This window comes from Patella vulgata, chromosome 2 (genome assembly GCF_932274485.2).
Source record: "Patella vulgata chromosome 2, xgPatVulg1.2, whole genome shotgun sequence".
Lineage (NCBI taxonomy): Eukaryota > Metazoa > Mollusca > Gastropoda > Patellidae > Patella > Patella vulgata.
This window is the reverse complement of record NC_065880.2, coordinates 60647914-60863091: the sequence shown is the minus strand read 5'-3', so window position 1 is coordinate 60863091 and position 215178 is coordinate 60647914. Positions and strand designations below refer to the sequence as shown.

The 215178-nt window shown below is 36.8% G+C and overlaps 1 protein-coding gene across 3 annotated transcripts; it reads left to right on the top strand.

Moving 5' to 3' along the window:
• Positions 1-536: 536 nt before the first annotated feature.
• Positions 537-184711, top strand: LOC126811195 (importin subunit alpha-1). 3 transcript variants are annotated; one of them, XM_050536758.2, is made up of 12 exons: positions 537-696; positions 11648-11801; positions 53846-53974; positions 72626-72810; positions 89556-89728; positions 103779-103861; positions 112619-112829; positions 130232-130341; positions 133967-134143; positions 160532-160714; positions 162100-162249; positions 183323-184707. In XM_050536758.2, the coding sequence occupies exons 2-12, from the start codon at positions 11742-11744 to the stop codon at positions 183419-183421; spliced, it is 1560 nt and encodes a 519-aa protein (XP_050392715.1). In that variant the 5' UTR covers positions 537-696; positions 11648-11741; the 3' UTR covers positions 183422-184707. The 3 variants fall into 3 exon arrangements, with proteins under 3 accessions (XP_050392715.1, XP_050392716.1, XP_050392717.1); XM_050536759.2 differs by lacking the exon at positions 160532-160714 and having other exon boundaries at positions 183323-184709; XM_050536760.2 differs by lacking the exons at positions 160532-160714; positions 162100-162249 and having other exon boundaries at positions 183323-184711.
• The last annotated feature ends 30467 nt before the right edge of the window (positions 184712-215178 follow it).

Genomic DNA, 215178 nt, shown 5'->3' with positions numbered 1-215178 from the left:
AGTAATTAGCCGGGCCCCTCAATTTCGTCATAATTTAAAAGTTCTGATTAAAAATATTCGCTGGTCACCCATTCCTCTTTTAGATGATAGTAAATTATTTTCAAGTTTTTCAGCATCAAAGAACAAGAACCAAAAGGTTATCCCCATCAAATTTATTACCGTTAAAAACAAAAGTTGTCATTAGTAATAGTGCAAAAAAAATATATTGAGCTATGTATGATGATGGAAATTTGCCAAAGATTAAGAACCAGTTTTGGGTGCAGGTGATCGATGTGATGTGACTCTATGAAGAAATATCTAAAATGTTTCGTTCTACCTCCGGTAAGAGTATCTCGCCATTTAAGTCTCTTTTGGTTTGGAGCCTTGGTCGCTAGCCTAACGACTGAACCAACAAGTTTTGATATTTGTGGACGACTTAACTAGACTTTTCGCGTGGACGGGTTTGCTTGTGGACGAGTTAACTAGCATTCATGGTAATGGCCAATAAAATTATCGTTTAAAGACTTCGACCAATCAAAAAGGGTGTTTCATATTAGTACGGCTGGGGGCCTCTCTACAAAATTTGAACGTGCAACATATCCCTTATTCCATTCATTCGGACACAAACGCACCAGTATGCAAGCCTGAAGGACTACAGTAACACAGTACATTATTATAAGAATTTTTATTCAACCAAATTATATAGTATTAGTATAGGTAAGCTTGTATGATGATGGCAAGATCTAGATGTCTTGCATTGCTCAGTAAATTCTGTTTCTAATTCTTCGATTATGAACAAACTATCTAGATAATCTAGATTATACTCCAGGGTGCCTCGAGGTTTCGTTCACACGTAACCTCTCGCCGTCTCGGTTCTTTAAGCCGTCCTTTCTTAGAGCAGTGAGCCACCAAATTGTTGGCGCATCAAATAGCCACGAGCTGAAAGGCGTCAGTCGATAAATTCTAAATGCATGTCCTACCTTATTGTGTTATCCACCTCTGAGCAACAATAACACTCACTGACAAACAAACGTTGTTCAGTGAAACAGGTTTATCGAATATCACATACACACCAACATTTGGCGCTATTGCACTTTCGTATCTCTACCAGTTCCCGTGGTCGGAGGCACTTGAAATTTTCAGAGGATGTTAAGGGGGGCTAGCAATGACCGCACACCACATTTCAGCCGAATCGATTGCTAACTTTTTATTTTACCGACCTTTTAATTTCTAACGAGAGAGAACTTCATCCGTTTGACGCCATTTGCTTTGTTTACGCTGTGTTTAAAAGTTTATTGTTGATAAGAACTACACAAATACACATATTACATGAAAATTCTATGAGGCCGCCGGTTGCGGTTTTTCTGACTGTAAAAGTAAACACATTAGAGTTAACTCCCTTGATGGGCGCGTTTGATTGGGACGCACATAATTGGTCTACTGCAATTAAACCAGGTACCAATAAAATGTTTGATTTAGAAATAAACCATATTATACAGTCTAATCACTAATTTCCGAAGATTCCACAGACCTTGATTTACGACCTTGACCCCGTAACCATTTTCGAAGGCTATCACCTTAGCTTGAATCATGGACGTTTACCTTGGTCCTGTCGCACATTGCTTGGTCAGACAACGGTCAAACGCAGAGGGGCCCGTGTCCGAAAGGAAGTCAATGGGCGTGGTCAATGTGAAAGGTCGTGGTGACCTTCACTAGTCACTGTTAACCATCTGTGACCTTGACCCTGACCTTGAGTCCAAACCTCCCATCCATCTCGGGCCCTTTGCATTTATGCTTGCCGTGGCCTTATTTCTTACTGTATTATCAAAGTTAATGTTCGAGGTGAAAGCAGAGACGACGTCCTTCAGAAAAGTTCAAAGTCATTTTTGGGACATTTATTATTAACGCAAATACGCAATACTTATATTATTGTATAGCCATACCACCGAATTGTTAGGCTGACCTTAAAAATATCTTTGTTTCGCCTAACGCGACCGACTAACTAAAACCACCCCCGACTTAAATTATTTTATTGCACTTTTCCGCGATCTTTTTATTTTATTTTGTGTGTCAACCTGAAATATATCACGAGAGTTATTTCCCTTTATTATGGCTATGGTTTGATTCATTATTGAAACTGGTTGATCAAGACGAAAGCGTCATAGGTGTCGCTTCTCAACAAAATGGTTGCAGACGAAAGCACGTCCATTCCCACGAAATGATTCTGCCTCTATGTCTGTGGGGCGTCGTTTTAAACATGACGACGATATTTTCAATATCCGTTTTCGAGAAAAATAAAGGCACAACCCGCACGATCGTTAAAAACGTGTTGAGGGAGTTTCAAACGTGAGTTTGTCGCAATTTGTGTGCGAGTCGTGCATCAAGAAAAATCCCGATGCCGATGTCATTGATTTGTTTGCCAATAAAAGACGAATGTTTGCACCCGGAAAATTATCAAGCTGTCAAATTAGCTCTTAAAAAAAAAATCTGAAAAAAACCCGACCTACCGACCCTTCTCCTCGATTGTGGGTCGGGTTTGGTGAAACAAAGATATTTTTAAGGTCAGCCTTAGCGTGCTGTATCATAAAGCCTGTCATTGAGTCAACTGGCGTCGTTTCGATTACACAGTTGTACGTGACAACGCAAAGGCGCTTATATCGATGGGAAGTTTGGAGTCAAGGTCACGGTTGGTTAGCATTGACTAGTGGAGGTCACCATGACCTTTCACATTGACAACGTCCATTGACTTCCTTTATGACACTGGTCCTCTGTGTTTGACCGTTTTCTGACCGAGCAGTGTGCGACAGGGCCAGGGTAAACGTCGATGGTTCAACCCAAGATGATGGGCTTTGAAAATGGTTACGGGTCAAGGTCGTAAGTCAAGGTCAAATGTCCCAAAACTGACATTGAAAGGTTGAGTTCAGTTTTCTGTAACATGACCTTGACCTACGCCTTTGACCCAAATATCTTTTCTGAGGGACGTTGTCTCTGCTTTCACCTCAAGCATTAACTTTGATAATACAGCAAGAAATAGGCCCACGGCAAGCATAAACGCAGAAGGCCCGAGATGGATGGGAAGGTCAAAATCAAGGTCAAGGTCACGGTTGGTTAGCGTTGACTAGTGGAGATCACCACGACCTTTCGCATTGACCGCGCCCATTGACTTCCTTTCGGACATAGGCCCTCTGCGTTTGACCGTTTTCTGACCGAGCAGTATGCGATAGGGTCAGGGTAAACATCGATGGTTCAAGCCAAGATGATGGGCTTTGAAAATGGTTACGGGGTCAAGGTCGTAAGTCAAGGTCAAATGTCCCAAAACTGACTTTGAAAAGTTTGAGTTTAGTTTTCTGTAAGATGACCTTGACCTATGATTTTGACCCATTTAACTTTTCTGAAGGAGGTTGTCTCTGCTTTCACCTCAAGCATTAACTTTGATAATAAAGTAAGAATTATGTTCACAGCAAGCATAAACGCAAAGGGCCCCGAGATGGATGGGAAGTTTGGACTCAAGGTCAAAGTCAAGTTCATGGATGGTTAAAGGTGACTAGTGGAGATCACCATGACCTTTCGCATTGACCGCGCCCATTGACTTCCTTTCGGACTTGGGTCCTCTGCGTTTGACCGTTTTCTGATCGAGCAGTATGCGATAGGGCCAGAGTAAACGTTGATGGTTCAAGCCAAGTTTATGGGCTTTCAAAATGGTTACGGGGTCGAGGTTGTAAGTCAAGGTCAAATGTCCCAAAAATGACTTTCAAAAGTTTGAGTTAAGTTTTCTGTAAGATGACCTTGACCTACGACTTTGACCCAATTATCTTTTCTGAAGGACGTGGTCTCTGCTTACACCTCAAACATTAACTTTGATACAGCATGGCTTGTGATAGAAACACGTGTAGTAAATTATTTGGAATAAGCTGACATTGAATAATCAAACTTATTTTGTATTTAAAAATCCCAAGGTATGATTTCAAATACTGATTTCATAACTAATCTTATGAAGTATTAGGGAAGCTTTTTTAAAAAAAAAATCAACATGATTTCAATTCAATGATTCAACTGGTCTATCTATAATCTAATATCTATAGGGCCTACGTGACGTGTCAGCGTGCAAGATGGAGAAATGAAACATCAAGAATGAATGAATGGAATTTGTACTGACTGCAAATGTTAACTTAAAAGCTGTAATACTAATAATTTAAGAATATATTATCAAGTCTTATTTTGGTGCAACAAATATTTTGATAGAAAATTTTATGGGTTAACCGGTTACGGTTGGGTTTTTAATGACCTGTTAACCGGTTCAAGAATTTTTGAACCGTTACATCCTTACTTTCGATATTCAGGGGCGGATCCAGGGCTCTAGCTGGAGGGGGTTCCCAAAAAATAAGGGCACCCCATTTTCAAATAAGGGCACCCCATTTTCGTCTAATACAGTATCCATGACTGGCGGGCGTCGTAGGCACGCGCTAGCGGGGGGTCTGGGGAAATTTTTTAAAATTTCAGACCATTCTAAGCCACTCTGGTGGGTTTTAGAGGCATAAAACTAGATTTATAATACAGCATTGCAACAACATTCCACATACCATGAGAAAGAAATATTGTAAGTTTAAACAAAATAAATTAATGGAATTTTTCAATTTTTATTTTACTTAAAATGCAAAATACTGAACCATGAATTATTGGACTGAAAACAAAACATTGAGACCTATTATCTGTTTGGCAGGAATATGTCATGGACAGAGGCTAAAAATTTATCAGCAGGTTAACCAAATATTTACAATAGCAAAGTTTTTCAATCCATCTTATGCACTCACATTTTAATACTGAATGGATATAATACTTAAAACCTGAGACAAATCTGTGGAAGACCAGTCTTAACACACAAGCACATAGAGAAGAAGCAGTCACTGTTTTTGATCACTGATCATCAATAATATTCTGCAGTTTCATTCTCCTTGGATTTCTGTTCGCAAAATCTTTAACAACTGCATCGATAGACACTTCTATTGACCTATGAACAGACATCAACGCCAAGCCATTCAAACGATCCTGGGTCATAGTTGTCCGCATGAAGGATTTTAGACGACGCAAGGCAGAAACCGATCTCTCACATTCACAGCTAGTGACAGGAATAGTAGCCATAATTCGCAATGCAGTCGATATGTTTGGAAACATGATGCAGTCCACTTCGGGCAACAGCAATCGAAGACTACCAGGAAGTTTTGATTCAGGTGTTTTATCCCAGTATAATTTCCACAACAGCAATTCTGCATCCAAACCTGAAGGAGCAGGTAAGTCATCTTTGTACTTGTCACAGAACTCTTTGAATTCCAAGGACCAACTTTCTTGAGCACGTACTATAGACGGTAATACACTGAATCCTTTTAAAATGTCCTCCTGGCCATCATAAAATCTGATGTTAAAGTCGTTGATCAAGAAATCTATAAAGGGGATGCTGATGGTTCGTTTATAATACACCTCCACTGTATCTGCAGGGACATTTGATCTTTGTGTTTGTCGGCCACAAGTTCTCGGTTTTGATGGTTCGATGCCTAGACTATTCGCAAGCTTTACTGCTGCTAGATACCATTCTGCATGTTTTTGATCAATACCAGTTCGTAGTTTCTCTAATGCTTCCTTTGTAGTATTGATGATCTTGTAGGCGTTGCTGATATCCTGCTCAACATACTGGAGTTTCAATGTCAAAGGTCTGGTCAACGAGAAGACATTTTTAGCAATTATGTACGAGACCATGAACTCGAATGAAGTTAGAACCTTGTAATGTCCGCCTGCCTTAGTAACAGATTCACTGTTCCAATGGCCACCTTCGTTCAGATGAATCTTCTCCAATGTATGTACCACAGGTAAATACAGCTGGTGCATTGTTTCCATAACATCCAGTCGCTGTACCCAACGCGTTTTGCATACATCCAATAATTTAGTTTTCTTCTGCTGTGGCGTATCTGCAGCTAGTATGACAGATGTCAAGAGTTCTTGTTTTTTGGCAGAGTACGAGAACATCCTACTTAGATCGCCCAAGTTATCCAGCATTATTTTTATCTCTTTCACTGTGCAAGCATTCATCAGACATAAATTTAGACGATGGGACGCGCAGTGGATGTAGATTGACTTTAAATATTTTGCTTTAATGACTGACGATGCCCCTTTATTTTTCCCGGATACATTTCCAGCACCGTCCTAACACTGCCCACGGCAGTTTTCCATTTCAAGACCAAGGTCTGACACTTCCTGCTGTATGTATTCAGCTATTTGGGCACCAGAGACGCCATCTCCACAATGAATAAATTTAAGGAAGTCTTCCTGTATTTCCCCATCTTTATCGACGTACCGGAGTATGAGCGCCATCTGCTCCTTGTTACTGGCATCCTGTGCTTCGTCGGCAAGCACACTGAAGAATTTGTTTGCCTTGATTTCTGATACAATTTTCTGCAATATTTGCTCTCCAATTATTGTTATAAACTCATTCTGCGTTGTTTTCGAACGGTACGTAGCATTTCAATTAGAGGAGGATAAATGTTCAGAAAGGATGTTATCGCCAGCATCACATCTGAAGTTCAGAAGATTCTGAAAAACTCCAGTATTTGTTCCACCATCATAATGTCTAGAGTCGTTTTGATGACCACGCAGTGGTAAATTATTTTGGCCACACAGCAGGACGGTTTTTGAAATAGCTGCCAAAATTTTACGATTTTTTTCAATTCGCTCTTTGTAGGCACTGTTCATTTGCACATCGACCGCAACAAAATTCTCTTCCATAGATTTTAGAAAAGTCTTTTCGGCAACAACTGCATTTCTATGTAATATTGATCTATCATTATGCATCTGCAGTTTTTCACTAGCTTTGTTCCAGTTTTTGCATGGCTCACTGAACAATTGTTTTATCGCCATACCCCCTTTGCCAGCAGCATCATCCTTTTTACCGAAAAGTACACATGAGCGACAGAACGCACCGTCCATTTCTTTTGAATATGCTAACCAACTATATCTATCAAACCAATCTTTACTGAACTTTCTCCATTTGGAATGCATTAATGTTTTTGGATACTCAAATGTCTTTTCAGGTTGCCAAACACTGGTTGCTACGCGATAAAGTTCATAACGTGTTAGCTGGTCTGCTGGACGTTTGCCGTTTTCAATGAAATAGGAGATATCTGCCCGAGCATTCGAATCATTTCTGTCATCTGCAAGATAAAACATTTAAATGTTGTTGAAATTCAACATTGACAAGCAAATCCCGGAATTGGAAGCTGCCAAAACATGTCATCATATAAGGACAGCTGTCACTGTACACAAAGCTCATAAAATGTCTGAAAAATTAAGAAATTTATGTGTCCGGTGGTTTTTTAACCCATCACTGGTAATTTTCTAAAAGTCTATAGCCCCATCTACATGTATGATGCCGTATACAGATTATCGGTTTCTTTTCACCGGGAAAAATGCTGCCAGAGAAGAACGTACAATCAAGAAACTCCATCAACATTCTGTAGTGTGTTAGTTATGTAACATTGGATATATATATATATATATATTGATATAAATATTACCTATAGTGATATCTTGTCTCTCCCAATTCTCTATGACAACATCATCTTGCAGGTCTGTTCAGTTTCTTGAAGCGTTTTCTCCGTGACATCTTTTACGACACATTCCCTTGTAGAAAAATAGAATAAATTTATTTATGTGACATACAATAAGATGTACAATTAAAAATTAATAGACATCAGGTTAATTTGTCACAGACAGAGAGATATGAACAATTAACAACAAGAAATATGGGAATGGCTGGACTGGGCAGTAGATTAAACTTCACTTTCTTATTGGCATCTGTTTCAGAAGGACGTTTCAATATCAATTAATCATGTGCCCTTGAAGGTGACTGACCTATTCTAGACGATTAGTCATATAACACAGAGAATAAAAGTAAATAGCTACCTGGCTTCATTTGGTTCAATCATATAATTATCATTAATATCGGCTTCTGGTTCATCCTCTGGTGACGACAACTGTGAGCTAGAAATCTCAACAACAGGTTCTGTTACTGGTTCAGCAGAAAGAACGGAAGGCCTAAAAATAAAGAGTAATTCTATACACAGGTTTGGCATTTAAAATGTGCCCCTCAAATCGATGGGATCGACATAAAAAGGCCCTCTTTAAATAAATTCGCCATAAAGTGTGCCCTCCAAATCCAAGAGTTTGACGTGAAAATGCCCTTTGAATCCTTTTGACGTAAAAATTGCCCCTGCAATCCATGGTTTTGACGTTAAAATGCCCTCTGTATATCGACTTGGCGTTGAATGTGCCCTCCTCATTCAAGCGTATCACGTTAAAATGCGCTTTTTAATTATTTTGGTACATAAAGTGCCCCTTTTGATATAAAAATGCCCCAGTTTTATATCGATTCGGTATAAAATGTGCCCCTCAGATCCATGATTTTCACGTAACAGTGCCCTATTTTAGGCCTCAATTGCCCCTGCAATCCATGGTTTTGACGTTAAAATGCCCTCTGTATATCGACTTGGCGTTGAATGTGCCCTCCTCATTCAAGGGTATCACATTAAAATGCCCTTTTTAATCATTTAGGTACAAAAAGTGCCCCTTTGATGTAAAGATGCCCCTATTTTATATCGATTCGGCAAAAAATGTGCCCCTTAGACCCATGATTTTCACGTAACAGTGCCCTATTTTAGGCCTTAATGTGCCCTCCAAATCACTAAGCTTGAAGTGTGTAAATGCTCTTTTAATTGTACATTGATGATAGTAAATATCTAGCGACTGCTGCACAGACTACTCTCTTCACCTTAAAAATCAACAAATGCAGTAAAATTTTACACTTACCGAAAGAAACAGCTGATTTTGGCACACTAAGCGGCTGCAGCAATTTTATCTTCCTCCCTTTTCCTCTTGATACGATCGTGTCGCGGCATTTTAGATGCAAATAGGAACAAAAACTACCGAAAAATTTTCATCTTCCCGTCTAGCAAGGGGGTCGCCATATTGTATGACGTTGACGTCTTCATTCACCGCGCGTGTCGCCACTTGCCGGCCCAAATATCTGCGGGTGTATGGAAGTCCGTTCGGGAAAAAAGGGCACCGAAAAATCTCGAGGGGGTTCCGGAAGCGTCAGAACCCCCCCTGGATCCGCCCCTGATATTCGTGCATATCAGACCATAACTTCCCAAATTATGGCCCCTACTTGTACGAAAAATCATGTTTTTAGCTTGTGGACCCTATACATTTCACAATTTTTATCCGATTTAAAAGAAAACGTGTGAATATATCTTGATTCCTTATAATTGCAGATACCCAAACTTAACTTCCTGGATAATGGCCCCTGATTGTACGAAAAATCACATTTTTAGCTTGCATATTCTCTAGAGGTCACAATTTTTTTCCGATTTTAAAAAACGTTATAAAACATCACCATTCCACCATAATTGTGTAGAAGTGTGTAATACGAAGGTTGTGGACCCTCTAGAGGTCATAATTTTTATTCGATTTTGATATATGTACATTTCAGGCCATAACTTTCTGGATTATTGTACAAAAAATCGCGTTTGTTTTTAGCTTGTGCTCTATCCATCTCTTGCAAAATGTGGGCGTATCCTGCCTGGCAGCCGCTGGTTATTTGATCGATAACACATTTAAATACATTATTAGCACACAGGTATTTCATCTTCAAATTTTCCGATATATCGAGATCAATTTTACCGAAATTGTGGCTGATATTAATATTTGAAATCGGTATTGATTGCCAGACATAGTTGTTAATCGTAATCAGATTTTAGTGTGGTGTAAATCTTTTCATTACTGACAAAAGAAAAAAATATGCGACAACCCTTGTTTACTGCTCGGACGACTTGGCTACTGTGGGCGTATGTTTTGTTGTCTGTTGTTTTAATTTCGGACGGCTGCCTACTTCTAAAAAGATGCAATATGTAAGATTTAGATAAAGGAACTGACAAAATGGTGGCATATATCATTTTAAATACTGAACGGAATTGAACTATTTTCGGATAGATATTCTTATTGGAGATTTGTCATTCACAATAATTTTCTGGCGTGGTTTCCCCCTTGTCAGTGATGCAGGACGGAGGGCCTGACAAGGACAGCTGTCTAGTCGTTCGGATGGGCCGAAAAACCGAGGTCCCATGTACATATTGGCGTGCACATAAAAGACCCTTGGCAGTTGGAATTCGATATAAGAGTAGGCCGTAGCGCCGCTGCCCGAGCAAAATTTCCCTCATAGCACACTATATGGCATATGCCCATCTTCATTAGCCCAGTTTAGGAGGTGAACAGTAGGACGTTAAACCCAGGGATCTTAATCGGCTGTTTTTTGTTGGCTTTAGCCGATTGATCTTTAATCTAGCCGATTGGTAAAACAATGAACCGGCCACTAAGATATCACAAATCAATCTACTTTCGGCCGATTTACAAAGAATTAATTATCAGGCCGATTGGTAAAACAATGAACCGGCCACTATCATAAATCAATCTACTTTCGGCCGATTACAAAGAGTTAATTATTACTCGTCGATTAAGAAACCCATCAAAGAGTCAATCATTACAATGAATACCTTCGGCTTATTTCATAAACAAATTAATTGAGGTAATCAATTGAACTTCAAGCATGCACGTCGTCAATGGAAATTCCAAAAGCCGGAGATCCTCCCACGTCCAATATAGGTCAACCAAATTATCGGCAATAAAATACCATATTAATCTGACGATCATACCTACGTAGCAAAGAAAGACGATGGCAGAACAAAGAGTTTAATTCTTAAATCTATAGAAATTATTTCAAACCGGGCGTTAATCCGAAATGCGTGTTTCATAGCAAAAAAAAACATACATTGCCATCGAAAATTATGAATATAAACAATAATTGAACGATTTGACAGAACGGGACATGAAATGACAAAAAAATTATATCGTGATTTTAATTATTGTGGTGAATTTATTTCTTTAATATTCAGTGAAATTGAGGAAGAGATCCTCTCAGACATCCGAACGAGTCCTGCTGCGTATACTGGTAATATAAAAATAAACTAACCTGAATCACGACAATTGGCCATGTGACCTTTCGTACGTACAGCATATTTCCGAGTTCCGACTACACGGAAACTGATTTTTGCTACTTAGTTATTTATATACTTTTTTATTTTTATATATATGAACATGTGCTTACGAATAATATAATTTAAAAAAAACCATTTGTATGTACTTGTAGTTTTTACTAATTTATAACTTCCGTTTAGTTGGATGAAAGCAAAAGTAGGAATATGCAATGCAAGTTGCTGAAATAATGACTATAAATGTCGATATTATAACGATGTATGGATACAAGTATGCAATTATAAAGGTCCTGTTTATTCGGAGTTTCAGCTATTATCCCGAATACGTTATGCATTTAGTGAATTATGCAATTACTGTCGTGAATAGAGTATGAATAAACCAACATGGTTGTTGTTGAAAAGACGACTATCCGTTAGGCCTACCTGTGGCCGGTTCATTTCAAAATGGATTAAGAACCCTGGTTAAACCCCATTTCATTTCTTTCACAATATTAGTTTGCAAGTGCTTCCAATAGCACTAGAATGGAAGCGTGAAGATCTGTACTTCTAATATTTTCTTGTCATTTCTCTTACAGATTTCCGGATTCAAAGCTCACACCTTTTGCATCACTAAAACTGTCCATACTACACAGACCCTACAGAAGAAAACTATAAGCACAGTAAATCAAAATGCCTTCAGAAGAAAGTGTACGCCTGAGAGATTACAAAAACCAGGGAAGGAGTGCGGATGTAAGTCGCAACGATATAAGCATTATGAGTTCAATCGTGATTGTTGATGCGGTGGACAAATTCTCCAACTAAAAAAAATTCTTGACTGTCGTGAGTGCCGTAATACCCCCCCAATATTTATAAGCCCACATGTTCAGGTGGACGTATATTGTCGTCGCCCCTGTCCGTCCGTCCGTCCACAATTTTTTGTGGCCACTCTACAGGTCACAATTCTTATCCGATTTTGACGAAACTTAAAATATAGGTTTATCTCCAAAAGATCTCGGCTGCTTTCGATAATGGCATGTATAGGATCGAAATTTCATGGATTATGGCCCCTGTTTGTACGAAAAATCACCTTTTTTAGCTTGTGGACCCTATAGAGGTCACAATTTTTATACGCCCACATTTTCATGTGGACGTATATTGTCTGCGCCCCTGTCCGTCTGGGCGTCCGTCCGTCCACAATTTGTTTGTGGACACTACAGGTCACAATTCTTATCCGATTTTGACAAAACTTGAAATATAGGTTTATCTCGGCTGCTTTCGATATTGACATATATTGGATCGAAACTTCATGGATTATGGCCCCTGTTTGTAATAAAAATCACGTTTTTAGCTTCTGGAACCTATAGAGGTTACAATTTTTATACGCCCACATTTTCATGTGGACGTATATTGTCGTCGCCCCTGTCCGTCTGTCCACAATTGTTTGTGAACAGTCTACAGGTCACAATTTTTATCCGATTTCAATGAAACTTGAAATATAGGTTTATCACCCTAAAATCTCGGTTCCTTTCGATATTGGCATGTATCGGACTGTAACTTCATGGATTATGGCCCCTGATTGTACGAAAAATCACGTTTTAGCTTGTGAACACTGTAGAGGTCACAATTTTTATCCGATTCGCGCATATCGGAACGTACCTTCCTGAATTATGGCCCCTGATTGTACGGAAAATCGCGTTTTTAGCTTGTGGACCCTATAGAGGTCATAATTTTTATCTGATTTAAAAAACCGTATTATTATATCACTGTTAAACCCTAAGGACGGCTGAGTTCGATTTTCGTGAAAATCAGCCCAAAACTGACAGACAAAATGGCCGCCGTTCCTTCTCAAATAGCGTAAAAATATGGTATATCCGATTTTGTTGAAACTTAAAATGTAAGTTTATAACCCAAAGATCTCGGTTTCTTTCGATATTGGCGCATATCAACCGTAACTTCCTGGATTATGGCCCCTGATTGTACAAAAAAAAGGTCATAATTTTATCTGATTTAAAAAAACGTATTATATCACCGTTACACCCTAGGGGCGGCTGAGTTCGAATTTCGTGAAAATCGGCCCAAAACTGACAAACAAAATTGCCGCCCCTTGTTCTCAAATAGCGTAAAAATATGGTATATCAAGGTTGTGGACCCTATAGACGTCACAATTTTAATCCTATTTTGATGAAACTTGAAATGTAAGTTTATAACCCAAAGATCTCGGTTCCTTTCGATATTCGCGCATATCGGAACGTAACTTCCTGAATTATGGCCCCTGATTGTACGAAAAATATCTTTTTTAGCTTGTGTACCCTATAGAGGTCATAATTTTTATCAGATTTAAAAAAACGTATTATTATATCACCGTTACACCCTAAGGACGACTGAGTTTGAATTTCGTGAAAATCAGCCCAAAACTGACAGTCAAAATGTCCACCCTTCGTTCTCAAATAGCGTAAAAATATGGTTTTTCAAGGTTGTGGACCCTAAAGAGGTCACAATTTTTCATCCGATTTTGTTGAAACTTGAAATGTAAGTTTATAACCCAAAGATCTCGGTTCTTTTCGTAACTTCCTGAATTATGGCCCCTGATTGTATGAAAAATCACTTTCTTTTTAGCTTGTTCTCTATCCATCCATCCTGTCTGGCAGCCGCTTGTTATCCAATTTTGTTGCAACTTGAAATGTAGGTTTATAACCTAAGATCTTGGTTCCTTTCAATATTCAACTTCCTGAATTATGGCCCTTGATTGTAGGAAAAATCACTTTTTTTTTAAGCTTGTTCTCTATCCATCTCTCGAAAATGTGGGCGTATCCTGTCTGGCAGCCGCTGTTTAATATCTGGGTGGGAGTTTTCAATTTCTTTGAGAGACATCAGCCTCACTGTTGGCTTGTTTACTTTCAAATTCGTTGTGAAGCATAGAGACCAGGGCTCACACTGGCTTTCAATTTTTTTCCGCCAAAATGGATGATAATTTTTATATACAAAAATGTTCATATTTTTTTCACGCCAACTGGAATATTTTATCTACCAAAAATGTGTGATAAAAAAGACAACATCTAGACATAAAATGAGACATAAAATCATTAATTGTTGCTTAGAGAATCTTTGCGTTTCAAGTGCAGGGGGGACTGCACTACACATAATTTATACAGAAACAAATACAAGGAGAAGACACCATGCTCAGAAACCACCCAAAAAAAACAATTAAAAAAAAAAGTGAATGGATCCGGAGGCTACCCGTAAGCCTCCACTTTACTGTATAGTCCGGGCCTGTAGTGACACAGACTTCACTCAAATTTGAAAATAATCGGGAATACAGCCCAAAGAAACCATTGTGTAATACCATTATGAGTCGTGATCTGATATATGCTACAAGTAGGTGTCACAGCTCCATTGCCCGCGTTGAAAGAAAGTCATTTTTTCCCGATTTGTCACCCTTTTTCAACTTAACGTCATACGGTGGCTATTTAATATTTTGTAATAATTTTAAAATATTTTGGAAGCCGATATCCTGTTCTTTTGCTTGGTATAATTTTTATATATGTGTTCATTTTATTAATTTCATAAACGTAAGTTGAAAAACGTCAATTTCCCGTGTTTTGACGTTACGCTGAAAATTTGTCACGTTTTGAAATGAGGGTACCCCACTTCAAGTGCTCGGCGGCGGTTCCTATTTTTAATATTTTTTCATTTTAATATCATTAGAAAGGTAATTGAACGATCTTTCGATCGGTCGGGGGTGCTTTGTCGGCATTTCGAAATACCATGCCTTATTTGTAAGTTGAACGCTTCAATTCACGTAATCTTTTTGTGAGGCGATTTGCCAATATAGCACCCCCGACCGATCGAAAGTTCGTTTTATTGTCGTTTCAATGCTATTAAAATCAACAAAATCGGAGCATTTTAAGAACCGCCGCCGAGCATTTGAAAATTGTATACAATGGACAATTTTGTCAAAAATAAATCGCGTAGTTTTGCCTTGTTATGACGTCATTTCTACACGAGAAGAAAAATCCATTCCAAGTTCCTGTGACTCATATTCGCCGTAAATTTAGCTCGAAATGCAACTCGATGTTTATTTATGAAGAAATCGTTATGTGATATGAATAAATGACTTGCCTGAAAATAAATAACAATAGTAATTCCATTTTATTCACGCCTTTCGCAGGGCCGACTGTGTTTACATCACGTGACTCATCTTCGCGCGCTTTTATAACCATGTGACAGGACATAAAAAAATCGAAGGGAAGTTTCATCCCAGCGACCACAGGTCTCTACTTTTAACACCAAACATTTTTCAAGAATTGAAAAATTTCGTAACATTGACGAATGTTTCAATGCACTGAAATCATAAATTCGCTGTTCACTGAATTATTCAAGCCCTATTTTAAACCATTTCTGTGCACACGAATGGAAATGAAACCAGAAAATATCCACACGGGTCTTGGTGCCGACCGCAGCCGCGAGGAAGATAGTATAGTACTACTGATAATTAGTACATCGATTTCTACCCACTTAAAAAGGGAACTTTACCCAAATAAAGTTGGAATAACAAAAGAATTAACGCTAGCTGAAATAGTTTGAAAAATGGCTCAATTTCTGGATTTGTATCGATACAGATACCCAATTTTCCCAAAACGTTTTATTAGATAATTTAGCATTATATAACAGTTGTCATACTAATTATTATAATTTTAATTCTTTGTTTTTTTAAGGAAACTATATTTAACACCTCGAGTATCACATATTATTTGTTGGCCAGTTAAACAAGTTGAAAGAACCGACAAACGTAAGGCCTTTAGGCCTTGATTTGATATTTATTTACAATACATTGATTAAAATATACAAAAAAGGAAGTTGCTCAATAGGCTACATACCGATTTGAAGGAATAATAGAAATATTCAAAAGTGAAGTAAAAACAACAATTCTTTGAGTTAAATTGTAGCTTTTAGGCCTAGGCCTTTATAATATAAACATGACTAGGCCTACCATAGCCTACATTGTATCAGTAACTGAGTAACCTACTTTTACTCTTTAGTCTTTAGAGAATAATTTTTTATTGGTCAATGTTATCTTCTGAGTAGAAAATAATATGTAAAAGCAGAATTCTAACAATAATGTAAGAAACGAATGCTTAGAACAATGATAATGAAACAACAGTTGTCCGTTTTTTAAAATTATGTGGTTGCTATGACAACCATCCAAAATCCTTAATAATTCACTAAAATTATACAATTCTTAATATTTTATATTACATGCCATGGGCTATAAATATATGCTAAAATGCTTTCTGCTACTATACTTAAAATGTGGTGATCAATTGGTTTGTCAGGGTAAACACCATTGAAAATGGAATAACATTGCCTTTTTTGGGGTGTCTGTTTTCGTTTTGATTGCTATAACAACCAAATATTAAGTAATATACAAGAGTAAAGATAAGTAATTTTAAAAATTCACAAACATAAATACATGTAAACAAAATTTCTCTTCAAGATCTTAATTCCTTCATATTTTATTTATAATTATGTCTTAATAATGTCCAAAATAGACAATTAGCTGCTGCAGATTGTTCTTCAAGTTAAAAAGGGAACTCCTTTCCAGCTCTTGGGAGAAGACATATAAATATTCTGATTTTATTTATTTTTTAAAATCTTATCCAATAGCTTCTGTTTTTAAAATAATACAGTTATCAATATTGATGTCGTGATTATTGGAAAATAATGCTTTTCGGAAAAAAAATAAATGTGGCTGCTATGGTAACAGCCAAAACTCCTTCATATTTTTCTCAAACTTATACAATCCATATCATTTGATATTACATGGGTTTCAAATATTTTAAAATGCGTATTTTTAAAAGTGGTGATCACCTTTTGGGTTATGGTAAATAGCGTTGAAAATGGTCAAAAATTGCATTTTTTCCATTTTGGTTGCTATGACAACCAAAATCGATAATATATGGCAGATTGGAAATATGTAATTTTAAAAATTCACAAACTTTTTGACATATTCCCATAATTTCACTTCCCTATCTCCATTCCTTCTTATTTTACTAAGGTCACCAAAACGCCCCAAAAATAGGCAAATGTGTGCCGCGGACAATTGTTCAAAATTGAACACATATCCAGCCCTTGAGAGAAGGCATATAGATATTTTTACTATTTTTTTTTTCTGTTAATCTTACTTAATATACTATTCAAAAAAAGTAGGGGATATTTGATTTTGGGGGCATATTAGTAAAATATGCAAATGACTACGAAAAAAGTCACTATAGAACCTAACAGAAGAAACATTTCCAGTTACATGTGACGCCCAAACGCACCAATAGCTACCGCATGGAATGCAGGTGATGCTTGGGATCATCATGGGGGTCCAACCCAAGATTTGCACGACTCTGACTTTGAATGTTACAGTCATTGTGGCATTGAATTCCAGGGTGGAAACATCAGTTTAATTGTTTTAGTGACCAGAAAACAAATTTTGATATGCGTCGGCTTACCCAAAATGAAAGGTTACGTGCCCTTGGCATGCTACAGATCGGCACAACACAGGCGGTTGTGGCGCGGACGATGAATGTTTCTCAGTCTGTCATAAGCAGGCTATGGTCCAGATACCGTGATACACAATCTGTACAGGACAGACCACGCTCAGGTCGACAACTCAAGCCCAGGATCGATTTATCCGTACCTTGGCCTTGAGAAATCGTGTCATCACAGCAAATCAGATCAGCGCTCGTCTTCAAACAGACACTGGTGTGAGAGTGAGTGGCCAGACGATTCGGAATCGACTGCATAGGGGTCACCTTCGCGCCCGACGTCCTCGCGTGATCCCTTGTTTGAGAGATCATCACATTCAGGCAAGACGTCGTTGGTGTAGGGATCGTCAACACTGGGATAATCGACACTGGAGCAATGTGATGTTTTCAGATGAGTCAAGGTTCACTGTTGATTTTTTGGACAGACGTAGGAGGGTGTGGCGTCGTCGAAACGAGCGCTTCCAAGACGTTAACGTCATCAGACATGATCGATTTGGGGGTGGTTCTGTTATGGTGTGGGGAGGCATCACTGTTGCTGGAAGAACGGCTTTACATGTTGTTGCAGGGCGTGTTACAGGCCAGTACTACCGGGACAACATCTTGGCAGTCCATGTTGTGCCGTTCGCACGACGTCATGGCCGCCGTTTCATCTTCCAGGATGACAACGCAAGATGTCACAGGGCCAGGATCGTTACAGGTTACCTCCAACAACAGAACATCACCACATTACCTTGGCCAGCACTGAGTCCCGACCTCTCCCCCATCGAGCATGTCCGGGACATGCTTGGACAGAGGTTACGTCAACGTCAACAACGTCCTGCCAATGTCCAAGAACTTGCTGCTGCGTTGCAACAGGAATGGGACAATCTGGACCAAAATAACCTTAGACGTCTCATTAGGAGTATGCCACGTCGGATCAATGCTTGTTTGGCAAACAGAGGAGGATTTACCCGTTACTGACTTGGTTGTGATGCTGTGGTAACTTTGCTGTTTGACCCCGGGTATCATTTTACCTTTATAATGGTCAGTCTGTGCCTTACTTAGTCTAACGATCATTTGGAATAAATCGATGAATGTGAACTTCATTTCATTTTGTCATTTGTTTCTTCGTCAGTTTCATTAGGTGACTTTAATAACACTTAAAAATCAAATATCCCCTACTTTTTTTGAATAGTATAGATACTGATTTTAAAATGTATAACAACCAGGTTCAATATTTCAGATATAACATGCACAAGACCATTTTTGATGAAAAAATTGACCAAAATCGCTCTGAGAAAATGGAATTTTTGAGAATGATGAGATCTACATGAAAAGCTAATAAAAACATATGTATAATCATAATCTCAAAATCACCTTTTCCACCTACTACAAGAAATACGAATGTAAGCATATTGTAGTAAAATTCAACTATACAAGTAACCACATCGGTGAAATGTATATAAAAAGTAGTCCAAAACTGAATGCTTTAAATCAATCAAGAAACGTATATCGTTTTAATGCGTCATAATACATTATTATCATATACCGGTGATAGTCAAGATTTACTAAATACTTTTCGCCGAATAACGCAGCGTAAGAATATAGTACCAATCTTTTCCCGCGTTTCTGACCACGTGACTTACCGTTAAGTGCATTGTGGAGTGATTTATGACACTGTGCTTTATTGATTTAGATTAACTGAAGCTGCGAGTAATGAAGTAATGTAAAAAGCTTATCGTATATAATTTAAAGTTTGGATTTGATAACAGCCAATAATTGATGGATTACATCTAAGTTATAGACGAAGATGAAATGATACGTTTAAAAAAACTTTAAGTTGTTCATTGTTTGCATACATTTTGGCCCACGTTATGCATGTATATAGTGCGTTAGAAAAAGAATCCAACCTTAGCTTCTTCGCCAACGGTTAACATACCTTGTATTCAACTGAAATAAATTACTTTTTTTTTCAACATGCTTAAATTGGGATAATATCGGCACTCTGCCGAAACACTGTAATACACCGTGACGTGAAACACCCTATTTTGCAGTGATTTGGCTAGCTGGCGTTGCGCTAGCGATTCTCCAAGATTCCCTCGCGGAACAGGGATTTTTTCCGCCGTGTTCGGCGATTCTAGTCTCAAACTCCAGCTGCGTAGTGTACCTATTGTGTAAATTATCCATTAAATCCTATTTTACTTGTCCAGAGGGTTCAAAAATATTTTTAAATCTAAGTAACATTTGAAAAGCTTTTACGTCAGGCTTTTCAAATCATTTAGTTGAATTTTTGTCCCCCGCCTTTCAAAGAAAGCAGGGGACTATTAAAATGGGTCTGTCTGTGGTGTTTATTAGGTCAATGCCTTGATGGAGTTCGAAGATGAGCATTTTCGGCTTAGGGTAAGCAGAGATAAGCAATTTGATTGGTTGATGCTTTGGGTCACGTTAACTTTAGTTCTAATTAAGTGAGAGAGATGAAACTTGGTGTATAGTTTCATTACATCATTACCTTGACTAAGTTCGATAATGAGCATTTTCTGCTCAGGGTAAGCAGAGCGATAAGCAATTTGATTGGCCGAGACTTTGGAACACAATAACCCTCCTTCTAATTGAGCTAGAATGTTCAAACTTGGTGTAGGTGTTTATTAGGTCAATGCCTTGATGGAGTGTGAAGATAAGCAAAGATAAGCAATTTGATTGGTTGATGCTTTGGGACACAATAACTTTAGTTCCAATTAAGTGAGAGTGATGAAACTTGGTGTATAGTTTCATTACATCAATACCTTGACTAAGTTCGATGATGAGCATTTTCTGCTTAGGGTAAGCAGAGCGATAAGCAATTTGATTGGTTGATGCTTTGGGACACGATAACTTTAGTTCTAATTAAGTGAGAGTGATGAAACTTGGTGTATAGTTTCATTACATCAATACCTTGACTAAGTTCGATGATGAGCATTTTTTGCTCAGGGTAAGCAGAGCGATAAGCAATTTGATTGGCCGAGACTTTGGAACACAATAACCCTCCTTCTAATTGAGCTAGAATGTTCAAACTTGGTGTAGGTGTTTATTAGGTCAATGCCTTGATGGAGTGTGAAGATAAGCATTTTCTGCTTAGGGTAAGCAAAGATAAGCAATTTGATTGGTTGATGCCTTGGGACACGATAACTTTAGTTCCAATTAAGTGAGTGATGAAACTTGGTGTATAGTTTCATTACATCAATACCTTGACTAAGTTCGATGATGAGAATTTTCTGCTTAGGCTAACGAGCAATAAGCATTTTGATTGGTCAAAGTCTTCTTCTAATTGTGGTAGAATGTTTAAACTTGATGTAGATGTTCGTCTTGACTGAGTTCAATGATTAACATATCGATCTAAATCTAAGCAGAGATAAGCAATTTCCTGCTTTGGGACAAGATAACTTTGATTCTATCTGATAGAGAGTGATGAAACTTAGTGTATAGTTGATAATCAATTTGATTGCTTGATACTTTGGAAAAAAATAGATGTGCGATTAATTAATGTGTCATCTGTTTATTTGGGGATTTCGGTGGGGGACATCAGCCTCACTGTTGGCTTGTTCCAATTTTTATACGCCCACATTGAAATGTGGTCGTATATTGTCGTCGCCCCTTTCCGTCCGTCCGGCTAAAGTTAATATCCGATTGACTTTAAATTTATACACAGTGTTTAAGGTCATGAGATGAAGAAGCCTATTGATTTTCAACGATTTCCGATAATTACTGCCAAAGTTATGGCCCTTATCACTTTGAAAAATCTTGTGACGTTCTAGAGGCTCAAGTTATCATCGGATTGACTTCAGATTGATAATTACTTAATGAGTTGTTACTCTTAATCAGATTTGAGTGTATTATAAATGTTTCATTACCAAAAAAAGTAAAAATATGCGACAATTCTTGTTGACTGCCCAGACGATTTATCTGCTGTGGGCGTATGTTTCGTTGCCTGGCAACCTATCTTTTAAATTAGGTGTGTTAAGATGAAATTTATATCATCAATTAATTGGAATATTGTAAAATAGTACAATTTTTGTTGACCAGAATAAAGATTTGGACTTATTATTCAGTTACAAGAGTGGTATTGAGCCTTTAATATAATAGCCCACACAAGAAATGCAAAACAGGTATGCTGAAGAAATCGTACTATGTAAGTGTATTTATAAAGGCATCAAAAATAAGGGAGGTAAATCAGACAGGATTAGTAACTACAGAAAATCTAAAATAAAATTTAAATTGGATCATTATCCAGTATGTAGTCGGTTATATACTTATAAGAATTGTCAAACTTGGTATGTTGAAGAAATGGAAGTTTTGAAATTTCTTTTTAAAGATGGGTTTCCGCATACAAACTGGGTGATTTAATGGTATATATGGACTAAAAACATATTCAAACTAATTTGTCATAATTGCGAAGGAATGTCCTGCTACAAAAATTTGATCCAACCAGGTCATGTTAACATAACGTGACTTACCTCTCTTGGAAGTCAGAGGAGAATTCATTGCATACATAAGATGATGTTGTCTTTAATCGCTTACTATTTATTACAAATATCGAATCCTGATTAAATTCTCGGATTATCCACTACCCGCGTCTTTTTCCGTCATTTTTATCTCAGAAAGTGTTGTAAGTCTAACTCTTCATAAAGTTTATCAACTTGTACATCAAGCGCTCAATGTTCGCGTGTTGATTAGGGGAACCCTTACATTTTTGTCCTGTAAACGCTTCATGAGTTTTTTCTTGGGGGAATCCAGTATTTTTCTAGTAAGATTGGATATCTCTACTTTCCATATATACCAAAATGACCATACTTTTATTGGAAATGACCACCCGATAAATACTTTTCTGGGAACCCATCTTTAAAATGCGTAATTGTGTAGCGCCTTTGGCAGTGCATTTAAAGTAAAGAGATTTTATTCGGGAGAGTAATAGTTCTTTATTGTTACATATTGTCAAAAATCATAATGCCTGTGAATAGAAAACACTATATAGCGTGGTATCTGGTATGTTACTATAGATTGACGGGTATTTTACTACTTCAAAACCAAATTTGTCCGTTTTTTTAGAAAATACAGACATTAAATTTATTGTTAATTATATGCATTTATAGATGCATTTATAGTGCCGGAATTTTCTTTATTTAATATTAGTTCAGGAGAATATATTTTTGAGGTGTGACGATTAGTCAGTTTAGTCGGAGTCTGTTCGGTTTTACCTACAAACCGGTTGAAGTTTCGGGAAATCGATAGTCGTCTAAAAAATACAGCATGATATAAACCAGTCGCCCAAATATTATAGCATGTCTTTTTGATAAAAAAGAGACATGTATTAATGAACGACAATGATGGGGGCAAATAAGCAATAAGCTATATCATTGATAAATGGTCGATAATAATGAGACAGTATATTCCGTATTCGGTCGTAGATATTCACGCGATAAAAAAAAATATATAATTAGCATTCCTAACAATTCCCACGATGTTTGTTTAAATAAAATGTAACGATCATCAGTTACAACTTCGGTATATCGGCCGTGGATTATTGTGAATATTGACCGTAATTTCATTTTATTATAGTTATTTAGTTAAACAGCATGTGTAAAGAGTTGACATATTTACTACCACATGTTTATCGTCAAGTAATAAAATACAACGAAAGAAATGCTTACCGTGTTTGTAAGTAAAAAATAAATCCATATCGTTTCCAATTATTTTTAATTATCTCTGTTGTAACGTTTTTTTTTTTTCAAAAAAAGAATTATCTAGTGGAGAGATTTAAAGTCGTATATCGTAGACCGCATTTACGTTTCTAATACAACTAGACTTATCCCAGACTGAGCTTACTTGGTGTCATACACTTGTAATACACTGTATAGTCATTTGCATGCATGTTGGTTTCACTATAACAGGATTGCCAGCGATAGAACAGATCAAAGGATAAAATTGCACGTAGCCACTATTTCGACACGTGTTATCTTTAGATGTTCAGACTACCTGGCGTCTCAAATAATCCAACGTTAAAGGAAAGCATGCGGTATCCACCTTACAACAGGTTCCATTGATTTACGATTTATTTTATAACTTATCACACTGTTTAGACCCCAATGTGTTACGATTCGCATTTTGGTATTCTAAATGAATTCTTATTCGGATTTCTTATATTTGGAGATGTTTAGTTTCATTTCGTGCACGGAAATTAAATCAACGTTCATTTTTAAAATTAATTATGGTTTCGAAATAATATCAATCTAATTTGTCTTATTTCAAAGGGGCTCCTGCGCAATTTAGTTGATTATTTGGTAATACGTAGAGTCCATGATGTATTTTTGGCGAGTGATTCAGCTGTCAATATGTAATTATAAAACACCTTTTTATAAACAAGATAAATGATGTTAGACATCATAAACTAACAAACAATACGAGTATACTTTATAACAAAACCATCGGTGAACTAATCTAAAATCATAACGGAAATTGACTAACAATACGAATAAACAATACGAATATACAGCGGTGAACTAATCTCGGCCGTGATCGGTAATCAACAAAAATCGACGAGTAAAGCTTATTTATTCCATACATTATGTCCGCCCTATTACCTGCATAATATGTTAATAGTAATATATAAAACGAAATGGAATGGGTTTACATTCATATTATAATTATAGCGTAAGGTAGGCAGGCATATGAATTCTATATGCCGGGGTGGGGGGAATAAACATGCGAACCGTAGGTAATCTAAAAGAGAAAATCGAAGTTTATTTTTATATGTTGTATTTATTACTTTTATTAAAAAGGTTAAACAGGAGATTTGAACAAACTACATAGTACAAACAAAACCAAATTTTTTAATGTACCGGACACATAAAACATAGAACTGTACATGTATCTCGCCATTACAGTTTTAATCTCCGTATATAAAGGCCAGTATATTAGCGTGTATTGTAGACTATGGAAGACTAATATTTTTCAGTTAGTTTTCATTACCAACTAAACCGAATTGGTTCGTTTTTTTAGCCGAAGACTAACCGGTTCAAGTTTTGCTTAGTCGTCACACCCTTAATATATTTCACTTTTATATTTGTTTAAATTTCCGTTATCATTGATAGGTGTTATGTCATCAATGTATCGGAAGGTATAGTTTAGACTTTTAGCTACTTTATAATCTGTTTTTCTTTTATGGTCTTGAAAGTAGAATTCATATTTATATAAATGTGCCTTTGCCATAAATGGGGCGGGGTCAGTTCCCAATGGTTTGCTGTATTATCTGATCCCCAACCTCAAATATGCCATTGTCTATGAGGAAATGTATGATGTTTTGAAATTTTTCTTTATCAAACCTACAGTGTTGGCATTACGACTTTTTATAATCCATTTAGCATCTTCTGCATATATGGCCATCAAGTTTCTGCCTTTCCCGAAAGCTACATTAATTGTGGCGTGTAGCAGTGCCACATAAAATGTGTGGAAACTTGATATCTCCAAAACCGCTAACCGGAAGTGACTGAAATTCAGCCTACTCGGAGATATTTTTAATGTAATTATAATCTGCAAGTTTCATTGAAATCGGTTGGTAATTGCGGTCTGTAGCCGTGCCACATGAAATGTGTGGTAACCTGATATCTCGGAAACTGCTAACCGGAAGTGGTCGAAATTTTGGCTTCTCTGAGATATTATTAATGTTATTATAATCTGAAATTTTCATTGAAATCGGTTGGTAATTGCAGTCTGTAGCCGTGCCACATGAAATGTGTGGTAACCTGATATCTCTGAAACTGCTAACCAGAAGTGGTCGAAATTTTGGCTACTCTGAGATATTATTAATGTTATTATAATCTGAAATTTTCATTAAAATCGGTTTGTAACTGCGGTCTGTAGCCGTGCCACATGAAATGTATGGTAACCTGATATCTCGGAAACTGCTAACCACAAGTGGGCGAGATTTTGGCTACTCTGAGATATTATTAATGTTATCATATTCTGTAAGTTTCATGGATATCGGTTCATAATTGTGGTCTGCAGTCGTGCCACATGAAATGTGTGGTAACCTGATATCTCGGAAACCGCTAACCAGAAATGATCAAAACTTTGCCTTCTCTGGGATATTATTAAATGTAATTATAATCTGCAAGTTTCATCAAAATTGGTTGATAATTGCGGTCTGTAGTCGTGCCACATGGAATTTGTGGTAACCTGTTATCTCGGAAACCGCTAACCGGAAGTGGTCTGAATTATGGCTACTATGAGATATTATTAATGTTATCATATTCTGTAAGTTTCATGGATATCAGTTCGTAATTGTGGTCTGTAGTCGTGCCACATGAAATGTGTGGTAACCTTATATCTCGGAAACCGCTCGCCGGAGATATTACTAATATAATTATAATCTGTAAGTTTCATTGAAATCGGTTGGTAATTGCGGTCTGTGCCGTGCCACATGAAATGTGTGGTAACCTGTTATCTCGGAAACCGCTAACCGGAAGTGGTTTAAATTTTGGCTACTCTGAGATATTATTAATGTGATCTGTAAGTGTCATTGAAATCGGTACAGAGACTCACAAGTGGCAAATAGCCTCCGAATGGTCTTACCACATGTGGCAAATAGCCCCAGTCAGTTATAAATATACAATTTTTTCCTTAATTTTTTTCTCCCTTCTTCCTGCATATTTTGGTTGACTTTTTGGTCTAGAATTGGAGAAAAGGGATCAAATTTGCAATTAGAGCGGAGGGATAGTGGGTTTAAAGTGTCTTTCTGCAGAGCAATCATTGTGTTGGAAGTGAGATTTTCACCCCAGTCAACTTCAAATCCCTGTAGCAAAAAATCTAAACTGTCACTCCCCTACAAAATTATGATGAGGAGATTGCCAAATGTGTTCCCCATTGTGTCTATAAAGATTGGAACCAACGGAATGTTGAGCAAAAAGCTACAGCCTGTGATGTTACAGCCATTTAACATTGAAGTCAATTGGCAAATAATTGCTAGTCTAAGACCATTAAGCCAAACAGAGTTAACTGCCCTTGAGCTTGGTAAACGCTAAGTTCTTCCACTGCAAAGTGTTTCACTACCAAATATAAACCACCACACAAATAATCATGAAGATCGATTCACATCTATGTGGTCCACAGCGACTTTGAAAATTGTATAACCACTCGTTGTTTTCCAAAAAAATGTGGCTTTCGTTATCAAAATTTCATTGTTTTTTTTTCCTTCTTAGAGATGTGCTATTTTGATGTTATATATTGTATTTTATTAAATATATGTAATATTTGGCTGTCAAAGTGTTAATATTTTAGGATATCTGTAATTTATTTGCGTGGCATTATTAATAAAAAAAAAAAATTGCACATTCATCGTGACAGATTTTATATAACCAATCTAAGCACATTCATAGTTTTTCTATACAACCATAAAAAGTATTTCACATTATTCGATGCCGGATTATTTCTTAGATGCTTTTGGACTTCTAAACTTCGGAATATCCTTTCTATTACATTCAACAACCTGCAGCGTATTTTGATAGTTTTTTTATACGCCCACATTGGAAATGTGGTCGTATATTGCCGTCGCCTCCGTACGTCATCCACAATTTCTTGTGAACACTCTACAGACTACATTTATTATCTGATTGTTTTGAAATTGATATATGTTGTTGATATTAGTGAGATGAAGAAGCATTTTGATTTTCAGCGATTTCCGATAATTACTGCCAGAGTTATGGCCCTTGTTTCACTTTGTTGCACCTTGTGAACGCTCTGGGGATCACGGTGGCTTAGTGGGTATGCTGCTGGCTCGCTAGCCTGGAGGTCGGGTGTTCGATCCCTGCATTGGCAGAGAAAGTTCATCCCGATTTTTCGGCGTGGTTCCCCCTTGTCAGGGATGCAGGACGGAGGGCCTGACAAGGACAGCTGTCTGGTCATTCAGATGAGACGAAAAACCGAGGTACCGTGTACACATTGGCGTGCATGTAAAAGATCCCTTGACAGTTGGAATTCGATATAAGAGTAGGCCGTAGTGCCGCTGTCCGGGCAAAATTCCCCCTCATAGCACACTGTATGGCGTATGCCCGTCTTCATTAGCCCAGTTCGGAGCAAAACAGTAGGACGTTAAACCCCATTTCATTTCATTGTGAACGCTCTAATGACAAGAGTTATCAACCGATCTGTATGAAATTTATAGGCATCATTTAAATTAGTAAAACAAAGACGCCTATTGAATTTCAGCAATTTATTACATCTAGAGTTATGGCCCTTGTTTCACTTTGTTAAATCTTGTGAACGCTCTAATGACAACAGTTATCATCCAATCTATTTGAAATTGATATGCATCATTTAGATTAGTGAAACGAAGAAGCCTATTGAATTTCAGAAATTTCCGTTAATTACGCTGTGAGTTAAGGCCCTTGTTTCACTTTGTTATACCTTGTGAATGCTCTAACGACAAAAGTTATTATCCGATCTGTATGAAATTTATATACATCATTTAAATTAGTAAAACGAAGCCTAATGAATTTCAGCAATTTCCGTTTATTACATCTAGAGTTATGGCCCTTGTTTCACTTTGTTGAATCTTTTGAATGCTCTAATAACAACAGTTATCATCCAATCTGTTTGAAATTGATATGCATCGTTTAAATTAGTGAAACGAAGAAGCCTATTGAATTTCAGCAATTTCCGTTAATTACGCCGTGAGTTATGGCCCTTGTTTCACTTTGTTGTACCTTGTGAATACTCTTAACAACAAAAGTTATTATCTGATCTGTATGAAATTTATATGTATCATTTAAATTAGTAAAACGAAGAAGCCTATTGAGTTTCAACAAATTTCTGTTAATTACATCTAGAGTTGTAGCCCTTGTTTCACTTTGTTGAAACTTGTGAACGCTTGAACGACAAAAGTTATCACCAAATCTGTATGAAATTCATATGCATCATTTAAATTAGTGAAATAAAGAAGCCTATTGAATGTCAGCAATTTTCGTCAATTACTTCTAGAGTTATGGCCCTTGTTTTACTTTGTTGAACCTTGTGAACGATCGAACGACAAAAGTTATCATCCGATCTGTATGAAATTTTTATGCATTATTTGAATTAGTAAAACGAAAAAGCCTGTCGAATTTCAACCGATCTGTATGAAATTTTTATGCATTATTTGAATTAGTAAAACGAAAAAGCCTGTCGAATTTCAACAATTTCTGTAGATTACTTCCAGAGTTACGGCCCTTGTTTTAGTTTTTAAAACATTGTGAACCCTCAAAGAAAATTAAAATTTATCTATATGAAATTGTCTATTTAAATTCCCCTAATTACCTACAAAAGAATAACGACTGCTCGGACGATTTAGCTGCTGTGGGCGTATGGTTTGTTGCCTGCCAACCTAGCTTTCATGTTTTGCAGCACCCAAAAATAAAGAACCAAGGACTACACCCCGTTCGGAACCATCATTGACAACATTGATTGAGCGTATTTTTGATTTTGCATCAATATAACTGCCCATTTCAGTCCAGTCATCCAAATCATGTGTTAAGAATGTACTATCAATTTTTAAAATATGAAATATGTACCAGGAATCACCATCCACAAAGGCTGCTAAACTCGAGTCCAGTGTAATGTGCTGGGGAATGATGGTTTACCAAATCCTGTGCCATATCGCATGCAGTGGCAGCGCCAACCGTCGGTGATTGGAGGGGCAAAGTCCAAGGTTAAGGGGGCAAAGGCACGAGCTTCAACTAGGGGTAGGGGGCCTCCCCCAGAAAATTTTGAAAAACAGGTTGCCGGAAATGCATCCTGGCAGTATTTCAGACACTGATCGATGAGGTAATGGGTCAAACGAACGGACTTGCGAATCACGACGAAGCCCACTCACGAGCGTCAAAGTAGGGAGTCCTCCCCCAGAAAATTTTGAAAAATAGACTGCCGGAAATGCTGTCTTACAGTATTCCCAGGCACCGATCGTCGAGATAAATAGATCTGACCAGATACCGTCCGTCACCTGATCACTAGTTTATCCGACTAGAGAACAAAATGTCAAACGAACGGACTTGCGAACCTCATCGAATTCCCCTTGTTAACGCCAAAGTAGTGAGTCCATTTGGGACCTTGCCAAGAAAATTTTGAAAAATAGACTGCCCGAAATGCTGTCTTTCAGTATTCCCAGGCACCGATCGTTGAGATAAATAGATCTGACCAGATACCGCCCGTCGCCTGATCACTAGTTTATCCGACTAGAGAACAGATTGTCTAACGAACGGACTTGCGAACCTCAATGAATTCTCCTTGTGAACGCCAGTGTAGTTAGTCCATTGGGGACCTCGCCAAGAAAATTTTGAAAAATAGACTGTCGGAAATGCTCTACAACATGCAAGTTTATGACTGAGTGGGGATGTGGGATTTATTCACCGTAGAAGGTATTGGTTACCGAAACGTATCACAAGACACAAATACTTTTTATTTTCTAAAATTATGGGGGGGGGGGGCAAACAGAGGGCAGACCAGATTAATGGGGGGGCCCCATGCCCTCCCCTGGCGCTGCCACTGATCGTGTGGTTGGTGCAATGATTTCTCCATCGTCAGGCTTTAAGTTCAGGAGCTTATCGGCGAGTTTCCGTTTCTCCAGTTCAGGGACGATGTCGCTGAATAAAGCCAGTGGTAGTAATTCAGAGGTTATATACCACAAATGTCGATCAAGAGCTTTCTGAGTGCTTGTAGATATTTGTTCATGCACGTTCTGGTAGCGGAGTATATTTTTGTAGGGGCACAAGTCGTTCCATGGGGCATTCACTCCAATCGGACACGTCATCCACCAAGGTCACAAAGTTTGTAAAATCACAAACTTTGGCTATCTGGTGTCTAGTAGTAATAGTTCCTGGAGGCAGTTGATCAATCTGCGTTTGTAGTAAGCATATTTTCAGACAGTAGATTAATTTCGACATCCAGCGAGCCTTGTGCATCGCTCCTGGGCGCCTAAAACCGATCCTATCATTGTCGCCATTCAAGCACAGGAAAGATTTATAAATTCAAGATAATCGTCGCAATGTTTATGCGAGTCTTTTCTCACAAAAGCACATTGTAGAGACTCGTCTTTTAAGTCAGTGATTAGCTGTGCCACATCATCAAAACTGCCCATATCTTTTCCAGCGAGCTGTGTATCTGTGAGTAGAATCATCTCCCAATTTGACTTTAACCGTGTGAATAATGTCACATCAGGAGATTTAGAAACTTCTATTTTTAAATCTGTAAAAATATGGCCAATCATAACTTCACCAATGTGGTGACGACACCCTGACCAGAGTAGAGCATGATTCAATCTCTGTTGAATAGCAATGCATGCTATTACTGCTGGTTGTGTCAAACACCATATTAACAATAGCATTAGCACAGTTCCAGTGTTCTAATAACTCCGCCACTAAGTTGGCAATAATTTCTCCTGACTTTTTGTCGGTTCCCACTTGTATTTTGGTATTCCCAGTAATTTTAGGTTATCCTGGTCACCGATGTAAACTGCTAGTCGCTCCACTCTTTTACTCTCATTATCAAGACACTGCATAATCTTCCCATCCCATTGTAAAGACGCAAATTCAGGCGGTACCCAGGATGATTTGTATCCACTAGCTATTTCATCATTTACTTCATTTCGGGCTTTCTTGGCCATTGAATATGATGTATGCACTTTCGATACATCACCTCCTGCCTCCTCAATGAGGGCAGACGTATATACTGCCTGTTGGGTCAGTGACATCTTCATACGAGTGGCCAAAGCAACCAGTTTTGGCGATTTAAGTATGTTGTGTGGTATGAACGCAGAAGTGCCGCTATGCAATCGACGATGAGCTCTCTTGGATTCTGGTGTTGTTAATGTAGAAAAGCCATTTTCATTAGATGTCATATCCTGAATGTCCGTATCCTCCAAAATGTCAGAAGATACACTTGTATATGTTTTTGCTGTTTCTGCTTGTGATTCTTTCCATCGGCATTCCAGGTCAATTTCTCGTTGCTGTTTACGCCTCATTTTCCCATCTAACACTGTGTCAAATGAACCAAATGTAGCCCGTCTGTCAGTTTTCATAGATACGAGAAATAATACATCTTCGGGATTATTTGGAATTGCTTGAAATTTAGCATTCACTGTTAAAATGTTAACAATCTTTTTGCAAGCATTAACGTCTTGTATCATGGGAATGTTGGCTTTAGAAAAGAAAGGCTTAACTTTCGAAAGAACAATACTTGCTGCCTACATCTTTGTTAGATTAGTTGAGAGTTCATCTTGAATGTGGTACAACAGACATCGAAGTACTTGTCGCTTCGTGGGTAACTTTGTTCCTGTTATATGTGCATCAGCAATTGTAATCCCTGGTCTGAGACCAAATATCTCCGCAGTTTTGTGGGTTTTTGGGGGTGTCATTTCAGAAGACATGGCCACACTTCACTGTGGATGATTAGCACTCAGCAGACAAAATATTGTCTGTATTGTACTCTGCAGGTATATGTACAAGTATACTTTGGCCTTACAGTGCAAGAAACACAGTAAAGAAGTCACTGAATTTTTTAAACATTGTAAAAGAAAGAGTGGCCCACAGACTCAATTATCTCTACTATATAAACTGACCTGTTTTAACAGCATGTTGTCACGCGGATCAAAACTTCGTTTATGAGAAAAGTGCTCTCACGGGCTCGCTCGTGCACTGTAAGCAGCAAACAGCCGCCCAAAATAGACATTCACATGACAATATTCATTCACTTATTTATCAATGAAGCCATGTAAAAAATTATTTACTCGTTGGACTTTTAAAAATAAGTAGTTACGAACTAGATTAAAATTTTGGCTAAAACTCGGCGATTTAATTTCTAAGTTAGTTGATTGTAGCCAATGACGTATATATTGTAACGGTTCAGAGTCAAGTCATGTAGTTTCGTCTTTTTTCTATCTTTTAAATCCACTCTCGTGGCTTATAGTATACCGACACTGCAAGACTGAAAGTTACTTTTATTTAACCGTAAAACTCTGTTGTTAGTGGGCGCTTTAGTTACTTTAGAAGTTACATTGTTGCTAGCTCTAAATACGCAGAAAAAATTTGAGACGGGAAATTAATTGAACGAAATTATTTTCCCTAGTCTCAATTAACCAGACGTGTATGATTAAAATAAAACTACGGTACTGGTCACAAGACTCGGATTCTAATCATTTTAGGGCGGTGTGAATTTGGCCTTCGGTTTTGTGTCAAATTTAATAGGAGGATGTGCCGTTATGGCTATGCCATTCGTGTTTAGTATCTGTTATGTCTAGGCTTCCAGGGGTTTAGTAGACATAAATAAATGAACAACAGGTGACATTTTCAGTGGAGAAACCAAACGTGCCTTTATTAACTGAAGAGTTACAGAGGTGAGATGATACGTCACAATGGTCAATACAACTGGGACGTTTTGCTACATATAGCAATACAATGGAATGTTTCGTAACATAATATATATTGTATCAAATACATTACAGTATCCTTATGCATTTGCCATTTCTAACATGGTGGTTACAAAACGTTTCAGTTATTATAAATCCAGCAACAACTCATTTTTCTAGAACTGAAATATAACCAAAAAGACGCGCATTGACTGTTTCATAATTATTAAAAATATGAAAACGCGACACGATGCGTAAATTGTGCGTCTTACTTTCGAGAACAATAGCTATAAAACAGAAATTTCCAGTTTGATACATAATACAACACAACCAACCATAAGTGGTAATTCAAACACAAAGGATATATTTAAACTTAAATTTCTCTAACATTTCACTAAAAGATCCCTATTGTAGAACTCCCAACTTATTATGTAGTCATTGTCATGCCGGTTGTTTTTAATAACAGAATTTTCCAGTCATATAACAGATCAAAGAATTTTTCGAGACGCATTGTCACGTATCGACTTCTATTTTTGGATTATCTGGCGCCATACATAGCCCAATCATATCAAAAAGCATGCAGTTCCACCTTGAAATGGGTTCAATTGATTTACGGTTTATTCTGTAGGAGTCGCATTTTTTACTTCTAAGTAGATTCTTATACGGAATTCCTGATGCAATGCTAGACATTTGGACCACTGCTGCCGAACCGATTTGAAAATGCTTAAGGCTTTTTTTCTTTGCGCACATCGTGTGCTCCTCTGTTTTTGATGTGTATGATTTTTATAATTGTGATAATTATTTGAAACAAAATAGGATTATCATAAAGGATATTTAACATCTACAATATGAGTACGGTAAGCATTCTCTACATACTGCGTTTGTAAACCACGAAATTCACCCCTTATTAGAAAGTTTTAACTATAGTCTATTGCATGTAAACGTTAAAAAAATCAGCTCAAAATACAGACATCTCTCTCTCTAACTAAGGGCTGCGCACGCATACAAATGTTAAATTCAATCTTTAATTGTACGTACGTAAAAAAACCGAAGAAAGCCGACTGCGGAAATCAAGAATTCGTTTTCCAGAGCAAAATTTGAACCTTTGATGTGACCAAGAAACATAACTCTTTTTAATGAAAATATCTACCGCTGTAACGCTACTTGGGCGATCAACTTTTCTATATAATTAGAAAGTCCCATTCAAATGGCAAAATCACACAAATATCCAACTTGGCAATAGTTTAATTGTTAATGAATGATGATTTTAATGGTAAATCTTATCATATTTGTTAAAATAAGCTCCAAATATAGCACGTTTATTGGATTTTTGTTATTTGCACGAACCACTCTAGTAAAGATTGTAAAAACAGTGAAATACAACCAAAAGTTAAATTGGCATATGTTTGCACAAAAAAGAACTTAAGAAGTGAAACAGTGAAATATTAAATAAAAAAACAGTATTTGTGTGTGTGTGTGAGGGGGGGGGGGAATCTCAAGGAGTGGTAAGATTTATTTCAAAATCGCTGTGGACCACATAAATGTGATCCGATCTTCATTATTTTTTGTGTGGTATTTTATATTCGGTAGTGGAACACTTTGCTCATAGGAAGAAAACAAAAATCAAACATAGCGGCATGGTGAGCTGCGAGCACCCTAGTAAACGCTATCACTAATAGTGATTGATAATACATTTGCTTCATATTTTTCCAAAGTAACCAGTTATTAGGCTTTCAGACTTTCGTCTGAAAGCCTAATGAGATTACTAAAATTATTATTAAGCTTTCATATTTCATATGAAAGCTTATTGTTTTTGCTAAAATTATTATTAAGCTTTCATATTTCATATGAAAGCTTATTGTTTTTGCTAAGATTATTATTAAGCTTTCATATTTCATATGAAAGCTTATTGTTTTTGTTAAAGTTATTATTTTTTTTTTTTGTGTGTTTTGTCCACAAATCGGATTCCTCAGAATCTAATAACCATAGGATCTTTCTAAAACTTTTACCTATCCCTCCCCAAAATGGGTGGTGGCTGTTGATTAAATATATTTTCGAAACGTTTTTCGAATCCGAAATCACCGAATTTTACGAACAAATGCATTTGACCTACATTGCTGTAACTTTGTGACTATTTGACCTATTTTACTAATTTTTTTTTCTTTAAGTACCTTAAAACATTTACTTCAAATTTTGAATTTCGGATTTTCGAATTTCAAAAATTCGTCGCTGTGATTTCGAACCGGAAGTTGAGGCCAACTTTACAACTTCTTTAATAGTTGCGTGATTTTCATGAATTTTAGTATGTAAATAGATCTTACAGACGCGACTTAAAGATGTCATTAGAATTTTTCAAAATTATCTCCCCTTGATGAAATTAAGGATCAAAGTTTTCAAAAAAATCGACGAAATATAGGTCAGAGTGCCTTGAATATTTTTTTCTGTACTAGCTAAGAAAGGACTGATGTGTACACAAAATATGAAGTCTGCCAATTCAACTGGAAGTGCAACCATCTTGAAACGTGAAAAATCCATAAGGTTTTTACAGTATTTTACTTAGACATGGGAGTTACATTTTCTGAATCTTTGAAGGAATGCCTAAAAATCTATTGGATCAGAATTTTGATATTGGTCAACTGATGGTCACCATTTTGAACTGAATATTAGAAAAAGTGAAAAATCGACGATAACGGACATGAAAATGAAAACAATAGGCCGTAGTTTGGAGAATACTTCTCCTATTTCCAAAATGAATACATTTATGGTTAGCCAGGATCAGGGTCGAATTTATGGTGTTTGAAAATGTCACAATTTCGAATTTTGCATCTGACGTTTTTCGTGCCGACAAAGTTGTTTACGAGTGAAAAATCGCATTAACTTCGTGAGTTTTGACCGATTTTAATGATTTTTCTTTTTGATCTTGTTCAGATTCTTTATATGACCCATGACATGTGACAGGAAGTGATTGTGAATATGAAAGCTTTAATATCTGCTTAGCAGTTAAAGTTAGGCTTTCACCGGAAGTAGTTGAGAAAGGTATCCAAACTTTGACAAAATTGTGAAAAATGGGTGCCTGTGCGGAAAATGTGATGTATCAATTGTGTTCTTGTCGATTAGTTAAAGTTTTATATCGTTTAATAGCCAATTGAATTGTCTATTGGATGATACTAAAGCGGCAAGTTTCTATCATAAATTTTAAAAAGTTATGTGACTTTGAAAAGTAACGTTTTTTACGATTTCGATCAATTTTGGACGCATTTTTCTCTGAAAAGCCGCCAACGATTTTTTAAAAACTTTCTCAATCGAGAGACTAATGGGTTGTCTGTTGTATGAAACTACTGTATCATTTTTTGAAATGTCAGGGGTAGCTGAAAAAAGATATCGAAAATCGAAAATGTATTTTTAAGATTTGAAGCATTTTTAGAGGTCTATTTCTCGAAAATCGAAAAATCAACACAATATTTTTTTGGGAACTTCTACAGAGAGGCCTATCGGTAGTGTTATACATAAAAACCATTGTACAACAGTTCCAAATTTCAGGAGTAGGAGAACAAAGGGATCGAAAATTGAACACGCACCTTTCATTGTTAAGCGAAACATAAGGGGGGATACAATCTGTACGTTTTGTCAACGTATAGAGCCTATTCAAGAGTGCTTTTTTTGGAACTAAAATTATTTCAACTAAGAGTGTTTTCTTCTATCCAAAATATGGGTTTAGTGACCCTGTAACAGAAGTAGTTAATTGCTGTGTGTAATAATTAGTCTTTGAATTAATATTGTTGCTTCTTTGTCAAAATTATCTTATAACCGTAATCATTAGTGTTGAAACTACTATTCGGATATCCGTTAACGGATACAAAATAAGGGTTATCCGACTCATTTTACTATCCGTTACAGTCTTCTGACATTCCGTACAGTATGCTCTATATTTGGCCATTTTTACATCTGATTACTTTGAAATTTTCCCCAATGCTATTGATCACGTACGCAGCTTTGAGCATAAATGTTAATATCACACGTATTATTTAGCGATAGTAACTAATAAAAATATTAATGCAGTGCAACGAAAACAGTAGTCTAAATAAAAAAATATTCATTCATTCCTTGCGCTGGTTTACGCTAGATAGAAGCTACTTCATGGGTTTACGGGATACAAGTTAACACTGTGTTTAGACTTCCCGCAATGAAATTTATTCATAACGACCTAGGTCACGTATATTCTCTCTTACTGATTGGTTCAATAGCAGTAGATAATCAGAATGAGGCAAACGACCTTGGCGGAATAAATGTTAGATGTTTTTATTTTTGAGCATAAATGTTAATATCACACGTATTATTTAGCGATAGTAACTAATAAAAATATTAGTGCAGTGCAACGAAAACAGTAGTCTAAATAAAAAAATATTAATTCATTCCTTGCGCTGGTTTACGCTAGATAGAAGCTACTTCTTGGGTTTACGGGATACAAGTTAACACTGTGTTTAGACTTCCCACAATGAAATTTATTCATAACGACCTGTCACATATATTCTCACTTACTGATTGGTTCAATAGCAGTAGATTATCAGAATGAGGCAAATGACCTTGGCAGAATAAATGTTAGATGTTTTTATTTTACTCTTTTCATTCGTGATGATTGAGCAAAAATGATATGTGGGAGGGCCGCGGATTACAGGAGTAGTTATACACAAATTTATCATGGATAGTCTTAATAATTGCGGCTAACGGTAGGCACATTTTTTTCTTCGCGGCTCAATTTGCAAATTGAAAGTAAGATTTCATACTCGGCATACACAGTCACTCATAAACATTAAAATAAGAAATTATGAGTATATGAACTTTTGATGTGTTTTTGTTCAAGAATTTCACGTTTCCGAATTATCCGAATAGTATTCGGATAGCAAACAAAAGTATTAGGATCACAAATCTCGATCCGATTTTCAACACTAGTAATCATCTAGACAGAAATCGCCGGCTCGCGCTGTTTATAAGCAAGTCCAATTTGTTAAATGTTTGCAGTAGTATCGTACAGTAGTATCGAATATTGCACATGTGAACATGGATTCTATCTGTAATTAATATTAAATTTTATATGTTAGTGACGTAAAATCTTTAACGTGCACGAAACCAGAAAATTGGCGATATTTCATTGAATATTCAATCAATTTTTGAACCAGTTACATATTTGAGTAGCTGACATGAACGCGATTCTGAAGTCCCGTGTACACATTGGTGTGACTGTAAAAGATCCCTTGGCAGTTGGAATTGTATATAAGAGTAGGCTAGCGCAGCTGTACGGGCGAAACTTTCCTCATGGTCCATTCCGAGCAGAACAGTTAGACGTTAAACCACATTTCATTTTACTTTGATATTAATATCTATTGCGATTTCAGTTTTTACCATAACTTCGGTGTGACCACGACATTGCTTTTCGTCCATTTTGCGAAACTGTTCTTTTTCCGTTTCGCGTAGATCTTAGAAACTGTAAGAAGCGATAAATCAAAAATCGGAAGTGGTTTTGCCAATTCTTTGCCTATTTTAAAACAGTTCACATTTTTGGAAATCCTGAATCTTTTCCGAGACAATGGCTATCTCACATTTTTAAATTTCGAACATTCATCTATGGCTTTTGTCGTACGAAATTGGAAAATACGTTGTTTGAGACAATTTTTGTAATTTTTCAAAATTTTCAAATTTGACCTACATTTTTGGATACCTGAAGGCAATCCGATTCCAGTAATATAACTTTCATTCAGAGTTATCACCCTTTATTTTTCGAATTTTCTGCCCATTTTGTGAGCCCGAGTTTCGTTTTACGGCTGAATCAACGTTTCTGACACTTCTGGAACATGAAGTTATAGTCCAAAACCAACTGATAAAGCTATTTCAACAAGGATCCTTAAACCGGAAGTGGTCGAAAAAATGTCCGATATTTTGAAGAAAACGCAAAAAATGGGTACTTTTGGGAAAAACATGATTTCTTCACCCGATATCAACGGATTAAAGAAATTAAGGTATCGTTGGGTGGCCCAGGGATTTGAGTGTCATATGATACCCATTTCACACGAATTCTATGAGAGGGCAGCAAAATATGACATGCTGAAAATAAAGTATTTTCTGATATGGAGCGTTTTTGGACGCCTGTATCTCGAAAACTGCTCCAAGGATTTTTCTTAAACGTTCCCTATCGAGAGTCCCTCTGGTAGTCTTGTGCATGAATCCATCCAATAAGACATTGAAATGTCTGGAATAGGTAAATTAACGTACTGAAAATCGGACAAAGTTGAAAAATCATGAAATTTTGGAAAATGCTCTATTACTTTATTATTTAAACAAATTTTTACAAAAAAGTTACACATTCAGATAGCTGACCTAATTACGATTCTAACGATGTATAATACGTATTGAAATATTTAAATTTAATTTTCGATATATTGACATTTTTGCATTTTTGGCACTATTGAACATAGGATTTCTCAGGGTCATTTTATCTGATCAGATAATGTAATATATCATTACATAGCCCTGTGGCTATTTGATAAGCCAATCCGGTTATTAAAACTATCCCGACAATAATCTCCATACCGGAAGTATTCAAAAAATGAAGAAAAAAGGTTAAAAAAAAATAGTGCTCTTTTTACGAAAAACTTGATTTCTCCATCAGATGTTAGCGGACCAAAAGAACTAAAGTATCGCTTGATAGCCCCATTAATGGACTATCATATGACATCTGAATGATACGATTTAGATGGCTAGAAGATAAATTATGGTACGCCGAAAATCTAGTATTTTCCATTTTGGAGCATTTTGAGACGCCATTTTCTCAAAAACGAAAACTACGATTTTTCTTAAACTTTTCTTACTCAAAGTCCTATCGGTGGACTATGCCGTGAGTCAAAAAATAAAAGCATTGAAATAACATAAATGGTTCAAAAAGAACCTCAATCTTGGAAAAAAGTTGAAAAATCCTTAAATTACTGAAAATGCTCTTCTATTTTTCTTTCTTTGGAAGAACAGCTGAATGGATTTTTAGGAAACTTCTTGTACAGAAGGTTAGGTAACCAAACAACTTGTTAAAACTATCCCGACAATGATCCAAAAACCGGAAGTAGTCGAAAAAATATCCGATATTTTGAGAAACAAAACATAAAAAGTAAAAAATTGTTGATCTTCCGAAAAAAGTGATTACTACGTTAGATTTCACCGAATCAAAATAACTAAAGTGTCATTGGATGATCGTATGACATCTAAATGGTAAAAATTCGCTGGTTAGGCAATATATAATGGGATGCTGAAAATCTAATATTTTCATTTTGCGGGGGGGTGGGGGGGCTGTTCAGATGCTTTCATCCCGAAAACTTCTTATTTCCTTTCTTAAACTTCTGTTACTTAAGAGTCCTAACGGTGGCCTAGGGTGTGAATCCGAATTTAAAAGCCACAACATGGCTCGAAATGTTGGCCTGTCTACTTGTCGCCGACAGGCGATTTTTTCGTCTGACAGGTAGCAAATAAAACTACCTGTTGCTTGCGACAGGTGGACTAAATTTTACTTGATGTCCAGTAAATTGACCACAATACTCACGTCCACGTCACGTACATTTAATTATTTGTTTCTAAATGCAAGAATTAAGCACGGAAATACCGCGAAGAGCCGCCATTTGCACGGTTTACATTTCGCTCTGTCGTCGGCTACAGTTACTCACACAGTTTGGAAGTAGACAATTTTATATCAATGAATTTCACACCATCTACGTTTGTTTTCATCTGCTTGACACTAGTTTATAGCATTATGGAGTATTATATCTAAATAAAATAAAACGCAACCCCAAGTCACCTGAAATAATTCTACCGTAACGACACCACAGTAAATATAGTAGTGGTTGGAATGGAAATGCACACAGCTCGTTGCTTGGTGTATTTAATCATTTAAAAAGTTTTAAACAATTTCCATAAATAAAGGATATGAATAATTTATAAGACAATTTGACAAAATCAAAAAATCAGGTTGGAAAAATATTTCATATATAAATATGTGAGAAAGGAATTCCAGGTGGCGTTATCTGTCCTTCGCAAGCGGTAGATGTAAATACGGTGCCATGCACAGGTGTGATTTGATTTTTGATATTCAATTTATTACGGATATTTTAAAATCTGAATTCTACAACTCAACAGTGAAGTATTCGATTTAGTACGGAAGTGTGGTACCATGATACTTTGCGGAATTCACGTGGATACGGATGATAGAATTGTACGAATCTTCGAGTCGCTGAGTCAAAGCAGATTCGCCGACTTTCAAGAACTTTAAAGAACTTTTAGGCAATCCGATGTCGAAGAAATAAAAAGGTTTCATATCATGATATTTATATAGAGCAATGTACGTCAAAGACCTAACCACGTGCGTGCGTACCTACATGTATGGATATGTGTGATGTGATTAGTCTTTGAGTTTCATAATTGAGAGTGACAGGTTATTTACTGAAGCGACAGGTATGAAGAAAAGCTTTTTTTAAACATTTCAAGGCCTGCTCAATATAGTATAAATGGTCCAGAAAGGGCCACAATCTTTGAAAAAAAAGTCGAGAAATAGTTATACAGTAGAAAATCTGTATGAGCAGCCACTCCTATTCAGCGACATCGATAAATTCCTCCCGTAAAAATTGTTATTTCATCTCTTTATTCAACGGCCACTCCTCTAACGCGGCCACCGGTCACTATTTTACTGAAATTCAACAAAACATGCCCATTCAACGGCCATTGTTGAATGATACCATCTTGTCGTTCTTTGTAACAACCACGCTAATCCCGCGAGTAGTAGTTAATTAACTAGACCCCCACTGATCAGGTAAAAAGAAATGTAAAAATAACAATCAACCCGGGGTTATCTGTTAATAAATCTTTTGTTTAATTAAACGGCTAACCTGATCATTGTTTTCACGCGTAACAACACATTATTTGATACCGATTGAATAAAATAAAAGTACCGAGTTTTGTCATGCATCACAATGGTAGACAGTAGTGTTGAAGGTTGGTAGAAAATGACAAGTTTACAGAATTATGTCCGAGATTTGAGTAAAGAATTTTCGTTTGGCGCAAGATTCAGCGACGGTCAAATTTACCGATGTTCGCTTCCAATGCATCCAAGCGTAATATTTAATTTATGTCAGCACAAAAAGCACCAAGATTTTATGAAGAGGCCACTCCCGGTAAGCAGTCAGTTGTGAAAATTCCCTTGGGTGGCTGCTTAATGAAGATCCTACTGTATTTGTAAATTTGCTTCTAATGGTATAAGGGAGGTAACACATTGGCATCAGACTACCAATTATTTGCTAAATATCGTTAAATATCGTCTAATTTTCCTTTCTTTTAAAAACTGTCCAATGGATCTTTCTGAAACTTTTGGTACAGGAAGTTAAGTTCCCATACCACTTGTTAAATCTATTGACAATGATTCGTAAACCGGAAGTACTTGAAAAAATATTTGATATTTAAAAAACAAAAAAAACCCAAAAAACTGTAACAATAGGTGCTCTTGCGAAAATCGTTGTGACCAGATCAAAACATCTAAAGTATTGTTTGGTAGCTCGATGAATGGGCTATTGTATGACACACTTCCTGTCTGATTCCTGAAAGCCGGTTCAGTGCAGGTCTAGTTATTATTATTTATTTATTCCAATTTGATTGTATCTCAGAAACTACTTGTCGGATTGATTCGATGTCTTCGGTTTTACTGGGAAAGTGGGTATGACTTAGAGATTAAAGCTATTTCGAACGTTCTGTGACAATGCGAAATGTCTGAAATCGTCGAAGCTGTAGATTTTTTAAATATTGCCGTAATATTAACAATAATCGTCGGATCTTAACATTGGATACATTTTGACATAGCCAGAGACAAGGCACATAGCTACGGTTCTTTAGATTTTTGATTTTCGACGAATCATCGGAGATATTAGGCGCCAAATTTTGAAAATTTAAATTTTTACAAAAATTTTACCCAGGGTTGAGTCATCTGATTTGACCAAAAACGGCACCATTTTTTGTCACCTCAATTTTCCTTGGCTGCCATTGGCTAATTCAGTTTTTCAGTCCTGGATTATTTATTGCTCTATTTGTATAAAACAAAGTTCATATACTCCATTGTCTCAATTCTCATTAGGGTTTCACACTGCGCAGCTTGTGTGAAACACTATTGTTTTTGTTAAAATTATTCTTATTATTATTAAGCTTTCATATTACATATGAAAGCTTATTGTTTCTGTTAAGATTATTATTGTTATTTTTTTTTTGTGTTTTGTCCACAAATCGGATTTCTCAGAATCTAACCATAGGATCGTTCTGAAACTTTTACCTATCCCCCCCAAAATGGGTGGTGGCTGTTGATTAAATATATTTTCAAAACGTTTTACGAATCCGAAATCACCGAATTTTACGAAGGAATGCATTTGACCTACAATGCTGTAACTTTGTGACTATTTGACGTATTTTACTAATTCTTTTTTCTTTGAGTATCTTGAAACATTTACTTCAAATCTGCAATTTCGGATTTTGGCATTTCGAAAATTCGTCGCTGTCATTTCGAACCGGAAGTTATTAACAATTTGACAACTTCTTTAATAGTTGTGCGATTTTCGTGAAATTTAGAATGATAGTAGATCTTGCCAATGCGACTTCAATGATCTCCTTGGAAATTTTCTAAATTATCTCCCCTTGGTGAAATTAAGGATCAAAGTTTTCAAAAAAATCGTCGAAATATAGGTCAGAATGACCTAAAAAAAAAAAATTCGATACTAGACAAGTAATTACTGATTCGTACACAAAATATGGAGTTTGTCGATCGAACCGGAAGTGCCACCATCTTTAAACGTGAAAAATCAAAAAGGCTTTTTTGCTATTTTACTTACAGACTCGGGCGTCATATTTTCGGAATCTTGGAAGGAATGCCTAAAAATCTATCGGATCAGAATTTTGATTTCGGTCACGTGATGGTCACCATTTTGAATTGAAAATGAAAAATAGAAGCAATTTGAAGGGCCGGGACTTTGGAACACAAGAACTCTCTTTCTAATTAAGCTAGAATGTTCTAACTTGGTGTAGGCGTTCACTAGGTCAATGTCATGATTGAGTTCAAAGATGAGCATTTTTTGCCTAGGGTAAGCAGAGATAAGCAAGCTGATTTGTTGATTCTTTAGGGCACGATGACATTGGTTATAATGAATGGAGGGCGATAAAACTCTTGTCAATCGCGAGGCTAATAGCTGGCCTGTTGTGTGAAATCATTGTATCATTTTTTATTCGAATTTCTCCTTTGATGTTTTCCGTGCCGAAAAGGTTGTTTTCGAGTTCAAGTCGTTTGTTCTTGTCACCTGCCTTTCGTCGTTTTTTTTCCAAGTCAATTTACGGCTTCCATGAGGGGAAAAAAGTGGAATTTCGCTATGACACCGGCACCGATTGTCCGAAAACCATGAAATTTGGACACAATACGCCCATTACCACCCCGGACTCTGTGCCTTACCCCCATTTTGATCCCATTAAAAAAAAAGAGTTTTAGCAAAAAAACGATTTTCGGAATTTAATATTGGTTTTAACCCTGTACCCAGACAAGATATAGATATTATTATAATCCCTATGAAATATTTTAATTATTTACTGCTATAATATGAATTATCACTTATTCCCCGTTAAATAAATATCGGTCACCGGGTGCAGCTGTACAACTTCAAGGACCCTGGCTTCAAGTCAATTTACGGCTTCCATGAGGGGAAAAAAGTGGAATTTCGCCGTGACACCGGCACCGATTGTCCGAAAACCATGAAATTTGGACACAATACGCCCATTACCACCCCGGACTCTGTGCCTTACCCCCATTTTGATCCCATTAAAAAAAAAGAGTTTTAGCAAAAAAACGATTTTCGGAATTTAATATTGGTTTTAACCCTGTACCCAGACAAGATATAGATATTATTATAATCCCTATGAAATATTTTAATTATTTACTGCTATAATATGAATTATCACTTATTCCCCGTTAAATAAATATCGGTCACCGGGTGCAGCTGTACAACTTCAAGGACCCTGGCTTCAAGTCAATTTACGGCTTCCATGAGGGGAAAAAAGTGGAATTTCGCCGTGACACCGGCACCGATTGTCCGAAAACCATGAAATTTGGACACAATACGCCCATTACCACCCCGGACTCTGTGCCTTACTCCCATTTTGATCCGATTAAAAAAAAAAAGTTTTAGCAAAAAAACGATTTTCGGAATTTAATATTGGTTTTAATTAATTTTGAAATTGCAAATGCAAAGAGATTTTATCGCCTCTTCCGTATGTGATAGGTACTGGTACTATACACATTATCCTTAAAAGACAATTTTTTAAAATGACCGTAACGATGTATCGACACTAGAAACCGAAATCGCCTATTTTGACCTTTTTTGACTGCTGAGGCATCAATCCGGTGGTCCAAATCTCTGGAATTTCTAGCGGTTGGCTGCGCCGCGATGATATTTATCACATACTAAATTGAGAAAATCCTCAGATATCAAGAACAATAAAAATTAGATAAAATACGGCAATTTTTTAAGCAAAAAACCTTTGATTGTTGGGGGCGGGTTTTGAATTTATTTTGAACGTTCTCGGAATCCAACACTCTTCTATTTTTAATATGTGATAGCTAGAATCCCAAGGTACATTCTGTGCATATTTGAAGGCAATCGGAGCACAGGAACGTTGCCTGGGCAGAGCAAATCAAAGGCTTCTTCGTCTTATGACCTTAAACACTGCGTATAAATTTAAAGTCAATCGGATATTAACAGCAAAAGGGGGGCGACGACAATATACGACCACATTTCAATGTGGGCCTATAAAAAGTAAATCATTGCCAATAGAAAAGACCCACCTTTCCCCCAACAACAACCATGTAATGCACTAGCTATAATGGGGATTTTTCTGGAACACAGCGAAATGGGTCTTTTAAAATGTTCACAAGTGTATCACAAGGAGGGTTTGCTTCTTCTCTATGGGACACCCGATACCACTTCTCAACGAGGAATTCAGTCACACAGCCAACACCATTTTGTATGTTTGTGTAATCTTTATTCAGTATAAATCAAGTAATACAAATAAAAAAATACTTGGATTGATGAAAACATAATTTTTGAGAGTTATTCATACATGTAGCATAATTGTTCTTATTTAAAAAATGTACACGATTACATGTTTGTCATAAACAACATTAAATAAACAATCATGTTTCTTCACGATAACAGTAACAGTATAACAATTGTATGAAATATATTTTCCTTTATTTTTTTTTATTTTTAGAAAGGCCACTTCCTTGGTTTAAAATATATCATAAATTGTAGTTATCTAACATATACTTCCATGTATGTTTATCTAACAGATTACCACGTCGCCTTATCTAACAGAGAGTAAATGGTATACAATATCAAATTATAATCTACCAGCATTACTTGTTTCAGTAATTTAATCGTGTGTTATTCTTGTATTTAAGTGAGAAGAGTGAATAAACTATCATGGGTTGAAACAAATATATTGGAGTAGAAATAAACATTGTATATTGGTTTGCAAATAAATAATTGGTACAGATAATGCAATGTCATACAACATACTTTTTGGATTCGGTACAAATACAACCTTTTTATCATCAATGAAAATAATGTGATTTCAAAGTAACGATGAATAAAAAAACATTGCTTATATAAAGTACATGTAATTGGGTTCATTTAATTCACTTTGCATCTATAATATACATGTAGTATTAAACAATAAATATATTGATTAATGCCAATTCTATACAAATCTCATAGTTGTATTCATGTTTTCTTTACCATAACAAGAAACAGTACAACAGATTTAGTAACAATATATTCCTTTCTACATCCGTCAGAGTGGTTGATGATTCATAGATTCTAATAACCCCTTTTGAAGTTTATATGAAAGCTTTGATATCTGCTATGCAGATCTAGTTCTTATTATTATTATTTTTTTTTTTCCAATTTGATTGTATCTCGGAAATTACTTGTCGGATTGATTTGATGTCTTAGCAAAAACAAATTAGCAAATTACAATTTTGACAGTTCGGTACCACTTTTTGAAAGCAAATATTACTTTTTTCAAATCTGGTATGTATGAAAGTGTGTGCCCTGTAAAGGCGCAGAAAACATCGGGCTCAGTTTTTTTAATTTCGATTTCGGGTCATTTTGATTTAAAGGTGAAAAAAGGTGAAAAAATGAGCTATTTACAACCCATTCAGGCTTTTCATATTTTAAAATATTTCTTCGCAACTTTCATAAACTTGTAGCATGAATCCATACGAAGAGAATCTATCTCAAAATTTGTTTGTAATATGAGCAGTTGCCGAGAAATGGTCAATTTTGCATGAGTCACTTTTTACGCTATTGTGTCTGTAAAAGAGTCAATTATTATTGGATTTTCATAAAAGTGACACCATTTGATGCGTAATGTCAATTGTGACTAGTTCAACTTAATTTAACATTTTCCATGTCACCGGAAATGACGAAATTTGGGCAAAAACTGTATTTATAGCCTTAGAAACAAATAATTTATTGAAATGAGTCGTATTTGTTTGTTTAAAATTTTGATATTTGATTCTAATCAACTAATAGAATGAACCCATACGATCATATAGATATCACAAAATGGTTTCTAACTTGTTCAGTTGCGGAGAAATAGGCAATTTTCAACAGGTCACTTTTTAAGGTTTGTCCATAAAAGTGTCAATTATTATTCGATTTTCATGAAATTTTCACTATGTGATACCTAATGCCATTTACGATTTCATACAAGTAATTTAAGATTTTCATTATCACCAGAAGTAACGTCATTTTGGCAAAAACTGTATTTTTAGCCTTCAAAACAGATATTTTATTCAAATGAGTTTGAGTTGTTATGTTTTTAAAATTATGATATTTGTTTCCAATCAACAAATAGAATGAACCCATACGATCATACAGATACCAGAAAATGGTTTCTAACTTGTACGGTTGCAGAGAAATAGATGGTGTTCTACAAGTCACTTTTTAAGGTTTTTGGTCTATAAAAGTGGCAATTATAATATTTCTTCGCAACTTTCATAAACTTGTAGCAATAATCCATACGAAGAGAATGTATGTGAAAATTAGTTTGTAATATGAGCAGTTGCCGAGAAATGGGCAATTTTGCATGAGTCACTTTTTACGCTAGTTTGCCTGTAAAAGAGTAAATTATTATTGGATTTTCATAAAAGTGACACCATTTGATACGTAATGTCACTTTTAACTAGGTCAAACTAATTTAACATTTTCAATGTCACCGGAAATTACGTAATTTGGGCAAAAACTGTATTTATAGCCTTCAAAACCAATAATTTAGTAAAATGAGTCGTATTTGTTATTTTTTTTAAATTTTGATATTTGATTCCAATCAACTAATAGAATGAACTCATATGATCATATAGATATCACAAAATGGTTTCTAACTTGTTCTGTTGCGGAGAAATAGACGATTTTCAACAAGTAACTTTTCAAGGTTTTTGGTCCATAAAAGTGTCAATTATTATTCGATTTTCATAATATTTTCAGTGTGTGATACCTAATGCCGTTTACGATTTTATACAAGTAATTAAAAACTTTCATTATTACTGGAAGTAACGTCATTTTGTCAAAAACTGTATTTTTAGCCTTCAAAACAGATCTTTTATTCAAATGAGTCTGATTTGTAATATTTTTAATATTATGATATTTGATTCCAATCAACAAATAGATTGAACCCATATGATCATACAGATACAACAAAATGGTTTCTAACTTGTACGGATGCAGAGAAATAGACGATTTTCTACAAGTCACTTTTCAAGGTTTTTGGTCTATAAAAGTGGCAATTATTATTCGATTTACATAAAATTTTCACCATGTGATGCCTTATTCTATTTCTGATTTCATAAAACTAATTTAACATTTTCATTACCACTGGAAGTAATGTAATTTTGTCAGGACCACTTACATGTAACAAATGTATACAATGAATTGGTATTGCTGGATTTGGTTGATTCTGCGTACATTTTATTTGATGTGTGCAATGCTTATATGGAAACCTGTTTAATGGTTTCATCGTACCGGAAGTGACATATGTTCAAGGGTAACGGGGCACCGGTGAAACCCGTCATTACTGCATAGCAGTTCTAGTTTTCTTTGGTACCGATAGTTACCTTTTGGCACTGGAAGTGACGTATATTTAGCAAAAACTACAATTTTGACAGTTCGGTACCACTTTTTGAAAGCAAATATTGTTTTTTTTATACGCCCACATTTTCATGTGGACGTATATTGTCGCCCCCATCCGTCCACAGACAAAATGGCCGCCCCTCGTTCTCAAATAGCGTAAAAATATGGTATATCAAGGTTGTGGACCCTATAGAGGTCACAATTGTTATCCGATTTTGTTGAAACTTGAAATGTAAGTTTATAACCCAAAGATCTCGGTTCCTTTCGATATTTGGGTATATCGAATTTTAATTTCCTGAATTATGGCCCTTGATTGTAGGAAAAATCCTTTTCGTTTTAGCTTGTTTTCTATCCATCTCTCGAAAATGTGGGCGTATCCTGCCTGGCATTTGCTGGTTAGCTTGTGGATCCCATAGAGGTCATAATTTTTATCCGATTTAAAAAAACGTAATACTATATTACCATTATAAACCGTAAGGACGGCTAAGTTCGAATTTCGTGAAAATCGGCCCAAAGATCTTGGTTCCTTTTGATATTCGCGCATATCGGACCGTAACTTCCTGAATTATGGCCCCTGATTGTACGAAAAATTGCGTTTTTTAGCTTGTGGAACCTATAGAGGTCATAATTTTTATCCGATTTAAAAAAACCCTATTATTATATCACTGTTACACCCTAGGGGCGGCTGAGTTCGAATTTCGTAAAAATCGGCCCAAAAACTGACAAACAAAATTGCCGCCCCTCGTTCTCAAATAGCGTAAAAATATGGTATATCAAGGTTGTGGACCCTATAGAGGTCACAATTTTTATCCGATTTTGTTGAAACTTGAAATGTAAGTTTATAACCCAAAGATCTCGGTTCCTTTCGATATTCGCGCATATCGGACTGTAACTTCCTGAATTATGGCCCCTGATTGTACAAAAAATCGCGTTTTTAGCTTGTGGACCCTATAGAGGTCACAATTTTTATCCGATTTTGTTGAAACTTGAAATGTAAGTTTATAACCCAAAGATCTCGATTCCTTTCGATATTCGCGCATATTGGACCTTAACTTCCTGATTTATGGCCCCTGATTGTACGAAAAATCACGTTTTTAGCTTCTGGACCCTATAGAGGTCATAATTTTTATCCGATTTAAAAAAACGTATTATTGTATCACTGTTACACCATAAGGACGACTGAGTTCGAATTTCGTGAAAATCGGTCCAAAATTGACAGACAAAATGGCCGCCGTTCGTTCTCAAATAGCATAAAAATATGGTATATCAAGGTTGTGGACCCTATAGAGGTCACAATTTTTATCCGATTTTGTTGAAACTTGAAATGTAAGTTTATAACCCAAAGATCTCAGTTCCTTTCGATATTCGCGCATATCGGACCGTAACTTCCTGTATTATGGCCCCTGATTTTACAAAAAATCGCGTTTTTAGCTTGTGGAACCTATAGAGGTCATAATTTTTATCCGATTTAAAAAAAAACTATTATTATATCACTGTTACACCCTAGGGACGGCTGAGTTCGAATTTCGTGAAAATCGGCCCAAAACTGACAAACAAAATTGCCGCCCCTCGTTCTCAAATAGCGTAAAAATATGGTATATCAAGGTTGTGGACCCTATAGAGGTCTCAATTTTTATACGCCCACATTTTCATGTTGACGTGTTATGCCGTCGCCCCTGTCCGTCCGTCCGCACGTCCGTCTGTCCGTCCGTCCGTCCACAATTTGTTTGTGGACACTCTATAGGTCACAATTCTTATCCGATTTTAACGAAACTTGAAATATAGGTGTATCTCCAAAAGATCTTGGCTGCTTTCGATATTGGCATGTATCGAATCGAAACTTCATGGATTATGGCCCCTGTTTGTACGAAAAATCACGTTTTTGGCTTGTGGACCCTATAGAGGTCACAATTTTTATCCGATTTTTTTGAAACTTGAAATGTAAGTTTATAACCCAAAGATCTCGATTCCTTTCGATATTCGCGCATATTGGACCGTAACTTCCTGATTTATGGCCCCTGATTGTACGAAAAATCACGTTTTTAGCTTGTGGACCCTATAGAGGTCATAATTTTTATCCGATTTAAAAAAACGTATTATTGTATCACCGTTACACCATAAGGACGACTGAGTTCGAATTTCGTGAAAATCGGCCCAAAATTGACAGACAAAATGGCCGCCGTTCGTTCTCAAATAGCATAAAAATATGGTATATCAAGGTTGTGTACCCTATAGAGGTCACAATTTTTATCCGATTTTGTTGAAACTTGAAATGTAAGTTTATAACCCAAAGATCTCGGTTCCTTTCGATATTCGCGCATATCGGACCGTAACTTCCTGAATTATGGCCCCTGATTGTACAAAAAATCGCGTTTTTAGCTTGTGGACCCTATAGAGGTCAAAATTTTTATCCGATATAAAAAAACGTATTATTATATCACTGTTACACCATAAGGATGATTGAGTTCGAATTTCGTGAAAATCGGCCCAAAATTGACAGACAAAATGGCCGCCGTTCGTTCTCAGATAGCGTAAAAATATGGTATATCAAGGATGTGGACCCTATAGAGGTCACAATTTTTATCCGATTTTGTTGAAACTTGAAATGTAAGTTGATAACCCAAAGATCTCGGTTCCTTTCGATATTCGCGCATATCGGACAGTAACTTCCTGAATTATGGCCCCCGATTGTACGAAAAATCGCGTTTTTAGCTTGTGGACCCTATAGAGGTCATAATTTTTATCCGATTTAAAAAACCGTATTATATCACTTTTACACCCTAAGGACGTCTGAGTTCGAATTTCGTGAAAATAGACCCAAATCTGACAGACAAAATGGCCGAACTTTGTTCTCAAATAGTGTAAAAATAGGGTATCTCAAGGTTGTGGACCCTATAGAAGTCACAATTTTTATCCGATTTTGTTGAAACTTGAAATGTAAGTTTATAACACAAGATCTCAGTCCCTTTTGATATTCGCGCATATTGAATTGTAATTTCCTGAATTATGGCCCTTGATAGTAGGAAAAATCACTTTCTTGTTAGCTTGTTCTCTATCCATCTGTCGAAAATGTGGGCGTATCCTGTCTGGCAGCTGCTGGTTATCCGATTTTGTTGAAACATGAAATGTAAGTTTATAACCCAAAGATCGTGGTTCCTTTTGATATTCGCGCATATCGGACTGTAACTTCCTGAATTATGGTCTCTGATTGTACGAAAAATCGCGTTTTTAGCTTGTGGATCCTATAGAGGTCATAATTTTTATCCGATTTAAAAAAAACGTACTATTATATCACCGTTACACCCTAGGGACGACTGAGTTCAAATTTCGTGAAAATTGACCAAAAACTGACAGACAAAATGGCTGCCCCTCGTTCTGAAATAGCGTAAAAATATGGTTTACAAGGTCGTGGTTTTTGGTCTATAAATGTGGCAATTATTATTCGATTTACATAAAATTTGCACCATGTGATGCCTTATGCCATTTCTTATTTCATAAAACTAATTGAACATTGTCATTATCACCGGAGGTACTGTACACTTACATGTAAAAAATGTATAAAATGTATGTAAAAGGAATTCATATTGCTGAATTTGGTTGATTCTGCGTCCATTTTATTTGATATGTGCAATGCTTATGTAAAAACCTGTTTAATGGTTTCATTGGTACCGGATGTGACATATGTTCAAGGTTAATGTGGCTCGAGTGAAACCCGTCATTACTGCTTCGCAGTTCTAGTTAAGTTATGTAATTGTACAATTTATAATATAATACCCACACAAGAAATGCAAAACAGGTATGCTGAAGAAATCGTACTCTGTAAGTGTATTTGTAAAGGCATGAAAATAAGGGCGATAATCCAGACAGGATTAGGTTACTACAGAAAATTTAAAATAGTCTTAGGGGGGAGTATTCATTGCATTATTTGATATTAATATTTATTGTCCTCTGCCTTTCGAAGAAAGCAGGGGACTATTAAAATGGGTTAATCCGTCGGTCTGATCGTAACACATTTTGGGTCACAACAACACTCCTTCTAATTGAGCAAGAAAGTTCAAACTTGGTGTAGGTGTTTATTAGGTCAATGCCTTGATGGAATTTAAAGATGAGCATTTTCTGTTTAGGGTAAACAGAGATAAGCAATTTGATTGGTTGATGCTTTTGGACACGATAACTTTAGTTCTAATTAAGTGAGAATGATGAAACTTACATCAATACCTTGACTAAGTTCGATAATAAGCATTTTCTGCTCAGGGCAAACAGAGCGATAAGCAATTTGATTGGTCGAGACTTTGGAAGACAATAACTCACCTTCTAATTGAGGTAGAATGTTCAAACTTGATGCTTAGGGGCATTAGGTGAATGTCTTGACATTTCGAGCTAAGGTGAACTGAGGTAAGCAATTTCATTGGTCGATGCTTTGAGACACGATAACTTTGATTCTATCTGACAGTGATGAAACTAAGTGTATAATTGATAATCAGTTTGATTGATTGATACTTTTGAAAAAAATAAATGTGCTATTAAATGTGTCATCTATTTATTTTGGGATTTCTATGGGGGACATCGGCCTCGCTGTTGGCTTGTTTAATATGCAAACGAAGAAGATATTTCTGGAATTTCGTTTTTCTCTTTTAGGAAATGAGAAGACGTAGAAACCAAACAACAATAGAACTGAGAAAAGCTAGGAAAGATGATCAATTGTTAAAAAGACGGAACTGTGCAATAGATGAAAATGAACCACAAATTCTTCATGAAATTAGCAAAGTAAGCAAAATTGGTGAATATATTTTAAAAAGATTGAAATTTGTCTTTCAAACTATTTCTCGGTGATACTTTAGTACCATCCTCGTTTACCCAGTGTACTCATTCCGTTCTACTCCACTATACCCTTGGTTAATCCATAGGGTTTCCACGATTTCAAATTATCTGCCTGGCCTAGAATGTCGATGTCGAATAACCAGTCTTTTTGACAGCTGCCAATAACGAAAAAATGGCTCCATTCGATTTCTTTGTTTTGTGGGACGAAGATATATTATTTTTCATAAACTACACAAACAGGAGCGGCAAAGATCTACTCATTGCTAATTCATGATATTTTGTCCAATTTTTATACGCCCACATTTTCATGTGGACGTATGTAGTAGTTATTAGCACACTTTCCTCGGCATATCGGTGAATATCAGGACAGTTTTGGTCGAGGGGCCCAGCCGAAGCGCCTCCCGACCAAAACTGTCCTGATATTCACCGATACACCGAGGAAAGGTGCTAATAAGTTACTTACATCACATTTCTATCGAATATTGTAAAGCAAAATGTGAAAAATAGTATTTATTAACGAGTCGTTTGAACCGAAAAGTTGCAAATACTTTCTGCTCTTTCATTATTTATCCCTTTCTGAGCCTCGCGTTACATTTCATGGTAGAATGATTTCGCAGTGGAGAGACGACCTGAGTAGTATTTACACGTGCGTCTTGCTATGATACTCCTGAGCGTAAAACAATCACGTGTTTGTTTAGACCACATCGTCAAAACAACTTGTCTATGGCGTAGAGGACTGCGATATAATTAAATGTAGTGTAAAGGAAATGCGAAACGTGGGTCATTCCTGGTGAAAGTATACATCGGCGGATGGTTCTTCTAGGCGTTTTTTTTTTTCATCCTGCTTATTTTCAATGCCTGTGAAGTGTCCAGCAAGAGAACTGCGCCTTCTATCATCACAATTAATTAAAATAATTATTCAATATTCTAATTTATATATTTTGCATATTAATATTAATCAAACCAAATTATGAAATAGATGCCAATTGATCAGGCATCGATATTTCCGCGAACATGCGCACAGCGTGCGCAGACACATTTGCTTTAAAAAAAACTTTTTTGCAGGCACATTTTTAAAGATATAGCCATGCTGGGCGGCGCCTGCGCCCGGCACTATTTTTTGCCGCCCAGCACAAAGAAAAAATCGAAGAAAGCCGCCCAGTCGTATTTAAACCCCTTCGTCCTTCTCTGTACACAAACTCAGCGCTCGAAATTTACCACCACAATTAAACGGCAAAGCCATGGTAAAAGCCAACGTACGCAAACCATGTCTGTCACGGCATAATTTATTTTTGTGTGCTGTAGTAGACCCTATCATCCCAAATTAGTTTAAAGAAAGATGTATTGGTATTTTGTTTATTTATACTTAGATGTGTAGGCCTAGGTCTATTCATTTTACAATTATTCTACGGTCTTTATATTTGTTTATTTGCCGTAAATAGGTCACCCAGACCAATTTACGGCACTCCAATGTTAAAGGTTTGAATGTCGTAATTGTCCAACACGTGCCTGCAAATTTTCATGATGTTTCTTATTTTATTTCTTGACCCTGGATTTGCTACGGCCCGAGAGTAGAACTAGGAGGACGCTGAGAGTTTTCTCAGTTTCTGCCTAACCTGATTCTCATTCCACCGTAATAATAATAATATTAGTGAGACACGTACAACAACTTTACAAACAAGTCAAATAATACAACGTGTTTTAATCATCAATATCTACCTAATTTTTAATCTCAAAGTAATAAAGTAATATTTGAAAAAAAAAAACCAACAAAACAAATACCGAAAGGTCCTCAACTTATCTATCCAGAGAAACAGAGTGGGGCGGGACAATTTTATGCTCGGTCGGGTGTTGTCAAAAAGTTTTTAGATCCCTGTATCATTGATGAAAATTAAGTGAATTTAGTAAAATTTGAATATATAAATGGAAATTTGATTTGCACTGAACCAAATACAAAAGGCAGCAGATGCTCTGAAAATACACCAAAAAGGGTTTAATTTTCATAAAAGACCACGCCCCCCTCCCAAAATTTTTTGGAATCGCTCTGCTCGCCAAATATATTTTTACACCACTCACCAAATCCTGGCTACATCCCTGTGTTTCAGTATGACCCTGCAGGCACATTTTCAAGTGTGTGCGCAGGCACACTCAACTTTTATAGAGCCCTGCAATTGATATGTATAATTTGATTTTTGTAATATGTTATGTTAATTTAATGTCATTGTATATGTTGTAGCACTATCGTCGCCGCGACATTGTTTTTAAATTTATAGACAAGAAATAGAGAAATAAGATGCCTTTATATTTCATTAATTAATATCTTTGGCAAGTTAGTAATTTCAAACATATTCACATATTTAATGTGCACTAAATCAACTTAGTCTGTAATTGACATATTGTTACATAAAAAGAGTTCTTAAACCAAAACAGGTCTCACAATTTACCACCAGAATTACATGTGAGTGGAATTCTTCTAATTGCATCATTTGACTTAAAGTAACCAATCATATCGTTAATTGCACAGGTTGAGGGCCATGAACAGGCTTCCTGTGCATGATAAACGTGGTTGCTATATAAGATATCTATTTGAACCTTTCAAGACAGGCTTCTATTAGGTTCCAGAGAGCTTACATCTGAGTTCCTAGACAGCTGCGAGGCTGGCTAGGGTAGAGAAATGGTTTTAGCTAGTATTGTTATCTATTATGCTTGTATACCAGTATTCAGCTATATATATATATATATAAAATATGTAGAAGCAAACTGTCGCATTGTTATTCCTGGTAAGACAAACGTCTTAAGAAACTGTAAGAAGTAAATACACAACGTGAAGCAGAAGTAAAGACAGCTAGAGACAAAATCTAGACGATCACAAGACTACAGAAATATGTAGTAAGAAAAGATAAATGGGTCGTACGTAGGATGTGGCGACTGGTTTCTTCGTCCGCTCTCCACATCAGACAAAGGACCTATGGTGTTACAATGTTTTTGAACTGCCATGTACTTCCCCCCATTTTGTTTTGTTACTATGATTTTGACTAGTTGTTTCATGTACATACATGTAGTATAGAGCCATCGTTATCAATTGCAATCTGGGTCGGACTCAACGTCCGCTACTTATTGCTTGATAGGTATCTAAAACGGTGTAAAAGTATCCGTGTATCAGAAATGAACAGTATTCTTTCTGTACACTTCTGATACACGGATACTGTTATGCATGTATTGCAAATAAACAGGACAGTTTTATCAAAGGTTGCCAATGGCAACAAGTAGAAGTGGGATGTAAATTGTTGTCGCCCCTGTCCGTCCGTCCACAATTTGTTTGTGGATTCTCTACAGGTCACAATTCTTGTCCGATTTTGACGAAACTTGAAATAAAGGTTTATCCCCAAAAGATCTCGGCTGCTTTCGATATTGGCATGTATCGGATCGAAACTTCATGGATTATGGCCCCTGTTTGTACGAAAAATCACGTTTTAGCTTGTGGACCCTATACAATAGGTAACAGTTTTTATCCGATTTTGTTGTAACTTGACATGTGAGTTTATAACCCAAAGATCTCAGTTCCTTTCGATATTCGTGCATATCGGACCTTAACTTCCTGAATTATGGCCCCTGATTGTACGAAAAATCGCGTATTTAGCTTGTGGACCCTATAGAAGTCATAATTTTTATCCGATTTAAAAAAACGTTTTAGTATATCACCGTTACACCCTAAGGATGGTTGAGTTCACATTTCATGAAAATCGGCCCAAAACTGACAGACAAAATGGCTGCTGTTCGTTCTCAAATAGCGTAAAAATATGGTATATCAAGGTTGTGGACCCTATAGAGGTCACAATTGTTATCCGATTTTGTTGAAACTTGAAATGTAAGTTTATAATCCAAAGATCTCGGTTCCTTTCGATATTCGTGCATATCGGACCTTAACTTCCTGAATTATGGCTCCTGATTGTACGAAAAATCGCTTTCTTTTTAGCTTGTTCTCTATCCATCTCTCTAAAATGTGGGCGTATCCTGCCTGGCAGCCGCTGGTTTATACTTTCATCTCTTGTATTCTAAATTATGGGGTTTTCATTCGGGACATGATATAGAACAAATACATGTACATTTAAGGTACCTTAGGAAAATATTAGATACAAGAACAACCACAACTTCCCACATGATCTATTATGAACTTGGATGTTTCCCTTTAATCATTAAAAGAAAGTTACGGATATTTAAATACTGGATTAAAATACATTCTTCTACTAATGTCTTACTTAATTCTTGCTACTCTAATATTTTAATAAATAATGACCCGTGGGTCCTGAATGTTAAGAAGGAACTTTTTAAAATTGGCTTAGGAGATTTATGGGGAAAACCTCAACTCATAAACACAAATTGTATCCATACAGTTCCTCCCAAATTTTTTGGACGGTGAAATTTCGCTTGATTCCACGGCGATTTTTCTCTAAGATTTGCTAGGAATTTACCGTGTTTCTCTAGGAATTCGCTGTGTTTCTCTAGGAATTCACCGTGTTTCGATAAGAATACATCGTGTTTTGCCGTGCTTCCCGCAAGGAATTCGCGAGCCTACCTTAAGCTAGGGTCAAACTAATATTGTCTATAATAAATTAAAGGAGTTGTAATATAGTAATGCTCCCGGGAAACGTGTACATGTATAATGTACAGGCAGGTTTGAATAACAAATGAGTAAGGTAATCTTGGGAGGACATTTATCGGCATTCTGTATCGGTTAGGATTTTTTCTCCAACGCACTTTATACATACATAACGCCAGCCAAAATGTATGCAAACTATGAACAACTTACAATTTTTTAAACATATCAATTCATCTTCATTTATAACTTAGATGTAATCCGTCAATTTGGGGCTGCTATCAAATCCAAACTTTAAATTATATACGATGAGCTTTTACACATTACTTCATTACTTGCAGCTTCGGTTAATCTAAATCAATCATCCATACAGCACGTACAGTAAATCACTCCGCGGGTCGGTTAACGGTATGTTACGTGGTCAGAAACGCGCCAAAAGATTGGGACTACATGTATATTCTTACGCTGTTTTACTCGGCGAATAATATCCGCTGTGACAATATACATCTACTTTATGTCACCCAATTCATTTCGGTGGGAGCAGATATTGAATAAAGCCATTTCACACACACATACGTGTACATTACATGCGCCTCATATATTTATACAATATCCACGAGTGTGTTAATTCTCGTCTTCACCCCGTTATAATTTACTTATTTTGAGTACACTTTCTGAATGATTCCATTCTTTTGTACGTCCAACTTGTCGATTTTCTACTGCATATACATGTACCCTGCAGTCCATGCGAAATGATATTTTTTTTACTGGACATTTGGGCAGGTATTATTCCAACTATTGCTGGACCGAATGAGATTTTACTGGTCCAAAAAAGTTCATACCAAAAATATGCATAAAATAAGTAATAATGGCCTAAAACTCGAAAAACAACAAACAGTATTTTCATTCTATTGTTACTTAATATTATCTATGATACACGTAAATCATTATTATTTTCTATCAACAATAGCTTGGACTTATAATTAAATTTTTATCGCGCCAATATTTACAATCGTTTTACTGTTCTATAAATAGACCGCGTAAAGAAAATATAATCCCTTAGATGACAATCGAGTCTACCAGAAGCCAATGTTATTAATACAGTGATCTCTGATCACTCCGGATTGCTGTGACATCCGGTATGATTTTCATGTCCCGATTTATTGCCTTATTACTTCAGCCAAAAAATCGCTGGTAAATCCGAATTCTGTATGTTCTGGATTCCGAAATCAATCAGCCGTCCCGTCACATAATTTCCATTGAATCGACACTGTATAATTCGTACTTCAAACGGTGGTTGTGAAGCATCCAATTATCGGTGAGATTAAAACTCAATGGGTGTGAAGCCAGAAAAGATTAACAAGTAATCACCAATCAATTATCGGTGAGATTAAAACTGTGTTGATTACTTTGATCGGTAAAGCAGTGAACCCGAGTTGTTTTAAGGGAGTGGACAAGATCTACCTGCCAGTCAATTGGTCGGCCAATCGCAAAGCTTGGATGACAGGTGCCGTTTACTTTGATTGGCTTGAAAAACTGGACATAGAACGACAGATTATAAATGACAATTGACTGAAGACGGGGACGATGAAGAAGATACATTAACGACAGACTTGACCTATTCAAAATTCCTACGCATGCTCAACGACATTAAACACTTCGCACAGATTAAGGACGAAAAGATGATCGCAACAATTCATTTGTTAGAAGATGTTGCCCAGGACTCCGCCTTACGATATGCTTCCGGTAATCTTAACTAAGCAAACTACTTTAAACGATTACATGCATTGATATTTATAAATATATTGTACGCATGCATTGATATTACATGTAAACGATTTTATGAATATATTGTACGCATGCATTGTTATTGTTAATTATTTAATATAATAAAATTTTGAAAGTACAGAAAAGTTTATCATTTATAAAGGGAATAGCATTCTGGTGATTCGAAGCTACAATATAAAAATACTTCCGGTTTTCGAAGTTATAGTATTTTCGGTTTTGGAGAAAGCTCGGTATTCCGAAACGCTGTGTGATCCGAATTATTGTAACGATCCCGTACGATGTCGGATGTGACCGAGCCCACTGTATATATAAATATATGTTGACGTCATTTTAATAAATGACATTTTGTTTACATTTAAACAATATTGAAATTAACACAATAAATTAAACGAGAATTCAACAGTCCGTGCACGAAATGCCGTCAGTCAGTGCCAATAAGGCGTTGATTTAATATTTGTAAGTTGAGTGTCCGTTAACCCGTCCACAAGCAAACCCGTCCACGGTTAAGGTAATACCGGTACTTGACTTGTATATTATTTAATTGATTAGAATAGATCACTTTTACTCATTGGTTGTTTATATTGTTTTTATCTACCTAATAATCAACTAGCTTGGCTCGCCATCCCGACTGCGATTAGTTCGAGTTCAAATTCTTTATTCCTTTAAGCCAAAGACTCACCAGGTATAACATATAGTACAAACAAATAAATAAATACAATATGTACAAAAACAATATAGTTCACCGATGTTTTTGTAATAAAGAACAATAGTATTGTTTGTTGATTAGCGTTATGATTTTAGACAAAATGGTAAGTTCACCAATGTTTTTGTAATAAAGTAGACCCGTATTGTTTGTTAATTGACTTTATCCCATGATTTAAAAAATTGGCGATGGTTAATATTGGCTCAAAAATAATTCCTTAAATTGTACCGGAGCCCCTTTTAGATTAATTGAATTCGCATAAAAACAACAAAGAGTGGCTACGTGCGATTTTATTCTTTGATCTTGATACACGGGACATTTCTGTTATTCAAACAAATCTGCACGAGAATGACAACATACAAGTTGACAGTTACCATTGGTTTGGGGTTCATGAAGAATAGGCTCTTCTATCGAGCCTACAGTTATTCTTTTCTAAAATAAAATGAGTGCCTTGGATTTTTGTGTGGATTTGATAGCGGTTATACTTTACTAATATTCTCTGACATCGGAGACTTGTGTCGCGTTCATTTCATTTTTGCGGTAAGTACGAGCTTCTTATGTCTGATTTGAAAGCGCTTTCGACTCCCTTTGCAAGTTCTATTTGTCACTTTTGTGACTTTCGCAGTGTACCCCCTCCCACCCATATTATTTTAATACGTCATAATACATTATTATCATATACCGGTGACAGTCAAGATTTGCTAAATACTTTTCGTCAAGTAACACAGCGTAAGAATATATAGTCCCCATGTCGAACCCAACATCTCATGTTTTCGCGCGTTTCTGACCACGTGACGTACGGTTAACCGCATTGCGGAGTGATTTACATGTATGGCACTGTGATTTATGAATGGTTGATTTAGATTAAATGAAGCTGCGAGTAATGAAGTTATGTGTAAAATCTCATCGAATATAATTTAAAGTTTGGATTTGATAGCAGCCAATAAGATGAAATGATACGTTTAAAAAATTGTAAGTTATTCATTGTTTGTGGCACCACGTTATACATGTACAGTGTGTTAGAAATACGACCGTAGCTGCCTCGCCAAAGGTTAACATATCTTGTATTCAACTTAAATAAATTACATTTTTCGTCAACATGCTTACATCGGGATGATATCGGCACTCAAGCGATTCACCGTGTTTCACTGCGAAACCCCATAATTCACCGCGAAACACCCTATTTCGCCGTGATTTGGCTAGCTGCCGTTTCGCTAGCGATTCTCCAAGATTCCACCGTGAAATAGAGTGTTTTTCCGCGGTGTTCGGCGATTATAGTCCCAAACTCCAGCACTGTAGTGTATCATCAAAGATTATTAGACATATTATTTAGACAGGAGTGCACTGAGAAATTTGAATTATCAATTAAATGTATCATTTATAAACATATAGTGAATACATTTGACTTACAATATTATTTGACTAAACCAATAGACAGAAAATACAGACGTGAAATTACAAGAATCCGTTTGTCCAGTCATAATTTAAATATTGAAAGGTTACGATATAGTACTAAATATATTGAGAGAAGTAAACGATTATGTACATTGTGTAATTTTGAAGACATTGAAGTTGAGTACCATTTTGTTTTAATTTGTCCAATTTATAAAAATTTGAGATAATAATATATAAAAAAGTATTATTATTCGAACCCCAGTGTTTTTAAATTATTTTATCTTTTATGTGCTAAAAATGTATCTGAACTTGTAAACCTTGGTAGATTTTTATATTTTTCTAATAAGATAAGAGATGAAGAGAGTTTTTTTTTAAAACAATATTTTATTCACAGGATACCGAAACAAGCCAAAGGCTTATATAAATCGGCTTCCCAAAAGCAAGATATATAAATGATATAAACATATATTATATAAATATCAATATACATCTATAGGAGTATTAATGTACATGTATAATAAGATTACAGGAAGAATATAATCCAGTTTTAGCTAGCATCAGGACCAAGAAGGGGAGGGTCGATACTCGACTGCTGAGATTAAATTCATTAACCCAAAATCACGAAGAAATTAAACAGAATTAATATACCGTCACTCTACTGTCCATATCATGATTCTTGTTTGTAATACTGTGTTTATATATTAGTATATATGGATATTTATATTGCTTTTTTGTTTTTGTTTTGTAACTGTGACTCAAGGGTAATAAAAATTTGAAACTTGGAACAGTCAGAGGTGAAATGGTTGTGGGATGAACTGACCCGCACCCGGCTGGTAACTACTGGTGGGAATTAATAAAACAACAGCATTCGACCAATCAAATAATTAATGTTAATAAAAAGGGACATTTATGACTCAACTGTACATTCAAAGGCATGATTTTGTATGGCACCCAGACAGGTGAAAATTAATAAAACATTTGTCCAATCGAAGAATTAATCCATACTGTACTTACGAACATGTATATTCAAAAACATGGTTTCATATGGCACCCAGGCACTTGACCACAGGTGTGAATTAATAAAACAATAGCATTTGACTAATCAAATAATTAATCTATGTATTAACGTTCATTTATGACTCCATCCTATATTCCAAATAACAGTCGGCTGACAAAAAGGTGAATAGCTCATAATACCGTGTATACACAGGTCTTTTCTGTAATTAATGTGTATGGGAATATAGATTAAGAGGAGATTAGTGACTAATATGATAATTGTCTGCGATATCACCTCGGTGGGAAGCGGACGTAAAATACAACTAACAACTAAAAAACGACTTTCACAACATAAAAGTTGTTTATTTTGAATACTAAAATAACTCTGGCTTAGTTTGGCTTGAATTTTGATTGAGCGGAAGATTTTTAAAGACACAGATTTTTATTAACAATTTTAACAGTGTGGTATAGGATTTAAATGGTTCATTTACATTATCAATACATACAATTTGCTTTTTGTTATTAAATTATATATAAATTTGTTGATTGTTTTCCAATTTTGATTTCTTTTTGTGCATGCTGCTATTTCTTTATTTATAAAGCAGTGATTGTTTTCCAGTGTTGTGTTTTTAGTATTCTTGCTGTTTTTTGTGATTGATTTTAGTATTTAGTGTACATACATATAATTAAATACATACAATTGGTTTTTGTTATTAGATTATCATAGCTAAATATGTTCTGCTTTATTTATAAACCCTTTTCTTTTTCGGGAATGTTGATTTTGAAGCAGTACCAAAATTTAACACCTGTACCCAATAATCAACTAAATTGCGCAGAAGTCCCCAATCAAGTAATTACGCTGTCTGAAAATGGGCGACAGCTTGTCTATAGAGATTGACAGTGACTTTTTTTGGCGCCAGTCTAATGTACAGTCTCGCAAGATTATCGGACTGCCATTGTAAGCTTGCATTATGACCACATGTACAGATGAAAGACAAGTTAATTCATTTGTGATTTAAAAAAGATACATTACCTGGGACGTGATTTACCGATTTCCAATTGTATAATTACCTGGGACGTGATTTACCGATTTTTTATTTATTTGTCAATATAGGATAATGGATAATATATAATACTACGACCACGGTGATAACATGTCATTTCGGTCCTGCGTCATTTTGGACCCCAAAAAATACGTCCTCGACATTTCGGACTCGGGTAGGTGACGTTTCGGACTCGGGTAGGTGACGTTTCGGACTCGGGTAGGTGACGTTTCGGACTCGGGTAGGTGACGTTTCGGACTCGACGTTTCGGACTCGGGTAGGTGACGTTTCGGACTCGGGTATAGAACATAGAATTAAAGAACACTGACGTCAATTTATTTTATAAACTACATATTTTATCTATTAACATAGCATAAAACGATAACAGCGATTTATAACAACGGACGGGTAGGTGACGTTTCGGACTCGGGTATAGAACATAGAATTAAAGAACACTGACGTCAATTTACTTTATAAACTACATATTTTATCTATTAACATAGCATAAAACGATAACAGCGATTTATAACAACGGACATATTTATTTGGCCTGTCGGGTATTCATTTATTGTATAAAACATACATTTAAATTCATACATTAACATAGCATACAGTGATTTATAACAACGGGCATATTTATTTACTGAAATAATAGCTTCAGTCAGGTATTCATTTATTTTATAAAACAAACATTTATTTTATTTATTTTATTTATTTTATCAGTTTCATGCCTACTCGTACTAATATCTTGGTGGTTATATTCACCCCATAGTTGAAATAGTCGGCCCTCTATAAGAGGGTTCCGCAAATGTTTCTAATTTTAGTATCATTTCCCACAATTCCTCGCGCAAAACCATACTGGTAGGCTGCGTGATAAACAAATACTATCAGTGACGTAATTGAACACTATACGTATATAATAGCACCCACGTTCTTTGCTTGGTCATTCTTCTAGTTTGGGTTGTTTGAAGGAAAGATTTTTTTGTCAGAATTCTGTTTTACAATGATGAAGTATTTTGAAACTTTAGATGCTGTTGCACGAAAAAGATATCAAGAAGATCGAACGAATTGGTAACCAAGATCCGTATTTAATAAGTAAGGAAAAATTCGTCTGCAATCCTAATTTTTTCCCAGAAGTTAAATGATAAATCTCTGGCACTCTGGGTCATCATTGAAGAAGATGGAAAAATTTTGTCTACTTACTGAGATTGTAAAGCAGGTTTATGTGAATCTTGTTCCCATGTGGCGTCGGTATTATTCTATCTTGAAACCAGTGTACGGATAAGAGAAACGGCGACAGTTACTGCAGAGCCGGCACATGGGAACAAGATAGAATAATACCGACGCTTCCAGTTCCAGCTTCTGGAACTGGCGTTAGTTATGAACCGATTCGAAGAATTGATTTTACGTCGGCCAAAACATTGAAGAAAAGAATGTATAAAACAATTGATGAGCAAACATCCCACCCCTTCATCTAAAAAGAAAACAGGCAATATTCAATGCCTTGAGCAGCAAAGCTTGGGATACCTTTTTTAGGGCTTTTGAGGGGGGTTAAACCGGTTTGTTTGTTGGTTAAAGAAGATTTTAACAGCCAGTTTATTCCAGAAACACTTCAGCCAAAATATCCGATGATCCTATCAGATTTGTATAACAGCACACGTAGTTGGCATTGTTTGGGTTGATCGGCTGTAACAATACTCGAGTCAATAGACCGCACGAAAGCCTCCCTTGTTTACATTTACGGCCTACCGCAATGGCAGAACCCTCTATATGCCGTCGTTGTTCGTGCGCACTAGCTTCATAAATACACACCAATCTTCTATAGGGAAGAGGCGTGAAGTAATCCATGTGTCCAATGGAAAACGCATCCATAGAGATTAAATAATCTCGGCTTGGTTTCACTAATCAACAAAAGGAAGGTAGCAGTGTTTTTATTTCTCAATCGTTTCTTAACGACTTTAAGAATCGCCAATCAATTGATCAATTATCGTTACATAATCTAAACTTACTCAGATTAAATACAACAATCGCCAATCAATTAAATAGAGATTTGCCGATCAAGTAATATTGGTTTTACTTCAAGTTCAAGGTCTGTATGGGATAAATAAAACACAACTAACAATGTTTAATGTCTTCAGCCTCACCTAAAACGAAACAAATAAAAGTTCAAGTGTGTAAGGTCTGTATGGGATAAATAAAACACAACTAACAATGTTTAATTTCTATATTATTGTGAATGGTCCGTCTTCAGCCTCATCTAAAACAAAAGAATAAACAGTGCGTAAGGTCTGTATGGGATAAATAAAACACAACTAACAATGTTTAATTTCTTTATTATTGTGAATGGTCTGTCTTCGGTCCCATCTAAAACGAAAGAATAAACAATTATTACAAATACATACATAGAATTTTTCAGCTTTTATTGAGTCTGAAAAGTCGCCATACCGAGTCCGAAAAGTCGCCATACCGAGTCCGAAAAGTCGCCATACCGAGTCCGAAAAGTCGCCATACCGAGTCCGAAAGGTCGCCAAGTAAGTCCGAAAGGTCGTCAAAACGGATCGAAACGACGTTTGTGTTTAGTCCGAACTGACGCGGGACCGAAATGACGTGCTACCACCATGGTTTTTTATATTCCCATTTTTTATTCGTACTTCATATATACTATTCAAAAAAAGTAGGGGATATTTGATTTTGGGGGCATAATACTAAAATATGCAAATGACTACGAAAAAAGTCACTATAGAACCTAACAGAAGAAACATTTCCAGTTACATGTGACGCCCAAACGCACCAATAGCTACCGCATGGAATGCAGGTGATGCTTGGGATCATCATGGGGGTCCAACCCAAGATTTGCACGACTCTGACTTTGAATGTTAGTCATTGTGGCATTGAATTCCAGGGTGGAAACATCAGTTTAATTGCTGGAGCAATGTGATGTTTTCAGATGAGTCAAGGTTCACTGTTGATTTTTTGGACAGACGTAGGAGGGTGTGGCGTCGTCGAAACGAGCGCTTCCAAGACGTTAACGTCATCAGACATGATCGATTTGGGGGTGGTTCTGTTATGGTGTGGGGAGGCATCACTGTTGCTGGAAGAACGGCTTTACATGTTGTTGCAGGGCGTGTTACAGGCCAGTACTACCGGGACAACATCTTGGCAGTCCATGTTGTGCCGTTCGCACGACGTCATGGCCGCCGTTTCATCTTCCAGGATGACAACGCAAGATGTCACAGGGCCAGGATCGTTACAGGTTACCTCCAACAACAGAACATCACCACATTACCTTGGCCAGCACTGAGTCCCGACCTCTCCCCCATCGAGCATGTCTGGGACATGCTTGGACAGAGGTTACGTCAACGTTAACAACGTCCTGCCAATGTCCAAGAACTTGCTGCTGCGTTGCAACAGGAATGGGACAATCTGGACCAAAATGACCTTAGACGTCTCATTAGGAGTATGCCACGTCGGATCAATGCTTATTTGGCAAACAGAGGAGGATTTACCCGTTACTGACTTGGTTGTGATGCTGTGGTAACTTTGCTGTTTGACCCAGGGTATCATTTTACCCTTATAATATTAATGGTCAGTCTGTGCCTTACTTAGTCTAACGATCATTTGGAATAAATCGATGAATGTGAACTTCATTTCATTTTGTCATTTGTTTCTTCGTCAGTTTCATTAGGTGACTTTAATAACACTTAAAAATCAAATATCCCCTACTTTTTTTGAATAGTATATAAACAATCGTAATCAATATGAACCGATCGGATAAACGGCTGACGGGAAATTAAAAGGTTCATCTAATTTTTCAACGCCGTAGATAAATTAATCGTGTGTTGATTTTTCAACGCATCTCAGGAAATTAAACGGCTCGTGTAATAAGTAATGGCCGAATGCATGACCACTCGGACCAAAGACCACTCGGACAAAAGACTACTCGGACCAATTGATAGACCACTCGGACCAATAATAAAGTTTTGTTTTAATTAATTGGGTTTGTTTTAATATGACTACTCGGACCGCTAATCAATTGTTTTAATAAATTGTGTTTGTTTTAATATGACTACTCGGATCGCTGATAAATTGTTGTTTTAATAAATTGTGTTTGTTTTAATAAATTATGTTTGTTTTAATAAATTGTGTTTGTTTTAATAAATTGTGTTTGTTTTAATATGACTACTCGGATCGCTAATAAATTGTTTTAATAAATTGTGTTTGTTTTCATATGACTACTCAGATTGAAATGTGGTCGTATATTGTCGTCGCCCCCTGTGCGTCCAGCATCCACAATTGCTTGTGGACACTCTAGAGGCCAAAGTTAATATCAGATTGACCTTAAATTTATACACATTGTTTAAGGTCTTGAGACAAAGAAGCCTCTTGATTTTCAGCGATTTCCGATAATTACTGCCAGAGTTATAGCCCTTGATCACTTCCAAAAATCTTGTGGAGGCTCTAGAAGCCAAAGTTAATATCCGATTGACCTTAAATTTATACACAGTGTTTAAGGTCTTGAGACAAAGAAGCCTTTTGATTTTCAGCGATTTCCAATAATTACTACCAGAGTAATGGGCCTTGATCACTTTAAAAAATCTTGTAGACGCTCTAGACATTAAAGTTAATATCCGATTGACTTTAAATTTATACATAGTGTTTAAGGTCATGAGACGAAGAAGCCTATTGATTTTCAACGATTTTCGATAATTACTGCTAGAGTTATAGCCCTTGATCACTTCAAAACATCTTGTGGACGCTCTAGAGGCTAAAGTTAATATCCGATTGACTTTAAATTTATACATAGTGTTTAAGGTCATGAGACGAAGAAGCCTATTGATTTTCAACAATTTTCGATAATTACTGCTAGATTTATGGCCCTTGATCACTTCAAAAAATATTGTGGACGCTCTAGAGGTCAAAGTTAATATCTGATTGACTTTGAATTTATACACAGTGTTTAAGGTCATGAGACGAAGAATCCTTTTGATTTTCAACAATTTCCGATAATTACTACCAGAGTTATGGCCCTTGATCACTTCAAAAAATCTTGTGGATGCTCTAGAGGCTAAAGTTAATATCCAATTGACTTTAAATTTATACACAGTGTTTGAGGTTATGAGACGAAGAATCCTATTGATTTTCAGTGATTTCTGATAATTACTGTCAGAGTTATGGCCCTTGATCACTTCAAAAAATCTTGTGGACGCTCTAGAGGCCAAAGTTAATATTCGATTGACTTTAAATTTATACACAGTGTTTAAGGTCATGAGACGATTTTTTAAGTAGATCGAGGCATTTATTATAGATATATAGATGTCTCTCTCGGCTATTATTATAGATATATTTAATTGACACGTATACTATTACTATCTCCTGATAATGTCTACTACATCATTAACACAGTTCATCGCGTGCATTTTGCATACCGATAGTTCATTGGCCAATCACGCTATTTTACTGACATTTCGCCTAATAGTTTGGATGCAGCTATGGCGGGTGTGGCACCAGGCAGGGTAAGCTTACTCTTCCGGACACCTGTTACCACTGTTTGTCATGTATTTTGTACACGAGGAGCAGTCCATTTGCTGATTACACTATTTTGCTTGAATACACTATTTTGCCTATAACGTTTTTTAGGACTTCGAATTCTGTCTTATGGTTTGGATTGTTTGTACTTGGTTTTGTTTTATTTTCAGCGATTTCCAATAATTACTGCCAGAGTTATGTCCCTTGATTTTCAACAATTTCCGCTCTAAAGGCTAAAGTTTAAGATCTTGAGACGAACAAGTATATTTATTTTCAATGAAATTTTATGACTTGAACAAATCCATGATATTAAAAGTTTTGTATACAAAAGGTTAGCATGGGGCAGAACTTTATAAAAACCAAACAAATTCTAATGGTTTTCTGATTATTACTTCATGAGTTGTTGCTCTTAATCAGATTTTTAGTTTATTACAAATTTTTCATTACCGAAAAAAGTAAGAATATGCGACAACTCTTGTTGACTTCTGTGGGAGTATGTTTCGTTGCCTGGCAACCTATCCTTTAGCTTGTGGTCCCTCTTGAGGTCACAATTATTGTCCGATTTAAAAAAAACAAACGTTTGATTATGTCATTGTTACACTGTAAGAAAGGTTGAGTTCGAATTTCATGAAAATCGGACGAAAATTGCCGGACAAAATGGACGCTGTTTGTACGCGAATAGTGTAAAAATATGGTATATCAAGGTTGTGGACCCTGTAGAGGTCACAATTTTTATCAGATTTTGTTGAAACTTGAAGTGTAAGTTTATAACCCAAAGATCTCGGTTGCTTTCGATATTCGCGCATATCGGATGGTAACTTCCTGAATTATGGCCTCTGATTGTACGAAAAATTGTGTTTTAGCTTACTCCCTAAGGATGGTTGAGTTCACATTTCATGAAAATCGGCCCAAAACTGACAGACAAAATGGCCGTCCCTCGTACTCAAATATCGTAAAAATGATATATCAAGGTTGTGGACCCTCTAGAGGTCACAATTTTCTTCTAATTTTGATGAAACTTGAAATGTAACTTTATTACCCAAAGATCTTGGTTCCTTTCCATATTTGTGCATATCGGATCGTTACTTCCTGAATTATGCAGACATGATTTTTTCCCGCTTTAAAGCGGATTTCCGCTATTTGTCCCGTCTGGTTCTGATTTTTGCGGTCTGTTCTGATTTTTGACAACGCTTTTGTTATGATATTGTTCCGTTTTAATTCAAGCACCTTGCTTTAAAAGCGTAATATCATAAAAAAAATCATTAATTTTTTCCTGACAAAGTTCTAACTGGTAACTCCAAAATATCTATCCATAACTTTAAAATCTGCTAACCGGATGTCAGCGATGTAAACATTAACAGTACAGTATCGTAGACTCATGTGAGATTGAACAAGATCGCCTGTCACTGTTTACACGTAACATAGTTTCTCTATCGTAGTATTCTTTGATGATAGGTTATCGTTGTCAGTTCTTTCCCGCTATGGCTAAGGTCGTATGTGTAGATCGAGACGTCGACACCAAACTACATGTATTCCATAAAATGTATGAAAGTGGAAATGGTTGGAACGGAAGGTGGAAGGCGAGCTTGTGAGACGTTCTATTCGTAAAGTCAATGTCCGACGATTCGTTTAGAGTTAGCGCAACACATTCTAGTCTAGAAAATTATACAGGGACAATCAAAAGATCGGATCCGTAGTTCTGTAAATGGAAAATAAATAAATTAAATATAAGTTAAGTCAAAATTTGTAGTAAATTAGTAGACAGATACAATAATTTTAAAATTCATTATCAGAACCCGCCCCCCCCCTTACCTTAAAATCGCCATTGGCCCCCATAACACACTGGCATTGCCCCTGGACAAGCCCCCTTCCGCACCCATTTTTTTTTCAGCTAAACAGCTAAAATCATGTCTGATTATGGCCCCTGATTGTACGAAAAATCACTTTTTGTTTAGCTTGTTCTCTATCCATCTCTTGCAAAATGTGGGCGTATCCTGCCGGGCAGCCACTGGTTAGCTTGTTCTCTATCCATCTCTTGCCACATGTGGGTGTATTCTGCCTGGCAGCCGCTGATTGTTTTTAGCTTGTTCTGTATCCATCTCTTGCAAAATGTGGGATTATCCTGTCTGGCAGCCACTGGTGGTTTTTAGCTTGCTCTCTATCTATCTCTTGCAAAATGTGGGCGTATCCTGCCTGACAGCCGCTGGTTTTAGCATGTTTTCTGTCCTTTTTTTTAATTTGTATAAATATCATGTTTCATTCTTAACTTGTGTTTGTGTGACATCTCTTCTGCCTGACGGGTCTCGCGAGACACACGAACCGGGAGTGAGATTTGGCGGTTGTATAGATGGCAACCAGAAAAAAAGTGTCAGAAATGCGAGTCGTGGTTAATTATCAATTTTAACATCCATCTCTTGCAAAATGTGGGCGTAACTTGCCTCGTAACTGCTTGTTAAATTATTATCCCAGAAATCTTCATTGAATATCGATGCATGTAGTCCTATGCAGCCGACAGTCTGTCTGTTCTGACCATTTCTTATTTCTTGCAGCAAAATGTTACCATGCCATTACCAGATATAATTAGTGCTATACAAGGTTCTGATTTACAACAACAGATGATGGCAACTCAAGCTGTCCGTAAAGTTTTGTCGAAAGAAAGGAACCCACCTATAAATGATATTATCCAAGCTAATCTTGTACCAAGACTAAAGGAATTTTTGTCTCACAGTGATAGGTTTGTTGATAGTTTTCTCCTTTTATTATACATCCACATGTTGATATTTTGTCTGTAAATGATATACATGTTGCAATTATTAACAGATTTGGAACCAAATCGGAATGATCAGCATAGGGTTTTACCTATATGGTCCATGTCCAACCCCCAGGGAATCCCTGGTTGTACATGACGAGGAGTTAGGTCGCCTGTCCAACCTCGTGGGTTTTCTCCTCATCCTCCGGTTTCCTCCCACTACTAAAGACCCCTACGCGCAAGCGATTATTGAAATAAAATTAAAACCATATGTTAGTCCCGAAATGATCTAGTTTGTGTCGAGTTGATATTAACCCTCATTTCTCTCTCTCCAACCCTCAGGGGCAGAGCCACGTCCAATTTTTGTGTGATTAATTCACGATTGGAGACATATGTTTTACTTGGATCCACGTCAATTCGGATTATGGAATTGCACGATCAAAACTTCGAGTCGCAGACTAAAAGCTAATGCGGCGATTCACACGAATTTTTAGTCCGTCCTGCCGATGTCGAAGAAATTAATTACTATATTCATATGCCTATCGATCAAAATAACCAAAACTTTTTAATTGTGTTTGTGTGCATGGATAATGTGTGGAAAATTATAAGTAAAGGGTTAGTTGTTAACGTGAATATTCATGACCTTTGAATATATGAATATTAATGATGTGTTTGTGTGGGTGTGTGCGTTTGTGTGTGTGTGTGTGCAGTCGTTGATCTTGTTGTCATGGTAAAGTGTGCACAAGTATTCTGTACATCGAAGTGAGAAGATGTAATATAATGGAAGTGAGAAGATGTACATGTAATATAATGGAAGTGAGAATAAAATACCATTGAATCAAATATAGTGTGGTCATTTAAAGATACATTATGGGAGATTAGATAAAGAGCTGACAGTTCTCGCTGTAATAGTTAAAAACTAGATAATGTAAAGGTAATTTGTTGAAAATTTCAGTCAAATTGGTCCACTATGAACCGAGATATCAACTTTGTAAATTTCCAACTTGCCTCGTTCATCATTACTAAAGTTAGTACGTCAAAAAGCATAGTCTCGATTATCCAATGTTTTGATTTAATTATCAATGAGCGTTTGCAGCATATAGAATTCTAATCCAGTCGATATCGAAGGCTAGCCTTGACATCGAGAGTTGATTATGCTCTGGATAAGTTAATTAATGTCTAATAATTGTCCCCCGCCTTTCGAAGAAAGCAGGGGACTATTAAAATGGGTTCGTCCGTCTGTCTGTCCGTCTGTCTGTCCGTCACACTTTTTGGGACACAATAACTCTCTTCCTAATTGAGCTAGAATGTTCAAACTTGGTGTATGTGTTTATTAGGTCAATGCCTTGATGGAGTTCGAAGATGAGCATTTTCCGCTTAGGGTAAGCAGAGATAAGCAATTTGATTGGTTGATGCTTTGGGACACGATAACTCTCTTCCTAATTGGGCTAGAATGTTCAAACTTGGTGTATGTGTTGATTAGGTCAATGCCTTGATGGAGTTCGAAGATGAGCATTTTCCGCTTAGGGTAAGCAGAGATAAGCAATTTGATTGGTTGATGCTTTGGGACACGATAATTTTTAATTGAGCTAGAATGTTCAAACTTGGTGTATGTGTTTATTAGGTCAATGCCTTGATGGAGTTCGAAGATGAGCATTTTCCGCTTAGGGTAAGCAGAGATAAGCAATTTGATTGGTTGATACTTTGGGGCACGATAACTCTCTTCCTAATTGAGCTAGAATGTTCAAACTTGGTGTATGTGTTGATTAGGTCAATGCCTTGATGGAGTTCGAAGATGAGCATTTTCCGCTTAGGGTAAGCAGAGATAAGCAATTTGATTGGTTGATGCTTTGGGACACGATAACTTTAGTTCTAATTAAGTGAGATTGATGAAACTTGGTGTATAGTTTCATTACAGTAATACCTTGACTAAGTTTGATAATGAGCATTTTCTGCTCAGGGTAAGCAGAGCGATACACAATTTGATTGGTCGAGACTTTGGAAAACAATAACTCTCCTACTTTGATTGTTAGACTATAAGTAAAGATATACTGTTTGATTGTTCAATACTTTGTAAAAGATAATTTGTGATAAATTTATATGTGTCCTCTAATTATTTTCCTATTTCGGCGGGGGACATCAGCCTCACTGTTGGCTTGTTTAGATAAGATTTCAGGCCTAAAGAAAGACCTGCATAGGCAGATTTACCTCTTGCATAATGCATGTTTAACATTAGTTACCAAAACGACTTTTCAAGGCCTGTCTGATTAAACTCTATATTCATTTATTTCTATTTATGTAAAAAATTTTTTTAAACCATTAAAAAGAAACACACACACACACTTATTGTAGAAAATCATGTGAGAAGCTTGAATCCTCGATGCATCTGCATACATGATCAATCGAACATTTGAATAACTGTTCTAGACTGGATCTAGTTTTTCTTTTTTATACGTTTTTATTTTGAGGTTCAATAATTATTCTCTGTTTTGACATAATCATTGTTTTATTAGCCATGTTCAACCAAGAGGAAATTTCAAAACCATTGCGAATGTTTGCTACATATATGCACCATACAACTATTTTTATACGCCCACATTTTCATCTGGACGTATATTGTCGTCGCCCCTGTCCATTGTCCACAATTGTTTGTGGACACTCTACAGGTCACACTTCTTTTCCGATTTTGACGAAACTTGAAATATAGGTTTATCTCCCAAAGATCTTTGTTGCTTTCGATATTGGCATGTATCGGACCGTAACTTCCTGAATTATGTCCCCCGATTGTACGAAAAATCATGTTTTTAGCTTGTGGACCCTATAGAGGTCATAATTTTTATCCGATTTTAAAAAAACGTTTTAGTATATCAGCGTTAATTCCTAAGGAGGGTTGATTTCGAATTTCCTGAAAATCGGCCTAAAACTGACAGACAAAATGGTATATCAAGGTTGTGGACCCTCTAGAGGTCATGATTTAGATGAAACATGAAATGTAAGTTTTTAACCCAAAGATATCGGTTCCTTTCGATATTCGTGCATATCGGACCACAACTTCCTTAATTATCGCCCTTGATTGTACGAAAAATCACATTTTTTATGCCATTTAAAAAAAACCGTTTGAATGTATCACCATTACACCCTAAGGTAGAGTGGTTCAATGGTCAATTAATTGTCCTTATATAAACATAGTTATCTGCTTTACTGCACCGTCCGTGAGATTTTCTGAAGTGAGCAACATGTTGTCCCGCGCACGTGAATTTGGAGGTCGCGGCAAATATACGTCACAAATAGCATTCCACGTGGTATTATACAAACATGTATTTGTATATAAAGCCAAGTAAAAAAAACTCATTACGCGCTTTGACTTTCGTCTTTATTTAATAGCGAACCACAAAAGAGAACATGGTCCTAATTTTGAATTTGTTGTTAATATAAATATTATCTTTTATGTTGTTTACCCCTCCCCACAATACCAAATGCGAATGCAAATCTCCCTGAATCTCGATCTTTATTTTATTTGTAATACTTATAGAATATCGTCCCCATACTTTGTCCTGCAAATTACAATTTGTTCTTTTTTCATAAAAAACCTCATACAGCACAATATATTTATTAATCTGTGAGACAAAAAATAGTCTTAAATTAATAAATTGATAGAGGTCTTTATCCCTCACTCTCCATATTACATGCCATTATATTTTCCTCGTACTCTATCCGACAATTTAATTTTAATAACAAACATCATACTGCACAATATATTTATCTAGGGGACTAACATTAAAGTGTTACATTATTAGATTTATAGACGTCTCTCTCCCGCTCTCTTTTGCTCCCTCTGTATAACATGCCATTATAAACAGACCCGGTGTCTGTGGGTATACAGAAATGAAAACACTGTTCTTTTTAATACATGTATTAGGCTAATCTTTAAACAATTCATGTCAAACGTCTTTTCATATCCAGCTAAACTTGTATTTTAATTTCCACAGCATTATATAGTTAATATTAAGACATTTGAAGGCGTGGGTATATTGTTAAAACAACTAAGCATTTGCGCATGCACACACGTCAAATTTAATCGTCTCATAGAGTGTATTCCGTAACTTCGCAGCAAGGAAATAAACGATGTTTTCTGACTGCGATAAGGAAATTTCATTTCAGGGACGTTCGCTACTGTTTTACAGCAACGAACTCTTATTCTCACTAAGAGTTATCTGCCTTGATTATGGAAGCTGGGTATATTTTGAAGCATTTATAACATATTTCCAAATGGTTATATCCTCAAAAATTAAATGTGTTCAGACTTCCATTGTTGACGAATGAAGTTTTTATGGTAAGTCTTATCATATAATGTGAAAATAATCCCGAAATAGTGTCTGTTTGTTGTAAAAAAAAAAAAAATTAGCATGAACCACTCTACCTAAGGATGGTTGGGTTTGAATTTCATAAAAATCGGACCAAAACTGACAGACAAAATGGCCGTCCCTGATTTTGATGAAAACTGAAATGTAAATTTCATCTTGGTTCCTTTCGATATTCGCACATTTATTATCAGATTTAAAAAAAAATGTTCAAACATATCGCTGTTGCACCGTAATTTTAGTTGAGTTCGAATTTCATGAAAATCAGACCGAAACTGCCGGACAAAATGTCCGCCCCTCGTACACAATTAGTGTAAACATCTGGTATATCAAAGTTGTGGACCCTCTAGAGGTCACAATTTTGATCTGGTTTTGATGAAAATTGAAATGTATGTTTATAACCTAAAGATCTTGGTTCCTTTCGATATTCGCGCATATCGGATGGTAACTTCCTGAATTATGGCCCCTGTTTGTATGAAAAATCATGTTTTTAGCTTGTTGTTAAGGTCACAATTTTTATCCGATTTAAAAAAAACATGTGAATATATCACCATTACACACTAAGATCTTGGTTTCTTTTGATAATTGCGTATATATATCCGAACGTAACTGCCTGGATTATGGCTCCCATGATGGTTCGAAAAATCGCATTTTTAGCTTGTGGATTCTCTAAGAGGTATTTTTTTTCCAATTTTAAAAACTGTTTAAATATTTCACCATTCCACCATAATGAAGGTTGAATTCGAATTTCGTGAAAATCGAAATGAAACTGCCCGACAAAATGGCCGCTCTTTGTACGCAAATTGTGTAAAAATACGCAATACGAAGGTTGTGGACCCTCTAGAGGTCACAATTTTTATCTGATTCTGACAACTTAAAACATATCTTTATATCCCAAAGATCTCAGTCCCTTTTCATATTTGCGCATTTCAGACCATAACTTTATGGATTATTGCCCCTGATTGTACAAAAAATCCTGTTTGTTTTTAGCTTGTTCTCTATCCATCTCTTGCAAAATGTGGGCGTATCCTGCCTGTCAGCCGCTTGTTATCCGGTTCTGATGAAACTTAAAACATATCTTTATATCCTAAAGATCTCAGGCCATCTCTTGCAAAATGTGGACGTATCCGGCCTGGCAGAAGCTGGTATCATTGCCAATTGGTTAGAGGCGTCTAACTGTGGGGAAAATTGACAGTTAATATTTGCTGACAGCATACATGCACGAATCAAACAATCTTATTTGCACATTGCATAATGGCTGGATCGATAACCTCAACGACCAACATGTATTTCCTTTTTATACGCCCACGTTGAAATGTGGTTGTATATTGTAGTCGCCCCTGTCCGTCCGTCTGTCTGTCCGCGACCACAATTGCTTGTGGGCGCTCTAAAGGTTAAAGTTAATATCCGATTGCCTTTAAATTTATACAGTGTTTAAGGTCATGAGACGAAGAAGCCTATTGATTTTCAGCGATTTCCGATAATTACTGCGAGGGTTATGGCCCTTGATCACTTCAAAAAATCTTGTGGACGCTCTAGAGGCCAAAGTTATTATCCGATTGACATTAAATTTATATACACAGTGTTTAAGGTCATGAGATGAAGAATCCTATTGATTTTCAGAGATTCCTGATAATTACTGTCAGAGTTATGGCCCTTGATCACTTCAAAATATTGACTTTAGATTGATACAGTGTTTAAGGTCCTGTGAAGAACAAGTATATTGATTTCCAATGAATTTTGATATTAAAAGTTTGGTATACTAAACGTAGCATGGGGCAGAACTTTATAAAACCAAACAAATTCTAATGGTTTTCTGATAATTACTTAATGAGTTGGTACTCTTAATCAGATTTTAATGTATTATAAATGTTTTATTACCGAAAAAAGTAAAAATATGCGACAACACTTGTTGACTGCCCGGACGATTTAGCTGCTGTGAGCGTATGTTTCGTTGCCTGGCAACCTATGTTTTGTTAATTTTTAACCTGGAGGTCGGATGTTCAATTGGCCAAGAAAGTTCATCTAGATTTTCCGGCGTGGTTTCCCCTTGTTAGTGATGCAGGACGGAGGGCCTGACAAGGACAGCCGTCTAGTCGCACGGATGGGACGAATAACCGAGGTCCCGTTTACACATTTGTCTTGTCACCACTCGACTACCCGACACCCCCTTTGCCGAAAACCTTGGGGATGCTCAGTAACGTCCTGATTGACAGAACTACAATCGAGTAACACAGAATTCATTCTTGTCACAGTTCTGTCAGTCCCAACAAAGGAGGTGGTGTGAGTAGAATCGTGACATGATTAAACACAACAAGCTGTCATGGTTGGTTGAGATTTTCTGATGCCATCAGCGCATGCGTTGTAGGCTTATATAGCCGAAATTGTCAAATTCAGTTCATTGTCATTATTTTTGGCATCGATGGAATTCAATTATGGAACGACCATGGCAACTTAAACATATTCTTTGTGTGACAGAACTTCCATCACCGCACAAATTTCAAGTGCCAATTAAAAATATAAGCCATCAAATACACAAGATGGACTTTAATGTATGTTATAGTAGGGTAAATAAGTTTCATTATCAACCTTTTTCACAATTTTAACCTCTGTCCCACATGAATCCCCGGTTGTACGTGACAAAGAGCAGGGTTGCCTGTCCAACCTCGTGGGTTTTCTCCGGGTCCTCCGGTTTCCTCCCACTGCTAAAGACCCCTATGCGCAAGCGAATTATTGAAATAAAATTAAACCATATGTTAGTCCCGAAATGACCTAGTTGTGTCGAGTGGACGTTAAACCCCATTTCTCTCTCTTCCTCTGTCCCACATGGCCAAAATTTAAGGAAAAAATGGGTTTTGTACGTTTTCAGTGTGTATTTTTGAGACAGAATATTTAGAAAAGTATATCCCATCGACCCAGAATCTTTGTAAATTGAAAAAAGACAAACTGACATAACATTAATCATGCTAATTTGGGAGATTGTGTATACAATAGTGACTTTGCCAGAGGCTGTGGAAATCCCGAAAATAGAAGTGAATAGTTGATTTGTTCCACATTTTGCCAGCCGGTGGCAAGAACTGTGGAAATCACACATTGCATATAATGCTAAATTCTTAATCTACACCAAAAGATGTTGAAATCGAATTTTGGGAAAATCGAAATGAAGCTGCCAGACAAATGGCCGCTCGTTGTACGTAAACTGTGTAAGTATGTAATATAAAGGTTGTGGACCCTCCAGAGGTCACAATTTTTATCAGATTTTGAATCTTTCATTTCCCCAAGATTTCATCCTTTTCGATATTTGTGCATTTCAGACAACTTTCTGGATTATGGCACCTGATTGTACGAAAAATTACTTTTGTTTTATTATCCATCTCTTGCAACGACTGGGTTTTTTTATACGCCCACATTTTCATGTGGACGTATTATGCCGTCGCCCCTGTCCGTCCGTCCACAATTGATTGTGGACTCTCTACAGGTCACAATTCTTATCCGATTTCGACGAAACTTGAAATATAGGTTTATCCCCAAAAGATCTCGGCTGCTTTCGGATCGAAACTTCATGGGTTATGGCCCCTGTTTGTACGAAAAATCACGTTTTTAGCTTGTGGACCCTATAGAGGTCACAATTTTTATTCAATTTTGTTGAAACTTGAAATGTAAGTTGATAACCCAAAGATCTCAGTTCCTTTCGATATTTGCGCATATCGGACAGTAACTTCCTGAATTATGGCCCCTGATTGTACGAAAAATCACGTTTTTAGCTTGTGGACCCTATAGAAGTCATAATTTTTATCCGATTTAAAAAACCGTTCTATTATATCACCGTTACACCCTAAGGATGACTGAGTTAGAATTTCGTGAAAATCGGCCCAAAATTGACTGACAAAATGGCTGCCGTTCGTTCCCAAATAGCGTAAGAATATGGTATATCAAGGTTGTGGACCCTATAGGGGTCACAATTTTTATCCGATTTTGTTGAAACTTGAAATGTAAGTTTATAACCCAAAGATCTCGGTTCCTTTCGATATTCGTGCATATCGGACCGTAATTTCCTGAATTATGGCCCCTGATGGTACGAAAAATCACGTTTTTAGCTTGTGGACCCTATAGAAGTCATAATTTTTATCTGATTTAAAAAAACGTTCTATTATATCACCGTTACACCCTAAGGAGGACTGAGTTCGAATTTCGTGAAAATCAGCCCAAAATTGACAGACAAAACGGCTGCCATTCGTTCCCAAATAGCGTAAGAATATGGTATATCAAGGTTGTGGACCCTATAGGGGTCACAATTTTTATCCGATTTTGTTGAAACTTGAAATGTAAGTTTATAACCCAAAGATCTCGGTTCCTTTCGATATTCGTGCATATCGGATCGTAACTTCCTGACTTATGACCCCTGATTGTAGGAAAAATCACTTTCTTGTTAGCTTGTTCTCTATCCATCTCTCGAAAATGTGGGCGTATCCTGTCTGGCAGCCGCTGGTTTCTTAGCTTGTTCTCTGTCCATTTCTTGCAAAATGTGGGCATATTTTGCATGGCAACCACTTTTTTTGTTGCTAAGTAACTGTAAACACAAATATTTTTGTCCCCCGCCTTTCAAAGAAAGCAGGGGACTATTAAAATGGGTTCGTCTGTCACACTTTTTGGGACACAATAACTCTCCTTCTAATTGAGCTAGAATGTTCCAACTTGGTGTAGGTGTTTATTAGGTCAATGCCTTGATGGAGTTCGTAGGTGAACATTTTCTGTTCGGGGTAAGCAGAGCGATAAGCAATTTGATTGGCCGAGACTTTGGAATACAATAACTCTACTTTGAATTGAGGTAGAATGTTCAAACTTGGTGTAGGTGTTCATTGGGTGAATGCCTTGATCTAGTTTGATGAACATTGTCTGCTTACGGTAAGCAGAGATAAGCAATTTGATTGGTTGATGTTTTGGGACACGATAACTTTAGTTCTAATAAGGCGAGAGTGATAAAACTTGGTGTATAGTTTTATTACATCAATACCTTGCCTAAGATCTATAATGAGCACTTTCTGATCAGGGTAAGCAGAGCGATAAGCAATTTGATTGGTCGAGACTTTGGAACACAATAACTCTTCTTCAAACTGAGGTAGAATGTTCAAACTTGGTGTAGGCGTTCATTAGGTAAATGCCTTGATCTAGTTTGATGATAAACATTGTCTGCTAACGGTAAGCAGAGATAAGCAATCTGATAAGTTGAAGCTTTGGAGCATGATAACTTTTGTTTTAATTAAGTGAGAGTGATGAAACTCTGAGTATAGATTCATTATATCATTGACTAAGTTCGATGATGAAAATTTTCTGCTTAGGCTACGGAGCGATAAGCAATTTGGTCAAGACTTTGAAATATAACAACTCTGCTTTTAACAACTCTGCTTTTAATTGAGGTAGAATGTTTAAACTTGATGGGGGATTACGTGGCTAAGTGGGTAAGACACTAGCTCGCTAGCCTGGAGGTCGGGTGTACGATCCCTGCATTGGCCTAGAAAATTCATCCAGATTTTCCTGGCGTGGTTCTCCCTTGTCAGTGATGCAGGACGGAGGGGCTGGCAAGGAAAGCTGTCTAGTCGTTCGGATGGGACGAAAAACCGAGGTCCCGTGTACACATTGGCGTGCACGTAAAAGATCCCTTGGCAGTTGGAATTCGATATAAGAGTAGGCCGTAGTGCCGCTGTCCGGGCAAAATTTCCCTCATAGCACACTGTAGTCTGTATGGCGTATGCCCGTCTTCATTAGCCCAGTTTAGGTGCAGAACAGCAGGACGTTAAACCCCATTTCATTTCATTTAAACTTGATGTAGTTGTTCATTTGGTGAATGTCTTGACTGAGTACAATGATTAACATTCCGAGCTGAAGCTAAGCAGAGCTAAGCAATTTCATTGGTTGTTCCTTTAGGCTAAGAATAAGATAACTTTGATTCTGTCTAATAATGAGTGATGAAACTTAGTGTATTGTTGATAATCTGTTTGTTTGATACAAAAAAAATAAATTTGCGATGAATATATGTGTCATCTATTTATTTTGACGAGGGACATTAGCCTCAGTGTTGGCTTGTTATCCCGCGCCGAACGAAGTTAGGGAGGGATATTGAAATGGGGTTCGTCCGTCTGTCCGTCCGTCCATCCGATTTCGTTTTCGGAGCATATCTCGTAAACCGTTCAAGATATCTTTCTGAAACTTTGCACACATATCAACCTATTACAGTAGTTGTGCCCCTTTTGCTATTTAGAAATTTCTGGGATTTATATTTTTTGTGTACAATTTTGTTTCCGGAGCATATCTCATAAATCGTTTTAAATTTCTCAGATTTGATAATTTTATGTGTTTCCATGGAAACACATTCGGCTGTTCAAGATACCTTTAAAATAATTTTACCCATTATTTTATTTTCTGAAATCTAGCCTTCCGTCCTGATTTTGTTTCTGGAGCATATTTTATAATGTGTTCAAGAAATCTTTTTGAAACTTTGTACAAACATTAACCTATTAAAGTATTTTATTTTCTGATGTATAAGTTTATTGTTTAACATACAGCAGCTGATTGAGGTAGGCAAAGGTTGTTGTGCAAACCTTACAGGGAGTAGCGTCCCTGCCTTGTCGAGCTACTGTGATCAGGGTATGAATTTCTGTGAATTGATATTCCATGCGTCGGAATGAGATTTGTCTAAAGCACCAGTTCCCTCCAGTTGCAAAATATCTCTATTTTCTATGTAGTCCATCAAATGGGCAGAAAACCAGACCCAACTTTTCTAGAGTAAAATAAACCGTTCAAGATATCTTTCTGAAACTTTGCACTCACATCAACCTATTACAGTAGTTGTGCCTTTTGCTATTTAGGAATTTCTGGGATTTATATTTTTTGTGTTTCCATGGAAACAAAAATGACTTAGTTTTTGGTGTACAATTTTGTTTCCGGAGCATATCTCATAAACCGTTCAAGATATCTTTCTGAAACTTTGCACACATATCAACCTATTACAGTAGTTGTGCCTTTTGCTATTTAGGAATTTCTAGGATTGATATTTTGTGTGTTTCCATGGAAACAATTTTGACTTGGTTTTTGGTGTACAATTTTGTTTCCTGAGCATCTCTCATAACCGTTCAAGATATCTTTCTGAAACTTTGCACTCACATCAACCTATTACAGTAGTTGTGCCTTTTGCTATTTTTTTAACACAGGTATATGTCTACGATGCAACAGATATTAATAATACATAATCAAATCTACAATGTCGTTTATAATAGCATTGGTTCAACATGGGAGACGACATGTCTACGCATCAAAGAACATTGAAAGAATCGTGCAGTTGGCTATTTTTACATTTGTATTCCTTTCGAGCACGGGAATACCGAGAGTTCAAAGGATGATTTAATAACTTAAGTTCTTTTTAAGCCAATCACATACACATTATTTTGTGTTCTGCCTACACAACTCTTAGCAATGTAATTTTGTGAGGTGATAAACGCAACCGTTGAACGTTATTGAAAATTCATTTGTGATTTTTAAATTTCCTGTGTTGCGATATTCATACACATGGAAATTTCTTTTTTATGGATTCTATTTCGATAAAGGTAAGGTACTCCATAAATAGAGTTGTAACTAAACTGAATCTTAAAGCGTTTTCATATTTAGCAGAATGATGTAACACTGCTAAGTGAGACATGAATTTTGACCGGACATAAATGGCTATGAGTTACGGGTTGCGCGGTACCCATTTCAACACGCAAAACAATAAACTGGCAATGCGTTACCGTTTACGTGGTACTCATTTCAAGACGCAAAACAATAAATTGTCAGAACAAAAGAATATATATAGACATACGGTAAATTTAGCTTATCGCTATATACCCGGATATATTCAAATTGAGGTCCGACTGCGGGATATAATTATAAATGACGACATTGTTTTCTCCTATTTACGACAGATTACGGTCCATATTTATATTTTATTATGCAACTTGACTATAATACACGTACTGTGTCTTATGTTCATCAACAAATACAAAAGACGCATAGAAGAAACGGCCCGTACAACTTCCACATATAAAGACCTGTCCTTATACAAAGTCCTATTTGCGTAAAACACACCGGCGAATGAAAAATCGCACGGTAAAAACAATTTTCCTTCCCAAGTTTCCATTTAACACTCACGCGTCAGATAAAGCCTGTTGGTTCTTGATTATACCCTTTTGGTGCAATTATAACAACTATCGAGAAAACACACCAATTAAACAATACACACCGAGTCATTCGTTTTTAACCCGTCGGTTAATTAACATACTCAGTACAGAAAACGCACCGTACCAGAGTTTTTCACCCCTACTGATAATTAACTCGCCTTTCAGTCCATTTTTCACCCTTGTTAATTAACACACCTTATCTAGAGATTTTAAGCCATAACGAGGAGTTATAATCCGAATTTTATTTTTTTATCGAGATATGTAGGTATTTACCATTTTGCGAGTTTTTAATGCGGCAAACGTACGTTTTAACCTTTACCTATTTCTCAGTGTTATATCATGAAAATAAGCTGAAAATGATCGAAAGTAATCACACTTTCAATAAAAATGTTAACTTAACTAAATTCACCTTTGTTCTTTGGGACCCCAGAGGTCAAAAGGCCACATTTTCCGTTTTAGCTGTAGGAAGATTTAGAGTAATAAATGTTGGCATAAAAAATAAAAACTAAAGCGAAACCTGTTCTAATTAATAATAGGAACATTTAAAATTTATCTTTAGGTGGTCTTAGCACCAAACTTTTACTTTGGAAAGTCGAAAATGATCTTGCATAACAGAACGAAAACGCTTCAGAACCTGTTTCAAAAATACATTAAAACTGTTCAATCAAAATCCCTCTGAATTAGTTTTACAACGAATGCTATACATAATGATACTAGTTGTCTGAAAAAAACAATTGAATAGTTTCATGGCTGGACTCCAGCCTGCAGGCCGTGTCACAAAGCCTGCCAAAATTTTCCCCGCTAACTTTACCAATACGACATATATCCTGTGATGACTGTGAACTACTATGAACAATGTATTCGTCGGTTTTATCTGCGTCCATGTTCCGGCGAAATTCATATAAACGCATAAAAAATTTGCAAACTTTTAATCTCGTAGTCAGATACATGTTTTTCCTTCACAGATTAACGTCGGTTTTCCAAGAATGGGATTCTCGGAAATCCACAATCTGGTTAAAACACAGATCCTATTTCGTTTCGTTTTTATAGTTCAAAATTTCGTTATACTTGTCTTTACTACTTCATGTAGTGTATGCCATCAAAAGTATAAAAAAACGAAACGAAATATAGATCTGTATTTTAATCAGATTGGGAAATCCACGCAGCCTGCAGGCTGGAGTCCAACACTGAAACTATTCAATTGTTTTTCAGATAACTAGTATCAATATGTATAACAATCGTTGTAAAAATAAATCAGATTTCGATTTGACAGTTTTTACGTATTTTTGAAACAGGTTTCAAAGTGTGTTGGTTCTGTTTTGCAAGATTATTTTCGACGTTCCAAACTAAAAGATAAATTTTAAATGTACCTATTATTAATTAGAACAGGTTTCGCTTTAGTTTTTATACGCCCACATGGAAATGTGGTCGTATATTGCCGTCGCCCCCGTCCGTCCGTCCGTCGTCCAGAATTTCTTGTGAACACTCTACAGACTACATTTATCATCGGATTGTTTTGAAATTGATATGTTGTTTGCATTAGTGAGATGAAGAAGCCTATTTAATTTCAATAACTTCCGTTAATTTCATCTTGAGTTATGGCCCTTGTTTCACTTTGTTGCACCTTGTGAACACTCTAACGACAAAAGTTATCAACCGATCTGTATGAAATTTATATGCATCATTTAAATTAGTAAAACAAAGAAGCCTTTTGAATTTCAGCAATTTCCGTTAATTACATCTAGAGTTGTTTCACTTTGTTGAATCTTGTGAACTCTCTAATGACAACAGTTATCATCCGATCTGTTTGAAATTGATATGCATCATTTAAATTAGTGAAATGAAGAAGCCTATTGAATTTCAGCAATTTCCGTTAATTAGGCCGTGAGTTATGGCCCTTGTTTCACTTTGTTGTACCTTGTTTATGCTCTAACGACAAAAGTTATTATCAGATCTATATGAAATTTATATGCATCATTTAGATTAGTAAAACAAAGAAGTTTATTGAATTTCAGAAATTTCCGTTAATTACATCTAGAGTTATGGCCCTTTTAACAGACTGTGGTATAGGATGTAAATGGTTCATTTACATTATCAATACATACAATTTGCTTTTTGTTATTAAATTATATATAAATTTGTTGATTGTTTTCCAATTTTGATTTCTTTTTGTGCATGCTGCTATTTCTTTATTTATAAAGCAGTGATTGTTTTCCAGTGTTGTGTTTTTAGTATTCATACTGTTATTTGTGATTGTTTTTATACGCCCACATGGAAATGTGGTCGTATATTACCGTCGCCCCCGTCTTTCAGTCGTCCACAATTTCTTGTGAACACTCTACAGACTACATTTATCATCTGATTGTCGATAACAATTTATTGTGAAGACTATACAGACTACATTTATCATCTGATTGTTTTGAAATTGATATATGTTGTTTGCATTAGTGAGATGAAGAATCCTATTTAATTTCAATAAGTTCCGTTAATTTCGTCTGGAGTTATGGCCCTTGTTTCACCTTTTGAATGCTCTTAACGACAAAAGTTATCAACTGATCTGTATGAAATTTATATGCATCATTTAAATTAGTAAAACAAAGAAGCCTATTGAATTTCAGCAATTTCCGTTAATTACATCTAGAGTTATGGCCCTTATTTCACTTTGTTGTACCTTGTGAATGCTCTAACGACAAAAGTTATCAACTGATCTGTATGAAATTTATATGCATCATTTAAATTAGTAAAACAAAGAAGCCTATTGAATTTCAGCAATTTCCGTTAATTACATCTAGAGTTATGGCCCTTTTTTCACTTTGTTGTACCTTGTGAATGCTTTAACGACAAAAGTTATTATTCGATCTGTATGAAATTTATAGGTATCGTTTAAATTAGTAAAACGAACAAGCCTATTGAGTTTCAGGAAATTTCCGTTAATTACACCTAGAGTTATGGCCCTTGTTTTACTTTGTTGAACCTTGTGAACGTTCGAACGACAAAAGTTATCATCCGATCTGTATGAAATTGATATGTTTTATTTGAATTAGTAAAACGAAAAAGTCTGTCGAATTTCAACAATTTCTGTAGATTACTTCCAGAGTTACAGCCCTTCTTTTAGTTTTTAGAACCTTGTGAACCCTCAAACGACGAAAATTATAATGTCATCTGTATGAAATTGTTTATTAAATGCCCCCTAATCACCTACAAAAGAACAAATATACGACAACTCTTGTCAACCGCTCGGACGATTTAACTGCTGTGGGCGTATGTTTAGTTGCATGGCAACCTATCTTTAGTATTTAGTGTACATACATATTAATACATACAATTGGTTTTTGTTATTAGATAATCATAGCTAAATATATGTGGATTTTGAATCAGTACCAAAATTTAACACCTGTACCCAATAATCAACTAAATTGCGCAGAAGCCCCCAATCAAGTAATTACGCCGTTTTAAAATGGGCGACAGCTTGTCTATGGAGATTGACAGTGACTTTTTTGGTGCCAGTCTAATGTACAGTCTCGCGAGATTATCGCACTGCTATTGTGAGCTTGACTTATGACCACATGTACATATGGAAGACTAGTTAATTCATTTGTGATTTAAAAAAGATACATTAACTTGGATGTGATTTACCGATTTCCAATTGTATAATTTACCTGGGACGTGATTTACCGATTTTTGATTTATTTGTCAATGGTGGAATACTAAGTTTATAGGATAATGGATAATATATAATACTACGACTAGGGTCATCTGTATGAAATTGTCTATTAAATGTCCCCTAATTACTTACAAAAGAATAAATATACGACAACTCTTGTCGACCGCTTGGACGTATGTGGGCGTATGTTTTGTTGCCTGGCAACCTATCTTTGAAAGTGTGATTACTTTCGATCATTTTCAGCTTCTTTTCATAATACAAGAATGACTGCACATTCACTTTCAGTGCAAATGAACTCATTTGACCTTTGACCCCGAATATCTCAAATGCCCCAACGGCGGACTGATTACCACTCGGCATCATATTCTATGCAAAATTTTACTCTAGAAAAGTTGGGTCTGGTTTTGTGCACATTTGATGGACACCCCCCATGCGCTGAGCCTCCGGTCTAATGGTGATAACTTCTTTATTTGGATTTTTTTTTGTAAATTGCAGACCTGAGTTGCAGTTTGAAGCTGCTTGGGCATTGACTAATATTGCATCGGGAACCTCCGATCAAACAAGATATGTTGTTAATGAGGGAGCGGTTGTAGATTTTATCAAATTATTAGACTCTCCTCATCAAAATGTCTGTGAACAAGCTGTATGGGCTCTAGGAAACATTGCTGGTATGTATTACATTACAATGGTCCACGGAAACGTACAAATTCATGCAGTGTTACTGTTGTCATATATATTCACTAAGCGTTAATTTTATATGCCCACATTTCAGTGATGGCGTATTATTTCGTCACCCTGTCCATCGGTCAGTCTGATGGATTTGAACAGAATCTAAAGTTTTCATACCACCAGTGTTCTTAATTCATTTTGAAACGAACCAGCTAAAACTGTGTCAAGTGAGGTTCCTGTAGGAAATAGTGTAATAAGCTTCCATTCCTTTTAATATAACCAGACATCAACAAATGTAATTCTTGGAATTTTGTTATGGGGAATGTTGTATTCTTATGTATGTGATTACCACAAAAATAACGACAAATGGGTAAACCTTTTGAAAATTTCCATATTAATTCACACTAAATAACTTTTTTTTATACGCCCATATTGAAATGTGGTCGTATATTGTTGTCGCCACTGTCCGGCCGGCCGGCGTCCACAAGCTCTAGAGGCTAAAGTTAATGTCCGATTGACTTTAAATTTATACACAGTGTTTAAGGTCATGAGACGAAGAATCCTATTGATTTTCAACGATTTCTGATAATTACTGCCATAGTTATGGACCTTGATCACTTTGAAAAATCTTGTGGACGCTCTAGAGGCCAAAGTTAATATCTGATTGACTTTAAATTTATACACAGTGTTTAATAAGGGGACCCACTCCTCAAAGTCAAATTCTATATTTATGTCTGGATTTGTGCAAGTTTGTGATATTATTAACCCCTCTGGGTAGTTGATCAGGAATGCAAAAATTTTGTCACCCAATTTTTGCCTGTTGCCATGGTAACAGGCCACGCCCACTTTTTGTGGCACCTTTTTTGTGGAAGCTTTTTCTCAATTGCTTGTGGACGCTCTAGAGGCTAAAATTAATATCCGATTGACTTTAAATTTATACAGTGTTTAAGGTCATGAGACGAAGAAGCCTATTGATTTGTGGACGGCCTAGAGGTCAAAGTTAATATCGAATTTACTTTAAATTTATAATCAGATTTTAGTGTATTATAAATGTTTCATTACCGAAAATAAAAAATATTTGACAACTCTTGTTGACTGCCTGGACGATTTAGCTGCTGTGGGCGTATGTTTCGTTGCCTGGCAACCCATCTTTGTTGTTTTTAGTTGAAATAAGGATATTGCAGATGTAAATGTGAGACATTAAACCTATATTTCATAAAAATAAGGGTGGTAAAATTTTGGCTGCTGTGTCACGTGTGGGTTTGAGTAACGTACTCCAAAAGGTCTGGTGTTGGTGGGGATAGGTCTGACCGTAACTTACTGAATTATGGCCCCTGATTGTACGAAAAATCGCGTTTTTAGCTTGTGGACCCTATAGAAGTCATTTTTATCCGATTTAAAAAAACGTATTATTATATCACCGTTACACCCTAAGGACGACTGAGTTCAAATTTCGTGGAAATCGGCCCAAAACTGACAGACAAAATGGCCGCCCCTCGTTCTCAAATTGCGTAAAAATATGGTATATCAAGGTTGTGGACCCTAAAGAGGTCACATTTTTTATCCAATTTTGTTGAAACTTGAAATGTAAGTTTATAACTCAAAGATCTTGGTTCCTTTCGATATTTGCGCATATCGAATTGTTATTTCCTGAATTATGGCCCTTGATTGTAGGAAAAATCACTTTCGTTTTAGCTTGTTTTCTATCCATCTCTCGAAAATGTGGGCGTATCCAGCCTGGCAGCCGCTGGTTGGTCTATAAAATGGCAATTATTATTCGATTTACATAAAATTTTCACCATGTGATGCCTTATGCCATTTCTGATTTCATAAAACTAATTGAACATTTTCATTATCACCGGAAGTACTGTACACTTACATGTAACAAATGTATACAAGCCAACAGTGAGGCTGATGTCCCCCGCCGAAATCCCAAATAAATAGATGACACATATTAATTAATCGCACATCTATTTTTTTCAAAAGTATCGAGCAATCAAACTGATTATCAACTATACACTAAGTTTCATCACTCTCTATCAGATAGAATCAAAGTTATCTTGTCCCAAAGCATCGACCAAGGAAATTGCTTATCTCTGCTTAGCTTTAGCTCAATATGTTAATCATTGAACTCAGTCAAGACGAACATCTACATCAAGTTTAAACATTCTACCTCAATTAGAAGCAGAGTTGTTATGTTCCAAAGTCTTGACCAATCAAAATGCTTATTGCTCCTTAGCCTAAGCAGACAATTCTCATCATCGAACTTAGTCAAGGTATTGATGTAATGAAACTATACACCAAGTTTCATCACTCTTACTTAATTAGAACTAAAGTTATCTTGTCCCAAAGCATCAACCAATCAAATTGCTTATCTCTACTTACCATAAGCAGAAAATGCTCATCTTTGCACTCTATCAAGGCATTGGCCCAATAAACACCTACACCAAGTTTGAACATTCTAGCTCAATTAGAACGAGAGTTATTGTGTTCCAAAGTCTTGGCCAATCAAATTGCTTATCGCTCTGCTTACCCTGAGCAGAAAATGCTCAATATTGAACTTAGTCAAGGTATCGATGTAATGAAACTATACACCAAGTTTCATCACTCACTAAATTGGAACTAAAGTTATCGTGTCCCAAAGCATCAGCCAATCAAATTGCTTATCTCTACTTACCCTAAGCAGAAAATGCTCATCTCCACACCCCTTTAAGGCATTGACCTAATAAACACCTACACCAAGTTTGAACATTTTAGCTCAATTAGAGGGAGAGTCATTGTGTTCCAAAGTCTCGGCCAATAAAATTGCGTATCGCTCTGCTTACCCTGAGCAGAAAATGCTCATTATCAAACTTAGTCAAGGTATTGATGTAATGAAACTATACACCAAGTTTCATCAATCTCGCTGAATTAGAACTAAAGTTATCGTGTCCCAAAGCATCAACCAATCAAATTGCTTATCTCTGCTTACCCTAAGCGGAAAATGCTCATCTTCGAACTCCATCAAGGCATTGACCTAATCAACACATACACCAAGTTTGAACATTCTAGCTCAATTAGGAAGAGAGTTATCGTGCCCCAAAGTATCAACCAATCAAATTGCTTATCTCTGCTTACCCTAAGCGGAAAATGCTCATCTTCGAACTCCATCAAGGCATTGACCTAATAAACACATACACCAAGTTTGAACATTCTAGCTCAATTAAAAGTTATCGTGTCCCAAAGCATCAACCAATCAAATTGCTTATCTCTGCTTACCCTAAGCGGAAAATGCTCATCTTCGAACTCCATCAAGGCATTGACCTAATCAACACATACACCAAGTTTGAACATTCTAGCCCAATTAGGAAGAGAGTTATCGTGTCCCAAAGCATCAACCAATCAAATTGCTTATCTCTGCTTACCCTTAGCGGAAAATGCTCATCTTCGAACTCCATCAAGGCATTGACCTAATAAACACATACACCAAGTTTGAACATTCTAGCTCAATTAGGAAGAGAGTTATTGTGTCCCAAAAAGTGTGACGGACAGACAGACGGACAGACAGACGGACGGACAGACGGACAGACGGACAGACAGACAGACAGACAGACAGACGGACGAACCCATTTTAATAGTCCCCTGCTTTCTTCGAAAGGCGGGGGACAAAAATGAATTGATATTGCTGGATTTGGTTGATTCGGCGTCCATTTTATTTGATGTGTGCAATGCTTATGTGGAAACCTGTTTAATGGTTTCATTGGTACCGGAAGTCACATATGTTTAGGGTAACGTGGCACCGGTGAAACCTGTCATTACTGCATTGCAGTTCTAGTTCTTATTATTTTTTTTTTCCACTTGAGCATCTCAGAAACTACTTGTCAGATCAATTCGATGTCTTCGGTTTTACTGGGAAAGTGGGTATTTCGAACGTTCTGCGACTATACGAAATGTCCGATACGCCAAAGTTGTCGTTTTTATACGCCCACATTGAAATGTGGTCGTATATTGTCGTCGCCCCCGTCCGTCCGTCCGTCCGGCGTCCACAATTGATTGTGGACGCTCTAGAGGCTAAAGTTAATATCTGATTGACTTTAAATTTATACACAGTGTTTAAGGTCCTGAGACGAAGAATCCTATTGATTTTCAGCGATTTCCGATAATTACTGCCAGAGTTATGGCCCTTGATCACTTCAAAAAATCTTGTGGATGCTCTAAAGGCCAAAGTTAATATCCGATTGACTTTAAATTTATACACAGTGTTTAATGTCATGAGACGAAGAAACATTGATTTTCAACGATTTCCGATAATTACTGCCAGAGTTATGGCCCTTGATCACTTCATAAAATCTTGTGGATGCTCTAGAGGCTAAAGTTAACATCCGATTGACATTAAATTTATGTAAGGCGCTGGCTCGCTAGCCTGGAGGTCTGGTGTTTGATCCAGATTTTCCAGCGTGGTTCCCCCTTGTCAGTGATGCAGGATGCTCTAGAAGCGAAAGTTAATATTCGATTGACCTTAAATTTATACACAGTGTTTAAGGTCATGAGACGAAGAAGCCTATTGATTTTCAGCGATTTCCAATATTTGCTGCCAGAGTTGTGGCCCTTGATCACTTCGAAAAATCTTGTGGACGCTCTAGAGGCCAAAGTTAATATCCGATTGACTTTCAATTTATACACAGTGTTTAAGGTCATGAGCCGAAGAAGCCTATTGATTTTCAGCGATTTCCGATAATTACTGCCAGAGTTATGGTCCTTGATCACTTCAAAAAATCTTGTGGACGCTCTAAAGGCCAAAGTTAATATCCGATTGATTTTAAATTTATACAGTGTTTGAGGTCATGAGACAAAGATTCCTATTGATTTTCAACGATTTCCGATAATTACTGCCAAAGTTATGGCCCTTGGTCACTTTGCAAAATCTTGTGATGCTCTAAAGGCTAAAGTTATAATCCGATTGACTTCAGATTGAAACACAGAGTTTAAGATCTTGAGACGAACAAGTATATAGATTTTCAATTAATTTTTATGACTTAAACAGTTAAATCCATGATATTAAAAGCTTTGCATACAAAACGTTAGCATGGGGCAGAACTTTATAAAAACCAAACAAATTCTAATAGTTTTCTGATAATTACTTCGTGAGTTGTTGCTCTTAATCAGATTTTAGTGTATTATAAATGTTTCACTACCGAAAAAAGTAAAAATATGCGACAACCCTTGTTGACTGCCCGGACGATTTAGTTGCTGTGGGCGTATGTTTCGTTGCCTGGCAATCTATCTTTTGAAATATTGCAGTAATATTAACAGTAATCGTCAGATTTTAACATTGGATACATTTTGACATAGCCTGAGACAGGGCACATAGCTATGGTAGTTTATATTTTTGATTTTCGACGAATCTTCGGAGATATTAGGAGCCAAATTTTGAAAATTTAAATTTTGACAAAATATTTTTTTATTAATGAATAATTTTTTACAGCATTTTACCCAGGGTTAAGGGGTCGTTTGATTTTAGCAAAAATGTGAACAATTTTTGTCTCGATAATTTTTCTTGGCCACTATTCATAAAAGTGACACCATTTCATGTGTAATGTCAATTTTGACTAGTTAAACCAATTTAGCATTTTCAGTGTCACCGGAAATGGTGCCATTTGGGCAAAAAATGTATTTATAGCCTTCAAAACAGATATTTTATTCAAATGAGTCTGATTTGTAATGTTTCTAAAATTATGATATTTGATTCCAATCAACTAATAGAATGAACCCATACGATCATATAGATATCACAAAATGGTTTCTAACTTGTTCAGTTCCGGAGAAATAGGGGATTTTCAGCAGGTCACTTTTCAAGGTTTTTGGTCCATAAAAGTGTCAATGATTTTTCGATTTACATAACACTTTCACTGTGTGATACCTAATGCCATTTACGATTTCATGCAAGTAATTTAGTATTTTCATTATCACCGGAAGTACCGTCACTTTAGCAAAAACTGTATTTTTAGCCTCTAAAAACAACTAATTGTTTGAAGTAAGCGATATTCATTATTGGTTGAAAATTATGATATTTGATTCCTATGGACAAATAGTATCAATCGATATGATCATATTGATATCACAAAATTGTTTCTAACATCTTCCCTTGCCGAAAAATAATCAATATTGTCAGGATCAGTTTTTAAGATTTTTCGTATTTTAATTTCAGTGTATGGGTTCTGGGTTAATTATTTATTGCCTGATTTGTGTAAAAGAAAAGCCCACCTGGTGCAAATTCTTAACTTACTTCTACCTATAAAAGTTTCTGTTGGCACCTGAAGTGACGTAATTTTGCCTAAAACTTCAATTTTGTCATGTCGAAAGATCTTTTAAAAAGTAAATATTAATGTTAACAAATCTAATAGATCAAGATGAATGCTCATACTAAAGACGCAAAATATGTCTTGCTTTTTTTGTTTTGTTGTTGTTTTTTTTTTGCGGGGGGGTGGGGGGGGTGCATTTCAATTTAAAGCTGAAAAAAAAGGTGTAAAAATGAGCTATTTACAATGCATTCAGGCTTTTCATATTTTAGAATATTTGTCAACTTTCACGAACCTGTAGCATTAATCCATACGATGACAATGTATGTCAAAATTAGTTTGTAATATTAGCAGTTGCCGAGAAATAGGCAATTTTGCATGAGTCACTTTTCACGTTATTTTGCCTGTAAAAGAGTTAATTATAATCCGATTTTCTATTTATTTTCACCATATGATGCCTAATGCCATTTTTGGCTGGGCGGATCCAATTTTACATTTTCACTGTCACCGGAAATGGCGTCATATGGGCAAAAACTGTATTTATAGCCTTTAAAACAGATATTTTATTCAAATATCAATTGCAATCAACAAATAGAATGAACCAATACGATCATACAGATACCACAAAATAGTACCTAACTTTTACGGTTGTAGAGAAATAGACGATTTTCTACACGTCACTTTTCAAAGTTTTTGGTCTATAAAAGTGTCAATTATTATTTGATTTTCATAAAATTTTCACCATGTGATGCCTGATGCCATTTATGATTTCATGAAACTAATTTAACATTTTCATTATCACCGGAAGTAATGTCCTTTTGGCAAAAACTGTATTTTTAGCCTTCAAAACAAATATTTTTTGAAGTGAGTTATATTTATTATTCGTTTAACATATTTGATTCCAATGGAGATATAGATTGGATCAATACGATCATATAGATGTCCAAAAATTGCTTCTACCATCTTTCTTTGTCGAGAAATAACCAATTTTGTCAATTATTATTCGATTTTCACCATGTGATGCCTGATGCCATTTATGATTTCATGGAACTAATTTAACATTTTCATTATCACCGGGAGTAATGTCCTTTTGGCAAAAACTGTATGTTTAATTAGACATTTATTAAAATGACAAGACCATAATCAACTCTCGATGCCATCTGATGGGTCTGATTTTACACAAATTTAGACATTTATTAAAATGACAAGACCATAATCAACTCTCGATGCCATCTGATGGGTCCGATTTTACACAAATTTAAATCTGATCTGCTGTTCGACAATGCATGGTAATTAACCGTAAAAAACCTTCAATTTGGATTGTTCGCGTATTTCACCGAACATAATAAACTTGCATTATGCAAGAGCTAAATCTGTCAGTTGCAGGTATTTCATTAGTTATGTTTTATAATCTATTAATTAGACATTTATTAACATGACAAGACCATAATCAACTCTCGATGCCATCTGATGGGTCCGATTTTACACAAATTTAAATCTGATCTGCTGTTCAACAATGCATGGTGATTAACTGTAAAAATGGATAAGCGAGACTTGTCTATTATCGTTGCAACAGTAACAATGATAACTGAGGCTACAGTGTTATTGAAATGAGTTTTTTCTCGGCTCAGAGTTAAGCAACTTTACTGAACTTTTCAGCATATTCTCTTGACATTATCTATTTTTTAACTATTATAGCGAGAAGTGTCAGCTCTTTATCTATTCTTTCACAATGACACTTAATAATTGATTTCAATATACCATAAAACAAATTCAAAATTGGGCATATTACTTTACACTCATATTGATAATATGTGCTTTCCGATCCACTTTAGTCTATTTAAAAGAATAGAGCTAACCACCCTTTAAACAATTCACTCACAGAACTATATCTGGAACTACTCCTTTAAATCGAATAATGTCTAAAAGGAAGTTTAGTCTCCTTCAATTTTTCAATTCTTTGTTGTACTGATAACTTTGCCATTCTTTCAAGTGCATAATTATTGCTGACATCAACATTATTGTCGCCCGCCTTTCGAAGAAAGCAGGGGACTGTTAAAATGGGCCTGTCCATCTGTCTGTTCGTCAAGCCTTTTGGGACACAATAACTCTCCTTCTAATTGAGGTAGAATGTTCAAACTTGGTGTAGGTGTTGATTAGGTGAATGCCTTGATGGAGTTCGAAGATGAGCATTTTATGTTTAGGATCAGCAGAGATAAGCAATTTGATTTGTTGAAATTGGTCAAAATGTGGCCCAAAATATGGCCTTTGTCACCAGACTTAAGCCAAATTTGTTCAACTTTCGTCACTCCTAAGTGATATTTTTGGCTTCCTGACTTGGTTAGCTAGCTTTTTTAGGCTTTGTTTCAGCCATGGACTCAAAATTTTAATTATGGTCACAAATTATTGCTAATTAATTAGCTCTTAGTAGCATTAGTACAGCATTTTATTAAAAGCAGTCATTTTGTGCAGTGAAGCTCATAGAAATGGTGTTAGAAAGAAAAATAATCCGGACAAGACAATTTAATCAAATCCACTCAAACGTCATTATGTGACCCAAGCAATAACGGGAAGTTGATGTAGCATTTACTGTTAATTTTTTAATACGCTGCCTTTAGAGCCTATGCGGAACTTAATGCTTGCACTGAGACTCAGTAAGTCACACTCATTAGGAGTATGCCACGTCGGATCAATGCTTGTTTGGCAAACAGAGGAGGATTTAACCGTTACTGACTTGGTTGTGATGCTGTGGTAACTTTGCTGTTTGACCCCGGGTATCATTTTACCCTTATAATGGTCAGTCTGTGCCTTACTTAGTCTAACGATCATTTGGAATAAATCGATGAATGTGAACTTCATTTCATTTTGTCATTTGTTTCTTCGTCAGTTTCATTAGGTGACTTTAATAACACTTAAAAATCAAATATCCCCTACTTTTTTTGAATAGTATATATAAAACCATTACCATATAATCTTATATCACGACATATGTGTTATTTTCAATAATCAGGATTTTAATTATTTAATTATTAATTAGCTAATTATTCGAAACGAAACCAGACTGATAGTGCACTTGTATCAAAAATAGACTCAGGGGATACTATTCTATTTAAAAACATTACGAACAGTGGAGGTTTCGACATGTGTGTCATTTTAAACGAATGGGATTTTAATTAGTTATTTAATTAATAATTAGCTAATTACTCAAAACCCTCCAGGCTGACAGTGATCCAGTAGTGAAAAATGGATTCAGCGGGTCCGATTCCATATAAAACCGTCGAGAAAAAAACTTATCTCGAAAAATTTGGGTCCCCCTGTTATTTCGTAATCGGCCGCCGGACTGTTCAACTTTTGTTGCTCTTAAGTGATATTTTTGGTTTCCTGACTTGGTTAGCTAACTTTTAGGCTTTGTTTCAGTAGTGGACTCTAAATTTTAATTAGTCACTAATTAGTGACCTTTGACCTTTGTCGCCTCTGAGCCACTCTTAAGCAAGGTTTGTTCAACTTTTGTCGCTGTTAAGTGATATTTTGGGTTTCATGACTTGGTTAGCTAGTTTTTAGGCTTTGTTTCAGTTATGGACTCTAAATTTAAATTACTTTCACTAATTAGTGCTAATTAATTAAGCTCTTAAACATACATTATGCAAGAGCTCAATCTGCCTATTCCAGGTCTTTCTTTAGGCCTGAAATGCTATCTAAATTATTAATTAAACATTAATTAACCTATCCAGGCCATAATCAACTCTAGATGGCAGCGCTAGCCTGCGATCTTTAGTGGATTGTAAGCCGATTTACTGCATAACTTTCCTTCTCGATTAAACGATTAAATGGATAATCGAGACTATGCTGTTTATCGTACTGACTTTAGTAATGATGACCGAGGCTTATGGAAAATTCAGTCGCTTAGTTCTCGGTTCATAGTGGATCAATTTGAATGAAATTTTCACCAAATTGCCTTTACATTATCTAGTTTTAACTATTATAGTGAGAACTGCCAACTCGTTACCGAATCTCCCATAATGGATCTTTAAGTAGCATTAGCACACTATTTTATGCTTTTAAGTCATGCATTCTGTTTCTTAGTGTTAAGAATGAAACGTTTGCAAGAAAATTGTGGATGGATATTGAATTTTAACTCTTAATAAATTTGGCAGGGTTAGGGGGAGCGCTCCCAGGTTTATGTACAGGTTACAAAACTTATGACTAAGGTTGTCACGATTAATGGGTGTAGTCGATTCGATTTCTAGCTCAAACCGATTACCATTTTGAAAAATAGGTAGTCGTTTCATCCAATTTATATTTAAATACAATTACATATTATTATGTTTGATTTTGACCGTCTGCTAAAAGCACTAAAGAATAAATAAAGTACTTTCAACATGTGCGTTTCTATTCTTTCCCTTTATTACATAATAGTAACCTAACAGAACTAACTTACTGCTAAGTACCGTTCATTGTAAAATGTCAACATGTGCAGTCCATAATACTGTTTTGATCATGTGACACACAAAAACATATGACGTCTGTGCACGTTTTAGTGTAAACAGTGACGAAATACTCATATTCCTTATATGGAACATTGTTACAGGTAAGTTTATCCAGCCATATAACTAACTGTGATTTACTGTAGCTTATGTGCACTGGTCAAACACGTCTACGATTATAGTAAAAGTTGAAGTAAAATGGCTTCTAACGATAAAAGGACGAGTACAATATGAAAATATTTCGATCTAAGCGACTGCAAGGCCGTTACAAAACGTTCTTTATGTCAAGCAACCTTAAAATATTATGGGAGCACATCGAACATGAGAAACCATATTAAACATTTACACAAATCAGTAAGTTTGAACGATCAATCGACATCGTCCTTGGCGGGCTCGTCGTCGACGTCTACACAGTCGTGCATTACAAATTTCACAAGACAAAAAATTTTGCCTGTAAAAACAGACATAATAAATAAAAGGTTGGCACTTATGTGTGCTGTGGATTTAAGGCCAGTAAATATTGTCAATGGTGAAGGTTTTAAGAATTTTGTTGCTGCCTTAAACCCGGACTATAAACTACCGTGTCACACCACCATTACCAAACACGTACACTTACTATACGACCAAATAAAGGAAGACGTCAATAAGGAGCTTGATAATCGTTTTATATCACTGACGTCCGATATATGGACAAGCATAGCTAACCATGCTTATATCAGTTTGACCGCACATTATCTTACTGATGACTGGAGTCTTGAAAATAAGTTACTGGCGACGAGACTTATGGCTAATAAACATACAGGAGAAAACATAGCTTCATATTTAACCGATTTGGCCAAGGAGTTTAGTATTAAGGATATAACGGCAGTTGTAACAGATAATGCGGCAAATATGCGTGTGGCTGTACGCCACGTAAATGATCATATGGAAACGAAACCACAGTCGACCACACGGTCTGTTTTGCACACACGCTGCAACTAGCTGTTAACGATGGCCTCAAATTAAAGCCCATTGACAGGGTGCTGGGCGCAGCACGAAAACTCGTAGGCCACTTCAACCATTCCGTGGTTGCGACAGAAACATTATTTAAAGCTCAAGGGTCCGACCCTAAAAAACTTATCCAAGACGTGGCTACCCGTTGGAATTCTTCCTTTTTTATGCTCAAAAGATTACTGGAGCTGCGGGTACCAGTATACACTGTAATATTTGATGAATCCATTACTAAAATTGGCGACAGACAACAACTTGTTATTCGGGACAGCTTCTGGAAAATTATAGAGGAAATCGTCCCGGTTTTACAGCCATTAGCAGACGCTACAGAATTATTAGCTGTAGACAACTCCCCTTCCTCAAGCTGCATTTTTATTTTAGTATCCAATTTAGTCAAACATGATTTAAATCAGTCCGATGAGGATTCTGGTGTGGTCTGCGAGCTGAAGCAAATAATAATCAACGGTTTGGTCAAGCGTCTCCCAATTGAATTAAATGGTTTGCCGAATGACGTCGGTTTAAACTCTCCTTGGATAATCGCAACGGCCCTGGACCCTAAATATAAATCTTTGCGTTTTTTACCCGAGACGAAAAAGTCTGTCTTTGACTATCTTCGGGAATTGTTACACAAACTCCAACAACATAATCCACCTGATCCCGAAACAGAACTTTCGGACCCTGTTATTAAACAAAGCAAAGTGGCAGGGTATATATCTGGGGATTTTGTTGAATCTACTAATTCTGCAGTCGACGAATTGGCACATTTTTGTTCACTGCCTGTCAAAACGTCCGATTCTTTGGGTTGGTGGCGCAGAAACCAAGAGCTTTTACCAAATCTCAGCATTCTGGCTAGGAAGTACCTTGCGATTCCTGCAACATCCGTTCCAAGCGAACGGGTATTTAGTGCTGCCAGTAGAACAGTAACCAAACTTAGAAGTAGACTAGACCCTGAACTTTTAGACGAACTCTTGTTCATCAACAAAAACTATACATATTAATTTTGTCAGCCATTCAACACATATGTTATTTTACTTTAAGAAAATATGAATTTGCGAGTCTAGTAGTATTATACACATTTAAATGAATTAATATCCATTGCGAGTAATTTTTAAAAAAAATTTATGTTTAACAATTAATTAGCTGTTACGTGTATACTTTTACGAAACCTATTAAAGGGTTTAATGCATTTATTTCGTTTTATTAAATTGATTATTCTTCTTATAAATGGAGATTCCCTCTGTGCACAAGACAACGAATAAGCGTGTTTACCAATCTGACATTACTAGTCTGGAGGCTCTTCTATTCGCCCCCCTCCGCAATCGGCATATGTTGCCGCCTTTTAAAATCTGTGACAGACGCACGTGTTTGTTTTTAAATTGTTATTTGTACCGACTTGTGTGACTTCTCTTTTTGTTCTTCATCAATATGATTGCCGATATTATGAACTGATGGGATCAATATGGGAATTGTTGGACTAGTGAATTGTAAATATTGCCGGTGTTGGATTTTCAATTAGCAGATTAAGCAGTAGGGGTAAGTCAGAACTCGGGAATGTCTTAACACAGCTCAACCGCTCAACAACAAAACTAATGACTATCATCCATTTACGCATCATTTATAATTTACTTGCCAACACACACACGCACACATAATCGCAAGAGAAAAACCTTGTAACTCCTTACCGGCAATGACGTAAGCGAATGAAAGAAACATTTATTTTCCATTATTATAGAATTTATACGGCATCCGATTAATCGGCACCGATACGATTTTTGGCTGGCCGATTAACCGATTCAAGAATTTTGTAATCGTGACAACACTACTTAAGACTTGCCTTTCCAAAATGATCTAGGGGTAAAATATGTGTTGTAGACCCCAAAACTTCCTGTATTCGAAGGTACAATAATACTTCCGGTATAATTGAGGCAATTCCGTACGATGTCGGAATTGACAGTCCACTGTAGTGAGCTTTACTGTAAATAAAAAGAATTTTTGCATTCCATTGCCTTATCGATATCCAGTGATTCGTTATATTCCATTCAATAGTTGCCGCCAATTTTCCAAAATTTGTGAACATGATAGAGGTTTTAACAGATTTATTTGGAACAATGAGAGGATGAGCCCTATTTATTTTTCCAGTTCTCCGTCCATCTATTTCAAAATGTGGGCGTATCTTAACAGATTTATTTGGAACAATGAGAGTTGGAGCCCTACTGATTTTCCCAGTTCTCCATCCATCTCTTACAATATGTGGGCGGATAATCATATTGATTGGTTGTTTTTTTGGTTTTTTTCAGGGGATGGACCTGAACTGCGAGATCATGTGACAATGGCTGGTATTGTTGATCCGTTGTTACGATTGGCTAGAATTGATGTTCCAGTATGTTACTTAATCATTTTTTATTACCATTTTTCCTATCTACTAATGTTTGTTTTTTTTAAATGGCATTTATTAATATTTGAAAGGAAAATAAACAGGACATAAATCTCGTGGAATACTTAGTGACGTTTTTTACTTAGTGACGTTTAGACTAGGCAAGTGATGTTTTTTAGAATTTTTATGTGCTCGCACATATTTTTGGCGTATATAGTCGTCGCCTTAATCAGCCCTTTCGTCCGTTGACAATTTTTTTGACAGATCTGTTTCAAATTTGGTGGGATGTCTCTGGGTCATGAAAGGACAAATGGCATGTTTTATTATAAAGTGTACCAGTGGGTATCTAACAAATGTAATGGTTTTATTAGAAAAGAGAAAAAGAGTTTTTAAATATTTTTCTTATCTTCAAAATCAGCATATATTGAACATATAAAATACTTAATACCAGCTTTATTGGTGTATTTTTTTTATTAAAATAAGTTTCAAATATTTTAATGAATTACATCATTTAAGACAGACATTTTTCCCCATCATTTTTTTTATCAAGATTTTAGAATACATTGAAATAACATTTGTTTTAAAATTTTTAATTTATTTTTGTATAATTATAATGGCAAGTGTGTCTTCTTTAAAACAGACTAAAAAATATACTGATGAGAAAAATAAGTTCCGAAATTTGAATTGTTCAAACCCCAGTGAAAATTTGACTAGTCTGTCCATCCACTACATTATTGAGGTGGTCTTACTTTCGTTTTGTAAACTTTGTATTTTTATGACACATGGAAATAAATTTGTCCCTTTGTGGAATGGCTGTTTATGTTTTAGTATATGCCATTTAAAAAAAGCAGGAAAATGGTTTGGAAAATCAAATTTCCATGCTTATATATTGCTAACGTTTCGTCCAATTGATGTCTGTCCAGTTTAATCGAAACGTTAGCATTATTTTAATATTTCTTTTCGGCTTCATATTACGTGATAGAATTTGAATAACCGCTGGAAACGAAGCATGAGTGTAGTCTCGAGCTCCTGTGTATATATTGGAATGCATGTAAAAGATCCCTTGGCAGTTGGAATTCGATATAAGAGTAGGCGATAGTGCCGCTGCCCGGGCAAAATTTCCCTCATAGCACACTGTATGGCATATTCCCGTCTTCATTAGCCCAGCATAGGAGCAGAACAGTAGGAAGTTAAACCCAATTTCATTTCATTTCTAAGTGAGCTAAAATGTTCAAACTTGGTGTAGGTGTTTATTAGGTCAATGCCTTGATGGAGTGTGAAGATGAGCATTTTCTGCCTAGTAGGGTAAGAAGAGATAAGCAATTTGATTGATTGATGCTTTGGGACACGATAACTTTAGTTCTAATTAAGTGAGAGTGATGAAACTTGGTGTATAGTTTCATTACATCAATACCTTGACTAAGTTTGATATTGAGCATTTTCTGCTAAGGGTAAGTAGAGATAGGCAATTTGATTGGTTGATGCTTTGGGACACGATAACTTTAGTTCTAATTAAGTGAGAGTGATGAAACTTGGTGTATAGTTTCATTACATCAATACCTTGACTAAGTTCGATGAGAATTGTCTGCTTAGGCTAAGGAGCAATAAGCATTTTGATTGGTCAAGACTTTGGAACATAACAACTCTGCTTGTAATTGAGATAGAATGTTTAAACTTGATGTAGATGTTCGTCTTGACTGAGTTCAATGATTAACATATCGAGCTAAAGCTAAGCAGAGATAAGCAATTTCCTTGGTCGATGCTTTGGGACAAGATAACTTTGATTCTATCTGATAGAGTGATGAAACTTAGTGTATAGTTGATAATCAGTTTGATTGCTCGATACTTTTGAAAAAAATTAATGTGTCATCTATTTATTTGGGGATTTCAGCGGGGGACATCAGCATCACTGTTGGCTTGTTTAAATTAGTAAAACAAAAAAGCCTGTCAAATTTCAACAATTTCTGTAGATTACTTGGAGAGTTGAGACCCTTGTTTCAGTTTGTAGAACCTTGTGAACCCTCAACCGACAATTTTTAATCTGATCTGTATGGAACTGTCTTGTAAAGGCCCCCAATTACACGGGGAGATGCATAGTGTGTAGAACCGATCTCTGAGTATTGACTAACTGGCTTCTGTGTTAAAATATCCTCCCATCGCGCAGAATGTGTTGATTGGTTACTATTCATGGTAACTCTTGAGAAATAGACGTGTTGTCAGAAGTCGCTTAAACCCGTCTGTACTTGCACCGTACGTCAGTATTCCTATAAATGGTCAGTAATTATCATAAGGTGAGTATTTAAGTTAAAGATACATTATGGGAGATAAGATAAAGAGATGGCAGTTCTCGCTATAATAGTTAAAAACTAGATAGTGTAAAGGTAATTTGCTGGAAATTTGTCAAATTGATCCACTATGAGCAAAGAAAAAAGCGGGTGAAATTTTTGCATAGTCTCGGTCATCATTACTAAAATCATTAATATAAACAGCATAGTCTCTATTATCCACTTTTTCTGATTTAATTATCAATGGCCGTTAGCGGCATATAGGAATCTAATCCAGCCAACATGGAAGGCTGGCCTTGACATCGAGAGTTTATTATGGTCTGGATAAGTTAATAAATGTCTAATTGATAATTTAGATAACATTTCAGGCCTAAAGAAAGACTTGTAATAAGCAGATTTTGCTCTTGCATAATGCATGTTTAATTGGTTAGTATTCCTTACTTGTTTCAGTATGTAAAAATAACGCGAGTAATTAAACAAGTGTGAGTTTATCCGAACATATCACTAGTCAGACGCGTGCGGGAGAAACTTGAAAATGCGTAACTCAATATGAATACGTCACTATTTAGGCTACCGGTTACTATCTGGGTGAAACCGGCAGATATCTTTGACCTGCATCAGTAACTGGAACCGACGTCGGTAAAGCGTGAAATCATTAATTATATAAATTTCTGTTGAGTTTTTCAAATAAGTGAGTATCAGTTAAATTGTGACTTTTCCGTTAAATCGTCACTTCATCCTAAATAAATGATTATTTATTAATATTCTCGAATCGTGGGAACTGTTTTTAATGAATAAAGGATGGAAGTGAACAACAGGATTATTTGTTGGGTATTTCGATTGCCGCCGTAGTGTGAGAAAGACACTGAAGATGGGCTAGACAGATCGATACATAAATACCTTCATAGTTAAAATAGTTATTTGATTTACAAGTTATATTTATTCTTGTTACATGCGGATTGACACATGTTTTGGGGCAGGCAGGATTTTACATACAAGCTGCAATTATTGGTAACTTCAAATTTGCACCATATAACCCGATTCCTGATAAAAAAAAAAAAAAAAAAATACCCCATTCAAACGTCAACCCGACCATTTCATACTCAGCGTCTTATCTTTTTACGAATTGTGTGTGCAGAGCACGTGGTGAGCAATCAACTAAGATAGTTTTGAGAAAAAGCAAGTGAAAGATATAGTTATGTTCTAAAACAAAATCACATAACATCCACGCCATATATCGAATTCCAACTGCCAATTGATCTTTTACGTGTAGCCAATGCAGGAATTGGACACGCGACCTCCTGGTTAGAGAGCCAGCGTTTTTTTTTTTATCTCACCCACTTAGCCACTGTGGCTATCAGGAAAGTCTACAACATACAAGAGCGGGATTTATGTACAAGCCGGCGTCACTAGTGTACGTGTACCTAGAACGGTGATTTATTTTGTGGAAGAGTTGCAAAATTGATTACAGCCGACAGGAAACTAAATTTTTGTAATGTGGATTGGGATGGTAATCTTGTGCTGTGTGATAAATCGTTTAATTATGTAAGAAAAGATGAAATTAAAAAATTATTTTTCCCTTCGGTTTCTATCGCACCTTTCTTGCACACCTGCCAAGATGCTCTCTCTCTCTCTTTTAATTTCGTGAATTGTTTATATTGAATGAATGCTGTTTTCAAAAGGTAATAAAATAGACTCGTTATCCCGTCAGGTAGCATATTCGTGCGTAGAACAATTTTCAGTTCATTTTATGATTTTCTTTTTAATTTCAATCTTTGTAATCTTATATTTAATATTATCCTTTTAAAGTAAATAAAATTAAGTTTCAAATGATTTGTTAACCCGTCAGGTGGTGCATTCGTGCGTAGAACGTTTGGCATTGTGTATTATACCTGATAAATTTTATGATATTTCTATTTTCATCGTTCGAAATATTGTTTAAAAAATGTAGTTATAATGGCTTATTTCTCTAAGGTAAAGATATTCACACAACTCTTCTGTACTTATAATTTCAGCTTACACATGTTTCAATAAAAGTATTGAAAATATATGTACTGTGTTCTTTCTTAGATAGTTGTCATAGCAAATTGAATCCATACAGATATCAAAATATGTGCCAGTCCGCATATAACGGGAATAAATATAAATTGTAAAATAACAATACATATTGCACCGTTTTTCTGGTTGGTTGAGACACTCGTTCAGTTGTCTTTTACACAATACAGCAGTTAACTAGCATCCACTTTTTCCCCTTATTCAAGTATATTAATAAATAATTTATAAATAATAATTCGTGATGTAGTGTCGATTTAATGGAAAAGTCACAGGACAGAGGGCCTGACAAGGACAGCTGTCTAGTCGTACGGATGGGACGAAAAACCGAGGTCCCGTGTACACATTGACGTGCATGTAAAAGATCCCTTGGCAGTTGGAATTCGATATAAGAGTAGGCTGTAGTGCCGCTGCTCGGGCAAAATTTCCCTCATCGTACACTGTATGGCGTATGCCCGTCTTCATTAGCCCAGTTTAGGAGCAGAACAGTAGGACATTAAACCCCATTTCATTTCATCTGTGAAATTTATATGCAATATTTAAATTAAGGAAACGACGAAGCCTGCAGTTATGGCCATTGTTTCACTTTGTGAAAGTTCTAACCTCTAAAGTTATCTGCCGATCTGTATGAAATTTATGACATCAAGGATTATGACTCGTTTCACTTTATTGAACCTTGTGAACGCACTAACGTCGACAGTTATCATCCAATCTTTGTGAAATTTATATGCATTATTTAAATTAGTGAAACCAGGAAGCCTATTGAATTTCAGCAATTTACAATAATTACTAATAGTTATGGCCCTTGTTTCACTGTATGAAATTGTCTTGTAATTGTCCCCAATTACCTACAAAAGGCGGCAACCCTTGTCGACCGCTCAGACGATTTAGCTGCTGTAGTAGTATGTTTCGTTAACTGGCATATCTTTTGCATTCTTGACATATTACAGCCATTTCATATTAACTTCTTTAATTTAAGAAGTACCATATCAATCAAAGCAGGAATGTGGACATATTTTGCAGTGTTAGCAATGCTCTTGTTGAATGTATAAAATGATTTTTAGAGGGGCGGAGCCTAGGTAGCAGTCCTACATTGAGCCAACATTAGCCAAATGTATACAGTTACCTTGGTCCAACGTAACTGTCCACCATTGGCCCAATGTTTTTTTGTCCAACATTGTCCCAATGTTGGCCAAACTTACATTGGGACAACATTGGGCCAACAGTCAATCGTAAAAAAATCAATATTTTGACATGAATTAAAATAATGGTGGATTAGGTTACCCCCTTCTCCTGTCCCTCAGCCTAGCATAAGAGCTGTCTATATGTCTTTTGACCAGAAACGGGACCCCAAGCACTACTCATTTTATTGTTCTTGTTCTTTTGGGTGGGCTTTTTTAAAAAAAAAAAAAAAGGGAAAGTCTCACACTTCAAGGACAATCGATATGAAACTTGGCATGCCTCTTCAACAATTGTGCATTCATACTTCCTACATGTGATTCTCAAAGACAAATTTTGACCCCTTGAAAAACTAGAAAGTCCCAAAAGATCATTAAAATCTGTTTATTGTAAATTTAAACATTATTATGCCTGAAATGTTATCTAAATTATTAGACATTTATTAACATGAAAAGGCCATATTCAACTCTCGATGCCATCTGATGTCTCCGATTTTCAATTGATTTCAATCCGATCTGGCCCCGTTTTCTGCAGGCAGCTATAATTTAGATGTAATAAAAACTATTTAAAATGAATTCTTACTATAAAGATGCACTGTCAGATTTAAATAAAGAGCTGGCTTTTTTTGCTATAATAGTTCCAAAATAGATAATCAAAAAGTTATATATTTAAAAATTCATTCAAATTACTTTATTCTGAACAGTAGGACATTAAACCACATTTATTATCGGAGCAAGGTTACTTGTTAATCAAGAGTCAGCCGGGCCTCACCATTTTTAAATGAACACATTAAATGGCGATTGTATTTAATCCGTTTACATTTGTGCCATCCGATAGTCTAGAGAGTTTATTATAGGCTTGTTGTATAAATAAATTATATAACATTTGAAGCAAAATAAAAACCTGTAAATAGGCAGATTTCGCTCTCGCATCTAGCATCCTAAGGTTATTGTATACGTTTATCATCTTAGGAATTAACGTCACTTTTACATGTACTTCATTTATTCTGGCAAATGATAGCGATTCATGTATCATTTGCCAGTAGTGTCAGTGTTTTTCATAACTGCATAAATGAAGTAAAAGGGAAGTTTATTTCTTTAATTTACATTTAAATGACCTGTTTCAGATTTAAAATCAGTCTAGCCATATAACTTTAGTTTGAAGTGTGAATGATAAGGGGATACAGCGCAGCATTCAACAGCTATCCTGAAAGATTGCAATGCCTAGAAATGTACAATGTTTTTCAGTGCTACAGATATGAAAACTTAGGCTGTCGTTAATTGTTTCTTATGACCCTTCCGAATGTCCGTTTTATCCGTAATAATTACGCACTTCCATAATTATTTGTTCAAATTTAGGGAGGTCACAAATTCGTCCTGTAAAATTTGTAAAACTATATTTGTTTGCCTTCAAATATTAACAATGAATTGACACATTAAATTCGACTATTTATTGATAAACATGACACTAGGTGATGAGTAAAGTCTAGTAGGCTAGAACGTGAAAAAATATATGAAGTCCATATGTGAAACCGGAAGTTAAAAAAGCTGTATCATATCTGTCATTCTGCAGAATTTTCTTTCACCAAAGACGACAAACATACTTCATAAGGCACTTGTCAATTGTAATAAAATTCACGGAAAGATATAAATGTCTATAAATAAGTGCTAAAATATTTTATTTGCGTGACTAGCACTCTGTGACAAACGGTTCCAAAACTGCTGCCATGAGATCATGAGGTAAGCCTACCGACTAATTGACACTACTTCACGGTACTTTATTAACGATGACTCTCTTTCAACACAGTCTCAAAAGGATACAAAGATACTAATAAATGTGAATACTTTGATGAAGATAGACAAAATTATAAAAGTATTTATCACGATGCCATTTGCCGATGGGGTCAAAGTTGAAGACAATTAACATACGGGTTATTGGTACTATCTTCCTTCACAGTAAAAGAAACGAACACGCATGTAATAAATTCTTTCGACTGGCATGTTAAATAATCTAACTAATATGTTGTATTAAAAAATCCAAAGGTATGCTTTTAAATGTTTATGTCGGAACAAATCATCAACCTGATTGGAACAGGTCATTTTGTAACCTTTCAAAGTACGGGAAAGAAATGAAATACCAAGAATGAATGAATTAACGAACAGTTAACTTAGAAGCCCTGTTACATGTATTATGATCAAGTCTTCCGATGCCCTGCTATTTTGCAACATATATTTTAATCTATAAAATTTTTATTAAATGTGAATAAATCGCGAACACCTGTTACGGTTTGGTTTTCAATGACCAAGTAACCGACATTAGTTTATTACTGAAATAGAAACAGCATTAAACTTAAAAATTTAAATTCCATCTCAATAATTAATAATTACCTCCTGTATCATGTATATTTCACAAACACAGGTCATGAGAAACAAACAATTAAGAGTGTATCCGCGAGAAGACCATGCAAAAATCGCAAAAGGTGCTAAGATGGGGGGGTCGGAAGTTTTTGATCAAACTTATGGTATGACACCCCCTAGGTGCAAGAGGTGACATGCTGAAGTGGTTACAGCCTGATGTCGCTCTAAAGGACTGTACTGGAATTATTCATTTTATGGGTAAAATTGCGGTTTTAATATACCATATTTTTGCACTATTATCGTACTCAACCTTTATTATGGTGTCATGGTGATATATTCAAACGATTTTTAAAATCAGATAATAACTGTAACCTTTAGAGGGACCACAAGCTAAAAAAAAAGCGATTTTTCGTACAATCAGGTGCCATAATCCATGGAGTTTCGATCAGATACATGCCAATATCGAAAGCAGCCGAGATCTTTTGGGGATAAACCTATATTCCAAGTTTTGTCGAAATCGGATAAGAATTGTGAATTGTAGAGTCCACAAACAATTACGGACAAACGTCCAGACATATGGACGAACAGGGGTGACGACAATATACATCCACATGAAAATGTGGGATCTGGGCGTATAAAAATATAAATTTGAAATTAAAAACAGAATTAAAAAGTAATAAAATAACATGACCTAGACATTGGTCATAAATATGCGACAACCTTTATTAACTGCTCGGACGATTTAGCTGCTGTGGGCATATGTTTCGTTGCCTTTTACAATTTGGATTAGATTATAGTTATTCTGTATTTTCAGACAGCATATTCACAGAATTTTACAATTTAGATCAGATTAAAATTCTATGCTAAAACTAATTATTTCTTCATTTCAGGCAGCATTTTTACGGAATGTTACATGGACTATTTCTAATTTATGCCGAAACAAAAACCCACCACCAAAATTTGAAGTTGTGAAACAATGTCTGCCTACTTTAGCGCGACTCTTGCACCACAGTGATAAAGAGGTGTTGGCTGACACATGTTGGGCCTTGTCTTATCTTACTGATGGTAGTAATGACAAAATACAGGAAGTTATTGACGCTAGTAAGTATAAGATTGGTCATATTGAATGAAGTGTTTATTATAATCATGTCATGCATATAGAAACCTGAATTTGAATGTTTATGTCCAAGCCTTGAAATAAGCTACCTTTCATTGACTATGACGAGCACAACTTCATCTTGTGTCGGCCATTTTGTCGTGTACAGATTTGTCCTAAATGGCTTAAGTGGTTTGATTTTGATACATGTCCAGTACAAAACCACTGTCGGGTTGTGTACATTTCTAAAATATGTCATTGGATTTAAATAGGGTTTCTCCTTATTCCCCCCAGGTTATGAAAAATCCAATTTGAACTTTATTGTGTTCACAGGCTTTTACGGTAAAAAATTGAACAAAAAAAACTCTGTAAAACGAATTCAAAACTTATGATCCAAAAATTGATATTTGATCAGACCTGTCAACTCTACTGCATTGATGTACCACTCTACTGCGCGGTAATAGATTTCTACCGCATTTTCAAAAAGAGTTTTTTTTAATTTTCTCGTCAAAACTACGGAAATAAGGGACGCAACCCTTTGCGTGTAAACAACATTGATTTATCAACATTGATTTGGGACGCAAAACTATTTTTTTTTTACTCCCTCCTCTCTAATTCCTAATGGAAAAATACTATAAAATCTGATAAGCACACCAATCTGTTTGTGGACACTCTACAGGTCACAATTCTTATCCGATTTTGAGGTCACAATTTTCATCTAATTTTGATGAAACTTTGAAATGCATGTTTATAACCCCAAAATCTTGGTTCCTTTCGATATTTGGACATATCAAATTGTAACTTCCTAAATTATAGCCCTTGATTGTACGAAAAATCACGTTTTTATACGCCCACATTTTCATGTGGACGTAATAGGCTTCGTCGTTTCAAAAATTTAAATAATGCATATAAATTTCAGAAAGATCGGTTGATAACTTTTGGCGGAAATTGCTGAAATTCAATAGGCTTCTTCATTTCATCTCGGGTAAAAGATCACTAGGTTTTCAATAGCTGTGTAAGGTTCACAGCAGCATCTTCAGTACGTTCTCGTACCGCAATAGTTCTTGAGTGGTAGAGAACCATGTGAGCGATCACAAACAGTTAGTCGCCCATGGCTTGAAGATTTGAAGTGTTTCTGAGGAATGTACGTGTTCGCACTTGTAACAAGCATAGGATTAGTGGGTTTGCATGTCCTGTCACCCACTGAGTATCACCTTTTCTCCAAAAGTTTCCTGTGCCAAATGGGTTATTTTGGTCAAAATTATTTTAGGAATTAGACCCGCATATCCCCACCTGTATTTAGGAGCCTATCGTTGTATAAAAACATTTGGAAATTTTCATGGAGAGGCATTGACAATCAGGAAGTTACCATATATTCCATATTGAAATCCCTGAAGGAGAAGAGGACAAAAACAAATATTACAAAACAAAACAGTACTCTAGGGTCCAAAAACTTGAAGGAATGTCAGAGCATTTACACTCGAACATAGGAATCTAAGTAAGTGAGCACTTCTGCTCGAACGTAGGTGAATGTAGGAGGTTGGTACAGTACACTTCAAGCGGAAGTTCTAAATTTCCCCGAGGTCCGACCTGGGCGGAAATGAAAAATCGCAGACGTCAGTCAATCAATCCGCTCTGGCCACGCTCAAAATTCCGCTCTAAAATTCCTCCGCGAATTTAAATAAACCGCCGACCTCCGCGATTATTTTAAACCGCCGCCCACCGCGAAATTTTAAAAAGTCGGACTTTCCACGCATGTACAGTCGGCACATCCATAGCTGGTTTGAAATGGGTTTATTTATCGTGAGATTCAACGGCAGTGATATCGTAGTCGAATATCGGCATGCCAAAAGAAAGATTGTTAATTTAACACGGTTAGACACGCAGATTTTACTGGCTTATATTGAAAGATAACAAAAATCAAACAGGCTTTTAAATAATAAAATTAACAGAATTATGGCTGTACCGTACATTACTTCATCAATATGTTCGACATTTTTAAGACTTGCATCGATCTTCTATTTCAAACTCATTCAAATTACGAAAATTTCAAAGTTTACACACATAGATGCTGGTCTTACCGTTAGCGAAAGTTTTGTCCATCGAAATAGCCATTTCCATTCGGACAAATATGTCACACAATGCATTTTAAATTGATAAATCACACCCGAACAAGTAATATATGCCTTCATCTCCTGTTTTCAACCACACATAGCCAGAAGTCACCGTCAACCTTGCTGAACACATGTATCAGTCGGATAATACCTTGATTTCGGCACCAAAGAGTCTGGGTCAATGCATACTGTCAGTCAAGATTCCTAATTAATTACGTGAATTCACACGTGTCATCAAAAGGAATTGATAATTGACTAAAATAGAAGCCCCTTTAACAACAAATTGTTACCATGTCGTATTCTTGTAAACAATACTTTCTATTAATTTTATTTACGATAAAACTCGGGATTTAAAAATGTGGATATAAAAGATAATTCAATTTTTGAATCTGCACAGACTTAAAGGTTAGCGTATGCGCCGTGTGAAAAGAATACTTAATCATCATATTCGCAGGTGACATATTCTGTTAAAATCATTCGTTGAACCGGTGGTGATATTTTTTTTAATTTGGCACAAAAACCATCCCTTATATCGCACCGTGCCCCTTTAAGTCGGACTTTCCATGCATGTACAGTCAGCACATCCGTACATGTAAATGTTTTAAAATAGCTAGGTTTATTTATAGTGCAATTGCACCGCAGTCATCATATCGTAGTCGAATATCAGCTAATACGGCATGCAAAAAAAGATTGTTAATTTAACACGGTTAGACACGCAGATTTTGCTGTCTTACATTGAAAATATAACAAATATCAGAAATTGGCAGGCTTTTATATAATATAATAAACAGAGTTATGGCTGTACGATTCATTACTTCATCAATATGTTCGACATTTTTAAGACATTCAAAATTTATACACATAGATGTTGGTCTTACCGTGGGCGAAAGGTTTTGTCCATTAAAATATCCATTCCCATTCTGACAAATAAGTTTCACAATGCATTGTAAATCGGTAAATCACACCTGAAGTATTATATCTTCGGATTTAAATCACAAATGAATTAAATGCACACCTCGCCAGAAGTCAACGTCAACCTTGACGCAAACATGTACATAATACCATGATGACCTATTCATTTCGGCACCAAAGAGTCTGAGTCAATGCATACTGTCAATCAAGTTTCCAAATTATGTGAATTCGCACGTGTCATCAAAGGGAATTGATAATTGACTATAATAGAAGCCCCTTTAACAACAAATTGTTACCATGTCGTAGTCTTGTAGACAATACTTTAATTCTGAATTGTCAGTAAGTAATCATTACCCAAAATAGTTGACTTCATTAATAAAGAATAATTACAATTGGGGCGCCAACAAACTGGATTTTCACACTAAATAGGTGCGGTTGTCACGGCTAAATTACTAACAGGCTACGATGAATTAGGGTTAGGTTAGGGTTCCGATATCTTTATTTAGGGTTAGGGTTGGGTTAGGGTTCATTAGTCCACCGATATCTATCATTAGGGTTGAGTTAGGGTTAGGTTTATTGATACCCACATTATAGTATTTCTTATAGCGGCGGACTAGTGAACCCCTGTCGGTGATAATATTTTTAATTTGGCACACAAATCATCCCTTCTAACTAACGCATGCTTTTTTGTGAGGCAATTTCCTTTGTTCTGTTTGATGTTCACTCTTTGATCAGTTACTATTAATCTAAGTTCTGTCCGGACAAGATCCCAGTCATAAGATCTGGTTGTTAGGTGTTTTATTAAAGGTTCTTCGATATGTTCATTGATAATTATTGGAAAGAAACCGAACCGGATTATTATTTAGGATATTTATCGTCAACTGTATAAATACGGTAAGCAGTTTGTGTGTTGCATTTATAAGTTAAAGTATAAAAAGAAATATTTGAAGGGGCTATTTAAGACATGATATTTTTAAGCCTTATACCTGTAACTGAAACGATTTGACGTGTTGATCTGTTTTGCAGTGTGGGGAATGGGGAATCTGTAAAGTCAAATACGAAACTGAAATAAGTAAACAATCTTCCAGCTTCTATCCAATATGACTTTTAATTTTGGGGACATAAAGTACATGTATATATTGGGAGCCGAATCGTCATTTTAATTGAATTACCGTTAAAGGAGAAAATATTCCTTCCTAGCAATTTATGCTAATTCGTTTATTTCTACGAATATCGTTAAATTGTTGTTCATAATTAAAACGGATAATCAATCAGTATATAAAAAAACAGCATATTTTAAAACACCCACGTGCAAATCGCTGCCTTCTATATATGTTTATTGTCGTCCATTTTCAGACATTGTTATCAGAATTCACGAAACATGGTTTCATTGTCTGCTTGTCGGATCAACTAATGACATAGAAAATTGCTATGTGTCTGTGCTTTATGGTGTGATTCACGAATTAAGTACCGATGTAGATGTACATTATAAATGAATAGAACATAACGGACATTTTAGGATATGAATACAATAATACATTGGTACACTTTAGTTAATAATCAAAACGGAATTTGAAAAGAGTATTATGAATATCTATGAATTACCGGTGAACTAAAACGACTAATATACTCGTGATATCGTTCCATTAAATATTTGTTTCTTTCTAATAACGTTGTGGCAATATGGACTAAATTACTCTGACTATTTCAAATCACTATGGACTATAATCCGCCGCGAATTTGATATTTCCACCGACTATAATCCGCCGCGAATTTAATATTTTCGCGGGCGATAATCCACCGCGAATTTTATATTTTCGCGGGCTTTTTTCCGCCCAGACCGTCTCTAATTCCGCGGAGTGTATATGGGTAAAACACCGCGATTTTTGAGCGGAAAAAACGCCCACAAGGACTATTTTCATACTTCCGCCTGAAGTGTACTGTACATGCGGTCAACATTATCCTGGAGTGCCATAAATCTTGTTGTGATCTATGCCATTTTCCCCTTCAGAGATTTCAATACCAGACATCAAATGCCCCTAAATGAACACTTTAAAAGTTTGCCATTCCAGCTCGTACATTTATGCACTTCCCTGCTACTAACTACTGAATATAGATGAGAATAATAGTAGCCTGATCCTGCAAAATTATATACCAGTTAAACCCCTTTGAGGAATACCCTCCACAACCACACCAAGCAATTCTATGCCAGACCTGCAAAGGAGCAGTTACATGCGTTTTAAGATGGTGTAGTTTTAAGCATATGTAAAATGATCACTTCAAGATTACGCACACGATTCATTCATTCCCAAAAACTGTCAGATTTTAAGTCGACTACTAGGCCTGTCATACCTGACCAATGTCAAAAATTTAGAGACACTACATTTCGGGTAGGAGAGTTTTGAAATTAGGATAAAACATTGGTCGACAAGAGTTGTCGCATATTTTTACTTTTTTCAGTAATGAAACATTTATAATGCACTAAAATCTAATACAGAAAACCATTAGAATTTGTTTGGTTTTTATAAAGTTCTGCCCCATGCTAACGTTTTGTATATAAAACTTTTAATACTGTATCATGGATTTAGCTGTTCCAAGTCATAAAAATTCATTGAAAATCAATATACTTGTTTGTCTCAAGATCTTAAACTCTGTGTATCAATCTGAAGTCAATCGGATATTAACTTTGGCCTCTAGAGCGTCCACAAGATTTTTCAAAGTGATCAAGGGCCATAACTTTGGCAGTAATTATCAGAAATCTTTGAAAATCAATAGGATTCTTCGCCTCGTGACCTCAAACACTGTGTATAAATATAAAGTCAATCAGATATTAACTTTAGCCTTTAGAGCATCCACAAGGTTTTTTTGAAGTGATCAAGGGCCATAACTCTGGCAGTAATTATCGAAAATCACTGAAATTGAATAGACTTCGTCTCATGACCTTAAACACTGTGTATAAATTTAAAGTTAATCGGATATTAACTTTAGACTCTAGAGCTTCCACAAGATTTTTCAAAGTGATCAAGGGCCATAACTCTGGCAGTAATTCTCGTAAATTGCTGAAAATCAATAGGATTCTTCGTCTCGTGACCTTAAGCACTGTGTATAAATTTAAAGTCAATTGAATATTTACTTTGACCTCTAGAGCGTCCACAAGATTTTTTGAAGTGATCAAGGGCCATAACTTTGGCAGTAATTATCAGAAATCTTTGAAAATCAATAGGATTCTTCGCCTCGTGACCTCAAACACTGTGTATAAATATAAAGTCAATCAGATATTAACTTTAGCCTTTAGAGCATCCACAAGGTTTTTTTGAAGTGATCAAGGGCCATAACTCTGGCAGTAATTATCGAAAATCACTGAAATTGAATAGACTTCGTCTCATGACCTTAAACACTGTGTATAAATTTAAAGTTAATCGGATATTAACTTTAGACTCTAGAGCGTCCATAAGATTTTTCAAAGAGATCAAGGGCCATAACTCTGGCAGTAATTCTCTTAAATTGCTGAAAATCAATAGGATTCTTCGTCTCGTGACCTTAAGCACTGTGTATAAATTTAAAGTCAATTGGATAGTTACTTTGACCTCTAGAGCGTCCACAAGATTTTTTGAAGTGATCAAGGGCCATAACTCTGGCCACATTTCAATGTGGACGTATAAAAAGGCCATTTTTCGGATAATCAGGAAGTTATGATCTGATATGCGCAAATCTCAAAAGGAACCAAGATCTTTGGGTTATAAACATGCATGTCAAGTTTCATCAAAATCGGTTCAAAATTGTGACCTCTATAGGATCCACAAGCTAAAAACGTGATTTTTCGTACAATTAGGGTCCATAATCTATGAAGTTTCGGTCCGATACATGCCAATATCGAAAGCAACCGAGATCTTTTGGAGATTAACCTTTATTTCAAGTTTCAAAATCGGATAAGAATTCTGACCTGTAGAGTGTCCACAAATAATTGTGGACGGATGTCCAGACGGACAGGGGTTGACGACAATACACGTCCACATGATTATAAAAATGGAGCTATATAAGTTGAAACCTATGACTTTAAAATATGGCATGGTTTTTTTTTTTTTAAAGTGTACCATAGGTTCCCAATCCCATCTGAATTATGAAATTCCCAATTCCTCTTACAAAATCCCTGTCTCAGGGAAGATTGATACATATTCTTCCAAAATATATTTTAAAAAAGATGATTTTTCGTAAAATAATTTTTTTTATTGAACATTATACCTAACATATTGAAATTTTTTGAATCGTATCACTCTAGATGAAATTATATCAAATGCAAACAATGCACATTAAAATTCATATAAATAGCAATCTCTAGGTAGAAAATCGAAATGAAACTGCTCAACAAAATGGTCGCACTTTGTACGCAAATTGTGTAAAAGTATGTTGAAACTTAAAACATATCTTTATATCCCAAAAATCTTGGTCCCTTTTGATATTTGGGCATTTCAGACCATAACTTTCTGGATTATTGCCCCTGATTGTACAAAAAATCCTGTTTGTTTTTAGCTTGTTCTCTATCCATCTCTTTCAAAATGTGGGCGTATCCTGCCTGGCAGCCGCTGGTTATCCGATTAATGAAACTTAGAATGTTTACAGTATATCGCAAAGATCTCGGCTCCTGTCGATATTGGCATGTATCAGATGTGTAAAATGTCTATTATATTAAATGACTGAAACATGACTATTCCAATTGGCAACAATTAATAGTTATCCGAACATCATGTTCCTTGCTCAACAACTGTTGGGCATATTTCAGACTAAAACAGGGTATATGAAAAACAAACAACATATCATAATGAAAGAAACATTAATAATATTAAACAAAATATCATTCTAAAATTGAAAAGAACATTATCATAAAAGGATGTGAACCACAATATCCAACCCCTGGTGGTGTGAGAGGGTAGAGGAGGGCTTGTGGACCCTCTAGCAGTCTTGGTCACCCTGTGCCTCTAGTCTTCAACATACGGAGGCTCTGGATCAATTGTAAAATTTGGCGAAATATACTGGATAATCGACCACATTAAAAAAAACCTGCCTGTTTCGCATGGGCAATGGAACTTCTTAGCTAAAGTCTAGAAAGAGGGTGGTGTGAGAGGGTAGAGGAGGGCTTGTGGACCCTCTAGCAGTCTTGGTCACCCTGTGCCTCTAGTCTTCAACATACGGAGGCTCTGGATCAATTGTAAAATTTGGCGAAATATACTGGATAATCGACCACTTTAAAAAAACCTGCCTGTTTCGCATGGGCAATGGAACTTCTTAGCTAAAGTCTAGAAAGAGTTGCGCCCTTTCCCGAAATAAATCCCACAATTGTGGCATTATTATAAACAAACATAAATCATCACGACGAATTAGATTAATAAAAAAAAACCCATAGATATGGCAATTTTTCTGTAAGGGCGATTCTTACATTTCCCTTATATTTTGTTCATGATAAAGTAAAAGACCAGATAATCTAGCCAATGACCTAGTTATTCTCAAATATTGACAACCCATCCACACTAATATTTGTAGAATATTTGTCGGAATGATAGACTAACCCTCGAGAGGTCAGTTTTTATTTGATTTTGATAAAACTTAAACATGCATTATGCAAGAGCAAAATCTGCTTATTACAAGTCTTTCTTTAGGCCTGAAATGTTATCTAAATTATCAATTAGACATTAATTAACTTATCCAGACCATAATAAACTCTCGATGTCAAGGCTAGCCTTCGATGTTGTCTGGATTAGATTCCTATATGCCACTTAACGGCCATTGATAATTAAATCAAAACAGTGGATAATCGAGACTATGCTGTTTATATTAATGATTTTAGTAATGATGACCGAGACTATGCGAAAATTTCACCAGCTTCGTTCTCGGCTCATAGTGGATCAATTTGACTGAAATTGTCTGCAAATTACCTTTACACTATCTAGTTTTTAACTATTATAGCGAGAACTGCCATCTTTATCTTATCTCCCATAATGTTTCTTTAAAGTACTTATAGCCAGTGGTTACTATATGCACTTTACGGCAAGTTAACATCAATCTAATTAAAATTAAATCAACTATCTTCACTCAAAAGTCGCAAATATAGACCTGCCGTAAAAACGACTTTGCCATTTATCGAAAACACAATCTTAATCCTCTCAAGACACCAGTGACGTCTCAATGACCAAATGCATTTTAGGAATGTTTATTCCTTAAAGGACAATATTGGTGCCAGTCATTATCACATATGTGATAGAGCTGGTTAAACACATTCCAAATATAATTTTAACACAGAGATCATTGCTACGATAGCTGAGTAATACAGGTTTCCTGAATCGGAAGTGACGAACGCCAATGGAAAACACGAGTCCTCTCTCTATACAACTTACTGATGTGATGAGTGATAACAGATACACGGCCGAATTTCTGCTCACTATAATTCAGAGGATATCTGACAATTCAATAAAGTAATTGAATGTCATTAGTATTATAATATTAGTTTGATAATTTATTAAAAACACTTATATGGATATACTACTTCTGAATTTATTAATATGCTACGTTTCGATACACATACAGATATCGTTATCAAGCAAATAATGATATATAACAAAAATGTTGTGCAATAATATATAGTTAACAATTGGAAACCATATAACAGATTAATCATTAATTAAGAATTAATGAGATAAGTAATAATATGGATAAACAATTACAAAAGATTAAGAAGATGAAAGACTGTAATGTATTGATAACAATTAGATAATTGTACAAAATATACTATGAGTGTATGACATGATATGATGTAAGTATTCTGAATTAAAATAAGTTAAGAACTGTTTTTTTTATTACATTTAATAAACATTGAGTGCATGAGGAAATATTTACTTGAAATGGTATTATGAGTTTGATAATTGTACAAAATCTACATGACATAACAAGTTCTTCCCTATCTGGCCAGTGTACAAAAGGTTTCATCCGCACATACATTAGTTCAACCATACTTAAAAATATTCTGGATGTAGTTGCCACAGATATTTTAAAACGGTAGGACAAGTCTTGCATTGATAAATTTAACCTAAGTTTAACCAAAATAAGCAACATTTGTTGAAACTTAGAAAGCAAACTTCTACCAGTGTATACAATACATGGCTCCAGAAACTTGAACAGGGTCATCAGTACAATGTAATTTGGTAAACCTGTGTAATATTTTACTTTCTCGAAGACGTTGGACCTCTGACTCCGTAGCTGTTATAAGGTCCATGTTTAAAGAAGTCTGAGTGGCAACACCAGTCTCACCTTCCATCTTTTCAAGAACAGGGTCATGTTTTTGAAGTTGTTGCAGTGTCAATGCTGCCTTACTATGGTTGATCTTTCCAAATTACGGGAATACCTAGAAGCTGCATCAGTTGGTAGTGGGGACATGAGACGTTTGTCATGACCTAATTTAACAGATGGTATCCAGTCTGGATTTCAAGGAGCAAAATCGCTAACATTTGGGATCCAGAAATTGACACAAGTGGGTCAGAACTCATATAATACTGTAATATGAATGTATATAAACTGATATACATTCAATGGTTTCCGTTTTTACTGTAATAAAATGATCTGAACACACTCGTATATTGACCAGGCTGTCCTGTTTTATGTCAGCTCTGGAGATGTTTGACAGCCATTTATCTCACCGTTGTTTTGACAGTTCCTTAGTTATGTCACCTTGATGTTCAATTACTTTCGGTAGCCAATAAAATGATTTCTGCACAAAAGGAAGGCATTATGGTAATATCACAATTTGTTGTCAATCGATCGGGCCTGTTAACTTCATTCAAGCAAAAATGTCACGGATGTCGTTATGTCTATATTTAGCGCTCTTTTGTTTGTCTACCAATATGGCGGACAGCGTCTCAGTGATGTCAGCGAGAACCCTCTATACTAAACATTAGCATGGGGCATGAACTTTATAAAAACCAAACAAATTCTAATGGTTTTCTGATAATTACATAATGAGTTGTTACTCTTAATCAGATTTTAATGTATTATTAATGTTTCATTACCGAAAAAAGTATATAGCTGCTGCGGGCGTATGTTTCGTTGCCTGGCAACCTATCTTTAAATATTATTGTTCTGTTTTGATAATTCCATATGTAACTTTGGTTTATAATACACATTATATACAGTAGAACTTGTATTAAGCAAGCACCCAAGGGAAATTTAAAAATGCTTGCTTAATGGAGGTGCTCTTTGACTAGAGGTATCCAATATTGCCCCAACCCCTACCACAAAAAATAAAGATGAAGATTGCATATATTTTTTATTGATGTACTTTTTATCTAGTTGTTAATTCAAAGTAGTCGTGTATACATGTTTGTTTAGTAATACTGGATCTCTGGCCCCCCAAAATTTTAAGGCTTTTGCCTGTAGTAAGGGTCCATTTATAGGGGCATTGCGAGCCCTACAATCCTGGAAAATTTTCCAGACCAAATCGTTAATGTCTTCATTACCTGTCGATCTTTTCATGCACTTCTTGTGAGGTGATGAATTATTTTCAAAATCGTCTAAAATTTCTGCCTTTCTTTGCTGTGAATTTGAGTATTTCCCACCCACCTGAACTATTTTAGCGATTACACAACCACTTTTACCGTCATTTGATAACTGTATCACTTTGACACATTCTTCAAGTGTCAAAACTTTTCGAGTGGGTGTAAGAACTTTACGAGGCGTAGTAATATTAGACATATTGATAAACAATGTCTTATCAATTCAGACTTCTTATCAATTCAGACTCTTTCTTATATATCATCATTGGCTTGGATATGAATAGAATATTGATTAATGGTTAAAATTATCAGCTTGGGGTGTGAGTAAACTTGTTAGTGATAGTTAGTTCAACCCAAGCACAGTCTTAAATTCCATCCAATGACTGTTTCTTTTAAAACCCCATGAAATTATTCCACGAACTATCATTATTGGAGCAAAGCTATATGCGTGTAGCAGTGGATGTTTTGGCTAATACCAGATGCTAATTCGATGAAAAATAAAGCACATAATGCATACATTATGATTTAATTAAAACGTTTAATTATGAACACATATAAACATCAATGTGACAATTAGAGCTGCAACGATTCAGTTCGGTGCACCGATAACCGACACTAGCCGTCTCGGTTCGATCCACGATCTACAATGTTCAAACTTGGTGTAGGTGTTTATTAGGTCAATGTCTTGATGGAGTTCGAAGATGAGCATTTTCGGCTTAGGGTAAGCAGAGATAAGCGATTTGATTGGTTGATGCTTTGGGACACGATAACTTTAGTTCTAATAAAGTGAGTGATGAAACTTGGTGTATAGTTTTATTACATCAATACCTTGACTAAGTTCGATAATGAGCATTTTCTGCTCAGTGTAAGCAGAGCCATAAGCAATTTGATTGGTCGAGACCTTGGAACACAATAACTCTCCTTCTACTTGACCTAGAATCTTCAAACTTGGTGTAGGGGTTTATAAGGTCAATGCCTTGATGGAGTTCGAAGATAAGCATTTTCTGCTTAGGGTAAGCAGAGATAAGCAATTTGATTGGTTGATGCTTTTGGAAGGATAACTTTAGTTCTAATTAAGTGAGAGTGATGAAACTTGGTGTATAGTTTCATTACATCAATACCTTGACTAAGTTTGGTAATGTCAATAATGAGCATTTTCTGCTCAGGGTAAGCAGAGCGATAAGCAATTTGATTGGTCAAGACTTTGGAACAAAATAACTCTTATTCTAATTGAGCTAGAATGTTCACACTTGGTATAAGTGTCTATTAGATGAATGCCTTGATGGAGTTCGAAGATGAGAATTTTCGGACACAATAACTTTAGTTCTAATTAAGTGAGGGTGAGGACACTTGGTGTATAGCTTTATTACATCAATACATTGACTGGATTATGAATATTTTCTGCTGAGGGTAAGCAGAGCGATAAACAATTTGATTGGTCGAGACTTTGGAACACAATAACTCTCCTAATTGAGGTAGAATGGTTAAACTTGGTGTAGGCGTTCATTAGGTGAATGCCTTGATGGAGTTCTATGATGAATATTGTCTGCTTGAGGTAAGCAGAAATAAGCAATCTGATTGGTTGATGCTTTGAGACACGATAACTTTGGTTATAATGAAATGAGAGCGATGGAACTCCGAATATAGATTCATTATATCATTACCTTGACTAATTTTGATGGTGAGAATTTTCTGCTTAAGGCTAATGAGCGATAAGCAATTTGATTGGTCAAGACTTTTGAACATAACAACTCTGCTTTTAATTGAGATAGAATTTTTAGACTTGATGTAGATGTTCATTAGGTGAATGTCTTGACTAACATTTCGAGCTGAAGCTAAGCAGAGCTAATCAATTTCATTGGTCAATGCTTTGGGACAAGATAATCTTGATTCTATCTGATAGAGAGTGATGAAACTTAGTGTATAGTTTGATTGCTTGATACTTTTAAAAAAAAAAATAAATGTGCAATAAATTAATGTGTGTCATCTATTTATTTTGGGATTTCGGCGGGGGACATCAGCCTCACTGTTGGCTTGTTTACGTTATTTAACAAAACACGAATGTCACTCGAAAACATAACTAAAACAGAGTGACCTCCCTTTAAAACAATTTCCGTATGCTGACGAAAGTTAATTTATTTAAAATTGGTGACGTACCGAATGTTCATTGGATGTTAATTTAGGTCAATAGCTTCGGTAATCGTTATATAAATTCTAAACGATCTCATTAGCTGATAATTCCAGTCATTATCTTCGGATATTTTCGTGTTTAGCGATTATTACCCATAGTCAAGCAAACACTGGAAGGTAAAATTACTGGTTATTGTAGCTGATAATTGAATCGAAAATAATCGAATCAAATGGTTAAAATCGATAATCGAACCGAATCGAGGTAGTCGTGAATCGTTGCAGCCCTAGTGATAATAAATAATGGTAATGCTTATACTCTCGTCTTGTTTATTACATTTCATTGTTTGAACATTTCTCTGATTACAATATAATGGCTTGGACAGTTTTTTTTATACGCCCACATTTTCATGTGTACGTATATTGTCGTCGGCCCTGTCCGTCCGTCCGCCCACAATTGTTTGTGAACACTCTATAGGTCACAATTTTTATCCGATTTCAACGAAACTTGAAATATAGGTTTATCTCCCATGTATCGGGCTGTAACTTCATGGATTATGGCCCTTGATTGTACTAATACTCTCGTTTTAGCTTGTGAACACTGTAGAGGTCACAATTTTCATCCGATTTTGTTGAAACTTGTAATATGTGTTTATAACCCAAAGATCTCGGTTCCTTTCGATATTCACGCATATCGAACCATAACTAACTGAATTATGGCCCCTGGTTGTACGAAAAATCTTGTTTTTAGCTTGTGGCCCCTATAGAGGTCATAATATTTATCCGATTTAAAAAAACGTTTTAGTACATCTCCGTTACACCCAAAGGATGGCTGAGATTGAATTTCGTGCAAATCGGACCAAAACTGACTGACAAAATGGCCGCCCATCGTTCTCAAATAGCATAAAAATATGGTATATCAAGGTTGTGGACCCTATAGAGGTCACAATTTTTATCCGATTTGGTTTAAACTTGAAATATATATTTATAACCCACAGATCTCTGTTCCTTTCGATCTTCGCGCATATCGGACCATAACTTCCTGAATTATGGCCCCTGATTGTACGAAAAATTGCGTTTTTAGCTTGTGGACCCTATAGAGGTCATAATTTTGATTTGATTTAAAAAAACGTTTTAATATATCACCGTTACACCCAAAGGATGGCTTAGTTTGAATTTCATGAAAATCGGACCAAAACTGACTGACAAAATGGCCGCCCATCGTTCTCAAATAGCGTAAAAATATGGTATATCAAGGTTGTCGACCCTATAGAGGTCACAATTCTTATCCGATTTTGTTGAAACTTGAAATGCAAGTTTATAACCCAAAGATCTTGGTTCCTTTCGATATTCGCGCATTTCGGACCGTAACTTTCTGAATTATGGCCCTTGATTGTACGGAAAAATCACGTTTTTAGCTTGTGGACCCTCTAGAGGTCACAATTATTATCCGATTTAAAAAAATGCTTGAATATATCACTGTTACACCGTAATGTTTGTTGACTTCGAATTTCGTGAAAATAGGGCCAAAACTGCTGGACAAAATGGCCACCCCTTGTACGCAAATAGTGTAAACATCTGGTAAATCAAGGTTGTATAACCTCTAGAGGTCACAATTTTGATCCGATTTTGATGAAAGTTGAAATACATGTTTATAACCCAAAGATCTTGGTTCCTTTTGATATTCGCGCTTATCGGATCGTATCTTCCTGAATTATGGCCCTTGAATGTACAAAAAATCACGTTTTTAGCTTGCGGTCTATGTAAAGGTCACAATTTTTATCTGATTTAAAAAAAAACTTTTGAATATATCACCATTACACACTAAAATCTTGGTTCATTTTGATAATCGCTTATATCCGAACGTAACTTCCTGGATTATGGCTCCTGAGTATTCGAAAAATCGCATTTTTAGCATGCGGATTTTCTAGACGTCACAATTTTTTTTTCTGATTTTAAAAACCGTTTAACTATATCACCATTCCACAATGAGGAAGGTTGAATTCCAATTTCGGGAAAATCGAAATGAAACTGCCCAACAAAATGGCCGCACTTTGCACGCAAATTGTGTAAAAGTATACTACGAAGGTTGTGGACCCTCTAGAGGTCACAATTTTTTATCCGATTTTGATGAAACTTAAAATCTTTATATCCCAAAGATCTATCCCTTTTGATATTTGGGAATTTCAGACCATAACTTTCTGGATTATTGCATACATGCCAACCTGAGGAGATTGAAAATCAGAATGCCTTGTATTGAGGGTAGAGCGAGGACCGCAGGTCCAAGTTCGATCGGGGCGAAGCACCGTGAGCGCCGGAGGCTTGAAGGGCGTGGGGTTAAGGGCCCCAAGAAAATTTTGAGAAATTAGCACCTATTTAAAGCAGTACCTTGTATTATTGGATAAAAACAGCTGGTGATTTAGGTCCATGCATCTGAGGTTTAATGGTTCCTGGAAATTCTTTGCCGTAAGTTTCCCGGTATTTTTGTCTGACATTTGTTTTGGAAGCCATTTTGTTTGTCTTGACGACCGACATGGAAGTAGAAGTCGTAAATTATTTATACTGGGTTTTATTTATAATTGTAATTTGTTTTTTCACACATCAAAAACAGCTTGAAAACATTTTTTATCAAGTCAGAAGGAAATATGGCTAAGGAAGAAACAACAACGTTACTGGCAACTAACGGTAAACCCGCCGTGTACTGTAAGAGTGTATGCGAGAATGGCTCCGCATAGCAAATAATATCAGCGAAGTATGCAAATTAGGCACGGCCTATGACGAAATAACCACATGACATTTTAATCTCGATTAGTCCAGCCATATTAGCTTATTCCATTTTATATTAATAATAATCGAGAAAACTGGAGACATGTTTTCGGCTATTTCTGTCGTTTTACCGCGAATTATGCAAATAAGACACGGCAAATGACGGAAATAACCACATGACATTTTGATCTTGATTAGTCCAGACATAATAGCTTATTCCATTTTATATTGATATTAATAAGGAAAACATGACACATGTTCTTGACTATTTTCGTTGTTTTACCGACCCATACTACGATAAACTGTATCACCATCAGATTCACAACAAACAGCGAGAATGCTGAGACAGTCGTCAATGTAAAAATAAAACGAGAGGGATTTTATCAATCAAAAAGGTCAGGAATGAAATATAATAAATTTCTTCCAATAAATTTTAAAAAACGGAATTATAAAGAGTAAAATCGGAATTCAGAATGAGACTCAGAAAATCGGAATGATTCCGACAAAATCGGAATAGTTGGCATGTATGTTATTGCCCCTGATTGTACAAAAAATCCTGTTTGTTTTTAGCTTCTCTATCCATCTCTTGCAAAATGTGGGCGTATCCTGCCTGGAAGCCGCTGGTTAATACCTTAAATCACTGTCCAAAGTTTTAGGGAAGACCCCAGATGAAACAAAGGGCTGTCATGTTGCTGTACTTGGGATAGATTTTTTTAAACGGGAGGAATAGACACACTTCCTCAAAAGCTTAAGTATCAGAAGCCAATCCAGCAATGGCCAGAGGGATTCTCGGGCATTGCTTCAGGAATATGATTGAACGGGAAGAACAGACACACTCCCTCAAAAGCTCAAGTATCCGAAGCCAATCCAGCAATGGGGGAGAGAGAGATTTCTGTTGACTTGTTAAGATATACTTTTAAGATTAAAATATTTTAATTTCTATTCTTTTAGATGTTATACCACGTTTAGTAGAATTATTAGGATCAGCCGAAGCATCTGTATTAACACCTGCATTACGATCTATTGGTAATATTGTTACTGGAGATGATCATCAAACACAGGTATGCATAGTTTTAAAAAAAAAAAAAGGAATTATAAACCCTCACATAAAAAATGTGGAGTAATTTATTGACAAATCTTTTTCAAACCATAGATTAATGATTCTTGTTAGTAGACGATGGGATTGAATTTACTAATACTATATATAGATAGAAATTGTACAACAATATTTTCATACATCACATCATGGACCTTACAACACAGCAAGATGCGTGTGTAGAACTGATCTAAGTATTGACAAACTGGGTTCTATGTTAGAATATCCTTAAATCAAGTAGAATAAGTTAATTGTGGTTACTATTCATGGATACTTGTGAGAAATATACGTGTTGTCAGTAGTCATGTAAACTCGTCGGTACTTGCACCGTGCCTTAGTATTCCTATAAATGGTCGGTAATAATCACAAGGTGAGTATTTAAGTTAATCGGTAAGTATTCCTTGTGTCACTATGTAAAAATATTGTGAGTAATTAAACAAACGTGAGTTAATACGAACATAGTCGGGTGCCTTTGACACGAGTTAATACGAACATAGTCGGGCGCCTTTGACACACTTGATGTCGAAGACCTTCTCCAAGCTCTGCAGGAAGAAATAGGGGTTCAAGGCACTGTTTTGAGCCTAGAAAAAAGAAAACAATAAGTCAAAATTGTTGACATTAAATCTGTTAAGGTCCCTATGATGTGTGGTGTGCCCCAAGGATGGGTTTTAGGCCCTGTACTGTTCATCACCCAACCATTAATGAAAATAGCTGAAAATTTTTGTCTTAATAGTGACTTGTATGCCGATGATACCTCCTTCAATCAACAAATTCACTAGTTTGGCTTTAAGTAATATTGAAAACTGTTTGGAAGAAATCAGGTTAATTACGGATGACATTATACTTTCTGAAACTAAATCCTGAAAAAACTGAGCATCTTGTAATTGGAACAAAACAACTACTTAGTAAATTAATGCCGTCTCTTAAATTTCAGTGGTGCAGGACAGCTGACAAAGACAGCTGTGTAGTCATTCGGATGGGACAAAAAATCAAGGTCCTGTGTTCACATTGGCATGCACGTAAAAGATCCCTTGACAGTTGGAATTCAATATAAGAGTAGGCCATAGTGCTGCTGTCCGTGCAAAATTTCCCTCATACCACAATGTATGCCAGTCTTCATTAGCCCAGTTCGGAGCAGAACAGTAGGACGTTAACCCATTTCATTTCTCAAATTTCAACACGAAAGTCTTGCTCAGTCTCCAGAAGCCAATAACATTGGTGCAGTTCTAGTTTGCACAATGTCTTTAGCTCCCACATCAAATCTGTTTGTTCCTCTTATTTCCATCTTCACACAAGGAGCCATGGTGGCTAAGTGAGTAAGACACTAGCTCGGGGGTCGCGGGTTTGATTACATTGTTGGCCAAGAAAGTTCATCGGTATTTTCGGCTTGGTTTCCCAGTTCAACAGCGAATCAAGTTATAAATATTGCTGTTGACTTTCAAGGTGTTACATGATCAATCACCAAAATATATCAAAGATCTGTTCACTCCATACAAATCCACAAGAACTCTTAGACCCACAAATAAACAATTTCTGAATCAACCATCAGTGAATCTTGAAATCCCAAAAAGATCTTTCTCGGTCTCTGTTCTTCTCTTATGGAATTCATTCCCTTACATTAGAACCATTGACTCCTTTAAAATCTCAGCTAAAGATGTTCCTGTTCAATAAAAAAAACTTCTGTTTTTATACGCCCACATTTTCATGTGGACGTATTATGCCGTCACCCCTGTTTGTCCGTCCACAATTTGTTTGTGGACACTCTACAGGTCACAATTTTTATCCAATTTCAACGAAACTTAAAATATGGGTTTATCTCCCTAAGATCTTGGTTCCTTTTGATATTGGCATGTATTGGACCTTAACTTAATGGATTATGGCCCCTGATTGTACGAAAAATCGCGTTTTTAGCTTGTGGACACTCTAGAGGTCATAATTTTGATCCGATTTTGTTGAAACTTGAAATGAAAGTTTATAACCCAAAGATTTTCGGTTCCTTTCGATATTCGCGCATATCGGACCGTAACTTCCTGAATTATGGCCCCTGATTGTACGAAAAATCACGTTTTTAGCTTGTTGACCCTATAGAGGTCATGGTTTTTATCCGATATAAAAAAAAAACATATTATTATATCACCTTCACAATTTTTATCCGATTTAAAAAAAAAACGTTTTAGTATATCACCGTTACACCGTAATGAAGGTTCAGTTAGAATTTCATGAAAATCGGACCAAAACTGACGACAAAACGGCCACTGCTTATACGCGAATAGTGTAAAAATATGGTATCAAGGTTGTGGACCCTGTAGAGGTTACAATTTTAATCCGATTTTGATGAAACTTGAAATGCATGTTTATAACCCAAAGCAGCAAAAATGTGGAATGATCTTCCAAAAACTCTTAGAGAGTCCTCTTCCATCCAAAGCTTTAAGACTAACTTAAAAACCTACTTATTTCAAAAATGTTTTTGAACTGTTTTGTTGTGAATGCGCTTAGAAACACTCATGTGTAATGAAGCGCTATATAAATCGAACAATAATAATAATAATAATAATTTGCGCATATCGGGTCGTAACTTCCTGAATTATGGCCCCTGATTGTATGAAAAATTGCCTTTTTCCGCTTGTGGTCCCTCTGAAGGTTACAATTATTATCTGATTTCAAAAAACGTTTGATTATATCACCGTTACACCGGAATGAAGGTTGAATTTGAATTTCGTGAATTCATGCCCATTTGGATGAAACTTGAAATGCATGTTTATAACCCAAAGATCTTGGTTGCTTTCGATATTCGCACATATTGGATCAAAACTTCATGAATTATGGCCCCTGATTGTACGAAAAATCACATTTTTAGCTAGTGGACACTATAGAGGTCACAATTTTAAACCGATTTTGATGAAACTTGAAATGAATGTTTATAATCCAAATATCTTGGTTCCTTTCGATATTCGCGCATATCGGATCGTAACTTCCTTGATTATTGTCCCTGATTGGTCGAAAAATCACAATTTTAGCTTGTGGATTCTCTAGAGGTCGCATTTTATTTTTCGATTTTAAAAACCGTTTAGATAATGAAGGTTGAATTGGAATTTTGGGAAAATCGAAATGAAACTGCCGACAAAATGGCCGCTCTTTGTATGCAAATTGTATATAAGTATGTAATTCAAAGGTTATGGACCCTCTAGAGGTCACAATTTTTATCCAATTTTGATGAAACTTAAAACATATCTTTATATTCCAAAAATCTCAGTCGCTTTTGATATTTGCGCATTTCAGACCATAACTTTCTGGATTATCGACCCTGATTGTACAAAAAAACGTTTTTCTTTTTAGCTTGTTCTATACATCTCTTGCAAAATGTGGGCATATCCTGCCTGGCAGCCGCTGGTTATTGTGCTCTAAAAATAAAGGCAGAACACCTCTATACATACATAAAAGCCTTTAAATTTTTATTTGTTTGTGAATTTACCTTTGCAAGATATTTAGCAGATGTTTTGAACTTGAAAATGATTGAATTGAAGAAGCAAGACTACATATATAGTAGTGTCTCTCATGTTTAATTAATATTGTACATAAAATGTTTTCAGGCTGTATTGGAAGCTAATGCCCTTCCAGCTTTTACCCGTCTGTTGAATCATCCTAAAATAAATATACAGAAAGAAGCGGCATGGACATTATCTAATATAACAGCTGGTAATTCAGAACAAATACAAGCTGTCATCAATCAGAATTTGATTCCTCCAATTCTTCTTATACTGAAACAGGTAATTACCCTTCATTCCCTAGCTATATCATGTTGAATATTATGGGGTGGGGGCAAATCAAATTATCTAAGTGCATACCAGAAATATTTAAAAGGAGATAGCTTATCACCGTCCTTTGCTTTCCCTAAACCTGTGTAAACCAGTTCATATTTCAGCCAATCGAGGTGATATCGCAGACAATTATATATACATAGTGAAATATTTACAATGTGATTAGTGGAAAAAGGATAATTAGGTTTTTACATATATGTACAGAAGACAATAGATAACAGAACGAGACATGAGATAACATGTCCAAACTATTAATGAGTGACAGTAGAGATTGACAGACGAATTTGTGACAAAACATACATGAACATGGACGAACATTAAGACAAGCATAAACAGACAGGCATGCAATACGGACATTTGACAAAACAGACATTAATTTGGATGAATTATGTACATTTAGGTCGTTTTCGTCAGTCTGGTCGATTTGTCCGGTTGAATGGCAGGGCGGTGCAACTCTTCCTTGGGGCTTGTTGGTGAGTGTATGACCTGGACCATTCTTCCTTCCATTTGGTTTTGTTGTCCGGTATGGTGGTTGATTTTGTCTTTATTTTGTTGTTCATTCCTTTAGTTGAAAAGGGGGGTTAGATGGTTTAATGGTTAGCGTGCGCACGCTGTATCATAAAGTCTGTCATTGAGTCGACTGGGGTGGTTTCGAATCCCCGGTTGTACGTGACAAGGAGTAGGGTCGCCTGTCCATCCTCGTGGGTTTTCTCCGGGTCCTCCGGTTTCCTCTCACTACTAAAGACCCCTATGCGCAAGCAAATTATTGAAATAAAATTAAACCATATGTTAGTCCCGAAATGACCTAGTTGTGTTGAGTGGACGTTAAACCCCATTTCTCTCTCTAGTTGAAAAGAAAGAAAGAAGAAAGAGTATCTGGTTATACAATGGTTATGTTTTGTCTAGTAAGGATTTGGTTCGGTGAGGGGAGGGGGCGGGTGAAAAACAGTAATAAACTGATTAGGTCAATATTAAAAAAAAAAAAGAAGAAAAAATAGGGTAAAGTACTTAATTCAATATGGCATTCTTAAGCGTAAATTCATACGGTTGATCATGAAATGAAATGAAATGGGGTTGAATGTCCTGTTTTGCTCCGAACTGGGCTAATTTAGACGAGCATAGACCAAACCGTGTGCTATAAGGGAAATTTTGCCCGGACAAAAGCACTGCGGCCTACTCTTATATTGAATTCCAATGTGTACACGGGACCTCGGTTTTTCTTCTCATCTGAATGTCTAGACAGCTGTCCTATAGAAAAAATATAATTTTTTTCAAAAAATAATTCTCAGACCTCCCTATTTTGCTGTGTGGTACCACATTCTACAAGATCTTCGACTTAGAATAATTTTGATACAGTGTTTTGGGTCTGTGGGGTTTTTTACCACAAGAGTTCCACAAGAAATTGGACATAGGAAAAAAATCATTTTTTTCAAAAAATTGTTGTGTGAATAGTTGAAACTGCTCTTAGTATATATTCTCATTTCCTTTATTCGTATTCAGTATAGCAAAACAAAACCAAAAATTTAATCACAAGTTCTAAGTCTCAATGTATCAACTGCCATTCCAAAGAAAAAACGACTCAAAACATATTTGGAAATTTTTTGAACAATGCTATGGGAAATAAAACAAATTGTACCTAACCGATGTCTATAAAATCAGATAAGGAATATGGTGATTTATCTGATGTTGCTGATATTATGAATAGATATTTTACCAATGTTACCGATGATATTAAGCCTGTATATAGCCCCCTTACCAATAAATATTGTGAAAAGACGAGGAAGACAAGCATCTACCAAATGTGACCCCCCACAGCATATTGAGTCACAATGAGGAAATTTTGAAAATTGAGTTATTGTTATTTTCACATTCTCCAACTCATTACCTTCAATTTGATGTATAGTCTGTTTGAATTGGGCAAAAATTGACTGAGCTGTGTCTATTAGAAGCTACCCAACTCACAAAAGTAAGTTTTGAGAAAAAGCAAGTTAAAGATTTGGTATGTTGCAAAACAAAATCCCATAGCAACAAGGCCATTTATCTGCTGTTTTTGTCGTTGAATATATCTTTCCATGGGTTTTCAGGGGTGCTGAAGACGAAAATTGTAAAAATTTGATCCGACTATTTCCGCAATTTATTTGCAATATTTTGTTGTTTAATACGTTTTTTATTTAGGATTTCAATGGTGCTGACGACGAAAATCGTAATAAATGCACTCCTTTCGTAACGAAAGATCCACAACACATACGGCATAATATTCACATGATAGTGTTATACCGAAGAACAATCTATACATTAGTAGTCTGTTGTGTATAATATAACTTTAGTGAGATTAACTCATCAATTAATTGGCACCTTAGTGCCAGCTAGTGGTCAGGAGATTAAGATTGTTGATTGGATAATCATCAAAGAAGCCGCAACAGGTGTACGCGTGTTCATTTAACATGTGAATTAAAAGAAGATTTTGTGTGTACGATACTGACACTTCAAGAAAGGGTTGATGTAAACTGCAGCGTGCTGGTTTATCCTATCCATGTTTGCTTTAGAATAGGTCTATTATTATTTTCAGGTACCGTGACATCATCAAAATATGAGTCCCTATAGAAATGTCAATTTCATAGTCTATGCTTACGTTCACTTTCGTGCATTTTGGCTTTGATGTAAATATCAACATTATTCAGAGGATACTCAATGGCAGACTCGAGAATCGTCGCATTTCGCCTCGGTCGTTCTCATTTTTTCGACCCATTGTGATAAGAGAATTTTAAACAATAATATCCCAAATGCATTCCTTACTTTGCATGCCGTATGAAGAAGCAACGTTAAACGAAATTCAGCTATCAATAAAATTCCCTGTGAAAAGAACATTATTGGCCATTTTGTTTATTTCCATTTAAGGCCTATAGATTATTTTTTTAAAGATGATATGAGATATCAAACAATCACCACTTGGATTTATTATTCGGAGTAAATAATGAGTTGTCGACGGCTTTATCATTGACCCGTGACATTTGATTAGTAATAGTATTACTCAATGCCACACATCCGCTTGTCGATTAATTAACATCATCAGCCACGTGGTTTCGATTAACACTCAACGGCAATCTATATGATCAGAATTAATTTTTTTTTTTCTGCCACTTATCAGAGTGAATCGCATGTAGGTACCCAAAAACATTGCCAAAACCAAATATTTATCGATAATGTCTTGCACGCGGTGTCCGGGCCAATCAGCAAAGGAGTTGCGTGGACAGCATGGCAACAGGCGGAGTTTATTTATATTTTTGGAGGGTTTTAAAACTTGATTGTATCCGTTCAAAATCAATTCATCAACAATATTTTGATCATATTTATAAACTAGAGATGCTCCGCTTTACAACGATGCCAATTGTATGCAAGAGGAATGACCGGTCATCCCACTGCGAGCGAAGAAAAATAACTAATTTCGACGAGAATTTTGAGAAATAGGACAGATTTAAGAATACGGTACTCTTACAAAACGTTCAAATACAGGTGTTTTAAAATATTTTATTGCTATTTTGATCTTTAGTGTCGATAGATAGTAAATAATATATTTTTGACTCATTTTTGTGAAAATCTCAATTTCTTTCGAAATCAATATTTTCACTTATTTTGTCTTTATCTCATTATTGATTCTCCTGCATTCCGACCCATTTAGATGCGGCCGGTCACAAATACTTGTAGACCCATTTCTGTATTTCCCACGTTATCAAAATTCGAAGAACACATTAGTTCTCAAATTACAGAATTTTTTGAAAAATACAACTATATTATGAATTTCAATCTAGTTTTAGAAAAAAGCATTCATGTTCAACAGCCTTATTGAGAATTACAGACATATTTACTTGAAAGAAATAGACTCATTAATATGACCGCAGGTTATTATCTCCCTTCCAAAAAAGTAAAATTATACAAATTTGATACTATCTGGAATTAAGAAAGCAACGAGTAGTCTTAGGGGCATGCCATTCAACTCTTGTGGTGAAAAACACCACAGACCCAAAACACTGTATCAAAATTATTCTAAGTCGAAAATTTTGTCGAATGTGGTACCACACAGCCATATAGGGAGGTCTGAGAAGAAATTTTTGAAAAAAATAATTTTTATTATCCAAGTCGAAAATCTTGTGGAATGTGGTACCACACAGGCACATAGGGAGGTCTGAGGAGAATTTTTTGAAAAAAATGATATTTTTTGTAAATCCAATTTCTTGTGGAACTCTTGTGGTAAAAAAACCACCACAGACCCAAAACACTGTATCAAAATTATTCTAAGTCGAAAATTTTGTGGAATGTTGTACCACACAGCCATATAGGGAGGTCTGAGAAGAAACTTTTGAAAATTTTTTTTTTTTTTTTTTTTTATCTAAGTCCAATTTCTTGTGGAACTCTTGTGGTGAAAAACACCACAGACCCAAAACACTGTATCAAAATTATTCTAAGTCGACAATCTTGTGGAATGTGGTTCCACACAGGCATATAGGGAGGTCTGAAAAAGAATTTTTGGAAGTTCAAGTGCTCGGCGGCACTTGTTATTATTAATATATTTTTTTTCATTTCGATACCATTAGAAAGATAATTGAACTACCTTTCAATCATTTGGGGGTGGAATGTTGGCATTTAAAAATACAATGTATATTTTTCAAGTTGAAATAACAATTCACGCTCACTTTTTATGAGGCAATTTGTCAAGATTCCACCCCCTACCGATCGAGAGTTGGTTTTATTGCCGTTCGATGCTATTAAAATCAATAAAATTGGAGCATGTTAAGTGCCGACGCCGAGCACTTGAAAATGGTATACAACGTGATTTTTTGTGAACGAATAAACCTTGTAGTGTTTCGTGTTCTGACGTCATAAGACACGGCGAAGAAAAACTGTATTTCAAGTTCCCAAGACCCATATTCGCGGTAAATTACATCGAAATGCAGCGGAATGTTCATTTATGAAGTACGCGTTATGTTATATGAATAAAGGACTTGCCCAAAAATTGTTAATTCCATTTATTTTCACGCGTTTTGCAAGGGCGACTGTGTTGACATCACGTGACTCATATTCCCGCGCTTCTACACTGAACGGAAATTTTCTCCCAGCTACAACACGTCTTTACATTTAACACCAAATGTTTTTCAACAACAATTGAAATATTCAGTAGCATTGACGAGTATTTCAATGTGAAATGAAATGGGGTTGAGTATTTCAATGTTCTGGAATAAAAAATTTGCTGTTCGGTGAATTATTCATGCCTATTTTAAAGCATTTACTCTGCACACGAATGGAATTGAAACCAGAAAATATCAACACAGGTCTCGGAGAGCCATTATTACATTCCACAGCTGTGAGGGAAGACAACTTAATACGGATAATACATACAATTTCTATCCACTTAAAAGGAAATTATACCCAAATAAAGTTTGAACAACAAAAGAATTTTATACTAGCTAAGAATAATTTAAAAAATGGCACAGATTCTGGATTTTTCGTTTGAGGCATTGAGGTTGAGATGATGGAACCGACATAGATAGAATTAGGTCAGTCATGTCGATACGTATACCAATTGTCTCAATAACATTTTATTAAATAATTTAGCATTATAGTTGTCATACTGATTATTATAATTTTAATTCTTTGTTCTTTTTGGTAAATATATTGAACACCTAATTATAGGGGCTCTATATTTATTGGCCAGTTAAACAAATTGAAATTACCGACAAGGCCTTGTTGATTTGATATTCACATTGATGAAAATGTTCAAAATAAAAAGGAAGAAGAGTCATACGGATTTGAATGAATAATGAAAATTCAAAAGTGAAGTTAAAACAAAACAATGAATGAACATAGCCTTCCAACTCATTTTCAGACAAAGCTATAGGAATGGCTTCAAACCGTATCAAAAGGATACCGTAGTATTGTTATCCATTATCCATTTAAAAAAATGGATGCGGGTCAGTTCATCCCACAACCGTTTCACCCCGGGCTGTTTCATCCCATCCTAATATTTCATCCCGGGCTGTTTCATCCCCTTGTTATTATAATAGCAGTCAATTAACTGAGTTGTACTTATCGTTAAATAAACAGTTGAACACTTATTACTTATTGTTAAATAAACAATTATGTATGGAATAAATAAGTTTTACTCGTCGATTTTTGTTGATTACCGATCGCGATCCGATTAGGTCAGTTCACTGATGTTGTTGTAGTAAAGTATATTCGTATTGTTAGTTAATTGCCGTTACGATTTTAGATTAGTTCATCAATGTTTTTGTAATAAAGTATTCTCTTATTGTTTGTTAGTTTATGATGTCTAACATCATTTATCTTTATAAAGGAGCCCCTTTTAAATAAGACAAATTAGATTGATATTATTTCGAAACCATAATTAATTTAGAATAACAAAATGCGAATCGTAATACTTTTTGGTCTAAACTGTGCGCTAAATTATAAAATAAAACGGAACCTGTTGTAAGGTGGACACTGCATGCTTTCTTTTAACGTTGGGTTATTTGAGGCGCCAGGTCGTCTGAACATCTTAAGATAACACGTGTCGAAATAGTGGCTACGTGCAATTTTATTCTTTAATCTGTTCTATCACAGAAGTTGCTCAATAATCTACATACCGATTTGAAGGAATAATAAAAATATTCAAAAGTGAAGTAAAAACAAAACAATTGTTTGACTTTGAGTCAAAATGTAGCTTCCAGGCCTAAGGCCTTTATAACATGACTACATCAGATCCATAATCATAGCCTATCACTATAGTATCATTGAGTATCAGTAACTACTTTTACTGTAGCCTACTCTTTAGAGAATATTTTTTAATTGGTCAATCTTCTGAGTAGAAAATAATATACTCTTCAAAAAAAGTAGGGGATATTTGATTTTTAAGTGTTATTAAAGTCACCTAATGAAACTGACGAAGAAACAAATGACAAAATGAAATGAAGTTCACATTCATCGATTTATTCCAAATGATCGTTAGACTAAGTAAGGCACAGACTGACCATTATAAGGGTAAAATGATACCCGGGGTCAAACAGCAAAGTTACCACAGCATCACAACCAAGTCAGTAACGGGTAAATCCTCCTCTGTTTGCCAAACAAGCATTGATCCGACGTGGCATACTCCTAATGAGACGTCTAAGGTCATTTTGGTCCAGATTGTCCCATTCCTGTTGCAACGCAGCAGCAAGTTCTTGGACATTGGCAGGACGTTGTTGGCGTTGACGTAACCTCTGTCCAAGCATGTCCCAGACATGCTCGATGGGGGAGAGGTCGGGACTCAGTGCTGGCCAAGGTAATGTGGTGATGTTCTGTTGTTGGAGGTAACCTGTAACGATCCTGGCCCTGTGACATCTTGCGTTGTCATCCTGGAAGATGAAACGGCGGCCATGACGTCGTGCGAACGGCACAACATGGACTGCCAAGATGTTGTCCCGGTAGTACTGGCCTGTAACACGCCCTGCAACAACATGTAAAGCCGTTCTTCCAGCAACAGTGATGCCTCCCCACACCATAACAGAACCACCCCCAAATCGATCATGTCTGATGACGTTAACGTCTTGGAAGCGCTCGTTTCGACAACGCCACACCCTCCTACGTCTGTCCAAAAAATCAACAGTGAACCTTGACTCATCTGAAAACATCACATTGCTCCAGCGTCGATTATCCCAGTGTTGACGATCCCTACACCAACGACGTCTTGCCTGAATGTGATGATCTCTCAAATAAGGGATCACGCGAGGACGTCGGGCGCGAAGGTGACCCCTATGCAGTCGATTCCGAGTCGTCTGGCCACTCACTCTCACACCAGTGTCTGTTTGAAGACGAGCGCTGATCTGATTTGCTGTGATGACACGATTTCTCAAGGCCAAGGTACGGATAAATCGATCATGGGCTTGAGTTGTCGCCCTTGGTCGACCTGAGCGTGGTCTGTCCTGTACAGATTGTGTATCACGGTATCTGGACCATAGCCTGCTTATGACAGACTGAGAAACATTCATCGTCCGCGCCACAACCGCCTGTGTTGTGCCGATCTGTAGCATGCCAAGGGCACGTAACCTTTCATTTTGGGTAAGCCGACGCATATCAAAATTTGTTTTCTGGTCACTAAAACAATTAAACTCATGTTTCCACCCTGGAATTCAATGCCACAATGACTGTAACATTCAAAGTCAGAGTCGTGCAAATCTTGGGTTGGACCCCCATGATGATCACAAGCATCACCTGCATTCCATGCGGTAGCTATTGGTGCGTTTGGGCGTCACATGTAACTGGAAATGTTTCTTCTGTTAGGTTCTATAGTGACTTTTTTCGTAGTTATTTGCATATTTTAGTATTATGCCCCCAAAATCAAATATCCCCTACTTTTTTTGAATAGTATATATCAAAGCTACCAAGCAAACCAATGCTGAGAACAATGATAGTGAAAATTATTTAAAATTATGTAGTTGCTATGACAATCACCAGAAGTTCATAATATTTCACTAAAATTATATAATTCATAATATTTTATATTACATGGGTTGTAAATGTATGCTAAAATGCTTACTGGTACCATACTTAAAATGTTGCTTGTGATCATTTGGTTCGTCATGGTAAACACCATTGAAAATGGTACAACATTGCCTTTTTGAGGGTGTTTTTTTTATCATTGTTGGTTGCTATAACAACTAAATATTAAGTAATATGCAAGAGTAAATATAAGTAATTTTAATAATTCCCAAACATATTTATTTATAAACAAAATACCTCTTCAAGATCTTAATTTCTTCATATTTTTTTATGTCTTATTAACTGCCAAATTGAACAATTTGCTACAGCCGAATTTTTTAAAATCTTACCCAATTGCTTGTGATTTTTGAATAATACAATTATCAATATTGATGTCATAATTATTGGAAAATAATGTTTTTTTGAAAAAAAATAACCGGTTGCTATGGTAACAACCTAACCTTCTTCATATTTTTCTCAAACTTACACAATCCATATCATTTGATATTACATGGGTTTCAAATATTTTAAACTGCTTACTTTAAAATGTGGTATGACGTTTTGGGTTATGGTAAATAGTGTTGAAAATGGTAAGAATTGCATTTTTTCCATTTTTGGTTGCTATGACAACCAAAATTGATAACATATGGCGGATTGGAAATATGTAAATTTAAAAATCCACAAACTTTGACATATTCCCATAATTTCACTTCCTTATCTTCATTCCTTCTTATTCTATTAATGTCCCCAAAACGTCCCAAAAATAGGCAATTGTGTGCCGAGGACAATTGTTCAAAAATGAACATATATCCAGCTCTTGAGAGAAGGCATATTGATATTTTTACTATTTTTTTTCCTGTTAACCTTACTTGATAGCTACTGATTTTAAAATGCATAATAACCAGGTTCAATACTTCAGATGTAACATGGACAAGACCATTTTTGATGAAAAAATTGACCAAAATCATGTTGACAAAATGGAATTTGAGAAAACCTAGGTATTTTGGAGTTGCTGGGGAAACCAGAGTAATTGTCACACAAATGTGAAAATTAAAACATAATTAGCCTTAAAGTTGTATTTCATGAATTTACCTCTACAATTTTGATAGTTTTGATATGAAATGAAATATGGCATCACAAAAAACACCAAAAATGACTTTTTCAAAGTGTTGAAAAACCTTTCTTCCGCGAAAAGTCAAAAATCACAACTTTGAGCCTCAATAAAACAAAAACAATTTCATCCGATTTTGAACCTGTAAAAAGTTTTGTGAGAAGAATGATGAGATCTACATGAAAAGCTAATAAAATCATATGTATAACAATAATCTCAAAATCACCTTTTCCACCTAATACGGTGTATTAAGTTGAATGTTGTGCTATGACCATCGCTCGATTGTAAGCGATGTAAGTAGTAGTTATTAGCACACTTTCCTCGGTGTATCGGTAAATATCAGGACAGTTTTGGTCGAAGGGCCCAGCCGTGGCGGCTCCCGACCAAAACTGTCCTGATATTCACCGATACACCGAGGAAAGGTGCTAATAAGTTACTTACATCACATTTCTATCGAGTATTGTGAAGCAAAATGTGAAAAATAGTATTTATTATCAAGTCGTTTCAACCGAAAAGTGACAAATACTTTCTGCTCTTTCATTATTTATCCTTTTCTGAGCCTCACGTTACATTTCATGGTAGAATGATTTCGCAGTGGAGAGACGACCTGAGTAGTTTTTACACGTGCGTCTTGCTATGATACTCTGAGCATAAAACAATCACGTGTTTGTTTAGACCACATCGTCAAAACAACTTGTCTATGGCGTAGAGGACTGCGATATTATTAAATGTAGTGTAAAGGAAATGCGAAACGTGAGTCATTCCTGGTGAAAGTATGCATCGGCGGATGGTTCTTCCGTTGAAATTTATTTGTAATAAAGTTTATGACTTTCTAGGCGTTTTTTTTTCATCCTGCTTATTTTCAATGCCTGTGAAGTGTCCAGCAAGAGAACTGCGCCTTCTATCATCACAATTAATTAAAATAATTATTCAATATTCTAATTTATATATTTTGCATACTAATATAAATCAAACCAAATTATGAAATAGATGCCAATTGATAATGTATAATAATTGATTTTTGTAATATGTTGTTATGTTAATTTAATGTCATTGTATATGTTTTTGAACTGCCATGTAGTTCCCCCCATTTTGTTTTGTTACTATGATTTTGACTAGTTGTTTCATGTACATTGTATAGAGCCATCGTTATCAATTGCGATCTGGATCGGACTAAACGTCCGCTACTTATTGCTTGATAGGTATCTAAAACGGTATAAAAGTATCCGTGTATCAGAAATGAACAGTACTTTTTCTGTACATTTCTGATACACGGATACTTTTATGCATGTATTGCAAATAAACAGGACAGTTTTATCAAAGGTTGCCAGTGGCAACGAGTAGAAGTGGGATGTAATTTTAGTGAAATTGGTGTCGCAAATTGGTGTGATTTCGGAAAATAAGCTAAAGCGTATGCAAAGGAAGAAATTGGACACTATTCATGTTAAACCGATGTACGGGTGCCCAATCCCGACATCGACCGGCAGAACCATCCCCAACATACTATAATTATATTTATTTTATGTTTTATAATAAATAAACTATAATGAAATACCACATAATTTATTGGTACAATGGTAGAAAAGTCACTGATTGTTATACGGCCGTAAATGAAATACCACATAAAATCACTGATTGTTATTAATGTATGAATAAAATATTAAAAATAAGTAATACCTTTTTTTTAATTTGTGGGATGAAACGACCCGTGTAAATTTGAGATGAAACAGCCCGGGGTGAAACAGTCGTGGGATGAAACGACCTGCTCCCAAAAAAAATAACGATTCCACCATTGACAAATACATCACAAATCCGTAAATCACGTCCAATGTTATTATACCACTGGAAACCGGTAAAGCACATCCCAGGTAATGTATTTTCTTTAAATCACAAATGAATGAAAATAGCCTTTCATTTGTACACGTGGCACTGTGATAATCTCGTGAGACTCTTTCACTGGCGCCAAATAGTCGATCTCAATACACAAGCTGTCGCTCATTTTCAGACAAAGCAATAGGAATGGCTTCAAACAGTATCAAAAGGAAACGGGATTCAATGATAGCTGCCTTGATGTTACGTAATCACTTGATTGGGGGCAATAAAATGTTGACTGCAGAAGAACGATATCAAACGGTATTGCTAAATCAACATTTACTCTCTCAATAAATGTACTCGTATGGTATTAAAATATAATGTGTGTTGATGGGGCCATACCGATCCCGAAAAAGAAAAGGGTTTATAAATAAAACAGAACACATACTTAGCTATGATAATTTAATAACAAAAAACAATTGTATTATATGCATGAACACTAAACACTAAAAAACAATAATAACACTAAAAAAATAACATGAATACTAAAAATACACAACACTGGAAAAGACTGATTCATAGATATATCACCGAATAGTGATATTAATTTTAATTTCCTTTTCAAATTTTATTTAAAGAATGGATAAATTATTTCTTAATTTTATATTCATCAATATTGCTGACTTTATATTACCAGTCTGTCTGTCTTTACTTTAATGTTAATATTTTGATTTAAAGTCTATAAAGTAATTGCCTAAAAGCTTGATTAGTCCTGAATGTGTTATAATCTTTGATGCCTTAAGCAAAGAGTTATAGAATTAACAATAGTCACATCAGTGCCAATCAAGTGTCAAAGCTTTTACTTTTATTTATGACTTAAAGCTTTTTAACACTCTATTTATTATGAAACTTAAACCAATGAAATTTATTTATATCTATATCAATTTAACCTTTTCATTTATTGATTACAATATATTTTTACCCGTAATTTTATCTATCATCTGATTTGTTGAAATGATGTCCTTTTGTCTGTATGCAAATTAGTTGCTTTAAAATACCCCTACATACAGACAAGAGGCAGATAGAAGGAAAAACATACAAGGCAGATAGATGAAAAATATACAGAGATAGAAAATATACAGATAGATGGAAAACATGAAAAAGATAGAAAAATATACAGGAGATCAGATAAGATAGGAGATAGGTTAAGACGCTTAGTAAACCTAATATGATCTTGTAAATATTGTAATTATTGTAATTATTTAACTGTATATAAAGAAATATTGAAACAGATTTCGACTTGGACTTCTAATGAACAGTGACCGCCTTCGCCAGAATACTTCTGTGAATGAGCTATACACCCCCAATCCTAGCTCATCCACATCTACAAATTGTCCATATGTATGAAATATTACATATGTATCACCTGGGTGCATATTCGAACCAAGAATAGTCCCGAACCGTGGGTGATAGATATATAATTGGAAAACAATCACGTATAAAGAAATATGCACATTAAAAAGAAATCAAAATTCGAAAACAAATCACTGGTTAATACATATTTAAGAACGTTTTAAAGAAATAATTGCAGCATGCACATTAAAAAGAAATCAACATTGGAAAACAATCATGATTTATGCATATGAAGAACGTTTCAAATAAATAACGGCATGCACACACAAAAAAAAAAAAAAAAAAAAACAACACATAAAAACAATCTCTGGTTTATATATATAAGCACGTTTTAAAGAAGCAATAGCACATTTAAAAATATACAGCACTAGAAAACTGGTTTGTCGTCGCCCTGTCCGTCCTTGTTTGTGGACTCTCTACAGGTCAGACAAAATGGCCGCTGTTTGTACGCGAAAAGTGTAAAAATATGGTAATTCAAGGTTGTGGACCCTGTATGGGTCACAATTTTAATTCGATTTTGATGAAACTTGACCACAAGACCAGGATGGTCTTCGAAAGATTGCAGACACAGTTGCAAAACCCCAGCCAGAACCAACTTCAGAGACCGCCAAGAAACAGAAAACCAGATTTTAATGTAAGTATTTTCATAATAATCATCTTGGATTAAAACCCATGCCATTTTCAGAACACAACAGGAGGGTACTACTACTCTATTCCCTGTACCAATACGTTCTTTGCACCACATAACAAATTGTCTGTAGGTTGCATGTCTTCTCCTTCGATTAATGTCTTCGTCCATATCAATTGCTAGTACACCGTTTCTATATACATTAGCAAGATCCAGAACTTGTGGCTCTAAACAATACTGTTCAAACTTCTGAAAAAATTAAATTAAAGATACATTATGTGAGATTAGATAACGAGTTGGCAGTTCTCACTATAGTAGTTAAAAACTAGATAATGTAAAGGCAATTTGCTGAAAATTTTAGCCAAATTGTTCCACTATGAACCGAGAAATAAGCGATTGAAAGTTTCGCATAGCCATGGTCATCATTAATAAAGTCGGTACGACAAAAATCAGTCTCGATTATCCATTTAATCGTTAAATCGAGAAGGAAAGTTATGCAGCAAATCGGATCATAATCCAACAAATATCGCAGGTTAGAGTTGACATCGAGAGTTGATTATGGTCAGGATACGTTAATTAATGTCTAATAGTTTGTATAACATTTCAGGCCTAAAGGAAGACCTACAATCTATTTTCAGTAAACCAGCCAATTTGAAGTGACTGAAATGAAGGCTGCAGAACTTCCTGCTGCCGGTACTACCCAGGCCAATGCCATTAATTTTTGTGGATGAAATATATCAAAGGATATTGTTACAGAAAAAAATCACTTACTGGTGGTAATGAAATACAATTCTCTGGTACAGCAACATAACTTCTCAATATCTGTTGGCATATCTCCACATCTGTCATAGGAACAACAATCTGGCACAGTTGAGGTTGGATATGGGGGTTGCATTGGCTGTTGGTTTCTTAGTTCTTCAGAAATGTCAAATAAAACTGCAGGCATTTTTTCAGCCACAGACAACAAAAGTATCCTATATCCATCCACTTACCAGTTTCTGAAATTATTTGAAAATTATCTTTGCAATTTGTAAATAATTATCTCTGGGCTGATATACTGTGTAAATATTTTATATAATTATGACCAGAAATGATCATAAATATGTTATATAATTACAAGAAAGTGCGTGAATAATAATCCATTGTGAGCTTACAAAATATATCTTTATATCTTAAAAATTTGTTTTCATAAATATTCTTGCTTGCTGTTTCTGTGTATATATTTTACAACTATTAAAAAGAGTTTTCTTACCTTGAGTCCCTCAGTTTTTTTATACGCCCACATTTTCATGTGTTCGTATATTGTCGTCCGTCCACAATTGTTTGTGAACAGTCTACAGGTCACAATTTTTATCCGATTTCAATGAAACTTGAAATATAGGTTTATCACCCTGAGATCTCAGTTCCTTTCAATATTGGCATGTATCGGACTGTAACTTCATGGATTATAGCCCCTGATTGTACGAAAAATCACGTTTTTAGCTTGTGAACTCTGTAGAGGTCACAATTTTTATCCGATTTATTTTAAACTTGAAATGTATGATTATAACCCAAAGATCTCGGTTCCTTTCGATATTCGCGCATATCGGACTGTAACTTCCTGAATTATGGCCCCTGATTGTACGAAAAATCACATCCCCCTTGTCAGTGATGCAGGACGGGAGGGCCTGACAAGGACAGCTGTCTAGTCCTTCGGATGAGACGAAAAACCGAGGTCACGTGTATACATTAGAATGCACGTAAAAGATCCCTTGGCAGTTGGAATTCGATATAAGGGTAGGTGATAGTGCCGCTGCCCGGGCAAAATTCCCTCATAGCACATTGTATAGCCTATGCCCGTCTTCATTAGCCCAGCGTAGGAGCAGAACAGTAGGACGTTAAACCCCATTTCATTTCATTTCATTTCTATCCATCTCTCAAAAATGTGGGCGTATCCTGCCTGGCAGCCGCTGGTTTCTTTTTTGAGTCTTTCGACCCTATCCCTTGTTGACTCAGTTTTCCCTTTATGTCTTTTCCCCTCTTTTTGGACTCGGTGGGGTGGTTTTGGATGACGTTGCATGTAATTGCAGCTTCCGTTAAGATCTAATTGTCCTTTATGTAGATGTTGATGTTGAAGGTTGGGCAGCATGAGTTGCTTCTGGCATAATTGGTAAAGTAGAGACGGTGGGGGGGGGTGTCAACATCTTGTAATGAATTAAATGATTCCACCTGGCATGCCCGACACAAGAATGGTAGATCACTCCCAGTTTTGACTGACCTCAAATAGATAGCTTTCGAAATACCTGTAAAACCAAAATGCGAAGTGAATAAAAAAAGGATTTTCTTAACTCATAGAAAATTCAAGCAAATAAACCTAATTAATAGCCTAATTGCTCACAAGAAATTTGTCGGACCTGTTCTACATGTCTTAGGTGTCCATTTACCACAGGAATCACAAGTAACTGCTTCTTCATTGGCACCAATAAATTTATTACACACATAGGACACTAGTCATAATAATTATCAAGTTCAAAAGTGCAGAAATAATTATGATCAACAGTGCAGAAATAAATATGATGAATGATTCATTTAATTTGATATTATTTATATATTTTGAGGGTGAAACCATGTTGCAACTTCAAGAAGTTTAAAATAATCAGCTTCTATGATTACTCATTATCAATTTAAAAAATGCAGGTGGATGAAGCCATATCGGTCTTGGTCTAATCAAAGCTAAGAATGAACCCATTCATCAAATTTTAAAGATAATCTGTCTGTTTGATCCATCAATTAGGTACCGGTAACCAAACCATGCAGTGAGTCGAGTGACTGATAATAATTTAGTCGAAGTAGGCCTACCATTACCAAATGACAATCATTCAATCTAAATTCCAATCATTCACTTCTCAGTTCGTTCCCGACTTTGAAGCCATGAGAGCATAAGTAAGTAATCGTAATGAATATAAACTTACCGAGAAAAAATGGATTCATGGTTTGGCATGAATCGTAGCAGTTCAAGTTCCATAACTTCTGGAACGGTTAGCTAGATGTATAAACATTACAGAGCGAGGCGTATTTGACGTTTTGCGCATGCGCTACAATGGGATTCCCCCTTTTTCGCTTTGTAGACTGTTTTTACCAGTCTCTCATAGTGAAATTGGTGAGAACACCATCCACCCAACGGAATTTTTCCATTTTTTTTTTTTTAAATACCATTGATAAGATCATGCATATACCACTAATGAGTTGGGATATTGTATAATAGTACAATTTGTTGACCAGAATGAAGATTTGGACATATTCAGTTACAGCAAGAGTATTATTGTCCCTTTAAGTAATATACAAGAGTAAAGACATGTGATTTTAAAAATTCACAATCGCATTTACTTGTAAACAAAATTTCACTTCAATATCTCAATTCCTTCATATTTTATTTATGTCGTAATAACGGCCAAAATGGGCAATTTGCTACTGAGGAATGATTTTCAAAAGTGAAACCCTTTCCTGCTGTTGAAAGAAGACATAAAATATTTAGATTTTATTTATTTTTTAAAATCTTGCCTGATAGCTTCTGATTTTAAGATAATACAATTATCAATATTGATGTCATAAATATTGGAAAATAATGCTTTTTGGAAAAAAAATAATTGTGGTTGCTATGGTAACAACTCAAACTCCTTCATATTTTTCTCAAACTTACACAATCCATATAATTTGATATTGCATGGGTTTCAAATATTTTAAATTGCTTGCTTTAAAATGTGGAGATCACCTTTTGGGTTTTGGTAAATGGTGTTGAAAATGGTCGAAAATTGCAATTTTTTCCATTTTGGTTGCTATGACAACCAAAATTGATAATATATGGCTGATTAGTAGTATTTAATTTTAAAAATTCACAAACTTTTTGACATGTTCACATAATTTCACTTACGTATCTCCATTCCTTCTTATTTTATTAATGCCCAAAAAACGCCCCAAAAATAGGCAATTTGCTCCCGCGGAAAATTGTTCAAAAATGAACATATATCCTGCTCTTGAGAGAAGGCATATGAATATTTTTTCTCTTTTTTTTCCTGTTAATCTTACTTGATAGCTACTGATTTTAAAATGCATAACAACCAAGTTCAATATTTCAGATATAACATGGACAAGACAATTTTTGATGAAAAAATTGACGAAAATCACTTTGACAAAATAGAATTTTTGAGAAAACCTATGTATTTTGGAGTTGCTTGGGGAATCAGAGTAATTGTTACAAAAATGTGAAAATCGAAACATAATTAGCCTTAAGAGCCATTCCACAAGAAAACCATGCAATATCAAGCAGATGTTCAAAGGTGGGGGTCGGCTGATTGAGTTCATACTCACAGGGTTTGGTCGACCCATCGAGCCTACTCCCCAGCCAAAATCACCGATTTCTGAAATCAACCGTTTCCGAGATATAGGCCGATTACGTTTTTCGGCTGATTTTTGTCATTTTTAGGCCAAATTTTAGCTATTTTTGTCGCACTACCGCTGTTGCATGAACCTGGCGAACTAGGTTTTGGTTGTTTGTGATAGTCGGGGTCTTGCCATATCACATTATCATGGTCACCCGGTTCAGGTTCATTTTCCGTAGGTGTCAAGAGACTACACAAGATACGTGTATGGAGATACCTGAAATGTACCCTATCTTAAGATAGCGATAACTCCACTGGAGCAGGGTTTGCGATAAAAATTAAAATCAATTTATTTGCAAAAGTATGAAAATTTGTGTCGAAAGTTACCAAAAACTTTAGTTTTGATTGGGATACATCGGTGGATTATTCAGGTACCCAATCGCCAATATTGTTATTCAAAGGGTCAATATATCAACTCCGGTTCCCCTTCAACCCGCTTTGCCAAAATATTCAATGTCGGTATCCAGTCTACAAATCCAGGATGGCGTCTCTCAGTGAATATGTATTTTCAGATTCTCGATCTAAAATGTTGATCCTGATTATTTAAACATTTTTTCCTATGAAAAATGAGAAATTTCAATTCAAAATTTTGAAAAACTGTCGAGTTAGAGCAGATGAAAGTCGACAATCATGCAAGACATACCCAACTTTCATGAAATATTTAGCCTTCACCATGACCTTCAATTGCGAGGTCATCAGGGATACAATTTGAAGTTCACACGTTGCTCTATCGACAAACCATATCTCATTCAAAAATATTGAAAAACAAATGAGTTAAGAGTTGGGATTTCAAAAATTTTCTTGTCGGACATTTTACCGAAAATAAAGGGGTATAAGCAGACTGATTCATACCACAATTAAAAATCACGCGTCAACAAAATATTCAAATCCACACGTAATAAAAATAAGAACACCTCGCTATTTTTGTACCCCCCACATTCTCGTGTGGGCGTATATTGTCGTCGCCCCTGTCCGCCCGTCCGTCAACAATTTTATGGTCACTCCACAGGTCACAATTTTTATCCATTTTCAACAAAACTTGATATATAGGTTTATGTCCCTAAGAATTCGACTCGATATTGGCATATATCGGACCGTAACTTCGTGGACTATGGCCCCTGAATTTATGAAAAATCACGTTTTTAGCTTGTGGACACTGAAGGTTACAATTTTTATCTAATTTTTATGAAATTTAAAAAAGTATGTTTATAACCCACGGAACTCGGTTCCTTTCGATATTCTCGCATATCGGATCTTAACTTCCTGGATTATGGCCCATGATTGTACAAAAAGTCGCGTTTTTAGCTTATAGCCCCTCAAGAGGTCACAATTTTTATTTGATTTTTAAAAGGTTTTAATATATCACCGCTAACGCTAATGATGGCGGAGTTCGAAATTCGTGAAAATCGGATCGAAACTGACAGACAAAATGGCCACTTCTTGTACGCAAATAGTGTAAAATGAGTAATTCCAACATTGTGGACACTCTAGAAACACAATTTTTATCCAATTTTGATGAAACTTAAAATGTATGTTTATATCCCAAAGATCTTGGATCCTTTCGATATTCGCACATATCACATCGTAGCTTCCTGAATTATAATCCCCGAATATACGAGAAAACACGTTTTAATCTTGTAATCGCTCTTAATGTCAGTTTTTATTCGACTTGATGAAACTTTTATATTATACTTTTATATCCCAAAGATCTTGGTTCCTTTTGATATTGTCGCATGTCGGACTGTAACATACTGGATGATGGCCTCTGGTTGTACGAAAAATCTTTTTTTAATTAGCTTGTTCTCTGTCCATCTGTTGCAAAATGTGGGTGTATCTTGCATGGAAACCGCTTATTCATATTTAATTACCGTATGGTATTCAAATTTATGTCAGTAATATTCCTACAAAATTACTGTTTTCGTAATACGATAAAATGAAATTTGCCAATCCGTGCCTGTTTCAATCAAATTCACGCCAGTAATATTCCCCCAAAATTATGAGTCTTCGTTTATACGTCAGCAAATGACGTATAGTAAGCGATACTCGTGCGATAATCGAGATCGCGGGAAAGTGCCACTGTAGATGGGAAGTTATATATGGTGTCTTAAAGAAGTAGTTTCATTACGGAAAATAAGTTAAAGGTTTAATAGCTAACAATAGACAGAGGTTTTGAAATTTATAATGACTGTCCATTGATTTGGGGTGTTATATACTATTAGGATAATATGTGACATCAAGGACTAGTTTCTACGTGCTGTTGATTGATATCAATGAGATTAAATTTTCCGGCAATAGAGAAACCACCGAGGTGATCACATAGATAAAGTTGATACTCACGCTTATTGGATTGATGAAAAGTCCGACAAAAAAGTAGCAATGACTTTTGTTCAAGATTAGATTGATGACTTTCCCGACAAAGTAATAAGTCAGTCATACAAGACAGATTAAGCAGGTAAACAACGTAGGTGTATAGACGGTATAATACGATAAATACGCTGATCACTTAATTACCTAATCAATTTAGCCCATTTTCAACAATTATTGGGATGAGTAGTAGTTATACACTCAGTTTAATATATTAATTTTGAAATTCTAAATATTATTCATCATATCTTGATGTCCGATTGGGCATATTCCTGGCTGAACATTTGGAAAATAGCGTAGGACATGTCCGGAATATACAGGCGAAAACACAACACTTAAGTGACGAATTTCGTAACTTTCGGCACAAATTTTCATGCTGTTGAAGGTTAGTTGACAACGATTTTATTTTTTATGTTGTTAGAACAGGTCAAGCTGCAAATAAAACGATTTTCAATTTTATCGCAAACCCTGCTCCAGTGGAGTTGTCGCAATTTGAAGAAAGAGTATAATTCAGGTGTCTGCAGACACGTATTTTGTGTAGTGCCATGACACCTACGGAAAGAGAGGTCGCATTGGTTGACCATTATAATATGGTAGGGTGAGACCTGGACTATAATCACCAACCAAAACTTAGTTCACCATTGGTCGATTGACGACTATAGCAATGCTACAAAAATGGTCGAAATTTGACCTGAAAATGACGAAAATCGGCCGAAAAACATATTCGGGCTGTATCTCAGAAACGGTTGATTTCTAAAATCAGCGATTTTGGCTGGGGAGTAGGCTCGATGGGTCAACCAAACCCTGTAAATATGAACTCAATCGGCCGACCCCCACCTTCAAACCTTCTGCATGGTTTTCTTGTGGAATGGCTCTTCAAGTTGTATTTCTTGAATTTACATCTACATTTTTGATAGGTTTGCTATGAAATGAAATATGACATCACAAAAAACACCAAAAATGACTTTTTCAAGGCATTGAAAAACCTTTCTTCTGCGAAAAGTCAAAAATCGCAACTTTGAGCCTCGATAAAAAAAACAAAATTTTCATCCAATTTTGAATCTGTAAAAAGTTTTGGGAGAAGAATGATGAGATCTACTTGAAAAACTAATAAAATCAAATGTATACCGGTAATCATAATCTCAAAACCACCTTTTCCACCTATATACAAGGTAATTTACATCTAATAACTCACCATTATAAGGGAACCCACATATTCATTTTTTTCATAGTTGTATTCAGTAATTATCACAGTTGAAATAAATATTATAAACACAAAAACACAGGGCATACTAGGGTACTATTGTGATCAGAAAGTTATCAATACAGTTATTACTTGCTGTCCTATTCAGTTATTTTGCATTTAACCTATGTGTATCTCGCACATATTTATAAATTAATTAGTGTTAATTTCCTGCGATAATTGCATCATAAGCATGTGGTAGATAGATGCCTTCATTTGTTTAAAGCTGGTTTGTATCTTTTTTATACGCCCACATTTTCATGTGGACGTATTATGCCGTCGCCCCTGTCCGTCAGTCCACAATTGTTTGTGGACACTCCACAGGTCACAATTCTTATCCGATTTTGAAATATAGGTTTATCTCCAAAATATCTCAACTGCTTTCGATATTGGCATGTATCGGATCGAAACTTCAAGGATTATGGCCCCTGTTTGTACGAAAAATCACGTTTTTAGCTTGTGGACACTATTGAGGTCACAATTTTTATCCGATTTTGTTGAAACTTGAAATGTAAGTTTATAATGCAAAGATCTCGGTTCCTTTCGATATTTGTGCATATCGGACGGTAACTTCCTGAATGTGGGCGTATCCTGCCTGGCAGCCGCTGGTTTATTTGATGGCTTCCAAGATCTTCCATTACTTTGTGTGATTTTGGAGGATTGCTAATTTTTTGTCTTTTCCACGTAATATTTTGTGTTTTGTTGGATATGGTCTGCTACAGCTGAGGTCTGGTTAGATGGTTTAGGTTGGTGTTGACTGAGACTTACATCTAGTGTTTGCCTGGTTTCCCCAATGTAGCTGCTTTTACGGGAACAGAAGGCTTGATAAATGCATCCTTTAGGGGACGTTGGTTTCGTTGACTTACATTTCCCCATTGGCTTGGAGGATGTCTTTAATAGTGTTAGTGCCTGAGAGAGTTACCTGGATACCAGCTTCTTGCAACACTATTCTTATTTGGTATGATATTTTGCCATGGTGGTTTATCTTGTGCTTTACATTCAGTGCTGTCGGTTAGTGCTTTTTTCATTACATCTTATACTAGTTTTTATGTGGGTAGTAGTAGAGGGTGGTAAAGACTTCTCTGAGGTGAGTCATCTCTGCATCTAGTTTCTCGGGTGTTGAAATTCTTTTTGCTCGTTTTACTAAGGATGATAAAGTTGCTATTTTGATACTGATTGGTCTGTGTGCGTTGGTTTTCTGTATACACTGGTCTTTAGGGTGTATAAAAGATAGGTTGCCAGGCAACAGAACATACTCCCACAGCAGCTAAGTCATCCGGGGAGTCAACAAGGGTATTCCATTTTTTATACACCGACATTTTTTATCATGTGGATAAATATTATAGGGTTTTTTCGATCAAATGGAGAGTTTAAGGGGATATAAACATGAAACTTTTACATATTAGTTATTTAATAAATAGTTCTTTAGGTAAAGTGTTAAAATTATAAAAGATAGGTTGCCAGACAACTGAACATATGCCCAGAGCAGCTAAGTCATCCGGTGTGTCAACAAGGTTTATCGCATTTTTTATACACCAACATTTTTTTTCATTTGGACCTATTGTCGTTCATATAGTGTAAATATACTAAACAGCAAAAAAAAAAAAGGCAGTACGATTTCAAAATCAGAGAGGCACTTTAATCAAATCATTCTAGAAAACTACTTACTGAATGGATCAAAGCAATTTTTTGTGAACAATATGTTGACACATTCGTGATTAATTCATCACAATTCCAAAACATTACGAGAAGGTTTAGAGTCTGTACATAGACTATACATCAGTATCTGGTGTGTCCACCGCGAGTGTTCAATCAGGTTTAAGTCTGGACTAAGGGCTGGCCAGTGCATTACATTGACACGGTTATGCCATAGAAAGTCCCGAGTAACTCCGCATGAGTCTTATTCCATGATACATTGGTCAGAATAATGGGTTCGTCTGTCCGTCCGTCACACTTTTTGGGACACAATAAAACACTCCTAATTGAGCTAGAATGTTCAAACTTGGTATAGGTGTTTATTAGGTCAATGACTTGATGGAGTAAGAAGATGAATATTTTCTGCTTAGGGTAAGCAGAGATAAGCAATTTGGTTGGTTGATGCTTTGGGACACGATAACTTTAGTTCGAATTAAGTGAGTGATGAAACTTGGTGTATAGTTTCATTACATCAATACCTTGACTAAGTTCGAAAATGAGCATTTTCTGCTCAGGGTAAGCAGAGCGATAAGCAATTTTATTGGCCGAGACTTTGGAACACAATAACTCTCCTTCGAATTGAGCTAGAATCTTCAAACTTGATGTAGGTGTTTATGAGGTCAATGCCTTGATAGAGTGCGAAGATGAGCATTTTCTGCTTATTGTAAGTAGAGATAGGCAATTTGATTGGTTGATGCTTTGGGACACGATAACTTTAGTTCTTATTAAGTGAGACTGATGAAACTTGGTGTATAGTTTCATTACAGCAATACCTTGACTAAGTTGGATAATGAGTATTTTCTGCTTGGGGTAAGCAGAGCGATAAGCAATTTGATTGGTCGAAACTTTGTAGCACACTTACTCTCATTCTAATTGCGTTATAATATTCACACTTGGTGTAGGTGTTTATTAGGTGAATGCCTTGATGGAGTTCGAAGATGTGAATTTTCTGCTTAGAGTAAGCAGAGATAAGCAATTTGATTGGTTGAGACTTTGGAACACAATAACTCTCCTTCTAATTGAGCTAGAATGTTCAAACTTGGTGTAGGCGTTCATTAGGTGAATGCCTTAATGGAGTTCGATGTTGAACATTGTCTGCTTACGGTAAGCAGAGATAAGCAATCTGATTGGTTGATGCTTTGGGGCACGACAACATTAGTTTTAATTAAGTGAGAGTGATTGAACGCCGAGTATAGATTCATTATATTATTCTGCTTAGACTAAGGAGCGATAAGCAATTTGATTAGTCAAGACTTTGGAACATAACAACTCTGCTTTTAATTGAGGTAGAATTTTTAAACTTGACGTAGATGTTCATTAGTCAAATGTCTTGACTGAGTTCAATGATTAACATTACGAGCTAAAGCTAAGCAGAGCTAAGCAATTTCATTGGTCGATGCTTTGGGACAAGATAACTTTGATTCTATCTGATGGAGTGATGAAACTAAGTGTATAATTGATAATCAGTTTGATTGCTTGATACATTTGAAAAAAATAAATGTGCTATTAATTAATGTGTCATCTATTTATTTTGGGATTTCGGTGGGGGACATCAGCCTCACTGGTCCTGCCATCTGCAGTTGATAGGCAATACTGACTCTAATCTGTGAACAGAACAGTTCTCCATTGCCTGTGTCACCAGTTCTGGTTTTGTTGGGCAAACTGTAGACGTTCACGTCGATGGCGAGGATGGGTCTACGGCAATGGATGTTCTCTCTGGTGAGACGTCGGCACACTGTATCAGTACTGATGGTCTTCCGTGTGTTCCCAGTGTCTGGCATGCTACGTCTCAGATTCTGCACGTGCTTTTGCACAACATGGCGTTTTTGTCGCCTTGTGGTAACCCTTGATCTACCAGTTCGGGGGCGATCATCCGTGGTGTTGGTGGCCCGAAAGCGGCTTGAGTAGTGTGGCCAGCGTCGAGTTTGCCAAGCGCCTGGTTCCTCTGAGCTGTCGTGAGTCGTGGCAAGCTGCTGATGTTGTAGTGTGAATGATTCAACCAGGTATGGGGGTGCATTTTATAGGACTGGTCCCGGTGAACAGCACGTGCAGCATGAGTTGTCAGGTTGCGTTTTTGAGAACATTTCCTGGCTTCAATTCTGTGTTTGGGAAGGAGCTTTATTGCTCAAGTAAAGTTGGAGATGTGGTCACAAATATACAATAAAAACATTTGGAAAGTTTTATACAACAATGCGTCTATTCAGTGTAACATACCAACCTGACGTTTCTTTTGCTGCTTAGTATATATGGTATATCAAGATTGTGGACCTCCTAGAGGTCACAATTTTAATCTGATTTTGATGCTATTTGAAATGCGTGTTTTTAATCCAAAGATCTTGATTCTGTTCGATATTCGCTTGTTGTATTATGGCCCCTGATGGTACGAAAAATCGTGGTTTTTAGCTTGTGGTCCCTGTAGAGTCACAATTTTATCCGATTTAAAAAATCGCGCATATCTGAATGTAACTTCCTGAATTATGTTCGAAAAATCACATTTTTAGCTTGTGGATCCGCTTGTGGATTCTCTAGAGGTCACAATTTTTTTTTAGATTTTAAAATACTTTTAATGAAGGTTGAATTCGAATTTCGGGAAAACGGAGGCTCTTTGTACCCAAATTGTGTTAAAGTATGTAATATGAAGGTTGTGGTGTGGACCCTCTAGAGGTCACAATTTTTATCCGATTTTGATGAAACTTGTCCCTTTTGATATTTACGCATTTCAGACTGTAACTTTCTGGATTATGCCCCCTGATTGTACAAAAAATCTTTTGTTTTTAGCTTGTTCTCTATCCATCTCTTGCAAAATGTGGGCCTTCAGAGGTTCTTTTAGACTATCGATCACATTTGTTTTGTACATAATATATTAATGTTTTTCACTTTTAAATAACTGTTGTAAATGTGATCTAATTATATAAATATAATATAGAGGGCAGACAGCTAGCTTATATGATTTAATGTATGTCAGAATGAAGTAAAGTGGAGAATTTTTTACCTGGACGTATTTATTTATTTATGCATTTATCTACCGTAAACAAAGAAGTACTTGTACTTTATCTACTACAAAATTATTACATAAAACTTTATAATTGCTGAATGTCTTGTTAAATTTCATTAATTTAGTTTTATTGGGGTTTTTTTTTAGGGCGATTTTAAGAGTCAGAAAGAAGCTGTATGGGCTATTACTAATTTAACATCGGGTGGTACAGTTGAACAGATAGCCTATCTAGTTCAAGCTGGTGCTGTACCATTGTTATGTGGACTACTGGGTGTAAGAGAATCAAAAGTTATTCTTGTCATACTTGATGCTCTTTGTAATATACTTCGAGTGAGTCATTTTTACATGCCAACATTAAAATGTAGTCTTATATTGTTGTTGTCGGTCTCTCTGCCGTCGCTTTAATTTATGCTATGAAGAATTCTATTGGTTCTGAATGATTTCTGAAAAATACTTTTGTGGTTATTTATATGATCACTTTGAAAAATTCTGAACCCTTAATAGACCAGTGATGGATTTTGCCTGTATATTCTGGACATGTCCGACGCTATTTTCTGAACTTCCAAAATTGTCTGACAAGGAATATGCCCAATCGGACATCAAGATATGGTGAATAATATTCAAAATTCCAAAATTAATATAGTGTACTGAGTGTATAACTACCACTCAACCCGATCATCGTTAATAATAGGCTGGATTGATTAGGTATTTAAGTGATAAACGTATTTATCGTGTTATATTGACTATACACCCACCTTGATTAACTACTATCTGCCATGATTGACTGGCTTAATCTTTTATCGGACAATTCATCATTCTAATCTTAAACAGATGTCATTGCTTCTTTTTTGTCGGGCTATTCATCAATCCAATAAGAGCGATTAGAATTTTAATCACAGCATGTATAAACTAGTCTTAGATGTCACATATCATTAGAGTACATGTATATAACACCCAAATCAATGGACAGTCATTTTGGCTACGATATCTTTTACGTCTTTTAAGGCTCCATATAGAAATTCTCATCAACAGTGGCACTTTCCAGCGATCTCGATTGTCGAACGAAAATCGCTTACAAGGCAGTGCTTACGATGAAGCTATGAGTCACATACGCCATACGTATGTTGAAGAAGGCTTAAAAGTAGGTACGGATCGGCAAGCTTTCGTTCTATCGTATTACGAAAACCTGTAATTTTATAGGAATATTACTGACACAAATTTGAACACCACACGGGAATTAAATATGAAAAATAGCGAGGTGTTCCTATTTTTATTACGCGCAGATTTGAATATTTTGTTGACATTTTATAAAGAAGAAAACGATTCTTATTCCGGAAGTTATGCATTCATTTGCTGTCGTATAAACAAAGACACGTAATGCATACTATTGTGAATTTGATGCCGAAGCAGGAGTTATTTTGTAGGAATGTTACTGAGATAAATTTAATTATTGTATGGGAATTAAATATGAAAAATAACGAGGTTCACCTATTATTACGTACGACATTTGAATATTTTGTTGACACATGATTTTTAATTGTGGTATTTGTCCGGCTGCTTATATTTCGTTATGCCCATTTATTTTCGGTAAAATGTCCGACAAGGAAAATTTTGAAATCCCATCACTGTAATAGACCCATAGAGGCTTAGGTTAAAGTGCGGCTCATTTGAAATTTTTAGTGGTGAAATGGAATTTAAAAAAATGTTATTTTAAGACTGCTGAGAAGATTGGAGAACATGAAAAGATCAGTGAAATAATAGAAGAATGTGGTGGTGTAGATAGTGTTGAAGCACTACAGAATCATGAAAATGAGCAAGTTTACAAGTCGGCTCTTGAAATTATAGAGAAATATTTTGGTGGAGAGGTATGTGAACATTTTTATATACGCCCACATTGAAATGTGGTCGTATATTGTCGTCGGTCCGGTGTCCACATATGCTTGTGGACCCTCTAGCTGCTAAAGTCAATATCCGATTGACTTTAAATTTATACAGTGTTTAAGAACGTGTACGTGAGACGACCATGCAAAATCGCCCAAAAACAACAACCTAAAGGGTCAGTGAAATTATCCTGCACTACCGAAATCTGCTATTTGGGGTGAAAAATACAGTTAATTTAATTTGACAATTTCTGAGGCCCTTGATTGTTTGAAAAATTGCCTTTTTAGCTTGTGGTCCCCCTAAAGGTAACAATTTTTATCTGGTTTAAAACCATCTAATGGGAAATTATTTGTTGGTAATATTAATTAATAAAGTATGATCTATATTATAAGTTATTATTTGTTGATACAAATTATGTCTAAATTTTTAAAGTAGCTTAGTATAACAATACAAATCACTAAATTATTTCTAAATTTTATCGGCATCTAGAAGACTGAATGTCTGACAGTAATCGCATGACATCAAAGGGATATGCTTAGGGCTGGGTAAAATATCGATATAAATCGATAATATCGATTGGACGGCCCAGAAAAGCACTATCGATAGCGGTGGGTTACTATCGATTATCGCTCTTAGTCTATTTTTCTTGCGTCTGAAATGTCAATGTTTTCTTTCAGTTAATTATAATACACCGCTCACTTTAATTACTATCAAGTATCAATGTAACACAAAACAAAATTGTGACTGCTTATTGAACAGCCGTTTTCATAAATTCAATCTCATTGAAACGTTACTTTAGTTTTGAAGAAATTATTGTTGAATATCGCTAAATCGGAGATACCCGGATGTGTAAATAAAGTTAGTTATTTCCCTTTGCAAGCTTCAGAATTCGTCTGCCATATTGATATTTTCGCGCGCACGTACGCAATGTTTTGAATCGGAACAAGTTCATTTTGGTCCCTTAACATAATTATTTACGATATTTCTTCATTCGGAACCACGGCTGCATTATTTTAATAATAAACAACATCAATTTACGTATATATACGTGATATAACAAGTTTTATTAATGTTTTCCAAATAAATCTCCTTAGTTAGACAGGAGCAAACGATCTTTCGCAACTTCGTATGACTTTGAACTTTGAACTTACACTGTATCCAGTCTTGATGACGACCGTGAAAATAAGTTTGTTTTCGATACTATCGATTATCGACCGACATTTCATTGCCGATTATCGATAGTAAAAATCACTATCAATACCCAGCCCTAGATATGCTCCCTTTTTATCTTTCATTCCAATATGATATTTTCCTGCCTTTTCCAAAACTTCTACTCATCATGATAGTGTCCAGATAATACCAGCAGTGAACTAGTTAAAACGAAGGAAAAAAAATGCTGCAAATAAGTAAGATTTGGAACTATTTTCCGATAAGTAACAGCACAAGACTTGCGGCGCTTCATACGTTGATGCATTCAGAAGTGACACTTATATGATAATGACTATTTATACAATACTGAATATTGAAACAGACTATAGTTCTGCAAGGGCTTCATTAACAGCCGGCCGCCGCCGAATTTGCCCGGCTACTTGACTCGTTGCGCCGGCTATATTATGATTCCATCTGAGAATTTATTATGTCATGAAAAGTTTGTGAAATGGAGTACTTTAAGTATAAATGTACTTGTATACTGAGTTTTGCTACGTAATATAGAACGGGTAGCCGGCGAGTTTACAAAGCCGATTTTGTTGAAACTTGAAATGTAAGTTTATAACCCAAAGATCTTGGTTCTTTTCGATATTCGTGCATATCGGACCGTAACTTCCTGAATTATGACCCCTGATGGTACGAAAAATCACGTTTTTAGCTTGTGGACCCTATAGAAGTCATAATTTTTACCCGATTTAAAAAAACGTATTATTATATCACCGTTACACCCTAGGGACAACTCAATTCGAAATTTCGTGAAAATCAGCCCAAAATTGACAGACAAAATGGCCGCCGTTCGTTCTCAAATAGCGTAAGAAAATCATATATCAAGGTTGTGGACCCTATAGAGGTCACAATTTTTATCCGATTTTGTTGAAACTTGAAATGTAAGGACGACTGAGTTTGAATTTCATGAAAATCGGCCCAAAATTGACAGACAAAATGGCCGCCGTTTATTCTCAAATAGCGTAAAACTATGGTATATCAAGGTTGTGGACCCTATAGAGGTCACAATTTTTATCCGATTTTGTTGAAACTTGAAATATAAGTTTATAACCCAAAGATCTCGGTTCCTTTCAATATTTGCCCATATTGGACCGTAACTTCCTGAATTATGGCCCCTGATTGTACGAAAAATCATGTTTTTAGCTTGTGGACCCATTAGAGGTCATAATTTTTATCCGATTTAAAAAACCATATTATATTACCGTTCCACCCTAAGGACAGTTGAGTTTGAATTTTGTGACAATCGCCCCAAAATTGACAGACAAAATGGCCGCCATTCGTTCTCAAATAGCGTAAAAATATGGTATATCAAGGTTGTGGACCCTATAGAGGTCACAATTTTTATCCGATTTTGTTGAAACTTGAAATGTAAGTTTATAACACAATGATCTCAGTTCCTTTCGATATATGCGCATATCGAATTGTAATTTCCTGAATTATGGCCCTTGATTGTAGGAAAAATCACTTTCTTGTTAGCTTGTTCTCTATCCATCTCTCGAAAATGTGGGCGTATCCTGCCTGGCAGCCGCTGGTTATTCATTCGATGATGATAGACAAATGACAAACTGATCACGTGATAACCATAATTGAAATTGCTATAAAATAAAATTTTGTTTGACTATCTGGAATAGCCTGCACTAATAACGACAACATTTATAAAATAAAGCTTCTGTCAGCATGTGTATTATAAAGTAAAGAATCATAACGTTTAACAATATTGACCAGATTGCAGTACGCTGTCAACGAATGTTGATGCGTTCGATGAGATAAAACCTAATTGCCAGCATCAGATAAGCAATTAGAAAATATTTGTCGGACAACATGAACAGATGAAACATTACAATCAGTTTTAAGATATGTTTGCGAAGGATGGCCTGAATACAAATGTAATGTTAGACAAAATTTATTAGAATATTTCTCAGTTCGAGAGCGCTTAATCAAAATCAATGGATTATTGACATTTGGAAGTCAAATCGTTATTGCTGTTTCCATGCCGAACGAGATGATTGGCAGAATTCATGATGGGCATTTTGGAATTACAAAATGTCATGAACGCCTTAAAGATACGTTCCCAGAAAAGTATTTATCGGGTGGTTATTTCCAATAAAAGTATGGCAATTTTGGTATATATGGAAAGTAGAAATATCCAATCTTACTAGAAAAATACTTGAGTCCCCGAAAAACACTCATGGAGCGTATACAGGACAAAAATGTAAGGGTTCCCCTCATCGACAGCTCGACGATTAGGAATGTCTGCTCTCGTGACGTCATAGGTTGCACACGGGCAGTGTATATTCCGAGAATTTGATTTGGATTCGATATTTGTAATAAAAAGTCAGCGATTAAAGACGTCATCTTGTGTATGCAATGAATTCTCCACGGACTTTGCACCCGTTGCTAGATACCGAGAGAGGTAAGTCACGTGACACAAACATGACCTCTTGATCGATTTTATATGGAAAGGGTATTCCTTGGCAATTACAATGTTTTGGGAAGGATTTGAAGCAAAATTATGATATATTAATTAGTTTGAATATGTTTTTAGTCCAAATATATCATCAAATCACCCAGTTTGTAGCGGGAATGTATCTTTAACATGAGCATTTGATGACCAGGAATTATCAAGGACATAGATTATAAAGTTTTATCATGTGAGTTCTGTCAAGGAAATAGACCGAATCAAAAAAAAGAACCTTTACTTCCTTGGCAACATTTACTGTCTGTTCCAAGAGATACTCAGACTCTAAAATTCCTCGCCATTTCTTCATTTTTTAAATTTAAACGGCCCAAACTTGGTGACATACCTGAAATTGTCATCCCGTTGCTCTCTTCCTGGAGCCTTAACGCCTAGAAGTTCGATAAAATTCACTATTCTCTAGTAAATTTCACATATTTCGACATTGTTTCTTTCTCAAAACATAAACATTACAGAGTGCGTCTGCGTAATGGGACACTTGCATTTCGCGTAAAGGGTAGACAGGGATTTCCAAATTGGGTACATTCGGTTCTAAATATTTAATAATGGAAAATTCGCCCGTTTCTTTTGCGGACTAATATTATGTTTTGTTTCCACCTGCTTATTTCGCAGTAACACTGCTTATTAAGACACTTGGTTTTTGAGAGCAAGGTCTGGAGATGTGACTTTTTAAACACTTTATTAGTTTTCCAAAGTACATAGGTTCTGATCAGCTGTAAAGAAATATTTAAAATCTTTTTATCTAAATTATCCCCCTTTGGTAATACAGTTTTTAGCATATAAACTAGATAATAATTATTCGGTTGACACACAATCAACGGCATAGAATACACGATGGCACAAGCTATAATAATTATTGATATAAAATATTATTTTATCGCAATTTAGCTGATATATAACTGGATAGCCCTCATAAATAAGTAGTGGAAGGAGGGAATCGATTTTCATATTCCGTTTTCCTGCAAATGTTATTTAACTTCTTTATTATATAATATTTGTATTTTTGTCCCCAACCTTTCGAAGAAAGCAGGGGACTATTAAAATCGGTGTGTCTGTCCGTCCGTCACACTTTTTGGGACACAATAACTCTCTCTAACTGAGCCAGAATGTTCAGACTTGGTGTAGGTGTTTATTAGGTCAATGCCTTGATGGAGTTCAAAGATGAGCATTTTCTGCTTAGTGTAAGCAGAGATAAGCAATTTGATTGGTTGATGCTTTGGGACACGATAACTTTAGTTCTAATTAAGTGAGAGTGATGAAACTTGGTGTATAGCTTCATTACATCAATACCTTGACTAAGTTCGATAATGAGCATTTTTTGCTTAGGGTAAGCAGAGCGATAAGCAATTTGATTGGCCAAGACTTTGGAACACAATAACTCCCCTTCTAATTGAGGTAGAATGTTCAAACTTGGTGTAGGTGTTAATTAGGTAAATGTCTTGATGGAGTTCGAACATGAGCATTTTGTGCTTAGGTTAAGCAGAGATAAGCAATTTGATTGGTCAAGATTTTGGAACACAATAACTCTCATTCTAGTTGAGTTAGAATGTTCACACTTGGCGTAGGTGTCTGATAGGTGAATGCCTTGATGGAGATTGAAGATGAGAATTTTCTGCTTAGGGTAAGCAGGGATAAGCAATTTAATTGGTTGATGCTTTGGGACACGATAACTTTAGTTCGAATTAAGTGAGAGTGAGGACACTTGGTGTATAGCTTTATTACATCAATACCTTGACTTAGTTCGATAATGAATATTCTCTGCTGTCATGTCATGGCTGAGTTCAATGATTTACATTAGTCGATGCTTTGGGACAAGATAACTTTGATTCTATCTGATGGAGAGTGCTGAAACTTAGTGTATAGTTTGATTGCTCGATACTTTTGAAAAAAATAAATGTGCGATTAATAAATATGTGTCATCTATTTATTTTTGGATTTCGGCGGGGGACATCAGCCTCACTGTTGGCTTGTCTAAACATTTATATACTCGTAGTGTTGATATATAAGATCAACCGAAAACACATGAATCATTCTGAAATTTTGCCATTTGTGAGAAATAGGCAATTTTGTGGGAGTCACTTTTCAAAAGAATATAATATTGTTCTATTTTCATGACATTTGCACAATTTGATGCCTGCTGCGACTGTTCATGTATCATTCTTGTCATTAGGAATGACGTCATTTTGGCAAAACTTTTACTATTAACCCTTATTAAACAAAGTTTTATTTCAAATGTACCCGTTACTTTATATTTAAATTTTAAAACTTTAATTCCACTCATCGAAAAGCACAAATCAATGCAAACATATGGATATCAAAAGATAGTTTATAACTTGATGCAATTGTCCAAAAGGACCCTTTACCTATTTTTGCCCAACACATCTATAGTGATTTTGAAAAAAAAAAAACCTTTTACTTTTAACCCTTATTAAACAAAGTTTTATTTCAAATGTACCCATTACTTTCTATTTAAATTTTAAAACTTTAATTCCACTCATCGAAAAACACAAATCAATGCAAAAATATAGATATCAAAAGATAGTTTATAACTTGATGCAATTGTCCAAAAGTACCCTTTAACTATTTTTGCCCAACACATCTATAGTGATTTTGAAAAAAAAAACCCCTATATTTTCAAACCTTAAAGCAAACATGTTTTGTTTTTTTTAAAGAGTGTTATTCTATACCCTTTAATAAAAATGTTTACTAATTTCCTTTAAACATGGGTTCCTGTGTACAAACTGGGTGATTTAATAGCATATATGGACTAAAAAAATATTCAAACTAATTAATTTGTCATAACTTTGCTTCAAATCCTTCTCAAACATTGTAATTGCGAAGGAATGTCCTGCTATAAAAATTCGATCAAACCAGGTCATTTTTACGGCACATGACTTACTTCTTTTGGAAGTCAGAGGAGAATTCATTGCATACATAAGACGATGTTGTCTTTAATCGCTTACTATTTATTACAAATATCGAATCCCAATTAAATTCTCCGATTATCCACTACCCGCGTCTTTTTCCGTCATTTTTATCTCAGAAAGTGTTGTAAGTCAAACTCTTCATAAAGTTTATCAACTTGTACATCAAGCGCTCAATGTTCGAGTGTGACCTTGACATCACGCGTGCAGAAATTCCTAATCGTCGGGCTGTTGATTAGGGGAACCCTTACATTTTTGTCCTGTATATGCTCCATGAGTGTTTTTACGGGGAATCCAGTATTTTTTCTAGTAAGATTTGATATCTCTACGTTCCATATATACCAAAATGACCATACTTTTATTGGAAAAAAAACACCCGATAAATACTTTTCTGGGAACCCATCTTTAAGTAATATTGTGTAGATATACGATCAGGCATTGGTCACTTTCTACGGGTTTCACACGTCAACATGCTATCATAAATGGCCATTTCGTGTAAATTGTTTACACGTGTATGGAAATATGTTAAATGATAACAGACACCAGCGAAACCAGTCGTGACTGCATAGCAGTTATAATTTTCTATCATTTTCTGAGCTGTTTCTAAACCTTTTTTATTTGCAAAATAAATGTTGGTATCTTAAAATTCCTCACAGTTCACTGGATCATAGATATTCTTAGTATTGCATTACAATAAGTTACAAAAAGACAAAAAATTGAATCTCAGAAAATATAACCCCTTAAATAATTGATTATTGTTATCTACAATTTGATATTTCAAGATGAAAATTACGCGAGATGTCAAAGGATGTACCAAAGTATTATGCAGTTATTTCGAGAAACAAAATTACATCCCGTAAAATCCTTTTAAAAGGAGGATCCATCTACAAAACCGGAAAAAGACAAAATTATATAATAAGCGAGACCAGCCACATATGCCGTGTTCTGCAATGCATAACCATGAAAATGGAATGATGTAATTGATGTTTAATTTCACGCCAGCGTCAACTGGGCGATAATGCGCCAGACACAATTATTATATAAAAATCGTTTTTGCTTTTGTTGCAGGCTTCATGAGAATTTAAGTTACGTATACAATTAGTTTGATCATTACTCCAGCCCAGAGATGAGATTTCGCCTGTATATTCCAAACATGTCTGACGCTATTTTCCAACGTCCTAAATTGTCCGACGAGGAATATGCCCAATCGGACATCAAGACATGGTGAATATTCAAAATTCATATAGTGTACTGAGTGTATAACTACCACTCAACCCAATTATCGTTGATAATAGGCTGGATTGATTAGGTAATTAAAGATACATTATGTAAGATTTAGATAAAGAACTAGCCATTCTTGTTATAATAGTTCGAAAGTAGATGATGTAAAATGAATAATTTGAAAATTTCATTCAAATTACTCTATTGCAAGCGAAGATATTAGCCTTTGAAGGTTTGACAGACGTGTGCAATAATTTCAACCACCGTACTGGTTGATCGAAGCTAAGTCTCGGTCCTCCATATTTTGATTAAATCAAAGTATCGTTGAACCATTCTAATCTAATTGTGATGTGGCATAGCTAATTGAGTCGGTTGTCGCAAAGCTAGATTCCGAGAAAGCGTGCAATAATGGTTCAGTAGGTCAAAATTTTCTAAATTCATATTTCCTCATTAAAAGTCACATAAGTACCTCTTTCGTCGATTAGAAGTTAGATTTTCATGAAAAGAACATCTTTAGTGTTCAAAAATCACATTTTGTAAAAGGCAATCCGTAAAAAAGTCATTAATTATCTCGAAATAAAGCAAAACAATCATTCATTTATTTGCTGTTTTCGTAAAATATCCAAGCGGGGAATTCCCAACATACGGGTATTAGTATAAAGAGGAGGGCTATCTGTGGCACTCATTATAATAATTCTACGTCATTATGAGCTAAAAAAAGACCGGGAATCCTCAGAACTTTTATAAACAATCTCCGGTGTTGTCATGCTAAAGGTCACCATGACCCTTAAATCCCGGTCTTCGATTGGTCGATTGCCTTTCTGCGAGTCACGCGCAGTACATTGTGGGACATATTCAAGATGACAGCTCCCATTGTTGTGAAAACAATCACTTCAAAACATTGAATTTTTTACATATTGTGAATAAACTATTGATAAATATTGAATGAATATTCTTAAGAACATCAGGTAGTACTTATCGTTATAAGTTATAGGCCTATAGTATTGACATACGTGAATATGGCTCTTTCCAAGGAGTGAAAAGTTGCCGATAGTTTGAATCAGTTGTCGGCTTGTAATTTGCATGGTGCTGTTAGTGCATCACACTGGAATGAGTTGATGTCCACATACTTCTGTGACGGGGAAGGCAGTGACTTGGGTGATTCAGAGGATGACGATGGCTTAGATGAAATTGAAATTGATGACGAATCTGAAAATGTAGGCCAACAGGGCCAGGGTGACACTGACACTAGAAATGACAATAATAATGTGAATGAAAATGTTGTTGTCAATGATGATGATCAGCCTCAAGACCCCTTGGTTGTTGCTGAGATAGCAGCTGCAGTAAATGAAATGGGGGAGTTGCGTCCTAGTTCTGATAAAGAACAGGAGTATGAGCTCATCAAAAACTTCACCTGCGAATGTAAACTAAATGATGGGAAACCATGTTACACTGTTCTGAGTTCGGACTCTGTCTATGAATTGAGAATGTGCATGTCAGCCCTCACTGATTTTGAGAAAGATCTAATTCTCCTTGGGAAAATCAGCTGCTTTTTTCCAACGGGAACTCCACACGCTGTTTGAAAAGGAAAGAACAAAAACAGAGACAACACCAACGCACAAGTTACTTCATGCACGGACATCGAATATGCCGTGACACATTCAAGTTCATTCATTGGTAAGTTGAAGTTTTTTATTTCAAAATAAATTACAATATTTTCCATAATATTCAAAATTAAAAACACGAATTAGAATTCAATAGTAATAAATTACAGTTATGCTGTTTAATCTTGTCATGAAACTATAGGATCCTAATATCCAATATGAAATATAGTGTACCATGGTTTTGGGTACCATATTATCCAGCGTGGTTTCCCCTTGTCAGTGATGCAGGATGGAGGGCCTGACAAGGACAGCTTTCTAGTCATTCGGATGGGACGAAAAACTGAGGTCCCGCGTATACATTGTCATCCAGGTAAAAGATCCCTTGGCAGTTGGAATTCGATATAAGAGTAGGCCGTAGTGTAGTCTGTATGGCGTATCCTGTCTTCATTAGCCCAGTTTAGGAGCAGAACAGTAGGACGTTAAACCCCATTTCATTTCATTTTGGGTACCATTTTGTAACGAACACATAAAAACATCCTACAACACAATGTGGAAGTAATTAGTAAATATATAAGGCTGATTCGCAAACTACAAAATAATAATTTAAAAAAGTGTAGATACTAGAATGCACTAAGTAGGCGTAAACGACTGCCGTTCAGTTTGAACTGTTCATGTATTTCACCTAACATAATTGATTAGAAATTACAATATTTTTTTCAAAACTTGAATATAAATCACTTTACAAACATTCATATTACATTAATATATGCTTTTAGAACCATTTTTGTTTATTTCAAGGTTAAATAAAATAGAGCCATACGCCCTTCATGCTGTAAATATAATAACACCAGAACTGCCAAGTCATTACCAGTAGCGCTTTCAGTAGTCAGTCCAGATATTACCTGGCTTTATGAAAATAAATTTTGCGAATTTTCCTTCTTTACATCCATATAGGAACACAAAATTAATGGTAATCATTAAGAGTTGGCCTACTAAAGTTATATTTTAATAAAAACTGATGAAATGTGAAAGATCTTATTGTCAATAGGCCTACAGTATAGTTAGTTCCTGATCTCCTGGCAACTTTTGTTACAAAGTTTTTAACCTTTTCATCTTTTATTTCAGTATCAGTCAGAATAAACTCACAGCCATACTCAAGCACTATAAAGAAGAAGGATTGACCCCTCGGTTCAAGAAAAGTGGTGGTAGGCATGCTACAGATCCAAGGCTACTGACGCATGAAGACGTGACTTGTGTTGTATCTTTCATAATAAATTTTGCAGAGGCCCATTCAGTATCACTACCAGGGAGAGTTCCAGGCTATAAACGGTTTGATATAAAGCTCCTGCCGTCCCATTACTCCAAGACCAGTATCTTCAGACTAGGGCTGTCACGAGGCTGAAATGGTTAGCGCTTGCACATTGTATCTTAAGCTCTGTCATTGAGTCAACTAGCATGGTTTCGATTTCTCGGTTGTACGTCACAAGGAGTAGGATCACCTGTCTAACCTCGTGGGTTTACAGTGGGTCCTCCATGTTTCCTCCCACCACTAAAGACCCCTATGTGCAAGCGAATTATTGAAATAAAATTGAACCATGTGGTAATCCCAAAATGACCTAGTTTGTGTTGAGTGGACGTCAAACCCCATTTTATCCCTCTCTCGTTGTTATACCACCTAAACCCGTGCAGCGCTGGGTCATCCACTAGTATGATTTGGCTAGTGTGTCTGGCACTTTAGGAATACGTGTATTTTCATACTGTCCAAGATAACGAAGTTAGGGAGGGATATTGAAATGGGGTCCGTCCGTCTGTCCATCCGTTCGATTTCGTTTCCGGAGCATATCTCATAAACCGTTCAAGATATCTTTCTGAAACTTTGCACACACATCAACCTATTACAGTAGTTGTGCCTTTTGCTATTTAGGAATTTCTGAGATTTATATTTTTTGTGTTTCCATGGAAACAAATTTGACTTAGTTTTTGGTGTATAATTTTGTTTCCGGAGCATATCTCATAAACCGTTCAAGATGTCTTTCTGAAACTTTGCACACACATCAACCTATTACAGTAGTTGTGCCTTTTGCTATTTAGGAATTTCTGAGATTTATATTTTTTGTGTTTCCATGGAAACAAATTTGACTTAGTTTTTGGTGTATAATTTTGTTTCCGGAGCATATCTCATAAACCGTTCAAGATGTCTTTCTGAAACTTTGCACACACATCAACCTATTACAGTAGTTGTGCCTTTTGCTATTTAGGAATTTCTGAGATTTATATTTTTTGTTTCCATGGAAACAAATTTGACTTAGTTTTTGGTGTATAATTTTGTTTCCAGAGCATATCTCATAAACCGTTCAAGATATCTTTCTGAAACTTTGCACACACATCAACCTATTACATTACAGTAGTTGTGCCTTTTGCCATTTAGGAATTTCTGGGATTGATATTATGTGTGTTTCCATGGAAACAAAAATGACTTAGTTTTTGGTGTACAATTTGGTTTCCGGAGCATATCTCATAAACCGTTCAAGATATCTTTCTGAAACTTTGCACACACATCAACCTATTACAGTAGATGTGCCTTTTGCTATTTAGGAATTTCTGGGATTTATATTTTTTGTGTTTCCATGGAAACACATTTGACTTAGTTTTTGGTGTACAATTTTGTTTCCGGAGCATATCTCATAAACCGTTCAAGATATCTTCATGGCACTGAATTTTGAATTTCTCAGATTTGATAATTTGACTGTTCAAGATACCTTTAAAATAATTTTACCCATTATTTTATTTTCTGAAATCCAGCCTTCCATCCTGATTTTGTTTCTGGAGCATATTGTACATCGTACAATCTCGGCCGATGACAGACTTGTGCTGGGTATGTCAACGTAACAACTCTTTCTATCAGGACATGGTTTGTGCTTCTAAGGAAACTATACAGGATACTGGATTAGTGCTGGGGAAAAATACACCGAACTCTAGGAATCGAATAATGCATTATTCTTTTGATTACGCACAACAGGTGCATTACCCTTCAAACCCCATGCAGGCAGGCCCACTTTACTTCCTCACTCCAAGGAAATGTGGCTTGTTTGGTGTTACCCGTGAAGGCTTGCCACAGCAAGTAAACTATCTTATTGATGAGGGCATGTGCATTTCAAAGGGTTCCAATGCAGTCATAACTTTCTTGGATCATTTTCTTGATACGTTTGGATTCGGAGAAATGCACATGCAATTGCACTGTGACAATTGTAGTGGGCAAAACAAGAATAACATGATGCTGTGGTATCTGTTGTGGCGAGTTCTTTGTATACTGCACAATACTATATCCCTCAACTTCCTTATAACTGGCAGTGAAAGTGGGAAGATTTTTGTGCCTCAGAGGGACTGGAATACATACCTAAGACCATTTTTCAAATCACTACCTGGAATTAAAAAAACACAACATTTCAGGTGAGTACACAAGCTACATGTAATTATACTAAAGCACATTAAAAAGCATGTATTCAGGTGAGTAGGCGAGTCTGATTTGAAATTAAGATCAGCATTCTTCTACTGAATTAAAACATTGAAAGGAATGTGATTGAATGAAATTGCTTGAAATCTGAAGAAAATGTTTTGCTTAAAACTCATCAAAATTCTGTCTTTCCAGGTTTGATTCTGAGCATCCCGGCTGCGTTTTCTACAAGGAATTTTCAGACTCTAAGGAACAGATGGTCTGTCTCCTGAAGAACCTGACTGGCCGTCCTCCTCTTGAGCGACCTAATGAACTGCTGCCTACTAGCCTCGATGACAAACGCCAGAACTACTTGTTCAAGTCCATCCAAGAATTTTGCACCAGTGATGGGATTTTGCCCGTATATTCCGGACTTTTCCAAATCTTTTTTCCAAACACCCAAAATTGTCCGACCGGGAATATGCCCAATTGGACATCAAGACATGGTGAATAATATTAAAAATTCCGAAATTAATGTAGTTTACTGAGTGTATAACTACCACTCAACCCGATTATCGTCGATTATACGCTGGGTTTATTAGGTAATTAAGTGATCAACGTATTTATCGTGTTATACCGTCTATAGTATAAACCAACCTTGATTTAACTACTTAATCTGCCTTGATTGACTGACTTAATCCTTTGTCGGACAATTCATCAATCTAATCTTAAACAGAAGTCATTGCTTTCCTTTTGTCGGACTATTCATCAATTCAATAAGAATGATTATAATTTTAATCCACCTGTTTACCTCGTGGTTTCTCATTTGTCAGGCATCTTAATCGCATCGATGTGAGCCGACATCAACTATAATAAACTAATCATAGATGTCACATATCGTAAGAGTAAATAACACCCTAAATCAATGGACAGTCATTTTGTCTACGATATCTTTTACGTCTTTTAAGAATCCATATAGAAATTCTCATCCACAGTGGCACTTTCCCTTGATCTCGAGCGCGGCACGAATTTTCCTTAACATATTATTAGGCAGTGCTTACTATGAAGCCGTGTGATGTGAGTCACGTAGGCTATTAGTCTCTATTATCCAGAAAAATATTCTACGAATATGTTGAAGACTAGGAGTTTCTGGGTGACCCAGACTAGTACGCACCCAGCAAAATAACAAAAAGGGGAGGGGCTACCAATAGCTATGAGTAGAAATTCTAACGTATTTGTAGGCAGGAATTAAGAAGGATGTCAATCATTCTGCTGTGTTGCCTATGATGCCTGTCACTCTGTCGTGACTATGAAAGAGTGTTATTCGCTGAAGTTAGCTATGCCTGTTTACAAGTGATTTAACTATTTCTAACGTATTTGTAGGCAGGAATTAAGAAGGATGTTAATCATTCTGCTGTGTTGCCTATGATGCCTGTCACTCTGTCGTGACTATGAAAGAGTGTTATTCGCTGAAGTTAGCTATGCCTGTTTACAAGTGATTTAACTATTTCGGAAGTTCTGCATTCATTTGCTGCCGTATAAACGAAGACACGTAATTCTAAAGGAATATTATGGTTGTGAATTTGATGCCGAAGCAGGATCGGCAAGCTTTCATTCAACATATTACGAAAATGCTTAATTTTGTAGGACATTTACTGACATAAATTTGAATGCCGTACGGGAATTAAGTGTGAAAAATAGCGAGGTCACCAATTTTTATTACGTACGGGATTTGAATATTTTGTTGACATGTGATTTTTAATTGTATGAATTGAATATTGTACGGGAATTAAATATGAAAAATAGCGAGGTTCACCTATTTTTATTACGTACGGGATTTGAATATTTTGACATGTGACTTTTAATTGTGGTACGAATTTGTCTGCTTAAATAACGATAAGAGTTATGCCCCTTTATTTTCGGTAAAATGTCCGACAAGAAAAATTTTGAAATCCCATCACTGTTTTGCACCCCAGCTACAAGGGACATAATGTGCCCCATGCCAGTAAATAAAGTTGCAGAGGAATAAAGTGACAAAGAGGAGCCATTGGAACCTGTAGCTGGCCAAGCGTTGTAAAGTCCCGTGTGTCTGGACAACTGGACCTCCCTTGTGCTTGTGTGTGAAATGCTGAAACATGTCCCATTCATGAAACTATCTTGTTTGATTTCCAGTTTTAGTACTTTTGATTGTTGATTATATTTTCCAAATACTTTTATTCCAGAAATCTGTTTTTAAAGACAAAAAAGGTTGGGGGGTGGTTGCTTACTGCTTGACTGTTTCGTTCTTAATTATCCTAAAAGTAAATTAGTCTCTAAATCAGATGAGGTTGTTTAACATGTATGTTTATTTCCAGAGTGAATACCGGTATATCAAACAATATATCAATAAAAACAATTATTGCATATAGAATAAAATATTAATAAAGTTAATGAATAGTTAATAAGATGTCTATCTCTGTATGCTTTATTGTAAATTGTACATATACATATATTGTCACATACATTATTTAAAGAAATGAAATTATAAAACGAGAACTACAAAATATGTCTGCTTCCACCGAAGGTGATATCACAGATAATTTGTCTTACTTTTATTATCTTAGTGCATGTGAAGTCTTTTCTGTGGTAGTAAACCCATTAGTGTGAGAAGGTGCCCCTATCTCCAAGCCACATATACTCACACCAGGGATCGAAACCACAATTGCAAGCCAGAGGTGACCGACCAGCTAGAGTTCGAAGCCTGATACTCTAGGACATCCCATCTATATATGTTGCACTCTGCTGAGTTTATATACATATTGGAAATTAGGTCTGATTTAGAGCATCTGAAGTTTAGCTCATTAAACAATTAAAGATACATTATGTAAGATTTAGATAGAGAGCTGGCCATTCTTGCTATAATAGCTAACAAATAGATAATACAGAATAAAAATATTGAATATTTCATGCAAACTACTCGATTCTGAGTCAAGTTATCACTGTTTGTTGTAGTTTTGACAAGATGTGTGCATTGTAGTAACCAGGGCACTGGTATATTCAAGACATGGCCTTGCTTTCCGATATTTAAATTTAATTTTTAAATGACGAACCAATCTAATCTAGTTAAAATCTTGAGTATCTGATGATTTTGGTCTTGTTTTCTTAATAAATGCCTAATTAATATTTTATATAACATTTAAGGCCCAAAGACAGACCTGCAATAGGCATTTTAGCTCTTACGTAATGCATGTTAAACACAATAGCTTTAATTAGACAGCTGGACATGGTATGGTCTTGTCGTTAATTATAAGAGTACAACTGTGAGTGAGCTTAAATTATATATCTCTAGACTTTAAGGTAATTAAAACAATGAATTTACAAATGAAATGAAATGAGGTTTAACCTTATTTAATTTACAACTAGTCCAGCAAGCCTGAGGTTTGATTAACGTCTATAATGAATGAATATGTGTAGTAATAATAAATTAAAATATATAATATTTCACAAGTAATGTAGAGTTATAATTTACTCTATTACAGATCTATAAGCTTGCATACTGATGTTGATGATGTGCGAGATAAAATTATACCGTTTGAATTTTAAAAGTTGACCGAAACACATTAAATGGGATTTTTGAAATATAATTTCAAAAATCCAAGATGGCAGCCAAAATGTCATAATTTTCCATTATTTTGGGAAACATAGATAGGATTTGGATTGTATATTTTGTTCATCAGTGACGTTGATTGTCTGCCATCTTGAATTTATCCAAAATTAATGTTCGGGCCAACATTTGATTTCAGCGACCCCGAGAACACCATCTTCGGCACCATAGAAGCCATATCCTATCTATTTTTCCAAAAATAATGGAAAATCGTGACATTTTAGCACCATCTTGGATTTCCCCCATCTTGGATTTTTGATATATTTTGTGCCCATATTTGAATTCGGCGTTTCCAAAAAAATCTCATGTTACATAGCATGAAAGCTATGTATACCATCATCCGGACATAAGTTTCATTTTTTTTCGTCAATTTTGGCTGCCATCTTGAATTTTCGCCATCTTGGAGTTTTGAAATTAATTTTCAGTCCAATATTTGATTTCAGCAACCCCAAGAACCCAATGTTTGGCACAACACAAGCCATATCCTATCTATACTTCCCAAAATAATAGTAAATCGTGACATTTTGTCCGCCATCTTGGATTTCCACCATCTTGGATTTTTGATATTGTATTTTGTGCCCATATTTGAATTCGGCGTGCAAAAAAATCCCCTGTTACACACCATGAAAGCTATGTAAACCGTGATTCAGACATACTATAGAGGAATTTTCTTCTTTTTTTCGTCAATTTTGGTCGCCATCTTGGATTTCCGCCATCTTGGAATTGTTATGTTATTTTCAGTGCCGATATTTGATTTCGGTGACTCCAAAAATCCCATGTTATACACCATGAAAGCTATGTATACTGCGATCCAGACATAATGTAGTAAGAGGAATTTTCATTTTTCCATCAATTTGGGTAGCCATCTTGGATTTCTGATATATTTTGTGTCCATATTTGAATTCCCCCAAAAATTCAATGTTACAAACCATGAAAACTATGTATACTGCGATGCAGACCTAATATACAGGAATTTTCATTTTTCCTTCAATTTTGGTCGCCATCTTGGATTTCCGCCATCTTGGAGTTTTGAAATTAATTTTCAGTCCAATATTTGATTTCCGCGACCCCAAGAACCCATGTTTGGCACAACACAAGCCATATCCCATCTATACTTCCCAAAATAATAGTAAATCGTGACATTTTGTCCGCCATCTTGGATTTTTGATATTGTATTTTGTGCCCATATTTGAATTCGGCGTGCCCAAAAATCCCATGTTACACACCATGAAAGCTATGTAAACCGCGATCCAGACATAATATAGAGGAATTTTTTTTTTATTTTTTTCCCCCCGTCAATTTTGGTCGCCATCTTGGATTTCCGCCATCTTGGATTTCCGCCATCTTGGAATTGTTATGTTATTTTCAGTGCCCATATTTGATTTCGGAGACTCGAAAAATCCTATGTTATACAGCATGAAAGCTATGTATACCGCGATCCAGACATAATGTAGTACAGAGGAATTTTCATTTTTTCCGTCAATTTTGGTCGCCATCTTGGATTTCCGCCACCTTGGATTTTTGATATTATATTTTGTGTCCATATTTGAATTCCCCCAAAAATCCAATGTTACAAACCATGAAAGCTATGTATACCGCGATGCCGACATAATATTCAGGAATTTCCATTTTTCCTTCATTTTTGGTCGCCATCTTGGATTTCCGCCATCTTGGAATTTTGAGGGAAAAAATTCCAGTGTCCATATATGATTTTGACGACTCTCCACTTTCCATGTAGACACTATGAAAGCTATGTATACCGTGATTCGGACATGATATATAGGAATTTTCATTTTTACCTTCATTTTTGGCCGCAATTTTGAAAAATGGCACTGCACCACTATAAAAATAATTATTTTTTCAAAAATTCTTCTATATTCGTTTTTTGTAGCACATTTCGCATTGGAAAAACCTCAGGCGTTTTATTGAGTTTCAAAATAAATGTTTATTGTCCCATCCCTAGTGAAGGGATGTTGCAAAAATCTAAGTGTCATTTTCCGAGGCCATTTTCTCCTAATTTAGGAAACCAGGGATGTCCAGACCACCCAACTTCAAATCGCAATTTCTCAGAGATGAAACGTCGTAAAGCAATGGTTAATATATCATTGGAAAGCTGAGACCAGCCTCTCTTTAATTATGCTAAAACCTCATTTTTGAACCATTGGCCACTGTGACTCATTTTACTATGCCGGGTCACATTTAATGTCAGAGAAATCTGATGCGATCGAGAGTTGATTAAGGCCTGGATCAGTTAATTAATGTCTAATACTTTAGAAAACATTTCAGGCCTTAACGACCTGCAATAGACCAATTTAGCTCTTGCATAATGCATGTTTAAGTGATCAACGTATTTATCAACTCATACCGTCTATACACCTACCTTGATTAACTACTTAATCTGCTTTGATTGACTGACTTAATCAAAAGCTCAAATATCAAGCCAATCCAGCAATGGCCAGAGAGGGATTTTTCGGGCCATTGCTTCAGGAATACAATGGTAAACAGAGCTGCATCTTTTGGTTTAGTACAAAATTTTTAATAATATCTCTGAAACACTCGGGTTAGGCAAGAACATGATACTAGCAGTAGTCTCATTTTACTTTTACAAGGTTCGTAAAACAATTGTTGAGTTGCCTACCGTGCGTGTTACTAAATTCAATTTCTTGTTCCAACCTTCTGTTTCATAAAAAAAGTAGTCTTGATTATCCTGGCCTGTCAATCGGATGTAGAATGGTCGGTAGACTGGTTAAGCGAGACTAATTTCAAAACAAGGGAACATAACCTTTTTTTTAATAAAAGGTGTCCGGATGATCTGGCCAACACTCGTAACCATCTTTCAGTGTATTATTTATTGATGGTTAAATGGTCATAGCTTATTAAGTACAACATGACTCTTTATTTTGTGACTATAAATGTGCGAAACTGGTTCAAGGCTTGGTACCGGTATATTGATAAATATTGTGGTGTAATTGTCGAGATATTTAGAGATATTTATTTATAGTGGGTCACCCTACTTTTAATTGAAGTAGAATGTTAAAACTTGATGTAGATATTCATTAGGTGAATGTCTTGACTGAGTTCAATGATTAACATTTCAAGCTGAAGCTTAGCAGAGCTAAGCAGTTTCATTGGTTGATGCATTGGGACAAGATAACTTTGATTCTATCTGATAGTGTGGTAACTTATTGTATAGTTGTCCCCCGCCTTTCGAAGAAAGCAGGGGACTATTAAAATGGGTTCGTCCGTCTGTCTGTCCGTCTGTCTGTCCGTCCGTCTGTCTGTCCGTCACACTTTTTGGGACACAATAACTCTCTTCCTAATTGAGCTAGAATGTTCAAACTTGGTGTACGTGTTTATTAGGTCAATGCCTTGATGGAGTTCGAAGATGAGCATTTTCCACTTAGGGTAAGCAGAGATAAGCAATTTGATTGGTTGATGCTTTGGGACACGATAACTCTCTTCCTAATTGGGCTAGAATGTTCAAACTTGGTGTATGTGTTGATTAGGTCAATGCCTTGATGGAGTTCGAAGATGAGCATTTTCCGCTTAGGGTAAGCAGAGATAAGCAATTTGATTGGTTGATGCTTTGGGACACGATAACTTTTAATTGAGCTAGAATGTTCAAACTTGGTGTATGTCTTTATTAGGTCAATGCCTTGATGGAGTTCGAAGATGAGCATTTTCCGCTTAGGGTAAGCAGAGATAAGCAATTTGATTGGTTGATACTTTGGGGCACGATAACTCTCTTCCTAATTGAGCTAGAATGTTCAAACTTGGTGTATGTGTTGATTAGGTCAATGCCTTGATGGAGTTCGAAGATGAGCATTTTCCGCTTAGGGTAAGCAGAGATAAGCAATTTGATTGGTTGATGCTTTGGGACACGATAACTTTAGTTCTAATTAAGTGAGATTGATGAAACTTGGTGTATAGATTTATTATATGAATACCTTAACTAAGTTCGATAATGAACATTTTTTGCTGAGGGTAAGCAGAGTGATAAGCAATTTGATTGGTAGAAACTTTGGAACACAATAACTCTCCTTCTAATTGAGGTAGAATGTTCAAACTTGGCATAGGTGTCTATTAGGTGAATGTTTAAACTTGATGTATATGTAGATGTTCATTAGGTGAATGTCTTGACTGAGTTCAATAATTAACATTTCGAGCTGAAGCTAAGCAGAGCTAATCGATTTCATTTGTCGATGGTTTGGGACAAGATAATCTTGATTCTATCTGATAGAGAGTGATGAAACTTAGTGAAAAAAATAAATGTGCGATTAATTAATATGTGTCATCTATTTATTTTGCAATTTCGGCGGGGGACATCAGCCTCACTGTTGGCTTGTTTATAATCAGTTTGATTGCTTGATACTTTCGAAAAAAATAAATGTGTGGTTAATAAACATGTGTCATCTATTTATTTTGGGATTTCGGCGGGGGACATCAGTCTCAATGTTGACTTGTTTTAGCTTGTTCTCTATCCATCTCTTGAAAAATGTGGGCGTATCTTGCCTGGCAACCACTGGTTTTTATTATTGCAGGAAGAAGATGAGAATATTGCACCTACTGCCAGTGGTGATAATACAGGCTATCAATTTAATGCAGCTTCTACTATTCCTACACAAGGTTTTTCTTTCTAATAATGTTACAACTCAACTTATAGTGGAATGCAAGTACTCAAATTCAACCGGGTTAATACTTGTACATTTTAAGTATTATAAAAACTTTTTACACATTACAAAAGTAGAAACAATTGGTATATTGATGCCATATTAATTTTTATACGCCTAAACTGTCGACAGTCCATCAACAATTTAATTAGCTCATTTAGACAAGACTAGTTTCTATAGACCCATATTTTCATGTGGAGGTATTATACATCCGCTCCTTTCCGTCTGTTCAAATTTGATGTGGAAATTCTACAGGTCACATTTTTCTTCTTTCAGATTTCGATGTAGCTTATAATATATGTTCATATCCTAAAGTCGGGTCAAATTGTGGGACAAATGGATTATTGTCCCTGATTGTATGAAATCGTGTTTTGATCAAGCATAAATTTATTTCAAATTAGGTGTTTAAATTGGAATTGGGGGTCATGAGAAGATGAACCCTATCAACATCAGCGTTACTGAATTATCCCCCCCCCCCCCCAATTTGCCACGAACCACCTGGATGTGATACAGTCCAACATTTTTAAAGGATATATTTCAAATTTTGTGTGAAACATTGGCGTCATCCGAAGGCGAACCCTATTGATATTCAGAGTTCTGTGGCCTTCCGTTCGGCAAACTGTTAATAGTTTTGGATGGATTTATTATATATTTGTGAAGCATTGGGATCACAAGAGGACCAACTCGATCAATATTCACCATTCAGCTACTTTCAATTCTCTAGTAACCCAAACTTTTCCAAAACCTTTCTTAGCATGATAGTGGCAACACTTTTTAACAGATTTCTTTTCAAATTTGCTGTAGAAACGATAGATTAGATAAGGATCCGTATCAAACCTGTTTAAAAACCAAGTTTTCCTTTCCTGGCTATATTTGTTTTCAAGACAAAGCTGCTGTGTGGGCGTTTTTATCTTGGTGCAAATTCATAACTAATACCTAACTTCACAAATAATATCATTGTCCATTACTTGAATTCATTTTTTGTCGATTATTTTATGTTTCTTTTGAAATATTGTAAATTTCTTTATGCATGTGTGAATTAATTGCATGTATTGTCTCAATTTCTTTGTCTATTATTTAAATTGTATTCCTTCTTCTGCTAACTTTCACATTAATTTATATATATTGTTTCAAACTGTAATCAAGTGCTAGTAAATGAATGAGAATTTAATGTAATATTTACAGCCTTCTTGAATTTTTATTAATGGATTGTCTTGAATCCTATCGGTTATTGAAATAAAAGCTGTGTTAAATCCAATCTTAAACTAACTGTAGATGACTAATCTCTCATTGATAAATCGATATATACTCTTCAAAAAGAGTAGGGGGTATTGAAATGCAAATACTATGCAGGTTGTGATATGATAAATAGTCATGGTCTACGGACACTTGACATGCTTTGAGAGTGTTCACAGATGAAGAACTTATCGCCCCAACAGAACCACTGAGCTGCACATGCGACAGGCAATAGCGCCATACACGTGGGAGGGGCTCGTCAAAATTGACACTTCAAGGAAGAGTTGATGAAAACTACCACGTGCTGGTTTATCTATAGATGTTTGCTTTCCTATCGGTTCTTGCATAAGATTTACTGTTTAGCGTATCTTTGCTTTAGTGTGTTACGTTTAATTTGATCGGGAGACGTGTTTGCACCGTCAACCGACAACACTGCAAGAATTGGCCGTGGCACTGCAAGAGGAGTTGGTCAGATTGCCCCAAATCGTGATTGGACCGTTGATTAGGAGCATGTCATGATGAATTGCTGAATGTCTGAGGATTGGTGGAGCAAGTACTCATTATAAGACAAAAATCAAAAACGTCCATTTTCACTTTTGACAGTGTATCTCTTTGCGAGTGAAATGGGGCTGTCGGATAAGCCGCCCATATGAACTTTTTATGTGTAGGCAACTGGCCTGTTATTAACATACACTGGTTACCTCTAATAAAAACAGCAGTGCATTTCCGCAGTTTTGTATTGTTTCTGAATATCCCCTACTTTTTTTGAAGAGTATAATACAAATAAGTTTATTAGGGTTTCACACTGCATAGCTTGTGTGAAACACTATTGTTTTTGTTCAGATTATTCTTATTATTTTTATTCTTTTATTTTGCTTATATCTCAGCAACTACTTGTCACATCGTTATAGGGTCTTCGGTTTTACTGGGAAAGTGGGTGTGACCTAGAGGATACAGCCAGGGCTGTCGGTAATTTTTCACAGTTGATTTGCAGCACTGCTAATCAAAAAGTCCAATTTTGCCAAATTTGATTAGCAAATTTAAAAATTGATTTTCAGTTTCAACGTAAAACACCAAAATAAAAAGATATTACTTTAATTCATAACAAATATGATTAGATTCCATTCTGACTATTTTTAGATTTTTTTAGCACTGCCACAAGTAGGCTACTTGTGACTGTTTGTGAATGTGATGTAGACATTTAGTTAGGTCTTACGTCTGAAGCCAATTCTTGACAGTGACTTCTGAAGCCCCACTCATTTTAGAAATCTTCGTTAGAAAACAATTTTGTCTGCTTTTTATCATGTCGGGCGCACCTCGATTAACTAGACACACGCGATATAAACAATAATATTTTACGGGAATTTTTACTTTGATTTATCATTTTACAATACGTTAGCATGTATTTATTTTTTTATATTTTATTTACAATGCGTGGGGGATACACTGCATTTATTTCTTTCAAAATGAATATGATATAATTACTTGATGTCTCGCAACGTGAGTGGTACTACTTGATTCCCTATTTCCGGTTTAATAGTCCCTATTCATAGAGTTATGTCCCTGTGTTATATATTATTGTTTCTGGGTAGTTCGAGAAGAAAATGTCACACGGAGAATTGAGTTTTGTTTATAAAATTTTATTCAACATTTTATACACATTGAAAGTGTTGAGTAATCCTTCTAGTTTTCAAAATGTGGATTATTCTTGTGCCAATATCCAAAATGACAGGCATATTAATGATTCGCAGTATGTGCGAATCAAAAACGTTAGATTTTAATTTTTGGTTAGCAACGGACAAAATATGTATCGCAAATTGCGCTACGATACTGGTTGTCGGCAGCACTGGATACAGCTATTTTGAACGTTCTGCGACAATGCAAAATGTCCGAAATCACCGAAGTTGTAGTTTTTAAAAATATTGTCTTATTTTTAACAATAGTTAGATTTTAACTTTCAATACATTTTGGCATAGCCTGAGACAGGGCACACAGTTGTGCTACTTTTGATTTTTGATTTTCTGCAAATCTTTGTAGATTTAAGGCGCCAAATTTAGAAAATTTAAGTTTTTACCCAAAAATTTTTTATTTATGAATATTTTTTGATGGTATTTTACACAGGATTAAAGAGTCATCCTACTTAAGCAAAAATGTGAAAACATTTGGGCTCAGTAATTTACATTCGCCCCCATTGGCTAATTTAGTTTTTCGGTCCTAGATTAATTATTTGTTGTTCGATTTGTATAAAACAAAGTTCATATGCTCCGTGGTCTCAATTGTCATGAGGATACAGCTATTTTGAACGTTCTGCGACAATGCAAAATGTCCAAAATCACCGAAGTTGTAGTTTTTAAAAATATTGTCTTATTTTTAACCATAATAGTTGGATTTTAACTTTCAGTACATTTTGGCATAGCCTGAGACAGCGCACACAGTTGTGCTACTTTTGATTTTTGATTTTCTGCAAATCTTTGTAGATTTAAGGCGCCAAATTTAGAAAATTTAAGTTTTTACCCAAAAAATTTTTATTTATGAATATTTTTTGATGGTATTTTACACAGGATTAAAGAGTCATCCTACTTAAGCAAAAATGTGAAAACATTTGGGCTCAGTAATTTACATTCGCCCCCATTGGCTAATTTAGTTTTTCGGTCCTAGATTAATTATTTGTTGTTCGATTTGTATAAAACAAAGTTCATATGCTCCGTGGTCTCAATTGTCTTTTTTTTTTTTTGTTACCGATAGTTTCCTGTCAACACCGGAAGTGACATAATTTTACCAAAAACTACAATTTTGACAGTTCGGAACCACTTTTTGAAAGCAAATAATATTTTTTCAAAATCTGATATAATTAAAAGGGTGCACCCTGTAAAGGTGCACATAATCTTGAGCTCAGATTTTTTAATATCGATTTCATTTTCGTGCAATTTTGATTAAAAAGTGAAAAAAGCTGTAAAATTGCGCTATTTACAACTCATTCAGCTCGTTCATATTTTAAAATATTTCTTTTTAACTTTCAAAACCTCGTAGCATTAATCCATACGAAGAGAATTTATGCGAAAATTAGTTTGTAATATGCCAATCTTGACTAGGTCAAACCAATTTAACATTTTCACTGTCACCGGAAATGACGTTATTTCAGCAGAAACTGTATTTTTAACCTTAAAATTACCTATTTTATTCAAATGAGTGTTATTTGTATTCTTTATAAAATTATGATATTTGGTTCCCATCAACAAATGGAATGAACCCATACGATCCTACAGATACCACAAAAAGGTTTCTAACTTGTACGGTTGCAGAGAAATAGACGATTTTCCACCAGTCACTTTTCAAGGTTTTTAGTCTATAAAAGTGTCAGTTATTATTTGATTTACATAAAATTTTCACCATATGAAGTCTAATTAAACATTTTCAATATCACCGGAAGTAATGTCATTTTGGCAAAAACTGTATTTTTAGCCTTCAAAACAGATATTTTATTCAAATGAGTCGGATTTGTCATGTATCAGGATCACTTACATGTAACAAATGTATAAAATGAATAGATTGCTGGATTTGGTTGATTCTGCGTCATTTCATGATCATGTATGCAATGCTTATGTGGAAACATGTTTAACGGTTTCATTGGTACTGGAACTGACATAAGTTCAAGGGTAACGACGCACCAGAAGTGACATAAGTTCAAGGGTAATGTGGCACCGGTGAAACCCGTCATTACTTCATCGCAGTACTAGTTCTTATTATTATTATTCTTTTTCTATTTTGATTAGATCTCAGCAACTGCTTGTCGCATCGTTACGATTTCTTCAATTTTACTGGGAAAGTGGGTGTGACTTAGAGCGTAAAGCTATTTTGAACGTTCTGCAACAATGCGAAATGTCCGAAATCACCGAAGCTATCGATTTTATATGCCCACATTGAAATGTGGTTGTATATTGTCGTCGCCCCCGTCCGTCCATCCGTCGTCCACAATTGCTTGTGGACGCTCTAGAGGCTAAAATTAATATCTGATTGACTTTAAATTTATACACAGTGTTTAAGGTCATGAGACGAAGAAGCCTATAGATTTTCAGTGATTTCTGATAATTACAGTCAGTTATGGTCCTTGATCACTTCAAAAAATCTTGTGGGCGCTCTAGAGGCTAAATTTAGTATCCGATCGACTTTAAATTTATACAGTGTTTAAGGTCATGAGACGAAAAAGCCTATTGATTTTCAGCAATTTCCGATAATTACTGACAGAGTTATGGCCCTTGATCACCTCAAAAAATCTTGTGGCCGCACTAGAGGCCAATGTTAATATCTGTTTGACTTTAAATTTATACACAGTGTTTAAGTTCATGAGACGAAGAATCCTATTGATTTTCAACGATTTCTGATAATTACTGCCAGAGATATGGCCCTTGATCACTTTGAAAAATCTTGTGGACGCTCTAGAGGCCAAAGTTAATATCTGATTGACTTTAAATTTATACACAGTGTTTAAGGTCATGAGACGAAGAATCCTATTGATTTTCAACGATTTCCGATAATTACTACCAAAGTTATGGCCCTTGATCACGTTGAGAAATCTTGTGACTCTCTAGAGGCTAAAGTTATCATCATTATCTCTGCACCCACTTTCCCAGTAAAACCGAAGACATCGAATTGATCCGACAAGTAGTTTCTGAGATGCTCAAGTGGAAAAAAAAAATAATAAGAACTAGAACTGCAATGCAGTAATGACGGGTTTCACCGGTGCCACGTTACCCTAAACATATGTGATTTCCGGTACCAATGAAACCATTAAACAGGTTTCCACATAAGCATTGCACACATCAAATAAAATGGACGCCGAATCAACCAAATCCAGCAATATCAATTCATTTTATACATTTGTCACATGTAAGTGTACAGTACTTCCGGTGATAATGAAAATGTTAAATTGGTTTATGAAATCAGAAATAGCATCATCACATGGTGAAAATTTTATGTAAATCGAATAATAATTGCCACCTTTATAGACCAAAAACCTTGAAGTTACTTGTAGAAAATCGTCTATTTCTCTGCAACCGTACAAGTTAGAAACCATTTTGTGGTATCTGTATTCATTCTATTTGTTGATTGGAATCAAATATCATAATTTTAAAACCATTACAAATCAGACTCATTTGAATAAAATATCTGTTTTGGAGGCTAAAAATACAGTTTTTTGCCAAAATGATATTACTTCTGGTGATACTAAAAATGTTAAATTAGTTTTATAATATCATCTATGATATTGGGCATCACATGGTGAAAATTTTATGAAAATCGAATAATAATTGACACTTTTATGGACCAAAAAACTTCAAAAGTGACTTGTAGAAAACCGTCTATTTCTCCGCAACCGAACAAGTTAGAAACAATTTTATGATATCTATATGACCGTATGAATTTTATTAATATGTTAATTTAAACCAAAAGTTAAAAATATTGATACATATTAAATAATTCTTGGTTGAAAAAAATATTGATTTTAAAAGTTAAAAATGCAGTTTTTGACAAAATGGCGTCACTTCCGGTGTAAATTTTAAATTGTAATCAATTTGATATGACGCATACTTCCTTTTTGAATCAGAAAGATCCCACGGTTAGATTCTGAGATATAAGTTTTGCAGGAAAAACACAAAAAAAAAAAATAATAACTAGATCTGCTACTGTACCAAGCAGATATGAAAGCTTTCATATTCATATCAAGTATCTTAAAAGAAAAAAGAACAACAAAAAATAATTATCAAAATCGGTGAAAAAGACGCGAAGTTGCAAGTCTAAATATAGTGAGAAACATTGCACCCGGGCAACAAAATAATCTGAAAACTAAAGGGAAATAACTGAGACTTGGATTGCTGTAATCGGAATGACTTTCCGTTTCAGAAGTTTCAGAAAAATGGATCAAGCCGTTTAAAAACGGGACGGATGAGAACATGAAACGAAAATGGCTGGAAAGAACTAAAATGTGGCAGGAAAATATCAAAAAAATAAATGAAATAACTTTGAACGGAACTAATATTTTTTGAATCAGATTGACCTTAGCTGTTCGAATATTTAGGTTAAATTTGTAAATTTTGAAAATTAAAGGCATAAATTGTCCCGTAAACAACTTTGTCGGCACGTCAAAGGTCATAGGCGAAATACAATATTTTGAAAATTTTCAAACACCAAAAAATCGATCTTGATCTCGAGCTATACTGAAATACATTAATTTCAGAAATAAGAGCGCATTGAACATATTACGGCCTATTGTGTTTATTTTCACGTCTGATCATGTGGATTTTTCACTGTTCTTCATATTCAATTCCAAATGGAGACCATCGTTGACCGAAATCAAAATAACTTTCACCCTACATTACGGCATAGAAATATTTGGTGATCTGTGTGCGTAAAATGTAGCCATTGCGCATGTAACTAACTATAAACTTCCGAGGCAAGAGTCGCCGTTAAGCAAGTCGCCGAAAAAGGCGCCAATTTTTTCGGCGACTTGCTTAACGGCGACTCTCGTGTTGTGAAAGTCACGGGTCACTGATATCTAGAAACACGCCGATCTGAATGGACGCTTTCAGCCACCATAGTAAGTATAATATCGCGAAATTTTTTTCCTTTTAATTTATGATAAATATTATCGCGGCGCAGCCAACCGCTGGAAATTCCAGAGATTTTGACCACCGAAAGGATGCCTCAGCAGTCAAAAAAAAGTCAAAATAGTTGATTTCGGTTTTTAGTGTTGCGGTCATTTTAAAAAATTGTTTTGTAAGGATAATGTGTATAGTACGAACACCTATCACTTACATTTGCAATGTCAAAATTAATTAAAACAAAATTTAAATTCCGTAAATCGTTTTCTTTTTTGCTAAAACTCTTTTTTTAATCGGAACAAAATGGGAGTAAAGCACAGAGTCCGGTGTGGTAATGGGCGTACTGTGTCCAAATTTCATGGTTTTCGGACAGCCGGTGTCGTAGCGAAATTCCATTTTTTTCCCCTTACAGAATCCATAAATTGACCAACGGCATGAACCGTGTCAAGAACAAACGACATGAACGAATGCATGTATCGCCTTGAAATTTTCAGGGCACCTAGGTACCAACGTGAAAAATTCCTAGCCGCAATTTGGTAGTCATGGTACCTTTGGTTCCAGCGTGGCGCATGCGCGAAGTCAAACAAAGATGTGGTGGATTTTGGGTGAATTTCGGAGTGGTTTGGTGGGGTCGGGTGGATCCGCGAAGTCGGGTGGACCTAAGATAGTTGCCATAATACATGAACAAGCGTTCATGAATTTTTGCGATCGGGGTTGATTTTTAATGCACAGGCATCGTTCCAGTGGTCTGGTTACCTTCAAACTTGCACAGAATGTACCTTGGGATTCTAGCTATCACATTAAAAATAGAAGAGTGTGGAATTTCGAGCCCACCCATCAGAGTTTTTTTGCTTAAAAAATTGCCGTATTTTATCGAATTTTTATTGTTTTTGATATCTGAGCATTTTCTCCTTTTAATATGTGATAAATATCGCGGCGCAGCCAACTGCTAGAAATTCCAGAAATTTGGACCACCGGAAGGATGCCTCAGCCCTCAAAAAAGGCCAAAATAGGCGATTTCGGTTTCAAGTGTCGATACATCGTTGCGGTCATTTTAAAAAATTGTCTTTTAAGGATAATGTGTATAGTAGTAATACCTATCACATACGGAAGAGGCGATAAAATATCTTTGCATTTGCAATTTCAAAATTAATTAAAACCAATATTAAATTCCGAAAATCGTTGCGGTCATTTTAAAAAATTGTCTTTTAAGGATAATGTGTATAGTACTAATACTTACCACATACGGAAGAGGCGATAAAATCTCTTTGCCTTTGCATTTTCAAAATTAATTAAAACCAATATTAAATTCCGAAAATCGTTGTTTTTCTAAAACTCTTTTTTTTTTAATGGGATCAAAATGGGGTTAAAGCACAGAGTCCGGGGTGGTAATGGGCGTATTGTGTCCAAATTTCATGGTTTTGACAATCGGTGCCGGTGTCGCGGCGAAATTCCACTTTTTTCCCCCTTATGGAAGCCGTAAATTGACTTAGAAAAAAAAAACGACGAACCGCAGGTGACCTGGGTGCCAAGAACAAACGACTTGAACGAATGCAGGTATCACCTTGAAATTTTCAGGGTACCTAGGTACTAACGTGAAAAGTTCCTCGTCGGAATTTGGTACTCATGGTATCCAGCGTAGTGCTTGCGCGAAGTCAAAACCAGCTAAACTCGAAAACAACCTTGTCGGCACGGAAAACATCAAAGGCGAAATTTGAATTTTTGAAATATTCAAATACCAAACATTCGACCATGAGCCAGGCTATCCTGAAATGTATTAATTTCGGTAATAGGAGAAAGATTCTTTAAGCCACGATCAATTGTGGATGTTTTCAAGCCCATTAATGAGGATTTTTCACTATTTTTCATTTTCAATTCAAAATGACGTCCATCTTATGCCACAAATCAAAATTCTAATTCCTACAATTTATGGGCTTTTCTTCAAGGATTCGGAAAATATAATTCCCTTGTCTGTAAGTAAAATATAAAAAAAGCCTTAGCGACATTTCACATTTCAAGATGGTGGCACTTCCGGAATGGGCTACAAACTCCAGTTTGAAAACTTTAATCCTTAATTCCTCCAAGGGGAGATAAGTTGGGGCATTTTTAATGGTATCGTTGAAGTTGGGTCAATGAGATCTACATACATTTCAAATTTCATGAAAATCGTACCAATATTAAAGAAGTTGTCAATTCTGTTTTACTTCCGGGGCGAAATGTCAAAGAATTAGTAAAATAGGTCACAGAGTTATTGGTATGTAGGTCAATATCTTCGTTCGTAAAATTCGGTGATTTCGGATTCGTAAAATGTTTTGAAAATATATTTAATCAAAAGCTGCCACCCAATTTTTGCGGAAAGGGGGGGGGGGGGGTAGGTCAAAGTTTCAGAAAGATCCCATGGTTAGATTCTGAGAAATCCAATTTGCAGAAAGTACACACAAAAAATAATAATAATAATAATAATCTTAAAAACAATAATATAACAATATGATGTTAATTTTACGTTACATTTACGTAAAAATGGTCAGTCAGTTTACCATCATTTTGCTCATCTTTTTAACGATAATTTTACGTCAGGAAATGACGTTAATCTAACGTAAACTTTACGTCATTTTTACGTTATATTTACGTCATTTTCTGACGTAAATCTAACGTAAACTTTACGTCATTTTCTGACGTAAATCTAACGTAAAATTTGCGTAAAGTTTACGTCATTTTCGTTAGATTTACGTCGGAAAATGACGTAAACTTTACGTTAGATTTACGTCAGAAAATGATGTAAATATAACGTAAAAATGACGTAAACTTTACGCTAGATTAACGTCATTTCCTGACGTTAAATTGTCGTTAAAAGGATGAGCAAAATGATGGATATCTAACCGACCATTATAACGTAAATCTAACATTAAATTAACATCATTTACGGATGCAATTCTAATGTCAAATTTTGATGAGCAAAGTTACGAAAATATAACCAACCATTAAAACCTTCAAAATTATTCATTATTTACGGCAGTAAATGGGAAGTACATTCAACCAATAATCAAATTTTCCTGACCCGTGGGTGAGGCTAAAAGTTGAGTGGTCCAAAGTGTGCGCTTTAGATCATAAGGTCTGTCATTGAGTCAAGTGGTTTGTTTCCACACCCAACTTGAACATGGGTTTTCTCTGGGTCCTCCTACTACTAAAGATTCCTGGTGGCCGTCTCGAGACCCGCTGGGCTGGCGCGGTCCAAGAGTGCCCGTCTCGAGGCTTTGAGAGAGATGCGGCCGAGAGGCGGTCGGGTCGGGTCGGGTCGGGCTGGAATTGCTCGGGCCGGCCGAGGCGTGGATTGGCGGCCGAAGCTGGCTGTCGAGCTCTTTCCTCCCGCCGCCTGGTCTGACCTGGTCTGGTCGGCTTCTCTCTCGGCCGCGAGCTAGCCCTGCGACCGACGAGTGGCCGTCTCGAGACCCGCTGGGCTGGCGCGGTCCAAGAGTGCCCGTCTCGAGGCTTTGAGAGAGAGGCGGTCGGGTCGGGTCGGGCCGGAATTGCTCGGGCCGGCCGAGGCGTGGATTGGCGGCCGAAGCTGGCTGTCGAGCTTTTTCCTCCCGCCGCCTGGTCTTGCTCGCTCGGGACGCGGCTTGGCGGGGAAGAGACGGGAATTGCTCGGGTCGGCCGAGGCGCGGCTTGGCGGCCGAACGGCGCTCTCGAGCTTTTCCCGCCGGACATTCGCCCGCCGCTGGCGGGGCGACGCGCTGACGGATCCCGACCAAAGTTGTTGCAGCGAGGGTCCCTGGCCAGAAGGGACGCCAAGAGACGAATTTGGAAGGGCGGCAAGCCCCTGGGAGCCGAAAAAATCCAGTCGAAACCTACTCTTGCACGACGGTATACCTTTCAAACGAGTGCGAAACACTAGTATAGGAGGTAGGTGAGAGAGACGAGACCTGGTGCGGTGCATGTGTATACCTTTCCAACGAGTGCGTTTTCTCTTACATGGAGGGTGAAGCTCAGCCGGTCCTCGGCGGGGCAGTAGGGAACTTTGGCGGAGAATTGGTCGGGGCGAGTTTCTTGAGACGAGCGATTCGCGGTGGAAGGTTGGCCGGTCTCCTCTTGCTCTCGGTTGCGTACACGGCGGTTGAGTGAAGGCTAGGGAGTGTGTTTTCGTGCAGCTCCCGGTTACCCTTCTCGTCACCGTCGTCGCGCCGCTTGCTCGAGGGGAAGGATGGCACCCGAGACCGCGTTCCCCCGTTCGGCTCTCTCTCTCTCGCCCTTTTCTTCTCTCTTCTTCGGCCCGGGGTTCTCTCTCTTCGAAGGCAGCGAAGCGGTCGGAAGGCGGGGGATCGTTTAGCCCGATCTCTCGTCCAGTCACCGCGCACTTTCGTACGATCCAAGACTCGGTGGAGCGAGGTCACAGCTCGCGGCGGTCGGCGGTGCGGAGATTGATTTCTCGGCTCGGCTTACACGGCGGGACAGACTGGCTCGTCCGATTGTCAAATCAGCGAGTCTCGACTACCATCTCCGCGCGGTCGCCTGCCTGCCTGCCTTCTTCTTCTCGGAGGGGAGGTTTGTGCGGTGCGGCGCGGCGCGGAGAGATCCCGAGTCGTGGCGGTGGCAGCATGCTCGAGCTTTGTCTCCCGCGGTCTTAGGGTCTTCCTCTTCGCCTGGGAGTGCGCGCAGCGAACGAGGCCGGCGGTGTTCAGTCCTGGCTACTGTCCTTCCGCTCGGTCGCCCCCCAGCTCGCCCCCCCCCCCCGCTCTTCGGTTGCTCGCCTGCCTCCCTCTCCCTCCCTCTTTCGGGGGGGCCCGGGAGCTGTGCTGGCAACAGGAGACGGGTGTCTGCGACTGGGGGCGTTTACTCGTGGTTCTCTCTCACTCGAACTCGTGAAGGCTATCTGGTTGATCCTGCCAGTGATCATATGCTTGTCTCAAAGCTTAAGCCATGCAAGTCTAAGTTCAGGCTTGTTCCTTTCGGGGAGCGAGCCGAAACTGCGAACGGCTCATTAGTCAGATAAGGTTCCTTGGCGAAAAGCGGGTCGGTTTAATGGATAACTGTGGTAATTCTAGAGCTAATACATGCAACGCACCGTGGTCCCCCCTTTCGTTTCTCGACGAGGCGGGGAAACGGTATTTATTCTCTATACCAGATCGCCCTAGCCTGCGAAGCTACCGTCAAAAGTAGCGACGGGGCGAAGCGACAAGTGTTGAAATCCGAATAACTGTGCCGATCGCGGGGTCTTTCCGGGCCCACGACGACTTTGCCATGAAGTGTCTGTCCCATCAATTGGCGATGGTCGGCGACCTGCCTACCACGGTGTTGACGGGTAACGGGGAATCAGGGTTCGATTCCATAGAGGGAGCCTGCGAAACGGCTACCACCTCCAAGGAGGGCAGCAGGCGCGCAACTTACCCAATCCCGACACGGGGAGGTAGTGACGAAAAATAACGTGGCGGGGCCCTTTAGTGGTCGCCGCGGGCGGAATGAGCGCAATTTAAAAGAGTGTGCGAGGAGCTATTGGAGGGCAAGCCTGGTGCCAGCAGCCGCGGTAATTCCAGCTCCAATAGCCTATATCGGAGTTGCTGCGGTTAAAAAGCTTGTCTCGAACGCACATGGCGGCAGCGGGTCCTCCCGCGGCCACGTTCGTCCGAGGGCCGGCAGGTAAGAATCCCCAAGACTGGGAGTCGCGGCCGCGAGGCCCCGTCTCCTCAAAGGCAGACCTGACAATCGACGGAGCGGAGTGCGGGAGGAGCACGGGAGGGAGGCTCTCGAGCGCCCCGCCCAGTGTCACTCCGGCGTTCCGTTCTCGCCTGGGATTAACCCTCTCGGGTGGCTCACAGAACGGGTGCGTGGCGCGGGCGTCCTTCCGGGCGCACGTACTCTCCGCATCTCTCTCCCCTCCGTCACCTTTTCTCACCGGCCTCGGATCGAGCGAGATTACCCGCTGAACTTAAGCATATCACTAAGCGGAGGAAAAGAAACCAACCGGGATTCCCTCAGTAGCGGCGAGCGAAGCGGGAAGAGCCCATCGCCGAATCCCCCGTCGGACCTCGGCGGTTCGGGAATTGTGGCGTAAGGGTCCGACTCGTCAGGCGTCTGACCGTCCGAACAAGTCCCGCGGGACAGGTGTGCTCCCAGAGTGGGTGTGAGGCCTTTAGTTCGGTCTGGGTCTTCTGCCCGGCGCAGTCGGTACCTGCGAGTCGAGTTGCTTGGGATCGCAGCTCAAAGCGGGTGGTAAGCTCCATCTAAGGCTAAATACTTGCACGAGTCCGATAGCGAACAAGTACCGTGAGGGAAAGTTGAAAAGAACTTTGAAGAGAGAGTTCAAGAGACCGTGAAAGCGCCTACGGGCAAACGGGTGGAACCGCCGGTGCGATCAGCGGAATCCAGCTCGCCGGGTAGGCGGCTCCTCGCGCGGCCGGGACTTGTTCTTCTCGGAGGACGGGCTCGGTCGTGCGAGAGGGTTCGTCCCCGTCGGCGTATCTTCCGCTGTGTCGCGAGTCGCGACCGGCTCGGAGTGCTTCGTCTCGGCTGGAGTCCGGCGAGGGGCGCGTCCCTCGGGGCGTCGCACCTGTCTTCGGACTGCCTGCTCCGGTCGGCTCTAGGGCGAACGTAGCTCGGGCCGAGGAACGGCCCCGTCCTCGCTCCCGACCTAGTCTCCCGGCGGCGTCGCGGCCGTCTTGACTGCCCCTCGTGGGCTTAACAGTGCAAGTGCGGTCGCTCGGTCGGCGTCGGTGGGGCGGCATTGATCTTTGTGGGACCATCGGTGCCTTGGCTGCATGTCCGTATTTGACGAAAAATAAACCTTTTAGGGTCCCGTAACTGCTCTTCGCTCGCATTTGGCGCTGGATTTCAAGCGGTTGCACTCTTCCTGGCCTCTCGTGCGACGTCTCTGTGAAATCGTACGGTCTTCAGCTTTTTGATCGTATAATTCCCAAAACCCTGCATATTCTCATTCCAGAGATAATGGCCCCGGAACTTGCTCAGACGGCTCAGGTGATGGGCGGAAAAGGAAAAGAGGCCGAAACCTGGCACAAATTCGTGCCGCACAGCGGCTTCAGTGGTGTTTCCGCCGCCGCTGCCCATCCAAAAACTCGCGACTCGCGGCTCGAATCGCCTTCCATTTTCTCAGGTGGCTGGGCGATAGGATGGTGTACATTGTGGCAGACTTTGGAGGCAATTGCACGAGTTTTCGACAGCCGTCATTCAGCAAAACCATCGAAATACCCCGAACTGAGCCTGCCAGGAAACTCTCAATTTTGGAGTGATCAGGCTGAAATTGGGACACCACCTTCGTACTAACTGCAGGAAGGCGCGCTAGAAATTTCAGGCTCATTGGATTAATATTAAAGGTTTTAGACCCTATTTTCCTGGTGAATAAAGCCTTCGGACGACGCGTTCAGCCAAACGCTAAAAATACCACAGGAATATAGGGCCTAAAATCTTTAATATCAATCTAATGAGCCTGAAATTTGCAGGGCCACCTCGGAAGACATGTAGGATGATTCTCTGACAATTTCAGCTTCATGGCTGCAATATTTCCCCAAAAGACCAGGCTTCATACATCTGCATACAGCCGTCATTCAGCAAAACCATCGAAATACCCCGAACTGAGCCTGCCAGGAAACTCTCAATTTTGGAGTGATCAGGCTGAAATTGGGACACCACCTTCGTACTAACTGCAGGAAGGCGCCCTAGAAATTTCAGGCTCATTGGATTAATATTAAAGGTTTTAGACCCTATTTTCCTGGTGAATAAAGCCTTCGGACGACGCGTTTAGCCAAACGCTAAAAATACCACAGGAATATAGGGCCTAAAATCATTAATATTAATCCAATGAGCCTGAAATTTGCAGGGCCACCTCGGAAGACATGTAGGATGATTTTCTGAAAATTTCAGCTTCATGGCTGCAATACTTTCCCAAAAGACCAGGCTTCATACATCTGCATACAGCCGTCATTCAGCAAAACCTTCGAAATACCCCGAACTGAGCCTGCCAGCAAACTGTCAATTTTGGAGTGATCAGGCTGAAATTGGGACACCACCTTCGTACTAACTGCAGGAAGGTGCCCTCGAAATTTCAGGCTCATTGGATTAATATTAAAGGTTTTAGACCCTATTTTCCTGGGGAATAAAGCCTTCGGACGACGCGTTCAGCCAAACGCTAAAAATACCACAGGAACATAGGGCCTAAAATCATTAATATTAATCCAATGAGCCTGAAATTTGCAGGGCCACCCCGGATGACATGTAGGATGATTCTCTGAGAATTTCAGCTTCATGGCTGCAAGATTTCCCCAAAAAGAACAGGCTTCATACATCTGCATACAGCCGTCATTCAGCAAAACCATCGAAATACCCTGAACTGAGCCTGCCAGGAAACTCTCAATTTTGGAGTGATCAGGCTGAAATTGGGACACCACCTTCGTACTAACGGCAGGAAGGTGAAATAGAAATTTCAGGCTCATTGGATTAATATTAAAGGTTTTAGACCCTATTTTCCTGGGGAATAAAGCCTTCGGACGACGCGTTCAGCCAAACGCTAAAAATACCACAGGAACATAGGGCCTAAAATCATTAATATCAATCCAATGAGCCTGAAATTGGCAGGGCCACCCCGGATGACATGTAGGATGATTCTCTGAGAATTTCAGCTTCATGGCTGCAAGATTTCCCCAAAAAGAACAGGCTTCATACATCTGCATACAGCCGTCATTCAGCAAAACCATCGAAATACCCCGAACTGAGCCTGCCAGGAAACTCTCAATTTTGGAGTGATCAGGCTGAAATTGGGACACCACCTTCGTCCTAACGGCAGGAAGGTGAAATAGAAATTTCAGGCTCATTGGATTAATATTAAAGGTTTTAGACCCTATTTTCTTGGTGAATAAAGCCTTCGGACGACGCGTTCAGCCAAACGCTAAAAATACCACAGGAATATAGGGCCTAAAATTGCAAAAAAGTGCAGAACTGAGCCCCACAGCCTTGGGCCCTTCTAGTCATCCTACCTCCTTGAAATTTATATATGTCCTCCCTCAATACCTGAGGAGGTAAATCTCCAAATCACAGCCCATTATCATTAATAGAATCCAACCCAGGCCTTTACATAGATGACATTTTCAGGCAACCAGAAGTACATTGCCTCAGATTTCCATTTTTTTGACATTTATTGAGCTCATATATCTATTTTGACTGAATCGATTGAGCTGAAATTTTCAGGGCCACCATGTAATGTAAATGGGGTGATTCTCTGACAATTTCAGCTTGTCTCCACAAAAATTAAGGAAAAGGGTCCGGCTTGAGGTGTCGCAGAGAAATGGCAAAAATTCCCAGGGCCCCAGCGGATCAAGGTCACGACTTTTTGTTGGCGATTTTAAAAAATGAAGAACAAATGTGGGGTCAATCTATCAGGTCACCGAGTCCCGATCCGATCGGATGACCTTGACCCGATCAGCAAAAATCCGACTTGTTACCCATGTGGCAGCCGGGGGCGCGATATGTCAGCCAAGGTCATGACCTTGACCCACATGACAGCCCCGTCATCGGGCATGTGGTTCATGACCTTGACCTTTATGGCGAATTTATGGTCGGTACATAAAGTTTTGGGAATTTTTCGACCCCAAGGTCAAGGTCACAAATAAAAGGTCATATATGTGTCCATCCAAGGTCGTGACCTTTGACCTGCCACGTGGCCCTAGGATCCAGAGAGAGGCCCCGGAACAGATTTTCATCTGGGTAAAATCGGGAAAATGGCCACCGTTCGACTTGGAGAAGGCGGAACCGCAAATGAATGCTGTGGCCGGCTGCGCAAGGTCCTAGGCTAGGGGCCCAGTGAATTTCAAGTCAAAATCCACGACGGTACGGATGTTGTGAGCGAAGGGGCGCGCGTATTTGGTTTTTTAGACGAATTCGGCGCCGAAAAGTGGCCCGTTCTCGGCCCCCAGGGGTCCCAGGGATCCCAAATTTGGGAGACAGATGGGCGATGGCGTGACGTACCTGCCCTGAAAATTGGGCGTTGATCGGCCTTCTGGAGGGCCCGGGCGTAGCGATAATCCTGCTGAAAAATCGACGAAATCAACTTTGACATTTCGGGCCCCCTAGAAAACGCCCATAACTCCGCCCCTATGGGCCCGATGGCCCCGAAAATTAGTGGGGGCCCGTGGGCACATGCACACCAAAAATGGGCCACATCGGCCCGGGGGTTCAGATTTCATACAAGTTCTCTGTTAAAAGTCATATTGTCGTTATCAAGGTGTATAGCCTGGTAAGTCATTTTTTTCAGATATAGGGATCTCTAATGTGATTTTTTGCCTATGGGGCCGCCGGGGGCGCGATATGTGGACCAAGGTCATGCCCTTGACCTACGGGACAGCCCCGTCACCGGGCTTGTGGGTGGTGACCTTGACCTTGATCTTTCTGGCGAATTTCTGGACGGTACCTAAAGTTTTGGGAGTTTTTCGACCCCACGAAATCTCGAGCGAATTGGATGAACTTGACCCGATCGGCCCTGGTAAAACAGTTTTCCGGGGCCCCAGCGGGTCAAGGTCACGACTTTTTGTTGCCGATATTAAAAAATGAAGAACAAATGTGGGGTCGATCTACCAGGTTACCGAATGCCGAACCGATCGGAAGACCTTGACCGACCGCCAACCCTGTCTTTAAATGACCCGGAAAATGTAGGGAGGTGCCGTGGGCGTTAGGGGTCAGCCAAGGTCATGACCTTGGGACCACGTGTGGGTCCGTGACCGACCTTCCGTAATTTGACCTTGAATTGGACCTTGACCTTTCTGGCTACGGTCCAGAAGGGACACGAACATTTGGGTCTGCGGGGTGACCTTGACCCTTTGAGATGACCTTGACCCACCAAGGTCATGCCGAACCGAAAGCCATGCTCAAAGGTCGAGGTCTGGTGGGCGTGACCCCATCCGGGACATCCCTACCGGGGAGGGGCCAAGATAGCCGCACCACAGCAGTGGTCCAAAGGGAAGATAACATGATGGGCAAATCTCATCCTACGACTTCGGGGTTGCGGCCCTTTGGACTAAATCGACCCCTGGGAGTCGCGTGGTGACCTTGATTTGTCCCTGAAAGGTCAAGGTCAAATGACAAAAATTAGTGTTTTTGACCCACTTCCGCTTCCCGGAAGTCCGGTTTGATGTGACCAGGCGACTTTTCGGGGTCGATATACTTCACGAATACCCAGTCTGGGACCTCGCGCACGAGCCCTTCGGGGCGTTTACAGACGAGGGGCCGTGTACGGGGATGGGATTTTTGTCTAAGTCCGGGCTTTTGAGGCGACTTTTTACCTATGGGGCAGCCGGGGGCGCGATATGTGGACCAAGGTCTGGACCTTGACCCACGGGACAGCCCCGTCACCGGGCTTGTGGGTCGTGACCTTGACCTTTCTGGCAAATTTCTGGACGGCACCCGAAGTTTTTGGAGTTTTTCCACCCCAAGGTCAAAGGTCAGATCAAAAGTCAAGGTCTGAAAAAAAAGGTCATTGATGGGGCCATCCAGGGTCGTAAGCTTTGGCATGCCACGTGGCCCTGGGATCCCAACAGAGGCCCCGGAGCACGCGAGATGGTAAATATTTTGGTGACCTTGACCCATTCCAGATGACCTTGACACACCAAGGTCATGTGGACCCCCATTTTAGGTGTCAAGGTCAGGTGGGTCTCACTTAATTAGTTTGGCCCCTAGGGGGCAAAAACCGAAATATTTGTGGGGCCCCTAGCGGGTCAAGGTCACGACTTTTGGTTGGCGATTTTAAAAAATGAAGAACAAATGTGGGGTCGATCTATGGGGTCACGAAATTTGGAGTCGATCGGAAGACCTTTTTTGGGCAAAATTGTCTAAAAAACTAAAAAATCTTTCTTTTCGTGACTGTGGTCAAAGGGGAGATAACTGGATTTCCGAAATCGCATCCGACGACCTTGAGGTCGCGGCCTTCTGAACTAAATCGACCCCTGGGAGTCGCGTGGTCACCTTGGTTTGACCCTCAAAGGTCAAGGTCAAATGACCATCAAGTACGTTTTTGGCCCACTTCCGCTTGCCGGAAGTCGATTTTGATGTGACCGGTGGACTTTTCGGGGTCGACTTCCTTCACGAATACCCAGCCTGGGACCTCGCGCACGAGCCCTTCGGGGCGTTTACAGACGAGGGGCCGTGTACGGGGATGGGATTTTTTCAAAGTCCGGGCTTTTGAGGCGACTTTTTGCCTATGGGGCCGCCGGTCACATGGTCCTCCATCGATAAGTTTGGCCCCTAGGGGGCAAAAACTGAAATTTGAATCCCCATATTGTTAATTGATCTACACTATATAACGGAAATTGTTCGTTTTTTTTCTGTTTTGAAAATTTAATAATATTTGATGCCACGATCATGTGACGTTTCTTGGCTATATTTTTATTGCACATATATTTGCGCGGGTACATTATAAAGGGGGATGAAGGATATTATCCTTAGAAGCATTTCGTTACCAACGGAATGTGTTTATTCCATTGGTATCCAGGCCATACCACGTGGAGGTATGCTTCAACATGGCCCGAGGAATATAACTTCTGGTGTTTTCGCAAAAAATAGTCACGCTAACTTAATATCATACAACTGTTATAACGAGAACATATTCATGTGATAACACCAGATGCTGTATTCAAAAAAAAAAAAGAAAAGATGATACCAGCTCCTGTCACAGCAAGCCGGCGGTCCTGAAAAAAAAAGGGAAGAATAACTTTATTCCCTAACCTAATGCCCTAACCATCGCCTAACTTTATTCCCTAACCTTATTCCCAGGCACGCATGGTCCGATCCCATTTGATCGACTTATGGTGCCTGGAATTCCCTACCTATCGCCTAATCCTATGCCCTAACCTAATGCCCTAACCTATCGCCTAATCCTATGCCCTAACCTTATCCCCTAACCTAATGCCCTAACCTAACTCCCTAACCTAACTCCCTAACCTACTTGTCTGGAGAACCCACCCCCACCCCATGTAGAACGGGGTTATCTACCCCACACACTGGGCAAGCTTTCAAAAATTCCGCCTGGGAGTCCCGGTCATTATAATTGAAAAGCAGCTCCTCGCCTGGAAGAATTTGCCGGGTGCTCGTGAAAAATAGATGGGGACGACCGTTGTTAGCTAAATCTACTACATTGGCCCTCAAATTAGCACAGCAGGCGGAATGATTTATTAGGCGACCATCATCCACCGTTGCATCTCTCCAGTGCTTTGTGCTGTTATAATGAAATTCAAACATATATCCCATTTCTGCAGTCCTTGATTGATACAAAAGCTTGCCCTCGGAACCAGTTCTATAAATCCCATAGTAATCTATTACTACCTGACCCTTTTCTATTTCTTTCATGGCAAAGAGCCCCCTACCCCGACCAGGTAAATGTTTCTTCACAATTACGTGATCCCATGACTGCTTTGAATGCATGTGCATCAACTGAGGGATATCTGTCAGTTGTAAGGGGCGCTTATCTTTGCCCCGTTTGGACTGGGACTGGTGAGCCACATGCTGCAAGGCGTAATAGGCTATCTTGCCGTATTGGCTCCAGTCGGGGAACTTAGCCTGGATTAGCGAACTAACAGTCTTGGCGTCTCCTAACTTAAGTCTTGGAAAACTATCTACGAAAAAAATACCCCTGGCCTTATGCTGCGCCTCCCGCCATTTAGACGTAAGATTTTTGGTCGTCTTCGGGCGTTGATTAGAAGTAACCTTGTCGTAATACTCCTTACCCTTGAACACTGCTTCGGCCTTGGCTTTGTTGGGGACGGGCCCGTCATGGGTAATGGGGTATGCCTCAAATAAGGCCTCTTGTAACAATTTAGTAATCTGGTCTAATGACATGACATCCGACCCATTCGAAGAAACGGATGGGAAGGAGCCAACTGAAGATGTAGGAGATTGACATTGTTCTAATATGGGGGCAGAACGGGTGCTAGCACCAGAATTAACAGTTTCCAAAACGACCACACAGGGTTCCAAAACGGGTGGGGTAGCACTAGCACTAGAAGTACTAGCCCCAGAATTTACATCAGTAAGATCGGCCCCCAGTTTCTTAGCCATGGCCTTGGCAGCATCGACAGAAGATGGATTCAATCTAAACTCCCCAAATGTACCATTAATGATGTTATTCAAAACCTGGGCGTTGGCGAAGGCGGCTTTAACTTTCCCCTCATTCCGATAATGCTTCTCAGCAGTCGGCAGAGTGTGTCCCATTGCCGAGGACGCTTGAAGAGCTGCATCATGACTGATACCCTCCTCTTTGCCCTTGGAATGGGCGGCGTGCCGACACTCTGTCGAAGTGATAGTAGTCAACCCAAACTTCTTCCTAAATACCGTAATGTTATTGGCGACGGACACGTATTCCGTCTGTGAATCCCATTGCCTGAAAAACTTGTGGGAGCATTTTGTCTTAGGATCATCCTTCTGCCTAAACCTCTTCAAATAGAAATCCATCAAGCTATAAACGTCGACCGGGACCACGAGCGTCCCGGCGTAATGGCAATTTGTTTTATGCTCCGCTACCAAAAAAAGAAAGACGTCTTTCCCTGCCTCATTAATACCCGCAATCGCGCTGTAAAATTCCCTCCATGTCAGACCTTCGGACACCCCCACCCTCTGAATGGCCTCAAGCTGAATCCTAACCAACAAGTACCTAGTCAAAAAAATAAAATCCGATCTATTGTCGTTTCGCACGCCACTCTTACCTAGCTTATCGCGAATCATTTTTAATCGATCATTGATGGCGACGTTCTTCTCAACTTCCGCCCTCAAGTTTTTTATATCATGCTTAACACCCTCCGTCTGTTGCTGTATTTGACGCTGCGTGTTTGCGGCAGCTATTCTACTGTGATTATTTTTGACCATGACAGCCATGGCTTCTAGCAATATCTTAACATGTTCTTTAAAAGCCGGGTCGGTCACGTGAAAACTACAACCAGTTATCAGAAAGTTTAAATAGGCTTTGACCGCCTGCAATTCATTTTTCATAGCCGTCGCCTGTAAACCAACCCCATTTCCCTTACCATCAAGATTGTGTGCGAGCCTGTCATAAAAATTGTTGAAAGTTTCCTGCTGATACAGACACTTGGGGTCTGCGCTACTGGTACCCATATTGTGGGTCGCCTGAATAAAATGCAGTAACTTCGAAATGTGGTTCACGTTGATCGACGCACTTCTGCCTTTCTTACCAGCCTTGCATCTCGTCAAATGTGTGTAAAATGAATGTAGGTTGGCGTCACCCTTGTCGCCCCCAACGCTCCATGATATTGTCTTGGACAATCCAGCCTCTTTTCTTATCTTGCGGATTAGCCCAACTAAAGTATTCCCCCTAAAGGTGTCCCCCTTGAGCAAATGCCTTGTTTCAGAGGCCGTCATCTCATTTTCAGACTCACCCTCTGAGTCGCTTTCAGACTCACTATCACTATCACTATCACTACTATAAGTCAAAACTGGCCGAGTTGGCCTGGGCCTAGGGGCTATAACTGGGCTACTGTCACCGGTGGGGTGGTGGGGGGCTATAACTGGGCTACTGTCACCGGTGGGGGGGTGGGCTTGAACATTGGTCGGGGTGACGGCTTCATCCGACGCCAGTTCGCTCCCAGTCGGAGAATAATTGGAATCAGTAACGGGGTGTTCAGCCTCTGACTGGGCCTCTGCTTCCACCGGTGGGTTCAAGACGCACCGGGCAAGCGTAAAAGGGTTCTGTTGCCTAACCATTGCAACGGGCCAAAGACCGTTAACTATCACCTCGATACCTGTTGCCTCTAATATTTTCTGCACTTGGGGGAAACTTACCCAGCCATCATCACCGGGCACCAGTTGCAAAATATCCGTCAGACGAATCCTGGGATTAATTGAGTACTGGCGCGAGACAATGTCGCGGGATATACCTAACGCCTCTTCCTTACTCTTATCATGAACACTTGTCAAATGCCTAACAAAATCTGAACTTAGCCGACTCTCAACCTTAACCTATATTCAACACAAGTTTATCGCGAATGACAAACCCCGATTCCTGCTTACCTTATATACCTACAGGAATGGAACGGTTTGTATAATGCCAACTAATATTACAAGATTAATCTAACGCCTAAGCCAACTTCACACCAGCAAAGATGGCGTCATGCTGTCGCAAATCAATTACAGGTATCAGATAAAATTTATTTTTCGGCATTCACACCAAATATGTTTATTGGATTTCAAAAGAGGAAGCCATCCCTACAGTTAATCCGTTAAGGCTTTCGTAGAAGGGCGACAATATGTCTAGAACATATATTTCTTCATGTGTATTTCCCATAGGAAAAATCTGAAAGTTGACAAATATACGCAATTACAATCGTATTTATTTGTGAAACAAACTATGTTAAAATTAAATGTTTATTTCTGTTGAAATATTTCATTTCACGAGTATGCAAGTAACATACAGTATTTAATAAACAATTATTAATGAATATTGATTTCCATGTGAAGAACGTAATTCTATATATTTTATTATGAAATCGCTATGATATATACAGTTAATCCTGTTAATCGGTTATTAGCAGACGACGCCCACTAATGGAGGGCTAAACAAAAGGCCAGAGAAGAGTTATTTCCTGAAGTTGAAAGGAACAGATTACGTCAAACAATGAGGGAGGGGGTTAGAAAAAGGGTTGCTGAACATCGTCATCGAATGAAAGCAAAAGCCACAAATAATAGTAAAACTGATGCAGCGTTTAGTAGTAGTCTTGCTTATGCAAAGGCTACAGCAAGAGTGAAACGGACACTGCCATCTACTCCGAGGCGCAGGAAGGCTGTTTGTAAAAGACTGTTCCTGTCAGAATGTGCCGGAAGTTCAGAATCAATTACTGGTATATCAGCAACTGATGAAAAAATTCAAAGAAAGTCTGCAATCTCTGCTAATGCCAAAAATACAATAATAGATTTCTATCATCGTACTGATATAAGTAGACAAGCACCAGGAAGAAAGGATGTAACAATAGTACGTGATAGTGATGGAGTGAAATCTAAGATTCAAACAAGACACCTTACATCATCTATTAAAGAAACATATTCTCTTTTTTGTGAAGAATATCCTACTTTAAAAGTGGGAAAAAGTAAGTTTGCTGAATTGCGGCCAAAATATGTCCAACTGAGTAACAAGTTGCCCCATACCCACATAACAATATGATGTTAATTTTACGTTACATTTACGTAAAAATGGTCAGTCAGTTTACCATCATTTTGCTCATCTTTTTAACGATAATTTTACGTCAGGAAATGATGTTAATCTAACGTAAACTTTACGTCATTTTTACGTTATATTTACGTCATTTTCTGACGTAAATCTAACGTAAACTTTACGTCATTTTCTGACGTAAATCTAACGTAAAATTTGCGTAAAGTTTACGTCATTTTCGTTAGATTTACGTCAGAAAATGACGTAAACTTTACGTTAGATTTACGTCAGAAAATGATGTAAATATAACGTAAAAATGACGTAAACTTTACGCTAGATTAACGTCATTTCCTGACGTTAAATTGTCGTTAAAAGGATGAGCAAAATGATGGATATCTAACCGATCATTATACCGTAAATCTAACATTAAATTAACATCATTTACGGATGCAATTCTAAAGTCAAATTTTGATGAGCATTAAAACCTTCAAAATTATTCATTATTTGCGGCAGTAAATGGGAAGTACATTCAACCAATAATCAAATTTTCCTGACCCGTGGGTGAGGCTAAAAGTTGAGTGGTCCAACGTGTGCGCTTTAGATCATAAGGTCTGTCATTGAATCAAGTGGTTTGTTTCCACACCCAACTTGAACATGGGTTTTCTCTGGGTCCTCCTACTACTAAAGATTCCTGGTGCGGATGAATTATTCAACTTGAATTGAATCACTTAGTCCCAAAGGACAGTTTATGTCTATTGGATGTTTTACCCCATTGCTCTCTATCTACCCATAACCAGTCAGAATTCTAAATGTATTGCACAGAAAAGTTAAAAATCTAGCAGAATTATATGACAAAATATACTACAAGTATGTATACATATACTTTATTTAAAAGACAAAAATATAATGTTATAAAATACAAAATACACATTTAAATATTAACAGTTTTTATCCACAGCTGTTTGAGAAATGAAGACGGGCATATGCCACACAGTGTGCAGAGCTATGGCGTACTCTTATATAAAATTCCAACTGCCAAGGGATCTTTCACACACACACACACTTGAGTTTACACTGTACCTTGGTTTTTTTGTCCCTTCCGTATGACTAGTCAGCCATTCATGTCAGGTCCTCTGTCCGGCATCACTGACACGGGAAAATGTTCAAGAAAAAGGTCTACATTAGCGCTATGAAAGTGTTGATATGCATATAAGAAAGAAAAAACTGGGATATTGACCAAATTGGGCCAAAACCTATAGCCTCTATCTTATTTGCTCAAGGTATTGATGGAATAGAAGTTAACTTTGGAATGAGTGAAATGAAATGGGTTTAATGTCCTATTCCGACAGGGCTAATGACATGGAAATATGCTATACAGTGTCCTATTATGGAATTTTATCCAGACAGCGGCGCTAAAGCCTACTCTTATATCGAATTCAAACTGCCAAGGGATCTTTCACGTGCACACCAATGTGTGCACAGGACCTCGATCATCCAAACGTACCATCCAAACGACTAGACTAGGGAGAATTAACCAAGGAAAGCAAAGTCCTGAAAAGCTGTATATTGATAATGCTTTTCCTCTCACAATCGGAATGATTCACATTTCACACCCAGTGTACGGACAAACAGGGCCAAAATTGATATGTGGGTGTATAAACAAAGATATATACTACACCAATATTACATGTGTTGCAGAATTGGTTTAACACATTTCAAATATAATTGTAACACGGATATTTGCAATGGTTGATCCATGACAAAAGATTTGAAATATTTTGAAGAGACGCAAAAGGTTACGCCATACAGTGTGCTATGAGGGAAATTTTGCTCGGGCAGCAGCGCTATGGCCTACTCTTGTATCGAATTCCAACTGCCAGGGGATCTTTTATGTGCACGCCAATGTGTACACTGGACCTTGTTTTTTTTTTGTCCCATCCAAACGACTAGACAGCTGTCTTCGTCAGGCCCTCCGTCCTGCATCACTGACAATGGGAAACCACACCGGAAAATCAGGATGAACTTTCTCGGCCAATGCAGGGATCGAACACCCGACCTCAAGGCTAGCGAGTCAGCGTCTTACCCACTTAGCCACATGATCCCCCCTTGGCCTCTGTACATGTAGAGATGAATTTTGAGCTACCTTTATATATAAATTTCTATTTTTAAAACCCGAGACAAGTATATTTATATCAAGGATGTAACCCTCTATCAGTTAACCCGTCACGGATTGGTTGCATTGGTGAACCGGTTCAAAATATTCGTTTCATATCATACCTGACCTTCAAATCCAGGAATTGTAGCCACAACGGGGATCACGTTGGTTAAGTCGGTAAGACACTGGCTATCTAGTCTGGAGGTCGGGTGTTCGATCCCTGCATTGGCCGAGAAAGTTACTCCAGATTTTTGGGCGTGGTTCTCCCTTGTCAGTGATGCAGGACAGAGGGCTAGACAAGACAGCTGTCTAGTCATTAAAATGGGACAAAAAAATGAGGTCCCATGTACACATTGGCGTGCACGTACAAGAGCCCTTGAAGTTAGAATTTGATATAAGAGAAGGCCGTAGTGCCACTGTCCGGGCACAATTTCCCACATAGCACACTGTATGGCGTATGCCCATCTTCATTAGCCCAGTTCAGAGCAAAACAGTAGGACGTTAAACTTTCATTTCACTAGCCACAGCTCTGTTTTCTTTCAACAAAGGGGGGAGGGTGGTGGATGGCTGAATGGTTAGCGTGCGCGCGCTGTATCATAAAGTCTGTCATTGAGTCGAATGGCGTGGTTTCGAAACCCCGGTTGTACGTGGCAAGGAGTAGGCTCGCCTGTCCAACCTCGTGGGTTTTCTCCGGGTCCTTCGGTTTCCTCCCACTGCTAAAGACCCCTACGCGCAAGCGAATTATGTAAATAAAAAATTAAACCATATGTTAGTCCCGAAATGACCTAGTTTGTGTCGAGTGGACGGTAAACCCCATTTCTCTCTCTCTCTCTTTCACCAAAGGGAGGGATCAAGTGGCTAAGTGGGTAAGACGCTGGCTCGCTAGCCTGGAGATCGGGTGTGCGATCCCTGTATTGGCCGAGAAAGTTCATCCTGATTTTCCGGCGTGGTTTCCCTTGTCAGTGATGCAGGACGGAGGAACTGACAGACGGACAGCTGTCTAGTCGTTATGGGACGAAAAACCGAGGTCCCGTGTAGACATTGACATGCACGTAAAAGATCCCTTGGCAGTTGGAATTCGATATAAGAGTAGGCCGTAGCCCCGCTGCCCAGGCAAAATTTCCCTCATAGTACACTGTATGGCATATGCTCGTCTTCATTAGCCCAGGTTAGGAGCAGAACAGTAGGACGTTAAACCTCATTTCATTTCTTTCACCAAAGACCACATAAATACTTCATTTAGCACTTGTCATTTGAAACAGTTATAGCCTATGTCTTGTCTGGAAGAGGGCGCATCATCACATTACCATACAGGGTATAAGTCGATGTTGAGTATAAGTCAAATTGCCAAATTTTACATTTTTCCAACCTACTTCCATAATTAAGTAGAGGCGGTATATAAGACTAATGTTTTTCAACTCCATGAGTTTCGGGACTGTTATCCTAGTCTAATACCGTGCCGGTGTACGCCGAAGAAAAGTTGGGCCATATAAATAATGAGGGTCTGGGACAGTTGTCAATAACACTTGCATTTATAAACAAACATGAATCGTGATGACGAATTAGGATTCAATAAAAAAAACAACATAGATATGGCCCATGAAGAGAGAAATTTTACAATAAAAAAAATTAAGAGTGTTGGATATTGAACTGACAATGCAATCAAATGGATTTTCGGAAATGGCATTCTTATATAAATTTCATGGGCGTCAACATCTTGTTTTAGGACTAGTTACCTCCCTTAGACTTTGTTTATGATAATGTAAAAGACCGGATAATCTAGCCTATGACCGATTATTCTCAAATGTTGACAACGCAACCACACTAATATTCGTAGAATATAGAATATTTTTTTCTAGATGATAGAGACTAATAATATGCCAACATTGAAATGTGTGCATAAATATGGTATATACTTAACTACACCAATATTATACCTATGTCATAGAATTTGTTACACACATTACAAATATAATCTTAATAGAGATCTTTGCTATGGTTGATCTATCAATAAAAATTGGAAGATTTGTAAGGAACGCAAAAGTTTATTGTTTACTGGCTGCAGCAGGGAGCAATAACAGGAACACAGATGATTTTCAACTCACTGATACAACTCAGTTTAGACTTTAAGCCAAAGAGCTGTTATATAATACTGTGACAGGATATCTGCTCTAAACTAACTAGTCATCAAAGAATTGACTGTCAAAAGTTCAGACAGAAAGAAATTTAGGCCTACAATGCTTGTAAAGCTTTGGCCTACATTCTGATGATATTTGTGCTACCATAGATACATATATATTTATATCATTACATTATGTGACAAGTAGTAGTGTTTGGCAAGTAGTAGTGTTGTCTAACTTTCATTATAAAGCCCATATAAATCTTTTTAGAACTTCTTTGTCATTACTGCCACCAAGGGTGCTCAAATATACATGTAGGATCTGTAAAAAAAAAAAAATAAATAAAAAGCAACTTTATACTCCCAAAAAAAAACGTAATTGGGTTAAACGGCCTACTGTTCAGCTCCAACTGGGCTGACAGCCAACCTACTGTGGATCTGTAATGAAATGGGGTTCAACATCATACTGTGCTGCTCAAACAGGGCTAAAGAAGTTGGACAAATGCTTGAAAGTGTGCTGTGATGGAAATTTTGACTGGCCGTGTGTACAAAAGAGCTTGGTTTTTTGTCCTATCCGAACAACTGTACATTAGCCCTTACCAGCCCCTCTGTCTTGCACCAGTTAAAAGAGGAACCATGCCAGAAAATCCTGATGAACTTTCTTGGCCACCACAAGAAAAAATAAGCTGGGGAGTAGGACTGAAACCTTTATGTACAAGTATGTACGAGCAAACTTGTTATTTAATGTTATATCATTTAAATAGGCCTATGTATATAAGCTTAAAGTCTTGATTATCCATTTTTCAATTAAATTAAATCATTAACATTAACCGCCAGTGTTTGAATATGTGAACATCTCGAGCACCCGATGGCATTGAGACTTGATTATAGACTTAGCAAGTTAATACATTAAAATGTCTTATAAAAAAATTTAACATTTACAGTCTCAAGAAATACCTACTTAACCTACGTACAATATATAGATTTAGCTCTTGCATTATGCATTATTAAATTTGCAAAAATATCAGTACAATAACAAAAAAAAACAACCTGAAACACCCATAAAAATGTTTAGAAAATACTACATGTACTTATATTATAATTAGCACAGCCTGAATTTTAACAGTCTACATCATTAATAAATTCGTTATGTGTTTGATAATTTTTTAATCCAGATTTTTTAAAAACAATTTTGGAACCAGTATTACTTTCGATAACTTAAAGCAATGTTGATTTTGTTTATGAATAGTATGGTTTACGGACAATGTAACTGCATCGTGTTAAAAACAAATACTGACTGTCTGATATACAAAGTTGCGTGCAAACTTTTTTTCACGGCCTGATTATTTTTTTATCAACATTAGATCTATCGGTATACTGTCAACTCAAGTTCGCATAAAAAGTGCACTTACCTTCAACTTTACTTTGCTGAATCCAAAATCGTCTGTGTATGTGTGGAATAGCTTTATTTAACTTTAAATCACGGCATCATTTCTTCTTTGGGAAAAATAATAACCTATGCCGCCATTTTAAATCCCAGAATTCCGTACGTTCCGGTCAAACGAACAAACAAAAAATATTTAATAAATAATAAAAGCAATTTAGATAAATAACAACAATAACCGTAACCTATAAAAAAATATTGTAATGTGAATAGAAATAATATGATATAAACCGATTTAAACACAATCATCAACCGTGAACAGATCGTGACCTTGACCTTGCCCGAGACGATAAAAATATATTTGTACATCTATCTCTAAAAATGGCGACTGTTCGTTTGAAAGGCCTGTAATATTTCTGATAATGAATCTATTCATATAATTTGTTTGTATACGCTCTACTATATTTTATATGAGGTTACATAATTACGTCATATTAAAAGAATAATCAAATCGGGAAATTTTAATTTTCAGAGATAGGTCTTTTATCGAGAGACGATAAATATATGGTCGTCCGCTTGCCAGCCTATCTTTTATAGTCCCATTGGTGCAGAAAAGTAGGAAAATTAAATAAAATTAAATGAGATTAAACATCCTACTGTTTTGCTCTGAGTGAGCTAATGAAGACAGGCATACACTATATACAGTGTACTATGACGGAAACTTTGCACGGATAGCGGCACTATGGCCTACTCTGATATTGAATTACAACTGTCGGAGTGTCTTTTACGTGCATGCCAATATGTACATGAGGACTTGATTTTTTGTATGACCCAAAAACCTATACCTTATCCCTTGCCAGATCCTCCGCCCTGCCACAGTCCATAGAAAATTTTCGTCATAGCACTCTGCATTGCGTATGACTATCTTCAATAGTCCGATTGGTGCAGAAAAGTATGAAAATGAATTTTAAATGGGGTTTGAAAATCCTACTATTTTGTTCCAAGTGGGCTAATGAAGAAGGGCATATGCTATAATGGTTAAAATGTTGTGATTTCGGGTTAAAATGCCGTGATGTTGGGTTATCGGTTTACGA

Bases quoted from the DNA above. Each gene is read 5' to 3' on its own strand.
- LOC126811195 (XM_050536758.2), top strand. From the start codon at position 11,742: ATGCCTTCAGAAGAAAGTGTACGCCTGAGAGATTACAAAAACCAGGGA. The intron at 72,811-89,555 runs GTTTGTTGATAG...TGTAAATTGCAG, and splicing joins TTTTTGTCTCACAGTGATAG to ACCTGAGTTGCAGTTTGAAG. The intron at 134,144-160,531 runs GTAATTACCCTT...GTTTTTTTTTAG, and splicing joins TTCTTCTTATACTGAAACAG to GGCGATTTTAAGAGTCAGAA.